The sequence below is a fragment of the Pimephales promelas genome, chromosome 13 (assembly GCF_988280905.1).
Source record: "Pimephales promelas chromosome 13, fPimPro1.hap1.1, whole genome shotgun sequence".
Lineage (NCBI taxonomy): Eukaryota > Metazoa > Chordata > Actinopteri > Cypriniformes > Leuciscidae > Pimephales > Pimephales promelas.
The window spans coordinates 31,493,174-31,736,966 of NC_142781.1; the positions used below are offsets into that span (position 1 = coordinate 31,493,174).

The 243,793-nt window shown below is 37.6% G+C and overlaps 17 protein-coding genes, 4 long non-coding RNA genes and 1 pseudogene across 24 annotated transcripts; 8 read left to right on the forward strand and 14 right to left on the reverse strand.

The window, feature by feature from the left end:
• Positions 1 to 5,867: 5,867 nt before the first annotated feature.
• Positions 5,868 to 11,507, forward strand: gzf1 (GDNF-inducible zinc finger protein 1). The gene is made up of 6 exons (XM_039648155.2): positions 5,868 to 5,945; positions 6,479 to 7,758; positions 8,740 to 8,834; positions 8,908 to 9,075; positions 9,306 to 9,463; positions 10,346 to 11,507. The coding sequence occupies exons 2-6, from the start codon at positions 6,497 to 6,499 to the stop codon at positions 11,006 to 11,008; spliced, it is 2,346 nt and encodes a 781-aa protein (XP_039504089.2). The 5' UTR covers positions 5,868 to 5,945; positions 6,479 to 6,496; the 3' UTR covers positions 11,009 to 11,507.
• A 764-nt stretch (positions 11,508 to 12,271) lies between these two features.
• Positions 12,272 to 21,187, reverse strand: napbb (N-ethylmaleimide-sensitive factor attachment protein, beta b). Its single transcript, XM_039648129.2, has 11 exons — positions 20,984 to 21,187; positions 19,748 to 19,827; positions 19,373 to 19,489; positions 17,953 to 17,999; positions 16,386 to 16,463; positions 15,386 to 15,441; positions 15,179 to 15,263; positions 14,975 to 15,079; positions 14,828 to 14,896; positions 14,063 to 14,113; positions 12,272 to 13,517 (listed from the first exon to the last, which is right to left on the reverse strand). Exons 1-11 carry the CDS (start codon positions 21,079 to 21,081, stop codon positions 13,413 to 13,415), a joined length of 891 nt encoding a protein of 296 aa, XP_039504063.1. The 5' UTR covers positions 21,082 to 21,187; the 3' UTR covers positions 12,272 to 13,412.
• A 3,815-nt stretch (positions 21,188 to 25,002) lies between these two features.
• On the reverse strand, positions 25,003 to 45,118 carry gpcpd1 (glycerophosphocholine phosphodiesterase 1). Of its 2 annotated transcripts, none has more exons than XM_039647979.2 (20): positions 44,803 to 45,118; positions 44,054 to 44,144; positions 42,390 to 42,480; positions 42,198 to 42,282; positions 40,451 to 40,526; positions 39,128 to 39,169; positions 38,905 to 39,028; positions 38,263 to 38,485; positions 37,956 to 38,118; positions 37,546 to 37,675; positions 36,417 to 36,471; positions 36,228 to 36,320; positions 36,000 to 36,077; positions 35,862 to 35,901; positions 35,257 to 35,315; positions 34,857 to 34,922; positions 34,630 to 34,766; positions 33,059 to 33,194; positions 32,628 to 32,788; positions 25,003 to 25,569 (listed from the first exon to the last, which is right to left on the reverse strand). In XM_039647979.2, the coding sequence occupies exons 2-20, from the start codon at positions 44,103 to 44,105 to the stop codon at positions 25,389 to 25,391; spliced, it is 1,992 nt and encodes a 663-aa protein (XP_039503913.2). In that variant the 5' UTR covers positions 44,106 to 44,144; positions 44,803 to 45,118; the 3' UTR covers positions 25,003 to 25,388. The 2 variants fall into 2 exon arrangements, with proteins under 2 accessions (XP_039503913.2, XP_039503912.2); XM_039647978.2 differs by lacking the exon at positions 44,803 to 45,118 and adding an exon at positions 44,242 to 44,516.
• Positions 45,119 to 54,798: 9,680 nt separating this feature from the next.
• On the forward strand, positions 54,799 to 61,399 carry chgb (chromogranin B). The gene is made up of 5 exons (XM_039648099.2): positions 54,799 to 54,991; positions 55,201 to 55,247; positions 55,337 to 55,430; positions 55,798 to 57,695; positions 60,965 to 61,399. The coding sequence occupies exons 1-5, from the start codon at positions 54,946 to 54,948 to the stop codon at positions 61,019 to 61,021; spliced, it is 2,142 nt and encodes a 713-aa protein (XP_039504033.2). The 5' UTR covers positions 54,799 to 54,945; the 3' UTR covers positions 61,022 to 61,399.
• On the reverse strand, positions 61,215 to 70,917 carry trmt6 (tRNA methyltransferase 6 non-catalytic subunit). The gene is made up of 11 exons (XM_089118885.1): positions 70,656 to 70,917; positions 69,447 to 69,577; positions 69,246 to 69,355; positions 68,454 to 68,545; positions 68,283 to 68,366; positions 66,973 to 67,097; positions 66,547 to 66,872; positions 65,325 to 65,410; positions 64,314 to 64,416; positions 63,914 to 64,000; positions 61,215 to 61,938 (listed from the first exon to the last, which is right to left on the reverse strand). The coding sequence occupies exons 1-11, from the start codon at positions 70,763 to 70,765 to the stop codon at positions 61,750 to 61,752; spliced, it is 1,443 nt and encodes a 480-aa protein (XP_088975011.1). The 5' UTR covers positions 70,766 to 70,917; the 3' UTR covers positions 61,215 to 61,749.
• Positions 70,918 to 72,000: 1,083 nt separating this feature from the next.
• Positions 72,001 to 109,957, reverse strand: fermt1 (FERM domain containing kindlin 1). Of its 3 annotated transcripts, XM_089118886.1 has the most exons (20): positions 109,857 to 109,957; positions 109,369 to 109,431; positions 107,129 to 107,229; positions 93,297 to 93,329; positions 93,074 to 93,184; positions 91,680 to 91,736; positions 85,066 to 85,215; positions 82,194 to 82,427; positions 81,382 to 81,516; positions 80,804 to 80,993; positions 79,466 to 79,568; positions 78,501 to 78,608; positions 76,814 to 76,945; positions 76,150 to 76,199; positions 75,693 to 75,817; positions 75,503 to 75,609; positions 73,806 to 74,030; positions 73,564 to 73,688; positions 72,432 to 72,573; positions 72,001 to 72,349 (listed from the first exon to the last, which is right to left on the reverse strand). In XM_089118886.1, exons 7-20 carry the CDS (start codon positions 85,205 to 85,207, stop codon positions 72,176 to 72,178), a joined length of 1,992 nt encoding a protein of 663 aa, XP_088975012.1. In that variant the 5' UTR covers positions 85,208 to 85,215; positions 91,680 to 91,736; positions 93,074 to 93,184; positions 93,297 to 93,329; positions 107,129 to 107,229; positions 109,369 to 109,431; positions 109,857 to 109,957; the 3' UTR covers positions 72,001 to 72,175. The 3 variants fall into 3 exon arrangements, with proteins under 3 accessions (XP_088975012.1, XP_039504153.2, XP_039504154.2); XM_039648219.2 differs by lacking the exons at positions 93,074 to 93,184; positions 93,297 to 93,329; positions 107,129 to 107,229; positions 109,369 to 109,431; positions 109,857 to 109,957 and adding an exon at positions 92,265 to 92,351; XM_039648220.2 differs by lacking the exons at positions 91,680 to 91,736; positions 93,074 to 93,184; positions 93,297 to 93,329; ... (1 more) ...; positions 109,369 to 109,431; positions 109,857 to 109,957 and adding an exon at positions 87,173 to 87,293.
• A 7,398-nt stretch (positions 109,958 to 117,355) lies between these two features.
• On the forward strand, positions 117,356 to 122,306 carry bmp2b (bone morphogenetic protein 2b). Its single transcript, XM_039647805.2, has 3 exons — positions 117,356 to 117,756; positions 118,892 to 119,265; positions 121,281 to 122,306. The coding sequence occupies exons 2-3, from the start codon at positions 118,905 to 118,907 to the stop codon at positions 122,159 to 122,161; spliced, it is 1,242 nt and encodes a 413-aa protein (XP_039503739.2). The 5' UTR covers positions 117,356 to 117,756; positions 118,892 to 118,904; the 3' UTR covers positions 122,162 to 122,306.
• Positions 122,307 to 128,724: 6,418 nt separating this feature from the next.
• On the forward strand, positions 128,725 to 138,051 carry LOC148976871 (uncharacterized). The gene is made up of 3 exons (XR_016146071.1): positions 128,725 to 129,041; positions 130,211 to 130,922; positions 137,911 to 138,051. It is a non-coding gene; the product is annotated as an uncharacterized LOC148976871 (long non-coding RNA).
• A 2,388-nt stretch (positions 138,052 to 140,439) lies between these two features.
• LOC148976872 (uncharacterized) lies at positions 140,440 to 183,833 on the reverse strand. The gene is made up of 5 exons (XR_016146072.1): positions 183,700 to 183,833; positions 149,233 to 149,310; positions 146,474 to 146,806; positions 143,554 to 143,623; positions 140,440 to 142,407 (listed from the first exon to the last, which is right to left on the reverse strand). It is a non-coding gene; the product is annotated as an uncharacterized LOC148976872 (long non-coding RNA).
• LOC120460410 (uncharacterized) lies at positions 170,623 to 173,603 on the forward strand. Its single transcript, XR_005617944.2, has 5 exons — positions 170,623 to 170,645; positions 170,897 to 172,170; positions 172,245 to 172,314; positions 172,690 to 172,821; positions 173,430 to 173,603. It is a non-coding gene; the product is annotated as an uncharacterized LOC120460410 (long non-coding RNA).
• Positions 181,725 to 186,139, forward strand: LOC120460446 (uncharacterized). Its single transcript, XR_005617954.2, has 5 exons — positions 181,725 to 181,779; positions 182,032 to 184,742; positions 184,853 to 184,901; positions 185,187 to 185,362; positions 185,639 to 186,139. It is a non-coding gene; the product is annotated as an uncharacterized LOC120460446 (long non-coding RNA).
• Positions 186,140 to 187,230: 1,091 nt separating this feature from the next.
• On the reverse strand, positions 187,231 to 188,265 carry LOC120460174 (trace amine-associated receptor 4-like). The gene has a single exon (XM_039647828.2). It carries the CDS (start codon positions 188,263 to 188,265, stop codon positions 187,231 to 187,233), a length of 1,035 nt encoding a protein of 344 aa, XP_039503762.2.
• A 3,966-nt stretch (positions 188,266 to 192,231) lies between these two features.
• On the reverse strand, positions 192,232 to 193,266 carry LOC120460186 (trace amine-associated receptor 4-like). The gene has a single exon (XM_039647845.2). The coding sequence runs from the start codon at positions 193,264 to 193,266 to the stop codon at positions 192,232 to 192,234; it is 1,035 nt and encodes a 344-aa protein (XP_039503779.2).
• A 4,356-nt stretch (positions 193,267 to 197,622) lies between these two features.
• LOC120460154 (trace amine-associated receptor 4) lies at positions 197,623 to 198,657 on the reverse strand. The gene has a single exon (XM_039647800.2). It carries the CDS (start codon positions 198,655 to 198,657, stop codon positions 197,623 to 197,625), a length of 1,035 nt encoding a protein of 344 aa, XP_039503734.2.
• Positions 198,658 to 202,069: 3,412 nt separating this feature from the next.
• LOC120460202 (trace amine-associated receptor 4-like) lies at positions 202,070 to 203,209 on the reverse strand. The gene has a single exon (XM_039647864.2). It carries the CDS (start codon positions 203,207 to 203,209, stop codon positions 202,070 to 202,072), a length of 1,140 nt encoding a protein of 379 aa, XP_039503798.2.
• Positions 203,210 to 208,228: 5,019 nt separating this feature from the next.
• LOC120460197 (trace amine-associated receptor 4) lies at positions 208,229 to 209,239 on the reverse strand. The gene has a single exon (XM_039647860.2). The coding sequence runs from the start codon at positions 209,237 to 209,239 to the stop codon at positions 208,229 to 208,231; it is 1,011 nt and encodes a 336-aa protein (XP_039503794.2).
• A 3,184-nt stretch (positions 209,240 to 212,423) lies between these two features.
• LOC120460222 (trace amine-associated receptor 4-like) lies at positions 212,424 to 213,448 on the reverse strand (annotated as a pseudogene).
• Positions 213,449 to 218,767: 5,319 nt separating this feature from the next.
• taar11 (trace amine-associated receptor 11) lies at positions 218,768 to 219,754 on the forward strand. Its single transcript, XM_039647883.2, has one exon. It carries the CDS (start codon positions 218,768 to 218,770, stop codon positions 219,752 to 219,754), a length of 987 nt encoding a protein of 328 aa, XP_039503817.2.
• Positions 219,755 to 224,146: 4,392 nt separating this feature from the next.
• On the reverse strand, positions 224,147 to 225,160 carry LOC120460424 (trace amine-associated receptor 1-like). The gene has a single exon (XM_039648188.2). The coding sequence runs from the start codon at positions 225,158 to 225,160 to the stop codon at positions 224,147 to 224,149; it is 1,014 nt and encodes a 337-aa protein (XP_039504122.2).
• A 7,041-nt stretch (positions 225,161 to 232,201) lies between these two features.
• LOC120460450 (trace amine-associated receptor 1-like) lies at positions 232,202 to 233,212 on the reverse strand. Its single transcript, XM_039648221.2, has one exon. The coding sequence runs from the start codon at positions 233,210 to 233,212 to the stop codon at positions 232,202 to 232,204; it is 1,011 nt and encodes a 336-aa protein (XP_039504155.2).
• A 3,556-nt stretch (positions 233,213 to 236,768) lies between these two features.
• taar10 (trace amine-associated receptor 10) lies at positions 236,769 to 241,682 on the reverse strand. Its single transcript, XM_089118249.1, has 2 exons — positions 241,458 to 241,682; positions 236,769 to 237,821 (listed from the first exon to the last, which is right to left on the reverse strand). The coding sequence occupies exon 2, from the start codon at positions 237,816 to 237,818 to the stop codon at positions 236,778 to 236,780; it is 1,041 nt and encodes a 346-aa protein (XP_088974375.1). The 5' UTR covers positions 237,819 to 237,821; positions 241,458 to 241,682; the 3' UTR covers positions 236,769 to 236,777.
• A 662-nt stretch (positions 241,683 to 242,344) lies between these two features.
• Positions 242,345 to 243,373, forward strand: taar13e (trace amine associated receptor 13e). The gene has a single exon (XM_039647808.2). It carries the CDS (start codon positions 242,348 to 242,350, stop codon positions 243,371 to 243,373), a length of 1,026 nt encoding a protein of 341 aa, XP_039503742.2. The 5' UTR covers positions 242,345 to 242,347.
• The last annotated feature ends 420 nt before the right edge of the window (positions 243,374 to 243,793 follow it).

The following is a 243,793-nucleotide window of genomic DNA, read 5'->3' on the forward strand; positions in this document are numbered from 1 at the left end:
GCAGTGAGTCATGAGCTGGGTTTACAGCCGTAAATCACTCCACTATCGCTCAAAGCTGGATATCTGTGTCAATGAAACAAGTGTTCAACGGTACACATTCATCAGAAATATCTTATATCAATAAGAGACAGAATGGAAGGTAAAACCGTGCTGAGAGTTTCTCAGACTAAAAAAGAAAGTTAAAGACCCTTGAAAACATTGAGGGCCAAAGAAAATCAGTTCATGTATGACATGTAAATGTAAGTGTAATTTAATCATTGCATAAAAGTGGATGTCATTTAAAGCGGTCATGAAATGAGAAATCAAATTCGTGTTGATCTTGAGAGGCTGTACCAACATCAAAAACATTATGCCAGTTTTATAGCTTAAAATGTCCTCCTCATTATAAACAAAGCATTAATTTAAATCAAGGTCCAAAAATCTGTGACGTCAAAGACATTTACACATGACAGCCAGAGAAAGACATTAACGAATAGTACATCATTCCACCATAAGCCCCGCCCACTGGTGTTCAGTTGCTTAGCGCTTGACTGTGCGTTCACACCGGACGAATATAGCGCGTCAAATTCCACCACGTCTAGATTGACGCTTGACCACTTTGTGTTAATTCGAGTGTCAAGAGTGAAACTAACGCGGGTAAAAACGAAAGTTTGAAGCGAAATTTACACGCGTCACACGCGAATTCGCGTCAAATGCGTGAATGCAAAAAAACCCAACATTTGGGTTTGTCCATATTTGACCCAAAGTTGGGTTAAAACAACCCAGCAATTTTTAGAGTGTATATACGAAGCGCTTTGCAGAACCCTTTATAGAGCCTTTTCTTAAGGGTGTACTTTTGTAAAACGAAGACAAGACTGCATTGTAGTGCTGGCTGAGGTGTTTATTTTAATTAAATTGTATGAATTAAACAGCTTGTAAACCAAATGAAATCGTTTTAAGACCTATATCGAGAAAATAACCCTATATCCCACTGAATCTTTTTTTCTAAAAGTGTACAGCTCCAAAAGCAGGTTAAACGCTTCCAAACGTCTTTCTTTGTTCAAGTGTATTGACATTAAATGCTTCATGATGGTCTGTAAATTCAACTGGAAAGAAACATGCTCAGGAAGTTAAAGAGTTTAAACCCTGTCATCTAATACAGGACATCATTACACACATTGCATCTGCTGAAAAATTGTTGGTCATCTTACAGGCGCATATTGAGTTTCAAGCAAAGTATTGTCCATGATAACATTTATTTTGAATTGAGATGGAAGAAATAGCAACCACAGAGGAACATTGGCCTGGAATGTTTGACTGGAAGACTATTAACAATGTGGTTAAATCTAAAACCAGGCAGAGATTTAAGTGGTTATTTTGTATTAAAAGTCACTCCAGTCCAACATACTGTTGTTTTCCAGAAAAAGGGATAGAATTCAGAGCAACGTCGGGTCAGTCAAGGACAACATTTCCCGATTCCAGCAATACAGGAGGAAAGCAGCTCATAACCAGAGCATTTAAACACTAACTGGTTGTTTTGGTCACTTTGGTGGCATCTACTAAAACCTCCAATATAAATACAGAAGATATTTTCAGAGTTTGGGTTTGTTTGGGTTCCTTCAGTCCACTATAAAATTTGAAAATATCTGCTGCCATTTTTACATTTTGTTGTAGCATCTGTAATATTTTAATAATTTCCCTATATCAACTGAAACACAACAAATTCCCGAACCCCGTAATGGTTAAATATTTGCTCCTTGAGGCTAAATGTTATATTATCAGCTGTTTACTGCAGCAAAATTAGATTCTGAAAGCCTATTTCAGTATAGAAACAAACATTAACAAGTCCTCACAACAAAAAAGTTAATACTCAAAAGTCAAACAATTACAAAAATAATAGATACATCAACTATATCAATAAGAATAAGTCAAAAAATTACAAAAATAATAGATACATCAACTATATCAATAAGAAAAGAAAACAGAAGAAAAATAATATTATATATATATATATATATATATATATATATATATATATATATAGGCCTATATAAGAACGGAAAATGAAATATCAAAATATCAAAGCTACACTCTAAAAATTATTTTCGCGATTTGTAAACTCAAATTTTTTCAATCAACTTAGATAATCAAAGTCGTTCAGATAACATAATATTTTGAGTTTCTGTTGAATCAATTGAATCAAACTCAAATTTTTAAATCACAATTTTAAGGCAACCAGGTTGCTTTAAGTTGAACCAACAGCCATTTCATTAAAAAAAAGCCTTAAAGCCTTCATTTTTAAGCACAGTCAACTTGGATGTTTAAGTCAGTTCAACTTAAATTTAATTTAACTGGCTTTAAAAAAATGAGTTGAATCGTGTATAACCAATGACAAAAGTTGAAAATGTACTTATTTTGATGAGTTAAAGCAATTAAAACATGCTGCTGTCATAACTTATTGATCACAATCCCAACATTATTTTTTTTTGCGTTGAATTGTAAAATTATGTAAACACAGTTGAACGTAGCCTACAACAGTTGGCTCTATGGTAAACATATGATATTGTAATTTTTGTGTTGTAGTGACTGAGATATAGAGTACTTGTGACAAGTAGTTCTGGTCTCATTAATAATATTAACAGGCCTCAAAGTGAGAGAAAACTACTCAATGCCATTATTGTGTTTGGCAGGCAAGTTACCGTTTAAAAAGTGTTTCACTACGCCACTTCTTCTTGAAGTCTTCCTTGTTAAGATATTTCTGCGTTTATTGGCGTTAAGTGTGACCTAAGTATTCCTCCGAGTCTCCCCGACACTCAAAAAAGATTTCCAGACCAACATGCAGCCTACCATAATGCACTGGGGCAGATGTGGCTCCATTGTTTCGAGCCGGGGGAGAGGGAGGCTTTCTCTGTAGCTGTCTGGGTTTGAAAGCGTGCCGGGTTACAGCAGCACAGACGCCGTGGCGGAGCTCCAGAGGTAAATGGAAAACCACAGTCTCCGGTCCACACAAGTGCAGCATGAGTCACCGGAAGGAGCCGCGCACTTGCAGAACTCATTAAGGGAAATGCAAGGCATATGGATTTCCTATGTCAATAAAGAGTGCTTTGGCAGACCACGCAAACCCCCTGGTGAATCCTGGAGGACTAACACACAGAAAATGCCTAAACTTGCATCTGATTAGCATGATAGATCATGCCTCGAATGAATAAAGAAAGAGTCCAGTTTTCTATCAACAGATCATTAATAACAAAGACAGGGTATTATTTTGTGAAACCTCACGTTGTGCGTAAAACGGGACCGCAGTTGAGGGGAAAATATCTTGGCAGTGGAAGCTTTAGAAATGCCTCTGTCACTTTTAGTCAGTTTAAACTTGACATGTCCTTACTATTATAGAGGGGTTCCACATTACTGCACTGTATTTCCATGTCTGTGTTTAGTTTTCAGAGTCTAGCGGGAGGTTTTGTCCAGATCAAATTAATGCAGGGGATCAAATGTAACTGTGCAGAGGCCGGACATGCATACCAAGCTCAGGTCTAGGTTTCCATTATCAACTAAATAATCTGTTTGCAACAGCGCCATCTGGTGGCATGAGCTAGTAGGTTTCTGCGGGTTTTATGAATGTTATTTATATTCATTTAAAGACCCCATGAAATAAAAATTAAAGTTTTTTGGCTTTTAGTATGAATATGTTAGTTTTACTGTTATCTATGAGATAGTGTGCACTGTAAAAAAAAAATATTGTTGGTTTAACTTAAAAAAATTAAGTAACCTGTTGCCTTGAAATTTTAAGTTGATTGAACTGGAAAAAGTGAGTTAATACAATGAAGGAGATTGATTTAATCATCAAAAACTCAAAATAATAAGTTATCTGAACTAAATAAATTATTTAAGTTGATTTGTCAAAAGACAAAATGTTGTGATTACAAATCTTGAAAATACTTTTTTTACAGTGTGCTCCTCCATCTTCGCATTCAGAAGATATAAGCATTTAAAATGTACAGTCTCTCACTTCTGCCAATACAGATTGATGATTTTATATGACATCACTCTGCACTTCAGCTTCTCATCAGATTTTCTGTCCAATCAAATGCTCTGTAGAATACGAAGCTCCGCCCCTACTCTATTAATAGACGCTACGGCTGGTCACTTGTTCACACATTTACTATTTTCTATGTGGTGAATGGCACATAGTGCACTATATAGGGCATAGGGAATGATTCAGACAATGTAAATGTGCTTTGGGTAAAAATGAAGTCTGGTTTCCAGGTAGTGTCAAGCAAACCATCGCAGTGCACACACACACACACACACAAACTATCTGCTTCGGTCCAGAGACATGAATGATACACAGAGCGGATCACATGCTCGAGTCAGCACAGACCACAAAATAAATCCGTTCATTTGAATTCTGCACAGAATAGTATATTTTAAAGTGATATGGAGGAGATTAAGAGGAGAAACGGTTAGAGATTAGGAGGAAACCGCAGCTTTACCGAGCTCAACGGCTCATTTCCATTGCACAAAATGTTATATTTAAACTAAAAAATGTTTTTTTAGATTATAAAATGTTCTTTTATGGGATTCTATGTTTTTAGGTCCCTTGCATTGTGAGAGTGGCATATATCATTCACATATTGTATAGTTTATATATTGCATTTGCATAAATATATTGCTATTCATAGGCCTATAGTTTCAAAGACATTTATCAACGTGCTTTAGAAAAAGAAAAGAAAACATTACTGGTGTGCATCTTGAGAATAAACAATGGCACGTAGCTACAGGCTTTAAATAACATCAGAAAATGTGTTTAAAACAGTGCGGTGCAATTTTGTGTGATTCAATTCTGAGCTCATTCCTTTACTAGCAGAGATTTACTGCCAGTAGCTCTGTAATAAAACCTAAAACTAAGCTTGTTAGGCTTCATCTATATTTTTATCTCTGCCAGTCTGTGAACATGAGTCTTGACGCTGGTGTTTTGGATTGCATTTGAAGGCCACACAAATCCCTTTAGACCTGCACTTGTATGGTCTGAGAAACAGAGAAAAAGAACTGCTGACTTGTCTTTATTTCCTCCCAAAATGCATGTAGATTATAGCAGATTGCAGACGTCCTTGTATGCATTCGCAGGCAAGAATAGTAACAGGGTGGTCACAGTAGTTTACCCATGCACTCAGTTGCCCTTTAGTATTTTAAGAGCAATATCTTGTTCAGCAAAGGTCAAGCCACAGGCACAGAGTGGGTGGGTGGTTGTGTTTACAGCATAGGCACTATTTTTCCACCACCCCTGACATGTCTTTAGAACTAAACAAAAACTGTAGTACAAATTATGTAGAAAAATACCGTCTGAAAATGTAAAACATTACCTGATTGATTCATAAAGCCTTTAAAAGCCTTTAATATTAACTAGCCATAAGGACTATTAGAATCTGCCTTTAATCTCTTCATGTGAAACATTTTTATGTGATTTAATGACCCTATTTCCCTTTTTTTTATTTATTTTTTTATTTATTTATTGTCTCCTTTATTGTTTTGGTTTAGCCTATATTATGTGATGTAGCTAGCTACGTATGCTTTCTCTTTTGTATGTTCCTGTTCTCAGCATTAATAAAAAAAATATAAGAATAAAAAAAAAATAATAACTTATTTTTTTAATCAGACAAAATCATCTAAACGTAAGTTAATAAAAACTTAAAAAAACGTAGGCTAAGTATTTGCAGTTTTACATTTTTATGATAATTTGACATTTTATTTGATTAATTTTGTATTATTTACTTAAATAAAGTGTATTATTATTATTATATGTCATTTTAAAATACCCCACACATCCAGACGATCTCGAAAAGAAAAACGCAATTTCCCATGATGCCTTCTGCTCTAGTGTGCGTTGAGTGCGCGTTCTACCGGAAATACTCTTGTTGTGCCCGTGGATTTGATTTGTACAGGGCTGCCGTTTTACTGGCCTTACGGTAAGAAATCTCCAGCCTGCAATGCAAACCCTCCTTTCACGACATGTCACCGATGGACATTAAACATCTGATCTAATCACCTGTATTTCTCTCTGAAATTTCATTAGCTCAGTTTCTAATACCTGAGACAAAGCTAAGATGCTAACTGCTTTAGCGTCCCCTTTTATTTTCTCTTGACGGTTTTCGCTCCAAAGCAGATAAATAAACACGTATAAATAGTTATGTGAATAAAGAAGTTTAAATGAGACTGAGAGAAATTGATTTGGCCGTTACCATGACCTACAAAGCTAAAGTTTAGCATGTAACGTTACAACATTCGACTAAACATACATAGCTAAAAAGGCTTTAGTACAGAAATACAAGGGTTATATTAATTTTAAAAGTGATTTATAAGGTGTTTAATTGTCTGTGTTTGAAAAAAAGAAAATACACATATATCGAAATGTGTCACAGTAAATGCATATATATATTGTGTTGTGTATATGTATTATACATGTGTCTGTTAATGACTTACCTCATTTATGTTGTGGCAGCTGCAGAAACCATAGAAGATGAGTGATGGATTTGTTCAACTGCAATCCAGCTGTCACCATAAAAATCTGCTCAATGCCATGTGGAAGCTGAGGACCATGGGAAACCTGTGTGACATCACGGTGCAGGTGGATTTTCAAGGAGAGCTGGAGGAGTTTGAGGTCCATCAGGTGGTCCTCGCCGCATCCAGTGGCTACTTCAAATCCCATCTCTTATCTAATGACCAATTGAAAAAGATTTTCCTGTGTGACATTTCACCAATTGCGTTTGCAAAATTCTTGGAGTATGTGTATTCTGGGAAAATGGAGGTGGAGAAAAGTTACATCAGTACCGTATTAGAAATGGCTAATCTCTTGAAGTGCCCAGACTTAGTGGATGCTTGCGAGGCCGAAATTCCCAGCACCGTTTCAGCCGAATCTCTACAGAAAGATGACGTGGATTCAAAAACGACTAAAGTCAAGAAAAAACAAGAATGTGTTAAAAGAGCCATAAAGAGAAAAAAGACAGTAAAAGTGTCTGAAAATGTGAAGGAGACGGAACCGGACGTGCACGGCAGGAGAAGCAGGAGGTTGGCAGGTCGCAGAGTCTCTGTGGACTTCCCTCTGAAAAAGTCAAAGACGCAAACGGAAACATTTGATGATTCTGACACAGCAGCAGAAGAAGAACAGACGTCACATGACCCAGAAGCAGAACCATCTCAGGACGCTTTGGGGAAAAAAGACGCTTGCGATGAAGGTGGGTCCGAGTCACCTCACGGTGTGCCTGAGGAAGACCCGCAAGAATCAGACTTCATGCCCTTTGAGGACGCGGACGAGGTGGACGAAGCCGACCAAGCCGAGAAGGAGATCAAGAAAGGAGCAGCAAAATACAGGTGTGAGCAATGCAGCCGCTCCTTCTACTACGAGAAGAGCTTCCTGAAACACTTGAAGGTCAGCCACGGGGTTCAAATGGACACCACGTTCCGCTGTGACATCTGCGAGCAGACGTTCGCCAACCGCTGCAACCTGAAAATCCACCAGCGGCACGTGCACAACGACGAGAGGCTCTTCCCCTGCGACATCTGCAACAAAACCTTCAAGCGCAAGAAGGACGTGACCCGCCACAGGCGGCAGGTGCACGAGGGCGGCACGGACAGGCACTACTGCCACATCTGCGGCAAATCTCTGAGCTCCAAAACGGCCCTGACTCTGCATGAGAGGACACACTCGGGGGACAAACCCTTCAAGTGCGACGAGTGTGGATCCAGATTCTCCCAGAGCTCAGCCCTCAAGACACATCAAAGGTAACATATACGGGATGCACTGGTTAAAAGAGTAGTTCACTTTTGCTGATAATTTACTCACCCCCATGTCATCCAAGATGTCCACGTCTTTCTTTCTTCAGTCGAAAAGAAATTAAGGTTTTTGATGAAAACATTCCAGGATTTTTCTCCATATAATGGACTTCAATGGGGACCAAATGGTTCAAGGTCCAAATGACAGTTTCAGTGCAGCTTCAAAGGGCTTTTAAACGAATCCAGACGATGAATAAGGGTCTTATCAAGCGAAACGATCGCTCATTAAAAAAATAAATAAATACAATTCTATAAGCTCAAATGCTCACCTTGCTCTGTTCTGTGATGCGCGTTCGTGACTCTCCTGTTCGAACTCGTTCATCAAAACGAACAAATCTTTTTTTGTGGCATTTGTTTCATTCAACGAACGAAATTGACTCAGGAAAACATTCGTTCGTTTTGATAAACGAGTTTGAACAGGAGTCACAGAAAAACCCTTTAACAGTTTGCACTGAAACTGTCTTTTGAACCGTTTGGTTCCCATTGAAGACCATTATATGGAGAAAAATCCTGGAATGTTTTCATCAAAAACCTTCTTTTCGACTGAAGAAAGAATGACATGGACATCTTGGATGACATGGGGGTGAGTAAATTATCAGCAAACGTGAACTACTCCTTTAAATCCAAACACAACTTTTTTGGGGGGGGCTGGGCAGTGTGTAATTTAATTAAATTAATATAATATATAATTTAATCATATATAGCATATCATATTTTATTTAATATCATTTAATATAATATGATGGCCAATATTTGGACAAAAAATACGCTTCATACCTGGTGAAAAAATACATTTTAGAACACTAGTGCAGAAAAAGAAAATTAGAGCGATCATAATTGTTTAAAAATGTATTTAATATTACAAACACTGAAAGTGTGATCTGAATGAACATCTTGGGTTGCGCATTAACTATTTACCCATTTTTCCAGGATCCACACTGGAGAGAAACCTTTCGCCTGTGACCTCTGTGATGCCAGATTTACCCAGAACCACATGCTGTCTTACCACAGGAGATGCCACACAGGTGAGCCAACTGGTTCTTGTTACTGAAAGAGAAATAATATGAGGGCAAAAGATAACGACTCCCTCTTCTCTAGGGGAAAAGCCGTTCATGTGCGAGAACTGTGGGAAGAGCTTCGCATCCAAAGAATACCTGAAACATCACAACAGAATCCATTCAGGATTCAGACCCTACAAATGCGAAACCTGCAAAAGAGCGTTTGCTCAGAGGAACTCCCTCCACCAGCATATGAAAATACACACAGGTATTCCTCACAAGGCTGTGCATTTCACTCAAGTAGAGCTCAAATGCTCTCGAAAGCATATTGAAAGTATAAAAAGCAGTTTGATGTACAGTAACATTAAAGTACATTAGTAATATAGTTCATTAGCATGTTCAAAGTGTTGTATAGTTCAACAAGCAATGCACAACTGATGTACAGTCACAGGATTGTGAAAACCTGAACTACCTGTTTTGACTCTGCTTTCTTCACAGGTGAAAGGCCGTATCATTGTAAGGAATGTGATAAGCAGTTCACTCAACTCAACGCCCTGCAGAGACATCAGAGAATCCACACAGGAGAGAAGCCGTACATGTGCAGCATGTGTGGGAGAACGTTCACAGACAAATCCACCGTACGCCGACACACTATGGTAAAGAACCTGCCATTTTACTCAGCACGGTTTTATAAGTGGGTTTATAGCGCCTATAAAAAATATTCATGCCCATGGGCTTTCAGGTCATTGCATTGCACCATTAAATCATGATGTATTTTACTATAAATGGTGGAAAAAGTGCGGAGAGGGCTGTAAGTGTTTTTATAGGTGCCAGTATGCCTACTACTGATGTTTCCTAACTTTTGAAAGAAATTAGTTTTGATCAGCAAGAACGCATTAAAGGAGTAGTTCACTTTTAAAAAAACTTTTGCTGATAATTTACTCACCCCCATGTCATCCAAGATGTCCATATCTTTCTTTCTTCAGTCGAAAAGAAATTAAGGTTTTTGATGAAAACATTCCATAATTTTCTGCTTATAATGGACTTCAATGGGAACCAAACGGTTCAAGGTCCAAAAGACAGTTTCAATGCAGCTTCAAAGGGCTTTAAATGACACCAGACGATGAATAAGGGTCTTATCAAGCGAAACGATCGCTCATTTAAAAAATAAATAAAAAAGTTTACGTTTTATAAGCACAAATGCTCGAGTGTTCGTGACTCTCCTGTTCAAACTTGTTCCTCAAAACGAACAAATCTTTTTGAGTCATGACTCGAAGGGTTCTAGATAAGACCCTTATTCATCGTCTTGAGTCTTTTAAAGCCCTTTGAAGCTGCACTGAAACTGTCTTTTGGACCTTGAACCGTTTGGTTCCCATTTAAGTCCATTATATGGAGAAAGTCCTGGAATGTTTTCATCAAAAACCTTAATTTCTTTTCGACGGAAGACATCTTGAATGACATGGGGGTGAGTAAATTATCAGCAAAAGTTTTTTGAAAAGTGAACTCCATTAATATAGTCAAACTTTTTCCATATGCAGACTCATGACAAACAAACTCCATGGAAGAACTTCCTGGTTGTTTTGGAGGGAAATGTTGAAGACAGAGCCAAGAAACCCAAGGGCTCTTCTCAGAAAAAGGACAAGACAGCGGGATCTGTTCCTGAAGCACAGGGTCATCAGAGCGACACATCGAAGCCCCAAGAAGTGCTGACTGTGTCAGGAGAACCCGTGACCATTTCTGGAGACTGGGCCGTACCTGGAACCATCGCGCTGGTCAGCCAGAACGCCCTGGGCGGCCTCACAGTCATCCAGACCGAAGTGCCCGCGGGAACACAACTGCAGCCATTGGTCACCACAGACGGCACCAGCTTGATCTCTCTGGGTGCTTCTCCGGTCGGGATGCCCGTGACCGTTCCCTTTTCCATCAGCGTCTCGCCGTCGACATCCAGTTCTGTGCCCATCACGGTCACCGGTCACGTTTCAGACGCCATATTGGCTCCAGCAACGGAAGCCGCAGCATCAGGAGCCGATGAAACCGAGAACGTCCTGGCTTCGGCTGCAGTTGAAGAGTGTGTAGCGGTCCAGTCTGTTGTGCTTGAGGAGACGGACTGTGCAGACATTCAACAGGAAGTCAGTGAAAGCATACACACTGCAGATGCTTCAAACACCATAGGAGTCTCAGTAGAAGAGGGTGCCGAGTAGATTATATCAACTTCAGTTGCAAAAAAACAGAATCAAACAATTGCTTCAAATTATCATTGTAAATACTTTTTTTTTTTGCGTAATGATTGGAGAAATTATCTATAAATGTAATTAGCACTGTACTTAAATCACAATGTTAAATTCTTCTCTTGTTTTTTTTTTTTATAAACCAAATATTAGCTTTTGTTCTCAGTAATGATTTTCACTGATATTTATTATGCTCCACACTACAAATACACATTTCAAATGACGCACATGTGACCACAAATTACCTATTATGTGTATAATTATTTGCAACCATGATAACACTCCTTAAAATCATTCAATAAAGTGTGCATTGAATTCAGCTTCCTTTTTGTCTTATAGATCAGAGATGCTCAAACCAGGCCAAAGTTGGCCCATGATGACCTTTAAAAAAAACATAATTATTAAGGCTTAAAACATTTTTTGTTTTCATTTTGGATTGTGTTGAAATAAGTGAATATAAGTAAAAATTTATCCTTTCTAGGAAAAATCTGGGCACTGAAAATATACGTATAATATAAATACACACACACTCATTTATATACACAGCCATTCAAAAGTTTGGGGTCAGAAATAATTAATAATTTTCTTCAACATGGAAGCATTGCGTTTATAGTGTGAAAGTGACAGTTAATACATTTATAATGTTTTAAAATATTTGTATTTAAATTAAATTAATAATAAGAAGAAATGTTTCTTGAACAGAAAATCAGTGTATTAAAATGATTTCTGAAGGATCATGTGACACTGAAATGAAAATTCAGCTATGATCACATGAATAAATTACATTTTAAAATAGATAAAATAAAAAACAATTCTTTGAAATATGTATAAATTATAAATTAAAAATGTATAAATTATGTATATAACAATTATTTGTAATATTTTTGTTTTTATTGTATTTTTAATCAAATAAATGTAGCCTTGTTGAGCAGAAGAGACTACTTAAAAAAAATAAATAAATAAATAAAAAAAACATTAATAAATCTTATCGACCCCAAACTAAAATTATGTATATATGCATGTATGTGTGTGTATATATATATATATATATATATAAGGGCCTATAATAAAAAAATATATATATTTATATTTACTTTCCTTAACTATCCATGTGATTTGATCATGTCCAAAGCTAGTTACTCGTCAAAATGTAACACGGAATAGATAATAGAATACATAATAATGATGCTAGGCTTGGCGAAAACCACTATTTAGGCAGAAACTGATAAAACTGAATCATGTACCCAATTGAATATGGGTTTTTATTTCTGTACATTCTCACAGACATTCAGTAAAGACATCAGCTGCTCTGTGGGAAAGTACATTGTTTGGTACGTCTTCATGGCTTCTTAAAAACTCTAGAATATGGTAAAATACAGACGTTACGACACGTGAAACACAGAATGACATGCGCTGCTAAAGACCACAGGAGTGGAGAGTACATGAGCTTTGTATTCACAACACGACACACACACATAGAGCATGTTAATAAAGGTTATACAAGGATTTTACAACTTTGCTGATGGAGATTTAACAAACGAGACGGTGTAAAAATAGATAGTTAAATGGATTTTTTAACTAATGTTATGAGAATTATAATGTTTATAATATTTCTGAACTAATTATAATATCATTACAGTAATAATAATAATAATAATAATATTTCAGATAATAATTAAATTAAATAAATATATATTTAAGAAAACAATCCAAAAGTCGATAAAAAAGAAATCATTTCCATCAGTTATGACGTGATTAAGACATTTTTTTGTAAGAATTTAAACTCCAATTCAAAATGGTGGATTATGGGAAAGTGAAATTCTCAGCGCTGCATGAATGTCTGATTAAAATGAGACATGGAGAATGAGACATAAAATGAGACAACGCACAGCTGCGTTGAGGCCTGCATGCCAACTAGTGTGAGAGCAGACTACAAAAACTGCACAAATAAAGACAATGTCTAAATAACATTATTCAAAACACACGATCCTGCAGCACTGACTCGATAATTATATCTGTACAATTCATGCAGCTCTAGCACGTTACAATTCAGTGACTGTTGCGAAATAACCAGAGGACTATCTCAAACTCCCTCAAATCTCATGAACCGGTTCGCTCCGTGTTTCCAGAAATATCCTCGTAACGCAACAGGGAAACCAGAGCACATCTTTCAACTGCTGTGCTAAATTTTGATATGTGCTATATTATATAACTGGATATCAATGTTAACAGTACAGGCTTAGAAGTATATTCTCTAGAAATGTTGTAGCAATACATTTTGACATACTGTTTTTGGGAAACCTGGACTTGGCCATTGCACAAAACTGATGTGAAATGGACGTGGGGAAAGAATGTGCCATGCAGTGGGTGGTCCAGATCATTTGAGGTCCCCCTCCTCGTCGCCCTGAATGGTCTTCTTGATCCGCAGGAGCAAGGTGGTGTGCCACTGGTCCAGGCGTGAGATGGAGTCAAACTCCTTCACCTAAAAGATGGAGAGAACAACTCTTATCATCATATATTATAGAGGAACTTTGGAAGAATGAACACTACTCTATCAATAACTAAAACGTTTCAGAAATAAAATATAAATATTAGTTGAAAAACATAAACTTGAGTAAAATGTGAAAGGCAATAAACTGAAGTTGATTAACTACAACAATAAATTAAAAATTAAACCTAAACAGCAATATTTTGATTAACTAAGAATATACAAATAAAAGCCAATTCAAAATATTAATAAAACTAAAATTAGATTTCTGTGCTATTAGAGTCACCAAAATAAATTGCAAAAATAACAACCTACTTCCCCCCTACCTTTTATATATATATATATATATATATATATATATATATGTGTGTGTGTGTGTGTGTGTGTGTGTGTGTGTGTGTGTGTGTGTGAGTGTATACAATATATATATATAAATCAATGGATGTATGTATGCATCTATCTATATATATATATACAAAAAAATCAGTTAAATTACATTTTTACGAATATAATGAAAAGATGTTAATGTGAAGTCTTACCGCTTCTGTGAAAGCCTCTGCATTTTGCTCCTCATGGGCCTCTAGAAGTTTCTGTAAGGACAAAAACTATAATTATTCATTATCGAAAGAGATGCACAACTTGATGTTTGATTGATGGGGAACGTCCTTTTCTCGTTTTCTTTATATAATTTATTCCCAATTTGAATAACCGTTTTCGAATGTTACTAGGATAACCAATGTGAACTTTATTTTCTAATACGTAAAAAAAAGGGCAATAGTCGAACCTTAACCTGCAAACCTTAACCTGTAATGAGCTCCTGTTTTTTGGGGGTAGAGGCCAAAAGTGAACTCTGGAGGGGATATTTGTTTTTAATGACCCCACAAGTTCGATTAAACCATCAAAATATGAGGGAAATATATATTTGGTTTTAATATTTTAAATATATGGAAAGACACAAGTTACACTAAACCTGGTCATGTTGCGTTCCCAAATGCAGGGTTTAAGTGACTCAAACACACAGCACTTGCAGAGACATTTACTGTGAATCGAAACTGAAATGCTGAAACATGCACCATGTCAGACTTTATATTTTTTTAGTTTATTTAGTAATTAAATCATACCGACCCCAACCATTTGTTTATATGATTTACGCAATTCACGTGGCTCATACTTTAAAAATCAAAAATTACATCTGTGAAATATTGCTCTTTAATGGAAAACTTAATCGAAAGAGTCCTTCAATGCAAGCAGACTTGATTTTTTCTAGTCTAATCCACCCTGATTAAAAATGATAAATCACAAACCTTTAGAAGTTTGCATTCTCTTGAATCTGAGAAGGCTGGAAACATCTCTTCATACTTTCCAATAGCGAGCTACAACAGAAAGAAATCATACACATCATCTGTATCAGCTCTCCGTATCAACCTGTGCATCCTCAACCGAGAACTGACCTTTGCGTTTAGCTCGTCCACGATGAAGTGACACAAAGCAGCTTTGAAGAAGTATTCTTTGGCGCTGTATTTCAGAAGGGGATTGTCCATGGTGTTGGATCCAACCTGTTCTCACACACACACACACACTTACAATTTAGCAACTGCTGGTGAGTGACTCAGCAATGTTGGAGGAATCTGCAGGGGATGTACAGATGGCAATACCTGCTCATAAATCTCTATTGCTTTGGCGTACTGTTCTAACTGAGCGCTGTATGAAGCCACCTTCAGCAGACACTTGTTTGCAGAGCTGTAAATTAAGCAAATGGACCATATCAAATCTTAAACTAATCATCAAAATGCCTTAATCATAAAACCTACCTTTAGAAACAAATGGGGAAAACACAAGCCCTTGGTTATTTGCAAGCTTACCTGTTGGATTCCTCTCCTTTGTAATAGTCAGCAGCTTGTTCATAATGAGCAATCGCCTTTGGACAACCAGAAACAGAATCATCTTAACCGGTTCTGTTTAACATCACGTGTTTATTTACATCCACAACAAATAACTAGAGCAGCGCATTATTAGAAAACAACTTTATTAAAGGGACACTTCAGGATTTAGCGTTAAGTTTTATATTATGACCCATTTTAAATACACATCATCTTTCCAGAGCTGAAGTATCCCTTTAAAGGATATAAAATCTGTTTTAGGAGATTGCATGCTATTTGTAAACATTTATTATTTATTAATAATACTTTATTAAGAATAATAAATGATACATTACAATCATTTATAATCATTTATAAGATGGTTGGTTAATGATTTATTATTGATAATTGTCAATAATAATATATTACTTTTTATCTTTATTATTATTATTAAAGCAAAATTCTAGGAGTCAACTGGGTTTTTGCTAAACCGTTTATGAACTTGCTAAGAAAAGCCCATTTAATGCATGATTTTAATTAATAATCAATAATACATTATTATAATTGTATTATCAGTAATTATCATCATCATTTTATTTTTATTTCATTTATTTATTTTATTATCATTTTTTTATTATTATTCTTTTTGGGCATGGTTGATGTTTTGTTATGTTTGTATTATATGAAAATTCAATTAAAAAAAAATAATAATGGTTGCTTAATGATTTATTATTATTCGCTTTGTTTGGGTATTAAATGTTTGCGGTTTAATACGGTAAATGTATTAATTTACACTTGAAAGCGTTACGGTGGCAAGAGATCGAACTGGCTAAAATGTATTTTAAGATGAGGTAAACTTCAATCAGCATTGAAATGCAGCTCATGTTAAATTAGGCATGTGTTTTATACTAAATTTACTTTGAAGAATTCAGTGTCCAACAGAATATAGAAAACCGTTCTACATTCTCAGTATATGCCATATAAATAAGGTAAATGTTTGTACCTTCTCAATGTCCACCAGCTCGGACTCGTACACCTCAGCGATTGTGATATGATGCTTGGCTGCGATGGTGAATCTTCCCTGAGGACAGAACAGAGGAGACATTATAAAATGAATATTTCATTCAGTATCCATCAAGCTTTTCTAATCTATTTCTAATCTACACGCTTTGCAGATTATACATATGATAAGCCTCATCTAAGCCCCTTTCACACAGAGAGTTGATCCCAGAAAATTGCCATTGAATTGCTTTTTTTGAGTGTGAACGCTAACACGTCACAGGATTGATACCGGGATCGATGGGGACCTAGTAACAATGAACGTGCCCTGTGTGAACAAAAGCCAGGACCAATGGCATAAGGGGTGTGTCGTAGTGATGAGATCGTTTGCCAGCTTAGTGGAAAGGTACGTGGTGCGCTAGTTTATAATAATAGCCAACCGCAGAACCATTTTTCCCCCCAGCAGTCTGCAGACAACAGCAGTCTGGCCTGGCACTGCTTATAGCGTCATTAAAGGAGAACTCCAGTCAATTTTATCACTGAGCTCATTTTTTGGTACATTTCGAGTGCTGTCAGTACAGACAAAAACGACAAAAACTGGTGTTACACACGTCAGCCGCGTCTTACGTCATCCACTGAATGCGGATCCACAACAGAACCGGAAGACAATACAATGCTGAACAAAGTAGTAGTTTTTGTCATTTTTGGACCAAAATGTATTTTCGATGGTTTATAAAATTCTAACTGACCCACTGATGTCACATGGGCTACTTTGATGATGTCTTTATTTCCTTTCAGGACAAGGACAGTATACCGTACATACATGTTCAATGGAGGGACAGAAAGCTCTCGGACTAAATCTAAAATATCTTAAACTGTGTTCCGGAGATAAACGGAGGTTTGCGGGCTTGGGACGACATGAGGGTGAGTCATTAATGACATCATTTTCATTCTTGGGTGAACGAACCCTTTAAAGGTAGGTTCAGTGGTTGGGTGGGTTTCACATTCATTAAGGTTGAGTTTAGTTATAGTGAAAGATAGGGTTAGGGGTGGGTTACACGATCGTCAGCTCCACTAACTTCAGGTCGGACGCTGTAGTTGTGTAGTTCTGCAGGTAGATATATCATTTAGGCAAAAAAAAAATTCATGAACAGTTTCTTGAGAGAGAAAAATCGCAGATCATAAGCAAACTTAAGACGCTGCAGAGATATTACACATCACATCCTGATGTCAATGCATGCATCCAGGAAATCACTGGCAGTGTGTCTGTGAATGAACCGAATCAAATGATCCCGAGACACATTATCAGTGTATTTTCCGTAAATCTCTGAGTGAAAGGGGCTCTGGTGACTTTATGAAATTTCTCCTAGATTTTGGAAGGAAGAGGAATGCTTTACGCCCTCATTATTCTGTTCAAATGTTCTGTGGGAGTTTCTCCTGTAATGGTTGGTGGATTGCTGCACAGCTAAAAGGTGAATTGCAGTTTAAAATGCACCCAGATGAAAACAGAACACAACCTGACTGAACATTATATGAAACTATGACTTTTGACTGCTATAAAAACATCTTACCATGTCTGTGTAAATATCAATGGATGCGTTTAAGCACTTGATAGCCTCTAATTGCAAGCATTAAAGAGAAGGAGGAGGAAGAGTTAGACAGTCAGACTTATGATCAATGATATGGAAATAAAACAAAATGTATTGAATTCTAAGGGCACTTTTTCGTCTACTTGGTGATATACAGTATATATACACATTTACAAATAATATATAGACTAATTAGTCACATGTAATTCATTTGATTAACATTTGAATCATATTAACATAAACATTCTCTATTACATACATGGGTACACTGCTGAATTATTGTGTCTTTCATTTTCATTTTAAAACAAAAGGCCCTTAATAAAGGCCCTGCAAAGCCCCTTAATATTACAGGGATCGTTCACCCAAACATTTCTGTCATCGTTTACTCATCCTCAAGTTGTTCCAAACCTATATTCATTTTGTTTCTGAACACAAATTAAGTTGTTTTGAAGAATATAAGTAGCCAAACATTTACTGTTCCCCATTGACTTCCATAGTATATATTTTTTCTATACTATGGAAGTCATACTAATATAGACCAGCAACTGTTTGGTTACCAACATTCTTTAAAATATCATCCTTTATGGTGAACAGAAGAAAGACTTTCATGCAGGTTTAGAACAGCTTAAGGGCGAGTAAATGATGACAGAATCCTAATTTTTGGGTGAACTGTCCCTTTAAGTAAAATAAGGCATTCATTCTTATGCCATATAGAGTCAGAGGACAGTTTTCATTTATTTTCTGAGCTTCACTCACTGTTCTTCTTTAAAATTCAGCTCCAGTACTGATTTTTTTTTACTTAAAACTGGATTCAATAGAAAAGGCAATTAAAATTCCTCAAATTTAAAAATGAAAACTAATATGCAGTATTAATGCATACTACAACAGTATATACTATTAAAACAACACTATTCAGTTCACACAGAAACAACTGTTTTATAAAATCAGAATAATTTAGTTCAAAGGTACACTATGTATCTCTAGCGTTTAAAAAATGAAACTGCATGCATTTTGCGGAAGAACATTGTTTTGGTTGTGCTTCGGCTCTGTGCGACTGTGCGGATGAATATAGTTATCCTGCTGCTCATAAAACATTCACTACTAGGCTTAACAGATATAACCAGTTTAGATAGAAAGGATGATGTATTGACTCATTATTTAAATCTTGTTCATTTTGAACAGAAAAAAAAGTTACATAGTGTACCTTTAATGAATCCATTCAGCAAAAAATAGATATATATATATAGGATGAAATGATTCTTGTTTGAGATTTGCTTAAAGAACAAATTTAGGATTATTTGATGCATCTCAACAGTCAGGCCTCATCCAGTATTATCCTCTTGAGATGCATCAACCATTATTCAGAATAAATCAGCTCTGTTACAGTCATGGGTGTCCTCACCATGTGGATCTGCCTTCTTGAAGGCGTTTCCCGCATCGACGTAGCTGGTGGCCGAATCGTGCTTATTCTGAAGCTGCATGTGAAGTCTGGCCGCCTGACAGAAAGCATTGCCTGCAGCTGGGTACAAACAAACACACAAACCTCATCAGCGCGATATGAATATAAAACATATAATACTTCCTGTAAATTACAAACAAAGCTGTTTCAATATTTACGATTCAACTATAATAACTTGCATTCATGAGATAATCATTCTGAAATATTATTTGAATTATTTGAATGTGTGTTACATAATTACCTTTTAAGCATTATATAACGCAATAATGATTATTAAAGGTGAACAATGTAATTCCTGCACCACTAAAAAGCACATACCACTCCAGTTTTTGGCCATTTTGAACATGTTGGCCGCTCTGGCGTACATCTCACAAGCCTCTTCCACTTTCTGATTTCCCCTGAAAGATGTGAGAAAATTCAGTTATGGCTTTTTGTCCATTTTAATATCTTAATGTCAAATAAATCTACAAGACAGAAGTAAAATGCTTTATAAATGTTGGACAGGATTTACAAGTAAAATTTGGTTGTGCATTTGATGAAGTCAGAAAAGTATAGCCTGTAATAAACAGAAAGGCCTAGATAACTTGTGCCCCGGTGGGAATATTCAATTGGGTCAGTTTTTGAAATGCCTCATATAATATTAATCAAACCTATTTGAATTAAAACCATTTCACAGTAGTAGGTCAGAGCTTGTTTACAATAAATAACACTGGATATGTGCTTATATGATCGCGATATATCAATAAAACATCAGCTGTTCTTGAGAAATTTAAAACCATAGGTTATGAAAAAATATTACAATAAAATTATAATACATTATTACTTTTAAAACTTGATTTAATAAAATATAACAACACTTAAATATTGAATGCATCTACTATTATTAAAAATTAGCAAAACATATTGACTGCAAGGCATAATTAAACTAAATATTGCATAATGTATCATTCATATAGGAATAGTAGGAACATTATAGGAACGTCATGCCACTTTTCTCTTTTTTTTTCATATACTGTACATATACTTTTATTCAATATATGTAAAGTGTCATGACGTTCCTACTCGAATGCATCAACTAATAATATTTTGGCCATTGTGGTCGTACCGTGATACTGTGTTTCTTAATATTATTATAGTGAAATAAAAAAAAATAAAAAAAACAGCAAATGTGTGTAAATGCCGCAGCCACTGCGCCACTAATGCGCCAAACACAGAAGACTTCACTTAGTCATGAACCCACATCACTTATTATTATTATTATTTGATTTATTATAAAGTCATTATGATCACTGCAAATACATTTAGCTCTCCTTTAATAAACAAGCCTTTATTTCTATCGATTGATGCGCAAAGCGGCCTGTAACAGCTAGGGTCCCTTTTACAATAAAATTCATGTATATATTTAATTTGCATGCCATAAACAGTCAGTGTTGACTGGTAAACCTAAAACCAAAGCTTGACAACATGATCATACTGACTATGCTGTTTTAACGGACTAGCTAGCTAGCAGACTGATAGGATAAATAGGGAATGAAGCATCTGTTTTAAGCTTACCCAAACATTCCTCCTAAAAAAGAGCCGGAAGACTTCACTTTTTTATCGGCGTCAGCCATAAGCTGAATTGCCTCCTTTTCTTTCCCGGAATTGTCCATTACTTCTGTGGTTAAATGAACAGATAAACGATAGAATATATTTTCGTTTATCTGCTAGCTTCTCTCGCGCTGTCACTCACTAAAGCAGCGGGGATTATACTGTCATAGCGTTCATTAAGCGTGGGCGCACGTACTCGATTGGGGCATTGTGGGATTTCGAGTTCTGCGACCGCACTGTAACGAACTTCCTGTAAAGAGAATCGAGTACAAATAAACTACAACTCCCATACACACGCATAAACACGCGTTACGTAATATCGTAATTATCGTAGCTTCACTTTTATACATTTAGGGTTATACTAACAATTTTAACTAAACATCTGAAATAATTTGTAGCCATTTTAATCCATTTACGATTTACTTCGATTAGATTAGTGGTTTAGTGTATGTGAGGATATGTATTGGTTTTGGTATGGCTTTGTAGCCACACAGCTCAAATACAATTTGCATTTATAGAGAACATGCTTCATTAAAGGGTAATAATAAGCAACAAGCTTCTTTACACTGCCACTGCAGAATATTATGACGAAAGATATAATGCTCATTCCATACAGAGCACTAGATGGCATTATAGATCAGCAGAATAGTTCAATATACCAGAGTCGAGGGCTGAAACGTTGAAAGAAGCTCGGTTGGCCTATTATTTCATTTAATTTCCGTGTATTGTTTATTTTTACATGGACAATGCGCAATTAAAAGTAATTGCACTAGACTATTAGTTTTCTTTTATCACAAAATTAAACTAATACATACAATGTCCATCTTTACTGTGAGTTTAGTATTTTATTCAACATACTAAGACATATTGGGACATAAATATGTGCTGCATAACAGGAATAAACACACAACTGTGAAAATCCAAGCTTTTAACAGTATACCTGCAAACACATAGTGTGCAAACAGAGAGAAAGAAACAGCAGCTTTATAGTATAGCGTACACTATCAAAGTTTAAATAATGGACAAAATACAACAAAAGCATCACATGCACCTTTCCTCTGTTTATATGTCAGGAAAGGGCGGTTAGTTTCCATTCCTCTGATCTCTTATTTAAAGCAATGTGTGGAAAATACTTGTAAAGTGACCAAAGAATGTCAGCCGCTCACTATTGTTTGAGACACAGCCTTTAGAGACGATAAGAGCAGCTTTGCTGGTGTTTTTCCTTTGCTGACATAACACATCAAAGACCACCTCACCTGTGGAGGATAAGAGTATTTCAACATGTACTTTTTAATTTAAATGCCACATCCAGTGCCATTACATGAAGTCAACTTACTCTAACACTTATGATATAAAAGATTAAAAGTTTTTGCATTCTTGTTGAAAACATTGTATTGACAGGTATTGCTGTTTTATACCTACTTTTTGGTGGTTCAGTGACAACGTCAAAATCCAAAATTCACCACTGGTTGCCTCTAGATTTTCTTATGGACTTTTATTAAAGTTCCCATGAAATCAAAATTGAGTTTTTTTGTCTTTTAGTATGAATATGCTAGCCTTACTGTTATCTAGCTAGTGTGCACCAAAACAATGACAAAATTTGCATTTAGAAGATATTATGTTCAAAACTTACACTCTCTCACTTCAATGATTTTGATGACATCACTCTGCACTTCAGCTTCTCATCAGATTTTCTGTCCAATCAAATGCTCTCCAGAATCTGAAGCTCCGCCCTCTGCTCTATAAATAGACGCTGCGGCTGAAATTGGTCACTTGTTCACACATTTACTATTTTCTACATGCTGAATGAATGGCACATAGTGCACTATATAGGGGATAGGGAACGATTCAGACAGAGTATATGCTTTCCATTGGGGCGAATTAAGTCTGGTTTCACGTTAGTGTCATGTGAACCGCAGCGCACACACTTCTCCGGTCCAGAGACATGATACACAGAGCGGATCACATGCATGAGTCGGCACAGACCACTAAAGGTTTCGGACCCATTTAAATTATGGAGGATGTTGGGAGGAGAAACGGTTAGAGATTAGGAGGAAACTGCGGCTTTACCGAGCTCAACGGCTCTGGATGAGCTGTGATCTGGCTGTGATATAAACTAAACGCAATTGGCTATTTAAAAAAAGGGGAGGAGCTGTCCATATGCCCCGCCCTGTCTTCCTGTATCAGTGGAAATTACATCAACACTGAGTATTACTGCGCTTTTCAAGGCACTTCATTGGGTGTAAAATAAGGCCTGTGGTAAACATAACTTGGAAGATACTTGGACGTTTTGCTCCAGAGCATAAATTAAACACCCATTTGAAATGCAAATTTTGAATTTTATTTTAATTAAAAAAATGTATGTGCAGTTTACGTTGTCCAACAAAATGTTCAAGTATCGTCAAGTTATGTTTACCCCATTTTTTAATTCATAGATAGATAATAATAAATGAGATTTTTTAAATTATATTTTGTTCACTGAGCTAGGAATTTATTTTAGAAATCAGGTCTCCTTACTTTACAGAACAAATTTCATTAAAACGGTTTCGTTTATTTTTTTAATTTATTACAAAAATAATTGTAATTTTAAGTAATTAACTATGATTATTTATGCCATTGCGTATGAATGCATTGCTGAGACAAGGCCACACTGACACTCAGCTGCACATACATCAGATATACACTCATTCCAGTATATACCCAGTTACAATGAAGAGTTCATGTGAATTGCACAGCTGAAAAAAAAGATGACATTTTCTTCTACTAAAAAGCATCAGTTTCATTTATGAATTAATCTATTATGACCAGTTTTGCCAGTTACCTGGTCCTTGAAAATTAAATAATAATTATTTTATTTATAATATTTTAAAATATACATATATTGATCATATTTAAAAAGAAATAAATAATAATAATTTTATTTTAATATTTAAAAAAAAATATATATTGATATTTTAAAAAATAAGTAATAATTACTTTATTTATAATATTTTAAAAATAAATATATTGATAATATTAAAAAAATATTTATAATCTTTTGAAAAATATATATTCATAATATAAAAAAAAAAAGTTTTTATATAGACTGACACCATAGCATGGTGATATTTGCATACTAAATTATGATTGCTCTTTATGAAATATTCACATCATAGATTTGTTGTTGGTTTTGTTGTCTTGAAAAACAATAAATTATCACATTTATCAATGCAAAGTCCATTTTCCCTGTACAGTGCACAATAAGTGTCTGCCATTTTACAGCCTTAAGTTGTAGAATACATTTTTTTCCCTATCCTCCCTCCATAGTGCACTACTCGAAACCCAAAATTCAACGTTTTACATTATTGGTGATATTGGGATCGTCCTGAACAAACAGACAGATTTCATTCATATTAAATATATTTATTCAGGCTCTCAGAGCATTGTTCTGGTCTACATTGGCATGATGATATCCACTACAACGAGTGTGGATTCATACAGCTAGTTGCCGGAGTCCAGTGTGAAATTGAACAGCAAACATGCATGATTTCCCTGCCGTGCTGTAGAGAGGAAGCAGAATGAATGCATGCTGAGACAAGAACACACTGACACTCAGCAGCGCATACATCAGACAGCTTTACAGATGCACATTCTTTCCCATATATACACAGTTACAATATAGTGTGAATCGCACAGCTGAATAAAAATAATCCATTTTGTTCTTCTGAAACCATCAGCGTTTCATTTATGAATGAATCTGTGGATGGATATAGAAGTGATAAAAATAAAAATATACATGTTCATGAGTGTCATTTTAAAGATATTGGCCCTCAGAATAAGTTGTTTTAAGAGAGACAGGCCTCACTTTTAGCTAGTAAATATTGTTGAATAATAGCTATTACATAAAATAGCTTTTCATGAAAGCTATAAAAAGCTTTTTTTGGTTCATAAAATTCTAATACTAGAGCTTTTTATGAATTTGAATTCTGTTTGTTTGTGGTTCATGAAATTCTAATACTAAATTGCATATATGTTTAATACTCATTCCGCAAATAGAGAAATCAATAAATACTTGAAGAGAAAATAAATCAGAAGGCATCATCAATGTCTTCTTATATAACAGAATATTAAGAATGATAAAACAAATATTTCCATTAAGGCAAAATATACATTCTATACACCATCTTTTGCACCCAAATATACAGCAAACACACAGCCTTAGTGGAAGCTAGCGTTGCCCTTAATAGCATTCTTTTGACATAGTTATACTCCAAAACATCTCAGACTTAAATGAATTTTGGCTTAATGACGGAGTGTATTTGTGTGTTATTTCTGGTGCATTGTGGGAAGATTACAGACATTGAGTGAAGGCAGACTGGGTGTGCGGCTCTCAAGAGGAACTGAGTCCGGAGTCCGACTCCCCGTTGTTCTCCGGGGATTTCCCTGGGCAGGGAATGGAGCTGCAGGGAATACTGTAGGAGGAGCAGGCACACGTTTGGATGACGTCCTTGAGAGCAACCTGTTCCTCTACGTTGAATATGTTTGACTGCTCGAGCTTGTCTTCACAGATTCTGTAATTAAAAACAAAGACAAATCGTTATTTTTTTAATCTATAGGTCAATCTGAGGGAGGATCGTCATCAAACAAAGAAAAAGAGCTAGAAGAAGTTTAAAGGATTAGTTCACCCAAAAATGAAAATGATCCCATAATTTACTCCCCCCTTAAGTCTTTTTTCTTTCAGTTACACTGAAAAATATCCTGGCTCTTACCAGCTCTATAATGGGAGTGAATATAAAGATCCATCCACCATGAATGTGCTCCACACGGCAATAAAGCCCTTCTGAAGCGAAACGGTTTTGGAAGAAAAATATTAATAATTATAACTTTATAAACTGTAATCACTAGCTTCCGGTAGCGTCCGTCTGTCCGTGTGTTCATGAGAGAGTAGAGTTGCGGTGTTTGGCGTAGGAGTAGTGCAAGTAGACGACTCGTGGTTCGTGGTTCAAACAAATAGAGCTGAGCAACAAACTCAAGCTCCTCCCTCATTTCTCATATTAGAGTGGTGTTTAGTTTGGCTCTATCCTCTGCACTTCCAAGTTCGTCAATACGTCATGCATCAGGTCAGAGGTCACTCTTCCACCTGAACTCGACTCGTGTACGCCTGTTACCGGAAGCCAGTGATTGTAGTTTATAAAGTTATAAATATGGATATTTTTCTTCAGAAGGCCTTTATTAACCCACTGGAGCCGTATGGATTACTTTTATGATGGATGGATGCGCTTTTTTGGGTTTGAGTGAATTAAGGGTGAACTAACACTTTAAAGGGATAGTTCACTTTGAAATGAATTTTTGATATGTTTTAGCTTACCTCAAGGGTATCAAAGATGTAGGTGTCTTTGTTTCCGCAGTGGTTTCAATTTTGATATTTTTAGGTCAAACCGTTCTTGTCTGTCAGTCATATAATGGAGGTCTATGGTCACCACCTCAAAGAGCATGCACAGAGAAGTCCAAATTAAACATGATTTAATGACTCGTAAATGTAAGTACACATTGATGGCCTAAGACACGAAATGAGCGGTTTGTGTGAGAAAACGAACAGTATTTATATTGTTTTTACCTCTTGTAACCACAGCCACGTCCAATTGATCTGAATGCACGGGCGCTTCGGTCTGCGCATGCGCCGGAAGTGATCTCTCGCTCGCGCTCGCGCGCGTGCGTGCGTGCGTGCGTGCGTGCGTGTGTGTGTGTGTGTATCACTCATTGTTTACACATTTCGGAAGTTTTACCTTCCATCAATGTGTACTTACATTTACGAGTCATTAAGTCATGTTAAATTTGGACTTCTCTGTGCATGCTCTTTGAGGTGGTGACCATAGACCTCCATTATATGACTGACAGACAAGAACGGTTTGATCTAAAAATATCAAAATTGAAAATACTGTGGAAACAAAGGCACCTACATCTTGGATGGCCTTAAGGTAAGCTAAAACATATCAAAAATTTATTTCAAAGTGAACTATCCCTTTAAAAAAAGATCGAGGTTCTGACCAACAGCAAAAAAATTTTTTTTAAATTATTAGCATGTCTACGTTTGCCACAATCATCACAACGCCATGCCTTTAGTTTCTGCTGAAGACCTTCGAGTAGACAAAATATTTATTTAGACACAAATGAAAACAAAGATGTGAGCGTTTCAAATACAGTCTGTGGAGTTGAAAATTGCAAATATGTCTTTCAAAACAATTCTGTGGAAAAAAAACCTTCAGAAAACATGGACAATTATGATATAGGACAGTGAGACATGTTAATAAACAGACTGTGATTGTTGACACATTTTCATCCATATCAAACTCAAGTCAACTAATAATTTTAATTCAAATCAGAATTGATTCAGGCCAAATGGATATACTTCTATATGTGTGTCTATATATATATATATATCTTTTCATGTTGACTTTAAATGTGGTGTTTGCTCTCACGATGGTCAAAAACATGACACAAATAAAACAACACATTCTCTTTCAGAATAAATAAAAATAACAACAATGAGCCTAAAAATCCAACAAATCCTGCTCTTGTGAAACATGTTCACATGTCATAGTCCAAAAACAAGATATTCAATTAATGTCCCATCACCAACGTAAGAAACTTTGACAACGTGATTTTCATGGAAACTGGGACAACTTCTATATTTTATAAGTGAGAGGTATATATGCGTATATTTATGTTTTCTACCACAATGTTTCTACTATCATGATGTCAGATGATATATGTGTGTTTAAGAACATTATGCATACTGGGGTGGGCCCATTTCCGTTGTCTCTTGGAAGACTTATTTGTGTTTTTCTCCCATGCCTTAATCAAGATACTCAGTCAAGCTTGTTTGAGAGCAAAAGCCATCCATCTATTCATTCATACATTCGTTCATTCTTCAATGATTAAGTCATTGAGGTCCATTCATGCACTGTGGGCTAGTACTGAAAAAAATCCACAGTAAAAATAAAACATGCACATCTGCATTGTAATTTGTGTAATATGGGTTCTGGCAAAAACTAGGTCACCCATATAAAGAGGAAGTCTCAAATCCTCTGAGTCTGAATGATATAACAGGCAGCTGAACCTTAACCCAGGGCTAATTAATTTAAATAAAAGCCACTTAAATTCCTAACTCTAGAGTTTTACTGCTTTACATCATTGCTGTAAAACACTACGGTTTCTCTTGGTGCTAGTCTGTAAGCATGATCCGTCAGGCAGCAGCCAATTGCCAATAACACAAACACAACCGGGAAACGGAAGACATTACTGGTATCAGAGGAAGTTGAAGCATTGGGATTTGGCACCAAGCATTCATGTATTCTGAAAAAAAGAGGCAAATGACCATAAAATGATGTGAGAAATATTCAAAAAAGGAAAGGAAAGATATGGAAAGAGTCAAAACTGCATATAAATATCTGGTTATAGCTTTTAAATCATGCTAAATTAAGTGTTTTGAATATGCAGAAAGTTTTCTGTGTTTGGTTTGTGGGTTTAGGGGTAATAAAATAAAACCAGTGTGTTTGTGTGTGTATAATATTAAGCATGCACCGATATGAACATTTTGGCCGATACCGATAACCGATAATTCTTTATTTTTGAAAGCCGAAAACCGATATATCAGCTGATAAATGTAAATCCAAATTTGTGTGTAATTTTTGAGAGCTTGATTACAAAAACAAAAGCCTCATCAGTAAAAGCCACGTCCCAAACACATAATTATGATGTTCTTATAATAATATAAAGTATCCAATATGACAGACTGAACCATATTTTACTTTTTTGAAGTGATTCCAATCATATTTCAAGCAATTCAAAAGCATAATGATGAACATCTGAAGAGTCTCAGATGAAGGAGATAATACACTATTTATCGGCTTTAATATATCAGACAAATTCTCTATTGGGCCAATAATGATAATGTTAAAAATAAACCGATATCGGCCGATATCGATATGGTGGCCGATATATCGTGCATCACTATATACATGTGTGTGTGTGTCTAAACTAGAGCCAGACCGATATATCGGTAGGCCGATATTATCGGCCGATATTAGGCCTTTTCCAAACTATCGGTATCGGCAGTTATAATGGCCGATAAATGAATATTTCAAAAATAAAAACGTACGAAACACGCTTGAACCATGCCATGAGTGTTGGAGTTGTATAGTTTGTCCACCAGAGGGCACTCTACACCGTCCCTGTTGGCAACACTCGTTGAGTTGGTCACGAGACATACATTGCTTGAATAACAATTAAAAGAACATCCCCATCAGTTCTCTTAATTCAAATAAGCATGACAGAATTTGTGACTATTATGTCCAGTTTTGCTGCTGTTAAATAAGCCGAGAGTGAAGCTAAATTAGTTAGTAATAATTACGTTACGTTGTTACAGTGTAGTTGACTGACTGTCCTTTTAACTTTTGACAATGTGACTGAAGTATTTCTTTAATAGCGTGTGACAGTTATAACAATGAGGCGTATCATCTCTCCTTGGCCTGTTATCTTGAAAATGTATGTTTTACAATTTGCAGTATGACGTCATCCATTGCTAAATTATGGCTCATCATAGACTAGCCAACCATAAAGCTAGCTAATGCCACTATCATCAGTCTGTTCTGTTGTGACAATAAAAGAAAAGTTTCTTTTTAAAACGCATGATCATATTATTTTAGTTAAAACTCATAAATAACTACAAATAACTAATGTTAGGGAAATCTGTTAATGTTTTGTTGCGCGTTTCGCAAAAAATAAAAAATATCGGCCGATATATCGACAAAAATATTTTTATCGGTATCGGCCTTCAAAATTGTTGTGCACATAACAAAAAATATTAAATGTAATAAAAAATGAACACTAAATAAATTACACTAAATAAACTAAAACTAAAGAAAATCATACAGGTTATGAATGAACAGAGGGAAGTACACAAAAAGAGAATTTCGATTTTTGGGTGAACTATAAAAAAACAAAAATCAAACAAGGATTCAGTTTCTCTGAGCAGCTCTTTAGGGGTTTTACTGCAGTGGAGAATGAACAAAAATACAGAACAAATATCAGCTGAACTGTCAGAAACTGCAAAAAAACGGCAAGCACAGCATGTTATGTAAAACCTCAACATCTGTAATTGTTCGGTGGAAGTGCGTCCTGTAAAACCTAGCTATTTATGAAGAATACATTTTGAAACTACATTTTTTATTGTGTGTGTGTGTGTATATAGATACATCATCATAGTATATAGATACAGTGGTGTGAATAAGTGTTGGCACCCATGCTAAAGTTGCCTAAAAAGAGGAATAAAAAATCATCTTTTGGATATTGATCTTAATGCCTTAATTAGAAAAATGAGGAAAACTCCAACCTTTAAGGACACAAATTTTCTTTGTGAATGAATAATGTATCATAAATAAATAAATGTTTTCCCTTAAAATACAGGGTGCATAAGTCAGGACACCCCTATGTTAAATTTCCATAGAGTCAGGCAGATTTTTATTTTTAAAAGCCAGTTATTTCATGGATCCAGGATAATATGCATCCTGATAAAGTTCCCTTGGCCTTTGGAATTAAAATATCCCCACATCATCACACACCTTCCACCACACCTAGAGATTGGCATGGGGTACTTTCCATAAGATCATCTTTCAATGCAAATCATTATCAAACCAGCAATTAGGCTAACTGAAGTAAAACCATGCCAATCTCTAGGTGTGGTGGAAGGTGTGTTTTTAGGCAACTTTAGCATGGGTGCCAACACTTATTCACACCACTGTATATCATCATTGATTAGTTTATTAGTTTAACCTTTACCCAGAATAAAACATGCACTTAGACATGTGCTGACACGCCTGAACTATCAGGAATCAGCCATAAACCACTGTCATTTCCATAGATATTCATACAAGCTGACATGGGCATTAATGGTGTTGAAAGAGTAAACATGGAACGAAATTTACAATGACAACATCACCTCTTGTTGGCTGATGCATTATTCATCTAGTTGATGATTACTCTTTCAACAATGTCTCCACATTGTAGTATTATACACGACAAGATTCCCTTTACAAGCCATTTGCCTGTCCATTCCTAACCAGATGTGGCATTAATCAGTCAAAAATCAGAAGATTGTGTGGGCGGAGTCTTTTTGCAAGGCACTCCACGTGCACTGACATGGACAAGAACATAATAAATATTACAGCATAGGCTATAATCACCAATATTACTGCTAGTTAGGACACAAACTCTGATTTACCACTTGTTGCAGCACGTCTGTTTAGGTCATAGTGCTGTAAATGTTCACCAAAAATAGAGCTTCGCGTCAGCGAAACTACATCATCACTGCAGCTGCAGACGTGCGAGAGTATTCACACTGAAAGCATTTGTACAGCCTCACATCAGTGGCACCAAGGCTACTGTACATATAAGTGAGCATTTCTTTACTAAGACAACCAGCCTATAATTATGTTTTTAGAAGTTGGTCATTTATAAACTTTCGTTTCAGTCACACTTCGATGTGTTTACAAGCAAACTGCGGATTAAAAAACCCCTGCACACTCGGGTTTGATGGGGTAGTGCTAGCCTATACACCTGTCTATCTATTACATAAACTAAAAGAAAGTTTATACATCATTACTGACTATTACTGTACTTCATTTTATTTTTTATTCTAAATTGTTTTAATTATTTACTGTATTTTATTTTTATTATTATGATTTTTTTTTATTCTAAACTGTTTTAATTATTCTGATTTCTTTTGATTATTTTAATTTCTTCCATGTAAAGCACTTTGAATTGCCACTGTGTATGAAATGTGCTTTATAAATAAACTTGCCTTGCCTATATATTCTGGCTAGTTTACTTTAGTTTTTGTAATACACCATACTTTCACCCAAACCAAATAATTAGAAACGTTTAAATTTTCTTTTCTGACATAGCTTACTCCAGTTCTTGTTAAAGCAGCACTATGCAGCTTTTTTACCTTACCTTTTTACCTTACGAAGTTATATGACTATTTTCAGGCCTTGAGTGCAAAGACATCTCTGCGTAAGTGCTATTTACAACAGTACAAGTACTCCACAGCGACTCTAGGGGTTGTGTGAATCCTAAGTGTGAATCCTGCATAGTGTGGCTTTAAAATATACTAGACATGTTTATTTTGGGCATTTTGGGCACTTTTTGTGTGAATTCATATTTATTTTATCCATTAAAAGTGTGCTTTCCCTTTAATTGAGCTTGAGTAGTGGAGCAAAAACAGACTCTGCACAGAAAACCCCCACTTCACTGCAGCTCATGTAACGCTCCTGCTTCCGGTGTGAATGCATTCATTGGTTAACATGCACGCCAAAAAATACGCGCTGCTCATGCTTGCGGTGTGAAATGGCCGTTAGAATTAAACAGGCAGCTATTGCTACTGTACCTTTATGACTTTTATTTGTAAATCACATCTGATTTGCTTTTCACATGTGAATGAGTACCAATATAATCAATATGACATGCCACATATTTGGACCGGAGAGGGAAAAATGTTTCTGCAAGTAAACATAGTTCATCGATATGCTCAGATTACAACGTAAGGAACCAAAGACGAATCATAGCCCACCTGTCATATATGAGGCCATCAATTCCCTGGTCCCTCAACTTCATCCTGTTATCATGGTCGTTGTTATAGTCGCCCCAGCAGAAGACCACGAGTCCTTTGGAATGAGCCTCTCTGATGAACTCCGTGTTCCTCAAGAGCTCGTCAGCATGGGCGCTGATTCCCTGTGAGCACATACAAAAGCTATTTCAGCGAGTTGTTTAGTCTTTGTGATGAAATTTGACATGGCACCAATTTAGAGAAAACAAAAAGCCACATTTCTCTAGGAGTTTAAACAAAACTCACAGAAGTGGAAAAACATGATTAAATCTTTTTCACTTCAAAGTTCAATGCATTTGGATTATCCTGCCAAACTGGGCATGCTGTTTCATAACTATGTTCTGAAGTATCAACAGCTGTGCTATTGCACCATCTGGCTATGTGCGTTCTCTCACCAGTATGTTCTCGCTCTGGGCAAAGCTCATGGCGATCTTAGTGCTCTGACAGCGGATGTCCATGAGTTCAGGGTAGAGGTCCGTCACTCCTTGGGTCAGAAACAGGATGGGGTATTTGTTCTGCTTTTTCCTCACCCTGATGAAGAGAACAGAAATGATTGCAACTTAAACACAACATGTAATCAGGATTGACTATTTACTTTCTTAATAAATGTCCTGGAACTTATTGTGCACATACATTTTAAACAAGAAATACATTGTTGGTTTATTTTGTGTTTAAATTGGCTGCCTTACAGTCTTAAAAATCAAGTTTCTTGATTGGTTTCCATAATTTCTATTCTATTCTAATTCTATATTATAATAATAATAATATGTTTTATTTATAACGCACTTTTCATCGAAAGATCTCAAAGTGCTACAGGTTAAAAACAATAAAAGATAAGCAGTTCTTTAAAAAAGAATGACATCTAAAGGGTACCAAAGGCTTTGCTAAAAAGGAATGTCTTCAGGCCTTTTTTAAAACATTCAGTGGATTGAGGTTCCATATATGGTTCCATAACATCCATGGAACCTTTTAAATTGCACAAGAGTATTACATTTTTACTGAATTATTAAATTCCTCTCATCATAAAAAGTATTTCACACTATTGGCAGGAACTGCGGGGAAAAAAATGTATATTAGTGAACTGGAAATCGATTCATTTTCCATCAAGAAAACAATGGATCAATGAACTCATTTGTCATTTCATATTGCACCCCTGAGGAAATTCTTTTCAATGTTAGGAAATCACTGGAAAATCATTTGGAAAAATTTGGGGATCTTTTTTGGAGCAGTTATCTTCTCTTATTGCAAATTAATTGCAATCACATTCCTTACATTTTAGATTTTAGATGATTAGTACAGCGAAATAAGTGAGGTCTGAATTGTGTGTTTTTTTTCCTTTGGGGGGGTTGTTATGTAGTCTGATTTTGTAAAAGAAAAATGTCAATTGATATGTTATGTGTATATGTTTTGTTTCATGTATCATAACTGAAAATAAAAATATATATAAAAAAAACGAGTATTAAATTTTTGTCTTTAAACTAAGAAAAAAATGGTTCTTTTAAGAAAAGTTCACTGAAAGGTTCTTTGGAGAGAAAAAAATCCTTTTGGAACCTTTAATTCTATTAAAGTATTAAAAATGGTGAAACTTTACAATAACGTTTAATTTGTTATTTTTAGACAACTACATTAGTTAACATGAACTAACAATGAATAATACTTCTAATCTTATTTCATTTTAATCTCAGCATTTACTAAAAATAAATTGAGATCAACCACGGAATCTGGTACCATTAGTTAATGCAGTGTGAACTAACATGAATATGAACATTTTTATTAACTAACATTAAAAAAGGTTGATAAATGCGGTAAAAATATATTTCTCCTTGTTAGTTTATATTTATCAATGCATTAACTAACGTTAACAAATGTAACTGTAAATGTTTCCGTAAAAATAATCAGCAATCAAAATAATCATTCCTAATCAGTGGATCATCATCAAAATATGCATGTGAACAAGGCCACTTACATTGTGCAAACATCAGGATCAAAACATGAGAAGACAATCCTCCTTTTGCCGGCGTTCTCCAGCACGCATGTGAGAATGATGTCCAAGAACTGATTCATGTTGAAGTAGGAGGAGAGTTTTGCATCCCAGGAGCCATCCTGTTTGGAGGAACAGATATGATGAGGGTGTTTTCTTTCTCCGTTAACACAGAGATCAAACCATCACACATCGCTTGAGGCGACACAAACCTTAAACTGAGAGATCCACTTCAGCTCAATGTTGAATCCCACATGTTCTGGAACAGAATGGAATATCTGGAACATGATGTCAAATGAGAAGAGAAGTTAACCAAGCAGTACGGGCGAGCGATATAAACAAACATTTATCACAATGTTCTCAAATCTTTTGGTCAGTAGCAAAAAAAGTTGCTAAATAAATAGATAAATATATATATATATAAAATAAATAATGGAGGTAATTTAATTTCATATTTATATTTTTTTAAATAATTGAGGTTAATATATATATATATATATATATATATATATATATATATATAGTTTTTGTTTGGAGCAACTTTTTTATTACTGACCCTCATTTGCAATAAAAACACACATTTACATAAGAGAAAAGATCAAGCTGTCACACCTGTGAAAGGGAAGGGAAAGGCTGGTGCTCATATATATACTCCTCTTCATCTTGTAAGTCTAGACAAAAGAACAACAAAAAAAAAACTATAATTTGTATCTATTCAACAGTTAATTGTTTATTTAGTTCCATACAGCTAAACAGAGGCCTGTGTTTGGCAAAGTATTTTTAAAGCTATTAGCATTAAAAAAAAATATTAAAAATAAAACACTGATTTACAGCAAACTAAGTATTTAAACTTTTTTCTTAAAGTACAATACTGTGTGCTTATTAATGAACTATTCTATATATTGCAAATGACGCAATAAATCAGCCAATTTTTTTTTTTTTAATAATTATCAGAAAACATTTCTCTTTTATGGGCTACCACATCATATATGAACTAATGAGAAGTGAAATAGGGATACAACATTGTTTAACAATCAAGTTCATGATAGATTTGGCTTGAAAGACTCATATATAATCGCTAAAAGTCTTTCACTATCGAGATTTTGAATTAGATTTTTACTTCTTGTCCCTGACTGTTATATAATGATCATTTATCGTTACATATGATAACTGATCATATTGCACTTTTGTGACATGAATTAATGGGGGAATTGTACCTTTGTCGTCATTAACAGCCATGTCAGTTGTATGGGCCACCTGAGAAAGACAAACACATTCATACTCATCAATATCAGCATGGAGATAATTGAATTTCATTGTTCAAACAAGGTAAAAGAATCTGAAATAAGTCTTACTTTTAAAAGCTGAAGTTGATCAAACGTAAGATCCTTGACGGGAACTTCGAACAACAACAATGAATTCTTGTCATTTTTCTATAAAAGGACACAAAAATGTAAAAAGATGAGGAAGAGATCTTTCTTTCTTACGTTTAGCAATTTAAATGAGTGTTTATGACTGTTAATGTCTGAATTAAAGTCTTCAGTCAGACTCACTCCACCAAGAGAGTCAAATGCCATTGTTACCTTTTTAGTAGAAATACAGCAGGTGAGGTCGTGGTACACGATAGGAACTAAATCTTTAGACAGATGAACATCAAACTCTACATAAGCTGCTCCCTGTGATGAAAACAAAACAGATATGCATTAGCCTTTCATATTATTTAACAAAACTTTATGCATTTTGGTACCGTTGCAGTCTTTATTTACACTCACATGGTTGGCTGCACTTAGAAATGAGACAATTGTGTTTTCTCTGATCTTGTGATGCCTGAAATACAAGAGCAACATATTTCTCACTGTTAAACGTGTACTTTTTCATGGTTTGTTTATGCAGCAAAGTCAGGTGTGCTTATGGTTTATGGCCTACACATAAGGACAAACACTAAATCCAAGCGGACAGGCTTAAAGGGTTAGTTCACCCAAAAATGAAAATTAAGTCATTAATTACTCACCCCCATGCTGTACCAACCCCGTAAGACCTTCGTTCATCTTCGGAACACAAATAAAGATATTTTTGATTGAATCTGAGAGCTGGATCACTCTTCCATAGACAGCCTGAGGGACTGCCTCTTGACGGCCCAGAAAGTCATTAAAAGAAAAGGTTTAAATATTCCATGTGCCTACAGTGGCTCAACTATAACTTTATCAAGCGACGAGACTACTTTTTGTGCGAAAAAAAAAACGTAAATAACGACTTTATTCGACTTTCCATTACTTCCTTATGGGCGCATGCGCGAGAACTGAGACGAGACCGTTCTTCTTCGACTAATTTTTGTTACCGGCTGCTCACCGCTTAGGAGTTTTACCGCCCCCTACCGTATAAGATGACGTACTGATATAGCCGGAGGCGCAAAACGTTCTGTTTACAAGCAGTACGTCATCTTATACGGTAGGGGGCGGTAAAACTCCTAAGCGGTGAGCAGCCGGTAACAAAAATTAGTCGAAGAAGAACGATCTCTTCTCAGTTCTCGCTCATGCGCCCATAAGGAAGTAATGGAAAGTCGAATAAAGTCGTTATTTACGTTTTTTTTTTCGCACAAAAAGTAGTCTCGTCGCTTGATAAAGTTATAGTTGAGCCACTGTAGGCACATGGAATATTTAAACCTTTTCTTTTAATGACTTTCTGGGCCGTCAAGAGGCAGTCCCTCAGGCTGTCTATGGAAGAGTGATCCAGCCCTCAGATTCAATCAAAAATATCTTTATTTGTGTTCCGAAGATGAACGAAGGTCTTACGGGGTTGGTACAGCATGGGGGTGAGTAATTAATGACTTAATTTTCATTTTTGGGTGAACTAACCCTTTAAGGACTCTAGTAGCACAACAAGCACACTTTTGCTACTCACTTGGCAGCATGTGTGCTCCCCGCTCCTCTGTGTCCAACATGCAAAGCGCTCCTTTTCTTCCAGTATTTTGCAAAAGACTGACTCATGTCACAATGAAAGCCTTGGATGGGACGCGTCACCAGGTAATCCACTGAAATTGCATCAAGAACAAAAGCATTTACTTTACTTAATGTATTCACTTCAGTAAAGTCAACACTTCATGTTTGGTAAGCATATCAATAAATGACTGGTATATAAAAACATTATCTAGCTACTAAGCAACAATTCAAGCAAGGTGGATCTTGCCAACATGACTATATTTACTGTCTGTGAAATGTTTACATAGGCAACAGGAATGCACATTAGTTTTATGGTGTAAAACAAATGATACCAGACAAAATAACACCATAGCAATGTGGATTAGATTATACCTCTGACTTTTCCAATAGTCTGTCTGCCGTTTCGGCTCATGATGGGCAGGGTAACCACACCCAAATCTTTGCCGCTCTCCACAAAAGAGGACGACAAGAGGCATGCGGTGCCAACGTAGCCTGGATGGGAATCGCCCTGAACCACAGCCTCACTCATGTCCTCCTAAACCACAAACACAGGACAGAATAGTCATAATTCACTAAGAGGATCCATGCAGATCAATTAACAAAGCATTACAATGCTTTCTGATATAGTTGTGGTCATAACCTTTATATGAAGCAACACCAAAGACCATCGTTCACACACCTCAAAAAACTCAAAGGTGAGCTCTAGGTTGTCGGGGTCCATGGTGTGAATACTGTATTCTGTCCACTTGGAGGGTACCAGGGAGTATCCACATTCTGGCTGGGAATGACGTGACTTGCATTCGACGTCACTGATCATAATGGTCTCCAGTGTGGTGATCATCTCATGCCATGTTGAAGGACTTTCATCTTCTTCCTCAATACCTTCCACCATCAGCTTCAATCTATAACAGCCATTCATTTGGATAAATTATACTTTAGCATGTTCTTGAAAAGTGAAATCATGCATGAAAAAGATTGTTGTTCTAGAAGAAATTATACTGTTTGAATTGTAAAATTAAGCTCTACTACATGCTTGCAATATTGTGCATCCCTACATTAATTATCTGATATATTAAAAAAAGCAATGCAAAATTGGTTCAGACTGAACGGATTTCCAGAAATTAGATTTGAATAGAATTTCAAACCACATTTGAATGTATGTGATTTGTAAAAATAAACGTTCACAAATGCTACGTAAATAGGATCGGAGTCCAATCGGATGTGCACAAAAATCTGATTTGAACTGACAGTCTGAACAAATCTTAAAATGCTCCTGAGCTCATTTGTAGACATTTGTAATGTCTTTTGCGAATGATGTTACCTGAAGCGTGAGTTCTTAAATTTATTCTTAGTAATAGAAACTGGAGGTTTCACGGAGTAATGAAGCCTGAGACGAATTTCTGTTTGGCACGTCAACCAGCCAGAGTCCACACACTCAACACCATCTGCACATGAAACAAATGAGTTAAAACAAGATATAAATATTTGGTTTGAATTTGAGGTTTTGAGGCTTGTGTTTAAGTCATTTCAATTGTCAAACTTACTATGGACTCCAAAGTGTCCATCGTCAATCACGAGCTCTGGTTCTGCGAGTCAAGAACAAAAATTAATATAGGAGGTCAAACACTCATACTACAAAAGACAGTCACCAGTACAGAGTAAACAGACACCAACACACTTTCTAGTGCTGACATGAGACATTAACTTCCTGGTTTAATTCTTAAACAATCAAAATGTAAAGATAAAAATAAGTCTTTAGTTTGCTCTGTACTAGATGGAGCTCTACACACGTTTAGCCTTTATTCTATACAAGCAAAACTGGGTATGTTAGCATTTAAGAAGAACACTAGAGATTATTAACTGGTTAATCTTAATTAAATAATTTAAAGAGTTTAATAATAATAATAATAATAAAAAAATCATAATTTAACATAAGTATTACCATGCAAGCAAATTGTTTTTGTGGCAACACAAGGGCAAAGAAAAGCTGACATCTGGAGCAAACAGTTACATGATTAAAATTATAGGTAAAAATAAAATAAAAATAGTATAGATGCCCTTAAAATGCATTGTTTTGAATAGTTTGTTAAATGCACGTGTTAAATGTGTGTTGTGCACACAAATAAAGGAACGCTAAATGTGTGCATGTATGAACATTTTTTTTTTAAATAATTTTAAGTGTATGAACTAACTCAAAATTATTAATGCAATTGCTTAAACTTTTTTTCAATGAATAAAAACCTAAAATGTAAAGTGGCTAGATTAGGTGCACGCAACAAAAGCAAAAAAAAAAAAAAACAACAAAACAAAACAGCTTTGCTCTGTTTGTCTAAGACGGGTAATAGCCCACTATTATGGTTGCTAATAATTGATCCATTAGGTTCCCTTAAGTGGCTTTTATTGACATTACATCTGTCCATAACAAATAACACTGAAATCAACATTAAAGACAACATGAAATAAAAAAAACATTATTTTCTTTAGAACATGCATGATACATGCACAATAAGACCACCCAGCTGCACTATCGGGTCTATAGTTAACCTAGACGGTGAAATGGCGGCTATTGCGTGCTGGGCAGGGTATTAGAGGGTTATTTACTTTCTAAATAAATGTCGCTGGTTTTATTGTGCATGATTCATTAATGCAGGCAGGGAAAAATTACTTTAACTTTAAGTTCCAGTAATGTTCTGAGAGATACAATACATCATATTACAAATGTGTTGGGAATATTTCTTGTTGTCTTTAAAAAGTTGAAGTCAACATGTATTGATAATGTCCGGGGACAAACTGATCAGAATGTGGTAAGCATGAAGGATGGAGGCTAGGGTTTCATTAGACACGTGCACTATTCTGGGATCAGATACCTGAGGGACTCAATGAGCGTGGCATCTGATGGGTCTCCCATCTATTGACTATGACTTGACATGGATCACCATCGTTCTGTAATTCCAAATGGGGGTTAAGATTATGGACAGATTTTGGAAAAACAAAGCCCACTTTGGCCATTCAAACCAAAGTTTCACTCCTGAAAAAAGAACATGAGGCATATTCACCACTTTCTTGCCAGCCAGCCAGTTGGTTGACATCTGAAAAGTGGACCAATTAGTCAAAAGAAACAAATTGGCATTTTTCAGTGTTTAACTAGAGATCTCCAGGTTATTTATATGTTAAAACGTGCCTTGAAAATCCCTGTACTTATCATTTAGCTTAAAATGTTATTTAATAAGATTAGTTTTCCTTTAATAGTTTGCAGATACACTTAACTATGAGAAAATGGTTCTAAATTCTTGTTAATTCTGCTTCTAAATTTTTTAATAATATTTCTGGCAGTGAGATAGTTGATGTGTAAATATTATGTATGAGAGACATGTTAGGAGGAGCTCGCAGGAAACGTGCAGCCCCTGTTCCAGAAACTTCTCCAGGAAAAAACTAAACTACCAAGAACTGAGTCAAGGTCAGCTAAAAGAGATTAACAGCTGTGATGAGAAAAACCTGGAAACCCCACACACACATGCAGAAGAATTTCAAACTCTTAAAACGATGTAAACTCTTAAAGGAGTAGTTCACTTTTAAAAACACTTTTGCTTATAATTTACTCACCCCCATGTCAGCCAAGATATCCATGTCTTTCTTTCTTCAGTCGAAAAGAAATTAAGGTTTTTGATGAAAACATTCCAGGATTTTTCTCCATATAATGGGAACCAAACGGTTCAAGGTCCAAAAGACAGGTTCAGTGCAAACAGCAAACTGTTCAAATGGCTTTTAACAATTTCAGATGATGAATAAGGGTCTTATCAAGTGAAACGATCGCTCATTTTAAAAAGAAAAATTATAATAAAGTTTAAGTTTTATAAGCTTCAATGGTCACCTTGCTCTGTTGTGTGACTCTCCTGTTCGAACACGTTCATCAAAATGAACAAATCTTTTCCCGAGTCAATTCGTTCGTTGAATGAACCAAATGACTCAAAAAATGATTAATTCCTTTTGATGAACGAGTTCAAACAGGAGAGTCACACAGAACAGAGCAAGGTGACCATTTGAGCTTATAAAACTTAAAACTTTTTTTTTTAAATGAGCGATCGTTTCGCTTGATGAGACCCTTATTCATCATCTGGAATCGTTAACAGCCCTTTGAAAAGTTGCACTGAAACTCTCATTTGGACCTTGAACCGTTTGGTCCCCATTGAAGTCCATTATATGGAGAAAAATCCTGTAATGTTTTCATCAAAAACCTTAATTTCTTTTCGACTGAAGAAAGAATGACATGGACATCTTGGCTGACATGGGTGCGAGTAAATTATCAGCAAAACTTTTTTTTTAAGTGAACTATTGCTTTAAAGTACCCTAAGAATAAAAGAAAGCCCTTATTCCACATGCGTAAAAACTCTCTAAAGAGAATGTGCAGTCATACATGCATAATAAAACAGTTTTAAATATCATATTATGATGAGTCTTCAAGAAAGATAAAAAAAGATGTTATAAACAACATCTATAAATACATAAAACTGAGACTGCTCTTTAAAGGTTGTTGGGAAATCAATTCACCATTGGGCCTTTAAAGATTACTTATGCCTTATATCATGTTTGTTTACTGGAAAAAGAAGATCTCACCTTAGATTCAAAAAAGAATCCCTTGAAATAGCGATATTTGGTTTCACGCCCTCTAGGAACCTGAATGGTAGCTCTCCACAGGGTGCTGGCGGGAGACGAGACAAGCAAGCCAAACACAGAACATAAATATGTGTGTCAAGGGTAACCGTGATTGTGCTGAAAGGCAAACATAAGATAGCTTTGCACATGTACCCATCCTCCTCCGCTGGCTGTAGAGTCACGGCTTTTTGATGAAACCAGCTGCCCAGTGTTTCACAACTGCCAACCACTGCTATCACCTCACCTGACAAAATAAAAAGACAAAATACTTTATTAGTTCTCTCTTGTGTGGTAAGCGAAGGAATGTGTCTCGAGGCGATATAACGGTATTTTTGAAATGCCCTTAAGCGCGTCACGAGAGCCAGCGTTAAACTAGCTCATGTCTCAAAGCACATAACATTACAATAATAATGAACGTACATAACCTGTAACACCTGACTGCTGCAGATTCTTTTCAGCACTTATATTGTTGCCATTGAAACACATGTATTTCGAGTCACGAACCGCTCAGATATAACGTCTCAGCTTTCAAGACAATTACGCTAGTTATGGCGTGAACGCAGCATAAACTCGTTTTTTTGGTTCAGGAGGAACAGTAAAAGGCAGCTGTTGTTTGTTTGTGGTGCTCTGTGACTTATTTTATCTCTCTATAGCTTGAAATGCACTAATGACGTGTGATGTCTGTGTGAGCAGGTGTGCGGGGGTATGAAAATACAATGTTGACAGGCATGTGAATATTTTATGGTCCTATGCCTTCCATAGAAAATATATAAGAAGAGAAGAGACTTTCAAACACTTAATCAAGCAAAGACAATAAATAAATACAAATACATGTGGGTGTGGTCAATATTAACTTAATAACAACACACTATTATACCAAATGATTACATTATGTTCTAATGTAAATGAAGTAAAAATATTACTAATCTATCTCAAAGTTAAGACTACTTAATATTAACTAAACATTACTTTATTATTCTCGCATATAATTACATTTTAATTGGTAATGCTTAATAAATACTTTATAATAATATTTTATTTAAAAAAAAACATGGGCAGCTTGTACTTCTCATTTGCAAGTCATTTTGCATAAATGAAAATGAACACAGTAATCATGTAATAATGTCAATGGTAATAATGAAATATATAATATTATACATTTCATTATTACCATTGACATTATTACATGATTTAATGCTTTAAAGTTAGAACCATAAAACACTGTAAAACTGGTTGGATTAAAATCTTAAGTAAGAGACTATGTACTGTACAATGGTCTACGCACAAGGGATAGCATGTCTTCCTTTGTGTAAATACTTGTGTCATGAAGTTCAAACTCAAAGATCTATGATTAAAGCATCATGTTGTAACTTATGTTTGCCATTAATCAGCAAAACAAAACATTATCTCATTTGCTTAAGACAGGATATTAGACTCGTGTTCAGCAATTGAACAAACTCCAAACGATTCCAAAGTCAAACGTACAGATTTTTAATTAGACCACATTGATTATTTCTATTTATATTTTTTTTAGAGATTACAGTGCAGCTTTAACTTGTCATATCATGTAAGTTGGCAAAGGGAAACCTTATTCCACAGTTGAACTTCTGATTGACAATATAATTATTGTTACTTTTACTTTTTATTAAAAGTTGTGATAAAACTTTATTGTACAGTGTCCTTGTTGCACGTAGTTACTACAGTAATTACTATAAATTGAGCATAACTACATGAAAGTAACTGTAACAGACACCTTAAAATAACGTTTAATCAAAGTTGTACACTGTTATACTCTTTCATTGAATTATTTCTCTTACCTAGTCGTGTTGTGGTCCCTCTCACAGTCAGAGTCACACTAGTGCTGTCCATGACTGACACACAGGCAGACGGAGATGAGAATGAAGAGACCTAAAACACAAAAAGAAACACGTTTCCCAATGAAAAAAAATCTAAATCTAAGCCACTTTAACAGCAGTTGATCTGGATTTCCTCTGTGTTGTAATACCTGCAGTGCACAATCTGCTCCTGGTTCGTTAAGATCCCATTACATTATACATGTATTTGAATCAATCAATAGATTCAATCTCGCCTTAAACGTCAACGGAAATATAGATACCGGCCCCTAATCACAATATTAGAACATTTTCAGATTCTTGAATGTAAAAAAAGGTCTTAAGAGAGTTGAACAACGGGTGTAAACCTTTACAGTCTATGCGGTGTAAACACATGCGATGAAACTCGACTGCTTGCTTTAGTAGCTTACGTTAGAGGAAGCAAAAACACACGGTCTGAACCGGCTGCAACCGGTTACTGTCAGCGACAACAACACCCGGCATCCGAGGGTGTTGCTCAAACACTGTAAGCTGCTTAACGTTAACGTTACATACAGACAACATTGTTACGTTCTAACCACGTGCCTAAAATGCTATCTACATAGGGAGCCCATTGATGTTTTGAGACGCTCACTGTTTACGTGAAAACGTGTGAAAGTATTGCGTAAAACGAAATGTATAGCGTGCATTCAGTGTAATTATAAAATAATTCAAAACATAGTAAAGTAAGTTACCTGAGTTTAAAGATACAAATCCATCATTGTGTACGGCTGAACCGCGCTGACGTGCCCATGTTATGTTTGACGTTACACGCACGCGGATGATCTGAAAGCCCGGGTTATGCGACACTGTTGACTGTAGACAATTTCTTAAAATAACTTTATCGAGGTGTCAGGGTTAAAACTATCACGTCTCTCAATTATGTGTACTTGTTCAAACAAAACAAAAAAAGATTTACAGGTTAAAATAACGTTGAGAAAGTGACTTTGTTATAGGAAATACAAATGAGGGAGGGCTCGCTTGTTTGACATGGACAACTTAACCCCTCCTCTTTGCGTTTTATGAACGCATATGATTGGTGGAAGAAGTGACTGACGTGTGATAGGCGAGTCTAACTCAATGACCCTTGTTGGGTGGAGGAGTTCATCTACACAAGCTGATATGTTGACGATGCAGTATACCGTAAATTGATAAATATACTGTTTTTTACCCTTTAGCTGAGCAGAAGTGTATCTTATTTTTTAATACATAATCTAGATTCGCATAGAGACTGTATAGAGTCATTACTTGTTACTCTGTTGTGTGTTACTGTTTTAGCATTTATGTTAAGAGTAACTGTACATTTTGTGCATTATCAGGTGTTTATTAAAGGAGTAGTTCACTTTTAAAAAAAAAACTTTTGCTGATAATTTACTCACCCCCATGTCATTCAAGATGTCCATGTCTTTCTTTCTTCAGTGGAAAAGAAATTAAGGTTTTTGATGAAAACATTTCAGCATTTTCTCCATATAATGGACTTCAATGGGAACCAAACGCTTCAAGGTCCAAATGAGAGTTTCAGTGCAGCTTCAAAGGGCTTTAAACGACACCAGACGATGAATAAGGGTCTTATCAAGCGAAACGGACGGCCATTTAAAAAATAAATTAAAACGTTTAAGTTTTATAAGCACAAATGCTCGCCTTGCTCTTGTTATGTAATGAACGTTCATGACTCTCCTGTTCAAACTCATTCATCAAAATGAACAAATCTTTTTTCGAGTCATGACTCGAAGGGTCCTAGATAAGACCCTTATTTATCGTCTGGTGTCCTTTGAAGCTGCACTGAAACTCTCATTTGGACATTGGTTCCCAGTGAAGTTCATTATATGGAGAAAAATCCTGGAATGTTTTCATCAAAAACCTTAATTTCTTTTCGACTGAAGAAAGAAAGACGTGCACATCTTGGATGACATGGGGGTGAGTAAATTATCAGCAAAGGTTTTTTTAAAAGTGAAATAATCCTTTAAAGCAGATTAAGTTAACGGCCAACTTGAATAAACAAGACAAGTAATATTTTTAATGACAATATAATAGTATATGCATGCTAAATTGAGAAAGTTAGAAAAGATGAACCTTTGCTATAAAACGAGAATAACTGACACAATGATTTTTCTCATGGCCTGTCTTTCAGTAGGTTGCAACTGGTTGCATAATGAGGTGCCTCAGCAAGACAGAACATGTTGCATAACAGAGGTCAGACAGGCACACGCATGTTTAAAAAAAATTTCAGGGGGAAATAGTGATCGAAAGTATAGTTCAGAACAGCATGACCCGGATTCATGCAATGCAGAGATAAGCCATATCTTCAGTCATAAATTCATTTAAGTATGTGATTTCTTTATGACGGATGTTTGCTGCCCCCGGTAGCTCTTCCTGTTGCCAAATGAGCCATTGAGAGGGAAAATACAATCGTTCTTTTGAAATGAAGGCTATTGCTCCCAGAATGGTGAATGCTGCATTTGTATATGACAGTGCTTAGCACAACTGAATGGATGAGACTGCAGGATTATACATTTTTAATGAGTCAGTCTTTCTCTCTATTTCACCCACCATTTGCTGTTGTCTGTGGATAAGATCATAGAGATCTCATTCAGAGAGAACTGCTTAGATGGTGAATTAGTGTGTTAATTCCATCCCCCCTTATCAGGACACAGTTATAGTCGCTATTTTTCTTGCTTGTACTTTCAAGGAAGAAGAGGAAGCGAGAACACTGCAAATAAACTTCTCATTAGCTGATTTGTGTGCTCATGGGTTCGTGTAATAATAAATGCTGAGTTTTGCCCATAACATTTCAGGAATGCCCTGAAAAAGTCTGGGAAATGTTAATAAGGTTTTCTAAATCTAAATCTACGTCTTTTCATATACAAAACAAAGAAATGTTCATAAAACTTAGGTCATTAAGAACTTAAGACAAATATTTTTCACCTCTATTCAAATAGTTGCAAAGAAATATATCTAAATATATAATTAATTCCCTCTTCAAATCTGAACTACACACTGTAAAAAAAATATTGTTGGTTTAACTTAAAAAAAGCAAGTAATCTGGTTGCCTTAAAATTTTAAGTTCATTGAAATGGAAATATTGAGTTAATACATTGTAGGAGATTGATTTAATCATCAGAAACTCAAAATATTATGTTATCTGAACTACATGATTTACAAAAGAAAAAATGTTGTGATTACAAATCAAAGATTTTTTACAGTGAAATATTATTTATGATTATTGTTTTTTTCATACATGTTTTTATTTATGTGTTTAATGATGTTTTTATATGATCTTTTCCTATTTTAAATATGCAGAGCATGATCTGTTTTTTAGTAATTATCGGAAATTATGGGAGATTTTTCAAGGAAATTGAAATTATCTTATGTACAGAGTTCAAAAGGGATCAATAAATTGATTAACATTGACAAAGTAAAGAAATCATTTAAACTATTACAGCTTACATGAGATAATTTTACACAAATGTTTCTTTTGAACTTTCTATTCACCAAAGAAACCTGGAAAAGAAATGTTCACGCTTTCTGCAAAAAAAAAAAAAAAAAAAGTTAAGCAACTGTTTTCAACATTGATAATATTAAGAAAGCAGCCAATCAGAGTGATTTCTGAAAGATCATGTGACACTGAAGACTGGAGAAATGATGCTGAAAATTCGGCTTTGCTTCAGAATAAAATATATTGAAACAGAAAACAATCTTTCTGAACTCAAACTTTTGATTGTGTAAACCTAAGCATCCAGCTATGCAGAAACAAACTTTAATCACGCGTGGTGGAGGTTGTGGTTTTTACATGTAAAAGATTTCAGATTGTGCTTCCAAAGTGGGAAAAGCGCCACTTAGTGGCAAACACTTGTACTACACTGAAGTTAGCCTATAAATCCATGCTAATGTTTACAAGATCTTTTAGTTCTCAGAGATGACCAGTACCACGATTAAGGGCCATGGTTTGTTGCCTTTAAACAAAAGCGTGACTAATTTATTCAGCGTTCAATGGAGCTTTATGTCAATTTGAGCTTAAGTCAAATCAGCCATCATTTGAAGCCATCCCACAAAGAAGCTAAAAGCTGTTTCACATCCACATCTGAGCCCTAAAAGTCCTGTTAGCAGACTATTAGTTAAAAAAGTTGCTGATTCTTGACCAGGGCCTTATGGACATGCAGACGGAGTAGTACAAAACAGGAACGAAAACCATTTTGAGTCATTCTATAAAGCTAATTTGCTCTTGGAGAAGATCCTTGGTTTATGAATCATCAAATTTGGATTTTCAGTTCTGTAAAACGTAGAAGCTGACGCAGTTAAATGTCATCTGGATGCTGTGACATGTTATATATGATGTAGTCCATCTCTCCATAGATGAACCAATAAAGGATCTTGCTATAGACCTCAGGTCAGGTTAGATGCCATATCGGATTTAAAGAGTTCACTTTAAAAAAAAACTTTTGCTGATAATTTACTCACCCCCATGTCATCCAAGATGTCCACGTCTTTCTTTCTTCAGTGGAAAAGAAATTGAGGTTTTTGATGAAAACATTCCAGGATTTTCTCCATATAATGGACTTCAATGGGAACCAAACAGTTCAAGGTCCAAATGAGAGTTTCAGTGCAGCTTCAAAAGGGCTTAAAACAACACCAGACAAATAATGGTCTTATCATGATCTTATCAATGGTCTTATTATGACCCTTCGAGTCATGACTCGAAAAAAGATTTGTTCATTTTGATGAACGAGTTCGAACAGGAGAGTCACGAGCGCGCAAGACAGAACAGAGCAAGGCGAGCATTTGAGCTTATAAAACTTAAACTTTTTAATTTATTTATTAAATGAGCGATCGTTTCGCTTGATAAGACCCTTATTCATCGTCTGGTGTCGTTTAAAGCCCTTTGAAGCTGCACTGAAAATCTCATTTGGACCTTGAACCTTTTGGTTCCCATTGAAGTCCATTATATGGAGAAAATCCTGAAATGTTTTCATCAAAAACCTTAATTTCACTTTACTTTCCCATGAGGCCATGGGAGAGGATTTGTGAAAGGCAGTTAAGTGACGCAACTGACACCGGTTTACATCCAAATTACATTCACACACTCATGCTGTTTAGAGTGTACTTTTTAGAGTTCGTGGAGTAATGACTTATCCAAAATAATTACACAATACTCAAAAAACAGTAGGCCTATGTGATTTTGGATGCAGTCTGAGGGAATGAGAGATTCATTTTCACAACTCACAACTTTCAAAACTGTTTTATGGATTTTTTTGTCTCCTGAAAGTTTTTTCGGAGAGACGTTTCGTCAGCTGAACAATCTGTACATTGTTAAACAACAGTATAATCCACTGAACGCGCTGTACCTTTATCCATTACAAACTAATTTTCATTCCTGTTAAAAATTAAATATGGCACTACCTAAGGTCTATTAAAGCACTACTCTCCAAATAACTCAAATGAAATAAGTTTGACTGTTTCTCTTTTAAAACCCTTAATCAAACTCTTAATTTGTATAGATCCAGCAGATGGGCTGCCAGGAATAATGTCATCGTCAATCAAAGACAGCGGCGCTGCCAGTGTGAACAACAGCATAAGGGTTTAAATGCAGATCAGATCCCATTATAATGGATCTGACATCATTCAGAGGCCATTTGCACTGCAGGGCCGCTTCATTTGCAAATCAGACGCTAGACATTGATGACAAGCCTTTATATGTGACCTTCACATTTCAATTATTTTGAGTGGGGCGAAGAGAGGAGGCTTCAAACAGACACGAATGCAGGTCCTCACATAGCCGATACCCGCAATAACAGAAACAAAAGCATGTCTGCCCATCTGCCCATGCACTTTTTGTCATTAGTGAAACACAAATAAACATCAAATAATGATACGCAAAAAAGGCCTGATATCAGAAAATGAGAGATCTTATTAGATACAGTTCACATTCATTTACATGAACGAGTGGTGTGATTAAGTCTGATGCTGCCGTTTGTGTATTTAAGACTAACTGATGTAGACTGCTCACTGAATTAGAATTAGACTGGTATTCATGTAATTGAATAAAAAGGAGAAGCTAGAGGGATCCTTTCAATTTTAATTTTGTTTCGAGAGAATAAGCTGAATGGCTGATTTATTTTTTTCTTAAATTTCTTCTGTTATAAAGGACTTTTTGTTCACAAACAGGCCAGGATTTTAGTCTGGGACTAGCTTAAAAGGATACTCCTCCGTTTTTTTTTTATGTGTTTTAGCTTACCTCAAGGGCAACCAAGATGTAGGTGTCTTTGTTTCCACAGTATTTTCAATTTTGATATTTTTAGGTCAAACCATTTGTGTCTGTCAGTCATATAATGGAGGTCTATGGTCACCACCTCAAAGAGCATTCACAGACAAGTCCAAATTAAACATGTTTTAATGACTCGTAAATGTTAGTACACATTGATGGCCTAAGACACAAAACGAGCGGTTTGTGTGAGAAAACAAACAGTATTTGTATCGTTTTTACCTTGTGTAACCTGACGGCACGGGTCTGCGCATGCGCCGGAAGTGATCTCGCGTGCATGTCACTCATTGTTTATACAGAGATTTCGGGAAGTTTTACCTGTCAATGTCCTTATTTGTCAGTTCTGGTGCAAATACTGTGACATAATTGTTCAAAATACGTCATAGAGAATAGTAAAATCAGAACAGGTTGCAAGATATAACCAAAACAGAATATAAAGATATAAATGGAGCTTCTGAAGATAATAATTTCAACTCTTTAGTACTTATAAACACTATAAATACACAACAAAAATGCATTCAAGGCCTAAAAAAGTGGATTTAGCATGATATGTCCCCTTTAAGAACATATTCATACTAAAAGCCAAAAAACTTCGATTTTGATTTCATGGAGACTTCATGAAATCTTCGCAGGAACTGTGATTCAAAGCTGAATTTTCAGCATCATTAGCTACTCCAGTCTTCAGCGTCACATGATGTTTTCTGATTATGTTGAGAGTTTTTTAATAGAAATCTTTTTTAACATTATAATTATCTTTACTGTCACTTAAACAGTTGTTCTAACTGAATAATGACATTAATGCCTTTTTTAGAGCTGTTTTGCTCTGTGTTCATCATTTATTCTGCTGAAAAGGTGCTTTGAAACAATTTGTATAGTTCAAAACGCTATAGAAATAAAGGTGACTTGACTTTTTGCAAACTTCCAAAGTTCTGATGCTTACCTGATGAAAACAGTCCAGATACGGTTGTCAATCTGAATACTTGTCCTTGTCTTTTTTCATTGTTATGAAAAGAGCCACAGGGCAGCATTTGGTCAACCTCATTGACATTCATCTTTGCCCAGAACTGAGCGGTGCAGTCTCGCATTTACCTCTTGGTTTAGTTTCACAATGCCGCTGGTCATGCTGGAACACCAGGCTGATGTTTGAGCCTCCTAATATTATCCAAACGAGAGTTTACGTCAGACCCGAGGCATCAGGGATCAGTCTGGTCACAGTGTTCAAATGTCAGATCTCAGTTAAACAGTTTTCATCCGGATCATCATGTGTGACGTCTGATCGATTTCAGATAGGGCACCGGGGGTGCGGTCGGCTGACAAGTGTGACCTCGCGGGGTAATTGATGAATTAAAGTTGATCAGCAGGTCATCTTTGATGTGGCAACTTTTGGAAGGATTGGATTAAGTCACTAAATTGGCTGGGATCGTCTTTTAAGGCAGTCTGCGCTGATCAGCATCTCTCATTTCATCACTCTCCCATTTGATTATCTGAAAGACTGGAGGATGAGATCATCACAACTGATAATCTGGATTTCACAGACAGACAGAGACACTTTAGTTATCCAAGGCAGTTTGTTCTTAATAGGCCATCTAATATTTAATTAAAACTTACAGAAATTATCTTTCATTTAATGTTTTTTTTTAACACGTGAGTAGGTGTGCAATTTTGTATTCCACAATCATTTAAATCGTAATTTCTATGCCAAGAGTAGCCTAGCTATTATATTGTTTCATCGACTGTGACATATCTGTGGTGCTGTGTGTGTGTGTGTGTGTGTGTGTGTGTGTGTTTGCTGACAAAGCGCTTCGGGGAAGCTGTCAAGCCGCGATATATTTACTCTACAACCGCCCAACCTCGGACCATCGGCAATATTGGATACAAATTCAGAAATATATCTCGTTTTATGATGCCGTGGATTCAAAAAAGAGGATCAGAGAAATCGTGTGTGCCGTTGCTGGCCTCCTTTTTTTTGTTTCAGTATGCAAATGCATTTGATTAAAGCCAGACAACTCAGACGAGCTCTACTCAATTAGTACATCAACTAATATGTACAAGGTATTGCACCCTGCATCTAATTCTCCCTGTTTGTCGTGTCTACATATGCGCAGCTATGATTAAAAAAATCTTCACTTTTGACTGAATAAATTATGAACAGGGGTTTTGGCTTTAGAGACATGATGTCTCTATAATTCATTCCATTCGAGCTTCACTGCTGAATAGTTACAAGCATGATAGATAGGGATGTGGGATTTTTCCTAAGCGTGCCAAAGGTCTGGATTTCCCAGGGGAGAGGCCGAGATGATAATAAACATGATCAATTCTGGGATATTACTTGGCTCGTGTTGCAGTTTGGAACATTAAACAACAGTGTATGATGGGATCCATTAGTATATGGTGACAAATATTCAGACAGGGCTATGTAATTATATTTATTCATGAGACTCATTATGCTATATTTAATTAAATGACATCTATCAGTGCTTTTCAGAGCCAGTCTGACAGTATCATAGCTCAGTCAGATATTTCATAATATGTCAAGTGCAATAGCCAAACAGGAAGGTGAAAGTGGCAAATTGAATTGTCACAAAGGCCGTGTTACATTCGTAACACCCACACCTTTTAATTGCAGATGTAGCCGACTGTATGTGATAAAGGTAACACACTAATTTGATTTAATAGAAATCATCTTGAAACACTAGAATGCATATCTGAACACAAAAAGATAGTTACAATCATAATAAAGCAGATGTTTTGTTACTACTAAATCAAGCCCAAGACAACAATGCAACTAAAGTATACAGATAAATGCCTAAAACACTGTATGGGTATAAAAAAAATATGACTCTAAAACCAATAAGACCTGTAGCTATATAATTTTTTTAAACCAATGTCCATCATTACTGAAACTCTCATTTTTCCAGATATAGAGGACTTAAATGTGCATTTTTGAGCGTTACACTTACCTTTACACTCTGTCTCACATGAAAATGTAAAGTCACATTACTGATCCTTCTCAAGCCACTGCTTCCTCTGCCCGGTTTTGACAGGCTAAAATGTGGCCCATTCCTTGTTCTGCTCGAGTGGATGATAAATCAAAGCCTCTTTTAACATTCGGCCGCTTTGAAAAAACTCCCATCGCCCCATGATGGACTCGTTACCACAGCAACTGCAGCATCCCAGGTGCAATCCTTCTGAAACTCAGAGCACCTGTACCAAACATTAGTTTGCAGTCACAATTCCCTCATGACACATACGACCCATGAATGAAGTGGGTGTCCGTGAGCTGCACCACATTCTGTCATGATTTCAAGTGAAAGGAGACTTTTATTAAAATAATGTATGATGATATCCTAATTAACAATAATTAAATGAATCATATTGCAAGATCTTGCAGGGATTTAACTAGATTTGGCATTATACTGTTTCTTATTGCTATATTGGACTGACACATTTCATATGACTGGAAGGCAACACACACCCACACACACACACACACACACTGTGTTTTCATGTTTTATGGGGACTAATTTTACCAAATTTTACATTGAAATGAATGGGAAATGTGAAAAAACTAAATATATTTTCTTCATGTGTCAAAAAAACGAACAAAAAAAAAAAACCCCGGCATAAAACAAAAAAGAACATTCTTACATAGAAATGAAGGCCTATAGTACTAGAGCATAAATGCAATGTATCATAAAAAATAATATTTCATATGCAAGCTAATGGTGTAGTAGAGGAATTGTGTGGTAATATGGATACAAAAGTACTTTATAAATCCAAAAACACAGCATTATTGAATAGATGAGAAGTAAAAAAAAGAGATATATTTGTATGATTAAAAATATATATTTTTTTGTACAATTACTCAATCGATAGTTGGGGTCGTATAGACCCCGAAGCCCATAAGTGTAAACAGGAAACGAAGACCATTCTGCATTTTAACATTTTTAACTTAGTATTATTTAGGCTTAAGCTGTTTTCATCATGGAGACACAGATATCAGATATTGCCATCTTTGTGGGGATATTTTGTCTAGGGTTTACCAGTAGGGTTAATATTTATGTAAAAAAAGTACATTTTATATCTTTATTTGAATCTGTTTGAATTTAACAAAACCCTGCTAAACGAAACAAGGATTTGAAGTTGGATTTTTGGCTCAAAACTTGAAATCCCATGTGACAACTTGCCCCAATATCCTGCTTAACGTAACGCAATACATAAAACTCCAGGATTGGAAAGTGATGACAGATTTTTAAAAAAATATATATATGTATAAATCAGTATATATGCACCAATATAAATGCATCTTCAATACTATACACAGGCCAAAGAGGAAGATTAGATCATTTAATTTAAGTGGGGGTGGTGGGGGTCTCATTATGGTTTCACATTAGGCGTGACGTAAGCAACCACGAACTCACGAGCTCAGACCCTGTGTGTCCCGCGCGCTCAAAACAGACGCAGCGCGCACTCCGAGCAGCAACACGCGGAGCGGAGCTTGTCTCTGCCTCTTGAGTCTGCAAAACAAGACAAAGACCTCGCCGGATAAGATTAACAGCAGACAACATCTGTGTGCATCATGAAGTTTGCGGCTTTGGTCTGCTTGGTTGTTTTCCTCGCTGCGGGTAAGTGGAATTCGCATAAAGAATCATTGCAGAAATGATTTCAGCACCATGGTCAGCGACACGACATGCTACGGGAATTAAAAATTGGAATTTTCGGGTTTTTTTCACAAGTAAAACGTATGGATAATTGGTGATATCGAGATGAATAAGCTTAAAAAAATGTGCATTACGATTTGCACAAATATGATACAAAGCTTTTACTATCCCAGATGGAGATTCCATACCAGTTGAGCAGGACAGCCGAAGAGAGGATCTGGTATGCTGTAGCTTCTTTTTATGAGGGGAAAAAAAACCCTAATGCATTTATTTCTACTCGTTTTATTTATGTACACACTTTCATTTCAGCTTACCCGGTGTTTAGTTCAGATCCTTTCAAAGGTGCTCTACAAGACTGAGGATAATCCAGTGCATCCAGAATGCAAAAACATCCTTACACCAGGTACGTTGTTACTTTGCACTGTTCGTATCGTGTTGCTTTTTGAGGTGAAAGAACGTTGATTTATTGCTGGATTAACTCAAAGGTGACTTCTTATGAAAGGTTATTCTAGCATTGCACTGTTTGCAGAGTGCGCTTTCATTAAAATATCATTTGGACATATAACGTGAAAACAGTCAGACTACATTATCGTCATAAATTCTAATCTCAGTACATTGTGTTTGGTGGAGGAGACAGTAATGGGTCAGTGGTTTCATTCTAAGACTGAATAATAATTGGATGTATTCATGCAATGCATAAGCAATGGAGAGAAAATGAGTTACGAGTCATTTGCATGTGTGTTTTGTGCTCTTGGTCTCCCTGAATTCAGGATCAGGTCATTCCACAGTTGTGAAAAATCAGGAAGATGCTCAAGAGGAGCTGAAAAAACCAAGAGGAGAATCTAAAGTCAAGGAGGAGGAACTCATTGAGGATCTTCTCAAACCTAACAAACGCGAAGATCTGGATGACGAACGGAGCCAGGAAGAGTTTCCAAATTTTATGAAGAGAAGAATAAAAGACAGGCGTGAGGAACTGGATGATGAACGGAGCCAGGAAGAGTTTCCTAGTTTTATGAAGAGGAGAACCAAAGAAAAACGTGAGGAACTGGATGATGAACGGAGCCAGGAAGAGTTTCCTAGTTTCATGAAGAGAAGAATCAAAGAAAAACGTGAGGAACTGGATGGGGAACGGAGCCAGGAAGAGTTTCCTAGTTTCATGAAGAGGAGAATCAAAGAAAAACGTGATGAACTGGATGGGGAACGGAGCCAGGAAGAGTTTCCTAGTTTCATGAAGAGGAGAATCAAAGAAAAACGTGAGGAACATGACGATGAACGGAGCCAGGAAGAGTTTCCCAATATTATGAAGAGAAGATTCAAAGAAAAACGTGAGGAACTGGATGATGAACGGAGCCAAGAAGAGTTTCCTAGTTTCATGAAGAGAAGATTCAAAGAAAAACGTGAGGAACATGACGATGAACGGAGCCAGGAAGAGTTCCCAAGTTTCTATAAAAGAGGCTACAAGCATAAAAGAGAAGATTATGATGATGAGAGAAGCCAAGAGGAATTTCCTCAGAAAAGACATTTTTCCATCCTTTACAAGCGTGATAACCCCGATGAGGAGCGCAGCCAGGAGGAATTCCCTCCATACGAGTATAAAAGAAGTCATCTTCTGGGCAGCAGAGAAAAACGTGAAGAACCAGACTATGATAGAAGCCAAGAAGACTTTCCAAGTTACACCCACAAAAGAAACTACGGGGATGGAGAAGAAGAGGACGAGGAGAGTGAGGAGAGAGAAAAGCGGATCTGGAAGCCGTCACATAGATACCACCACAAGAAAAAGCACCACAAACGAAGTGAGAACGAGGGTTTTGAAGAACCAGACTATGACAGAAGTCAAGAAGAATTCCCAAGCTACACCAACAAAAGAAACTACAGGGATGGAGAAGAAGAGGACGAGGAGAGTGAGGAGAGGGAAAAGCGGATCTGGAAGCCATCACACAGATACCACCACAAGAAAAAGCACCACAAACGAAGTGAGAACGAGGGTTTTGAAGAACCAGACTATGACAGAAGTCAAGAAGAATTCCCAAGCTACACCAACAAAAGGAGCTATGGAAATGGCAGGCACCAAAAACAAATCGAGGATTTGCTGAACAAGCAATCTGAGGACATGAACTCTCCGGAAATGAGGTCTGAGGAATCCGAAGAGGTAGACGAGGATATTGCAAAACGATACTGGAAACCCACTCATAGATACCACCATAAGAAGCATCACCACAAGCGTGGCGACTCCATAGAGCTCGAGAATGAGGATGAACCCATCTTAGAGAAGACTCCCAGTCTCCATGAGTCAATAGACAAGGCCATCAAGCTCCGTTCACCTGAAGAGGAGGAAAAGGAAATTGTCCATGAGGTTAACGAAAATGAGCTGAAGCAAGGACAGGAGGCTGCATTGAGGTACCTAACGAAGAAAAAGAACGAGTTAGAGGAACGTCTACTTAACAAAGGTGAGGTCTATGAGAAACGCTCCCCATGGATTTACAGAGGATACTACCATCCAGCCTGGTACAAAAGAAGCCACAAGGTGGGTGAAAGCACTGAACACCCCAACCTCAAACTAGAAGACGTCGCAGAGACCCTCCGGTACAAAAGGGGCCTGCCTTCTCAGGAGTCGTCATCAGGGGAGGAAAAGGATGTCTCCCAACAGAAGCTTTTCACACCAAAGGAGGTATAGTATGGAAGTTTCATCCAACAGACAGTGCATTAATTACCAGGATTGCCCATCGAGACTTTCCAAGAGTCTTTCTTAGAAAAAAAAGGGCATAGATTTTACCTTTAGGGGTACACTCTTTGAAGAAATGGTTCTATTTAGAACCAGAAATGGTTCCATCCCACACTTCATATATGGAACTCCAAAATGGTTCTATATAGAACCATTTTTTTGGTAAAAGGTTCTATTGGCCTAGTATGGAACACCAGGGTTCTATATAGAACCCAGAGGAACCCTTTTTTAAGAGTGTATAGAACCTTTTAGGGGTTCCAAATACATAGCGCTGATAGAACCTTTTAAGGTTCTATATAGAACCTTTTCTTCTAAGAGTGTACCACAGCATGTCACTAGGGGGCAGTACCCTCAAAGGGACGTCTTCATACCTTATTTACCCCAGAAAAGGTTCACAGTACACTAATGGCACTTTTTCACTGCATGGTATGGTACGGCTGGCTTTAAATGGTACCACCTCTGTTTAGGTTCCAAGCGTACCTTACAGATACTAAAATGTGACGTGAACACATTGCAGACCACTGATTGGTCAGTCAGACGGAATCGTCACAACCAGCGTCATTGTATTTGCGAGACATCAAACCCACTAGATTTAAATAGCCAGTAACAGCCACCACTTTTTTAAAACTACTTGCTTGACTTGCTTGAAGAAAAAGAAAGAAAACTTCCAAAAAAAAAAAAAAAAAATGGCTGAATCGTGGTCAGTGGACGAAGTGCAGACGTTCCTCTTGTTGGTTGCAGAGGAGCGGATAAACTACAACGGTCAGGCTATAATCCCACCAACTTTGAAGCGGTACTAACTGCAGTGTAAAAGCGAACCGAGCCGTACCAGCAGGGGAAAAGCGCCATAAAAGGAGAATAAGGGGTTAAAGGATTGTGTAAAGTGCTTCATATGTAGAACTGTTAGGGGTTCCCATTATGGGGTAATTTTATGAATTTAGTTTTAATTCATTTTTTAGATTGATTGCATTTTATGGATTAAAAAGCTGGTAAATATCCTTGATCACTAGAACATTTTAAATAACCCATTCAATATTAAAAGTATTATGCAATAACAGACACTTTTTGACATGAAGGGTTCTTCAAAACTGAGTCAAGAACACTAGGGTTCTACATAGAAAACCATTAAACTTTTAAATCATTAAAATCTGCAACTTTTAGAAGTATATACAATTAAAAGGTTGTCCCTTTATGGTTACCGCCCCAGTGACAAGCTGTTCTACCCTAAAGATACCTTTTTTCCCTGACAAAGTACACATTTTGGGTGTCTTCCTACTTTGATTGAATTTATTTGTTGAGACACCAAGTCCTGGAATTGGTGTGCCAGATAAAAAAAGGTACCTAAAATGTGTTTTTGCTGGGGAACCTTTGGGAATTGGTTTGGGAAGTTTAACAAATGGCCCCATTGAGCCCTAAAGCCTACATTCCTAGGCTAGTACAAACGGGAATAGAAACCATGGACTGACCTGAGATATTCATGAAGATGACATTAATGCGATCAAACGTTGCTCCATGGAGCTCCTGAAAAACAAGGCCAGTTTTTCTGCTTGACGTAGCTTATCGGTTGAGTTACTAAGAGAGGACGTGGGCAGACTGTTACCCTTTTCTCAGTTTTTATTACATGCAACTCCAACTGCACCAAAAAGTGGTAATTACCTTCCAGCAAAAATGTATCTCTGGTGACTTTTGTCAAATGTTCTCCTATTACAAGGACATTTGAGTTATCTGATATGCCTGCAAGCTATGCAGTAAAATTACTTTTATTTGAGGGTGTAGAGGGATCGCTAGACTCTGAATGCTCAGAGAGAGAGAGAGAGCATGCTAAGAGCATTATTCTCATCATGACAGGGATATTGTATAACTAAAGGTACTTCCTTCTAACTTTTCTACTGAGACTGTGGAAATAGGATATTTCGTTGATTTCGCCCAATCCTGCTGGAGGGCCAATGTCCTGCAGAGTTTAGCCACAATCCCATTTAAACACACCTGAACCAGTTAATCAAGGTCATCCTAGAAACCTCCGGGCAGGTGTGTTGAGGCAAGTTGTAGCTATACTCTGCAAGACAGTGGCACTCCAGGACCGAGTTTGAACACCCATGGACTAGAGCAACGAACTGTCTTTCGTAGGGGTGTCACGATTCTCCAAATCCTCGATTCAATTACACTTTCAATTCTAAGGTCACGGTTCGATTCTCGATTTTTATCAATCGGCCAATCAGGATGCTTACATGGGCTTCATGAGGCACACACGCAAGGTCTCTCGCTCTCTCCCTCTCTGCCGTGCCCGCAATATGGTTTGGAGCACAGTTTTTTCTGTCTCGGCATGCACGCCCACTTTAGATTTCGAGACATTTTAACTAATTTGCGTGCATGTCAATATGTGGGAGACTTGGGATGTCTGCAAACTGTGGCTTTTTTGAAGAGCGAATGAAATCCCAAAAACATCCACACCTACGACTTCAATGAAAGAGGACGGGGTTCACCTCTATCCTGCATCTGCAGTTGCCATGCTATCATTTGAATGGCTGTAGCTAAGTTAGAGGAGGTTGACCATAGACTCGCAGCATTTCAACACGCGTTTTTACCGCTTGGCAAGCCTAACGGATGTGACATGGGGGCGTGGCAGCATCGACGAGTCCATTTTTTAATTCGAAGTTCGAGATTGTGAATTAATTTCGATTTAAAATCGAAATCGTGACACCCTTAGGCCGTTTGTCCACCAAAGCTTTTTTCCACGCGCCTGGCGTATGTTTTCAATGGGAGCGTCGCGTTTTTTACGCCATGAGCGTAACGAGGCGCTGAGCGTTATTTCGCTGAGCGCTGAAGTGCCATTTTTTTTTTGGTCGCCGTTGAAAAATGTTCAACTTTGGATAAAACGCAGCGCTCATAACTGTCACTTTTTACCCAGCCGACCAATCACAGTGGAGGAGGAGCGGGACTAAACCACACAGACCAACTGTCACAACATTCAAACTGTGGTGCGGATATTCTGTATCATAGCAACAAAACGTCTCACTGGAAAAAACGTTGCGCTGCCGAAACGCTCTCAAGCGGCCAAAAAACGGCGTCTTCAGCTGGCTAAAAACGCTTTGGTGGACACACAGTCTTTCGCAAACACAAAAAAAGAAAAACATGGGGAGTGATTAAGGCAATGGTTAAGCGTCACTTAAAAATTAGAAGTACTACATTTAACTCCTGCTCTTTTCTTTCATCAGTTAACTGAACTTGAGAAACTGGCCTCTGTGGATCAACAGATGAAAGACACAACTTAACCATTCCAAGAACCAGCTGAAACATCATCTTCCTCTGCTGCCTGATTTGACTTTCCCTCAGCTTTATGTGTGCTCACTTGGGCTGCTTTATATGTTGTACCCATTTACAACTGCATAAGACTTTTGTTATTGGTGTAAGTCGGTGTATATTTAATGTGAGAGTCTGAGTCTATAAAAAGCAAAACTAGCTTGATAATGTCGTGAATTATTTTCCTCTTTATTACATAATCTAAAATAACAAAGACAAATGCCCATGTACTATTGACTGCATTTAAGAGCATGCTACGTTAAAGATGCTGCACGTGTTTAAAAATTCCTGCCTTCAATAGAACCCCTGCATTGTTTGTATTTAATAAAATATGTAACTATGGGACCAACGCTGACGGATGCAGTTATCATTTGTGTTTAAACATTATTAAAAACCGATAAATATACAGTTTCGCTTAGCGATGAATGATTGACTAAGCTTTATTGTGAGCAAAACTTGGTTATTCGCCAAGTGCAGAGGATGGCGTCTTTTACAAAAGTAAATGCATCTTTTACATCCCCCACATCTTGCTAAAAAAATAAATAAATAACGATGAAGGGATCACTCTGTGGCTCTTAAATGCAAATCTTCACAAAACTAAAAAAAAAGGTAGACTTTGAATAATAAAGTCATGCAACCATACAGAGAATAAAGCACTGGCTGAATGTGGTTTGGTTTCTTCTCACTTAAGCAAGTTAAGCTAAATTGCCTTGGCAGAGCCGTCACAAGATGAACTAATCTCATCCAGTTTCATCCTCTTGGCGGCAGGCTCGTCTGGTTTGCGCTGATTGCTAGCTTTGGCAGCGCCTGTAGCGACCGTGGTTCCAGACAGCAGATACCCTCCGCCTCCACTCATGAGCAGCACTGGATGAGTCCGGTTGGGCAACACCTGGAACAATGATACAGAAGTGGAGAAGTCATCAAAGTCTTTCTAGGGGTGGGCGGTATGACATATGATGTCTTCTTATATAATAGTAATTGTATAACAATGTAGCTATTTTGGCTGGAAATGCAACAAAAAAATGTTTTTACATAAACCATGGCCAATTTTGGGAAAATCCAGAGATTTAAATGCATCACAAATGTTGATTTTTTTTTCTTAATATATGGAATTTGATAGATGTACACTACCACTCAAAAGTTTGGGTTTTGTCAAAAATACAGTAATATTGTGAAATATTGTTAAAGCAAATTTTCTATTTGAATATATTTTAAGATGTAATTTATTCCTTCTAATCTTTAAATTTCTTAAATCTTTAATTTTAATATTCTAATCTTAAATCTTTAATTTTCTATATAATATTATAATAATCTTCTAATTTATTTGGGTCAAATCTGAATTTCCAGCATCATTACTCCAGTTTTCAGTGTCACATGATAAATCATTCTAATATGCAGATTTGATGCTAAAGAAACATTTCTGATTATCATCAATGTTGAAAACGATAAGCTGCAATCCATTGCATTTAGGATTAAAAAGTACAAATATTTATTTGAAACAGAAACTGAAACAGAATCTGTCACTTTTGATTAATTTAAATGCATCCTTGATGAATAGGACTATTCATTTCTTTTTTCTTTTTTTATGGGGAAAAAACCCTGGTAACACCTGGTCTCGGCCTCATTTTTTAACATTAGTTAATCTATTAACTACAATGAACTAACAATGAGCAACAGTATTTATTAATCTTTGTTAATGTAGGTTAATATAAATCCAGCTGTTCATTGTTAGGTCATGTCCACCCTAATACGGCGTTTCAAGTCAACGAAAACGTATCTTTTCGCGTCGTAATGTGGACTGTGAAGCCGGATGTATTTGAAAACGATGACGTAAGTTTAGTCATGTGATCCATGTTGTACCCGGTATAGTACCTGTTATGTGCTATGCACTTTTACACTGTTGCTAAAATATGTTTCTTTGCACACTCGTCATACCACAGTCCTGCACAGATGACAGAAAACGTGCTCACATTTGCTGTCCCGCAGCAATACATGAGAGCAGTTGCGTTTAGACCAACCATATGGTGACTGTGTGCGACCTGGACGCATCAGTGATGGTGAGGTATTTTGCTAAATAAAATGATCCTATTAGAAGAATTGCGCGATAACTTTATTATTCGTTTTTCCATCTGTTTCGTCTCGGTGAGTATTCACACATGCGCAATATGTTGAATAATAAAAGTTTCTCATCCACACTGAAACGTCAGAAAAGGCTTTTTTGAAACAAAAACGCTGTTTTCAAATGTATCCGGATGAATGTGGACGTAGCCTTAGTTCATGTTAGTTCACAGTGATGTTAACAAATACAACATTTGGTTTTAATAATGTGGGCTTGGAGCCAGAGGGGCGTAAGTGGCTTTTAACAAAATTTACAGGAGAGACAAAGCAAAATTTTGACCACACTTCAATCACCTGTATTATTAAGTTTAAACCACAAACATTGCAACCGCAGGCATACTTGCATGAATGAGTATTTAAGTAAAAAATGAATGGCATATTAACACAATGAACATGTTCTAAAACATTTTCAAATAAAAAAAAAAGTCAAATACGTCTTTTTGTTGCTTTATTCAATACAGTTTGATCTCAGATAGGCATTTTTGGCACCATTGGATAGAGCTCATCGAGACCTTTATTTTGATATAAAGAACTCATATGCCCACAATGCCACTTACGCCCCTCTGGCTCCAAGCCCTCGTATTATTACATGTTGAAATGAACATGAACTAAGATTAAAAAATGCTGTTATTTTTAATTCATGTTAACTAATTATTGTAAAGTGTTGTAAAACAAGTATAAATCAAAGCCTGGTATTAGAATCAACTGTGTAAAATGAATAATCTTCATTGAGATGAAGAATTTACCTGGTAATGCCTGAGCCAGGAATCTGTTAATCTGAGACTGATTGCTCCTCCTTGTTCCCTGAGCTTTGTGTAGCACTCAATCAGCGGCTGTCCAGAAGAGATTAAAGAGGAAAGCAGTTATCAAAACACTCAAATCGAATATCTTTCTAAAGAAATGGTATGACTTCAGCCGAAATGCATCATTTTCCTGTTATGACTGTAAAGCTGCTTTGAAACAATCTGTATTGTATAAATCACTATATAAAACTTGATTATATGGTATTTTTTAGGCCAGGCAATTGGAAATAAACGCAATTTTTTTTGCTAAATAACTACTTCAGTGTTTAACGCTGACAATTATTAGGCGATTATAAAATCTTCATTTTTGGGTGAACTTTAAAACTTAAATCAGTAGCTTTACCTCTCTGTACTGGCAGTACACTACGAACGGCCGTGACGGGGCTAGGAACTTCAGCAGACCCATTAACACGGGACAGGGGTGGAACCGACAAGCAATCACCAACCTGAAACAAACATTCAAATCAGCTTCACCCAGAATCAAGCAGGCGAATCACTGGACGACTGCAGATCAATACAAAATATGACATGACCAGACTCATCAATTATCAAAATACAAAACTCATCAACTACCAGGACATATAAAATGATCATTTGTTTTAAATGCATTACAGTAAAGTTAAAGAACACCTATTATGGGTTTCATGTAGTGTGTAACAGCTCATCCTGCGAAGACTTAAAGGGGACCTATTATGCAAAATTCACTTTTGTGTGGTGTTTGGACATAGACGTGTGTTATAAAAACCCTCTCACTCCTTTATTTTTTTTAAATCCCCAAAAATCATAAGCAGGGTCCCCCAACGACCTGTTTTCAGTGACGTCACTAAAGCCACAGGCCCCGCCCACGAGTGTTGACAGACACTGCCGTTTTAACTTAGACCCGCCCCGATCAAGTTCACAGCGAGTTGTACACATTTCTGCACTGATAAAAATGTCTCCCAAGCGTTGAAGGTGTTGTGGCTGGATGTATTCATTCACATAGCTCTCTCTGTTCACTCCTGGAATCTGAGCCAGCCGCTGAAGACGAGGTAGGTTCATTTTGTCTCGATGTGTTTATGTACTTACGCAGACCAATCACAACACACTGAGCCGTCTGGCCAATCAGAGCAGAGAAGAGAAGCTCACGGAAAGGAGGGATTTAGAGAGATCGATTCATCTGACGAGTCGTTTGAGAATAATTGAAAATGTGGTGATGTTCACTTCAAATGTATATTATGAGGAAATTAAACTGTTTTTTGACCTTTGATGCATGTAAACCTGTTTTTAGGAGACTCCACATAATAGGGGCTCTTTAAAACTAACATTTTAGCTAAAGTAAAGTATATAAGAGGCCTTTAATTACACAAAAACATACCCATCTGCATTTCTCCCCTCTAACAGAGCAGCAGCTGAGGCCAACTTCTTCCTCTTCTCCTCCATCTTCACCTTTTTCTCTTGAGCCTGTAAGGTTAGAGCGGTGACGTACTTGACTTATACTGACATTTTAGGAAAACTCTTAAAAGACACTTCTAACACTGACTAAGTTAAAATTGCCCACGAACATTGTTAAACTGTTTCCTTCACACATTTCACCTCAAGCTGCTCTTCATTTAAACGTTTGTCACCTTGGTAACCAAGTAGACTTTTGAAAACACTTTACTGAGGGAAACACAATACATTTTTAAACAGTTTGATTAGCTTTTGATTTTTATAATTATTTACATTTTATTCATATGTTAAAATGGACTGAATAGAGCACATTTTTAAATGGTTTGTGGATATTTAGCTTTTTTTTTTTTTTTAAATGATCAGATATGTAGGGTCTGGACCCATCAGACACACACTAATTACTCATTATACAAAGGTTTATGAAACTCCAACTAACATCCTGAATGAAATGAACACCAGGGCTGAAACAGTGTCATGTTACAGGGCTGATAATGAGCTTTTACGAGGTACACATGCGCAACAGAGAGACAATGGGAAGACTTGATCTAATACAGACTTTGCTGCATTAATCATAGACTAACTGATCTATAAATGAACATACAGTGTAAGAAACAGTGTAAATGGTTTACGTGTACTTGTGTACTATTATGTATATATTATGATATGTACCTTGGTATACAACCTTATATTCATATTTTAAAATGGAAAGGTTTGGTTGTGGACAAAACATACATAGTTTTATTGTGTATTTATTCATAGTTTTGTTATTATTATTAAATTATTAAAATAATAATTGATATTCGTAATTATTCAATTCATATAATATTTTAAAAAGGAAAGGTTACTTTTTGAGTTTTTAGTCTTTTTGTTTAAATGATCTCCAATTAATAATTAATATGTATAATAATCTAAATTACATTCATAATTTAAAATTGAAAGTTTTCAAATTTAGAAAAAATAATATCTAAACAAAAAAAAAGCAAAAGCAGCACGATGAATAAATTAAATGAAGGCATGGAAATATGTTTCCAATTCAATTAATGTTAACAAAATGTTTTTTTTTTTTTTTTAAATCAACCCCTTGGACATAATAGTAGTAGCAGAAACACCCAAACACGAAGCGATATACGAATGTTAAACTCTCTTACCCTCTGTTCTCGCAGTCTTTCTCTCTCCGCTCTCCTCATTTCCTCTTCCGGGTCGACGCTGACCTCCATACTCTCAGGTTCTGGTTTCTTCTCCTCACACACACCTGAGGTTTCCTGAGAGGAGTCAGATCCAGCGATCCTGCTACTGTTGGCCTGAGAATCTGCGTCCTTCTCCGTCAAATCCAGGGTTCCCGCCAGCAGAGCGTTAACTTTGCATAAAGGGAAGTCATGCAGCATCTCGTGGAAGTGTGACGGGAAGCCAAAGCTCTCCATGCCGGCTCTCGTCGGCCCTCCACCGGGATACAACTGAATCACAGAGCCAAAACCTGAGGAAGAAAACGTTCAGATCATCAGCATAGTCCAACAGTGGTCAGCTGATATAGGTTTATCAACAGATCTATAGTATGAAGATAAAGCAGTGATTACCTCCCATTCTCTCCATCACTGAGCCCAACACAAGACCAGCACAGGTCTCAAACACAATGATTTTACTGCCAGCGTGGATGTTACCCAGAGTCAACATCTGAGCCAATGTGTCGTACCGCAGGTGACTAAAAGAGTGGAAACATTCAAAATCCTGATATGTCCTAGTACAGGGTTTCTCAAACTGGGGATCAGGCTATTAATTGAATCATAAAAAGGTAAAATAAGCAAACAAAATAAAACACTCTGTAAAATTTGACATATTTTACTTTACGTTTACTTGAAACAAGGTATTTATATACATACAAAACTTTTATGTTAGACGCAATTAATCACGATTAATCGATTTGATAGCGCTAAAAAAATAATTAAAATGAAAAAAGCACACAATAAAATTAAAACTAAAACTAAAAATAGGGAACAAAAGCCAATTCGAATTATATAAATAATGATAAAATAACACTGAGAACTGTGACCATGTGGATATGTTATTAAAGAAGTAAAATATTAAGCTAAAATCTTCAAGTAAATGATTTTAAATTTGGATAACAAAACATATTCTAGTATATACATAAATTATACCTGAATGAAACTGGACATATATACAGTGATATAATATAATACAGTGTTTTATAGGTAGGCCTATTTGTGCTGTACAGGAAATTAGCACCAAGAATGTAAATATTTGAATTTGTTCATTAACTAAGAGTGGTTGTTTATGCATAAAAGACAATAAAATAATGATCAACATTTTCATTTTGTCTATCTGCCATTGATATTACAAAATAGTGATTCAACACACAAAGTTCATAAAAGCTTTATGCCTTTTCTATTCTAAACACCCAAGTTGTGAAACCTACGTCATCAGAAAACAAACCGTTCCAGACCGGAAGTAACTTTTCAGATTTTGATTAAAGATTACCAAGGTAAAACATTTTTTTAATATATATTTACTTGCATGGATTAATTGTTCACCACAAGACTAGTAATATGCGCTAACAAAGTAAATAGGTTTAATTTTGATTTCACGGGGACTTTAATGGTGAACATTTTTTACTTTATAAAATGATTCTCTCAAGTCTTGGCGATCGACCCCTATTAAACAATAAAGAAAGTAAGACATCTTTTTCAAATCCATATTTTAGCAGAATTTATCATTATAATCAACTTCATTATTTCCTGGATTTTGTATCAACATAGTCCCTTAATGTATGTGAATGTAGGATATGGGATTCAAATAAAAAAAAAATTTAAGTGAAGTAAATGATGACTATTTTCATTTTTGAGTGAACTACTCTTCCTAGATCCCATACCATATTTTCCCTGGTTCTCTGCCGTGGTACATCATGGCGAGGAGTCGAGCGGAGGGTTTCAGGACTGTGATGTCACTCTCGTACCTGTGTGCATAAAGGCAAAGTACATGTTAATAGTTATATTTTTCAAGTGATTGATACGATATGAATTCAAAATGTTTATCAGCTCACTTTTTCTTTTTCTTCTTGATGTATTTCGCTTGAGCAAATTCAGTTTTGTCCTTGAATGTTGTACTGTTGTCTATGAGCTGCTGAACAATCTCCTTAAATGCACATGAAAGGACAAACACGTGAGAGAAATGTCTTTGTAACCAAATATGAAAACCTAAATACCTTCTATACGGCTATGAATCACTTCAAAACGGCTTGCTGTCAAGAAGTGTGCTACTTTTCACAGCAAATGGCCAAGCAAAATTTCACCAGACGTGATTACACGACAAAAATCTCACAGGGAACCAGTCATATTTGGATTCAGTCCTGTTACGTTCACATACAGTTTAGTTATTTACGGGAGTGACAACCACATCTATAGCCACAACAGGCTCATAAATGCATTCTCAAAGATTTTAGGCTGCATTTACACTGGTACAAAAAAAAAAATCAGATTTTTCTCACACATCTGACAGATCAGTAAACACAAAAATCCACATGAGATACTAGTTTTTTCACGTCCGTTCTAAAACACTTCTAAACGTGGTTTTAAATCCGATACATTTCCAATAACTTGACATCTGAACTACGTCTAAACACGTATATCTGATTCCCCTTTGAATGTATCGACGTTGCCATCTTTGATATCATGTTGGTCACTGTTGCTATGATTACTGGTAAGAGAATACAGGTTCGACTCCCCATAAAGACGGTATTTAAGACGTTACTAAAAGTTGCTGTTTGAATGGAACATTTCGAGACTCACACCTAAGTAAATGCGGTTGCAAAAGTAGCCTTTACTCGGGTACATACCTGGCCCTTTAACCCTTGCTCTTTCAATGTTTCGATATCATCCCTGGTCAGTTTTTGAGATCTGCCATCATCCACTATATGTCTGTTATCCTGGCCTGCTTCTTTAGAATCTATGACAGCGGAAAAGAGGAACAAATTCATCTCGTCCAGGAGAAAATAAATGAACACACGAATAAGAAAACAAATCTGTGATATCATTACCTAAAGAGTCTCCTGCACGTTTTACTGCCTTGGGTTTGAGTGAACCGCCGGCTTCGATTTCAAACATGGTCCCGTGCAGCTGCCCAACCACATTGTCCAAGAAGAACCACTGCTTCTCAAAGATCACTTTCCTAAAACACACAACACACAGAATGTCAAGTCAAAGCAAGTGAGGCGAGTAACAAGCCCTTAAAGGAGTAGTTCACTTATAAATAAACTTTGGAAAACAGTCTCGAGCAGTCGAACCACGATGTCTAATGTTTTCCAAAGATGGCTCCTGCCTGTATTCGCGAAGTGGACTGTCTTTATAAAATATATTCTTATTAAACGGTCTGTACACGTACAACGTTCTCAATGCTTCGGTTTGCATGTAGGGACCCTGATTATGCTGCAGTGTTAGTGTTGGGCTATTTTGAGCCTTGTTAAGTAGTATTAACTAACGATTTTTATTTTTATTTCAGAGCTCTTTATGTTGATTATTACTGTTATGTTATGAGCTTTGAGACATTAGGAAGTTTAGTTTGCTCCCTGCTGTATGCGTGGCGTGGCTTTGGATACGCTCCGAAGGGATGGTGGGGGTTCATGGTTTCAAAGCTAGCATGCTAATTGCTAGGCGCTCTGAAAATTTCCTACCCTACATTAAAGTCGACATGAGACGGAAGTTGCCATGGTATTTTCTTCCTTATTTTGACAAGTGAAAGATTTCCTGGACAAGAAAAAATGTAGGGCAGGACTTGAGACTTGTGAGTGACAAGCTGCCATAATATTCCATAAAAAAACAATAAGTCAATTTTGATTTCATGGTGTGAAATGTGAATATTATACTTGCACTATCAATTGTCAGATATACAACAGAAACGATTATTAGCTGCTCCTTTTTTATGTTATATGGCTTAAAGATAAGCAGTGGTCTTCACAAGTCTACCATCAATGAAAAACGCAACAACAAAATCTTTTACAATAATTTAAGTGCAAAGATGAATACAATTTAAGTTAATGTCATGTTTACCTTTTGAAGATTATTACACCGAAATAGCGCAGAAAGCAATACATGTCTGATAATTGTAATATGTTAACTTTTCTTTGATGTGCAGGTTTAATTCGTTTTTCAATGAGTGTGTTTTCAAGGTGGTGTATACAAGACCTCAAGCCATTGAACCGGCAAGACTTATAAGAAAGATGACATTAATTAAAAGTTGTAAAACTCACTTTTTATTTTCGACCTGCACTGATTTGAAGACATCTCCTCTTTTCAGCACAACATAATCTCCGTAATTTATAGTGCTCTCAGCATCACTGTCATTAACACACTCCGCCATTTAACTTTACTGGGATCAGCGTGGATAAAGATCGGCCGGAGAATGTTTAAAAACTAGTTTACACTACAACAAACCCGACGCAAAAGTGACAGTTTCTATCTGCAAACCAGTAATTCATACAAGCTATGCTCCCTAGTTTCCCCACGTGTGTTGTGTTCTGTCACTTCCTGTTCTGAGAGGCCAGTTAATCGAGTGCTGATTTCGAGAGCCACAGTCTGTCAGGAAAACTAATAAGTCACAGATCAAAACGATTTTTAGTCACTTAAAAATGAACATGTACATTTCATATATATCCTCATTTATAAGTGACCAAACCTTACATTAGGTTTATACTAAAAAACATATACTATTTGTGTGTATTATCTTAATATCTCGCTGTTTTTACTTGAAACTTGAAAAACAACAGCGTTAGCTACTATGGTTGTCTTGACACGTACAATAACTATATCATGGAATTTATCTCTGTATGGTACTGCTATTGTCCTTTATAAGTTTGTTTTATGCACTATTATGGTTATCTTACTAAAATACCAATGTTTCTAACATAATAGAGCATATTGCAAGTACTGTATAGTTCACTATAATTTAGTTACATCACATTTGGTTCTATTAATAAAAACTAAAAGCAAATTTTACATCTAATTTATAAAAAATACCTAATTAATTCAGCACGTTAGTTTTTTTTACAAACATTTGTAAAACAGCTGTTAAATATATATATAATATATAATAAATATAATTTGATCTCATAATTGAAGTGAATATTTCATTAGACTATATTAAGATTTTCCAGCCAACATAATGAAAACAAAATTACTTAAAAAAAAATAATAAATAAATAAAAAAACAGAGAATAAGCCAGAAGCACCGAGTCATTTTGGTTATGAAGTGCACAGTGTTGATGGGTAACTCATTACAAGTAACTTCAGTTATGTAATCAGATTACTTTCACAAATAACTAGTAAAGTAACACATTACTTTTTCAATTTAAAATAAAATATCTAAGTTACTTTTCCACATTTATTGACTGACGGGTCTCTTGTCCCCATGTTGAGAGCAATAAAGTGAGGTGTTGTGTGCGCTGTGTAAACATGATGGTCATTGTAGTTCTAGACTAAATCTCACTTGGACGAAAACATCTAATAACACAAAATCACATATGGCAATGTGCACAGTAAATTATATTGTTCAGATGTAAAAACAACAAGAATAAAGATGTGAAGAGTCAGCAAATGTATTGTTTCAGATCAAAAACATGGATTGAATAATCCGATTTATTGAGCACAAGGCTTGTGTGTCTTAGTACAAATATAAAACGACTTTGGCAGATTAAAAAAAAAAAAACACTATACAGATTGCTTTCCTGCAACACTAAGGGCCATGTCAGAGTCCTGACGTGTTGATGTGAGGTCAGTCTTGTCCTCCCGTGAGTTTGTGGAAGAGTTCTTCATCTAATGTTTCATTCTGGTCTTTTGAGCGCGTTGAAAGGAAAATGTATCCTCCGATATACTCGTGAACCACTTTGCAGTCGCAGCTCTGGCAGGAGAACGCAATGGACACGCTCTGGTCAAACTCAATGGCCACCTGTAACACAAACAAACACGCTCAAAAAAAAAAAAGTCATCTTTGCACCAGCCACACGGGTTACAAAGGTTATTTTATTCACCTGTTTAATCTCCCAGTTGACGTTCCATTGTTTCATGTTGGAGAACCTCCAGGTGGTCACAGGCAAACCGGTTGACATGTCGATGCGGATCAGCCTGTTGTAGGAAATTCCCAGGAGCTCATCTTTCTTGCTCCCTCTGAATCTATGGCACGCAAAAGACAAAGTCAAATGATTGTGATCTTATTTCATGGTTGAAGGCCTCAACCATATTCAGACTTGAGCAATGCCAGGCACAAATCAATCTGTAGTTCAGCTAAATTACAATTATGTCTCATTTATTAAAAAAAATCATATTCAGCATGCGTTTCAAACAGACTTTCAGTTTCTGCATGTGAAGTACATGTATATTCCATTTCAAGCACCAAAAATGATCAGTGTTTGATTATGAAATTGACAAAAAAAGTCACAATTGGACCTTATAATGAAGGTAGACATACTCAATGAGTACAGTTACAATTGCGATCGGACCTTTAAATGGAGCAACAACACTATTAAATCCCAATTTAATTTTTGTATTTTTGTTTTTGTTAGAAAATGAGCCAAACAGACTTGTACATTTAGATGCATTAATGTATAAACTCATTTATTATTTGAAATATTGAACTGAAAAAAGCACACAAGTTAAAAGCTGCATTTTGAATCATATTTCATTGTTTAGGCTCAAAAACCATAGAAATGTCAGCCAAAGTAATTCAGCAAAAGTACTGGACAAATATGGCACTGGAAATTTTTATGTCTAATTTTTGTTAGTAAAAAAAAATTAATATTATATATAATTTGTACAAACCGCTGTGAAGTATCTGTATATTTGAATAATGAAATAAACAGAAAGTCAAAATTAGACTAAACTAAATGAACAATTGAATAGTCCTATTATTGAAATACTAAATGAAAAAAAAAATACATCTTAAAATATTTAACCTTTAAATGGAAAGACAACTCTCATTAAATTACCATTTTAATTTTTCAGAAAACAACACTAGACATTTCAATGAAACTCATTTAACTTTCAGAAAACTGAACTGTAAAAAGTACACAACAACTACAATCTTAATCATAATTCATGGTTGAAGGGTTCAAATCCATACTCAGCCTAAAAATGCATTGCACAAATGTTGTTCAGCTAAATTACCTGACGATATAGTACTTGATGCCAAATTCAGGCAGGGACTGCCAAGCTTGGATAAAACGCATTTTAGCCTCCATGAGGGAAAGCTGGGAAATATTGTGATGGGCCTCCAGGATTCGTGTGGTCAGCTAAAATAAGAGGAATAAACATAAATGTTGCTATTATTATTGTAACAGATTTCAGATAGCCAATGCTGTAATGCCATATCCTGCCGTTCTGTGCGTCGACTCGAGATGTAATTTCACCTGTTTGGTCTTGTACTTCTTTGCATATCGGGGAGAAACGAAGCACTCGGCATTCATCTCCATGGACTCTACGTCAGGTGCTGCCTGGCCAGAAGGGGGCGCTAGACTCTTCATCTGCAGGAACGACTGGATGTTCTTCACCTCGGTGCGGTACGAGCTGTAAGCCATCGTCTTTCCTTTAGAGGCCAAAATACAGGCAGCTTTCCACTTGGCGTACTGCGTTTCCTGTTTTCATTTAGTTTTGGCAGACGAAACAAATAAATGCAAACGCTCATAAAGCTTCTGATTGTAATTTAAGCCTGACATTTGACATAGAAATAGAAAAATCTATTTTTAAGTATATTATTGAACTTTTTTATGCATATTTATTATGTATGTAAAAGAACTGTTTGTAAGAAATGTAATTTATTCCTGCGATCAAAGCTGAATTTTCAGCATCATTACTCCAGTCTTCAGTGTCACATGATCCTTCAGAAATTATTCTAATATAATGATTTGCTGTTCAATGCTAATATTTGTGGAAAATGATTTTTTCAGGATTCTTTGATGAATAGAAAGTTTTTAAAAACAGCATTTGTTTGATATCAAAATCTTTTGCACCTTAAATGTCTGATATGCAGCACTGTATTGGAGTCTTTCATGATCATGTCATAATATTTTAGCGCAATAAAAGATTATTAATAGCCTTTCTTGTTCTGTCCTATCTATTATATGTTGCTGCACCACTAAAAAGCTTTGCTATACATTTAAAACAGCTGTGCATCTTTACGTTGTTTTTCATGAATATATTTTACAACAATACAAAGAGCAATGTGTAATGTTTTACCAGATTTAGTGCTACACTTTTTGTCTTTTATTTGTTCCCCACTAATAATGTTTTTTTTTCGATAAATGTTCAGATTTTATACAATTATTGTGCACTTGTGATTTTTCTGACTTAAGTTTTGCTGAGTTATCCACTAATCTAGTTTATAATAGCATTTTTGTCATAGGTTATGGTCATATATATATACCTTATTTGTTGTTTTTCTTTTTAATCAAGTTTTCTGTATTAAGTAGATTGTGTTTAACACACAAAAGAGTGATTATCAGATCATTAAGGCCTCGTCCTGCTCGCCACAACCCTGATTTAGGGTTTTATTTGGTTATAATAAACAAACAAAAAATGTATCCGATTAATCGGAAAAAATAATCGGACTATTAATCGATTATCAAAATAATCGTTAGTTGCAGCCCTAGCGTGAAACCTTCGCCTCTAATCGAATGCCACCATTGGATCGATTTAGTAGGTGTTACTATTTATATGGCCAAAAGAAATGATTTTTTGTAATGTAAAAATGCATTTAAAATTGGGTTGTCACTCGGTTTCCTCCCATAATACGTCTTAATAACATGAAGCTTAGTTTTAGGATAAAAGTTCTTTAGTTTTAATCGTTGGAAGCAAAACATATAATGTAATGAATTTCAATGATGATTGAGAAATTAACCAATAAACGTTCCTCGAAAGCCTAATGTGATATATTTGACAATTTAACATGATTTTTCTGAAAAATGATAATCAAGTAATGTACATTTCTTCAGTTCACTAAATGTTTATTGAGAAACATTAATAACGATACGTTTCTTATGTTCACTTTATCAAAAATCAAAAGGACGTGTGCAACAATCTTCATATAAAACAAAGATATAAAACTCACACTGTCGCAGCGAATATAAACCTCGTTCATTCCGTCAGCTACTGGCAGTAACAGCTTAAGGCCAAACTTCCTCTCGGTGACGTTGACGTCAGGAATGACCTCACATCCTGTGTGATTAATGATATGCATTATCCCGCTGATGCATTGGCTGTATTAAAATGAACGATCTGGTCTCTGATTGGCCGCCCACCTCGTAGATGGAGTTGCTCAATGGGCTCCTTATTGGCAGACTCTTTGTTTTTGAAATAAGAAATGGTGGTGTCCCTAAAAACAAACCAGTACTCCTTATACGGCTTTAACGTCAATCGTTTGGGCCTGCAGAGCAAACAAATGAACAGGTAAGTAAATATGCACTATATACAGTAGTTATGTCAGTTCTAAATGTTTTACTGACAAAAAAGTACTGTTTTGTACATGAACCATGGTATATGAATAAGCTATCATGCATCTAATTAACATAGTTTTATCATCTGTATCAGAGTCCTAAGATTACCTTTTTATACCTCAAATAAACTATTTTTCCAAAGATTATTTGTTAATAATTTGCTTGGCTTTTAAAGAGAAATCTGTAACAACCAAGACTTTTATACTGAAAAAGTAAGTTGATTTATTTTTCTCTATCACAATTTTGATAACCTTAAACTCACCTAAACAGTTTAAGTGTATCTTCCAGCTTCGGGATATCAGTGATATCTTCCTGGAAAGAAAAGCACAGGTTAATATTTATAAGATGGTAAGAAGCCGTTTTTTTTTAGAAGAAGTTTAGAAAAAAGGCTGCATTTTTTTGATCAAGAACTATATTATTATATTGGCAATTTAAAATAACTATTTTCTATTTGAATATGTTTAAAAAATGCAATTTGATCAAAGCTGAATTTTCAGCATCATAACTCCAGTCTTCAGTGTCACATGATCCTACAAAAATCAAAAATCAATCACTGCTCAAGAAATATTTCTTATTATTATCATCAGTGCTAATATTTTTTTGGAAGGAGACACATTTTTCTTAGGATTCTTTTATAAATATAGAGTTTTAAAAAACAGCATTTATTTGATATCAAAAACTTTTGTACCATAAATGTCTTTACCGTCACTTTTAAACAATTTAATGCATCCTTGGTGAATAAAAGTTTTAATTTCTTTAAAAAAATCGTACTGACCCGAAAATAAAGTAATGTATGTATAGTGTATAAACTACCTTAAATATCAGCCAGATTCATTCCAGATAGCACGCAACCTAATATCAGTCCTAAAGCTAACATCCTTATGAAGAAAATCTAATCATAATGTCATGAAAATTACAGATCTTACCAGGATCTTATCAGCGTTTCGTCCTTCCAGGGTAGATTCTAAGTTTGAGAGCGCAGCCTCGACTTCATCAATCTCTGGTTCATTGGAATTAGTCAGTGGCTCCGTTGACAAGGTCAGTTTACAGATGTGATACTAGAAAAGATTCAAATATTTTACATTTGAAACACCAATTGCAAAAACTAGCACCCAAAACTCATTTTGGTCAGTCAATAACGGAGTTCAAGACCCACAAAATGATACATTTCCCCTATGGATGAATATAAATAGTTTTAATGGCGAGTTCTCAGTTAATAACTAATGAAGTAGATTTACAAACATGCTAACATAAAAAAACACAAAAAAAACATTGTAGTTTCAATGCACATAACACTGCACGAGGCAGGAGTTTGAATGATTTTTAGCAACTGAAAGTGAGTGAGTAAAGTGAGGAAAAGGTGGTAGAATGCTTGTCTGTGCAAGCATTATTTGGTCATATGAAATTCAGTCTTTTTTGTTGTTCGGGCATGTATCCCATCATCCTGCGTTCAAAACAGATTTTCCCGTCCGAATTACCACCTGACCTGAGCCCACAGTGGCACAGTTAGCCAGATTTCCCATCTCACACTGAGTATAGATATAGATCACCAGCACAAAACTGTGTAACTGGATACTATTTTGCGTTGTGGAATGTCACATCCTTTGTCCTCAAAGTAAGTTATCTCGTAGCTTCAGGCGAGAAAGGACGACACTAAAGAATTCACCGTAACTCAAAACCATTTCAGATATGTCATGACACTAAATACTATATGTTAGAGCATACTTGTCAGATGATGTTTTAATATAGTTAACAAAAACTAAAACCATGAAAAACTTTGTTACTGGAAATAAATGAAACTTTCCTTGAAATAAAATTTATATGAATAAAATAAACTTTTTTCAAATTTTTTTCTCATTTTCCTTTAGCTTAACTTTTACTAATATATATATATATATATATATATATATATATATATATATATATATATATATATATTTTTTTTTTTTTTACTTCAGAGATATTAATATAAAAATGTCACAAAGCAATAAAATTACTAAAACTAACTAATATATAAAAGAAACAGAAATTATAAACAAAAGCTACAAAAAAAAACCTATAATAATATCTCAATTGCCAACGAATGTCTAAATAATTTTTCTTGCTTTCTGGAACTGGAAAAAAATATTCTGGAATAAATCTGAAATAAAATAATAAAAAATATGTTCTATGAACATTTTGCTAACATCGTCATTTAGATATGGAAACGTTATATCTGATTTTTCTTTTTCTTCTGAAAGTTAAAAACATTTTTGAAACGTTTTGAAAAACAAAATTCAGATTATGTGTACCATTTTATCTTTATGGAAACGTCACTTTGAACGTTCACTTAAACATTCAGTAGTAACTAGTAAAACATTAGATCAACAGTAGTAACATTTTTAACTTTTAAAAAATGTAAGATGAACATCCAACTAAAACGGTTTAAAAAAAAGTCCCATAAATGATCTATAATACCGTTTTTGAGCTAAGATTTTGAGAACATTTTAAAGACCAGATAACTTTGAATGAAAGTTTGCTCATAACTTTGAGAAAACTTTGCCAGAATGCTAGCCGCCACAGTTCTGAGATTGTTCCCTGTTAGCTGGGGAACTGAGAACAGCCGTCCTGTACCTGCAGGGATGCAAACATGAGCATCTCTTCTTCAGTGCAGTCGATCTCCTCCAGCAATATCGCCCACCGGGCCTGTTCATACAGCTGTGTGATTCTCACAGCATCATACTACGAGAAGAAAAAGCTCATTTAGACATATCGGGCCATCAAACGTTTGAATCACATCTTAAAAGATTGCCATATTATGCTTTTTACAAAGTCCTGATTTTGTTTGTGCAGTCTAGTGGAATAGGTTTTTATTCTTGAATTTTCAAAAACATTATTTTCCACATATTTAATATTGTTGCAGCTCCTCTGTTCCCAGTCTGTCAGTAATGCACTGTTTTAGTTCCAGTCTATATGAAGCCCCTCCTTTTGAAAAGTACAATGTGCTCTGACTGGCTGCTGGACCAGTGTGTTGTGATTGGTCAACCGCTTTGAGTGGTTGACCAATCGCAAAGCTCCTTACCCTAACCTTGAGTTTCAACACACTACTGACTCAACTCAATCAGACCTCCTTTATTGCATCTGCTTCAGTAGCACCCCAATGCAGTACATGAGATCCACGGGGAGGAGTCGGATCAAGATCCAAGGGGTGGAGATGGGTAGGATTAGGGTTGGGTTTAGGGATCAGGGGGCGGAGTTGGGTAGGTTTAGGTATATGTAAGGTGATCCGACTTCTCCCTGTGGATTTCATGTTCTGCAGTGAGAACCATCTCATCTGCTTTGGGCGGGTTATTAAAACGAGTAATATTGTGACGTGTTTGTTCCCGGAAGAAAACTCAAGACTACAATAGAGTTATTTCAGGGAGTTCAGGAACAGTGTTCACTGATATAGAGAATAACTCCCTTGTGTTTTGTGCTCAAACTTTTTCATGCTCAAATAGCAACATTACACACTGAAGAAAGTTGAACATGTAAAAAAGCATAATAGGTCCTCTTTAATATAATGTGGTATAATTTTAAAGGAATAGTAGGTCTCTCACCTTTGGGTTGAGGTCAAAGAAGCAGTGGTACTTGAATCGCAGCAGGAGTCTGTCATTTTCCTGAATTCCCTGTTCCATCAGCGAGCGAGAGGAATCCAGCCACCTGCAAATCAACGTCTCAGTTAGAGTACACAAATTCACAGATACATTCAGCAATATATTAGTCAACATGACAATTCTTATTTTTTATGTTGCCCAAGGCGTTTTAATAATAGTGCACTTTATTTTATTTATTTATTTATTTATTTTTTATTGCAAGTTAACAAAACATTATAATTTATACAAAAATAAGAGATCAGTGAATTATATATATACATATAAAAGAGAAAGACGTACATGGAGCACATACAAGGTAGGCAGAACAAAAATAAGTAAAAAGAAAAGAAAAAAAACTTTATTTTAAAACAGAATAACTCCCCCTCCCGTCTCTTCTTTGATGATCTGTTTACTGGCGTGAGGGCGGGGCAACCTGTCACTCACATGAGATCCACCAATAGCAAACCACAACCATCCAACAATCCAATCAATTTTCAATAGACAAAATCAAGTCCTGTCATACATTTTTGCTTGGATAAACGTGACAAAAGGGAAGAAACGACTATCACAACTTTAGGCAATTAATTATTTAAAGCGTGTGCTACTGGGATTTTACCTTTGTAAATGAGGTGAAATATATCTTGTATAAACCAATAGAAACAGCAATATGCTAAAATAAATGCTGGAAAAAAATGTGTTCATGGAGTAATATATAGGTAACAATTAAATCACATGTGTGTGGCTATTGTAATGGCACTGAACGCTTTTGAATGAATGTCCAATCAGATTTTAGAATCAAAACCAGCTGTGTTATGAACTGAAGTATGAAGATCTATTAATAAAGACATTGAAGGAATCTCTATTCTTGGAGACATAGGGTCAGGGGCCAAACACAATCATTCAAAAATGTAATTCAGTAATTTAATGCATCCTGTCAGTAAAGACATTTCAAATGTTACAAAAGATTTGTAAGTCAAATATATGCTGTTCTTTTGAACCTTCTATTCAAAGATTTCTAAAAAAAAAAAATGTTTTAGAAAATTGGTTGACAAAATATGAAGCAACACAACAGTTTTAAACATTGAAAATAATCCAAATATATCTTGAGTAGTAAATCATCATATTAGAATGATTTCTGAAGGATCATGTGACACTGAAAACTGAAAATTCAGCTTTGCATGATAATATTTCACAATATTACTGTTTTACTGTATATTTTATCAAATAAACGCAGCCTTTGTGAATGTAAGAGACTTCTTTTGAGTGGTGATGTAAATGTGCCAGGCTGTGTCTTTCTCTTACCCAGCATTAATGGCTGCTTTATCTTCCACAGTAAGAGGCTTGTAGAGTTTGGCTAGTTCCTCCGGTGGAAGGTTGGGCTGGCTGGCCGTCAGGGGACTCTCGCCGAACCACAGACTGGTAGACGACGCAGGGGAGCCGCTCTCAGGGTCATAGGTCGGAGTCATCGTTTTACTATACAGACCAAGTGCTCCTGTAGAAAGTATATATGTAAACTTGTAATTGTTTAAGACTTACATGTTTATCCAAACTGTTGATACCTATCCAGAAGCAATCTACAGTATTTTCTAGAAGAAAAAAAATGCATATTAAAGTGTTTAAAACTTGTACAAAAGGAAATATTCATTTAATAAGATTTTTATCTGGAAGCCCAAATGCATAATGCTTACTCTTAATCACTGTACATTTAGTTAAAATGAACTTTATTTACCTTGTTTTTTTTTGTTTGTATTTATTTATTTTTGAAGAAAATAATGTATATTTATTTGAATGAATGTTTTATTGTTTTGTATATTATTGTTTTTTCATTGTAATAAAAAAAATCCACAAAAGCAAAAATGCCATGTTCAGCAAATAAATACCTCCAGCCATTCCGCTGGCGATGTCCATGTTTAATATCTCATCAATGGCTGATTCTGCACCCTTGTCTTTTTTCTTTTTCTTCTTTGGTTCATCTATTGGTTTCAGAAGAGAAAGTTCTTCTGATCTTCTAATGTCTGAAAACAAAGAATAAAAACATACACAGTTTAGTAAAGAATCAACTAATGTAGAGAAAGAAATTATGGAAAACTGAATTAATGGAAAAAGGTATTAACTGGAATTATAAAAAATAAATTCATAAAATATTCTAACCATTTTTTTGTTTGTTTTATGTATTAAGTGTCTATTTTTAAAGTAAAGACGCAATGCTGCATTAAAGTCAGACTAAAGTATGCCTGTTCTGACCCACCTATATAACAATGCGCAATTATAGTTGTTGTGTAAATGCCACTTCTGAGCAGCATTAAACAGTTGCCTAAAGACACCTAATTGCCATATCAGAAGTGCTTCAGTGCCACATTGGCGCTGGCAGTTAAATTCGGCAATTCCAGTTCTAGTATCAGGTTCAATCAAAAGTGTTAATCATAACTGTTTTGTTTTTAATGATTGTCCATATCTATGATATAATGTGGTATTTAAATCACACAGACCTGAATTAGTATTACAGCACATTCATTTTACACAATTAAGATACATTTGGACCCTTTTGCTATGGAAATTACTTTGAAATAAAATCCCAATTATCCCAAATTAACCCTATTTCTTTTTCTTGTAAGCAATTGCAATGTGATATTATATTAACAATATTTTATATCATAACAAACACATTATTTTCCTTTGCACTTGTTCTTACTGAGCGCTTTGCAGATCTCAGCCACGGCTCTGAAGACCACACCAGAGAAGGTAACCGGGAGCTTGATGGTCTTCATGTTGGGCAGCTGGATACACAGGGGTTTGTGTTGTGGGGTGTATCGCAGGTCAGCGTCCGCCTGGACTCCATATTTATCCAGGGTCCAGTGTGTCTTCAGCAGCCAGGAGCTCTTCTGCTCCCACCAGATGGCATGATCGGACCAGTCCTGAGGAGCCTCTGACACAGAGAACATCATACTGTGAGAACATGAGCCTGAGACAATGCTCTGATGTCATTTATTTCCACACACACACATATAGAGCACAACAGTAGGACTTCAAAAGTAAAAAAAACCCATAAGCAATTCCATAGTGAAACAGATTTTTGTAATAACATAAAACTTTTAAGACCAAGTACACCGAGGCAAAATATTTAGTAGCAGTATATAAATACTGTTATTTGCATTTCTATTTTTTATTTTACTTTGCACACGTTAGTATAGGACTTTGAAGAAATTATTATTAAAGAGCTGAACAGGAAAAATGTTATATGTGGAGTGGTTTAATGTGTAGTTAAACTACAACCGCGACATAATCCAGACCAGTTGCCACTGAGCAATACAAATATGAGGCAATCTTTGATGACACGACAAATTCATTTAAACCTTGATGATCCTTCTTTTACTCACATTTCCTTCATCCTCCACACTGATCATCATCTGACTCACGCCCTGTAATTGCCTACAAGAGAAATTCTGGGGTGCCTGTACTGTAATAAGCCTATTACCTTGACTATAAACAGGTTGTGTTCAAATGACTTCAAGAATGACCATTTACAATTAAAGAGCTACACGGTAAAGCATAGTAATTAGCAACTGGGTTGTCTGATGAGTCTGTAGAGGAATGCAGGATGTTTTGCTAACGTCTCTCTGGCTAACACGGTTACACAGTGAACTTCAGACCCTGTGTCGGCAAACAACGCCTGAGTCAAAGAACAATAGCTTTGAGCATGAGGCTATACAAAGATACGTAAGGCAAACATGGGCGTACCTGTGCATTTCAACCAGTGTTTAGGACTCTAGAACTGCACTTGAACGGGATCCAGAGTACTTTGTTTTTTTCCCATAAACTTTGACTGCTTTTCATCCTTACAAAACACTATTCTTACTTTGAAGAGCTTTGGACGTGTTTTTAAAAAGCTTTGCTTGCACTCAGAACTTCTTCTAAATCCAAATGAAAATCTTGAATTTGCATTAAAGTAGCAAAGGAGGCTGAAACAAAACTGAAGTTAAAATGAAATGAAATTTAAATACATTACTGCGCTAAGTGTACTATTTTTTTTTTATGAGTTACACACAAATATGTTATCATACACACAACATATGAAGTATTTCCAGAAGCATTACTTCCCGGCCCAAAAAAGTTAAAATGTTAAGGCCGCCTGAAATCAAAATTGAAGTTTTTGAGCTTTTAGTATGAATATGTGAGCCTTAAGGTTATGAATAAGCTGGTGTGTTCCAAAACAATGACAAAATTAGCATTTTAGAGGATATAAGCATTAAAATCTTACAGTCTCTCACTTTAAATAAATGGATCACAGATGTTTATGACATCACCGCAGATCAGCTTCTCATCACTCATCTTCTGTCCTCTACAATCTGACGTGTCTCACCCTCTATGCTGTAAATACCACCTGGCCAAAGCGACCGTTGACATCTCAATGAGTAATATGGGTTGGAGATGTGTGTACAAGTTTTATTTTGTTTTCTAATATATTTACGTTGGTTGAGATTGAAATGGCTAGATTTTATTCACAACTGTACTATTGAATCCAGCATATCATCAGCGCTCGGATTCGCTTCCATGGTGCTGTCAAGTGGTGCTTTTTCATTAGCAGTACCAACTCGACTCGACTCGGCCTTCCATTGCAGACAGTACCGCCACAAATAGTACCCGGTCGTCATGGCGACGCTTCGTTGCCCCATCAAGCTCTCGCTGGATCCTCTCTTCGGCAACCAAACAAAGGAAAGTCTGCACCTCCTCGTTCGACCACGGCGTATTCTTCCGAGTTGCCATAATAATAATAGTAAGTTTAGCAACTATCTCTGGCCAAACTATTTAAAAATGGCGGGGTTATTCTGACGCAGTGAATGGTGACGATTCTCTCTGACCAATCAGCATTCGGCATTGTTTTCACATCACATTTTAGTATCGCCTCAGCTCGCTCAGAAAGGTGATACAAAAAAAAAAGTACTCAAAAACAGGTACAGGCACAACTTTTACACAGTGGAAAACCAAACAAAGGCGAGCCGAGCTGGTATTGTGTAGTGTAAAAGAGCCATAGTATGACTTGCAGTCTGTGAGGTAAATTAAAAGCTATTAGCTATTTGCAAAGGGGGAGGGGCCATTCAATATGTCCCGCCTTAGCTTCCTGTTTCAGTGGAAACTCTGTCAATGCATCAAACAAAGCTGTGCGTGCCAAGACACCTCAGTGGGCCTTTAAGAGCCTATCATTTAATCATTATTGCAGAGTATATTATGTTTCTAGCATGTTATGTGTTTAGCAGCAGTACAATTGATGGAGTGTATAGCCTTTCATTTCTTAAGCAACCATATAGGAAGACATCATGGTCATTTTCCAGGATGACAATGTCAAGATTTCATTTAATTAATTAATTCAATTAATTTAAGGTGTGAAAATGATTCTTCATGATCCCTCCCAACCACTCTTTCACAATTTGAGTCGGATGAATCTTGACATTGTCATCCTGGAATATGGCCATGATGTGTCTTCCTAGTTCCTACATGGTTGTCCATATGGTCCTGTTCATACTCATGTGCTGGTTCTCCAACAGAGAACTCTGTAAATTACTCACTGATCTTCTCTACAAGTTTTAACATGAGACCCCCGATGTGGAGATCCCCCTTGACCCGCAACTTAAACTTCATGCCCTCGTCTCCCTCGCGCTGGTCCACCTGGATGGTGAGCTCCCAGGAGTTGGCTATGGGAGTGGCCATGATTCTGCCTGCAATCAAATCACAGACAAACACAGTTACGAACCACCACAGGCACATGATATAGTCTGATCCAGAAGACTATATACATGTGATTCAGAGTCACAATACTTTTTTCTTCATTCCGAATAGCGTATGAATTATTTAACGATTTGAAAACAAACCTTTTTTTATGTTTTGCTTGAAATGTGTGTTTTGTTATCTTATGTGACACTTTACAATAAGGTATCATTTGTTAATTTAACATTATAAAAACTACATTAGTTGACATGAACAATCAATGAGTAATACCTCTAAAGCATTTAAAAATCTTAGTTAATTTCAACATTTACTGATTTATTATTTAAATCAAAAGTTACATTTGTTAACATTAGTTAAAATCCCTGTGAACTAACATATACAAACAATAAACAATCATATGGGTAACACTTTATAATAAATGAAAAAATAGGTCCAAAGCATGTTAATTTCAACATTTTCGAATACATTATAATAGAAATAAAAAGTTGTATCTGTTATTATTTAATAACGCGCAGCTAACACAAACAAACAATGAACAGTTATATTTTATTAACAATTGTTAACAAAGACTAATAAATACTGTGACAAATGTATTGCTCATTGTTTGTTATTATGTTGTAAAGTATTAACAAAGATTAATAAATACTTTACAAAATTGTCAGTTCATGTTTGCTAATGTATTAACAACAAATCAGACCTTATTGTAAAGTTTTACCACTATTTTTATTATTGATTTGTCAGGAAAATGTTTTAAATAGCATTACAGATGTAAAGAATAAATAAAACAAGGGGTAAACATTCTGTTTTTGATGTAAGTACAGGTTTACCTAGGCTACACAAAATCAAAGGGAGTGACAGACAGAGAGCTAGGGTGGAGGAGGGATGTGTGATTACAGAACCAGGGAGACTTCAGCTTAAAATTCCTGACAAGCTGAGACAAGATCTCAGTCAGAAACAACAGAACGACTCACAAAGAGCCATCATCCTGCTGTCTTGTTGGGTTGTACATCAATAAACAACAAAGCCTGGGCCTTACACACAAAAACACAGAGTCGAGATCTGCTGTGTAAACTACACAATCCAAGACTTCAAGGATATTTTTGTGTGACTTAAAATGGCATTTGTGTTCTCAATATTGCTATTTAGAAAAACCAGGTCTGTCCATGTTCCCTACGGAGGGTGGGGGAGGTAGAAATGTTTGACTAGATTACAGATAACACACTCTCTGAACTAAGACAACTATTTATCTACCCCAAGGGCCAAGTTGGTAAGCGAGCAGGTTAACATGTCCCCAGGCGAGGAAAAAACAAACAAAAAAACAATACTCCTCCCTATGTAACAGATACTTTAATGAGTATGAGTACATCATATCATGAGTATGAAAATTAAATCAGGGCTGTAAATAAAAGCAGCTATTAGCCTTTCCTGCTACAATATGCTAATCTGAAGGATCCACAACTCTTTTAATCTACAAACACAAAGAGAACCATAATGTAACTCAATAACATTATCAAATATATGCTGTAACTAAAATCCTGCAAATGTCAATTAAAACGATATAGGCTAGTAGATTATAGACGATATAGGCTTAAGAATATACTATTACAAGCCTGCAAAATAATAGTTGTGCTCAATATCTCGACATACAGTTATACATCGAAATGTATCAATGTAGGCCTAAGTGTAACTTATGTGTATTTACCTCAGAACAGACCCACATGACTTACTTTTCTTACTTAATGCATACGATCCGACGTTTTTCACAAATAACATGATATAATACATTTATCTATACTTTTAGCCTATATCAAACTCTTAGCATCGTTAAAACTAACTTTGCGCTATTTTTATTGGAGAAAATTGCTTAGAGCAACGAAACAGAAAACAGTTAGGCTATAGACCTTTAATAATCTAAATTGAGTAAAATATCTGTTTTGTTTCACTCACCTGAATGAGTTCCCGAGGATTTTCCCTTTGGAAAGTGAAACAGATCTCCTGTCCAGGTGGGCAAGCTGGAGAAAACCACGCCCAGAATTCTATTACGTCGAAGGACGGACTCATGAATATTAATTAAATCAAATGTATCTCAAGCTCTCGCGTACGTTAATTGCTTGTCGGTGAGGTTACGTTGTTCGATTTCAGAAGCCAGGGCTTGTTTTATGAATATTGTTAGTCACAGTCTTCACCGTAGTAGCATAATAGCGTTGTGCCATATAAATACAGGGAGGGCCCGTAACGGAAGTGACTAAACAAGCCACAACGTAAATACCTGAACACACTAACTAGGTTGTAATTGTTGCCCTAACTATGACCACATAATGACTAACTTGTGCGTTGTGTCTATGAGATTTTTAAACCAGTTCCAGCCAACAAAACTAAACCGAAATTATAGAGCCAGAAGGTACGGTTAAAATGGTTAGTCGCACATAATTTAATTTTAAACCATATATATTTTATAACTTACAAGCTGTCAACCCTCTTTATTTGTGAAATTATAGGTTACACTTTTAATATTTTATTATTTAATACGGAATAGGCTACAAGAAATCGTTTTTTTAGCGTTGTTAATATAGCCTACATAAGGCTATTAGGCTAAGTTAACCTATTTGGTCCCAATGTTGTAGCCTATTTGACCATTTTTATTTATTATTTCACTAAAGTAGGCTAAATATAGCTGATGCTTTAAATGCTGATAAAGTATAAGAAAATGAGAACAATGAACTGAATTTAAATGAACAATTTGTAATTTCAATACAGAAATGTTATATAGCCTAATAAATATAAATCTATACCATGAAATGATTTTTTATATCCTAATCTTTCTTATTTGAAGTTCATCTGCCTTCATTCAGTCCATCTGTCCACCAGAGGTCAGACTTTGCATACTAATATCACTATCATGTAATTGCCCTGATTTTTATTTTTTGTTGTTGTTGTTGTGTGTGTGTGTGTGTGTCATGCACCAAAAACATTCTTTAAAGTACATTAGAGTCCCATGCAAATACCATGGTATGTGAATATGGTAAATACCATACACTGATGAGAGAGAGAGAGAGAGACAGCAATGACACATATGGTGGTCATAAAGTGAGAGAAGATTGTTTATGAGAAACAGACCGTTAACAAGATTCACATATAAAAACCTTTTTCCCCTAAACAAACTTAACCATGTGACATTTTAAACAATACAGAAATGCCCTACAATGTTTCCCAACTGCGTTTCTCCAGCACAACACCAGGTGTTGCTGTACAGCTGGTGCGCAGCCAGAGTTTAGCCACAATTTCAGCTAAAGACTCGCATAGTTTCTGTCTCCCCATGGACATTATTTTATGGTTTGGTAAACCTGACAGGGAATGTGGACTTGACCAAAATATCAAATGTCAAGGCTGAGCCTAAAGACCCTAAATATGCGCCGTTAAAGCAGACTCCCATGGGAGAAGTATTCTCTTACGTTTATGCTAATTCAAACCATGTCCAACGCTTATGATCTTTTGTTTTCAAGTTGAAAAGCACAACGTTAACACTCGTGTTCAAATTCCTACAGGAACGCCAGCAGGAACATTTCATCACAAAGAAAGGGGCAGTATATCAAACAGACGACCTTTTCTCTGAACTCAACCAATTACTCAGTTTATTACAGTTTGATCAGGCACTCAGCGGCATCGGCGTGTCGAATAGAGAATCTATTGTGCAGATGATTAGATCCTTCTCTGGCCGGTGTTAAAACTCAGGTCGGGTCCGATTGCGATCTAAAACCTAAATCCCTGCTAGGAATCCACACACGGAGGCCGGTGGGATCAAGCTACGCTCGCGGTGCGCTCTTTCCCTAAGTGGATCAGTCCATTAAGAAAAAAGAAAAGAAAACATTGTTGTTTACATCCTCCGTATGACCTCATTTGACCTCTCTGCTCCAGCATTCCTGCCATAGTTTTGACATTTAAGCGCAAGTACACGAGGCGGACAGGGAAAACAAGGCTTAATCACACCCAAAGGGCGAGCGGGAGATAACAAAACAACTTCTTAACCTGAGAGTTCAGACGGGTGATGGATGCCACTCCATCTGCACATCAGCCTTTTAATTTTCTCCTCTCGCCTCTAAAGACGCTCTTCCTGCGAACCCAGCAGATGATTCTTTGAAAATGTTATTTTAATAATTACGAACACCAGGAGGGCCTCTCCGCGAGGTCAGTCCATATGAACTTGAGTTTTGATGCCATAGTAAGTTTCCACAGCAGGACGAAGCATGAGGACAGGGGTTAGAACTTTTTAACAACTTCATGTAACTTTAATTCAAAGAACTAGGCCTAAAAACGAGAAAATTAACTTTCAGGTACACTTTATTTGAGATAGTTACATTGTACTTACTCTAATAAGTACCGAGTTATTTTAATTAACTACATGTACTTACTATAGATTTATAGGGTTTGGTTAAGGGGCTAGTTTATAATTATGCATAATTTACAGTTATTATTATAGTACATGTACCTACGTATGCTGGGTTGTTTTAACCCTATTTTGGGTCAAATATGGACAAACCCAGCAATTGGGTTACATTTTCAAATTACATTTTTAACCCAATGTTAGAGTTTGTCCATATTTGACTCAAAATTGGGTTAAAACAACCCAGCGTTTTTTAGAGTAAATAAAGTATTACCCAAATATCATTTCAATATCTTCTTGTTTTTTTTTTGAAGGTCACCCTGAAATAAATAAATAAATGTTTTTGGCATTTGGAACTTTATATTTTTTATGTATATATACGTTTTTTATATACTCCCAATGTTTGAGTTTGTCCATATTTGACACAAAATTGGGTTAAAACAACCCAGCATTTTTTAGAGTAAATAAAGTATTACCCAAATATCATTTCAATATATCTTTTTTTTTTGAAGGTCACCCTGAAATAAGTAAATAAATAAATGTTTTTGGCATTTGGAACTTTATATTTATTGTGTATATACGTTTTTTTAAGTCAGTTTAATGTAATTTAAGTTGAAATGACTAACACATCCAAGTTGATTGTACTTAAAAATTTAAGGCAGCAACCTTTTTTTTTACAGTGTTGGTATTTCCACTATTTGCTCCATTCTTCCTTTGATTTCTGAATCCAAGAAACTGGTAGTGTCCAATAATTTGCATTTGGAGTGATATTCGGCACTTTTCTTCAAGTGAAGATTCTTCTAAGGCAATGTGATTTGCTTAAATCTCAGATTATTGGATCAGATAGCCTCATTCTAGAAAGTTCCAGAAAGTTCTCAAGAGTTCTAGAAAGTTCCAGAAAGCTCTAAACAGTTCTGAAGTGTTTTAGGAAGTGCTACTTATAAGCAGTAACGTTTGTTATACGGTTGTTCCAATTTTTTATCTGGAGGAATAAAAGAAAAAGGAAATCTTTAATATGAAAAATTGTCAAAACGTAATAACCCTCGTGAGCACAGTCACAGGAGACAGAGAGAGAGTAAAAGCCAAAAAGTGCACTGAATCCTTTAATTTCCAGATTCTCATTCAGTGCCGTATGGCGACCAGTTTAAATGAGTCTAATTAATTACTTTAAGCTAAAACACATTTACTGTGTGAAGAAGGCATTGTGCAAATGTAGTGCACAGAGGGCTGATGTTGAGAATTACAGGTTACATACTCTAAGCAGTGCAGTCCTTAGTTAAAACTGATTTATGCCATCCCGACATTCCCACACTCATTATTTGTGTCTGACTTGAGTTTTACAATGTGCCTCTGCTCTCGATTAGCGATGAACCCCTCTAGATTTCTTATTTACAGCCACAGATTTAATTCAAGTCAAACATGTCAACATGGCTTAGGAAACAGTTGAGATCACTTGTGTGCACGAATCAGGCTTGGCTAAGTAAATATTACTGGCCTGTAGTGAAAATAAAGCCCGGCTCAGGTTACGATAGAATTAAGCGAGCAAATGTTTGCTGTAGTGACGTTGGCATGTGCGCACACCGTACAATTATTCCACAGACCTCACCGAGTGAGCTAACTGTCTCTATCTCGCACACACACAGGCACAAATTACATAGTGCAACCACGCGAATGATGATACATGCTCGTCACTAGACTGAATTTCAGCTAGATGAGTTTAATATTTAGATTACAAAACCCATGAAGCAATCGTTCAACGCAAAAGGAAAACGTTCTTTCATCTGTGGAATATAAACAAAGAAATTTTGCAGCTGTTTTTTTTTTTTAAATCACAAAAGCGAATGTGGATTCAGACTGCAAGTTTAAAAGAAGGGGGTGGGGGGGGTACCATAAAAGTATTCAATGCTAATATATTTCAATACTTTCTATCTAGAATATCTGTCTAAGATTGGGGTTGGTAAAGAATTCTCTTTTGCTCACCAAGGCCGCATTTATTTGTTCAAAAATGCTGTAATATAATCATAATTATAATATAATATAATCGCCGATGTAGTTTTCAGTCAGAACACTTACCTACAGTATGCTTTCAAAAATGAATCATTTCGTTAAATGAAATTGCCAACATCTCATCTGCAAGAGAAAAAAACAAATAGATAACATATCATTGCAAAACATATGCAAAACAAAGTCACATAAGAACTTTTAGCCCCAGTTTCACAGACAAGGCTTGACTCTAGTCCCAGACTAAAATGCATGTTTAAGCTGTTTTGACCGAAAGCAACTTGCACTGATATTTCTTAAAATGTGTCAATGCCATTGTTTTACCTTAAGATGCACATCAGTGATGTTTTTTTTCTAAGGCAAGTTTCTAAAAGCTACTTAAAGGACTAATCCTGGCTTAATCTAAGCCCTGTCTGTGAAACCGGGCCACAAGTGCACAACTTTCTACACACATTCTAACTGTTGTTAAAAGTTTTAGTTACTAATGCCTATTTCAAACATTCCTACCAACTAAAAGTTTGGTGACTTAACTGTGATAACATACACACCTTAGATCTATTCGAATAGAAAAACTTGAACTTTTATCTCCATATCTGCATGCTAATGCAATGAAAGCCTGTACGTGTGACAGTCTAATTTAGGAAATGGTCTACCCACGCTGGATCCAGTGCTATAGTAAAACAATTCTTCACTGCCTCTCGGCAGACCTCTGCCATGTTTCTGAAACCTTACGAAATGAAAGCCAACAGGGGGTAGTGTGCAATCATTCTCCTCCATCTGGCCTGTCCACTTAAATTAGCCGGGCCTTGCATCCAACGGCATCTGTTTCCAATATGGTGCAAGGACGGAAGGGTGGGTGCTTGGCTTTGCAGCGGAAAATACAGCCTACTGTACTTTTAAATAGCCCACGGGAGAAGCGGGACGGATGTGGTCCGTATATCGCCTTATCCCCAGATTCCTTGTTGCTGGACTGCCACTTCTTCGGCTTTGAAAGATGTCAAATATACAATTAGGAAGGAATTCGTGTAATGCCGTCAGTGCACGTGAGCGCAGCACATGTTTCCCATATTCCATGTTGGACTGCATGTCGGATAGAAACATGCTAAACGCCTGCAAATAATACCACTTCCATTGATTTAAAAGTGCTGATGCTTGCCCATAATTAAAGCCGTCAGTAAAGTGGCTTTTTTCTTTCGCCAATTGCGTGTTTTACACCAAACTCTTGGTGCAGCAGTGAAACTGTGTTGAAAAAAAGAGACCAGACTAGTGATGTTATCTTGACATGCTACAGTTGTGAACGAACAAAGCCTTTATATAGCAGTCACACATCACTTCACGGCTGTACGCGAACATAAATATTCCTGTTTTTACACATGTGCACATTCTTACGGTGCTATATCATAAATCCAGAGCCTTTTTAACTTGTTGTTCCTAAAGTGAGGAAAGGCTGTGAAGACAGTACATACTTCTGGATTGCTTAGCCCAGCAGGTTCGAACCCTCATCCAGTGATGCTCAGACATTTCCTGTCCCAGAGCAGTCTGGCTCAAACCGCAGCTTTAGCAGAGCTCTGTGGTGACTGCAGAAAACGATTCAGATTTATTCGACAAAACTTGCAAAGATTATATCTGTGATACAAAAAGATGAAGGTGTAGTTTTATTTAAAGAGAATTCTGTCATCATTTACTCACCCTCATGTTGGTCCGAACCTGTATGATGTTAGTCTGTGGAACACAAAAGGAGATCTTTTGAAGAATGGTCATGCACTTACAAAACTGAGGACTAAAGTTTAAGGACTATCCATTCCACTTGCACACAAGTATTCCTGAAGCTCAAATAGTAGAGCATGGAGATAGCAATCACAAGGAATACATGAACTAATAAAATGTATTCTTTCAATTCTTTGGATAAAAACATCAGCCAAAAGCATACATTTGTCAAATATTCTTAAAGGAGTACTTCACTTTAAAAAAAAAAACTTTTGCTGATAATTCGAATAGGGGAGTTTGTGACTCTCCTATTCGAACTCGTTCATCAAAATGAACGAATCTTTTTCCGTTTCGTTCGTTAAATTAACAAAATAACAAGAAAAAAGATTCATTCATTTTGATAAACGAGTTCGAACAGGAGAGTCACGAACGCGCATCACAGAACAGAGCAAGGCGAGCATTTGTGCTTATAAAACTTAAACTTTGTTATTTTTTTTTTTAATGAGCGATCGAATAGCTTGATAAGACCCTTATTCATCGTCTGAAATCGTTTAAAGCCCTGTGAACAGTTTGCACTGAAACTGTCTTTTGGACATTGAACCGTTTGGTTCCCATTGAAGTCCATTATATGGAGAAAAATCCTGGAATGTTTTCATCAAAAACCTTAATTTCTTTTCTTGGATGACATGGTAAATAAGTAAAGTATCATAAGACATAAGTAAATTATCAGCAAAAGTTTTTTTTTTTTTAAAGTGAACTACTCCTTTAAGTAATATGGAAGAGGAACAGACTGAATTTGACAATCTTTCCCTTAAGTGGTTTAACTTGAGAACCATTGTGAATGGATCAATAAATCAGTGAACAGAACTGGAGAAATTCGTTAACTGATTCACTAAAGATCTGTGGATTTGTAAATGAAAACTAAACTTCTTTCAGGATAATTTTATGGGGGGTTTGTATACGTTTAGAAATTTGCAAACTAATTTCATAGAAAAAAGCAAACATTCCACGGAAAAAAGAAGGGATTTGGAACGACAAACAAACAAACAAACCAAAAATGACATAATGCTAATTTTGTGGTCAACTACTCATAGTGACAGTAAATAAGCCAACAGGTTTGTTTAAACACCATGACAAATGAGTTAATGTTCAGATGGTTTGTAATTGTTTGTTGTAGTTCGCATATATCTCAGTAGCAAGTAAACAAAAGATCGTTGTGAAAAATGATTTGTTATTGTACACGTCTCAAGGGACACCACGCACACAGTGCCACATTGAGTCGCGATCTTAGACGCAGGGCTGAAACGGCAAGGCGAGGTGTTGTGTGAAACCATCTGGAAGAGATCTGGCATTTTTCAAAATCCATTTTTGTTTATCCAGAGTCAAAGACACACAGAAGCGAAGCGGCCATACAGTTTCCAATGTTGAATGAATGAATTCCATTTTTCCATTCACACTCAGGAAGGAGATGCACTGCTAAATCTGATAAGGCTGATGACAAATCAGAAGAATTGCTGACAAGCTCCTGACATTTTTTGGCATGGCTTTCCAGAGCCCTCCATGCATGCTGAAATATAGATCACTTTGGAGGGGTCCTCTCAGCACAGAGATAGATCCTCAAGAAATGTGGTAAATAGTTGTTTTTTTAGGTAGAATATCCTGTAGGGCTGCAACATAAACTGTTTAAAAAACTGGAAACACTTTACAATAAGGTTTTATTTATTAATATTAGTTAATGAACTTTGAACTAACGATTTTATTATCAAAGGTTAATAAATGCTGTAAAAACAATATTCACTGTAAAAAAATTGTTGGTTTAACTTAAAAAAGTAAGTAACCTGGTTGCCTAAAAATTTTAAGTTCATGGAAATGAGAAAAAATGAGTTAATACAATGAAGGAGAATGATTTAATCATCAGAAACTCAAAATTATGTGTTATCTGAACTAAATAAATTAAGTTGATTTGACAAAAGAAAAAATATTGTGATTACAAATCATGAAAAGATTTTTTTTACAGTGTACAAATTTTTGTCTGATTAATAAAAAAAAAATGATTTTCAGAACAGCTTTGCCCCCTTAATATCCTGGCTCCAAATGATTTTTGTTCACATTGCTTAGTAGTTAAATTTGATAACACTTATTTTGATGGTTCACTTTAGACATCAATGTAAAAAAATCTTTTCATGATAAGTAATCACAACATTTTTCTTTTGTAAAATCAACTTAATTTATTTAGTTCAGATAACATGAGTTTCTGATGATTAAATCATTTTATCAGTTGTATTAACTCACTTTTTCTAGTTCAATGAACTTTTAAAGCAACCAGGTTACTTCCTTTTTTTAAGTTAAAACTCTGAAACTATATGCTAACTTATTCTACTAACCCCAACTCTAACCTTAAGGTTCACACCAAGAACGATAACTATAAAGATAACAATATTAGCATTCACACCAGTGGATGATACTGTGTGCTTGTCTGCCGCTTTAAATGCTCGATATTGTTTATCGTTATAGCTGCGAGAACTCTGCTATTCATTAATATTGAGAAATATATCTTTATCATTATCTTTATAGTTAGCATCCTTGGTGTAAACAAGCCTTAACAGTCTACTCTAGTCGACTTGTAAGTTGACATTTAGTTGCAAACTTACTTCAGTAGAATATCTAAAGTGGACCATCGAAATAAAGTGTAGCCAAAAATTGTATTGCTTTTCCTTTAACATGTTTCCAAAATGCCACTAATTGCGATTTATTTGGAGATATATATTTCTTTTGGAAAGGTGAATAGCTTACTGTTAATTTGTTCTTGATGCTAGAGTTTTGACATTTAGAAAACAACAGTAAACTGTTTAAGTAAGATGCAATACTTGAGGCAAGAAGTGACAGGAAACAAGATTTATGGATCACAATTTACGCTTCTATGGTAAATTTGTTTCCGAGCTAGGAATAAAAGTAAATATTTGAATGTTTCGCACACTTTATCGAGTGTCAGTTGAATGTCCGCCATGCCCGTGTAAGTTTAGACGTTTCTAGTGCTTTTAGAGTTAGTTCCTTCCTGTTCCTATAGCCATGGTTACAGCCTACTAATCCAAAGACATTTGTTCCAGTTTTGAACTGCAGGTTGCGGATGCGGAGGGCAGATTTCTCACACATGGAGAAGGAATTCAGACCATTGAAAGATCCATGTCCCACACTGTTTTCTGATTAAATACTCTGATATATATATATATATATATATATTCAAGTGTTCTCCACATGCGTTAGGCCGCCCTATAGCATGCCGAACTCATCTGCGGTCATCTTCAAAACAGCTGAACGCCTCCGGCAACACCTCCTTTGTGTTTACGCGCTGCCTGAAACATGTTAAAAGGTTTCATTTCTCATTAAAGGCAAGCATCGTTAACATAAGCTGTTTGTTAAATATTCACTCCACCTTATATTTGGCAGTCAAAGGTCAAGAGGATCCATCAGCAACAACATGAGGATTATCCCGTTGACATTCCAATTTCGGAGTCTTTTCTCTCTGACTCATGGGAGAAAGGTCCTGCTCTGTGCTGGCAAGCCAGGCATCAAGGAGCAATTACTGTCGCATTAGGGATCATCATGACATGCTGCTCAAATACACAGAGAAGCTACTGTTTTCATCTGTTCCTTGAATGCACGTCCATCAGGTAGACACATTTAGCCTGCCTGGAGAACTTTGAAGTACGCTCGCGAAGAACAAAACTCACGGGTGTCCTCTAGTTGAACCTATCACAAACGATTTAGCAACTCTTAGTGCAATTTCACTTTATTATTCACGTACCCTTCTACTGTCCTTTTAAGAAGAAATATGGATACGGTATAATCTGATGATGTGATGTTATCTTTGGCAGGCGGAGAGGAAATGATTTTGTCTTCCCGATTCTTTAAATGCTGAAATATTCCCTACAAAGCATTTGGTAATTATTCCTTCTCAATTACATTCGAAAGCAGTTTGTCAGAAACATTTACAGACACTTGCAGTTACTGCCACTGGAAACGCAAATGTTAAGTCATGCAAGATTTACCAGCTTTTCACTTCAAATATGTTGAAAATTACTACACTGTAAAAAAATATTGTTGGTTTAACTTAAAAAAGTAAGTAACCTGGTTACCTCATTGAACTGGAAAAAGTCAGTTAATACAACGAAGGAGAATGATTTAATCATCAGAAACTCAAACTTATATGTTATCTGAACTAAATAAATGATTTAAGTTGATTTGACAAAAGAAAAAATGTTGTGATTACTACACTGTAAAAAAAATATTGTTGGTTTAACTTAAAAAAGTAAGTAACCTGGGTCGCCTTAAAATTTTAAGTTGATTGAACTGGATGAAGGAGATTAGTTTAATCAATAAAAATAAATAATAAATAAAAAATATATAATAAATATAATAGATAAATCGTAAAAATAAAAAAGTTTTTGCCAAGCGGCAACATTCTAATCTGAAAAATGAAGTCTACCCCGAAGTGCGAAAAACTGCAATACATCTAAAATCCGCTAGAGGGAGGTCCCAAAAGTGAGCAAATATCCATAGACAGGATGTTAAAATGTCTGTTTTCACAGCATAAATTCATGCTTTTACAGGTTGGTCCCCTGGACTTTTATTGTATTTTTCGATAGCTCCCGAGTGCTAACTTGTTAGTTTAGATCATATTTAGATATAAAACGTATGACAAATAAGGGCGGTTAACTTTGATTGACAGCTGATAACGGGCTGCGCCGAGTGGAATTTGACGTCTCGGCCATGATCTGACACACAACCTCTGCATCCTTTCTGAACATTTCTATTTTGTATTTCCCAAGATTTTCCAATATGGCGCCGCCCATATCCTCCATAAACAGCCTCAGAACTGTTCTCCAGAAAGTCTACGGGTGACGTCACAGACGATTTTTTTTTTACAGTCTATGGTTTTTACTTGAAATGTGCGCAACATTATTTTGTCAGAAAAATTTGTAGAGAATCTCAGTACCAGCCACAGGAATATAATAAGTCTAATATAACTATTTGCTTTTTATTTAAAATGTGTGGAAAATTCACTACAAAGCATTGCTTTGACTTGAAATATCATGCCACTTAATAGAGGTCATCAGAAATGCCTGCAGACATATGCAGTTCCCGCCAGTGGAATTGCAAATAAAACTTAGACAACAATGGACTTATCAGCTTTTCCTTTTTTCTTCAAGTGAAAGAGCATCGGAATTCTTGACATTCCTGTCAGAGCCGGCTCTGGTAATGGATCTCAAGATGGCAGGCCTGTTTTGTAGCAGCTCATCTGAGATGTTCTGGGATCGCTCTCGGCTTACAGGAACCTCCCTGAAAATGGCCTCAGGTGCAGGGATTACAGCTCTTCTGTGCTCTGAACAAAACCCAGGCTGAGTTTCCCCTCTCAGTCCAAATCCCACAATGGGAGTTTACATCATAACCACAAGAAAGAAATGATGTCTCACCAAACAATGCGTGTTTATCTGACCCTGGACCTTGCGGTGTCGCGCCTAAAGTGACTTCTTAGACTTTTATTAGTTGTGGATGCAACAAGAGAGGATTGAGCGATTAGATGACTCCTCGGGGAATCATTTTTTGTTGCATTACCAAATGGAGAAAGCAAAATGAATGGCAAACATTTTCACAGCATAGTTAATGTAATATGTAGTTAAACACATCGATCCAAAATTTCACTTCTGGATGGGTAATAATGTTACACAGCAACTGGTGAAATATTTGCGTAATGGCACTGGAATGGGCTTTCAACCTATACAGCGCTCGCCGTTTAGTCAGTGGTCAGTGATTTCACCACAGCAGGCCTTGAAACCATTTCCGCAAACACATGGCATCAAGGCTGTCTATGGTAACAATTAAGCCTTTAAAGATGCCTGGACACCCTGAAAAGACAAATTAAAGCCCATCCTTCCTATACACCAACCAGCCCACAATGTCTGGAGCTGGCGACCCCATCGCAGAGCTTTCATCCCGATCGCTCATCTAGCAGAAATTGATTAAAGGCCCTCTAGATTACTTCCTTTTCACACAGCTATTATTTTCCAATAACAGGAGTCCAGATTGAAGACTGTTTAACCGTTGTGTCCCTCCGCTCATTCTTATTTGTGTTTTTGTTAGAGGTAAATGAAGCGGCCTCGCTGTTTTTCTCGCTCGTCATCAGGCCCTAATACCGGAGCTGCTCGGGTAACATTAGACGCTTAAACGTCTCTGAGCACCAGACCTGTCACGACTCTGAGTGAAACCAGTCACCCTCCAGACCTCGGCACAAAGGGCCCGGGTCACAAAAGGTTCTCTGAGAGAGTCTACTGTTGTATTTAAATGCTTTTGAAGTCACAAACAACTGAGTTCATCTGGATAATAGTGGTCCCTCATGACTTTGACCTCTCGGGGATGAGATTCCCCCATGACTGTAAGGCTCCTTTTCTTCCTACCGCTCCACTCATCACCTAAGAGTCATGCTATCCCTTCCGGGGGTCATCGGAAGGGTTAGTGGGGTTAAAGGATCAATGCAATTTCTGCTGCCTTTAACAATGGAAGCAGACTTGCCGTTCGGAGATTAAAAACGTGGAAGTGAAACAGACTAACTTGACTATTAGCACTAGATTAGTCCGACAACAAAAGGGAAAAGTTTGCCACGTAAGAAAGGAAATAAAGAGGATTATGATGGTGAAGCAATATCTCAAGTTGTTGTTATGGTTTTTCAAAACATAGGAATATGTCATGCTTTCCCGCTTAAAGGGATAGTTGGCTTGAAAATTCTGCCATGATTTGTTTCAAATGTGTATGACTTTTTTCTTCTGTACAATACAAAAAAATCAGTTTATGAAGGATATCCTTTTCTCGTTCTTCAATACATTAGAAGTGAATGAGGACCAGCGTGACAAAATGATGGAAAAATACACCACAAAAGTGCTATATTCATATGATAGTAATCTATTTAAAAATCTATTTCGATTTTGAAGTACTTTTGGCATATACATAAAATTATCTTAAAGTCCAAAATGTAGTCACTGAATTGTGACTGAATTGAGTCAGTGAGGTAGAGAATCAATTCCAATTCATTAAAGGAGTAGTTCACTTTTAAAAAATCTATTGCTGATAATTTACTCACCCCTGTGTCATCCAAGATGTCCATGTCTTTCTTTCTTTAGTCGAAAAGAAATTAAGGTTTTTGATGTAAACAATCCAGCATTTTTCTCCATATAATGGACTTCAATGGGAACCAAATGGTTCAAGGTCCAAAAGACAGTTTCAGTGCAAACTGTTCAAAGGGCTTTAAACGATTCCAGATGATGAATAAGGGTCTTATCAAGCGAAACGATTGCACATTTAATTAATAAATAACAAGGTTTAAGTTTTATAAGCTCAAATGCTCGCCTTGCTCTGTTCTGTGACGCATGTTTGTGACTCTCCTGTTCGAACTCGTTTATCTCGAGTCATTTGGTTCATTCAACAAACGTAACGAAGTAATTGACTCAAAAAAAGATTTGTTAATTTTGATGAACAACGAGTTCGAACAGGAGAGTCACGAACGTGTGTCACAGAACAGAGCAAGGCGAGCATTCGTGCTTATAAAACTTACACTTTGTTATTATTTTTTTAAATGAGCGATGGTTTCGCTTGATAAGACCCTTATTCATCGTCTGGAATCGTTTAAACCCCTTTGAACAGTTTGCAATTTGCACTGAAACTGTCTTTTGGACCTTGAACCGTTTGGTTCCCATTGAAGTCCATTTTATGGAGAAAAATGCTGGAATGTTTTCATCAAAAACCTTAATTTCTTTTCGTTAACTACTCCTTTAATAAATCATTCTTTTGACTGAGATCGTCTCAATGAATCATTCACAAAAAAAGCACAAATTAGACTGATTCACTTCTCAAGTTCAACTCACTGATTTCATCTGTTCACAATGACCCAATGGAGGACAAGATTGTGAGTGAGTAATGATAAAGCGCACAAGTCACTTATGGATTACTTTTACAATTCTTTGGTACTTTTGGATGGTTGAATTTCAAATACGCCAGTTCCCATTCACTATAGTTGCATGGAAAGGTGACCAACATATTATTTAAAACTTGCCCTTTTCACGATACACAGACGAAAGTAGTGCATGAATGCAAAATGTTCATTTTCGGATAAACTAATCTTTAAGAATGGAGTTGAAAAGGTAGAAGAACAACTGGCTGACATAAAAGATGAAGATGAAGAGGAATGAGACACTTTGATTTTTTAGAAGTACACCAGAAGAACGTTTGGCCTTTCAGAGAGTACTTGGCAAACAGGATGCTCCACCGCTTTAAATACAGCAGTTATCCAAAACACCTGAAACACCTGCTTTTATCTGCGCTCGGTATCGGAACAGGAACATATTTTTCCATTCTTGTTCACTTGTGTATGGCAACTTCAACACATTCACGTCTCACTTTGGCAACATGAGACATCTGAAAGAATGACTGCGCATGAAACAACGACCTCAAAAGAGGGGGAAGTCCGCTTGAGAGAAAAAAACAATATGCTTACAAATGGTTTTCCTAAGAAAGCATTACAGTACATACGCACATGCAGGTGGTCCCAGACACGCTACACAAACAGACGCGTTTAATCGGACAGCATCTTCCCTGGTGGCTTTAGTGATTAATCTGATGGTGACTGACTTTGAGACAAGTAAGAGCAGGTGCTGTTATGTCTCATGTCGTTGGTCTTTATTCTCAACTCAAGAGCATTGTGGAAAATTGTGAGGGTCAATGAAGATGCTCTGAAAAATAAAAACGCAAAAGAGTGAGTATACACAATAGCACAATTTTGCACTTGAGCGTTGTATTTCTGATGTGACGTTGTAAAAAATACATTTTAAACTGTATTCAAATGGAAAACAGATATTTCTAAATTGTAACATTTCTTCACGATATTGCTCTTTTTTTACCGTATTTTTGATCAAATAAATGCAGCCTTGGTATTTTCTTTCAAAAATTTGTATCGATCCCAAAATTTTGTTTTAAAGCAATAAAATGTAGATAAAATAATGCAATAAAAATGTCTTTTAACTTTTTAGGAATATTGTAGGTTATTTACAACTTAAAGGTATAGCGGGGGATTTTCTTTTTCCGGGTGGGTAGTCTATACTATTGGACCATCTAAGTGTCAATCATTCTGGTAATATGTTTACGCAAGACCGTCGTACGTGCTCATCCCTATGTAGTTTTCACTTTCAGGTGTTTTATGTGTGATGAGTTAAGGTTTCAGCCATTCCTTTGAAAATGGCTGAGGGTCGAAAGAGAAAAAATATGTATATGAAGTGTATGATAAGAAGAGAAAGGCCGCAGAATATAGAAACAAGACCAGAGTGATTTTGGGTGAATATCACACGCTGGCGTGCGCTAAAAGCACAGGTTGGGCTTCTCACTGATGCCGCAGTCGCGAAGATTCTACTAGACAGGTAAAGTTTGTCACGCTATTTGGAGAAATCCATTTAAAATCACTAGTAAAAGTTAATGCAAGCTACTTAGGAATGCTAGCCCTGGCACGAGTCATGCACCGCATACACACGGTAAACATCTCAATTTGTCTAAAGTAGCCTTTTGACCAAAATGGTAAATGGTATCACGCTGAAATATTCTAAAACCTTGCGGGTTCATATTCTAAAACCTTGTGTGTTTATTATTACACAAATGCTACAAGCTACTTCTCCATACGCAACTATGTATAAAAATAACGTATTAATACCTACGTATTAACAATGAGACATATTGGTTAAGGACCAACGTAATAGCACTGCTTTTATGTTGCCATGTAACGTAATTGCGATTTGCAAAATAGTTTTCTCAGAACGTATTTTGTGTGATACAGGGTTGGACATATCATGTCTTGAGTCCTCGGTCACTCAATCGATCAGTATAATAAGTAAATAAAACACGGAAGGGCATTTGACATGTTGTCTTTTTTATGAATATTTTTGAGTTAGTTTACAATTTGGAACATACTTGTGCAAGGCGTAATAGGCGTTCCCTCTCGGGAGTGTTGTGTTTGTGCATGTGCATTTTTAAAAAAAAAAAATGGAGAGGGCGGGTCTTCTCTAAAATTCGGAAAGATCCTCTGCTATACCTTTAATGTACATGGGCTTACGAATCATTTTAATGCAATTTTACCATATTAATCTTTACACAAGGTGTTTGACATTTCAATTGTACAAAAATTTCAAATGTACTTCAAAGCAAAAGTTCACTCACTTATCTTTCGTTCCTAAACTTTTCGTCCCATACTGGTGGCCAACACAGCAAGCTTTCCGGAGCAGATGATATGACTTGCGTCTCCCGAACAGACCTTTCATCATCAATTTGAGCGTCAAAAGAACAAGCACGTTTTAACGAGGAACCACAGCGTACTTTTTGACGGAGGGAAACAAAGCTAGCTTTTGTGCGCCCGTTCTGGGAGGCCAGTAGCTCTTGTCATGTACATGTGAAATTAATTATGAGGAAATACTAAAACACTTGGGTGGAAATTGCTTTTCACCAGATGTTCCGCATGTGAGGATCAATTTAGTATTCTTAGCAAAGCGAAATGACTCCATAAGTTCGATTCTGGCCCCTTTGATGAAAGCCAATCTGTCACTCAAGGCACGTAAAAAGGGAGCTGAACTTCTATGCTACTGTTTGTTCCACTTTATGGAGCCTGAGGTAATATGATTACTTAACCAGGTTAGGAAAATAGAATGTTTCGTTCTTAGCTAGAATTTGACATAATGACAAGGGGGGCCCAGTCTTTCTCAATGATCCATACACAAACCGAGTGAGAGGGCCTTTTTCTCATTCTCAGCGACGGGAACGGAAACAGCCAAATGAATCAAAGATGAATTACAGTCTCTATATGAGATAACTGTGTGATCTGAGAATTAATTACATGTCTGCTTTTAAATAGGACCTCTGTCTCCTCTCATTTAGCTTATCTTCTGTCTTTTAAAACGCCGCATGGCTCACATCCACGTTAGCAGGTCTACAGGCAATAGAGAATTTAGAAAAAAAAGGTTGGGGACACTGACTTTGAGCCAGATTGTTTGGTAGAGCTTGGTCTGTAATGCTTCATGCGATTTCTGTTTGATTAATAGTGTTGTGTCACGATGCAGAGAAATGAGGCGCAGATTATGCACTCCATCTTTTAAAATTATGCACGTACTGAGCTCAATCTCAATTGTTTATCCAACACAGGACTTTTGCTTAAAAAGTCTCCTCTAGAGTTTCAGAAGATGACTCAATGTTTCAAACTCAAGATAAACTCAAATATTTCTCAGCAAATTCATCCTGTATCAAATTATCTGCGCTGAGAACTTCAATTTAACAAGAAAAAAACATGTATATTCAAAGATGATGAATTAAAGTGATCAAAAGTGCCAGTTAAGTGATTTTTAAAATGTAAAAAAATACCAAAAAAAAAAACATTCTATTTATTATCTAATTCTGGAAAAAAGTATCAGTTTCCACAAAAATGTGAAGCAGCACAACTGTTTTCAACATTAATAATAATCAGAAATGTTTCTTGTAGTTTTCTGAGGGATCATGTGACACTGAAGACTGAAGTAATGATGCTGAAAATTCAGCTTTTCATCACAGAAATAAATTACATTTTAAAATATATTAAAATAGAAAACAGTTATTTTAAACTATAATAATATTACTGTTTTTACAGTATAAATAAATGCAGCCTTGGTGAGCAAAAGAGACTCCTTTCTAAAACATTTAAAAAAAATCTTACTAACCCCAAACTTTTGAAAGGTATGTATCTCTAAGCAATAAAATGTTTTTCTGGTTTTAGCTTATTGTGGGTTATTTACAACATTATTTCTATGGGCAGCATTTGAGACATGCTGACGATTACCACAGACGAAAACAGTAAAACAGCAGGCGAGAGGGCAGCACCGTGAATAAACATTTCAAGTATGCGACTATCACAGTGTTTTTAAAGTATAACCATAACACGTGTTTGCTTGAGACCAGTGTAACGGATTCATTTCCCAACCTTGTCTGCACAAAGATAAAAACAATCTTTGTTTTAACCCATGTCATGATCAGCTAAAAACAATAAACCTGGGTATCCGCTCAAGGATATCAGGAAGGAACAAAAAAAAGGAGTGTGATGTAGTTTGGAATAGCATAGTATGCAGGAAGTCCAATGCATATCCAATAGAAATTCTCATCAATCTTATGTGTCTCATTTGCATAGGGTGAGCAAAAATATCATCTAAACCTCAAACACCAATAAAAATAGCACACAACATATTGCACAATGTGCAATATGCCATATACTGTAGTATTTATTCTGAAAATAACTATTTGTTTACGTGAAGCAAACTCCAGGGATTAAGTCAGTAATGCAAATCCAGACATTCATCCACCAAAGGGACAATTATTTGAATTTATTAAAACAAATTTGTTCCGAAGTATTCGTGCTTTAACAAAGGTAGTTAAGTCATGACAACTCGTAGAGAGTTTGGGATGGTGATGGACATGACAGTGTTAATGTATTTGGTCTTGGTGGATTAGATCTGCTACACTGCTGCAGCAGAGCAAGTACACTGCCAATACATCCACAGACATGCTGCTGTGAACATGAAAGACATACAACTGCTGCTGAACATAACATGAAATTACTTGTAGCAGATCTATAGAGTTGGAGCAGAGCAGGGAGAGGTGGAGGGTTTCTGACTGCTTGCAGCATACACAGAAACTAACTATTTAAAAGTAAAGCAGGAGGCTCATTGGCTGCAGAAATCCAATCAGCTTGAGCCATGTTAGATGATGTCATTGTTTGCAGATTTAAATAAGAATCTATCAGCCTGCATAATCTAGAGTTCCATGACTGAATTATGAGTGCATGCGGGACTAATCCACTGAAAAACAGTGACTTTTTTTCTTATATATTATAATTGATTGCATGCCACAAATGCTAACCATAGACATTAAGTGCCGAACCCTAACCATATATATATATATGCATATATATATTATTATTGCATATGAAATATTATTATTATGATACATTACATTTATGCTCTAGTACTAGGCCTTCATTACTGTGTAAAAATTTTCAGATTCATGCTGGATTTTTTATTTTATTTTTTTGACACATGAAGAAAATATATTTAGTTTTTTTTTCACATTTCCCATTCATTTCAATGTGGGGATGGAATATATTCATATTGACCCCGAAGACCAGAAGTGTAAACATTTTTTTTTTTTACATACCTTCAGAACAACCGAATCAAACCCAGTTTTTGTGTGTGTATAGATAGATAATGTATGAAAAGTCACAAAATCTTATTCCACTGAGATTTTATTAAGTAAAAGTCGATTGGGGTCGTATAGACCCCATGACCCGATTGAGGGCTACATAACCATATAGGAAGACACATCATGGCCATATTCCATTGTGAAATGGTTGGGAGAGATGAAGAATTAACCTCTTGGTGGAAATAACATCACAACATTTGTTTCCACCAAGAGGTGCATCAATGAAAGATTTTGTATTGACAATGCAAGAGACCCTCTGAGCACTCTGTAAAGTCTCCTCCAGCACATCCCAAAGACTTTCAATAAATTTAAGGTCTGGACTTAAATTTAAGGTTTCAGTGTAAATTTAAAGTCTGGACCTTCATGTGCGAAAATGATTATTCATGCTCACTCCCAACCATTCTTTCACAATTTGAGCCTGGTGAATCTTGACATATTAATTCACTGACTATTTTTAAATAGTGTACATTTTATACTGCACAGATTCAGTTCAAAAGTAGGTTACTTACTGAAGTATGATCTGAGTATGAGCTCTTCCTGTTTCATCTGTAAGGTGGTCTCTGAACATCAGGTGGAAGGGGTACCAGCAGATTCAGGGAGGTCTTCGAACCTGGATCAAAGAGGTGTATTCTTGAGCATCTGGGGTTTGTTTACGACAATGTTAGTGGCACATTACTGTAATGGAGTGTGTGACGAGAGAGAGAGAGAGAGAGAGAGAGAGAGAGAGAGAGAGAGAGAGAGAGAGAGAGAGAGAGAGAGAGAGAGAAGGCGAATTACAGGCACAGTGTTTACCCACGCGGATGAATAGACATCAGCCGCTATTTGATTCTCTGCTGTAATTTAAGGCAGTGTTTGATCCAGCTGATTATTCTCTACACTTTGTGAACCCAGAGCAGTTTTTCACAGAGATAAATAGAGCAAACAGGCAATTAAGTCACATGACCCATGCGGGTTGGAAACTTGCTGCATACTGATTATTGCTTACTTACAACAAATGTCTTCATTTACTGTTTTCTTCTGTGAAAATTATTCAGAATAATGTCCTGGACGTAATATAAATACAATTAAAATAAAAACACATTTATTCCTGTGATGTCAAAGCTGAATTTTCAGCATCATTACTCCAATCTTTGGTGTCACATGATCTTTCAGAAATCATTCTAATATGCTGATTTGCTGATCCCAAGAAACATTTATTGTTGCCAATGTTGAAAACGTTTGTGTTGCTTAAAGTTCCCATGAAATCAAAATTAAAGTTTTTTGTCTTTTATTATGAAAATATTAGTCTTACTAATATCAATGACAAAATTTGCATTTATAAGATAAGCATTCAAAACTTACAGTCTCTCACAGTCCACCAATATGGACCAATGATTTTGATGACATCACTCTGCACTTTCAGCTTCACATCTGATTTTTTTCTGTCCCATCAAATGCTCCGCCCCCTACATTATAAACAACTGCCGCTAAAATCGTCACTTGTTCACGTATTTATGGCGCTTTTCCACTGAATGGTACGGTACGGCACGCTTTGGTGCTTTTAAACTAAATGGTACGGTACGGCTCGCTTTAAATCACCGCAGATCACTGATTGGTCAGACGGAATCGTCACTACCAGCGTCATTGTATTTGCGAGACATCAAACCCGCTAGAGTTAAATACGTCAACACATTGAATATTGCAGGGTGGAATAGAAATTTTAAAAGAGTATTTATTAAAATAGAAATCTTTTGTAATATTATAAAAGTCTTTAGTTTATCTTTTGCATCATTACTAAAAAATCTGTGTCTTCAGAAGCCATCTATATTTTTAATAGTAGGTCATTGATGTTGTTCAATTACAAAACATTAGTAAGTCTATTCTTATGCACAATAATATTAGTGTGTGTATTATACACAGTTTCATAAGGCCGATTAAATGCAAGTGTTAAATTCCTACAGCTGGTCGCAATGAAAACATCACCGCCAGGGTTATGTCAATATCAGCTAAGATGCAGAAAAGACAAGCGCAGGCATTTAGATAAGTGTTGATAAGTGCACAATCGCATCTAGCAAAATACACAGTTAAACATGAGGATCCCGTACCGTGCCACAAGAGGCGTGCTCAGTTAAATGTTTACACAGCTGCTCTCAAGATTATTATTATTGTGAAACCACACACTTTTAATGTTGCTGTGTGGATGCCAAGACGTGTCTGCTCTTTACCTCCCTTCTGAGCACTTCCAACTTCTCTCCATACTGAATAGAGCTCAAAGTGACAGATTCATGGGAGATTTGGTGAACGTTCGGCCATTATATCGCACATGTCTCCGGCTGTGTTTTAGAAAGATAAATAAAGAAGTTGTTGCTGATTTTACGGAAGAAAAAAGCCTGTCGTCTGCACCTTACTGGGCCCTCTCTTTATTTAACCTTTCTACAAATACTTGGCATGCTCTATCTGTACAGAGACACTTGAATACTAGTGTCTCTGTACAGATATGCTATTCAATAATAAAAAATAGCGAAGATTTTTACTATTGAAGTAAAATAGCTTAAATGGGAAACATTTTTTGACCCAAAACAAGAATTTTTGAAGAATGTGAATGAATGTGGATTCGTCATAGGGACTGTCAAGTTCAACAACGAACAAAAACCATGTGCTTTTCATGTAAAGCTAAATTGAAACAATGTATAATGTGTGAAGTTCAACATAAATAAAACTGACGTGACTTAATAGGAATTATTTGTGTCTTATTTACTGTAAAACTTGCCTTGAAAAGAGCCTGACAGCTGTAGTCACCATCCACTTTCATTGAAAAGAGCAGCTTGGATGTCTAGAAGAAAGAAAATCACAAATGGGGTGAGTAAAATACTGCCAGAACTGTTTTGATTTTTGGAGGATCTATCTTTTTAAGATCTCAGAAGAGAATCGTACTCGCTCGATATTTGTGTTTAAGTTCTTTAGCCCAAAAGTGTGACTGGAAGGGCAGAAATAGATATGGACAAAACGAATACTTCTAAACTCAGAAATACTTGACAATCATCCCTTTAACAAGTCCATCTGAGGTATGGGATGTACTTGTAAAGGTTCTATGTAAATTGTGTATCTTTCCATTAAATAACACAAGCCTCTCACATGAACTCTCCCCATTTTGTTTGACGTGTACCCAAATGCAGTGTTTAGGTTTGTCTATCTTTGGTATGTGCACTTAAGGTTGCCTCTCAAGTGTAAACCTGCAGGCCAGGAGACACAACCCACCATCAGATGCCTCCAAATATCCCTCTTTGCAGACGTGGTGTCAGTCAGTCGAGCTCAAGTGCCTGTTGAAGACGTTGTCAAAGTTGAGGGGAAAGATTAATGTCTTGTTTTCTCTACTTGTCAGATGATATATGTGGAATAGGTACGAAGTATGCTGCCCATTTCGAGGTCACGTCAAACCGTAAGCAGAAAATTATATTTGTGAGGGTAAAACAGAAAAGCCTTGGCCTAAAAAACATTGCGCGTGCACCAGCCACATCCTCTACTGCGCAGACTCAGTCGCGTTTCCTTTCAACTGTCACTTTTTGAAGTATGTCGAACTACGCTGATCGGTAGCTGCGTTTCCAGTAATTGAAATTTAATTTGCCACTGCATCCATTAACTCAAACGACCGAGCCCCCTCAGGATAGGAGTTTTTAAAAGGTTTCTGCTTCTATGTATAGCCGGAGCTTCTTATGTCTGCGGAGGAGTCTATAAACAGCTGCATGTGCTTAAGCGGAGAAATGTAAATCTTGACACGGGATGTTTATGCAGCCCAAGCTTCTAATCATGCGAACGTATAATTCAGTGACATGTGGTGTCTTTACGAGACCAGTTTGATTCAAAGGGCAGATCCCTGTATTTACCAGTCTCTCTCTGAACCCCGAGCGCGTTATATCTCTCATCTCAACTCTTCAGATGTACAGAAGTTTTCTGTAGTGGAAGATTTTTTTTTCTAAGCGAGCTGTCTTGGAATAGATCACCAAAGATGTAAATACTTTATTAATTCATTAAAAATAATTATTTACTCATCATGTTGTTGCCACGTTGATCAAGTTGACACGTACACACACCAAACTCTCCACAACATGTCTTCCGAGTATATATTATGAGAACAGACTGAAAGTAGCCTAGTTATTCACGGAAAACAACACATTTATTGATGTCCAACCTGAATCATAGCTAGGCACAGTATTTGAAAGCGACGACAGAGGGGAAGCTTTTAATTAAAAAACGGCTTTACTTTTGGTCACACAAAGCTACCATATGACTTCAAAAGACTTGAAATGTATCACGTGAGTCATATGGACCACTTTTATTATACTTTTATAGTGCTTTTTTTGGCCTTGGCAGATGAAGATGAAATAATGACAGAATTTCATTACTTTAAAGCTTTCAAAGAGCACCGCCTCACACTGTTCAAGCGTGAAGAGAGCTACAAAACCTCTTCTACTCCAATTATGAAATTGCCCTCTCTATAAAACATTTAAACATGATACATTTTCTAGGAAGTGAATAAAACTGTGATGAAAGCCTGTGTCCAATATGCACCTGTTTAATAATTTGCTTGAATTTTACTACAACCTGTCTTTTGTCCTTTGACAGACAGTCACTATCCATTTTAATGTTTCTATTATTGCTGTCTTGTCCTAAAATGATTTCCATTACTAAATATAGCGCTATATAGTCCAATAAACCCATCAATATAACTCTGTAAAGTACAGAGAAAGTATTCAAGTCAAAGAGTTTAGAAAGCTTCAACCTGACATATTTCAACATCCTTTTTATATCCAGAACCAAATTATAAACAGTCATTGCTACTTTATATAATAGGATATTGGTCACTGGTCATATAGTCTAAATTTGTTTTTGTTTTTTTGTTTTTTGCAGAGCAGCAAATCAGCATATTGAAATGATTTCTGAAGGATCATGTGACACTGAAGACTGGAGTAATTATGCTGAAAATTCAAAATGGCTATGACTTGGTGATTCCAGGCAGGATTTCAAAAACAAGCATTTATTTTCTTTAGAATAATGTACATTGATGAACCATTCACAAAATACTATTTTGATATGACTTTATAAGCTTGAAGCACTAAAAGATGAAAGTAACAATGGCACATTATCACATTAGCTTGAAATGATTAGTGGGTCTCTAAGCATCATAATTGCGAAGACTCAGGGGGGTGGTCCGGGACAGGGTTTAAGGGAACCCAACTCAAGCACGGCCGATGACCATTGGAATGTGTAGTGTAGCATTCTGCCAAACAACTGTTAGCACAATGTAAGGGTCTCAATCTGCAGAGTCATCTCCATGCCTTTTCCCGGACAGACCCATGGAATGCAGGTGATGACAGAAGCTCCACTCAGCTCTGTTGGAGGACACAGGACAGGAGAGACGCTCTGGCACTTTGATGCTCCTTAATGACGGCTGCTCTTCATCGGTTAGCCGGAGCGCTCAATAACATGCTGCTTGATTCATCCATGCAGACAGATGACTGACAAAACCCCATGTTCTACACTCATGGAGGTTTGGGATGGAGTCAAGAGGATTTGTGGGCGGAATTCTCATATTTCGTTCTGCATGCAGCTTTGTGCATATTGAAATAGCTGTGATGGTTAGGAAACCGAAATTCTTTGACTCTTGTTCAGAGTTTGGGGTTGCCAAGCTTAAGTTGTCTGGGCTTTCTTTAGGGTCAGAACTTAGCTGACCAACAGCCAGTAAATGATGTTCCATAATAATGCTTACTTGTAATGCCATATAAACAGGTTTCAATTCACAGACAAGACTTAAGCTAGATTTAAATGTACGTTTGAGCTGTTTTAACTTAAAACAGCAACATATCCTTAAAGGAGTAGTTCACTTTTGAAAAAAAACTTTTGCTGATAATTTACTCACCCCCATGACAAGATGTCCATGTCATTCTTTCTTCAGTCGAAAAGAAATGAAGGTTTTTGATGAAAACATTCCAGCATTTTTCTCCATATAATGCACTTCAATGGGAACCAAACGGTTCAAGGTCCAAAAGACAGTTTCAGTGCAAACTGCAAACTGTTCAAAGGGGTTTAAACCATTTCAGACGACGAAAAAGGGTCTTATCAAGTGAAACAATCGCTCATTTAAAAAAAAAAAACAACAACAAAGTTTAAGTTTTATAAGCTCAAATGGTCGCCTTGCTCTGTACTGTAATGTGCGTTCGTGACTCTCCTGTTCGAACTCGTTTATCGAAATGAACAAATCTTTTTTCGTGTCATTTGGTTCATTCAACGAATGAAATGAATGAGTTGACTCGGGAAAAGATTCGTTCATTTTGATGAACGAGTTCGAATAGGAGAGTCACAAACGCGCATCACACCCTAACCCTAACAGAGCAAGGCGACCACTTGAGCTTATAAAACTTAAACTTTGTCATTTTCTTTTTAAACGAGCTATCGTTTCGCTTGATAAGACACTTATTCGTCGTCTGGAATCGTTTAAAGCCCTTTGAACAGTTTGCAGTTTGCTCTGAAACTGTCTTTTGGACCTTGAACTGTTTGGTTCCCATTGAAGTCCATTATATGGAGACAAATGCTGGAATGTTTTCATCAAAAACCTTAATTTCTTTTCGACTGAGGAAAGAAAGACACGGATATCTTGGATGACATGGGGGTGAGTAAATTATCAGCAAAAGTTTTTTGAAAAGTGAACTAATCCTTTAAATATGTCAGGGCCAATGTTTTGCCTCAAAGCGCACACAGTAATGATATTGTTTATAAAAATGACTTAAATGTCCTAATTGAACTAATTCTGGCTTAATCTAAGCCCTGCCTGTGAAACCAGCCAGTTGCATAAACATAGCCATTATGTTAAGACAGTGTCTACTCAGTTAGTTAGGGCTCGTCAGTCCATAGAGTTTAAGCCGATGGTGCATTTTTTATTTAAAATGCCTCTAGCTTCAGTAGACAAATGTAAGGAAGGCATTTATAGGCCGACTGGCTCAACCAATGGTGTGAACATGGGGCGGGGCTATACATTTTCTGAACCATAAGTAGCTTAAAAAATACACATCATCTTTAAATGTAGCATTCAATCAATTAAAAACAGTCAATTCAGTGAAGAAACTGTCTTATAATTGTTGTTATACTAATTACTTAGCATATGTTAGAAGTTCTTATTGTGCACAAATGGTCTAATATTATAGCCATACTTATTTTTCATCAAATACAGCTTTCCGGTGGCTTTCAGGGCTGCTTCAGCATCAATACGATGAATTGAATCGAACAATTCCTTGTCTGAACAATGAATGGCTGGCTCTTGGATGAATTGCTTTTGTTGTTCTTTTATAAGTCCCTTTAGCTACTAAATGCATGAATATAAATGTCAATAATTTGAACAATAACAATTTTCAGCACAAACCTCCAAGAATGATCTTTAAAGGTTGTTGCAATAAAAGTCAGAGGTCGTTGCCCTTCCGTACGGATCAAAGAGTCCGCAAGCGGTATAAAGCCCTTGAAAGCAGAATATGTCACACAGGTCAGTTCTTCGTTTGCCATTTAAATGAGCGCCTCCATGACGTCATTCAGGAAAGCAAGCATCAGACCGGAATTTTTCCCCACAGGCTGCGGCGATCCACCATTTGGAACCAAACAGATAACTTTGAGCAAATAATGAGATGGAATTTAAAAGATAACATTTCATCCAATCAGAGAATAATTAGATCAGCCATCAATTCATTAGATAATGACTTTAGGTTTTTTAATGGGGCATTGGGGTAAAATTGAAGCACACAAACACCAGCAGACCTTGTGGACAATCTGCTCGCCCTCACCGGTAGACAATAAGGCAAAGATAAACATTCTTTTCACTCTTGTTTTGAGTAATTAAGGCTACTTAACATGCATTGTGAAGTGTTATCCCTGAATCTAAATAAAAGCACCTTTGGCCAATGGAGAGCTTAGAGCACTATGTTCATCATGGCCAACTGTTTTGCCAACAAGGTGAATGTTAGGGGAGCGGCAAATGGGAATAAAAGCGCGTGAAGGATTTTTATTAGAACTTTAACAGCCTGCATATTCCGTATTAAACGAACGAGCGCTCCCGAAGCCATGGGTAATCTTTAAAGTGATCATCTGATTTGATTTGTGCACCAAACTCACTTTTACTGGCCGGGACCAGTATCACCCAAGGAATGGAATGCATCAGTGTATTTTAATTGCTAAGTGGATGATCCAGGGATTATCCCTCATAAGATGTTATTGTCTTGGAAGCACACAAAGATATCTTTTGATCTCAATGGGGTTTAATCTACTGCTGTCTCTCCCATCTCAATGGCCCGGTTGCTTTTGTCAAAACAAACTTGCCATCAAGACATAATTGGACTGAATACCTGTAACCAATGAGGGGTTTTCATATGCGGATTTCTTCGACATACGTGCTGTTGACTAAGCAGACGTCCACGGATTTGTCTAATAGTAATGGTTTCAGTCTGACTTAACTCAGTGTGACATCAGACCTCTATGAGCACAAAACAACACTTTATCACCAGTTAAGGTGTAGAAACATATCATAAACTAAATCTAGATTCATAATAAAAATGGCTTTTTGGCTGCTAGTCTTCCCATTTTCTTAATAAGTGTTCAGGTGATTCAGATTCAGGAGAGGAGTACTTTTAAACCCCCTGGTCTGAAAGAGCAACGGGCATTGCATTTGCAAACTCTCGTCAATGAGTATAATCCAGTTGTAAAACAAGATTTAATCCAGTCATTAACACTTCTTGATCAATGATAACCAGGGATTTACCTTAGTTGCAGCTGAGGGTTAATGTCATGTCATGATTCAAAAAGCATTAATCTTGTTTGTAATAAAGTATGCCCGTGGATTAAAAAGGAAAAGTACACACACTGCTGCGTTATAGAAAGCTTTTAACCCCTCACCAAGCGACACACACAGATCATTGTTATTTAAATAGGGAAGAAACACTTCTCCAGAACCTTGTCTGCTCAGGATCCAACTGTAATTCGCACCTTGATGGTGTGAACGGTTCGTGACTTAAGAAGTTTTGTTTTGTGTGTGTGTATACCAGTCAAAAGTTTAAAAACTTTACTGTTTTTAATGTTTTTGAAACAAGTGCAATACTCATCAATGCATTTTTTTTAATAAAAAATACAGAAACAGTAATATTATTACAATTTATAATGATATATTTAAAATAAATGTAATTAATGTGATGTAAAGATGAATTTTCCATCACATGATCCTTCAGAAATCTTTCTAATATGACAAATTATTATCAGTGTTGGAAACAGTTGTGCTGCTTAATATTTGTTTTGGAGTACTTTTTCGGGATTCATTGATGAATAAAAAGTTTAAAAGAACAACATTTATTCAAAATAGAAATCTATTCCAAATGATATGCATCTTTACTATCGCTTTTTAAATCAATTTAACATCCTTGCTGAATAAAAGTATTCATTTCTTATTCAGTTCGTATTGTTACAAGAGATTTCTATTTTAAATAAATGCTGTTCTTTTTTCTTTCTTTCTTTTTATTCATCAAAGAATCCTGAAAAAAGCATCACAAATATTAGCAAATATGATTCTGAAGTATCATGTGACTTAAGACTGGAGTAATGGTGCTGAAAATTCAGCTTTGCATCACAGAAATAAATTATATTTTAAGGAATATTAAAGTAGAAAAACATTATTTTAAATTGTAATACAATTTCACAATATTCGATTTTTTTCCTGTATTTTTGATCAAACAAACGAGCATAAAAGACTTCTTTCAAAAACATGTAAAATAGTGTTTTCAAACGTTTGACCGGTACAGACAGGCAGATAGATAGAGCTAAATATATAAAGTAATACTTTGGGGTGTTAATACTGGGGCCAGGGACTCCCAGGGGGTCGTAGAGGGGTCCTATCTTGTTTGTTTTTCTAGCGAGTGGCCACTGTCACCTTTAGGCAATTTCCTTTAAAGCTGCTTTGAAAATATAGGCTAGAGTAGAGATATGGAAAATATCATTACATTATATGAAATATAATTGAAAATGTTTCACTTTAGGTTTATGCATCTAATATTGCATGGGTACAAATATTTGTCAAAACAAAATGCAAACAAAGTAAGTGTTCCTGGACTCCCAGGGGGCCGTGAAGGGATGCTATCATGTATTTTCCTAGTGAGTGAGTGGCCACTATCTCCCTCAGGCAGTAGCCTATTTTCTGGGAAAAAAAATGAGTGTGAAAAGTTAGAAATGCACATTAAAAATGTATAAAATTGAAATGTGTCTCTTCATTAAAAAAAACAAACAAACAAACAAACATCTAAAACAGTTAAAATTTAAAATTGCTGCCAGTTTGAAACAACAAATATTTTCTAGAAAATATTAAGAAGTTGGTTTGGTTTTGTATGGCAATGACACAATTTATTTATTTAATTAAATTTTCCTATATTTGCACATTGTAAATGGCTCTTTATATGAAAATACAGAGTCCTTTCTATTGTAATCATATTTGTGAGAGTTTAAAACCCCCTATTTTAAAGTCTAATATTATAACAGCATTTAATACGGTAGGCTAACATTCTTTTCCCGGCAAAAGTACTAACATGTTTACAGTGTAGAACACATAGGATATGTGCAATGACAAATTCTATCACTCACCACGCACACTGTGGGCATGTTCAAACGTTTGAATGGAGAGAACGCGACGCATTTCAATGGACTTTAATGATGACAGTCATTGTGACATCACCAGACAACAAAAAGCCTCGCGCTCGCGGAGCGAAGCGCTCCAATCAATGGCACGGACGCGGCGCGTGGTGCACGCAGAGATGGATCTCCAAGCAGTCTCCAAAAACTTCTCTTGATCAGTTTTTTTTTTCCTTCAAAACAAAAAATGACAAATCAAGGATTCTGCGATCTCGCGCTGTCACTTTTGGGATTGCTGCTTTCTTTGACCTAAGCGCTCGCGCTCTTCGTTAGAGTTTAACACAGTCTAGTTTAAAGTGCTGCACAAGTATGGACAAGAAGAGGCGACCTGAGTTGCGACTACTCTCTGTCGTGGGATAAAAAAAAAAATTGCTTGTGGATTAAAACACGACTTCATGAGGAACTTAATAGACGACGGGAACGCAGACCGGCCACAGCGCTTCCTCCTTCGGTAACGCTACACATTATTTGTTTGATATTAGGTTATGCAAACAGCGCGAGCGTATTAAAACCAATGATGACATTTATATAACATAATGCATTGTATACATCACATTATATAAGTACATACATGTAGTGTGCAGGGTCAGGAGTCATGCGCAAATGAAAAGAAAACACTTCTCTGGTTCCTTATCATCAGATCTCTTTGTCGTCTTTGTTGCTTGAGTTGTTTTTGCGTAAGATCTACCACCTGTAGCCTCACAACTCTGCCTCTCCTTTGGCTGGTCTTTTGCTAGACATTCAGTCCTTTTGAAGACTTTCCTTTCATGATCTAAAGGCAGACCCCCACCCAGACACTGCTCTCTTATCTCCCTTTAATTGCAGACTCCATGTCTGCTGTCTTCATGTCTCTCCCTTCTTTCGATTCCTTTTGATTCACTCTTTCCTGTTTCATCCCATTTGTCTGACATCCTCCTGCTTTCACTGTAGATCAATCTCTTATTATAGCCTGCGGCAGGGATATTATTCTTAATCTTTATGTGCGTGTGTGTGTGTGTTCATCTCCAAAAGATCTAGATATGGCTGTGGTTTGAGGCAGCCACAGGTTGAATGTGGCTAGGGATCTTTTCCATGCAATAAAGTGGTTGAAGCTCTGGGATGGTAGTCAAAAGTGTTTTTAGGACTTAAAGGAACAGGTATTCCATAATAACCAAACAAACTTTAGACTTCTATGAGTGATTCAAGGGTTTAAGCTATCTATGTGTGATCTATAAACCATTGTGCTATTGAGCAAGGCACTTAACACTAGATTGCTCCAGGGGGGCTGTAGTTATCAGAAACATACTGAGTACTCTTTAAAACAAAGTTATTTAATGGTTCTTTGAAGGACTTTAGACTGTACAAGTTTTTTTTTTTTTAAAGCTGCAGTGTATGATAACTTTCTAAAAGTTTTTTGTGGAACTATAAAAAGTTTCTCCTATGACAATGTGGTAATGTTTTTTTTTTTTTTTTAATAATGAACTTGGTTGATTGATGGTAAGAAGAATGTTCTTTCCTGAACCTAAGATGCAAAAAAAACCCACTTATTTCAAATAAGCTCATTTGCCAATTTGATAGAAGGACTAATCTGTATTCTCTCTTCACAGGAACTGACTGATCATGGTCGCTGTGGTCCGCGCTCTCACGGTGCTGTTGCTCGGTCAGGTGTTGCTGGGAGGTGCCGCTGGACTCATTCCCGAGATCGACCGACGGAAATACAGTGATTCTGGGAGACACACACCGGAGAGATCAGATATAAACTTCCTGAACGAGTTCGAGCTACGGCTGCTCAATATGTTTGGACTGAAGCGAAGACCCACGCCAAGCAAATCAGCGGTGGTCCCTCAGTATATGCTGGACTTGTATAATATGCACTCTGAAAACGATGACCCGAACATCCGGCGGCCGAGGAGCACTATGGGAAAGCATGTGGAACGGGCAGCCAGCAGGGCAAACACAATACGAAGTTTTCATCATGAAGGTGAGGCCTAATTTTTGATTGTGAATGTTTTTGTTTGTGTGTGTGTGTAGTCTAAAAAAATGTGTTATTAATATATAAAATATTAATATTTATATTCAATATAAATATATACAGTATATTCATGCAAATATTTCTTAAATATATACATGCATGTGTGTGTATTTATATATGCAAAATAATTATACACACACATATTATGTAAACACAAACTTTTATTTTGGATGCGATTAAATAAAAATGTTGAAGTTTGAGGCTTAAAAGGGCGTTCGTTTATTCCCATAACATTCTACAATTCTAAGGAATGATGTGATGCAAGCATTTGGAAACTATTGACATTCCATAAACATCTCTCACTATTATTAAAGAAGCAAAAAATTGCATCCTAATGGTGACTTTACTGCAAATAATTGATAGTGTTTGAGTGCACTTAGAGTAGTTTTCCAGACAAGGTGTGGAGTTCATGCACTAGTTATTTTCCAAGAATCCACAGATTACAGTAACAAGCCTTATGAGGAAATCCAGGATGGTATTTGCGCGCATAAGTTTTGCTGAGATTCTGACATTGATGTTTTTGAGCCATCGATGGGGCGGGGGGTTGTTTTTGCACTACCTTTCATACGGATATCCTGTGCGAGTGTTTTTAGCTTTGCTCAACTCTTTATCAAATGCCCGAGTAATTCTAACCTAACTGCTTGAGCCAGTCAGGAGATTGTGGGTGGCCTTGTTGAATGGTGAGACCTAAATTCACTAGTAACAGAATCTTTTTTTATAACGAAATCAACCCGAGTGTGATCAGGTGGCATGTCAATTAAGTCTCTTTTAGGTGTGTTATCTGATTTAAACACTTGAGAAACATGCCCTCTCTTGCTCTGGAAGACTTGAGCCTTCGTTCTGGAGTCTGTTAAGAGGTCAACATAAACTGTAATATCAAGGCAACACAAGAAAATTGCTTTACTGTGGTAAAGAGAGGGGGAGGGATCCATACGACAGGCTGTAGAATGGCACAGATTCGGATGGATGACATCCAGTGGTTGAGCTGACACACTGCAAACAAGGATGCTTTTTGTGTGCTCGCGTTGAAACAAACTATTTAAGTGTTTGCATTAAGTTTCTTCCCTGTTTACTCCGAATGAGACGTATAGTATGGTAATTTGGGCACCTCCTTTGCCTCAGGCTTTTGTCATTGTCTTAATACGGTGAACACGGTGGTTTAGGACCTAACAGGAATTTGATCAAACCCCTCAAAAAGTTTTCCACGCAATATTATGTCATCGTTTCAACAGTTGGTCCAACACGGTGCTGCTGAAATAGCTCGACGTCAGTCCTTCTGAGAGATTCGCAGTCAGTATTGAAGCTAGCCGTCTTAAATGTAAGACTTGTACGATTTGCTGTTTTGGCATAACATACAAACAGAAATTAGGAATGTCAATACACTCATAACTGTGGCTAACTGCTTTCGACAAGCCCCGACATGTTCGCAGTCACTCCCCCTCAAGACGGATCGACTGGGAGAAAAAGGAAAAAGGTGAGGAAAGACAGACAGAACGAGGGAAAGAAAGAGCTGGGCTTTCCCACATCAAATAAAGCGTGCTTATCTTCTGTAGGCTCTTTGTGATTATGAGGCAGATAGGTTGGATTATTGGGAATGGAATTTCCAAAACGTCTCTTTTCAAAAGAGATTAAGTGAGCTCTTTGGTCTAAGAGCGTTTTTATTTTAGGGCATTCAGTCGTAGGAGTAGCTGTTCCTTTGCTGATTGCAACCTTTATTCGACAAAGGCCTGGAAACAAGAGCGTGTTGTCACTCCACAGCCACACAAACAGCCTCGGCGCTCGCAGCTAGCCTTTCATTTTAACACCTGGTTCTACCGTGTAATCTCTCGCTCGGGCCAGACGAGGAATTATGAGTGGAAAACCCAAAGCCAAAGTGAAAATGTCAGGTTTCAGCCTGAAGAAGTGTGTAGTTCACATCGAACAGTGTTCGTAATTTGTTGACGCTCTTTCTTCTGTCGTTCCAGAGGCTTTTGAGGCACTGTCCAGCCTGAGAGGAAAAACGACGCAGCAGTTTTTCTTCAACCTTACCTCCGTTCCCGTCGAGGAGCTCATCACGGCCGCTGAGCTGCGCGTTTTCAGGGACCAGATTCTCGGGGGCGCCGGGGCAGGTGGCTTCCACCGAATTAACATTTACGAGGTGTTTAGGCCGGCGCTGGCCCCCTCCAAAGAGCCTCTTACCAGACTTCTGGACACCCGATTGGTGCAGGACTCTCACACGCGCTGGGAGAGCTTCGACGTGGGCTCGGCCGTGGCTCGCTGGGCCCGTGAATCCCAGCACAACCACGGGCTCCTGGTGGAAGTGCTCCATCCCGAGGAGCCGGAAGGATCCGAGCAGGCCGAGAGGAACCGGAGGAGGCACGTGAGGGTCAGCCGATCCCTTCACACGGACGAGGACTCGTGGGCGCAAGCCCGACCGCTTCTGGTGACCTACAGCCACGACGGCCAAGGCTCGGCCGTCCTGCATTCGAACCGAGAGAAGCGGCAGGCGCGGCGGGCGAAGGGGAACCGCAAGAAGCAGCACCAGCACCAGCGCACAAACTGCAGGAGACACTCTCTTTACGTGGACTTCAGCGACGTGGGCTGGAACGAGTGGATCGTGGCGCCGCCGGGGTACCACGCTTTCTACTGCCACGGCGAGTGTCCCTTCCCGCTGTCGGACCACCTGAACTCCACCAATCACGCCATCGTCCAGACGCTGGTGAACTCGGTCAATTCCAACATTCCCAGAGCCTGCTGCGTCCCAACAGAGCTCAGCCCCATATCGCTGCTGTACCTCGACGAGTACGACAAAGTCATTCTTAAAAACTATCAGGACATGGTGGTGGAGGGCTGCGGGTGCCGATGAGAACTACACATCCCCCCCGATGAAGACTTTTATTTATACGAAAGAACATTCAAAGAGCTATTTTGGAGGAAGAAAAGAAATATATATGAATATATTTATGTTGACTGAAAAAAAAAATGGGAAAATAAATATTTTAATGAGAGTGCTTGCTTTTTCCAAGATGTTTTTTGTTTTGTTTTCCCTGTCCCATGTACATTTCAAAATGAGTGCAATTGCACATGAAGTATAATGCTCAGATTTTTATGATGTATTTATTGCATAACCACTTTATTTGTAAATGATGTGTATTTATCATGAAAAAAAATATATATGATCTTCATTCAGTGTGCATCTGGGAATACATTATTTGAAACCAAAAAATAAAACCATGGATGATGAAGTTCTCTTTAAAAGTCATGATATAACAAATATGCTGTTGCATAGACCCACGTGGCATGTGGTTACTTAATGCAATACTGCAATTGTGATATTTTCTTTATGCAAACAATTTAAAAGGTGGTGATCTGATTTGAGTAAGAATCCGATACAAGCCAGAAACCAGCATGTCATGTAAATAAGAGCCTGTTCTAATTCTTTGGCGTCATATACTGTAGGTGACCCCATATGACATTTCATCGCAATACTACGCACATGGCACCCTTTAGCGTCAATATAACACGCAGAAACCAAGCCGTTATACAGGTGACTGGCATCTTTTAACACGCATCAATATAACACACATCTCGTGCATGTTAAATTGACGCTAAAGGGTACCATGTGCGTAGTATTTCGACGAAATGTCATATGGCGTCACCTATATGACGCCAAATGTTGAGAATTTGTTGGTAAAGAGCCCTCCAAAAACTTGAAAATACCATATGAAAAGTTGGGTTTTGGACAATATCAGCATAAATACTTTTAATATAGGAAATAATTTTGGAACAACGCAAACTATGAAAAAAACAAATTCAAATCACAGAAAAAGCATCTCTAAATTGTGTTTTAATTGGTTTGTTGTGTATAAATGTTAAAATAGCTATCAATCAGCTAGCTCTAATGGTGTGTAATCTTCAAAAAGCCGAGTTATTCCAGCAATCAGGTTTAGACATCGCTGCTGCTGTGATGTGTGTAATTCACCATTATGATGTCATCGAAAAAAAATCCTTATTGCTGGTTTTTAATTATAATTACAAGTTACTCTAATGCATTTAGCTGTCCAAATATGTGCTTCTAAACTCTGGGAAGGCACTGCATAATCTCAAAGCAAATGCGTGTTTTTCAAAGATTCACGTCTTTGGCTCTGTCAAGTAGTGACACTCAAAAGTACATCAACAAAGAGAGCATCTTAGTTTTAAATATAAATGGATTAATCTGGAACACATCAGAAGATAAGATGTGTGTCAAGTTTCTTGGAAACTACTGCATTGGTACTCTAGGCATGATTCACATCTCATCTACACTCGAATATTCATGCAGAAACATTGCAAACATTGGAATAATAAATCATAATGACGCTAAAGCCCACTGAGGGTTGAGCAGCTTTGATTTTAGCATAATTATGTGTGTTTGGCTACTTTTATTTCCAATCTGAAGTTTATCCAAAAGTGTTCTATTTCTTGCTACGTTAGTTTGTCATTGTATAGACCAAACCGCAGGTCTGGTATGGAAAAACTCAACAGCCTTTGTGGTTTCTATTCACCAGATATTCATTCAGCCCCAGAAGGAACTGTTTTCCTTCCCTTTTTTTTTACCCAGAATGAATGCTTTTTAATGAAAATGACATTTCATGCAATGGTAAAAGCTAACTTCCTCCATCCAGAGCGCTGGGGAAACATTCTCAGGGAGTGTTAGATTTAATGGTTTGTCTTTAAAGAGTCCATAAAGCTTTAATTGAGTTGTATGGCAATACAACTACCCTGCCATGTTTCACATTTAACGTGCATTTCCCAACGTCCCTCCTGTTCTGTCAGCCTACAAGCTCTGACCCTTTGACTTCTTACTACCCAAGAGATCAGGGGAAAACTAAAGCAGGGTCAGGGTCACTGCAGAGAGCCGTAAAACATTTCAGTCGTCGGATTGGCCAAAACAACTATATCACTGGCATGCTTTGGTTTCACATAGACATGCCTCAGCTGGGTCTATTCAGTCATTTGTTTGCATAGATAAAAGATAAAATATCAAATAAAAATAGAAAATGTACAAATATATCTATTTAAGTTTCAAAGGTCACCATTTGCATTGAATTTGTTATACAGAACAAGTTGTTTTAACTGAAACTACTAGTATATTACTGTTTACAGCCGGTGTGAAGATGTGTTTTGGTCGATCGCACTGTAAAAATGATTACGCTTTATCAATTCAATAAAATTGTGGCAAAAGATTACAAGCAATATTATGAATTCAATTTAACAAATTAGAATTGAGTAATTATTAATCAAATATTTCCTTAAAAGTTAACCATTTAACATGGGTAAAGTTTACACCAAAGAAATTAACAAAAATATCTCACTAACAGACAGACGTAAAAGATTCATTAAGAACTCTTTATTTTATCTTGCCAACATTGAAAACACATGATGTTAACAAGCAGAATCACTCAAGGAGAAAACCGTCATTTTAAAACAAACCTAAAACAAACACCGATCACCATGATGGTGACTTACATTTACTTTTTTTTTTTTTGGTTGTTGTTTTACTCATTTTAAATGGTTAACTTTTAAGGAATTAATTTGATTAATTATTACTCAATTCTAATTTGTTAAATTTAATTAATAATATTGCTTGTAATCTGTTGCCACAATTTTATTGATTAGATAAAGCGTATTCATTTTTACAGTGGCAAGTGGATGACGCTAAATACAGGTGTAAACGGGGTCTAAAACAGTTTGAGCTTATCCACTTTCAGCCACTTCCAGAGGTATTTAAAAACACTTTTGGCTGGATTGCTTTCGTAGAGTAAATGCTCATGTGGTCGAATGCGTTTCAACAGATGCCTACTGACTTAACGCGTAAACATTATGAGAAGCGTGCTCAAACTTTGTCGGCTGAAGACCCAATGTTGGTTTGAAGACCAAAAACCAAAAATGTACTAAGCACTATGTTCTCTCGCCATTACTGATTTCTAACACACACTCACAGCGATCAGTGTGGTCTAGTAGTGGCTGTCAGAGCAGAAACAAAAGCTGATGCTCTCCGTGTGTCTCCTTTAGTGTTTATATGAAAATTTCCGTGAGCTTATTTCGTCCATTAGATCGAAAGATCTGAAAAAGCCTGTCTATAGACCCTCCCCTGGAAGAAATCAGGACAGAAGTGGTTGAAAGTGGACAAAATAGACAGATTAAAACACCACACTCTTAGAAGAAATGGTTCTATTTAGAACCAGAAATGGTTCCATCCCCCGCTTCATATATGGAACTCCAAAATGGTTCTATATAGAACCATTTTTTTTTTGGTAGAAGGTTCTATTGACCAAGTATGGAACCCCAGGGTTCTATATAGAACCCAGAGGAACCCTTTTTTAATAGTGTATAGAAACTTTTAGGGGTTCCAAATACGTAGCGCTGATAGAACCTTTTAAGGTTCTATATAGAACTATTTCTTCAAAGAGTGCAGGTGTAAACGGGCATGTGTCTCCCTCGTCTACTTGCGATCCGATCTTAATAACAGGTGTAAACAGGGCCATTACTCATTCATGTCTAAAACTGACAATCTGCCTTAAAAATTGCAGTATGAACTCTCAGTGAAACTTTACAATGATATATTGACTGAAGATGCACCTTAGCGAATAGAACAGTTCGTTCGGGCCAATTTTCTTTTTAAAGCATCAAAAAAGGTTGGGAAATACAACCATATGGCTTTGCGAGCATCAGTCTGGGCACTGGTTGGGAGGGATTCAGTTTGGCAAGGAACAGTAATTTGATTCGTCTCACTTAGTGCAAACCACACCGAAAGTATCTGTAGTTCCTCTGACCAGATTCATGCAACATCAGAATCCGATTTCCAGATTTCTGGCGGTCGGCGTTTGGAAACTATGCAGCGCGTACCTTTGATGAGGGGAACCCGACCGAGCTTGAATATGACTGCTGGCCCCGTGCCAGAGGGACGCTGAAGTTCGGACAGGGTCTGCGGCGGATCGGAAGGCCTTTGTTATCCCACAGCGGCACGCTAATTTGAGAGGAGGTTCACTACGCCTTTCTGTGAAGCGTCTATATGATGACGTCCAGCACACTTGGAAACGGAGCGTCTGTGGAGTAGCTCAAAACACATCAAAAAGCCACGCATCCACATGTTGCTGAAAGAGGAAAGAAACACACAGAAATGACTTTTCCAGAGTGACCGACAAACCCAGAAATGATGGGTCTAATTCTTACGTCCCCGTAAAGAACACATTATTCTATTACATTATTAGATTTTATTGTGTGCGTGTGTGTACGTGTGGGAGAGGGTCCGTTTTTTTTTTTTTTTTGGGAAAACGAGACAGAATAGAGGCCCTATGTCTGTATATGAAGGCCAGGCCAGCTAAATGTTAGGAAATGACTCAGTTGTATTTATGAAGTCTTCTGTTTGTTTGTGCTTTTTCCACTTCGGCTCCTGGAAAAGCAGATTATTTGCACATCAACCGGTGAACTCAAATCTTTGAGATGGATTCATTGCTACAGGCCGTGGGTGCAAAGAGCCAAGGCTTTTCTTGCTTTGGTTAAGCTGACCATAAATGTCACTGGAAAATCTTGTTGCTACCTGTATTTTTCCTCAGAAACCCTTGACAATTTTTTTTTATAGTCAGCGGTGTTTGCTAAGGCGAGCTTCATTTTAGGGTTAGGGAAATGGACGAACCCTTTACCCTACACTAAAATATTCTGGGTTGTTTCAACATGTTTGGGTCAAATGTGGACAAACCCAACAAAATACAAAATTTTATCTTAGTATTTCTGTGATTATTTGAATATTTGTAACACAGAAATAACAATACTATGAACCATGTATTCTCAAGTCAAAACTGAAGTCCCCAAACAATTAGATTCAAATGAAATAAAATATATAACAAATAAGTAATAGTTCAAAATTTGTGATGCATTATTTTTTCCGCCACCAGGGGTCGCTAACCTCTTACAATAACAAAGGCGAATACTGATGACGTATATTCCGCATTAAGCAGAATTATGGATCTTGTCGTCAAGCTGATGGATCTTTTATGAATGATCGAATACAGTGATGTTTTGAACATGAGTGGGGTGCGAACCAGGTCGCGATTGCTAGACGTATACCAGTGCCACACGCAACGCGAGTCCCACGGATATAAAGGAATAAGGGTTTCATTCTACCGAACTACATGCAAGAGCTGAATTAACACTCACACAGGTCAGTTTATTAGACGAATTAAACTTATGATGTAACGCACTTGCTCTAACAGTTACAATATCACACTAAACGGCATTTGAGTGTGTTGAATGTTAGTTAGGTTGTGTGTTGGCTGTATGAGACTAAGCTAGATTAACATTAGAGAATAACATACAGGTCATATTCTAACTTTTCGTCATGTTGAACTAAATAACTGATTAGTTTGCTCAACATCTGTTTAATAAAGTAACCTGCAACCCTCACGCCTCTAAGACAAAGTTAGTCGCGGACATGCTCTCGGCATCTCGAAAGTTGTTAATTAGTCGTCTTTTTGTCTCAAAGTCTGCTTGCCATGGTCCAAAATAACCCGTTTGTCAACGTCTGTCGCCATGGTTACTATTGCAGTACAAGGTCAAACCTGCCGGAAACCGGCGGTAACGGCGGATATGACGTCATTGACTAGCGACTGCTCACACGTCCCGTTTCCTTGGTTAAAATCGCAATTTTCTCACGATTTACAAATAGTTGAAAACATTTGGGATATTGTAAGTAATCAACTAAACAAAACATATAACATTGTCCTAGTGTTTTTTTGTGTGGATATTTTACTGCAAAAATCCTGCATATTGTCCCTTTAACTAATTTGAATTAGGTCAATTAGCCTAAACAAAAAGCAGAAATTTGTTTGTTTTTTAAAGTATTTTTTGCCTACACTTAAAAAAATGGTGTAAATTTTGCACTCAGAAATTCTAAGCAAATTTCACACATAATAACAAAGGAACGGCAAGTAACGCTGAATTTTGAAATTTCTAAGTAGAAAGACTAAAAGTGTACTTCCATGCAATATACTCAAATAGCCTTTGTTTTATTTACAACTTCGGGAAAGAACACAGTGTTTACAGTGTGGCAGGAAATCAAATGCACAAAAATGTGTTTGTGTCTTAGAATGCACTTAAATTGTTGTTTTTTGTATGTCCCCAAACCCATGCACCATTGGTTGTGCACACTAATCGCCAAGGCATCCACTCAGTAGAGTCCAGCCATTTCTTTTTGCACCAACACAAACCCACAAGCAAACACATGAACACACACAAACACACCCACAGAGCAGGTGCCTCAGACCGAGTGAGTCAGAACCCTCTCGTGGCCTCATGTCAGATCCACTGTTTGCTCTGATTCAGTGCCAGCGCACTACGACTCATACCTTCAACTATTTGTTGTTGGGACGCAGGCCTCTTTCCCCTCACAGTAAACCACATCGCTCATGTTCCCCAGAGACTCTGTGTAGTAAACTTTGGTCATTTTTCTTGACATTTATTGGCTGATGGTAACCATGGCAGTACAGTGACTTGGTGTATGAAAGCATTTTGATGTTTCTCATAAAAGCTTTGCGTGGAGGATGTTTCAGTTTGGAACACTCTAGTGAGCAAGCATGTAAACAGATGGTCAAAGGAGATATTTGGGGTGTTTGTTTCTGAAGGGCAGCTGCAGCGCAGCGCTAAACGCAGTTGGTGGTCTATCTGTTCTCTATCTTTACAAGAATTCTGGAGATGCGTGCACTTAGGTAAGGTCTTGTTTGGATGGCTCAACTAATGGACACGTTCAAGTGAATCTCACGAAGATACTTCCAGGTCATTTCATCCCAAAATCAAGAGGAAAAAAGAAAGATATAACAAATTTCGTTTTTTAATATAAAACATAAAAATATAAAAAGTAATTTCTTATAAGAAAAAGGCTATATTTTCTATATTTCTAAAAATATTTATTTATATTATAGCTACACACTGTCATGATTTTTTTTTTTTTTAAGAAATGAATACCTTTACTCAGAAAGGATGTATTAAATTGATCAAAAGTGACGGGAAAGATTTTGACATTGTTACAAAAGTAATTCTATTTCAAATAAATTAATCAAAGAATCCTGGAAAATATGTACGTCAACTCCCACCAAAATTTTAAGAAGCACAACTGTTTTTTTTTGTTTGTTTTAACTTTGATAAAAAAATAAATCTTTCTCGCACACAAGTTTGTTGAGCATAAGCACTGTAAAAAAATATACGTTTGTGATATGTAATCACATTTTTTCTTTTGTCAAATCGACTTAAATAATTTATGTGGTTCAGATAACATAATATTTTGAGTTTCTGATGGATTAAATCAATCTCCTTCATTGTATTAACTACATTTTTCCATTTCAATGAACTTAAATTTTTAAGGCACCCAGGTTACTTCATTTTTTACATTAAACCAACAATATTTTTTTTACAATAATATATAAAGCAAAAATAACAATAGGCTTTATGCACAACTTACTTCCGCATTCTCTGTAAAACAGGTCGCATCGCTTCCGGTCCAGGTCTTTTGTATGTGCTTCATGAAATTTTTTGCGGTTTTACTCAAGATAACTTAAAAGGAGCGAGCAAAGATTAGCATAACCAATATCCCTCACATGTGCAGATTGATATTTAAACGTTTTTAAACAGTGACGTTTAGATATTTAAATGGAATAAAACGCCAATAACAAAGTGAACTAGTTATGTTAGCTGATTACCTTAAAAATCCATAGATATCGTAGTCGTAGTTCAGTGCGATGAGACCTGTTTTCCGGTTTGGTCACGTGACGCACGACATAAAGCCTATTTCTATCTAATTAAACCAATACTGAAGAACACACAAACTAATGTGTACTATTATTAAAATAAACAAACTACACAGTTTTCCCTCTGATTTTAGGGTGAAATGTGACCAGGGACTCTTTTTTTTCGCACAATTCTTAATACGTCTGAGGCACCTTGGAAAGAATAATTGCACACCGCGCCAAACAACAGGCACCTTGTATCTGAAATGGACCCAGAGAAAAAACAGCGAAAGATTGAAAACATTCGATGTGCTTACAAATCAGAAACACATTAATAGCTCACCTGCAAATGCTAAAGCTTGACGGATAACAAGATTACTAAAGCAACCCTATAGTTCACTGTACACTTGCAATCCCCATTCCACCCCAGATGTCAGTATCCTGAAGGATCCCGGCAGCAGATGGCATTGATCTTTCACATTAACTTCTCCTGCGGCTCCAAACCCAGCTGATTCACCGTACATGTGGAATGCTCTGAGAAGCTGATATACAATACACTATATTGTTGGGGGAAGAAAAAATGTTTTTGAAGACTTTTTTGAATACATCTGCTCCGGTTTTTCGCTGCAAATGAGTTACGTTCAAGGACTGTATCAATGTCATGTTGATTCTCTCTCAAAAGTAAACGCGTTCAGTGTATACTCGGGCTAATCAGGCTGGTTTGTGTTGAAAAAGTCCGGCTAAGGACACACACACACCTCGCCGTTGGTGGCCTAACGGCAAAAGCCTAGTCTTGAACCTGCCGCTTAGAATGGATTAACTTGGGGTTGCAGCCAGCTGCGGGGCCTTGGAGCCGGTCGAGGGCGGGTAAGGTTCGCCACCCTGGGTGGTATGGCGTTAGTTCCCACCTCACACGTTTCCCATTAGTGTAACAGGCTACATATGAAGCACCAGGCAGTGCTGGTCAGGGACACAAGGCATCCCAGCCCAGCCTGATTCATGGCACCAGTCAGTGTTGATCAGTTTGAGCCCAAGTGTACCAAGCACTTCACAAAATGAGTAATGTCATGCCATACCAACCAATTAGAATGACGCTTCTTGTTGGAACGTCATCTGGAAGTTGACTGGATGGAAATGAGTAACTTGAGCGGTAAATACTACACTGTAAAAAAATATTTTCAAGATTTGTTATCACAAAATATGTTCTTTTGTCAAATCAACTTTATAATAATTTATTTAGTTGAGATAACATATAATTTTGAGTTTCTGATGATTAAATCATTCTCCTTCATTGTATTAACTCACTTTTTTCAGTTCAATCAACTTAAAATTTTAAGGCAACCCAGGTTACTGACTTTTTTTAAGTTAAACCAACAATATTTTTTACAGTGTAGTAATCACAACATTTTTTTCTTTTGTCAAATCAACTTAAATAATTTATTTAGTTCAGATAACATATAATTTTGAGTTTCTGATGATTAAATCATTCTCCTTCATTGTATTAACTCACTTTTTCCACCAGTTCAATGAACTTAAAATTTTAAGGCAACCAGGTTACTTACTTTAAGTTAAACCAACAATATTTTTTTACAGTGTATATGTGTGCGAGAAATGGGTGACTGTAAATTTTTAATTGCATCGATACGGACTTGCATTTGCGTTCACGATTCAATTCTGCACTCCAAAAATATCTAGGCCTATAAAAAATGCACGATTTGAATTGTTTGGACAACACAGATTTAATTAACGAAATATAGCTGCAAGCAGCAATGCAGGGGCCAAGCCCGGAAGCAGCAGCAACTCCGACATTTGAAAAAAAAAACTGTTGGGTCAGTAGTACAAGTGAAAATAACCTCAAAATTAAGATTTTTTTAATATATAAATTTGCTGCATGTTATATTTTTGGAAGTCCTTTCTCAGACAGACACCATGTCTAGAACTGAAACAACTTTTCCACCACTTAAGGCCACAGTACCTCTTGCGGTCTGGGCATGTGCCACACAGGATTCGAACCCACGACCGCAATGGTTCGGGATTCGTGACACGTGGTTTAGCAGCTTGCGCCACACAGAAGACGCAAATGATAGAGCTGCAGAGGAGAGGCTTCAGTATAAGAATAAGCACACAAAATCATGTTAACGCGATTAGCATGCTAAGCTAGCTCAATGCTAACGTAGCTTATGGTTATCCTGATAGCTGAAGAGCCGCATTCAAAAGAATTGCACCTGGTTAGCATGCTAAACAATTATTATGCTAAGCTAACTAGCATAAGGTAACTAACACAGGCTAGGTCAACTTTGGAGACAAATATCTCTCAAACGATAGCGAATATCAAAAATCGGTTCAGTCATTTCTGTGCGGCTCGGTCCAAAGATTATGTGACCAAATTTTGGACAAATTCGAGCAAGATTTGAAGGAGGAGTAGCGAAAAAATGTTTTTTCATTTGCTCCAATATGGCGGACAGTCACATTGTTGGAAAATGAAAAATGAGACATCGGTGGAATTGTTATAAGCCAAGGAACATATTGACATGAAGAAATTACATTTTGAACAATATTTGCAAAAGTTATAAGCGTCTTTACAAAAAACCTTATAACTTTGGAACACTAGGTGGCGCTGTGATAAAACTTCTCATGTACCTTCAAGGCATGCTAATGATGATCCATGCCAAATTTGGTCAAGAAATTTCAAAGAGGTTTAAAGATATTGCAAATTATGACAAAATTCAAAATGGCGGACACGAGGTACAGCCCATCATGTCAAAATCGATATCCACGGATTCGGCATGATCCAAGGAATCCATAGATACCACATTTATGATTTTCTGAAAAACTGTTCAAAAGTTATTGGCCAAAATAGCAATTTTGCATATCTCATGACCCGTAGGTGGTGCTATTCCCAACTTTGGTATGGATCCTCAGAACATGCTTCCGATGAAACGTACCAATTTTCGTTTCGATTGATTCAATTTTGGCCGAGATACAGCCTCTTAGCCAATTTTGGGTGGACCTCGTTAAGTTTGCGACACCATAACTTTTGAACAAAGATGAATAAAAAAAATCGGTTCAGTCATTTCTGTGCGGCTCAGTCCGAAGATCATTTGAGCAAATTTTGGACAGAATTGGACAAAATTTGAAGGAGGAGTAGGGAAAAAACTGAATACTGTACATTTCAAAATGGCCTCTACTGTAATGGGCGGGGTCTTAATGTAAGGTATTGTTTGTGATCAGCATGATGAGAGGAATCAGGTGTACTAAGTTTCATGTCTCTACAGCAAAGGGTTCAAAAGTTATAACCATTTCAATGTTGCATTTTTGAACTGGTGGTGGCGCTATAGAGTTGGTCCTAGAGGGTCAAAAATTGGACCAATTACTAATAATTACCATCACTACAAGTGTGCCAAATTTCAACATTTTCCTACTTACGGTTCATAGGGCTGCCATAGACTTCCATTTACGGAATAATAATAATAATAATAAATATAGCTGCAAGCAGCAATGCAGGGGCCAAGCCCGGAAGCAGCAGCAACTCCGACATTTAAAAAAAAAAACTGTTGGGTCAGTAGTACATGTGAAAATAACCTCAAAATTAAGATTTTTTTAATATATAAATTTGCTGCATGTTATATTTTTGGAAGTCCTTTCTCAGACAGACACCATGTCTAGAACTGAAACAACTTTTCCACCACTTATGGCCACAGTACCTCTTGCGGTCTGGGCATGTGCCACACGGGATTCGAACCCACGACCGCAATGGTTCGGGATTCGTGACACGTGGTTTAGCAGCTTGCGCCACACAGAAGACGCAAATAACTGAGCTGCAGAGGAGAGCCTTCAGTATAAGAATAAGCACACAAAATCATGTTAACGCAATTAGCATGCTAAGCTAGCTAAATGCTAACGTAGCTAATGGTTATCCTGATAGCTGAAGAGCCGCATTCAAAAGAATTGCACCTGGTTAGCATGCTAAACAATTATTATGCTAAGCTAACTAGCATAAGTCAACAAACACAGGCTAGGTCAACTTTGGAGGCAAATATCTCTCAAACGATAGCGAATATCAAAAATCTGTTCAGTCATTTCTGTGCGGCTCGGTCCAAAGATTATCTGACAAAATTTTAAACAAATTCGAGCAAGATTTGCAGGAGGAGTAGCGAAAAAATGGTTTTTCATTTGCTCCAATATGGCGGACAGTCACATTGTTGGAAAATGACAAATGAGACATCGGTGGAATCGTTATAAGCCAAGGAACATATTGATATGAAGAAATTACATTTTGAACAATATTTGCAAAAGTTATAAGCATCTTTACAAAAAACCTTATAACTTGGGAACACTAGGTGGCGCTGTGATAAAACTTCTCATGTACCTTCAGGGCATGCTAATGATGATTCATGCCCAATTTGGTCAAGAAATTTCAAAGAGGTTTAAAGATATTGCAAATTATGACAAAATTCAAAATGGCGGACACGAGGTATAGCCCATCATGGCAAAATCGATATCCACGGATTCGGCATGATCCAAAGAATCCATAGATACCACATTTATGATTTTCTGAAAAACTGTTCAAAAGTTATTGGCCAAAATAGCAATTTTTCATATCTCATGACCCGTAGGTGGCGCTATTCCCAACTTTGGTATGGATCCTCAGAACATGCTTCCGATGAAGCGTACCAATTTTCGTTTCGATTGATTCAATTTTGGCCGAGATACAGCCTCTTAGCCAATTTTGGGTGGACATCGTTAAGTTTGCGACACCATAACTTTTGAACAAAGATGAATAAAAAAAATCTGTTCAGTCATTTCTGTGCGGCTCAGTCCGAAGATCATTTGAGCAAATTTTGGACAGAATTGGACAAAATTTGAAGGAGGAGTAGGGAAAAAACTGAATACTGTACATTTCAAAATGGCCTCTACTGTAATGGGCGGGGTCTTAATGTAAGGTATTGGTTGTGATCAGCATGATGAGAGGAATCAGGTGTACTAAGTTTCATGTCTCTAGAGCAAAGGGTTCAAAAGTTATAACCATTTCAATGTTGAATTTTTGAACTGGTGGTGGCGCTATAGAGTTGGTCCCAGAGGGTCAAAAATTGGACCAATTACTAATAATTACCATCACTACAAGTGTGCCAAATTTCATCATTTTCCTATGTACGGTTCATAGGGCTGCCATAGACTTACATTGGCGGAAGAAGAATAATAATAATAAGATTAAAGCTGCAAGCAGCCTTTGCGGGGCCAAGCCCTGAAAGGGACCACAAGCAGAACAAGTACAACAAGCACATGTTCTTTCTCAGACAGACACCATGTGTAGAACTGAAACGACTTTTCCACCACTTAAGGCCACAGTACCTCTTGCGGTCTGGGCATGTGCCACACGGGATTCGAACCCACGACCGCAATGGTTCGGGATTCGTGACACGTGGTTTAGCAGCTTGCGCCACTCATAGGATATAAATTACAAAACTGCAGAGGAGAGGCTTCAGTATAAGAATAAACGCACAAAAGCATGTTAACGTGATTAGCATGCTAAGCTAGCTCAATGCTAATATAGCTTATGGTCATCATGTTAGCTGAAGAGCCCCATTAAAAAGAATGGCACCTGGTTAGCATGCTGAACAATTATTATGCTAAGCTAACTAGCATAAGGCAACAAACACAGGCTAGGTCAATTTTGGAGATGAATATCTCAAAAACGGTAATGAATATCAAAAATCTGTTCAGTCATTTCTGTGCGGCTCGGTCCAAAGATCATCTGACCAAATTTTGGAAAAATTTGAGCAAGATCTGAAGGAGGAGTAGCGAAAAAATGGTTTTTCATTTGCTCCAATATGGCGGACAGTCACTTTGTTGGAAAATGAAAAATGAGACATCGTTAGAATCGGTATAAGCCAAGGAACATATTGATATAAAGAAATTAAATTTTGAACTATATTTGCAAAAGTTATAAGCGTTTTTACAAAAAACCTTATAACTTTGTAACACTAGGTGGCGCTGTCATCAAACTTCTCATGTACCTTTGGGCCATGCTAATGATGATCCATACCAAATTTGGTGAAGAAATTTTAAAAAGTTTTAAAGATATTGCAAATTATGACAAAATTCAAAATGGCGGACACGAGGTACATCCCATAATGGCAAAATTGATATCCACGGATTCGGCATGATCCAAGGAATCCATAGATACCACATTTATGATTTTCTGAAAAACTGTTCAAAAGTTATAGGCCAAAATAGCAATTTTGCATATCTCATGACCCCTAGGTGGCGCTATTCCCAACTTTGGTATGACACCTCAGAACATGCTTCTGATAAAGTGTATCGATTTCTGTTTCGATTGATCAAACTTTGGCCGAGATACAGCCTCTTAGCCAATTTTGGGTGGACCTCACTAAGTTTGCGACACCATAACTTTTGAAGAGAGACAACTAAAAAAAATCTGTTCAGTCATTTCTGTGCGGCTAAGTCTAAATATCATTTGACCAAATATTGGACAAAATTGAACAAATTTTGAAGGAGGAGTAGCAAAAAAACTGAATACTGTACTTTTCAAAATGGCGTCTACTGTAATGGGCGGAGTCTTAATGTATGACATTGGTTGTGATCAGCATGATGAGTGGAATCAAGTGTACTATGTTTCATGTCTCTAGACCAAAGGGTTCAAAAGTTACAACGATTTTAATGTTGAAATTTTGAACTGGTGGTGGCGCTATAGAGTTGGGGCTAGAGACTCAAAATTTGGCTCAATTACTTTTCATGATGATCTCTATAAGTGTGCCAAATTTCATCATTTTCCTACTTACAGTTCATAGGGCTGCCATAGACTTCCACCGGGAAGAATAATAATAATAATAATAATAATAATAATAAAACCAACAGATACAATAGGTGCCTCTGCACCTTCGGTGCTTGGCCCCTAAAAACTAACAGATACAATAGGGGCTATCCCCTTCGGGGCTTGGCCCCTAATAATAATAATAAGAAAACTAACAGATACAATAGGGGCTATCCCCTTCGGGGCTTGGCCCCTAATTACTAATGTGATGCATATTTTTCACAGCACATGGAAGAAACAGGCAAGTTTGTTATCAAGTATTCGCATCTATTTCAAAATGCATTTACTCAAATAGCTTTGAACGAACATCAATTTGTTCATTGTGAAATCAATTCAATTCATTCAGTTAGAATGCATTAACATGCTAAAAATATACGGCAAGACTGAACAAGCAATATTTATCTAGTTCAAATCTACGATTGGATTTATTAATGATAAATATTTAGACCTGGTTCTTTTGCATTTAAAATACATTAAGTGTATTAGTACTAAACAGAAATCTAATTCCTTTCTGACTGACATATGCATATGATAAGTTTTTGTTAAAACTGTGTAATCCAAATCACCAAATCTTAAATTAAGGACTAAATACTTTTGAGTGGGTTCCTTGCCACTGTCACCTAGGCTGGCAGTCGGTGAAACCTAATATTCAACAATATTATTGTTCTGACTGTACTAACGCTGTGTATGAGAACTGACCTGAGCTGGACGAACTGCTTTATAGACAAACTGAACTAATTTAGTAATAAATTAATGATCTTTTCAACAGAACTGAATCAACACTGAGCTGACTTCAGCTGAACAACAGCCGAAATGCATCATTTTCGAAACAATCTGTATTGTGTAAAGCACAACATAAATAAAGGTGACTTGACTTGAGTGTGATTGCAAAGATTGTTTGACGCATGGCATCTCCATCGGCTTAAGCTCATAAAATGTTTGTATGCGACTGCCTCTTACATTACATGTGGCTGCGATGAGGTAGACTTAACCAGTATGTGTGTGTGTGTGTGTGTCCAGAAGAGATGGATTGCCTTCTGCCTGCCTCACCTCAGCTCACTTCCCGTGAGTCACTTCCTGTCCCAGGCCCAGAATCCCGCTGTCCTCTGGCTGATGTCATGGCAGCTTTCCACTCCAGCCTATGGAACATAAACATCTGGCCATAAGATCATAAAGCGGAGACGAGTGGCAGTGCTTTTCTTCAGCCCACCCCATCGGTGACTGCATCAGCGCATTATACAGTCAAAAACTGATTTATTACCAAGAGTAAAGCTCTTTGCATGTGCAACAAGTACATACTCGTTTGAAAAATCGTTTGCAACTTCCGGTTCACGGGGACTTTAATTATTAAAAAGTATCGGTATCGGCGATACTGGCCCTCAGGGGCGGCTCGCCCATAGAGGGCGCTGGGGCGCCGCCCTCCCTCCGACCTGTCTGTCTGTTTTTTTAATATATATTATAATTTATCATTTTGAAAAATAATCAATGTTAATTATATGCTAATAATGGTTTTACTTTGAAAAGTGTTTTGAACTCACCAGAATGATATTTGCATTCACTTTCGTTACTTTTATCATGTTGGTGTAGTAGTATAGCCAATAGGCTGTCTTCTCAGGGCGCCTGTTCGCTCAGCCCCACAGTACTGGAATTTAAGCCAATAGTTCCCCGGTTGCTATGCAAAAAAGTTTATATTTCGCCAATCAGCGTCGTCAAATTTTATGGTTTGGGGCGCTGAAAATATCGCCCACAGTATCAGATTAGGGGAGTGCACCGTGCACGCGCACCACGGGACATTTTTTTACCTCAGATGAGAGCAGAATGGCAGCGTCAGTGACGTCGAGTGGAAATAATGTAAAGTAAGTCGTGGGAATTGACCTGTCTGTCTCTGTCACTCACTCACTCACACACACACACATAAACACTGTTTCACACACATTTGATATTAAAATAGTTATAGGAATATTAATACCTGTGTGTTTGCTTTGTTTTTGATGTTTTTAAGTTCTGAGCTAGATTACTGTGTGTTTCATACTAGTTAAAATCAACTTTCTTCTCATACTTGGGTGTTACCCGCAAGAATGTTGTCCCACCCTCTCTTTCACAGCCTTTTCTCTCTCTCTTTCTCTAGTATCAACACATTGTTATCCATTATCCAATTGTCAATTTGTCAAAAATATGTAATCTACAGCTGGGGATTGATTAAACTTGATTGTTGTATTATCTATTATTTTTTGTATTACCTATATTATAATTTATCAATATTATGCGTTTGCACTTTTTTTGTCAGCACACAGAGCATAATAAACAACTTGTTCATTATCAGTAACTGTCAAACTGTTATTATTATTATTGTATTATTTGACCATTGGTATTGACTGGTTTAAGTTATTTTATTGGTATAGGTAAGGGCATGGCCTAAGGCCAAAAATGCACCAGAATGCAGGAAATCACATCTACTAAATTCAAAATTTTCTGGGGGGGGGACCCCCAGACCCCCCTCTTATTCAGCCCCCCCTCCAATATTTTTCACCAGCCGCCACTGCTGGCCCTGTATTTACTTGGTATCGGATCGATACCAAATCTAGCGGTATCGCACACCTCTAGTGTGCGCAGTAGTGCTGTAGCGGCGCGTCGATGACGTCGATTGTTCAACGTCAAAATTGCGTCGACGTCATATTTTTGCGTCGACGCTTCTTTCTTTCTTTATTTTTTGCATGTTCCCGGCGTAGCTTGCCACACACACGTGGGAGACCGAAACATTTCAGAATAGAGGACGAAGACAACTTGAAGTGAATGTGCTATCCATTAAATGAATCACACACAGTAAACAAACCCTTAAGAAAAGAAAATTGCAATTTAGATGCGCAAACTGGGTGCCGGTGTGGTGAGACGTACAAGCTCGGGCAGATTCGGCTTGAAGTCGTTCCCGGACGGTACGCCGCGCTTGCTGTTACAAAAAAAGGCGTACACACAGCCAGCCACAGTCTTCCTGGTCTTGCGCACCCAACGCGTCATTTTTGCCGTGCGCACATTCGCGCTCGTGCGGACGTGTCGAGTAAACAAGGCTTTACTCCGTGTCAGCACGCGCTCTGATCAGTAGGTGCACAAACCTCTCCCGATTCATATCCAGTAGTAGCAGCCTCCGATCGCACCACTAACTCTGCCTCCGTTTCCCTCCTCAGCTGATATTAATATTTAAACATTCTCTATGATAAAAAATGTTTTTAAAAAATATTTTAATAACACGGTTTTGGCGGTTGTAGTTATAATGATGGTGTTCAAATACATAACATTAGACTAACGTTAGCCTGCTTATAGTATCTTGATTCAGTATGCGAGTGTTTATTTGAGATATTGTTTTTTTATTAATTGAGCAGCAGAAAAAAATATTCTTTATATTAGTCGTCCAATTAGTCATTAGATTAGTCGACTAATCGATAAAATAATCGCCCAACTAATCGTTTAGTTAATAATCGTTTACCCCAGCCCTAGTGCGCAGTGATCACTTCGTCAAATGTGAGTTAATACATTATTTATGTGGCTTATAATTAAATACACTTATGTGGCTGTTTGTGTAACGTACCAGTTTCCGAACTTTGTAAAGTCAAAGTATGTCTGAGACTGTAAGACGAGTTAGTTGCTGAAATCTACAGCCTCTATGGCAGGCAAATCTCTCAATTCAGTTGAAAATCGGTCCTCTTCATAACGGATCACGTCGAACATAAGTTTTGATTTTCTGTTTATATATTTCTCTTGTAATAGCGTCTAAAGTAGTACAGTACGGATTTTCCTCCATTGCGCTCTTCACTCCTTGCCCTCCATCTGCATTCCGCGCGTCAACACAATCACGTGACTGCAAACCACCTATTACTTATTCATTTTGATGTTTTTGAATGCAAAAACCAAGCGAACGTCATAAGTTGACCTCAGACAACAATATAATAAAATTTAAAAAGCCAGTTCATGACCCCTTTAAAACGTTCAATAGGTTATTTTAAGATCTGTTCTTTGGGGAACCCAAACGTTTCTTCTATGGCATCCCTTTTGGAACCTTTATTTTTAAAGGCACTTGGTTCTTTCGTTACTTTTCTTGGCATACCTTCCTGATGAAAAACGGCATAATTCATTCCAACGCATGGTGCTTAGGCTCAAAGTCTCCGAGTTGACACCTCCATGTTCGCAAGAAAGGCAGGAAATGCCGGAGAGAGATCGTCAGGCGAAAAGGAGGAAAGTATCAGCAGGTCAAAGGTCGAAGGTGAAAGCAAAAGGGTAATGGGCATATCTCAACATTCATTTCCCCCCTAATTCATCCTTTCGGAGCATCGCTTTTTCTGTGTCTCCTCTTTCATTCGGTTCCGCCCCATTTGTCCCCGCCGGCCGCCTGTTGACAGCGAGCGCAGCACTAATAGTCTTCTGTGGGAAAGTCAGTGCGGGACATTCCGAACACCAGAATCTATTCGACAGAACAGTTGAAAGATCGCATATCCGTACAGATGTGAGAGAACGGGAATGTTTGGTTAGGGCCAAGCACTGGCTCTCTCTTTTTTTCTCTAGGTCACTCTCTCGCTCAAACACATTCCCAAGCTCTTCTTGAGCCATCTTGTATATATGCCGGATTTGAAATACACGAAGCCAACATGTTTGTCGAAGGCGTTTTTTTTTTTTTTTAGAAAAATGACAAAGGGACAATGAATCCTGTAAATGTGCACCACATGTAGGATGGGGGAAGATGCGATAAATCGTAATTTGGAGATGATTAGCACAACGTAGGCTCCCAGAGAATGGATGGATGGTTTGATAAATAAATAGAAACTATTAAAGATTAACGACGACGCTGTAATCATTTAATAAATTCTTTGAGATTTTGAGACTCAACCCTACCTACCAATTTAGGGCCTCTTCATTGATAAGGATTGACTAAACAAAAAGAGTCTTAGGACATTAGTTTTAGGCAGGACACTTCAGTGCAGATCTTACCAGGACATCCCATAACTCTTACAGTAAAATGGTTGTGCAACGGTCTCCGAGACAGTTTAACTAACATTTCCCCAAATATTTAGATGAGAGTGAAAAGGCTGCGCATGGCACAGGAGAGCATTAATCATACAGCTCGACTGAAGCGCTCTATACGAGTGCGGAGTATTTGCAGAGTTAGTAAACATCGCCGACCATCTCAGCGAAAGCCAATGCCATCGGCGTTCCAACACAGCGTGTTTGTTGACTGTGATATAAAATAGTGCTGTGGGGTTTTGGGTTTCCAGAGAGGGAGCTGGGCTCGAGTATATTGAGTCCATGTGGGGAAGACGGTTTTAATCGGAGCGTTACCCGCATTTCTTCCTGTTTCTAATTTGGAGCTGCGGTGGTTTTTGTCCCCTGGCCAGCAGCCTCTCATCCACCGAGTGTCCATTTCCTCTGAAGTGAATAGTAGCAGGTGTGTTGGCATGGCTTGCGGAGAACAGACTCCATCTTTTTTCTCCGCCTGCCCTGCATTTGTCTTCCTTTCAGAGTCAGAACATCCTGTAACAACACTGTTTACGTCAACTCTCCTAAACCCATTAAGCGGAGATTAAATCATTTAAAAAATATCACATGCTCGAGGTTCAGAAGAGATCGCAACAAAGTCTTAAACTATGACCAGATTTATCTGAATCTGGACCCAAATGTTTCTTTATTAATATTACCAAGACCGAATGCTCATAATCTGCATCTGCATTCATTTAACAGATTTTGTTATGGAAGTCCTTTTCCTCCACATATGAAAATCGCCACGCTTTGGTAAATCATAAATTTGACATAAAAAGTCTTTTGACAAAGTCCTTTTCTTATTTGACATTTAAAACAAGCCATAATTACGAGAATCGTTACATAAAAGGCCATAATTATGAAATAAAATGCCCAAAAAATATGACATTAAAAGACATAAAGTCATATAATTATGTCAAGAAGTTAAAATTATAACATCTTAAGTCATAAATATGAGGTAAAGTCCATTATGATATACGTCAACATTATGACATAAAAAGCTACATTAAAATTCTAAAAATTAAAATTCAAAAGAGATGAAAATTCAAAATATGACATCAAAGTCAAATTATAACAAATAAGTCATATAATTATGACATAAAAGTTAAAATTGTAAAAATTTAAATTCAAAAGAGATACAAATTCAGATTATGACATTAAAGTCATAACTATGAGATAAAATGTAAAAAACAACATTAAAAGTCATAATTAAGAAAAAACAAGAATGTAATATGCCAAGACATAATTATGAGGTGAACTTCATTTAACTTGAACTTAATTTTGACTTATTATAGAAAAAATGTATGTCATAATTTGGACGTTGTCATAACTATGATTTACCACAGCATGATTTTGTTTAATTTATGTGATGGAAATGGGATTTCAAAGTATGTTAGAAAAATTACTCATTTGTATCTATTTTTGTTTCTAAGAAAGAACATCTGAGACATAAATAAAACATAATGAGAACTGGCTTGCATGGTTGGAAGTCAGAACATCCTGTAACAACAATGTTTAGTATCAAACTAAACAGGGCAACACGCAAGCATCGTGATGTCATGAAAGCGTCCCGTGTCGCATCTACGCCCATCTCCTCCACCTCTTCCTCGCATGACTTCAGAGCTGGAGGGCTGAACCCACCCACTGTGATACGCCAGGCCTCTTTGCCGAAAAACAAGCGGGAATGTCATCTCCCGGGAAAAGGGTCGACCTGTGATCGGCAGAGAAGGGAAGAGAAAGTCAAAATCTGCTCGAGCTCATTAGGTCCAGTGAAAGCAAACGCGTGACCTTGTCCCGTCACAGGAGATGTGCTGTCAGGACACTCGGATCGGCATTAACCTCAGGCGACCCCGTCTGTAACTTCCGTTTTCGGCCTAATGAAGGTTTGCTTTTGAGGGGCGTCGTCACTTGCCTTGATCTCCGCTCGCAGTCGCCACAGATTAAACAAATCCGATCTGGTCGTTTCCTCAGAAAGTCAGAACTTTAAGACCATATTTATGTGGAGGACACACGATTAATACTCACACTCCCTCGACAAAAACAGTCGTTTCCCACGAACCGTGACTCGCCTCCACGCTCGGACCAGAAGCGATGTAATCTCGGCGTGATTAGTGGGCCGCGATGTTCGAAAATCTGATAAAGTGTTCATTTTGCATGTGAAAACCGCATCCAGTCGGGCTGTAAACATCAGCCAGAAATCTTTTCATCTCTGAGAGGTTCCAGGTTTTTCCTTAATGTGGTGGAGCTTAAATCAATAGAGGATACAGTCCCACATTAATCTTCATGCTGTGAGTTTCACAGCTTTGAAATACGAGCCACAACCATGAAGGGAACATTGTTGTGAGCCGTGTTTCAGGTGCATCCTAAGTCGGGCAGCTTAAACGCATTTTCGAGACTTTCGATGAATGTTTTTTATTTCACTTTGGCCTAATGCGCTTCCTCCACATGTGAACTCGCACAGTTGTGCTCGAGCGTGCATTGCCTTGAGCTCCGATTGACGTGAACCTCACGGTCTCTTCAAATGACTCCCTGCTGTTAGATGTTCGCTACACCCGATCGGACAGGCATGTCCCGGCTCGGTGTCGGCTCGCTGCCTTTTATCTGGGATCAAATCGGAGCGAGTTGCTGTCTGCCTAATTGTCTCACATTATCTCCTCATTGTTCTCAGCGAGGAAAGCTTGCCGAAAGCTCATCTGCCACATCATAGGGACCCTATTAACCTCTGAACCCCGTTCCGTGTGTACGGACCCGGCTGCTCCTCACACCCAACCCTGGGCCCATTAACACATCGCCGCGGCCCAGGAAAAAACTATTTTGACGGGCTGTAATTGCTTCTAAGTGACGGGAGACAAAGGCGGCTTTTGAGCGGGTTGAGATTTCCTTTCGGATGGGATGCGAGACCCCCGTCGGGCCCGTCTCCACGCCCACCTTGCGGCGGCCCCGTTTGAAAGTGTGAGATAATGAGGACGGCGCCCAATTACGTTCCCTGAATCAAGGGCGGAGAGTGGCGATTAGGCGATGCGTTCCCTTTCTCTGAGCCTCCGAAGCGACCTCCCTCAGGATCGGGGTGCGTAATGAGTTTACGTTAGCTACAAAAGGTCAGGGGTCCCTAAAGGTCGTGGCATTTCCTTTAAGGCAGCAGGTGCCGCCATGAGGTCACTCCGACTCCGGGTCCGTTTGCAAACTTACAGAAACAAGGTTGTGTTTGTTATGACGGCGCATCAAGCCAAATTGATTTCGTGTTACCTTCCTCCAGGACACAAACTTGAGAAACCAGCAGGAATGGAGCAGATCTGTTCAAACACAACTAAAAATATACTTGTGTATATAATCGCCCGTGTTGGTTTTGTTTTTGCGGCTCGGGCTAAATTAAATTCTGAGGTAGAGCTCTGTTCCCTGAGGCTCTGAAGGTATGGGATGCACAGGATACATTCGGTTAAAAATGATCTTTTCCAGGCTTATTTTTGTATGAACTCATCTCACGGAATCTAAAGTTATCGGTTCTGGTACTCGTAAACATGATATCTTAACTTGTGCAAATAGGCCAATTATAAACTAGCCTTTCAAGCCTTTCAAAAAGGAGTGCAACAAATCACAAATGCGATTTCTTAAACATTTTTTAAAACAAAGGTGGAGATTAAATCTTTATATATATATATATATATATATATATATATATATATATATATATATATATATATATGAAGAGTTCAGATGCAAAAGCCTCTAAATGCCATTTGAAATTTTCTTCTTTAATGATGATTTTTGTCAAACCTGTATATTTAAGTTCAGTAATTCCACTTAAATAACAATTAATAGGTAATTATCATTGCCATTTAAGTGAAATCACTGAACTTAAATATACAAGCTTGATAAAAATCATAATTTTAGAAGAAAATTTCAAATGGCACTTAGAGGCTTTTGCATCTGAACTCTTCATATATCACATGCTATACAGTTTCAGAAGAGATTTCCACATTGTCTCAAACAATGCACAGATTGATCTTAATATGAAATCAAATATTTCTCGTTAAACATTTCCAAGACCAAATGTATTCCGTATTCATTTTACAGATTATGTTATGGAAGCCCATTTTCAGCACATATGAAAAGAAAATCATGCTTCGGTAAATCATAATAATGGCATAAAGTGATAAAATGATGAGATAATAATGTCAAAATCATTTTTAAAAAAGTCAATTATGACTTAAAAGTCATTACGATGACATAACAAGAATATTATTATACTAAACCATTTCAATTAGTAAAAAACTAAAAAAAGTTATAGTTTAAAAAGTTATGATATACTAGAAATTATGTAAGAAATAATGACCTAATAATTCTGTGTTAAAAAGAAACAAATGTTCTGTGACATAAATCACAATTATTACAAAACATTTCTACTGTTTAATGTTTACCGCAGAATCATTTTGTCCCCTTATATAGTGGAAATTGGCTTCCATTGTATGCTGACAAATATATGCATGTCTATTTTTATTACTTGGGAGAAACCTCTGAGACTTAAAGGAGACATAATTGAGAACTGAAATGAAAATCTCACCAGTAAAATTGTCTTTCTGGACACCCCTTTAGCCTCAGTTTAGCCACTCATTGGAAATGTACATTATGAGGACGGAGTCTCCCATGGAAATGCTGTCATGCTTGTATTTTTAAGTCTGACGTCAGTCAAAGAGTCGAAGTGGCATGGGAGACTTTTAATACAAGTCTCTCAGTCTGTCATTATGAAACTGGAAACCACCTATCAGAGGCAGAGAGCGACTGATGTGGGGAACTCTGGTCCTGTCCGCTAGTTTCCTTTTGCCAGTCATTTCCAAAAGCTGTAGCAACGGGTGGCCGGTGATGACATCATCACACTTCCAAAACGTATCAGAGACTGAAATGGTGCAAATGAAAAACAAAATTCAAGTAAATAACAAATAAATGTATTTTTGCAGACAGACATTAAGCTGTGTTGAATGAAGCAAACCTGAATTGTCAGCAATCTTCCTTCATGCAGCTTATTTTCACAAATTGTCCTTGTTAAATCTGTGGTGTATGGCACATAATTCAAATCATCATCCATTTCGTTAACATTACAGCAATGTGACATATTAAAAGGAATGCCCATTAGGGGGCAGTCTGAATCAGTGAATCTTATCTCTATGCATGCATGCATTGGCGGACGCTTTTCTCAAAAGCGACTTTGCATTTAAAAAAAATAAATGTACTGACAAAATAGTGACTGTAAAAACTATCATTTATAACTTTTAAGGCATTCCTGTTGTTCAAGCATTAGAGCATGGTGCTAGCAACGCCGATGTACTGTGTTTGATTCAAAATGTAGGCTATACCTTAATGGAATATTGCGGCATTTATTTTAAATTATTTATCCATGAACTTTTTCATTTTTAAATTGGTGTGCCCTTGTAATCTTTAATCAAAATAACTTCCCCTCCTTATTGCAGGGACATCTTTTCCCTTAGACCGGTGAGAGGACGGGACAACCTGTCACTCGCATGAGATCGACCAATAGCAAACCACAACCAATCAATCAAGTCCCGCCCTTTTATGTCTTGTTTGAGAAGCTTTCACTTGGATATGTCACAATAGGGAAGAAAAGACTATTGCACAGAAACCTGTCAAGTTTTAAAAAATAATTCAAGATATTTTTTGCCTGCATAAAAGTGCAGATACTCTGGCAAAAAAAATAAAAAATGAAGCACAGCTCACACAGAAACTGCTTTCAAACTGTGGCCAGCAGGGCAGGGTCGGAGAAAAGGAGTGACGGCAGTGAAGGAAGGGAGAGGTTTAGGCCTGGGACGTTTATGTTTTAATTTATGCAGCAGTTGTCCATGAGGGGCAGCCGCAGTTCTTTCATTTTGTTGTTTATGTTTATTTTATTAAAGTTATATGTTTAACATTCGCTGGTTCCCGCCTCCTCCTTCCCTTATTAAAAAACCTTTGTTACACAAACCAAGTAGCTTTCTGTTGGTCAATGTGGCAAATTCGAGAAACAAATAAAAAAACAAAAATGCAAATCGTGTGCAACTGTTGAATCAAACATAAACGAAAAGTTCATTTAAAGGAGTAGTTCACTTTAAAATAAAACTTTTGCTGATCATTTACTCACCCCCATGTCATCTAAGATATCCATGTCATTCTTTCTTCAGTCGAAAAGAAATTAAGGTTTTTGATGAAAATATTCCAGGATTTTTCTCCATATAATGGACTTCAGTGGGAACCAAACGGTTCAAGGTCCAAAAGACAGTTTCAGTGCAAACTGCAAACTGTTCAAAGGGCTTTAAACGATTCCAGACGATGAATAAGGGTCTTATCAAGCGAAACGATCGCTCATTTAATTAATAAATAACAAAGTTTAAGTTTTATAAGCTCAAATGCTCGCCTTGCTCTGTTCTGTGATGCGTGTTCGTGACTGCAAACTCGCTTGTTCGAACTCGCTTATCAAAACGAACAAATCTTTTTTTCGTTTCATTTGGTTCATTCAAACGAACAAAATGAACGAGTTGACTCGGTAAAAGATTCGTTCATTTTGATGAACGAGTTCGAACAGGAGAGTCACAAATGCGCATCATGATCACACCCTCACCCTCAACAGAGCAAGGCGACCATTTGAGCTTATAAAACTTAAACTTTGTTATTTATTTATTAAATGAGCGATTGTTTCGCTTGATAAGACCCTTATTCATCATCTGAAATCATTTAAAGCCCTTTGAACAGTTTGCAGTTTGCACTGAAACTGTCTTTTGGACCTTGAACCATTTGGTTCCCATTGAAGTTCATTATATGGAGAAAAATCCTGGAATGTTTTCATCAAAAACCTTAATTTCTTTTCGACTGAAGAAAGAATGACACGGACATCTTGGATGACATGGGGGCGAGTAAATTATCAGCAAAAGTTTTTTTTAAAAGTGAACTACTCCTTTAAGGGATAGTTCACCCAAAAATGAAAACTCTTTCATTATTTACTCATGTCGTACCAAACCCAGAAGACTTTGGTTAATCTTCGAAACAAAAAATAAGGGAGGTTTCTGTTTCTCCTTTGAAATTTCAGGTAACTAAATATATATTTATCTTAGTTTTAATAGGAAATCTTTAGGGTTTTAAAAAAAAATTTTTTAAGTTTAATCTTAATTTGTGTTTTGAAGATGAACCTAAGTCTCATGGGTTTGAGACAAGTAAATGACGACAGACTTTTCATTTTTTGTGTGAACTAACCCTTCACGTCTCTTGAACCATTAGAGCTCAACCTCTGAGTAATAAAAGACACTATGAACAGCTGAGATCTTTTGTAACACTCACTCAGAGCCTCTGATCAACGCTCGTCCAGATCGCTCTCTTCCCACAGTCCAGTCCTCATGTGACTTTGTGGATGAACACCTGCACAACACAGTAAGATTGTTGGGCAATTAGAGGCCTCTGACCTTTTCAAAGGGAGGAGAACCAAGCCCTGGTTTGGCCCTGTTAGGAATGGTATCACCCTACTCAATAGGCCTGTTACTGGCCTTGCTTGCTTACTGTTCCATGAAATGTGCCTGTGGAACAGTGCAAACTTCACTGAAACAGACTGGACACTGTTAGACAACAGTGCTGCCTTTGTGTAGGAATTGTCAAAGCTGGCCCTTTCCTGATGGTCCTCCCTTTCTTCTGTGCCTCAGCTGTGAGCAAACAAAGCAAACGCCAAGGCCATGAGCTTCTACACAGCCGGCCATGTTGGAATGCCTGTCAATTACGACAAGTGTTGCCATTTTTGCCTCAATTTTGTTTTATTTCACTTTATGCATTGAAAGTGTAAGCTGTGGATTGGTATGGAATCGAATTCAAGGCTAACTTATATTTATACAGCGCTTTATACAAAACAGATCTTTCAAAACACCTTCACAGTAACACAAGAAAACATACACAGTATTTAATTGTTTTTGATTTCACAGTGTAGACATAAAATACTGTAAATGGAAGTACAGTACCCTTACTGTAAAATGTATTCACAGTAACTTACTGGCAACATGTAGCCAGTAAGTTACTGTAAATAGAGCTAAAATCACAGTATTTAATTGTTTTTGAATTAACAGTATATACATAAAATACTGTAAATGGAAGTACAGTACCCTTACTGTAAAACGTATTCACAGTACTGGCAACAAGTAGCCAGTTATTTACTGTAAATAGAGCTAAAATCACAGTATTTAATTGTTTTTGAATTCACAGTGCATACATAAAATATTGTAAATGGAAGTACAGTACTGTAAAACGTATTCACAGTAACTTACTGGCAACAATTAGCCAGTAAGTTAGTGTAAATTTAACTAAACCCACAGTATTTGATTGTTTTTGATTTCACAGTAAGTATAGACATAAATTACTGTAAATTAAAGTACAGTTCCCTTACTATAAAACTTATTCACAGTAACTTACTGGCAAACAATACTGTAAATAGAACTAAAATCACAGTATTTCATTGTTTTTGATTGCACCGTATATACATAAAATACTGTAAATGGAAGTACAGTACCCTTACTGTAAAAATTATTCACAGTAACTTACTGGTTAATTGTTGCCAGAAAGTTACTGTAAATTTTACGGTACATTTTTTACAGTGTAGAGGAAATGAGACAAATTTAAATTTGGCTGTAAAGCTTCTCTAAAAAGACAATAATGTCACTATTTAACTCAAGTCAGTTCTGTGTTTCAGTTTAGCTCAGTAAGAGTGTGTAAACGTCAATAATGTAACCAGTTCAATTCAGCTATAAGCAGCTCTACAGAAGACAATAGTGTCGTTTTTCAGTTTGAGTCAGTTCAATGTTGATTGGACGTTGAAACGTTGCATTTTCAGATCTGATGTGAGATATGTTACAGCAACTCTGCAGAAACGTTATCTGTTACGTTCATCGCAGGAAACATTTCAACAGCCAAACGACCCAGAGGAGATGCTAAAGCGACCAGTGTGCAAGACTTTATTACATGTTTTACTCCCAATTTGCTCCCTTGTTTTGAGAGCTGGTCTACTGTAACTTCATTCAAAGTTGATTGCTTTTCCTCTCTATCAGCTTTTATGTTTTGTCACCTGTATCAGACCATCACATAAGCATAACTACAAGCTGTTTCGGTCTGCAGTTCTTACCGTAACCATAAATAGGCCACTGGGAAGGAAAAAAACGAATCAAAATGTAGACGAAATCTATAGACATCTGGAGTAAAAAACCCGAATGAACTACCCGAGGCACTGCGAACCCAACAGCTTACTTCCAAGACAAAGATAGATTTGGGGAAGCGTTTATTTAAGCAGATTGGTTTTGCGACTGAGGGATTTTTCCTGTCTAAATGAAAACCAGTAGCACTCGGTTTGAAGCCTCCATTCACTTTGCATAATGGCTCCCAAGGTTGCTCTTTTTTATTTCTTGGCTTTCCGTGCCAGTATAATTCAATTTCTCAATCCAAACCAAATATTTGCAGTGTGGCCTACATTTCCACACTGAGCTGCATGCAGGTTGGCGGCATGGCCACTTACGCATTCCTCTGAAACACAGAAGAGATGACTGACAGCTTAGCTTTGCCGTACACCTTGCCACGGTACCATGCTGTTGTAACACTCTCGTAAAACTTTGCTGTTGTCTTTTGTGAATGCCCCCATATTGACTTGAGTTTCAGTGTCTGAATTTAACAGGAATGCTTTAAAAGAAATAGTTCAGCCAAAAATGTACATTTTGCCATTATTTACTCACCCTCATGTTGCTCCAAACCTTTCTTTCTTTCTTTCTTGAAACACAAAAAGAGATGTTAGGTACAATTAAGTATGAAGTTCTTGGAAAGGAAAGTAAGATGAAAAAGCTTAAAGGGGGTTCTAAAGATTTTAAAAAAGTCAATTTGGGACTTATTAGGAACACCATACTAATACTGTGTTTGAACCCCTTTCGCCTTCAGAGCTGCCTTAAGACTACGTGGCATTGATTCAACAAGGTGCTCTTTAGAAATGTTGGCCCATATTGATAGGATAGCATCTTGCAGTTGATGGAGATTTGTGGGATGCACATCCAGGGCACGAAGCTCCCGTTCCACCACATCCCAAAATGCTCTATTGGGTTGAGATCTGGTGACTGTGGGGGCCATTTTAGTACAGTGAACTCATTGTCATGTTCAAGAAACCAATTTGAAATGATTCAAGCTTTGTGACATGGTGCATTATCCTGCTGGAAGTAGCCATCAGAGGATGGTTACATGGTGGCAATAAAGGAATGGACATGGTCAGAAACAATGCTCAGGTAGGCCGTGGCATTTAAACGATGCCCAATTGGCACTAAGGGGCCTAAAGTGTGCCAAGAAAACATCCCCTACACCATTACACCCCCACCACCAGCCTGCACAGTGGTAACAAGGCATGATGGATCCATGTTCTCATTCTGTTTACGCCAAATTCTGACTCTACCATCTGAATGTCTCAACAGAAATCGAGACTCATCAGACCAGGCAACATTTTTCCAGTCTTCAACTCTCTCCTGTAGATTGTAGGCTCTTTTTCCTATTTGTAGTGGAGATGAGTGGTACCCGGTGGGGTCTTCTGCTGTTGTAGCCCATCCGCCTCAAGGTTGTGTGTGTTGTGGCTTCACAAATGCTTTGCTGCATACCTCGGTTGTAACGAGTGGTTATTTCAGTCAAAGTTGCTCTTCTATCAGCTTGAATCAGTCGGCCCATTCTCCTCTGACCTCTCGCATCAACAAGGCGTTTCGCCCACAGGACTGCCCCATACTGGATGTTTTTCCCCTTTCACACCATTCTTTGTAAACCCTAGAAATGGTTGTGCGTGAAAATCCCAGTAACTGAGCAGACTTAAAGACTGAATAAATCAGTGTTAACACATTAAAGTGAATGACTCATAAAGATAGTCACTTGTTTTCATAGTGCTGTTGAATGAATCAGTTGAATGATTGACTCAATTACTTACCCAAAGTCACGCACTCAAAAAGTCACCACCTACTAGAGTAATAATAACCTCCAGAAAGAATAACAAAAAAGTTTTGTGCATATTTATTTTTAAGTTCTACACTGAAGAAAATTACAAACAATTACTGAAACAGTATTTTCTTGTAAAATGTCCTTTTTATTTTTAAGTATAATAGTATATTGTTATATATTAAAGTTTCTTTATACAATATAGACTTACTATGGATTTTGATTTTAGGATTGATTGTTTTCACATTTTCTGAGATTTACCCACAAAGAACTGGTTTTCATTCAGAGCTAAGAGTCTTTGTGCTTGTTCGCTTGTACTTTCTTTGAAGCCTACATTTACAAAGCAGACACATTCAAATAGTACGTCAAGTTAAGAGAAGATGGGCCTGAAAGGCCTGTACATTTGACCTTTTCTAGGCTGATTTATGATACCGTGTTCTCCTAAGTTCCTAATTGCATAACTAAAATAAACCAGCTTCGGCCCATAAAATAACGTGCTTTGAGCAACCCAGCGGTACTTTCCGTCGTGAAGTAGGTCATGCGACAGGTGAGAGGGACTCTGTTTGTTTGCTGGCGGTCGGTGGCCATCTTTTCCACGCAATTAGATGACTTCTATTCCAGACACGCAGCTGGCCGTCACAGAGGCCGCCTGTGTCTCCATGTTGATGTGGACCTGCTGTATCTTCACCGCGACCCAAAACGGGACTCAGAGCTTCCTGTGTTGAGAGACTCGGGTCTCCTGGAGAGAGAGAGTGTGTGCTGTAAATCTGGAAATGTTGAGGAAAGTTTGGGAAACACCTCAGTCGACGCCCTGCGAGGTTGATTCACACAGCTGTGTCATAAACACGGCATGAAAAGCGTCACGCCACTTCATGTCACCTCTCGACATGTGCATGCCATTTTAAACAGCTTGGCTGGAATCACATCAACGCATATCGTCTTCGAAATTTTCGTAAACCGTGTCTGAGGTTATTTCCTTTACGCATGTGATGTTTATACACCCTGTTTTTTAAAAGCCAGTGTGTGTTGCTCAATTATATCTGAGGAAATGAAAAAACACATCTGCAATTCAACAGGTGCCTCTTGGCATCCAGCATGTTCCACGTCTGGAAAACATCTGCATAGGTGGTCTCTCTTTCTCTCTCTCTCGTTCTCCATACTCCTACTTTTTCTTCCTCTCTCTTGGGTCCGAGTGCAGGGAAGGCTGATTGTAAATACGGCAAGGACCTGAGAGCCAGAGAAACAGCCGTATATTTTGGGAGAAGAGAGGCTGGCTTTTACCAGAGCATATTTTTAATCGCACAACGCCAGCACGGATAGGACAGAGTTGCACAGCTGCTCCTCTAATTTGTTTAAGCGTGTACAAATAGGCCGTCCCACACGAGCCAAAAAAAGTGAGAGGAGGTTTTGCTCAACATGGCATTTTTGTCTGACCAGAAGAGCACAAAAAAAAAATCAACAGCGATAGAGACGGACTGGTCATTTTGAGGGATTTTACAGCAAGTTCCCACCGGATTTGTCATATATATAAAAAGTCTTGCAGCTCAGAACTGGATCCAGAACAATCGAGTCGCGCACTCCAAATTCGTCAACGTTAAAAAAGAAATGCGATACCTAGATTTGGGAGACTTTGCATGTTTTGAAGCATACAAAAAGAATCGTCTCGATTTCAGCAGATCTTTGGAAGGTCTTGTTGAATGATTCAAGTCATGGAAAAGATATTTATAACAAAGCGGTTCTATGTTCTTTATCCTGGGAAGGATTAGAGGACAAATCAGATTTGGCCCTACCTATGAGCTTTGGCTATGAAACTTTATTGATAGCAGTATCTAACCATGTAACAGGGTTATTATAGTTAACTTAAAGTAAAACCAGTAAAAAAAAAACATTTTTCTTACAAACATTAATTGATAATTGAATAAAAACTTTTTTTATTTATTATTTCTCATTTTCATTCAGTTTAACTCGATAAACTAAAATAAGAATAAATAAATACTATAGATTTTTTTAAATCTAATAAAATGACAAAACACAAAGAAATTAATAAATTGTTATGAATTACACTTATTAAAATGAATTCAATTAAAATTAAAGCTGCAAGCAGCATTTATCGGGGTTCAAGCAGTTAAGGCCTTTAAGCACAAAAGCATCAAAAGGCATTCACTTTTATTTAGCATACATTTATCCACTGATATAATAGATGGAAAACACCATTTGCAGCCAATACTGGCAATTTACCATAGGAAATATATGGTTTTAAAGCTTTTTAACAGTTATAGCGTCACCTATAGTCCGACCTCCACGAAACTTTGCATGCTTGTTAATGATGTTATGACACATGCTCATCAATTTTTGTGAAGTTCTGAGTTTTCCTTTAGGATAGGCTTTTGGGTGCATTTTTTCACGCCTCCTTTTGTAAATTAAATTATAACTCAAAAAGATACAAAACAAAATACTAATAAAATGTATATCTAATAAAAAAATACTTTCTCAATTATACTAAATGAACACTGACTTTACTAAAATAAAATATGATATTTTCCACTTGTGAACTGGTATTTACCAGTGTGTTGCGTTCAAGTGCTTTTGTTGTTGTAATGTGGTAAAAAGATGGAGATCCAGACCTGTTATTTAGCTAAAACTATTTTAGAGCAAGAAGATGGTTTATCAAAACTCAAACAGTAAATAATATGCTGTATATTTTCTAGATCATGAATAGTCAGCCCGGTCTCATCCCAAGCGGCGTCATCTAACTGATGTCTCATTTCGTGTTTTATACCTACAGTATGTGACAATGTAAGAAATGAGCATAATGCAAGTATGGGCTTCATTGGGAACAACGTCTACTTTGACCCTCAAACACTAGTTGTAGCTGAGACTAGAAGAGTTTGATTCATGTAGTCAACATGTTGAGAAGAGGCTATATTTCTGCACTGAGAATCCACTTTGCACTTCAAAAGGATGAGGAGCAGTGATGGAATTGATAAAAAAAAAAAAACATTGTTACTATTCGCATCACGGTGTTTACAAGCACTGAGGAAGATATGGAGCTGAAACTCAGATTGGTATTGGCTGTTTGGTTTCTGACATGTCGACAAATCATAACAGACTGGGCCATCCGACCAATCAGAGCAGAGCAGGCTCTCAGAAAGGAGGGGTTTAGAGAGACCGAATCTTTGACCAATTAGACCAACGAACGTTTTCAGACACTTAGAGAAAAGAGGTAATGTGAGGTAAAATTATATTAATGAACTTATTAAAAAGAGGTAAAATTATATTAATGAACAAAGCAATAATAACAAATTAGACAACCCTGAACCTGACAATACATATACAGTGGTTTAGTACACTTTAACCCAAAATGTTAAGACTCTAAATCTGAGGGGTAAAAGTATCAGCCAATCATGTTCTTCTTAATGCAAATCCTTGTTCCCATCCCGTTTCCTAAATCCTGTTCCTAAAAACCGGTCTCAGATTTGTAGCTTTAAACCATACAATTTAAGCTCGAGTTAAAGAGTGGCCTCCAATGCGCCATTTGTAAGCATTCGGGAGGCACGATGCATCGCGATATATACCCACACACGACAGCTGATGTCTGGGAATTATTGGTTTTGGAAACTTACACCCAGTGAGAGAGCTCTTATACACATAATTAGGCTCGTTTAAAAGCAGATTATAGGATTGACGCGTAAATACGAGGTTGCCTGTGACGTATGTCAAAGCCGGTGTCCGAGTAAAGTTAGAAACGTGAAATGTAAATGAATAAGCGAATGGAAAAGTCAAAGTGGAAACTCTAAACATTTGCTCTTCTGAAGTCGGAAAACAGGTGCAAACAAGCTTCCCTTTAATCTGACCATCTCTCATTCACTCCATCGTCCCAAACATAGCGCTCTTTTTCCAGTCCTGACTAACAGAGGGGTATACCTTGTTCAGGACAATTCTGATTTACTGTTCTTGTATGAAACAAAAAGAGAGGGGAAACTTTGTGCATTTGCAAAGGGAAACGAGGGGAAAGGAAAGAAAAACACATAAAACAAATCAGTGCGAAAAAAAAGTTCTTTCTCAGTGGTTTTGTCTTGTTTCTCTAAACATTCTTAAAATAAAATACATTTATTTGAAAAGTATAAATGGCTTGAGATATTAAGTTTTGTTTTCTGAAAAGTTTTTGCTTAAAAACAATGGGGTCAGAAAAAAAATCTTGTTTTATCTTTGAGTTCATTTGAATTTTGAATTTGAAAAAGCATAAACTCACTTCATTTTCATTTTAAAATAACTTAATGAGGGCAGGATACTTTTTTTTTAGCATTTTCAACTTTCTTTAATAGTGTGTAATATTGCTGTTTGAGCAAGTTACAACACACAAAGTCACTGTCACACATGAATTAATTTCTATATCAGTGCATACTGTTTCTTATGGAAGCTTGTTTCCACCGCTTAATAAAAAAAAATAATTGTGACTTTATCTCTTGATTGCGAGATATGAAGTCAGAAATGTGAGAAATAAAGTCGCAATTGTGAGATATAAAGTCGCAATTCTGAGAAATAAAGTCGCAATTGTGAGAAAAAAAAGACAGAATTGAGTTTACATCTTGCAATTCTGACTTTATAACACATAACTGCGAGTTTATCTCTCAAAATTCTGACATAAAAGAATTGTGAGATATAAACTTGCAATTGCGAGTTATCAGGCCAATTCTCATGGAAAAAAAACTTTTATATTGTATATCTTACAATTCTGACTTTTCAACACGCAATTTTGACTATATCATGTATCTCTGACTTTATAACACGCAATTTCGACTTTATATCTCGCAATTCTGACTTTATAACACGCATTTGTGACTTTATATCACGCAATTCTGAGAAATAAAGTCAAGTCAAGTCACATTTATTTATATAGCGCTTTTTACAATACAGATTGTATCGAAGCAGCTTCACAGTGATAACATGAAAATAATACAGCACAGATCAATAATATTGTTGAATATTAAAAAAGTCAGAATTGTGAGTGTGACTGCTCAAATCATACGCAAAAAAGGGGGTGAAGCCTTGTCGAGTTGAGTTAGTGTGTTGAAACTTGCAGTTGAGTTAGTAATGTGTTGAAACTTGCAGTTATGATAAGGAGCATTGTGATTGGTCAACTACTTGGTTGACCAATCACAACACATTGGTACAGCCGACCAATCAGAGCACAATAAGCTTTTTGGAAGGAGGGTTTTCTTAGAGACAGGAAATAAACTGACAGACTGGAAACAGAGGTGCTGCAACAATGTCAAGTATGTGAAAAGTTATAAGTTTTTTGAACATTCAAGCATGAAAACCTATTCTAGCAGACCCCAAAAACTAAAACAAAACTTTGTAAAAGGGCATAATATGGCCTCTTTTATATCTTGCATAATATGGCCTCTTTAATATCTTGCATATTGCTTATCAAGTAATTGATCGTGCTTTTTTTATACACTCTCTCTAAACAATGCAGGGTTGTTTTAACCCAAAATTGGGTAAAATATGGACAAACCCAAATGTTGGGTTAAAAATGTAATTTAAAATTTTAACCCAACTTTCACTTTCAAATGTACATTTTTAAATGAAATTTTTAACCCAACATTTGGGTTTGTCCATATTTGACCGAAATTTGGGTTGAAATAACCCAGGATTTTTTAGAGTTATATATATAATTAAAAAGACAAAATGCTGAGTACAACATAATTTTTTGCAATGATGTCATAATAATAATAATGATGAGGTTTGAGCTTCTGATATGGAGTAACTCTTTAAGCACATACCCATTGAGAGTTTTGTACAGAACAATTTGCACTGGAAATCCCCTGTAGGGTCTGGTGTATATGCTCGAGCGGGGTTTCCCCCGTAAGCCCTGTCCAAACGACATGCCTAAAACACTAAACTAGGTGCTAATGAACTGGGTCCTGACAAAGTTTACTTTCCTGGGTTGAGTCTGCACCGTACAATGGTCCCATTCAGTGGCTTTCAACCGTGGAAAGTGTCTGTAAGGTAATCCCATAAGAGTTTTGCGAGACCTTTTCAATATTTTCAATATGTCTCTTTACCTGCTTGCGCTGCCTTTCGGCCAGTGCCAATGATAACACTAATATGCCTCAGCTGATACTAGCGTACGCCGTGGAAATTTGCATGAGGCAAAATGACATCCTTTCACGAGTCGCTGGCATAGACGACTAGCCTTTTCTGACCTATTACTCACCTGGTGCTCTTACAGCCTAAATATCTAAGCTTGCAGCAATGCCAGGGCTCTTCACTGGGCATGGGGCCCGAAACAGAACCAAGCAGCCTTTTAGTGTACCTAAATGCACTGGGCCTTATTACAGGTGCTGCTAAAAGTAAATGGCATGGCTGTTCGGTTAAAAGATCGTGGCTATGTGGGGACTTACTGAGTAGGAACATGCTGTTTGTGCATGTAGAAACTTTTGGCTGTCTGGATAAAGTTTGGTCTGGCTGAGAACTGCCTATTCAGGATGAAACCATCTGGCTGACATGCAAAGCAACAAACCACAGTTTTTTGTTGTTGTTTTTACATGCTGTTGTGTGCCGAGTTAATCTGAAATAGTTGGTGCCATAATAAAACACTGAAAAACAAAAGCGTTGGAGAATTTGCCTAGTGCTCTCACAACAACTCCATTCAAGATGGCAAGACGTACAATATTGTGCAACTTGGATTATACACAAATGTATGACTTTTATAGACTTTCATAGGTTTTTGTATGACCCATCTTGCACAATATTGCCCTTTAATGGAACATAATTATGACGAGACTAGGTTAAAAACACAGGAGAAATTATGTGTGTAAACCTTGTAATGGGAATTTCTATTCGCCTAAAAGGACTGATTATTTCACAGACCTCTCTTATGCTTACTAAGGCTGCATTTATTTGATTGAAAAATACAGTAAAAACAGTACTACCGTGAAATATTATTACAATTTCAAATAACTGTTTTCTGTTTTAATATTTGAAAAGTAATTTATTCCTTTGATGCAAAGCTAGATTTTCAGCATCATTACTCCAGTATTCAGAATTTATGTTTTCACCAAAGTAACTTAATAATTGGAACAATACCAGAGAATGTCTAATTGAAGAGAATTGGCACTGGCTGGTTACTTTCGGTTTCTGGACTGGTTGCAGTAACACGTCTCTGTCCATGCGGGGGCGCTCGCGGTCGAGTTCAAAATGAATGGGAGTCAATGGGGTTTCACCCCCAGAAATCCACTTTTCTCGGGATGTAATTTTTTGTCAAGTAATATTAAAGTTGCATTCAAAAGGGAGGGCTAAGATAATACACTCAGCTGAAAATTGCATTTTTAAGTTCACTTATCTGTTCTAAAAATCAGTTCAAAACTGTGATGACGTCACACAATAGCAGAATGCTAGCGTGTTCCGGCCAACAACGGCCTAACCTGTAAGAAATCAAAAGGACATAAGTACTCATTCATTCGACTTTTGGCCTATAATCTATATTGAACTTGCGGAATCAACAATAAAATCTATGTTGATTTAACGACAAGCAGGTGAAAGAGACGCATTTAGCCGTTTAGCCCCATAGACTCCCATTCATTCTGCACTCGCCCGCGATCACCTCCAGTGGAATTCTAATGGAACTGCAACCAAGATGATACACAACGGGGATAATAGGAAGTGCCAAGGCTCTCCGTTAGACGGGCTCTGACAATACATACATTTTTTTTTTTTTAAATGAAGCAGTGTTTTCATCCCATGAGAAAATCGCCACTTCCTGGGAAATTGACGCAAAATTAAGTTTTAGAAATCAGGAAAGCCAATGTGTCAAATTTTTCCCACATCAGATGACTTGCGTCTCAGAGTGCGCAGACGAAAAGAAATCAACGCCGTCATATATCTTGCGTCCAGAAGACTGGTCTTTGGGAATGCAATTGTTTAAATTCTGGGATGGGATTAAACCAAATCATTTTGATGTCAGACTTTGGCTCAGGACTTTATGACCAAACCAACATTTGAGATGCTGTGGGATGCGATTGGTCCACTGGTTAGTCCAGTTACACAACCACATCCACAGTTGTGGCAAAGTCACGTGAGCTTTCCCAGACAGCAAACTGACATTGAATCAACGTGGAAACGACGTCTCTCATGACATCGAAACAACGTTGATCTGGCATTGTTTTGCTCATCGAATTAACGTTGAACCAACGTCAGACGCGGCATTCTTCACAGCTAAATGAAAATCGAAAATTGGTTTGCTTTCATAACGTTGAAACAACGTTGATTTCAAGTTGATTTTCCGTTAGTTTTGAAAGAATGACGCGTCTGACGTTGGTTCAACGTTAATTCGATGAGCAAAACAATGTCAGATCAACGTTGTTTCGATGTCATGTTTCCACGTTGATTCTATGTCAGTTTGCTATCTGGGTTTTGTTGTGCATCAAGAGATTTATTCTGTAAATGTGTTTCTATTGTAGACTTATTGGATATAAAATGCAAATTTTTATTTTAGTTTTTATGCTAATTTTTAGAAATCGCCATTTTTATTCGCCGTTTGATTGCCAAAATGCACATAAAAATAGGTGGACGGAAACATAGCTAATGTCACATGATACTTCATTCTAATATGCTCAAGGTTTTCCCAAGGTTTTTTTCTCCATCCAATCTGATGGAGTTTTGGTTCCTTGCCACTGTTACCTTGCTTTTGGCTTGCTCAGTTGGGGATATTTAATTTTTAACAATATTATTGATCTGTGTTGTACTACTTTCATGTTATCACTGTGAAGCTGCTTTGATACAATCTGTATTGTGAAAAGTGCTATATAAATAAATGTGACTTGACTTGACTCAAGAAACATTTCTTATTATTATCAAGTTGTTCTGCTTAACTTGTAATTTTACTTCTGACGCCACTAACCTGGAAAACTTTGGCAAATCCATCGACCAATTCTTCCTCAAAGGTGATTGTTGTACCAACCTGGCGCTTGAAACCATTGCTCTTGACATTTTATGCATCAAACTGTGGGCTGAGACCAAGTCTGAATTAATCACACGACCCTTGATGAAATCTCCGACAGACACACCGCGTCAGCTGAAATAATATCACTCCCTGTTAACACCCCAAGCCGTTTTGTGTTTAGATGACATCGGGCTGTTGGTAAACTACGAGCTTGGCTTTTACGCCTCACGATGCATAAAACTCGAGCAGCCAGACCCGACTGTCAGATAGCAAAAAACACATTTACTCATATTTATCCCCAGCGCACTTGAAGCGTGTGGAGCCCACAGGGGGGAGACATCTACAGGAGGGAGAAAACACAATCTATCTGGCAGATTACCTCTATCAAAACATATGGGCCTGTTCATCCATATCATTCACGTTTCAGGGCCACAGAGATATAAAACACTAGCGGCTACTTTCTGTTAAACAGTAGCTGTGATAATTCAACATGTGATAGAGCTGCTCTATATCTTTAGGGGGTGATGAGAAAGGTATGGCCGGTCTTTGCACAGCCCACGACAAGCCGTATTTATGGCTTTCTAACCTGACAAGCTGCAAAGTTATATTTATATCAGATGGTTCCATGCGAGCACAGGCTATGGGACTTGGCTGTTTTTGATGGAAAGTTAAGATCTGCGAGCGGACGGAGTTAATTGAAAATGCATGCGGCCCTTGGATTTCTTTTTTACCCCTGAATCTGTGTATGTGTGTGCGTAAGTGTGTGTAGAGGAGGGAGATGGTGACGGGAGTGAATGCGTGTCTTTCTGTTTTTTTAAGATACACCTGGCCCCAGTAACGGTTTCATAAGCTCCGATGGAAACATCTACAAGCAGAGACGTGGGTTTGCCTCTTTAATGAACCGACAAAGGTCCCACCCATACAAATAAACAATTAATTATGGAAACAGAAAGGCCATTTATAGAGGGTCAACACATGGACACAGACGGTCAAGTCTAATTACCATCAGACTTTTAAAACTTTATACATTTTCTATCAACATTTCGTATGCAATCTGCTACTAGATGAACCAGGAAATTACACATCTATGGCTTTATTCAGACTGACAGTACACAAAAGTCTGAGCGATGTCAATGATTATATTATATTATACGTTATGGACAATATTAAAAAAGCTATGCTACCTTGTCTAAATATACTAAGAAAAATGGATATTCATTTGGAGATTTCTAAAGATTGTTTAGATTATTAGCTTTAGGTTAGTGTTAGATGATGGCAAAGTAAATCTACACTATACCATTTAAAAGTTTGGGGTTGTTAAGATTTTTTGTTTGTTTTTTATTCTCTTATGCTCACCAATACTGTATTTCTTTGCTCAATAATAATGTCAAATTGTGAAATATTTGTATAATTTAAAAAAAAAATTGTCTTTTGAATAGATCTTATAAATGTAATTTATTCCTGTAATGCCAAAGCTGAATTTTCAGCATCATTACTCCAGTCTTCAGTGTCACATGATCCTTCAGAAATCATTCTAATATTTGCTGCCTCAAAAAACATTTCTTATTACGGTATTGTCAATGTTAAAAACAGTTGAAACCGGGATACATTTTTTTACAGGATTCTTTGATTAATAGATAGTGCATGAACCACATTTATTTGAAATAGAAATATGCCTTAGCAATAAAAGTGTCTTTATTGACACTTTTGCTCAAGTAAAATGAATTCTTGCTGAATAAAAGTAATAATGTTTTTTTGAACAGTCATGTAAATGTAAAAATATGGGAAATGGAACCTTTATATCCAATTTTGATGATTCAATAATCTAAAATAATCACCAATATCAATAACCGATATAGCACAAATATACCATGCATCCCTACTGGCATATTGCCCTAAATCTGTTTGAATAGCAAATAAAAAAGAAAAAATTTGTGCTGTTGAATGTAGTAAAATGGCAAAAGTTATCAAAACAACTGAAATCATTTTATAGCACTTTTAAAGACCCCATGTCTTAAACCACTAGCAAAATTTACTTTTAATAAAAATAGGCTACCTATAGAGCAGAAATGTAATTATATATGAAGAGTTCAGATGCAAAAGCCTCTAAATGCCATTTGAAATTTTCTTCTTTAATGATGATTTTTTATCAAACTTGTATATTTAAGTTCAGTAATTTCACTTAAATAACAATTAATAGATAATTATCATTGCCATTTAAGTGAAATTACTGAACTTAAATATACAAGTTTGATAAAAATCATCATTAAAGAAGAAAATTTCAAATGGCATTTAGAGGCTTTTGCATCTGAACTCTTCATATATATATATATATATATATATATATATATATATATATATAGTTTCGGTTTCCAGTGAAGGATCCAGCGCGTTGTAGGGAGTGGCTAAAGGCAGCAAATAACTATAAAAACAGAGAGAAAGCAGCAATGGAAAATCTGAAAAACCTCGGTTGTTTGTAGTCCACATTTGTAGTCAACTTGATGACCATGAACACAGTAGGCCAAACGTAGGGGAAAAAGAAGAAACTGAACTGCCATTCTGTCAGTTCCACCCAACACCCCAAAGCAAAACGTTGTCGTGTACAGGTAAGAAAGCTGTTTTTCCATAGTGCTCCATACAATAACTGTTCGGTTAATAACCCTCTGACGATCCGTGGGCGGGTAAACCCTGGCTTAAAGCCCAGACGCTGTCAAAAGTCTACAGGTTTCTGACTTTTGCTGACAATTAAATGTCAATTTCTCAGTCAAGGTAACACAGAGAATGAGTCTCCAAAGTCTCCGCAGTAGTGAACCTAAGGTCCCGCAACCGCAGAATCAATCGCAAGCACAGCTGTCAATCATGATGTTACATCTCGTATAGCATCAAATAACTAAAACCATACTTATTGGGAAAACTAACACTAGAACATACCACTGTGTCTACCTAAAATGACAAAAGTTTAATTTGACTTTTTACTTTGACTCATGGCCCATTCAATTTTCTTTGAGAGGGCTCGGTTTAAGAGCTATACTGCAGCCAGCCACCAGGGGGCGATTAAAATGCTTTGCATTCACTTTTCGGGACATGTAGGGCCCACTTGATTTACACCTGTAACAACAATACAAAGCGGATTGAAAATCAGCAAAATTTCACGTTAACATATTTACAATTGAATCGGGACGTTTGGGTGAGATCCAACAAGCCAATAGGCATTAGTTACCATCACAGCCATGAACACAGACCTTATTCACAGCCATCTTTAATAGAAATATACATTCTCTTCAGTGGGTAGCAATGTGTTTTTGGATTGTTCTGCAAACAAAACAGTGCAAAAATATCTTTCATTTACAAAAACTCCCAACAATATGAGCAGTGGAAAAATATAAGTGATATATGAAGTTTTTTTTACACTAGATGCAATTAAAAAACACGTCACGTCCATCCCTCACAGCCTCGCTTTCATCCCTGTCATGGCACTGCTCTGAATAAGGTCTATTGAACATGTTGTGCAATTTGTACTGGAGTGATTATTGGGATGGACAGAAATCTGTGTAATGCAGGATGAGTCATTATTATATTTTGGGTTTGTTTTCCCAGCAGACAAAGACTGTAAACAAAGTCTACAAAGTTGAAGCTCGAGACATGGAATAAAGGCGTCATATACGACGCTTTTGCCAAAGTGTAGACATCCAACACACATGGCACCCTTTAGCGTCAATATAACACGCTTCGGTTATGGGTAGGGTTGGGTATCGTTTGAATTTGAACGATTCTGATTCCGATTCCTTGTTTCGATTCCGGTTTCTAACGATTCTCGATTCTGATTCTTTTAAGAGGCAGGGTCAAAAAAGTTTAGCTAACCTTGCTAACCAACGGCCTTTCTGAAGGAAATACTCCTTCTGTAAAAATACTCCTTCTGTCACAAATTTTGCATTTTGCCGAGATTTCGTTTTTTTTTAGAAAAGTGAAGCCACACTTTGGATCGTCGACGTAAGGTACTCATGTTTGACTCGCGTGGTTATGCCAACACTTCCGGTAGACGCTTCTTCGTTGGTGTTCAGCGGTTTCTTCTTCCGCTCGGCGGACTGTGAATATCGGAACTAGGAATCGAAATTTTAACTTTTGAACGATTCCGGGAAAAACGAAAAGTTAGTCTCGGTTCCAATCGATACTCGATTCTCGATACCCAACCCTAGTGATGGGTAGGTTTAGGTTTGGGGTAGGGTTAGACCACTAGGGGCCGCCTTCTGGCCCATATATATCTGCGTACTGCGTTTCATATTGACGCTAAAGGGTGCCATGTGCATTGGATGTCTACGCTTTGGCAAAAGCGTCGTATATGACGTCTTGGGATGAGACCGGGCTGGAAAAACAGCCACAAAACTCTAATTCTGATTTCATGGGGTCATTAAATGTCAAGCGCCTGACCTTTACTGTGTATTACTCAAATACCTCCCAGCCAGAGCACAGTCGCTGACTGAATGGCACGGCTAAAGAGTGTAGCATCTCAGGTGCAAAACCAGGATGGACCGTATACCAGCGCCAAGCGTGAAACCTCTCCAAACCCTCAGCCTGACTCATAAAGCCGTCACTAAGCTGCGTGCGAGAGAAAGGTCAGGTTCATACTTGCATTCATAAAAAAGGAAAGAATGAAAGAAAGGAAGAATGAGGGGAAAAAGGCAGCAGCCCGGGCTTTCATGAATGGACCATTGTGATGCGCGGCAGTCTCGTCAGTGAATGTTTTCAATTCCATTTGATCCTGTAGTAAGGCTGCTAATTGGTGAAGTGTGTTCCACAGGTCAACGTAAGGTTTCTCTTTCCACAAACGCACACTGCTCCCTCTGTAGATGGCATGGCAATAAGAGTGAACAAGCCCTACAAACAGCCACAGGCGTCCATTGGGACGGTCAGAGTGATTTAGCGTCTCGCATCGGTAAGAATTAGCTGTAAATCTGGTTGGAGAACGGTGACTTTTGCTATGGAATCATTTGTGGTTTCCACACTGCATGTCAGGAATGATGCTTATGCAAAAAAGCAAGTTAAAACGACAAGGGTTCGACTGTATTCACACATTTCCACTTCCAGCATATTAGATGATGTGCCTCTACTAACATGAGCGTTTCGCAACTTAGGCCGCCGTCAAGGTGCGTGTGCACCGGTTTGTTTGCCTCGAAAAACAAACAATTAGATTGCGATCTGGTCTTTAAGTAAAAACACACTTCCACCAAATATGCGCCTGGCCCACAGTGTTTGCATCCTTCAGTTATAGCATCACTCACCCTTTCACCTCTATCTCTCCTCTGCTTCCTTAAGAGGGACTGGAGTTGGATTACCGTTCTAATAAAAAACAGGTGCTTTCATAAGCATAAGTTGCACGCACATGGGGAGTAAATGCAGAGATGCTACAGTCATGAGAGTGTGTATGGAGCAGCTGTGGATGAGGCTCTGACTCACACACAGGTTTATACCGACACCTTGTGGTTACTTCACGAACTGCACATCTCCAGCCCTTCAAATTTGATTTCTCAGTTTTTTTCCCCAAATGGGATCTAGAATTAGGGGACTCAACAGATTATGATTGGTCAGATTGCCTGTCAATCAAACTATGAAATTATGAAATAAACGCTTTTCTCCTAAAACACTGGCTCCCTGTTATTAAATACATTTTGCAACTTCCTTCAGATCCTTCAGATTCACAAGTTCATGTTGGTGCTTCTTCTCTTCAGTCCAACCCACTAATTTTCTATAGGGTTCGGGTCAGGGTTCTGGAAAGGTCATGGCAGAAGCTACATTTTGTGCTCAGATTCAATATAGCCTATATAATGGAGCAGCCTAACTATAACTTTCAAATTAAATGAAACGTAACAGTTTAAAAACAGTTAAAAGGGTGATTAAATAACACAACACAGCATATGAAGACCTAGATCACTACGTTTTAAGCTGAAATTTTAATGTTAAATTAAAGACAGTTTATCTGCGTATTCTTTATCAAAAAGAGTGGTTTGTGCTTGTATTCTGTTGTGTTTCCTCAATCGCGACTCGCACCCGAGCTTATTTACCATGTAGGCGAGGCTACCTGTCACCTGGCAACACTTCTGTTTTTAACACACGGAATTTAACTTAATGCTAGTATGCCAAAAGAAAGAATCTAAATCAATCTCGCACTGTGACAAACTAAATATTTCTAGAAAAAATAATAACGTTTACGCAAATATTTCTGCTGCATTAAAAGTGGGAGATTCTCTTCTGAATATGGCGTGAGGACACCACTCTCCCATGCGCGCATGTCTGTCGTCACGTGTCGGTAGTCATTTCTGGCTTTTCACAAACTTTTTATTTTTAATTTTTTGATACAATTCATAGATAACAAATAGCACCAATAGATAAAACAAAAACAGGAACAACCACCAGAGGAGAAAAGAAAAATAAACAAAATAGACACAAAACCCCCCCCCCAAAAAATAAAAGACAAAAAGTACAATAATAATACAAGAAAAGATAACCACATAAATAAAGAAATAAAATACAATACCATAACAGAGGAATTGCTTGTTAAGATAAGAATAAGAGACTACATTTAAAGGGGGATTTTAACCCTGGAGAACCCACGGGGTCAAATTTGACCCCTGTTAATTGCTGCTACCCAAAATAATAATAATAATAAAAAAAAAAATTATTTAACTTCAAAAGCCCAGAGTGCCACTTCTGGCCACTGCATAGAGACACCTAGTGGATGAATATTGAACTCACAAGTGTCAGAGTGGTAGTAACAAGATGGCTGACCACATGCTGTTTTGTTGAGCTGTAAACCTATCCAAACAAAATCGTCTTCTAAGCAAACCAGCGATTGGTAAAATTGTATATTTTTTGTTAATCTATTTAGTATTAGCTTGCAGAATGCCTAGAAGTACGTTTTATATTGTTTTTGGATAAATTAGTGACTCTGAGCTAGTTCAAAAAATAATGGGTCAAAAATGACCCTCTGGGTGTATGGGTTAAACAAATGTCGGGTCAAAAATGACCCTTTGGTTCTTTGAGTGACTTTCATAGAGAATGGTGACAGTCCTGTATTTGGCTAAAGTCTTGAAATAATTTAATTTGTATAATATATTTTACTAAGTTACCTCACTAGTACAGGGCCAGAGACTAAGTAGTATATCTTTTCAGGGAGTATGGGCACTCCAGCACTGTGAAAAAATGTGCAGTTCCTCTCTGCATCAACAACAAAAAAAAAAAAATTGTTTCAAAAACTACCACAATGTCTAGTGAGTTCCTCTCTCTAGCAGAACAGATTTTTGGATAAGCAAAGACCCATTCTGTTAGTTTTTTCAGGTAGTGATTTTGGCTTGTGTTCTTGTTTCCATTGGGCAAAGTGTTTGTACATTTGAAATCCAGTTCTAACATGCAACAAATAAAGCAACAGAAAAAAAAAAAATTGTTAAATGTAGCTGTGTGGTTGACTGCAAACTATTTTAAATTTAGGAAAATAATCATTGACAGAATTTGTTATTGTGATTTTTTTTTTTAAATAATACGCCTAAAGCCCAATGGGTCAAATTTGGCTCTAATCCTAAATTAGGGAATAAAGGGTTAAAATTGAAAAAGTGGATATTTTGCTGTTCAGTGAACTTATAGCAGTAATTTAATGCATTGTTCATAATTTTCCAAAGAAGGGTTAAAGAGAACACAATAAGATAATGTTTTCTTTGCTTTAGCATTCTTTTATACGGAAAGCGTTTGAAGGTTTTGGTGAAATTCGTTGAGAAAAACGTTGAATAATGGCTTATGATTAGAAAAATAAATTCTCCGTAATAATAAAAGCAAACATAACGTATTTCCAAAATAATTTAAAAAGAGGGTACACAAAATCAATAATATACCCGCAAAAGCTATTCCAAAAATTTTTGGTCCAGCAACAAATGTACAGAAATCACATTCTATGTCAATGTCAGGTTTAAACTTCCTTTAGATCAGGTTTAGATCCTCTATTTCTGATCTGTTAGTTGACATACTTGGTTTAAAATTACCATAATTACATAAGATTTGGTAACAATATCTCTTTGAAAGCACAGATGGACCTAAGTCTTGCCAACCATTGTTTGAACGGGATTAAAAAGAGGTAAAGCAAACCGAGTCCTATCAAGACCGTTAAACAATGTAATAACACCTGTGGGTGATAGCATTGAAAACAATGGCAAATTCTTTAGGTGTGACAGGTGTGGCAGACAGTATACAGTTGATCTTGTCGGTTAATATTTGAAAAAGCTTTGTGAATGTTTCTCAAAGTAGAACTAATCAAGAAACAAATCAGGCAAATTTCAAGTTTGACAAGTTTGAAGTCACTGGGAAAGCATTTGAGGAAACAAACAGCAGTTGGCATGTTTTTGATGTCAGACAAGTGACTCAAGTTTTTCATATTAAATACAGCCAGAAAGTCATTGTGTTCGAAACACACGAGAACTGTTACAAAACTGAACAGCAAATTTACAGCTGATGTTCTTTATCTATATTTTTGAGTTTTGGGAAATTTTTTAGAATCTTAGGCAAAGAAACCAAAAGAAAAAATAATATGGCGTTACATGTTACCTATAACAACAATGCAATATGAAATGTTAAATTAAAATGTCTGCTTTTTAACAGATAATTATGCGTTGACTTTCTATTATGTACAGCACATTTCATACTCTTATATAATCATGATCAGTTTCACTTTTACTCCCAAAGAAACTCCCATGTTAACCATGAAGAATGATTGGTTCAGATCTTCTATAAATAACCAAAACCTCCAGGTAATCTTTGTAGTTGCTGGAGTTCTTGTAAGGTATGGTTTTGCATGCATTACTTCTACACAACTTTTAGAAAATATGAATTTGGTTCTTTCTGAATTAAGCAAGAACTTTATTTGCATTGTTGTATTTGTTGAGATAGAATGAAAAGATAGAACAGACAATAATTTGTAAGTTATATGTAATCTCGAACACAATTCTTCTAGTTGTTCTATGGAATAACTCTATGAAATCTATATTGGCACCACTTCAGTATTGTCTAATAGATTATGTTTTGTTTTCGCAGAATTGATTAAAACAATGGACATTATTATTAGCTTATACGATAAGTTTAATGAATTAATTAAATGGAAAAAAAAATCTTATAAGGTTGAATTAAAAATACCCATTTTTAATAAATCTTTTCGTAAAGAAACATTAATTGACTGTTTAAAAAAGTTAAATTCTACATCTGATCCATTAGTATTTGAAAATGGTGAGATTATGCCTTATAACAATAGATATTTAACAAACCAAATAGTCTGTTACATTGTAGTTTGGTCATCGGATATTGACAAAGGTTGTAACAGCAGAGGTTTAGGGTTTTATTATGGCTCTGGTTATGTAATGACTGCGAAACATGTTTTAGAAAATAACGATTGTCACGAAAATGATAACATCTATATTTTGTTTCCAACTTCTGAAAACATATTAATATATAAAGCCCAAAAAATCCTCCCTGAAAATCCCAATTTGTTAAAAAACTATGATATTACTTTTATTGGATTGCAAGGATGTTTAGATCCATTTGAAAACATAAAAGTAGAAATAGGCACGTTACCTGTAAATGATGAGCTACATTTTTATGTATTAGAATCAGGGTATTTATTTCCAAAATATTGTAAAATTGAAACGCCTAATACTAATATGAAAAATCAAATGTCACCTGAAGAATTTATTATTTCTAAAGCAGGCAGAGCAGGAGACAGTGGGACCCCTATTTTCTCAAGCTCTGGTACATGTGTTGGTTTATATACTGGTGTTTTCAAATCAAACAACCCATTAAAACGTTTAGAATATGGCAAAGCTTTGCAATTGGACATTATATTAAACGCATCTCATGACTTAGTGTTACCTTTTATCTCTTATAACCTTCATCATTAATCAACAACAAATAAATCACAAATGTAAATGAGTAAAATCTGGTCTGGACAGGTTCATTATTGTTAACTAAAACCATTTTATATTTATATATATATATATATATATATATATATATATATATTCTTTTAGAATGCTACTTATAAATAAAACTACTAATAACTAAAATCAGTTAAAATTAATGAATAAAACAAAAAGATATATTAAAAATGACAAATAAATTTGGAAAAGATTTGAATTCAAAATATTAACAAAACCTATAAAATGAATGACACTTATAGTTTTTGTTAATATTTTACTCCTCTATTCCTTATAAGGTAAAGCTTAATTGCATGGTTACAGTTTGTATATAGCAAAAATATTGTCCATTGTTTGGCAACTAACCGAAGAGAGATCTCGTCTTGCCCTCAACAAAATCTTGTAAGTCATTGATGAAAGCAACGTTAGGTCATACTTTAAGTATCAGAATCTCACATTCCTAATGTACTTTCCAGGTGACGTATGTTGGTCTGGAGCGAGTGGAATCCACATAAAGGTGGTGCAGGCATAATTTTGAAAGCTTTGGTAAGGAGAAAACAAAGATATATGAATTATTACTGAATGTTAGGGACAGAAATGTTTGGTATACAAGATTCAACTCGTTTTTCAGTTTAGTGTCAGTTAAGTTGAAATGACTTAAAACATCCAAGTTGATTGTACTTAATTTTAGACAGCAATCTTTTTTACATTGTGTAACCAATTGTTTTTTTTTCTTTTCAAACTTCAAATGTTATTGTTCATTTAGTGTGAATATCCAGATGAATACTTATTGTTGAGAGCTTTAGAATCTTTGCAAAGATGTATTTCTTTTTTATTTATGAGACAGAAATTTTTAAATAAATGTAAAGATCTGTTTAAAGATATCTTTCTCCCTCTCTCTTTCATGCTGAAAACATCTAGAATGACCTTCAGACTGCATACGTCTCTTCTGGGTCAAGTTATGATCAGACGACCTCTCTTCGCCAAATTAAAATCCCCTACCAATATAATTTAAGAAGCCAGGAGAGAGATTGTGTCTTGCCCAACACAACAGTAAGTATTACAATCAAATACTGCAGATTAAAAAAAAATAAAATTAAATGTTATTTATTTTACTTATTGCATGAAAGCATGCATGACAGCTTTTTCATAAAAAAATTATTTAAACTGCATATAGTAATTAAATGTTTTTTATTGAGTCAGTGTGTTGTCTTACAGTCATCAGAAACTTTGCAAAGATATATATATATATATATATATATATATATATATATGTTTGTAATCAATTTCAAATGAACAAAAACAAAAGCTCACCAAGGAGGAACTTGCACAAATAGTAGAAAAAAAAAAACCCTTCCTTTGAGGCTAATAAGTGTCGTTGATCATCGTCATAATAAGTGTCGTAACAGAAAAAACCTGATTCCATTTATCTAATGGAATATCTAATTTATCTAATTTATCCATTTATTTAAAAATATTTTTAGCGTATTTCATCCAAAAAAGTGAGCTCCTCTCTTTGTTGAACTTACATACCAAACTCATTTTTATCAATGAATTCAGTATTTGGTGTGGATGTCTTACATGTATTTGGCTGTTACAGAAACAAAATTTTAAAAACTATGATCTCAAGATATTCTCTCTCTCTCTCTCTCTCTCTCTAGGAAAATGACTCTGCACACTTCATCTCTCAGTGAAATAAAACCATCACTTTTGGGTCAAGCCACAACCTTATAATCTCTCCTTGAAAAATAATAATAAAAAAATGCTATTAATTTCTTTTTTTTTTGTTTTCCATTGAATAAATAAATGGTTGCATTTATTTGCAATGGAGCATTGCAATGTCTTTGTGCTCATTTTTTACTTCTGTATACAACGGGTCTAAAGGCACATGAATATAATATTTTTATTGAATATAATTTATAGAATATAATTTTTATTGAACATTTATTAAGCAACAGACTTTGTGTGAAAATAAATCATAAAAGTGGTTCATTTTGTTTAAAAATCTTATAAATGAATGAGGTGGCGAGGCGGGCCTTTTACTCCACATACAGGGTACAACCATGAGGCAAAAGACACATAGAAATACTTTAGCTAAATTAATGTTTTTAAAGTTAATACTTGTTCAAAACAATCACTTTAGCTAAGTTTGTACTATGTTCTGTTTATTTTGTTAAATAAAATAATACATTTTGTTCAATTAATATAGACAGAAACAAAATTATTATAAAGCAAAGATTCTGAAAGCATTGAAGGTGTTACAAAGCTGGAGACGAGATGAGATCCAGGTGCAGCTTTATTTAGAATCATCAAACAGGCAGGGGTCAGGAAACAGCAAAACAGGGATATCAGAGAGTGAGCGCAGAGAGTCGTCAGGTAACAGGCAGAAGATCAGGGCAGGCAGCAAACAGGCAGAAGTCAGGAGACAAACCAGGATCAAAACCAGAGAAACCAGAAACAGGATAAACGCTCAGAAATTACAAGCCGTGGCAATGTAATACTTCGCAAAGAGTCCTTGTATGAGTGTAGCTTATATAGGCAGTCTGAAATGAGGTGCAGGTGTGTGTGTAATCAGTCACAGGGAAGAGGCATTATGGGAAACGGAGTTCTGGTGGGAGTGATCAGTTCAGATGTGGAGTGCCCTCTGGTGATTCTCTGGGGCACTCCAACTGGTGATCGTTACATAGCCCCACCCCAAAGAGCGGCTTCCAGACGCTCAAAACAAACAAACAAACAAAACTGTCCAGGTGGGTGGTGGAGCGGAGGCGGATCTGGGGGTGGGATGGAGGACCAGGTCCGTGGAGCAGAAGAGGAGCAGGCGACCAGGGGGGAGCAGGCTGTGCAGGCGGCCAGGGCGGAGCAGGCTGTGCAGGCGGCCAGGGCGGAGCAGGCTGTGCAGGCGGCCAGGGCGGAGCAGGCTGTGCAGGCGGCCAGGGCGGAGCAGGCTCCTCGGGCGGCCAGGGCGGAGCAGGCTCCTCGGGCGGCCACGGCGGTGAAGACTCCTCGGGCGGCCACGGCGGTGAAGACCCCTCGGGTGGCCACGGCTGTGAAGACCCCTCGGGCGGCCACGGCGGTGAAGACCCCTTGGGCGGCCTGGGCGGTGATGCCTTCTCAGGACCAGACACCAACTCGGGACCAGACACCAGCTCAGGAACAGACACCAGCTCAGGAACAGACACTGGAACAGAAATGGTCACAAACACAGAAACAAACTCAGGAACAGACACTGGGTCGGCCATCTTGTCCGGAGACACTGGGTCGGCCATCTTGTCCGGAGACACTGGGTCGGCCATCTTGTCCGGAGACACTGGGTCGGCCATCTTGTCCGGAGACACTGGGTCGGCCATCTTGTCCGGAGACACTGGGTCGGCCATCTTGTCCGGAGACACTGGGTCGGCCATCTTGTCCGGAGACACTGGCTTGGAGGCCATCTTGTCCGGAGACACTGGGTCGGCCATCTTGTCCGGAGACACTGGCTTGGAGGCGGCCATCTTGTCCGTAGACACTGGCTTGGAGGCGGCCATCTTGTCCGTAGACACTGGCTTGGAGGCGGCCATCTTGTCCGGAGACACTGGCTTGGAGGCGGCCATCTTGTCCGGAGACACTGGCTTGGAGGCGGCCATCTTGTCCGGAGACACTGGCTTGGAGGCGGCCATCTTGTCCGTAGACACTGGCTTGGAGGCGGCCATCTTGTCCGTAGACACTGGCTTGGAGGCGGCCATCTTGTCCGTAGACACTGGCTTGGAGGCGGCCATCTTGTCCGGAGACACTGGCTTGGAGGCGGCCATCTTGTCCGGAGACACTGGCTTGGAGGCGGCCATCTTGTCCGGAGACACTGGCTTGGAGGCGGCCATCTTGTCCGTAGACACTGGCTCGAAGGTGGTGACGTGAACAGAATCTGGATCAGCAGAAGTGATTTCAACAGTCTCTGAATCGGCCATCTTGTCTTTAGACACTGGCTTGGAGGCGGCCATCTTGTCTTTAGACACTGGCTTGGAGGCGGCCATCTTGTCTTTAGACACTGGCTCGGCAGAAGTGACATGAAGCGTCTCTGGCTCGGCAGAAGTGACGTGAAGCGTCTCTGGCTCGGCAGAAGTGACGTGAAGCGTCTCTGGCTCGGCAGAAGTGAAGTGAAGCGTCTCTGGCTCGGCAGAAGTGAAGTGAAGCGTCTCTGGCTCGGCAGAAGTGAAGTGAAGCGTCTCTGGCTCGGCAGAAGTGAAGTGAAGCGTCTCTGGCTCGGCAGAAGTGAAGTGAAGCGTCTCTGGCTCGGCAGAAGTGAAGTGAAGCGTCTCTGGCTCGGCAGAAGTGAAGTGAAGCGTCTCTGGCTCGGCAGAAGTGAAGTGAAGCGTCTCTGGCTCGGCAGAAGTGAAGTGAAGCGTCTCTGGCTCGGCAGAAGTGAAGTGAAGCGTCTCTGGCTCGGCAGAAGTGAAGTGAAGCGTCTCTGGCTCGGCAGAAGTGAAGTGAAGCGTCTCTGGCTCGGCAGAAGTGAAGTGAAGCGTCTCTGGCTCGGCAGAAGTGACGTGAAGCGTCTCTGGCTCGGCAGGGCTGACGTGACGAGGCCCTGGAAGCTCTGCTGAGACGTGACAAGGCTGAACAGGCTCTGGCTGGCGGGACCCGGGAACGACAGTCCTCTTGATCCTCCGCACTGACTTCAGCGGGGGATCTGCCACACTGGCAACCAGTCCTAGACGGCCATAGACCGATCTGGTGACAGGCCTAATGGTTGACGTGGCGTGAAGATTTTCAGGCTGGGTGGGCGAGGCGTGAAGAGACTCAGAATAGGCAGACGTCAAACTCACAGAAAGAGTTGAACTGCTCAGTTGCAGGGCCAAGTCAATATACTGTTTTAGAGTCCAGCTAGGGTCATGCAATGGCATAAGGAAGCTTAGCGGCTCAGATAATCCTCCACGAAAAAATATCATTAAGCAAACCTCGTCCATGCAAGTCAGATGAGCAAGGTCCAAAAAGTCCATCACATAACTCTCAATCGTTTGAGTTCCTTGGCGGAGACGCATAATTTGGGCTGCTGGATTCATTTTGGTAACACTGCTGGATCTTGGTGCGGCGAAGTATTCTGTTACAAAGCTGGAGACGAGATGAGATCCAGGTGCAGCTTTATTTAGAATCATCAAACAGGCAGGGGTCAGGAAACAGCAAAACAGGGATATCAGAGAGTGAGCGCAGAGAGTCGTCAGGTAACAGGCAGAAGATCAGGGCAGGCAGCAAACAGGCAGAAGTCAGGAGACAAACCAGGATCAAAACCAGAGAAACCAGAAACAGGATAAACGCTCAGAAATTACAAGCCGTGGCAATGTAATACTTCGCAAAGAGTCCTTGTATGAGTGTAGCTTATATAGGCAGTCTGAAATGAGGTGCAGGTGTGTGTGTAATCAGTCACAGGGAAGAGGCATTATGGGAAACGGAGTTCTGGTGGGAGTGATCAGTTCAGATGTGGAGTGCCCTCTGGTGATTCTCTGGGGCACTCCAACTGGTGATCGTTACAGAAGGAGATCCCATAATAATTTAATATAGATTTACAGTAGAAACTATATCATTAAAATATTTTTAAATATGATTGTTTCATTATAAATTTGGGTATTATCTCTAAGGTGGACACCTAACTTAATATATGGTATTTACCATCTGAATCTAGCATGTCATGTCAACAAATGGAAAAGTAAGCCTGCTTTATTATGTTAATTATTGTGCCTTTAGCCTCAAGCTTACGCTTTCTACCCCAAATACATTTACATGTCCGTTATTGAAAAACTGCTACTTTACCTTGAACAAAAAAAAAAATAATAATAACAATTGAGACATTTGTCTCAAAATATACATATTCATTTTATTTATTCTCATTTGCTGCTTAAATCAAATATTAGATCAAATTAGCTCAGAATCTACTTTGTTAAATCAACAAGTTTTTGTGTCATCTAGAGGTTTAGAGACAAATCAAAGTCACTTTTTTTTCCCCGTGGCGCCTTTAGCCTCGGTGTGCCCTACTCTCTATTTAACCGGCCTACATCTGTGAAATAGGTCAATTAACCCATTTAATCCCACCGGTCACAATTGTGACCGCAGCCTTTTTTCTTATTTCTGGAAGCTCTAAAAATGTTGTTATTGACTTTGGGCAAGAAATTCAACTTTTAAATGACAAAATAGACTGACTGAATTTTGTACATATATTCTTTAAAGGGTCTACTGATATATTTTGAGAATTATACTCCTGCATTTATATTTTGCTCGTAAGACTTGTAAATTTGTTTACGGTCACAATTGTGACCGGTAGTATAACAGTATAACAGTATATGCTTCAATTGAAAACACAGGTATTGGCAGATATTGGTGGGTATTGGCAATCTTACACTGAATATGCCACATCTGTGAGGAGGATGGATGATCTCGGCGAAGGAGAAGTGCTCACTAACACAGATTTAGACAGATTTGTGAACAATATTTGAGAGAAATAGGCCTTTTGTGTACATAGAAATGGTCTACATTTCAGTTCAGCTCATGAAAAATGGGGGCAAAAACAAAAGTGTTGCATTATAATTTGAAAGGGCTCAAACAGTGGACTCTCGTCGGCTTCTCCATGGCTTCTCCCATCATCCACTCCATATTTCCTTGGTTACCTTTTTTCCTTTCTTTCCATTTAAATTTTTTGTTATGAAAAATGGTTGCTTTTGTTCATTTGTTGCTATGGTTATTGATTTATTAGTTCTCATTTGCATAATTGAGTTCATTTAAAGGTACAATATGTAAGAATTTTGTAATAAAATATCCAAAAATCACGTTCACAGTGTGATATATTTCCTGCAGTTGTGTACTTAAAATATTCCAAAAGTCTCCAAAGATTTTTTTTTTCATTTAAGAGAAATTCCAAGAAATTAAAAATGTTGCCCGTCAATGCCACAATATCCGCGTGATCCTCGGTTTCCGCTCATACGGCCAAATCCATGGCGTAACCATGTCAACAGGCATGGACACCTGCGTAGTGCGTAACGTTTAGCGGCACACAGTTCTTGTGTCTTTCACACATAGACCATGGCAAGCAGACTTTGGGACAAACAAGGAGAACTAAAATGAGGATCAATATCAGCGTGGCATTTTTGAGATGCCGAGAGCTCCGCGTTTGTGACTAAATTGGGCTTGACAGAGCTTCACGAGTCACGGCTTGACAGCTTTATGAGACAGGTGAGTGAATCAATGTTTTATAACGTTAGCTCAACATGATGAAATGAAATCTCAGTATGTTATTCTTCTAATGTTGATCTAGCTTACTGCTAGTTTCGTATAGCAAACAAACTAACACGTAGTAAGATTATAACTTTCAACACACATTTAAATGCCATTTAGTGTGATAGTGTAACGTTAGACCAAGTAAAGCAGTGCTGCGTTACCTCACAAGTATAATTCGTCTAATAAACTGACCTGTGTGAGTAATCCAGCACTTGCGGCTAGTTTGATAGAACTAAAGGTCCTTATTCCTTTATATCCGCGGGACTCGCGTGTGATATCCGTCTATTTAGCAATCGCGACCTGCTTCATTCCACTGTAATTTTAAAAAACATGAATGTTTGCATTCATCCATAAACATTATTAGATCCATCAGCTTGACAGCAAGTCCCTTCATTCATCTTATTGCTTCATCAACCAACGACTTTGTTAACGTTGGAAACTGCGCCCTCTTGTTGCGAAAAAACAACAACAACAACATATTGTGCTTTTAAGCCCTTCAGTTTCTTCAGTTCATTGTATTGTTCTACATGCTGTTTCATTGATGTGTTTTATTAGAGTTTACTTAATGTAACAAAAGGACTTATAATTGACCTTCGTCTCTGCTCGTCATTATCGGATTGTAAACGTGACGCACAACAAAACTCAAAAGCCTGAATATTATCCAATTGTTTTTTTAATGTAATGACCAAATACATTTATGTATGCTTACCGATAGTCCTTGTATGGGCCTCGAGTAAGTGTGACGTACAACACAAAAGCGCTGCGCAGTTACACTATGTGAACTAACTCGAGGCCCACAGAGAAGGAAATTAATAGTTGAAAAATTTTTTTTATTTGTTTTTGTTTTTCGCGCACAAAAAGTATTCTCGTCGCTTGATAAACTTAAAATTGAGCCACTGTATTACACACTGAAAAGACAGAAGCATGAAGTAAACCTTCACTCACGTATCGGAAACTGTCGTTGGACCGATTGGGCAGGCCCTACAATAACAATGCTAAACAAAAATATTCCAGGTCTGGATTTCCGTCTTCTTGAGATAGCATGATTGCAAAAGTGAGATGACAGTGATGTGCAGGAAGGAGCAGAAATATTTGCAAAGAGTGTCTCTTTCACTATGAACAGAAATACCACAAAGAATGTTGTTGTGCAAGCCCCGCCCGAATGCTATATGAAAAATGATTTCTTGTAAATCACTCTGAAGGAAAGAAGCTTGTGATTTAATTTCATGTGAAATGCTCCAGAACTGCCACTGTCAATTAGCCAGCACATCCCGATCCTTAACATACTGTACATTATAGGGTTAGTTCACCCCAAAATGAATATTCTGTCAGTAATTACTCACCCTCATGTTGTCCCAACCCAAGACTTTTGTTCATCTTCAGAACACAAATTAAGATATTTTTTTATTAAATCTGAGAGCTGGATCACTCCTCCCATGGGCTTCTAAGGGATCGAAACTTGCCGGCCCAAAAAAGTTAAAGACATTGTCAAAATAGTCCAAGTGACTACAGTGGCTCAATCTTAAGTTTATCAAGCGACGAGAATCCTTTTTGTGCACAAAAAAAAAAGAAAAAGAAATAAATAACAGCTTCATTCAGCTGTCAATTTCCTTCTCTGTGGGCCTCAAGATTTCACGCAATGTAACTGTTCAAAGCTTAGGTTGTACACACACACACCCAGCTTCGGCCAATAGTGAACCTACGTGTCTATTGCACTGCAATAAAATAGCTTCTCTTCTCTGCAATACCATGAAGAATCAGAATATATAACCAAGACAAAATAATTTCAGTTTCTGCAGACGAATAACTTCATTAAAGGATTAGTTAAAACTTTTGCTGATAATTTACTCACCCCCATGTCATCCAAGATATCCATTCTTTCTTCAGTCGAAAAGAAATTAAGGTTTTTGATGAAAACATTCCAGGATTTTCTCCATATAATGGACTTCAATGGGAACCAAATGGTTCAAGGTCCAAAAGACACTTTCAGTGCAACTTCAAAGGGCTTTAAACAACACAAGACGATGAATAAGGGTCTTGGATGACATTGGGGGTGAGTAAATTTTCAGCAAAAGTTTTTTTTAAAAGTGAACTACTCCTTTAAAGGCGACAACTCTTAAAGTTAAAAAGGGCAACAATAAATAACGCAAAACATTTGAGTTTGTGATATTGCTTTACTATAGAAAATCGTTTCCTGTCCCTTCATCTGCATTTCGCGCAACAACGTGGCGGTGGTGTCATGTGCAAACAAGCTATTAAAGCTGAAGTCCACAACTTTTAGTGCTCTAGTGGTTAATAAACAGAGCTCCATGCTTCTTGTGGAAGAACATTGTAGATGGATCTACTTCTCTATGTTTATGTCTATGAGTCACACAGATACTGGGATACTTTACAGCGGTACAGTCTTAGTCCAAATATAAAAACTTATTATAGGTGTAGGCCTACTGTAGTGATTCAGAATAAGACAAAAACAAGGTTTGGAAAATGGATTCATGATGTAGCTACTCGAAGAATTTAGCAAATCATTTAGTAATCATGTAATCATCAATCATGGCATTTTATGATTCTCCAACTAAGTTTCACTTTTACTCTTTGTCCTCCCATACACAGCTCCTCATGCTCTCACCTCAGTAAAAGTATAAGTTTCATTTTACTCCAATAGAAACTCCCAAGTACAACCCATGAATACTGATGAGTTCAGATCCTCTATAAATCACCAAGACGCCCAGGTGATCTTCGTAGTTGTGGTCGACATCGGTTCTCTTTCAAAAGGTATAGTTTTAAATCTATTACACGTGGAAAATGTTAATTTATCTTGTGATTGAAATAGTAACTTAATTTACATTATTATAATTTGTAAGATTGAACAAAAATAGAAGAACTTCCTTTTTCCAGGGAAAATAAATCATTAGTGAACAGACAAAAAAACGAATAATAATTGTACACTGTAAATTAAGTCTAAACGTTGTTTAAGTTGCAGCACTGCAGTATTGTCTAATAACAGAGTATCTTTTGTTTTCACAGATTGAGATCTGATTCAAACAATGGGCACTATTACTAATACAGAAAATAATTTTCAAATTACTGATACCATTTTATTTCCTAGTGCAAATTTATATTCTTATGGGAATAAATTAAAAATACCATATTTTGCTTCAAATTTTCATTTTAATAAAACTTTAGATGACAGTTTTGAAAAATTGGAATCTACACCTGGTCCTCTACTTATCAAAAATGGCAAAATTATGCCAAATAACAATGTAAAATTCAAAAAACAACCTTCCTGCTTTATTTTAATTTGGCCATCGGATGAGAAAAGTGAGATCAGCTATGGTCAAGGGATTTATTACGGACAAAATTTAATCATGACGGCCAAACATGTTTTAGGAAATAACTATTTAAAAAATTTCAAAATATATGTCCTTTTTTTCCCAACTTTTGAAAGTTCGAAAATGCACAATTTTGAATATTGTTTAATATATAAATGCTACAATACCTTACCCCCCTTTCCTAATAGATATTTTGTAAATCAGGACATTGCTTTAATTAAATTACAAGGATGTTCAGATACTCTAGAAAACATAAAATTAGGCAAATTACATAAAGATGACTATGTATATTTTAACATTTTAGAGTCAGGACAATTTGTAAGAAAACGCAGTGAAATCAAAAACCCAAATTCAGACATGAAAAAGCAAATGTCAGCAAATGAATTTGTTATTTCTATAGCGGGTAAAGACGGAGACAGTGGAACTCCTATTTTAAGTAAGAATGGCATGTGTGTTGGAATATATATTGGTGCTTTTAAAGCAAAGAACTCGTTAAAACCTTTGGAATATGGCAGAGCTTTACAATTTGATAGAAATTTTATTGAAAATGGAATCACTAAAAACCCAAATTCAGACATGAAAAAGCATATGTCAGCAAATTAATTTGCTATTCCTATAGCGGGCAAAGACGGAGACAGCGGAACTCCTATTTTTTCAAGTAAGACTGACACGTGTGTTGAAATATATATTGGTGATTTTGAAACAAAGAACTCATTAAAACCTTTGGAATATGGCAGAGCTTTACAATTTGTTACAAATTTTATTGAAAACAATCCCATGACTTCATTTTTTTCTGTTTCTGAACTATTTAAATTAATTTTATATTACTTTAATTTTAAAGTATGATGATGATCGTTTTTATTATTCAATTCAATTTTATTTGTATAGCATTTTCTTGACCAAGTAAGAACTCCAGCAGCTCAAGCTTGTTTATTGCGGTTGCAATAAACTATCTGTTCTTTATTTATTCATAAAGAACAGACAATATTTTAATTTCTATAATGTTAAAAAGCCCTTTTATAAAAAAAATATATATAATATATCTAAAATAAAGTAATTACTTATAAAAAAATGACAAAGAAATATATCTATAATGAAAATGTGGAAATATAGATATATTTTAACAGTGTTTCTTAGTCTTGCTCATTATGCATCCTGTAGCAACCCTAAAGTTGATGGGTTAAATCTGGTGTGGAAAATAAGGAAGATAACCAAAAAGTGAAGTGTTTAGGTGGGATGGGAGTGGCAGGTGTAGGGATGGAGCAGAGGATGGACTAAGAAACACTTTTAAAAGTTTGTTTGCCCGCATAATCTTAAAGGGTTAGTTCACCCAAAAATGAAAATTCTGTCAGTATTTACTCACCCTCATGTTGTTCCAACCCCGTAAGACCTTCGTTCATCTTCGAAACACAAATTAAGATATTTAAGATATTAAGATCACTCCTGCATACAGTCCATAGGCTTCTTGAGGGAATGACTTGCTGGCCTCGAAAAGTCATTAAAGACATCGTTAAAATAGTCCAAGTGACTACAGGGGCTCAATCTTAAGTTTATCAAACGACGAGAACACTATTTGTGCGCAAAAACAACACAAATAACGACTTTATTTCAACTATTCGTTTATTTCTCCCTCTGCCTCGAGTCATGTTACTAGTTTAATAGCGTAAGCTTCTGTTATTGTACGTCACACGCATCACACACATGACCAGCGTCGGCCAATAGTGAGCCTACGTGTGACGTAGCTCTACGCAAACACACTACGTTAACTGACTGCAGGCCCATAGAGAAGGAAGTGAATAGTTGAAATAAAGTCGTTATATTTTTGTTTGTTTTTGCGCACAAAAAGTGCTCTCGTCGTTTGATAAAGTTAAAATTGAGCCCCTGTAGTCACTTGGACTATTTTAACGATGTCTTGGATGACTTTGAGGCCAGCAAGTGTCATTCCCTCAAGAAGCCTATGGACTGTATCCAGGAGCGATCTTCATATCTTAAATATCTTAATTTGTGTTCCGAAGATGAATGAAGGTCTTACGGGGTTGGAACAACATGAGGGTGAGTAAATACTGACAGAATGTTCATTTTTGGGTGAACTAACCCTTTAAGCTATTAGGTTACACGTGTTTGGCTTGCTGTCCGCAGTGGAGGAGCTAGAGGAAGCAGCTTCAACTCGAGCTTAAATATGCTTAGAAACTAAATCTGGTAGCAAGATGCATAAATTATGACGGTGTTGTTGGGGAGGTAGAGGGATGCCAAAACAGCTGATGGTAATTGAAAGATTAGGAACTTCATAAGGCATTTTTCAGCGAGGAAATTGTATAATTGGCATGGTTTCTGTAGCAAGTAATATTGTCCATTGTTTTGCAACTATCCGGAGAGAGATCTTGTGTCTTCCCACAATAAAACCTTGTAAGTATTTTAATAAATATTGTTTAAAAGAAATTTTTTTTTAAATAATGTACTACTATTAATATACTATCACAGCAATGAAGTCTATTAAATGATCTAAATGTTTACAGGCGTCATATGTAGCAGGTGGAATCTTCATCAAGCTGTCTTGAAGCTTTGGTAAGGAAACTATCATCAGAAATACACACTTAGTAAACAGCAGAACTGATTTAAACGTTGTGATCTCATCTAAATGATTACTTGTTGTTTGGCATGGGAAGTTTTTTTAATTATTTGTTTTTACTTCTATTAGTGTTATTTTGGTATGAAACCAGATTTTAAGGAAATATTGCAGGACCAAGATTAAACCTCGTCAAAATGCATTGCATTTTTATACAGACTTTTTACTGAGAATGTTAGAATCTTTGCAAAGACGCATTTTTGTTTTGTTTTGTTTTTTGACAGAAAACTGACAAATAAGTGAAAAGATCTGTTTCAAGATATCTCCCACCTCCACACTGCATATGTCACGTCTGGGTCCAATTATAATCACATGATCTTTCTTCGTTAACTTGAGTCTCACACCTGCTGTAAAAACAATGCCAGCTACCAGGAGAGAGATCGGGTCTTATCCCACACAAGTAAGTATTTCGATCAAATATTGCAGATAAAAAATAAATCAATGAAACTAATCAAATGTTATTTATTCTACTAATTGCATAAAACCTGCACAAAAGCTTTTTCAATAAAAGTATTTACATTTTGTAGTAATTGCACTGTTTCTGTTGAGTTTGACTGTCAGTTTTGGTGAACAATCATCAGAAACAAAGATAAATGATATAAAACATGTATGAATTATATTTACCAAAACAAAATGGTAAATAAGTATTAAGATGTATATCATGATCTCTCTCTAGGAATATGACACTGACTGCAGCTCCCTCTCAAGAGTCATGAGAAAAATTCAACCATCTACAACCATCACTTTTGGGTCAAGCCACAACCTAATAATCTCTATGTCACAATTATGCTTTGGTTAATGTTTTGGTTTCATTCAAACTTGTTTGCTCATCTTATCCATTTGTTCCCATTCGTCACTATAGTTACAATGGTTATTCAGGTCACATTTTATTGATAGCAAAACTGGAAAGGTGACTCTGGGGAGTGGAGGGAGCAGGAATTTAAGGACTGAGTTACAGAAAGAAATGCTAGCTTTGTGCAACCATTGAGTGCTCCATGAAGTTTGATTTCTTATAAATCAATTCCAATTTAAAAAATAATAATAATAATAATAATTTCATTCTGGTCTGATAACCTTCTGTACTGGTAGAAAATAAACTGTTAACACATTCATGTCCCTGAAATGTATCATTTAATTTACTCTAACATGTTTCTATATTAATAAAAACTTAAGGCACTGCTTTTGTATTACATAATTTTCCCAAATTAAAACCCTAACCCCCAAATCCTAACCATTATTAACTATAATTACCCATGTTACAAATTTATCTTTGTCACTTTCTTACCTGTTTCTTATCCCAATCATATTGTTGTAATCAGTGGACAGAGAAATATTGACCTCAAAGTCCACTATCAGAGCGTTTTGTTGTTTAAACAGATTCTTTTAAAGTAGCATATATATATTCTGATCCACCAAATAGAGACAAAAACGTAAAAATGTGTTCTGATCAGCGCCACATTAAAACCACTGACAGGTGACGTGAATAACTTTGATTATAGGCCTATCATTTCAACGGCACGGCACCTGTCAAGGGGCAAGAGCTGTAGGCAGTTTTTGAATTTCACGTTAGAAAGCAGGGAAAATGGGCAAGTGAAGACCCAGACTGAGTCAGGGGAGAGCAGGATTGGGGCTGTGGTCGAGGTTGTGAATGGCCAGTAGGAGGGACTAATGAGGGAGTACTGCGGTGGCCAGATAAGGTCTAGCTCTTTTTGGCTGCCAACCTTAAAAGCATTAAGGGCAAAGCACCTGACAATGCAGTCAAACGAGGGAGTTGGGACTGCAAAGAGACTGCAAGTGTCTCATGTCAACGATCTGGCAGAGGAGCATGGTAAGGTCTATAGTGGACAATCTGGGACTTATCAGACTGATCCAGGAGGCAGTGAATCCTGTATGTCACTCCAGGAGAACCCACATCAGATACAAGGCACTCTAATATTTCAAAGGTGCCTTTCCAGTGAGGACCAAGTTTTTGTTTATTCCCAAATATATTTATGTTGTAAGGGTAGCCTGTCCAGTCATACATTATTTTTTGTATCTGAATCAAAATAGCACACTTCACTTTTTCGATATTTTAGTCTCCTTCTGTTTAATTTTTAGACAATACTGTCTAATATTTTGGATGGTTAGACTGGAGAGGAAAATGCATGCCATATCAAATAATTTCTTACAATAGCATTAACATGTTTACATTTAATAAACAAAGTTAACATTATTTATTCATGGATGGATAGCATTAAAAGATGCAATCATAAGTCAATATGATAATATTCATTCAAGTATCAAGGCGTTTGAGCTTTTGAAGCCACAGATATAAGTGGATATGAGAATCTTAAAGGCTTTCTGAAAGCGTGGATAGAAAAAGCCATAGATCAAGGGGTTACAAGTGGAGTTAAAGTATCCAAACCAAACCAAAGCATCAAAAACATCAACAGGAGTCACAAAATTGAGGAAAGGATCAACAGCAGTGGCGGTAAAAAAAGGCAGCCAGCAGATGCAAAAAACTCCCATGACAATGGCCAGAGTTTTTGCTGCTTTTCCTTCTCTTTGTGCAGAGCTTTGGCTCTTCAACCCTCCTGCTGTCACCACAGTCACTCTTTCTGACATTACCTTTGCATGTCTTCTTGCAACATGGAAGATTTTCATATACAGAGAGCTCATGGTTGCCACAGGGAGGAAGAATGTGAGAAGTGAGCAAATAAGACCCCACTGTTTGTTAAAAAACAAAACACAACTTCCCACACAGTAAACCTGCATGATAAATGACTCTAAGCCAATTGTGTTCACACCTGAAAACACAATAGAAAAACTGTAGAGAAATGAAAACAACCACGTGAAGGTGGTAAATACAGTCACAATGTTGTTTGTGACCCTCATTTTGTACATTAAAGGATTACAAATGGCCCAGTACCTGTCAACAGATATTAAACAGAGATGTATTTTAGAAGAAATGCTGAAAGCCATGTCCAAACTAGAATGCACTTTACACACAAAATCTCCCAGATACCAGCAGCCTTCAACAGATCGCACCATGCTGTACGGCATGACCAAAGATCCCAGCAGACAATCACTGGCAGCCAGACACCAAACAATCAGATGAGTTGGAGACTGTAGATGTTTGAAGTGAGAGATGGAGATGATGATCAGCAGGTTGCCAAAAACTGTTATGAGGATCATCAGCAACATAAAAATATACATTGCCACTTTAACGACAGTAAGACGATGAGCTCTTGGACAGGAGTCCGGCAGGAGTGGATAGCAGAGAAACACATTCTCAGAGTAAATGTCAGTTTCATTTGAGGTCATTACGAAGATATAGATATGGAGGATCAGAAAAAAAAAATTCCTTTGTAAAAGTAAAAAATTAAATCACACAGATATCATTGCAACTCTGAAGGGAAACAACCACAGTCAGATAGAGACCAAAAAACAAAGAAAATATACAGTACATGCACATTAACAACTACTATGGATTCAGCAGCTCAGTTTGAGCTATATATACAGTATACTCAGGATCCAAAACAGTAACACCCTGACCCTGATATTTGAATATGCTAACAATGATGCTGTAACTAATCATGGTACATGAGGGACACCAGGTGGCGACAAAATGACTATCTATCCATCCATCCATCTATCTATCTATCTACACTCACCTAAAGGATTATTAGGAACACCTTACTAATGCTGTGTTTGGTCCATATTGATAGGATAGCATCTTGAAGTTGATGGAGATTTGTGGGATGCACATCCAGGGCACGAAGCTCCCGTTCCACCACATCCCAAAGATGCTCTATTGGGTTGAGATCTGGTGACTGTGGGGGCCATTTTAGTACAGTGAACTCATTGTCATGTTCAAGAAACCAATTTGAAATGATTCGAGCTTTGTGACATGGTGCATTATCCTGCTGGAAGTGGCCATCAGAGGATGGGGACATGGTGGCCATAAAGGGATGGACATGGTCAGAAACAATGCTCAGGTAGGCCGTGGCATTTAAACGATGCCCAATTGGCACAAAGGCGCCTAAAGTGTGCCAAGAAAACATCCCCTACACCATTACACCCCCACCACCAGCCTGCACAGTGGTAACAAGGCATGATGGATCATGTTCTCATTCTTTTTACGCCAAATTCTGACTCTACCATCTGAATGTCTCAACAGAAATCGAGACTCATCAGACCAGGCAACATTTTTCCAGTCTTCAACTCTCTCCTGTAAATTGTAGGCTCTTTTTCCTATTTGTAGAGGAGATGAGTGGTATCCGGTGGGGTCTTCTGCTGTTGTAGCCCATCCGCCTCAAGGTTGTGTGTGTTGTGGCTTCACAAATGCTTTGCTGCATACCTCGGTTGTAACGAGTGGTTATTTCAGTCAAAGTTGCTCTTCTATCAGCTTGAATCAGTCGGCCCATTTTCCTCTGACCTCTAGCGTCAACAAGGCGTTTCGCCCACAGGACTGCCCCATACTGGATGTTTTTCCCTTTTCACACCATTCTTTGTAAACCCTAGAAATTTGGGCATGAAAATCCCAGTAACTGAGCAGATTGTGAAATACTCAGACCGACCCGTCTGGCACCAACTGGCAAATGTTCAACAATATTTAATAACATAAAATAAAACAAATACAAAACGAAAGTATAAGATAGCAGCCCCTCACGGATGACTGCGGTCACATATAATACAACAAAACACAACATAATTTCAGGCCTGTTCCTCTCTCGCTCTCCACTGCTACTCCTTTCATGCCTCCGCTCCTCCGTGAGAGATACGAGACCGGTGCGTCGCGTTGGTGTTGCTCATCTGAAATCACGCCACCGGCCTCACTCTGCTCTCCCACGGCCCTCGGCCCCGCCCTGCTGGCCACAATCTCAAAATCAGTTTCATCAGTATGACTCGAAAACACTACTATTCCAACATGACATCATGACTTTTGCGTAAACATACACGCCACTTTCAAGTCAAGTGGCATGTTATCTATACGCATTTTGAGTCTACGACATTAACGTCCATGTGATTCCGCATGTATGTACACGCCGCTAAATGTCCGAGCGAAACGAAGCAAAATGTAGATCTACACCTGGGGAGCAATATTTTTTTTTCTAGGATGGTGGGGGAGACCCATAAATGCTATTACCCCAGTGACGGGTAGGTTTAGGGACGGGGTTGGGGTAGGTCATATATTTATATATACAGTAATGTAACGTTAAGTCAACGGCGTTCATAAACACGCTGAAAAGCGATTATGCGTGTTGATAGCACACCAAAAATGTAAATACGAATTGGCGTTCATGAGATAAGTCTGACTATTCAGTGGAATTTGGATTATTTACGTGTTTAAACTGGAATGAGAATTTGTGTGTATTAAGATGTAAACGTAATTTCTAAATGTCAATATGATATATGCTGATATGCTTTTAATAATTTTCCCTTCTTTTAATTTAGTACAATGTTTTGACTACATAGTTTTCTTTGGCTAAAGAGTGCTGACACATTTTGCAGGCCAACCCAGAAGTTCGCATCACCCTCGAACATTGTCTTGGGTCTTCTGACGTCGCACTGCCTGCTGAAGCTGATGCTAGGCTGCATACCAGACCCTCTTGCTCTCTCGGAAACAGTGGTCGACCGGCCGGTTGGTGGCGTGAGCTCTTGTAGATGGCACAATCTGAGTATCCATGGATGGGTTGGGTCACCAGAAGCGATCCTTTAGCAGAAAGAGAGTGGCATTGGCCCCTAGGTGGCCAGTGCCCTGAGATGTATGCACGGAGTGAATAAGTGGAGTGCGCTGAATCCTGGGAATGTACTGGTGGACACCCCTGGCAGAAACGGCTTCAGAATCACTGGAGGAGGTAGGCTGATCGCGGGACCATTCGATGGGTCTCAGCACCAGGCTCGAGGTCCCTGTACAAATCCCCCATGGAGAAGAGAACCGGAGACCTTCAGTGGAGGATTGTGCATGGGATAATAGCTACAAACAGACACAGAGCACACCTTGACCTACAGGTTGGGGAGGGTTGCCCTTTTTTGTGTAATTCAAGAAACGGTCTTCCATTTGTTTTTTAATTGTGCGAGATTACAGCAATTATTTGTTAAAATGGAAGAGTGGTGTCAACCCCTGGGGGAAACTTTTACACATGAAAGGTTTATGGGCCTAAGTACAGCAGAGGTAAAAGGGAGCGTCATGTTTTATTAAATTATTTATTTGAGCAAGCAAAGATGGCTATTTGGTTGACAAGAAAAAGTTAATTGAGTGATAAGGGATCAACTGATGTTACTTCAGTATTAAAGGGATTAATAAAATCCTGTATTAACATAGAATATAGTTATATAAGTATTATAAGTTGATAAATGATCTGGAGATGTTCAAATATAGATGGGAAGTTAATCAGTGTATTTGTGAAGTTGACTCTGATGAATGTTTGCAATTTAATATTTGAGTGTTTTTTCTTGCAAAACAATACTCATAAATGTGGGTTAATTTATTTATTTATTTTTTACATGCTTCTTTTTCTTTTTTTCCCTTTATAACGTTCATCACATGTTTTATTTTTTATATTAAAGAAACCCTTAAAAGTCAAGTCTCTTTCTCTAGGAAAGTCCACCTCTCTCTCTCTCTCTCTCTCTCTCTCTCTCTCTTGAAAAGTCCACCTTACAATTTAGAGTGATCTGTTATAAAAATTGACTGTCTGAGAGTTTTGTTCATATACAAATCCCAATTCAAGAAAAAATATGAATTCAAACAATGTAATCATTTAAGGCATTAAATTATTTCACTATTGTCCTGATTCAATTCAATTCAAGACATTACTGTTAACATTTGGGATGGTTAGACTGGAGAGGAAAATGCACGTAGATTTAAAGGGTTAGTTCACCCAAAAATGAAAAACAAACCCTCATGTTGTTCCAAACCTCTATGTGTTTATTTGTTCTGCTATACACAAAGGAAGATATTTGGAAGAATGTTTTAATTAAACAGACCTCATTCCCCATTGACTATAGTATGTATTTTTTCCTACTATGGTAGTCAATGGGGAATGAGATCTGTTTGATTAAAACATTCTTCCATATATCTTCCTTTGCGTTCAGCAGAACAAATAAACACATGTTTGGAACAACATGAGAGTGAGTAAATACTGACAGAATTTTCATTTTTGGGTGAACTACATAACCCTTTAATAATTTCTTTCAATAGTATTATCATGTTTACATTTAATAAACAAAGTTAATATTATTTATTCATGGATGGACAAGCATTAAAATATGCAAAAAAATCAATATTCATTCAAGTATCAAGGTGTTTGAGCTTTTGAAGCCACAGATATAAGTGGATATGAGAATCTTAAAGGCTTTCTGAAAGCGTGGATAGAAAAAGCCATAGATCAAGGGGTTACAAGTGGAGTTAAAGTATCCAAACCAAACCAAAGCATCAAAAACATCAACAGGAGTCACGAAATTGAGGAAAGGATCAACAGCAGTGGCGGTAAAAAAAGGCAGCCAGCAGATGTAAAATACACCCATGACAATGGCCAGAGTTTTCGCTGCTTTTCCTTCTCTTTGTGCAGAGCTTTGGCTCTTCAACCCTCCTGCTGTCACCACAGTCACTCTTTCTGACATTACCTTTGCATGTCTTCTTGCAACATGGAAGATTTTCATATACAGAGAGCTCATGATCGTCCCAGGGAGGAAGAATGTGAGAAGTGAGCAAATAAGTCCCCACTGTTTGTTAAAAAACAGAACACAACTTCCCACACAGTAAACTTGCATGATAAATGACTCTAAGCCAATTTTGTTCACACCTGAAAACACAATAGAAAAACTGTAGAGAAATGAAAACAACCACGTGAAGGTGGTAAATACAGTCACAATGTTGTTTGTGACCCTCATTTTGTACCTTAAAGGATCACAAATGGCCCAGTACCTGTCAATAGATATTAAACTGAGATGAATTAAAGAAGAAATGCTGAAAGTCATGTCCAAACTAGAATGCACTTTACACACAGCATTTCCCAGATACCAGCAGCCTTCAACAGATCGCACCATGCTGTACGGCATGACCAAAGATCCCAGCAGACAATCACTGGCAGCCAGAGAGCGAACGATCAGATGAGTTGGAGACTGTAGATGTTTGAAGTGAGAGATGGAGATGATGATCAGCAGGTTCCCAAAAACTGTTGTGAGGATCATCAGCACCATGAAAACATACAAAGCTACTTTAACGACAGTAAGACGATGAGCTCTTGGACAGGAGTCCGGCAGGAGTGGATAGCAGAGAAACACATTCTCAGAGTAAATGTCAGTTTCATTTGAGGCCATTACGAAGATATAGATATGCAGATAAAAAAAAAATAAAAAAATATTTCCTTTGTAAAAGTAAAAACTAAAATCACACAGATATTGTTGAAACTCTGAGGGGATTCAGACACAGTCAGATAGAGACCAAAGAACAAAGAAAATATACAGTACATGCACATTAAGAACTACATAGTCTATGGATTCAGCAGCTCAGTTTGAGCTATATATACAGTATACTCAGGATCCAAACAGGTAACGCCCCTACCCTCATAAACATATTTGAATATGCTAACAATGGAGCTGTAACTAATCGTGGTACACGAGGCGCCCCCAGATGGCCACACAATTACTATCTATCTATCTATCTATCTATCTATCTATGGGATGAGAATTTGTATGAAAACACATTGCAATTTCTAAATGTCAGTGTGATATATGCTGATATGCTTTTAATAATTTTCCTCTTTTAATTTAGCAGAATGTAAGTTTCGACTACATAATTATATTTGGCGATAGAGTTCTGCAGTGATAAAACATTGTTGTAGACCAACCTAGAAGTTTGCATCACCCTCATTCCCTCGACAAAAAATCCAATAGATTTTTTTCCATTGGCTTTTGGATTATTGCAGAAAATAAGCTCTGTGACAACTAAAAGTTTATGATTCTTACATGTATTGTTTATGATAATCTTCATATTATTTGTGTTCACCACAGACCTTATTTCAAGCATTTAACAAAAACTATTTAATAAGGGTGTCACAAAATCGTTCGAAATTAATTAAAAATCGAAACCGATCGAAATTAATTCAAAATCGTTGATGCTGCCACGCCCCCATGTCACGTCCGTTCGGCTTGCCAAGCGGAAAAAAACACATTTTGAAGTGCTGCGAGTCTATGGTCAACCTCCTCTAAGCCACTCAAAAGATAGCATGGCAACTGATGCAGAAGACCCGTCGACGGTGAACCCCCTCCTCTTTCAGAAGTTTTTTAGAAAGTGAGTTATGTTAACAACGTTTGCGCTTCAAAAAACCCCAGTTCTCTTACGAGAGGTTCTCGTATTGCGTAAGCTAGCTTGCGCTTCGGGAAAGATTAATCTTTTCTGAGATATTGAAACCAAAAAATTATCCTTAATTTTTGTATCCATTGTCAACGCAGTGCAGACCTTGAGCGGGATAGCTAGAGAGCTCATTGGTTGCTTTACGGCAAACTGCTGCAGCCTATAGACGAACTCGAGTGAACTCGCGTCCAATGAGAGGCACTCGCGCCGTCATTGCATCATAGGCCAGTGTGTATATAAGTGCGGTTCGTAGGCTGCATCCCTGATTTTCATCACTTCACGTCGCCGTTGAGGGGCATCTTAGCAAGCGTGGACAGCGACAGAAGAAACCGGCCGTCTTCGCCACCTTCAGCCATCCTGCGAGCTATGCCATCCGGTTGACGTATCCTTTTTAGAGCACAAGTTCTAAGTGAACTTCACAAAAGAACAAGCAAGTGTCTTTTTAAAGATGTCTCGCACCACATGCGGCTCATGCCGCGCCCCTCTCAGTGCCGGAGACCGCCATCTCTTCTGCGCTCTCTGCCTGGGACTCGAACACGCAGAGCTCGCTCTTGCCGACGGCGGATGTAACCTCTGCGAAAAGCTTCCGTTGTCGACCCTGCGGGCTCGAATCGAAGCATTTAAAGCAGCCGCCCCCCTCTCACCAACGCGCAACTGCTGCTGACGAGCTGCATTGCCGTCGTGCTGAATGGGGGACGCGCCGCTTACGGCTGTGCCAACCGCGGCTAGCTTTCTTTACGTTACAAGAAAGCTACCCCCCCCCATGAGCACGTCCGCCGTGCACACACCTCCGACGCAGCCTGTAAAGCCCATACAGTGTGGCAATCAGAGTGCGGAGGCCTTTCAACCCCTAGCTGCATATATAAAAGCATGGGAAGCTTTCCCGGGGGTATCAAAATGGGTGTTAAGCACAATAAGACAAGGCTATTCGCTACAATTCGATCGCCGCCGGCTTGAAACTACTCTGAATTCAGAAGTAGCACATCTGCTTCATGCAGAAATAGCGAGCCTGCTGTGCAAAAGGGCAGTATGTAGAAAGTGCCGCCTTCTCTGAGCGAGTCAGGGTTTTTACAGCCGTTACTCTCTTTACTTAAGAAAGACGGTGGCCTCAGACCCTTCTTAGATCCGAGTTTTTTTAACGAAGTGCTTGTAAAAAGACCGTTCAAAATGCTGACAATCAGGAAACTCCTCACGCAAGCGGACCAGGGGGACTGGTATATATCTCTCGATCTGAAAGATGCCTATTTTCAGATTCAGATAATACCCCGTCACAGGCCATTCTTGATAGTCGCCTTTGACAAACAGGTATACCAATACACCGTCCTGCCGTTCGAAGTGCATGAATGCGGCTCTCGCCCCCTTGAAAAATCAGGGTTTGCGAATCATGAACTATCTGGACGAGATAGTCAATTTCTCAGTCAATTTCCTTTCTAGGAATAGAACTGGACTCTGTGGCCATGACGGCTCATTTATTGATACAGCGTGTGCGCCGTGTTCAACATCTAGCCGGATGCACTGAAGTGCTTCCTCATGTTCATACAGGACCAACATGTTCTAGTCCGTTCAGACAACATGTCTGTGGTGTTCTACGTGAACCGTCAGGGTGGTGTCAGATCCAGGAACCTCTGCGACCAAACAGAGCGCCTACTCACGTGGTCTCAGCTGCACTGTTTAAATTATCCAGGGACAACGTTGGTCCCTGCACCCCAGCCGCCCGCTGAATGCCTTCCCTCTGATCTCTCTGTTGCCACCGATAATCAAGATGATCTGGGAAACGCGCCACAAACAGCCCCATGCCCGATTCCGGTGAGAACAGATCTCCTCTCTCAAGCTTGCGGCTCGATGGCATCCCCATCCAGAGCGCTGGTCTCTGCACGCATGGTTGATCAACGGGTACCCATTGCCCTGCCAGGAGGAGTGATGAACACGATTACACAGTCTAGAGCTCCCTCTACCAGAAAGCTTTATGCGTCTAAATGGTCTGTGTTCTCCAAATGGTGAAAAAAATCTGGACCTCGGACATGTGGGGTCTCGTGGCTGCTCAGTTTCCTACAAGAGCCCGTTGGATAAGGGGAGGTCTCCGTCCACATTTAAAGTCTACGTGGAGGCCGTTGCAGGGTTCACAAAGTCGATGCGCGGCCGGTCACTACGGAAAAATTAGCTTGTCATCCGCTTCCTTAGAGGAGCCAGAAGGATGAACCCTCCGCGCCCCACGTCGATTTTTATCATACTGTGCTTACATAAAGCATATCTATCTATCTATCTATCTATCTATCTATCTATCTATCTATCTATCTATCTATCTATCTATCTATGTTTCATTTACAACCCACAGATGTCAAAATTACCATGTAACAACATTGCACAAGTACATATTTTGCCAGAAATGTGATAAAAACTAGACGTACAATTTTTGCCAGGAATATAGGTACCTGTTGGTTTTAAAATAATTATATTATAAATAACTTGTTTGTATGTCTGGTTGTACCCCTTTATAACCCAGAACTTAACATATTGATATTGTTCCCTCATATCTACACAGAAGTACACTATAATTACGTAAAAGTACATTGTAATTTCGGTTTACTTACAAAGTTCTTTGCAGGTTGTAGCCTTTATCTGGTTGTACCCCTTTATTACCCAAAACTTAACGTATTGATATTGTTCCCTTATACCCACATGGAAGTACACTATAATTACGTAAACGTACACTGTAATTTCGGTTTACTTACACAGTTGTTTGTGGGTCGTAATATAAAGTGTTACCATTTTGCTATAGTTGTATATAGAATATAACTGTCTCACTGGAGAACCCAGTTGTCCTTGTGAAATATAATTTTCCCATATAAAGTATTGTATATTTTGCCTGCATATAAATAATTGTGTGCATTATGCAAATAATGTTTTTTTTGATTTTAACCTCTCTCCAAATGGGATACACAGCATACTTCGAAACTAATTATAAATTAAAACTCATTATCAAATAAACATTTTGCGGCAATTGTTCTCAATGTTTCATCTTCCATAAATGTCACTCATTCACATGTGTGTGTGTGTGTGTGTGTGTGTAATTTTACGTCTATTTTATAAACGATAGTTGAGGTATGGGAAGTGGTTTATATATACCTTGATTTATATTTTCTTCCATCTAAATCAATAAAAAAGACTGAAAGCCCCTTCAACAGCCTTGACAGGCAATAATACATTTTATTACGGAGTTCAAGAAAAAACATAAATAAGTGACACATTTAATCATACACTCTATAAAATGCCCGGTTGTATATATAATTTAATGTCAGGTAAAGTTAATAATTTCTTATTCATTCAAATGTCAAGATGTGTGACTCAGTGATGCCACAGATATAAGTGGATATGAGAATCTTAAAGGCTTTCTGAAAGCGTGGATAGAAAAAACCATAGATCAATGGGTTACAAGTGGAGTTAAAGTATCCAAACCAAACCAAAGCATCAAAAACATCAACAGGAGTCACAAAATTAAGGAAAGGATCAACAGCAGTGGCGGTAAAAAAAGGCAGCCAGCAGATGTAAAATACACCCATGACAATGGCCAGAGTTTTTGCTGCTTTTCTCTCTCTCTGTGAAGAGCTTTGGCAATTGCTACCTACAGTGGGGGCAACGGACACTTTCTCTGACATAACCTTTGCATGTTTTTTCACAACATTAAAGATGCTCAAGTACAGAGAGCTCATGATAGTTCCTGGAATTAAGAACACAAAAAGTGCACAAATTAAACCCCATTCTCTGTTAAAAAGAAGAAAACAGCCACCAAAACAAGAAATCTGCAATAGTAGTTCTTCCAAACCAACGTTGTTTACCCCTGTAAACACAACAGAAAAACTGTACACAAATGAAAACAGCCATGTGAAGGTAATAAATACAGCCACAGTGTTGTTAGTAACCCTCATTTTGTACCTTAAAGGATCACAAATGGCCCAGTACCTGTCAATCGATACTAAACTGAGATGCAGTATGGAAGAAATGCTGAAAGTCATGTCCAAACTAGAATGCACTTTACACACAAAATCTCCCAGATACCAGCAGCCTTCAACAGATCGCACCATGCTGTACGGCATGACCAAAGATCCCAGCAGACAATCACAAGCTGCCAGCGACTGAACAATCATGTGAGTTGGAGACTGTAGATGTTTGAAGTGAGAGATGGAGATGATGATCAGCAGGTTCCCAAAAACTGTTGTGAGGATCATCAGCACCATGAAAATATACATTGCCACTTTAAGGACAGTAAGACGATGAGCTCTTGGACAGGAGTCCGGCAGGAGTGGATAGCAGAGAAGCACATCCTCAGAGTAAATGTCAGTTTCATTTGAAATCATCACGTCTGCCCCAGATAATGACTGATATGCAGGATTAAAACACAATTTGTGTTTTGTAAATGTAAAAAGACACACAAAAATTGACCAAATTGAGCCAAGAATTATTTCATAAATAATTATACGGTAAAGACAAATATTCAAAGAAAGATGAAAATAAATATAGTACATGCCCACACAATATAGGGTAATTTGTTAAATGGACTCAAAGCAGTTCAGTCTTGTTCATATATACTCTCAGAATCTAGTCAATGTAACCCATAGTTACAAAAACAACATGAACTCAGGAGATTAAAAAAAATCCCCACTGTCTGTCCTGTAAAGGAGATTGCCAGTCCATGAGTGCCTGAAATGTATTTCCAAAGATACATACAAATAATGAATGATAGTTTTAACACATTTACACTTTAAATCTTAAATACTTGTTTAAACAGGTCGCGAGAATACCTCAAGACAGGCTTCGGACAGTTTTTTTTGTGCCAGTGTGACTATATGTTTTAGAGGTTCTCTGGTATTCTCTGGTATTCATTTAGCTGACGCTTTTATCCAAAGCGACTTACAATTGCTAAATAGAGGTCGCATGCCTCTGGACTGGAGCAACTAGGGGTTAAGTGTCTTGCTCACGGACACATTGGTGTCTCTCAGTGGATTCGAAGGTCTCTCACACCAAAGGCATGTGTCTTATCCACACCAGCACCATCACCACCCCATCTTTGATTTAACATTGCCATTTCTGTTGTTGTGTATGAGAAAAATTAAACGGAAACATTAACACGAAAAAAAAAACATGAAAAAAATGAAAACGAACAGAATTTATATCGTTTTTACCTCGTGTAACCACAGCCACGTCCAACTGATCTGACGGCACGGGCGCTTCGGTCTGCGCATGCGCCGGAAGTGATTGCTATGCGCGTGTACGTCACTCATTGTTTACACAGAGATTTTGGAAGTTTTACCTTTCACTAGGGGTGTAACGGTACATGTATTCGTATTGAACCGTTTCGGTTCGAGGCTTCCGGTTCGGTACGCATACAAACCGAACGATTGCTTATACCTTTTTTCCTGCCGGCAAAATTCGTGCTGACGCGGCCAACACAACGTTGCGCAACATCAAATGGCAAGCGTAATGAAAGCAGAACGAAACTGCGCTAACTTACTCGTTATGTGCTTCACAGATCGTTTATCAGTTCGGACCAGCAACATCTGTGCAGCGCGAGCCGATCTCGATCAAGCAACACTGTTAGCACACCGCGCTAAGAGATCCGGTAAAGAAAACATTTGAATTCGCCACTGAGGTAATAACATCGCTGCGAGATCTAGTGAGATGCATTCACATTTCTCCGTTATTAACCGTAGATCTCTATTAGATCAAACAGCGCCGTCATGGAAACCAGGAGAAACATTGTGCCGTGAATGAACTAGTAATACTTTCGTCCACAGACCAGCAACATTCACCATGGATTTAATATAGTAACACTAACTGGAACCAGTTTGGCTGGAATGGTGAAATGCTTTCAAGTACTTCACACATCTTTTTCCAGCACTTCAAAATTCACATTTAAATGTTATTTTTAATGTGATGACCAAAACATTATTTGTACATCCTTCAAAGATGACCCCCATTTATAAAGCTGAAAGTTTCAAGATCTAGGAAAACTCACACTTATTTAAAAACATTTTTTCTTTAAACAAATAGGAAATTTCTCTGGCATTTCTTTCTTTTTGCTCTATCGAAAACGTACCGAACCGTGACTTTAAAACCGAGGTACGTACCGAACCGTGATTTTTGTGTACCGTTACACCCCTACCTTTCACTAAACATATATTTAGATATATCGAAATCGTCTTCCATTGCGATTTCCTGTATCTAAATATGTTTAGATCTTCACAGTGGAATAGCCTGGGTTTCCCCATTCTGCCTTGCCGCAGCGCGATTTTATTCGCGTTGCTAGGCAGTCTGGATACCAAGAACCAAATTTTCCCCAGAAATAGGGAACCAATCACAGAACAGGGAGGTATTACAGGCGCATTTGATAGACATTCGTAGCACCCAATAATACGGCTCTGGGCATTCGTAAACCATGCCTCAAATACGAGAAATTTAACATGTGGTTTCCAGACGGCGTTTTAATTCGCAATGATACGTGGTCTGGCGTTAGCCAGGCTAACAGTGAAAGGTAAAACTTCCGAAATATTTTGGGTGATCTCGAAACACATTTTCGGGTAGACTCATCACGGAGACTCACAAGTAGCCAAAACTGTTGTTTACCTACTGCGCGGTTACTGGTAGGCGTGGCCTCCTAGGGCAGCGAAGCAAGTGTATTCTGGGAGTTGATGTCTTTCATCCACATAAGCCAAAAATACATTTTCTGTCTTTTCTCAGTCTAGAAAGCTCCAAATACAAAAATATTTTGACATTTCTTCTACATAAATTACCCATTTTAAATACACATTCATCTTTCCAGAGGTGGAATGACCCTTTACTAATAGAACTCATCATTATTTGTACTCTCAGTAAATTTGACCCAGCCACTAAGTTACACAAAACCTACCTGCACCTTGGTTAAAAAAATAATGAAACTAATCCAATAAAATGACAAATTGGTTGATGTCAGCATTTTTTTAAAGTGTGCAAAATGCTCCATCAATGTTTAATAAAAGAGATTTATTTTCATGAAGTCATATACAGTATACTCTAAAAAAAGAAGGTTCTTTACATACTATATATGTGTTTTAGAACAATATCGTTCTAAAGAAGCTTTAATGATAATTGGTTCTTTGTGTTCAGTTAAGAATTCTTTAAACCCACATTGTTTCTATTAATCTGTAACTGTTAAAAAATCCATTGAAAGCCACTTTGATAATGATTTTCTGGAACTCAGCCATCCAACACAAACGACACATTGTCAACAGGTACGGGATATCCTTCTTGCCTTCTTTAGATGTCTATAGCCTAAATTTGACTTTTAATTTGTAACTGGTTTCAAACCAATAATGTACAGTATTTTTTCTATTTTCAGTTTTTGAAAAGATCATGTATATTTTGTCTGCTTCAGTTGTTCAGTTGAGGATACTTTTTAATCACCTGGATCCAAATCAGGAAATGAAAATCAAACTGCCAAAATGAGGATGTTTTTCTAAAATGAGACCATTTAATGTACAACCATTAAAATTTAATTTAAACGGTCAAGTTTATGAAAAAAAAAACAGACTGCATGCTGTATTATAATTGAACGTATTTTTCTAAACATAGTACAAACAAATTTCAAGAATTTCTATGAAAACAGTTCAAAAAAGTTTTTGAACATTGATTTTAGCTATGCATGAGTCATGCAAGCCCCTCTTTTCCACGAGATTAATAAAAAAATTCAGATCACTGTTCATTATTGTAATGTCTGAAATAAATGTGAGTGTCTTATTCATTTAAAGTCAAGGTGTTTGAATCATTAACGCCACAGACATAAGTGGATATAAGAGTCTTAAATGCATTTTGAAAACAAGGGTAGAAAAATCCATAAATCAAGGGGTTACAAGTGGAGTTAAAATATGCAAACCAAATTACAACATCAAAAACATCAGCTGGGGTTAAATAATTGTAAAAAGGATCAACAGCAGTAACAGTAAAATAAGGCAGCCAGCAGACATAAAAAACACCAATGACAATGGCCAGAGTTTTCGCTGCTTTTCCTTCTCTTTGTGCAGATCTTTGGCTCTTCAACCCTCTTTCTGACATTACCTTTGCATGCTTTCTTGCAACATGGAAGATTTTCATATAAAGAGAGCTCATGATTGTTCCGGGAAGGAAGAATGTGAGAATTGAACATGTAAGACTCCACTGTTTGTTAAAAAACAGAACACAACTTCCCACACAGTAAATCTGCAATATAAGCATCTCTAGTCCAACTGCATTTATGCCTGAAAACACAACATAAAAGCTGTACACAAATGAAAACAGCCATGTAAATGTAGTAAATACAGTCACAATGTTGTTTGTGACCCTCATTTTGTACCTTAAAGGATCACAAATGGCCCAGTACCTGTCAATCGATACTAAACTGAGATGCAGTATGGAAGAGATACAGAAGGTCATGTCTAAACTAGAATGCACTTTACACACAAAATCTCCCAGATACCAGCAGCCTTCAACAGATCGCACCATGCTGTACGGCATGACCAAAGATCCCAGCAGACAATCACTGGCAGCCAGAGAGCGAACGATCAGATGAGTTGGAGACTGTAGATGTTTGAAGTGAGAGATGGAGATGATGATCAGCAGGTTCCCAAAAACTGTTGTGAGGATCATCAGCACCATGAAAACATACATTGCCACTCTAACTACAGTAAGACGATGTACTTTAGGACAGGAGTCCGGCAGGAGTGGATAGCAGAGAAACATATTCTCAGAGTCAGTTTCATTTGACGTCATCACGTCTGCTCCATATGCTGAGATGGTTTCTTTCATTTTAATAAGGCAAAGGATAAGCAAAATAATTTTGTAAACGATAGCTTGGTAAAAGCCAATATCCAAAGAAAGATTAACATTTATATAGTACATGATATATAGTAAACATCTAGTAAGCTCCCTAAATGGGCTTAGAGCAGCTCAGTCTTGTTCGTATATATATGCTCAGATTCAAGATAACCCCTGTACACCAGTCTATGTAACCCATAGTTACAAAAACAACATAAACTCAAGAGATTAGACGGAGAAAAATTAATACTTCAACAGTGTGTGGTGATTTGAAGATCAATGGATGGGTTTGAGACACATTTCACCACCATCAGCCTGAACCGTTGGAACATGGCAGATTTGATTCATGTAGTGCATCTAAAATTAAGGATATTGACAAACAAAAACTGATAAGAATGACAAAAACAATAAAAAGACTAAAACCAACCAGAATGAAATCAGAAAATAGAAAATAAATACTACATCAAAATAATAATTAAAACTATAATAGTATCTGAATGGTACTAAAATAAAACTGCATAAAATGTAGATCTCCATCACTGCACAGAGAAATCAAGACTCGTCAAATGGAGTCAAAACAACATTCGACCCAGTCGACTTTCAATGAATGAACAGAAACAAATCAAAATCAAATTAAAGCTGCAAGCAGCGATGAAAAAGGCCCTCGCACCTGTGCCGCGGTTTTAGGAAAACACCCGGTGGTTTTAGGAAAACAGAGCATGGTGGGCAGTATGTAATGATAATAAATATAGGAGGACTATGTCAAAGGATTTGTATTTGCACACTTCCTGCTACCAGCAGGTGGCGCTATTGCTATAACCAAATATGAGCATGGTCATGTGTTCAGGACAGGACTCTTATCAAAAATGTGAAGTTTGGGGCAGATTGGACATTGTATGCCTGAGTTACTGCAGGCTGTCTATGGTTGCCTAGCAACATCGGAACTGCAAGCAATATTGACCTATATGACATATTCAAGCACAAATCACCAAAAGGCTAAAATTGGGTGTACATTTGTCAGGCCGCCAAGGGCACACCCTTCGATGAAAACTCAAGATCTTTGCAATTTAACGTTGCAAAGGCCTTAAGATTACACTCACCAAATTTGAAGAGGATCAGATCAAAACTGTAGGAGGAGTTTGTTAAAGTACAACATCAGGAAATTACGAAAAATACACAAAATCTAGGAGGAAGTTCAAAATAGCTGACTTCCTGTTGTGTTTAGGGCTATGCTCCAAGAGACTTTTTTGTAGGTATTTGGTCATTACATGTATGTACCAAATTTCATACCTGTACGTGAAACGTAGAGCCGGGGCAAAATGTGGGGGCAATAATTTAAAAAATTCGCCCCACCCAATTTTGAAAACCATATCACACGTAAATTTTCACCACTTCTGAAGCGTGTGCAAAGTTTCATGAGTTTTCGAGCATGTTTAGGCCCTCTAAAAAGCGATTATTTTAAGAGAAAACTTATTTGTGTTCCAAATAAGAAAGAAAGTCATACAGGTTTGGAACGATCTGAGGGACAGTAAATTAAGACATAATTTTAATTTATGGGTGAAATATATTACTTTAAAGCAGGGACGGGCAAACTCTATCCTGGAGGACCACTTTCCTGCATAATATCGCTCTAAACCTTGATAAAACTCACCTGCCTGTAGCTTTTTAGTAATCCTGAAGACATTGATTAGCTAGTTCAGGGGTGCCATTGACTTCCATAGTATTATTTTTCCTAATATGGATGTCAATGGTTACTGTCAAATGTATGGTTTCAAACATTCTTTAAAATATCTTATTTCGTGTTCAACAGAAGAAAGAAACTCACGTGTTTGGAACAACTTGAGAGGGATTTTTTTATGAACTATCCCTTTAAGCATCATGCCTTGAAATTACTCTTAACCGTAGGGCATAGTGGCTCCTGGTGATCAAAAAGGATAACAGTTCCCTTTTAGTCGAGAATGTCAGACGTAGTCGACGTAAACTGAATGGGGATCACACCAGTGAGCTAATCATCTTCGAGTATTGAAAAAGCCAATGGGAATTGCCGTACGTGATGACATAACACAGTCCGCCCCGCAGCGCGGGTATAAATACGGAAGTGGATGTACGCGCTAGTTGCCTTCTGCTTCGGAGCCGATCGTTTGCTGTGTCTGAAGAGTTCTGTTGTTTTACAATGAGCGAGTGTGTCTGTGTTCTTCTGCCAGCGCTGGTGGTTTCTACAGCGTGAGTGCAGTAGTGATCGCAAGCTTTGAGCTCTCAACTACTGTTTTAACAGCAACAAATTTCTAAAGGTTTGTACGTGTTAACCACTGGTTAGAGGGCGGAATAGTGAGTGCTTCACTATTTCAGTTCACTGTTCAGTGTTGACCCAGTCATTCCCCTGTGTGCTCCGGCACGGTTGATGGGTTCTTTCTGCCAATAGGCTATAGACCCTTTTACAGTTGGTAAACATGGTGACGTTTTTTTGTGGGCGGAGCTTAGGTGGAGGCAGAAAGATCCCTCTGGCCGCTTCACTAACGCTAGTTAGCGAGTTTTATTAGCCTGTTTTTTAACAATGACTGGAGAAAATCAGATTTTATTTTAATGTGTAAGGTCACTCACTCTCCAGGACCGCAATTGTTATTTTCAAAAGTTATTTTTAACGGACGGAACCAGATTGGCCGACCCGTAGCCGCCTACACGCTCACTCGATGCATGGACAATCTGACAGGATTAACGTTACGTTACCTCGGGTGAGTGGCCTGACTTCTACACCCACTTTATAGAGAAACCGATCGTAAAGAGAAACTGAGGGCATACAAATCTTTAGATGCCTATAACTATGTGCTGAATGGTCCTATACAAGGCGTGTGTGTATGATCCGCAGTTCTGCCAAGCCAGCGCAGAGAAGACGACAATGTAAAGAGTGTCATTACGGTGCGGTTTTAATCATGTGAATATTTTCTAGAAATAAAAAATCCAGATACAGCATATTCATTTTTCATTCATACTTGCATCAAACAACACAATAAGATGACATTTAAAAAAATCATAAAATTAATTTAAGCTCATTATGTAGCCGAATCTGTGCTGGTTTGCATTGTCCGCCTCCAGTTTTCACTTTGTTTTGCCTCCAGCTAGCGCCGTGACGTAACTGTGACGTCGGCGCAAAAGGGGTCTATATGCACGCATAAGTTCCGCATTTGACGCAAGGATGCTCTTCAGTTTCCGGTTGGGGAGATTAAAGCGGAGGAAAACCGAGGAAAACGGGATTATGGCAGTCTTCAAAATTTACTGTCCTCCCATTTTGAAACGAAACTTTCATACGTTTATATGTAATTTTATATTAAGTTATGTTTATTTAATATAATTTTAAAAAGAAGCATAAACACAACGAGGGGTGTCTGTTTTATCTGTTTTTGTGACTAACGTTTCTTTAGTATAACCATGGAGTATAAAATTCAAAATAAATTCTCGGTATTACATTGGACTCTACGATCGGCGGAAGTTATTGAGCATCCTTACACCTTCACCGGAAATACCGCCGTGCATAGAGCCCATATTCATGCTCCAAGAGGCAGTGTCACATTCCACAACACTTAGCTGCCTGTAGATGCCCCTACCTATTAATCAGCCTAATTTGCAGCACAATCGGCCGATGACGATTCATAAAAAAATCCCAAAATCAACCTGATTAATTGTCCAGCCAATCAAGCGGTCGACCTCTTATGTGTGCAACCCTAACCTGGCATGAATGAGTCTTATGATTGCTGACTTGGCTAGAGGTGAATTTCTACATTGTGGCAGATGATGTGGTCTGGGAATGTTTGGGAAAACAACTTGTATCAGTTGGCTATATGTCTGTTCCAATCCATTCAATAACACTGACCCAGCGCTGGGTTGTTGTGTGAGAGGGTTTAAGGTGTCTTTTTTAGTAACTGAGGGTACATTTGTTGTGCAGACAGGAGAATCAGCAATCCATAATTAAGACAAATTCATGAGACATCAGAACATGCATTAAATACATTTATAATACAGTATATATAATATATCAAAAAGTTAAAAGTATTAAAAACTCCTAAGAAAAGAAAAAGGTCATGACAATGTGCCTCTGCAGACACTCTAACCCAAACCTCAAAAGCATAAAGTGCCATGCATGGCCAAAGTGTGTCATCTCATACTATTTTTATTTAATAATGCAATCGCTAAAGGTACAAAAGTATTGCTGTATTGTATTTTGTTCTCCACCTAGTGGTCACAAACTGACAAAAGGGACGGAGCTCGAGTTCGTAATGTAAAGGATGGGAACAGTCTTTAATAATAGAACTGATCATCATTTGTATTCTCAGTAAATTTGACCCAGCCACTAAATTACAAAAAACTACCTGCACCTTGGTAAAAAAATATATAATGAAACTAATCCAAAAAAATGAAAAATGCGCAAAAATGCTCCATCAATGTTGAATAAAAGAGATTTAAATTCATGAAGTCATATACTGTTCACTCTAAAAAAGGTTATTTACAAATATATATATATATATATATATGTATGTATGTATGTGTGTGTGTGTGTGTGTGTGTGTGTGTGTGTGTGTGTGTATGTTTTAGAACAATATCATTCTAAAGAAGCTTTAATGATAATTGGTTCTTTGTGTTGAGTAAAGAACTCTTGTTTAAACCCACCTTATTTCTATTAATCTGTTAAAACTGTTAAAAAATCCATTGAAAGCCACTTTGATACTGATTTTCTGGAACTCAGCCATTCAACTACACAAACGACACATTCTCAACAGGTACGGGATATCCTTCTTGCCTTCTATAGATGTCTATAAATTTGACTTTTAAATTGTAACTGGTTTCCTACCAATAATGTATTTTTTCTCTTTTCAGTTTTTGAATAGATCATGCATATTTTGTCGGCTTCAGTTGTTCAGTTGAGGATACTTTTTAATCGCCTGGATACAAATCAGGAAATGAAAATTAAACTGCCAAAATGAGAATGTTTAACATTGATTTTAGCCATGCATGAGTCATGCAAGCCCCTCTTTTCAAAAGATTATTTAAAAAAAATCAGATCACAGATCACTGTTCATTATTGTAATGTCTGAAATAAGAGTGAGTGTCCTATTTATTTAAAGTCAAGGTGTTTGAATCGTTGATGCCACAGACATAAGTGGATATAAGAATCTTAAATGCATTCTGAAAACAAGGGTAGAAAAATCCATAAATCAAGGGGTTACAAGTGGAGTTAAAATATGCAAACCAAATTACAACTTCATAAACATCAACTGGGGTTAAATAATTGTAAAAAGGATCAACAGCAGTAACAGTAAAAAAAGGCAGCCAGCAGACATAAAAAACACCAATGACAATGGCCAGAGTTTTCGCTGCTTTTCCTTCTCTTTGTGCAGATCTTTGGCTCTTCAACCCTCTTTCTGACATTACCTTTGCATGCTTTCTTGCAACATGGAAGATTTTCATATAAAGAGAGCTCATGATCGTTCCGGGAAGGAAGAATGTGAGAATTGGACATGTAAGACCCCACTGTTTGTTAAAAAACAGAACACAACTTCCCACACAAGAGATCTGCAATATAAGCATCTCTAGTCCAACTGCATTTATCCCCGAAAATACAACATAAAAGCTGTACACAAATGAAAACAGCCATGTAAAGGTAGTAAATACAGTCACAATGTTGTTTGTGACCCTCAATTTGTACCTTAAAGGATCACAAATGGCCCAGTACCTGTCAATCGATACTAAACTGAGATGCAGTATGGAAGAGATACAGAAAGTCATGTCTAAACTAAAATGCAATTTACACACAAAATCTCCCAGATACCAGCAGCCTTCAACAGATCGCACCATGCTGTACGGCATGACCAAAGATCCCAGCAGACAATCACAGGCAGCCAGAGAGCGAACGATCAGATGAGTTGGAGACTGTAGATGTTTGAAGTGAGAGATGGAGATGATGATCAGCAGGTTCCCAAAAACTGTTGTGAGGATCATCAGCACCATGAAAACATACATTGCCACTCTAACTACAGTAAGACGATGTACTTTAGGACAGGAGTCCGGCAGGAGTGGATAGCAGAGAAACATATTCTCAGAGTCAGTTTCATTTGACGTCATCACGACTGCTCCATATGCTGAGATGGTTTCTTTAATTTTAGTAAGCAAAATAAATTTGTAAATGATAGCTTGGTAAAGACCAATATCCAAAGAAAGATTAACATAAGTAAACATCTAGTTAGCTCCCTAAATGGGCACAATGCAGCTCAGTCTTGTTCGTATATATATGCTCAGATTCAAGATAACCCCTGTACACCAGTCCATGTAACCCATAGTTACAAAAACAACATAAACTCAAGAGATTAGACGGAGAAAAATTAATACTTCAACAGTGTATAGTGATTTGAAGATCAATGGATGGGTTTGAGACACATTTCACCATCATCAGCCTGAACCGTTGGAACATGGCAGATTTGATTCATGTGGTGCACGTAAAATTAAGGATATTGACAAAGAAAAACTGATAAGAATGACAAAAACACAATAAAAAGACTAAAACCAACAAGAATGAAATCAGAAAATAGAAAATAAATACTAAATCAAAATAATAATTAAAACTATAATAGTATCTCAATGGTACTAAAATAAAACTGCATAAAATTCAGATCTCCATCACTGCACTGAGAAACCAAGACTCGTCAGGCCATGCAAATGGGGTCAAAACAACATTGGACCCCATCGACTTTCAATGTATGAACAGAAACAAAAAGATATTTTTCAAAATATCTTCTTCTGTGTTCTAAATAAAGTCATACAGGTTTGGAACGATCTGAGGGACAGTAAATGACAACATAATTTTAATTTATGGGTGAAATACATTACTTTAAAGCAGGGATGGGCAAACTCTGACCTGGAGGACCACTTTCCTGCAGAGTTTAGCACCAACCCTGAGAAAACTCACCTGCCTGTAGCTTTCTAGTAATCCTGAAGACATTGATTAGCTAGTTCAGGGGTGTTTGATTAAGGTTGGGGACTCAGGCTAACTTGAGTTTCTCCATGCCTGCTTTAAAGTTCACCGAAGAATGAAAATATTGTTATCATTTACTCAACCGCCAATGGGAATTGGCGTACGTGATGACATAACTGTCCGCCCCGCAGCACGGGTAATATAAATACGGAAGTGGATACACGCACTAGTTGCCTTTCGCTTCGGAGCCGATCGTTTGCTGTCTCTGAAGAGTTCTGTTGTTTACAATGAGCGAGTGTGTCTGTGTTCTTCTGCCAGTGCTGGTGGTTTCTACCAAGGGGGTAATCCATCAGCCGGAAGTTGAAGCTGCCTCCAGGAGCCGCCATTGTAGCGGGCTATCACCTGCTGTTAGCATCCCATTGACTCCCATTCATTTTGGCGTCACTTTGACAGCGAATAACTTTACATCTGAGGCGTCCAAAGACTCCATTTATCCATTATCTATTTCTAAAGAAAGACGACAATGTATAAAAGGCTCCATTACTTTGTATGTTACGTTATGGCTACGTTCTTGTAAAAATAGGCTAAAAATTGCGTGGCCCTGTCCCAGGAGATGGAGGGTGGAGAGCGGCCGGTGCTGTACATTAGTCATTGCCATCAGGTGGGCCGTTCTCACCCTCTGCTATTAACTATAGGGACGGGAGTTCACCCTCTGTTCGAACCATGCTCCTCTGGCTCCACCGCATGATGGATACCAACGTGCGGATCACCCATTTGGTATCTAGCATTACAACCTTTTTACAACCAAAGGCCGGGTGTACAGATGGCTGTGGCCGACTTCCCCGGGTTCCCCGGCCTAAGTCTGGCAGTGGGGGTATGTAGTGAGGGAGGCGTGGTTCAGTGAGGTCTGTAGCGGCAGAGCGGGGTGGAGCCAAGCGGTAAGTAAGTAGGTCAAGTGCAAAATAACGAACACCTGTTTCTGATTACAGTGATTGGCGTGGGAAGAGATCGAGAGAGAGAGAGAGAGAGGGACTGGGATCCCGTGCACACTTGAACGGAGTGGGACTTTTTGAAAACTGTTTATTTTCTTTGATTGTGCCATAGTTTATCTATGGTGAAGGCGCTCGTGCGCATTTTTATTTTCTGTTAACAAATTTCAATAAACGAGAACCAGTATGAGACCCAGTCACACCGACCCTTGTCTTCTTCCATCCTCATTATATTGAACCTTGGACATTGTTACAAATACATCAAAAAGTTAAAAAGTATAAAAAAAAATCCTAAGACAATGTCACGACAATGTGCCTCTGCACACACTCTTACCCAAACCTCAAATGCATAAAGTGCTATGCATGGCAAAATGTGTCATCTCATGCTATTTTTATTTAATATTGCAATCGCTAAAAGTACAAAAGTATTGCTGTACTGTATTTTGTTCTCCACCAAGTGGCCACAAACTGACAAAAGGGACGGAGCTCGAGTTCGTAATGTAAAGGATGGGAACAGTTTTTAATAATAGAACTCATCATTATTTGTATTCTCAGTAAATTTGACCCAGCCACGACCCAAGTTTTGACCCAAGTTACAAAAAACCTACCTGCACCTTGGGTAAAAAAAAAAAAAAAAGAAACTAATCCAATGAAATGACAAATGGGCTGAGTCCAGCATTTTTTAAAGTGATCAAAATGTTCCATCAATGTTTAATGAAAGTTATAATTTCATGAAGTCATTTACTGTGCACTCTAAAAAAGAAGGTTCTTTACACACACACACACATATATATATATATATATATATATATATATATATATAGAACAATATCGTTCTAAAGAAGCTTTAATGATAATTGGTTCTTCGTGTTGAGTAAAGATTTCTTTAAACCCAGCTTGTTTTTATTAATCTGTAACTGTTAAAAAATCCATTGAAAGCCACTTTGATACTGATTTTCTGGAACTCAGCCATCCAACTACACAAACGACACATTCTCAACAGGTACGGGATATCCTTCTTGCCTTAGATGTCTATAAATTTGACTTTCAAATTGAAACTGGTTTCCAACCAATAATGTATTTTTTCTCTTTTCAGTTTTTGAACAGATCATGTAAATGTTGTCGGCTTCAGTTGTTCAGTTGAGGATACTTTTTAATCGCCTGGATCCAAATCAGGAAATGAAAATCAAACTGCCAAAATGAGAATGTTTTTCTAAAAGGAGACCATTTAATGTAAATCCATTAAAATGTGAGTTTAGTGTACAATTTAAACTGTCAAGTTTATGAAAAAACAGACTGCATGTTGTATTATAACTTAACGTATTTTTCTAAAGTGTGAGTGTCCTATTTATTTAAAGTCAAGGTGTTTGAATCGTTGATGCCACAGATATAAGTGGATATAAGAATCTTAAATGCATTCTGAAAACAAGGGTAGAAAAATCCATAAATCAAGGGGTTACAAGTGGAGTTAAAATATGCAAACCAAACCAAAGCATCAAAAACATCAGCTGGGGTTAAATAATTGAAAAAAGGGTCAACAGCAGTAACAGTAAAATAAGGCAGCCAGCAGAAATAAAAAACACCCATGACAATGGCCAGAGTTTTTGCTGCTTTTCTCTCTCTGTGTGGAGATCTTTGGCTATTCAACCCTCCTGTTGCCGCCACATTCACTCTTTCTGACATAACCTTTGCATGTTTTAGTGCAACATGGAAAATTTTCATATAAAGAGAGCTCATGATCGTTCCGGGAAGGAAAAATAAGAGAACAGTACATATTAGACTCCACTGTTTGTTAAAAAACAGAACACAACTTCCCACACAGGAGATCTGCAATACAAGCATCTTTCCGACTGCATTTATCCCCGAAAACACAACATAAAAGCTGTACACAAATGCAAACAGCCATGTAAATGAAGTAAATACAGTCACAATGTTGTTAGTGACCCTCATTTTGTACCTTAAAGGATTACAAATGGCCCAGTACCTGTCAATCGATACTAAACTGAGATGAAGTATCGAAGAGATACAGAAGGTCATGTCTAAACTAAAATGCACTTTACACACAAAATCTCCCAGATACCAGCAGCCTTCAACAGATCGCACCATGCTGTACGGCATGACCAAAGATCCCAGCAGACAATCACTGGCAGCCAGAGAGCGAACGATCAGATGAGTTGGAGACTGTAGATGTTTGAAGTGAGAGATGGAGATGATGATCAGCAGGTTCCCAAAAACTGTTGTGAGGATCATCAGCACCATGAAAACATACATTGCCACTCTAACGACAGTAAGACGATGTACTTTAGGACAGGAGTCCGGCAGGAGTGGATAACAGAGAAACATATTCTCAGAGTCAGTTTCATTTGACGTCATCACATCTGCTCCATATGCTGAGATGATTTCTTTAATTTTAATAAGGCAAAGGATAAGCAAAATAATTTTGTAAATGATAGCTTGGTAAAGGCCAATATTCAAAGAAAGATTAACATTTATATAGTACATGATATATAGTAAACATCTAGTTAGCTCCCTAAATGGGCTCAGAGCTGCTCAGTCTTGTTTGTATATATATGCTCAGATTCAAGATAACCCCTGTACACCAGTCCATGTAACCCATAGTTACAAAAACAACATAAACTCAAGAGATTAAACAAAGAAAAATTAATACTTCAACAGTTTCTAGTGATTTGAAGATGAGTGGATGGGTTTGAGACACATTCATTCTGAACCGTCGCAACATGGCAGATTTGATTCATGTAGTGCACATAAAAATTAAGGATGTTGACAAACAAAAACTGATAAGAATGACAAAAACAATAAAAAGACTAACGCCGCCTTCACACTGGCAGTTGAAATCAGCTCCGATACGGCTGCGAAACGACCGGAAGACATTCATTTCCTATGGAGAAGACCGCATGCAAATGGGTCCGAAACGGGTCCGACCGAGAAGAAAATCGTGTCCGTTGGTCATCCAGATGCGTTAAAAAAAATTTAACTCTTGCGGAAATCTACGGACGGTTCCTATCCGACAATTCCAACGGAAGTTGAGCGTTGCTATGGTACTACTGATAAACAAACCTGAATTCTTAACGTTTAATTAAATAAATAATGATTTTATAATGGTAAGTTGTCATGTCATTTTTTTATTTTCATGATTTCTAACGTTATTAGGGCAGTTAATACAATTAAATTGTAGGCAGAGATTGAACTATTGACCACTATACCACATTTTTAGTCGACCTGACATGTCAACGTTGAACGTCCTGAGTAACTTTCCTCACGCAGCAGCCTTCCTATAAATATCTCTATAACCCTCATCAGAGAGATCATTCAGAACTGACAGAATCAACATTTCTAATCTCTCCGCCATTTTTGTTCTACCCGCGTCCGACACTTTTCACTGTGTAGTACGACGTCCGTTGGGACCGTATTGCGTATTTCGGAGCTGATTTCAACTGCCAGTGTGAAGGCGGCGTAAAACCGAATAAATCAGAAAATAGAAAATAAATACTAAATCAAAATAACAATTAAAACTACAATAGTATCTCAATGGTACAAAAATAAAACTGCATAAAATTCAGATCTCCATCACTGCACTGAGAAACCAAGACTCGTCAGACCATGCAACTCTGGGGTCAAAACAACATTCGACCCAGTCGACTTTCAATGTATGAACAGAAAAAAAAAAGATATCTTTCAAAATATCTTCTTCTGCGTTCCAAATAAGAAAGAAAGTCATACAGGTTTGGAACGACCTGAGGGACAGTAAATGATGACAATTTTAAATTATGGGTGAAATACATTACTTTAAAGCAGGGATGGGCAAACTCTGACCTGGAGGACCACTTTCCTGCACAGTTTAGCTAAAACCTTGATAAAACTCACCTGCCTGTAGCTTTCTAGTAATCCTGAAGACATTGATTAGCTAGTTCAGGGGTGTTTGATTAGGCTTGGGGGCTCAGGCTAAACTCTGCAGGACAGCGGCCCTCCAGAACTGAATTTATCCGTGCCTGCTTTAAAGTTCACCCAAGATGAAAATATTGTTATCATTTACTCATGCATGGAGAGCTTACCAGGTTGTGGACGACACCTCTCTCTGCCAGATACTGCCTGAATAGCTTTTCCCCCTCATTACTCTTGATAGAGGAGCGGTAAAGGGTTGCGAGGCTATCCCTCAAGTGGAGCGGTCTGTCGCGACACAGGTGTACCCGTGTCCGTCGGCCACTGCCTTTTGGGGGGATCCTCGTCTCCCCTTCTAAGGCCTGTGAGTTCTCTACTTGTCTCTTCAAGAAGAGTGTGTTAGGCTAGTGCTAGAAGTGAGAAAGGGTCCCACTGAAAACATTTTCAGATGCTCCTGGGGCATATGGCATTCGCAGCCACTTGGCTTCCTCCATATGAAGACCACTTCAGCAATAGTTTTATGATCGAGTCCCAAGGTGACCCCGGCCTGACGTCAAACTCTCAACCCGATTTCAGACCTTCAGGTCCAATAATACTGACTGAGGGGCCATGTACAAAGGGCATGCTTTAACGGAGGCCTGGGCGACCTCCGACTGCATTGGTATTTGTTACCTTGAGTTCACAGTTCACCTTGCTATGAGCCACCGTTGCTCAGAGAGCTGGTGCTGGTCTAAAAAGACAACGTCGCGACCATTGTGCTAAGCTTCCCTCGCATGTCACAACTCGCCCGTCACCTCCTCCTTGGAGTCAGAAGCTTCTGAGGTCGCTTCATTCCACTACAAAATTCTTCCAGCCTGCTCAATCATGCCAACCAACAAGCCTTCAGGGCCGCACAGTTACATCTGTTGCCTCTCCGGACTTGTCCCTCTGCCAGTTGCGTTTCTGTCCCTTGGATAGACATGCGTTCCCCAGTGAGCCTTTGACGTTCGTGGTTCGACTTGTCGAGACTGTTTTCCAAGAGTGTAGGATTTACTTTGAAACAATTCTCATTCAGAAATTGATATTAAATTTCACAAATAAAGAAACATTAAGTAACGCATTGAATTAAACATGCAATTTTGAAATATAAAGACTGAAACAGTATTTTCTTATAAAACATACTGTAAAAAAATCTTTGTGTGGCGTGACGAGGCCATGGGAGAGCGGTGCAAGGCCAGTGGCGTGATTGATAATGAGCGACGCACCTGTCTCGTATCTCTCACGGAGGCAAGCAAAGGAGTAGCAACAATGGTGAAGGACGAGACAGGCCAGGCCTGGATTTATGTTGTGTTTTATTATATGTTATATGTGTGACAGCAGTCATTGTGCGTGACGGGCTGGTGTCTTTAATTTCATTTGTATTAGCTTATTTTTTATTTATTAAAGTCTTCGAATGTTCTCCGGTTCCCGCCTTCTCCTAACATCGAACCTTGCTACAGATTGTTTTACTTACAACTTCAAAAAACACCATCAGACGCCGACCAATACGGACAGTCACCAGATTACTGCAAATCAGTTCTCACTCCATGACCCGAGAAAAGCAGATTCAACATGTTTAATCAGTGAAAACAAGCACAGACCAACGCCAATGGACGCCAACAGGGGTATAACACTAATCCGACAAAACCTGATGAAGTCTGTATGTATTGGTGTAGTGTGAATTGGCCTTTACAGTATAAGTCTTGGTTCCTTTTAATCTGTCTTTAAATTGCTATACAAACTATATAAGGCCTACAGTAGGTAAACTTCTGCATTGGCCTGCCTATCTCTTATCCTTTAGAAGAGATTATAATGTTCTGCTAAACACTTATTATATATTTAAAACCATTCTAGCGGTATGTGCACAGTAAATGTCTATCTGGCTCTCAAATCCACAGCTGCCAGTCACACACACACCTCAACCTCATTAATGGTGCTTTGTGTCTTGGACCCATGAGACTTGTTATCAGTCCTCCATTTCTTTGGAGTGACTCTCAAAGGAGTCAAGATCAATCAAAGGTGTTAATACCACCTCTCACCTGCTTTGCACATGAAGCTTATTAGCTGTATCCTGTCACATTATTATCAGAACCAACTTGTTTACCCATAATGCCCTACAGAGCTGCACTTTAATCATTAGGGAGACAGACAGGACAAACAAAGGTTTAACTTCTTTGTGCTTCAAACTATTCACAACATCATAGAAATAATAGAGTTCTAAATAAAGTTTAATTAAACAAAGTTCAGGAGCATGTTCAAATAATCAATCCAATATATATATATATATATATATATATATATATATATATATATATATATTAGGGTTGTAATGCTACACATATTCGTACTGTTCGGTACGGGGATTTCGTTTCGGTTTTCGGTACGCATTTTTGAACCGAACGATTCGTTGGACCATTTTTCCTGCCGACCAAAATTTTGTTATTTCAAATGTAGGTGCGTCGCGCGTGGCAAGCACGCTCATAATGTAAGAGATGCTGGCGTGACCACAACATTGCCCAACATCAAATGGCAAATGTAATGTAAGTGGAACGAAACTGAGCTACTTGTTATTGTGTGGTTGACGGACCGTTTATCAGTTCGGACCAATGCAGCGAGAGCCGATCTTAAAGGAACAGTTCACTTTGAAATAAATCTTTTATGTTTTAGCTTACCTCAAGAGCATCCAAGATGTAGGCGTCTTTGTTTCCACAGTATTTTCAATCTTGATATTTTTAGGTCAAACCGTTCTTGTCTGTCAGTCATATAATGGAGATTTATGGCGCCCACCACAAAGACCATGCACAGAGAAGTCCAGATTAAACATGATTTAATGACTCGTAAATTTAAGTACACATTGATGGCCTAAGACACGAAAGTTTGTGTGAGAAAACGAACAGTATTTATATCGTTTTTACCTCTTGTAACCACAGCCACGTCCAACTGATCTGAAGGCACAGGTGCTTCGGTCTGCGCATGTGCCGGAAGTAATCGCTTGCGCGCCTACGTCACTCATTGTTTACACAGTTATGGCCTAATAGTTAAGAGTCAGACTTGTAACCTGAAGGTCATGGGTTCGATTCTCAATATCGGCAGAAACGACTGAGGTGCCCTTAGGCAAAGTTAATGGCTACCCAATGTCGCTCCTAAACTTAAACGAAGAGGAAGAGGAAGGCCATTCTTGGCCTTCACTTCACTTCATTCTCGGGTAAAGTATACTTTTTGAAAAAGTTTGTTCTTAGATATGAGTCCTCAGACCAGTCTTCGGTATGGAGGGCTTTGAGTGAGAATGTTTTCTCTGGCCCCAAGCCTTATATGGGGGGGTACGATATATTGAAAATATCTATCAGCAGGGACTAACTGGACAACCAGCCAAACTGACTGCTAGAAACACACGGTTTACTCTTGCAGCATCTTGAGACAAAAGCCAATTAGGAATTCCTTATCACATGACAAGGCAAAGCCATTTTTTTATTGGTTAAGAGAACACACTCTCATGTGTGAAAGTATTCATAAGGCAAGAAGTCGCAGGAAGTCTGTGGAAAGATTACAAAAAAGAAGAGACAAAACATTCACGTATCGAACAGCAAACTGGTTTTATATTTTAAGTATGTAATTTTATCTTTTTTTTGTAATATACTTTTTAAATATATAGTTTTAATTAATTTCTAACTTCACTGGGTTTTTATACAATATTTTATGTTTAACATTTTCCATTTCCACCAAAAATGAGGCCTAATCAAGTTGTTTTTTCGTAGGTATTCAAGTGCCTGTACAATGACTCTGAGTCAACTGTGGACAGCAGAGTCTTTCGGCCTCTGTTTCGAACGACTGAACGACTCATGTGTAAAGACGGTCTATTCTCCAGTCATTCGTGCTCCTCTCTACATCCTCTTTGCTATAACCATCATTGTGATTGTGTTCGGCAACCTGTGGGTCATCTGCACCATCTCCTTTTTCCAGGAGCTCCGCACACCCACCAACTACCTGATCGTCTCAATGGCCGTAGCCAACCTGCTCCTGGGCAGTTTTGTCATGCCCCCCGGTATGGTGCGCTCTTTGGAGACATGCTGGTATTTTGGAGACTTCTTCTGCAAGTTTCACTCCGGCACTGATTTTACGCTGTGTAACGCATCTGTTTTGCATCTCACATTCATTTCAATTGACCGTTATTACGCAGTTTGTCAACCACTGCAATATCACAGCAGAATTACCACACGTGTGAGCATAGCCATGATCCTATTCAGCTGGTGCTTCTCTGCCTTTACTGGCTTCGGCATCATATTCTCAGGGCTCAAAATCGAAGTAAAAAGAACCGAGGAGCTGCACGTTGCTTGCAAGGGAGGGTGTTTGGCATTGCATGGAAGAGAAATCGGAGTGACATATTCGATTGTGTTTTATTTCCTCCCCATGTTTATAGTTGTCAGTATTTACAGCAGGATTTTTGTTATAGCACAGAAACATGTTCGTGTTATAAATAACTATCCTTCAAGCTCATCAGTTAGTAAAAAGGATCTGAAAGCCACTAAGACGATTGCTATTGTCATTGGAGTTTTTATTTCTTGCTGGACACCTTATTTCATGTGTAACATCATAGATCCTATTGTTAACCACACAATACCAGCACTTTTATATGAGGTTCTAATGTGGGTGGCATACACGAATGCAATATTTAACCTGTTGATTTATGCTTTCTTTTATGGCTGGTTCAGAGAAAAATCCAAAGTTTTATACAAAAAACTATATATGTGTACATTGTGCTAAAGTGCCTGTTATGAAATCTAGAAGCACATGCTATTTCATTATTTCCTTCTAAACGTTTTCTGCTTCTTTCATTAACATCGTTTTCATTGCATGTAAAGTTTCTATTTATAATAAAATGTTTTTGAACCACATTATAATAATTTTAATTAGAATAGTCATTAATAAATTATTATAATGAATTGTGATACTTTAATTTAATATACAGAACATGCATGCACATATTCAGTCACTGTTAACAAGCTTTCTATTTCTATGATGTTTTGATCATTGCTTTAATGAAGCACATTTCCTACTGCCTTTCTTTCTTTATCATTTGTTCTCGAATAATCTAAGGAATTGAATGCTTCTTGAGTATCAAACCTGTGTTTGTGTTTAAATCATGCAATACATAAATACGACATTTGGTGTGCTTTCATTCCCTAAAGATCAACTGAGGCCTTTTGACTCATATTACCTCCTAATTCTGTCCTATTGTGTCTTATGTTGACGATACCTATCTATATCCCTCTTAAATCCTTAACATGATAAAATAATTTGTGATGTGATATCTAAGTATCGCTATTAATAACAAAATTGTAATATGATAGAATAACTCATTTGTAATAAATGCACTTGCAACATATACATGTTTCAACTAAGTTACTATAACTCTCTCAGTTTACTTGTACATACGGCATTTAAAGTAGACTATATTGTTTTATATTATTGCCTAAATAAAATCACAACTGGCCCCCCAGTTAAAATGGTCTAGGAAAAGAACAATAGCGAATTCCATTCCCCATCCCCATCCTAACTTATGTGAATAATCATTATAAACATCCATTACACTGTAATGAAAGGGAGATAACAAAGAACAATGACCAGCAGGAGTTAAAGAAGATCTTTGAGCCGTAGCGATGCACAGTAGACTCATTTACAAATCGAAGCACAATTGATATATTCAAGTTTCAAAGTGTAATAAGAGTCACCAACTTCCTTCACTATAGCCTCTGTCACGTGTTTTTATAAGTTCATTTTGTATATCATGACAGATGTAAGTGCCATTGTGAGGGATTGTCTTCACCACATTAGCCAATTTAGAATCCTTTTGGATGGTGTAATAAAGTATGGAAAGAAAAAGTCCAGACCACCCTCTGACATGTCATCAAAAGCGTCAATCTTCTGATTGCGTCAACTGATTTTCAACCAAGAACCCAACCACATCTATAAGTGAGGACACATAATAAAGTTTTTTCTTTAGTTAATCTGCATTGACAAGGGTTGATATACCTCATTCCCCGTATTGCAACGCATCTCCCTCTCCTTCCACATTGTATAGCAATACATGTGGTCCTTTAAAGTTTCATGTTTATGAAATCCACGGTCTTTGGCAATAGTTTCCAGTTATGCTAGTCCACACTCGCAAAGTCATCCAATGTTCCAGATTTTCTCGTAAAGCTGAACATCCGACAGCAAAAACAAAATGCTGCGTCTGCCTTGACTCTGTACTCCAACCACTATCTGTTGTGAAACCATTTATCAACGAATGATCACCCTTTACCTCTGTAAACAGGAAATTGGTTTTAAAGCATTTGCATGAAGAAGAGCGTGAGCATATAATGAGCATATAATGCGTGAGCATATAACCTAGCCAAACAGACTGATCTCATGAAGTAGCGTATGACACGCCAATTCGTATTTCCATTTTTGGCGTGCTATCAAGACACACAATCGCTTTTCAGCGTGTTTATGAACGCTGCTGACTTAACGTTATTACTATATATATAAATATATGACCTACCCCAACCCCGTCCCTAAACCTAACCGTCACTGGGGTTAATGGCATTTATGAGTGTTCCCTTACCATCCTAGGAAAAAAAAAGATCGCTCCCCAGATGTAGATCTACATATTGCTTCATTTCGCGTGGACATTTGAAGGCGTGTATAGACACGCGGAATCACTCGGACGTTAATGGCGTAGACTTACACGCATACACGCGGATAGCTCAAAATGCATAAAGATAACATGCCACTTGACTCGAAAGTGGCGTGTATGTTTACGCAAAAGTCATGATGTCATGTTGAGCCAAAGGATGGCAGAAAATACTGATTAGGGATGGGCATTCGATTAAATTTTCTTAGTCGATCGTCGGAAGAATTAACGATCGACTATCGATTAATCATTCATATTTTTGTATTTAAATTTATTATATTTCACTTTTTATAAATTAAAAATGCAATGAAAATACAACAATAAAGCGTGTTTTTTTCTTCGATTAGATCTTTATTACAAGATGATCAACTTGTTAAAGTCCCCGTGAAATCAAAATTGAACCTATTTACTTTGTTAGCGCATATTACTAGTCTTGTGGTAACAATTAATCCGTGAAAGTGAATATATATTAAAAAAAATTTTTACCTTAGTAATCTTTAATCAAAATCTGAAAAGTTACTTCCGGTCTGGAACGGTTTCTTTTTCTGATGACGTAGGTTTCACAGTTTGGGTGGGGAAACGCTTAACCACTCCCCTCAAACCGTTAGTTTGCTATGAGCGAGAGATGGAGAGGAGGAGCGCTAGAGTAAAACCCTGCCCTCTGTTCAATATTCCGTTTCACTTGGAAATACGTCACAGCACTGGAGAAAAATCGTTTGCAACTTCCGGTTCACGGGGACTTTAAACTGGGCGTTTGGTCAGGCTAAATTTGAAGATATGCGCGGCGGTGCTCGTCTAACGCAACTGAACCTGCAGCTGCGAGTTGGCCCTCGTGAGACCCTCGTGTCTCTGCAGACTGCGCGCGCAACTCCCCAAACGGACGAGGTGTTTATATTTACACTCATCTTTGCCACGCGCACCTTCACGCTCGTGCGGACGCGTCGAGTGTAAACAAATGCTTCAGTCCAGCCGCTGAAAACACCGCTCTGATGAGGGGACTGGCGTTGCCGGCGGGATGCACAGGTATCTCCGCGCTAACATGACCAGCCCGGGGAACACGTTCACTTTCCACTCACACTACGCAACGCAGCAGCATTAGTTTAATGATAATCGATAACAAATTAAAGTGATCGACGAAATTCTTAATGATCAATAATCGATCGTCGATTAATCATGCCCATCCCTAATACTGATGCTGCATTAATGGCGTTGCATATTTTGGGAATATGAAGACATTGTGGGAAGAGACCTGTAGTCAATAATTGTATCCCTTAAAACTCATCTTTGACGCACTGGTCTCGTATCTCTCATGGAGGACTGGAAGCATAAAAGGAGGAGCGACGATTGAGAAGGATGAGAGAGGACCAGGCCTGGACTGTTTTATTTTATGTTTTGTTTTATTATGAGGAGCGACAGTAGTCCCTGAGGGGCTGCCGTCTTTACTTTCATTTTGTGTTTATTTATTAAAGTCTTTAAATGTTCGCCTGGTCCTCCTTCTCCTCCTTCTTCCCACAACATCTAACCTCAATACAGTCGTGCTCAAAAATCAACAGGGAACAAAACAGTAAAGTAGTCCTCATTTCATTACTACGTGAAGAAAGTTGGCCGAATGAACCACATGTATATGGGACTGGAGTATGCCAAAGTACTGCATATTATCGTGATTAAAAAAATGAACGGCTTTCTATTGATTATGTAAATTGACTATAATGTTTTTTGGGGAAGTCGGGACTTTCTACAAAGATGCATCGTACTATGCTGGTCAAGCAGCGAGTTACATCATTGTACAGCGAATCCTGTTTAGTTTCAAAATGCGCAATGTGCTCTGATTGGTCAGCTGGACCAGTGTGTTGTGATTGGTCAACCGCTACCACCATGTTTTGTAAATGTCACGCCTCTTGTTTCAATACACAGTTTGGCTGGTGGTTATGTTGCCCGCCCGCATACCGCCTCCCATGGCCGAAACTGGTATTACGACACCTGCCGGGCCGGGGCTAGTAATTTAGCATGCTAATTTAGGTTTATATCTCAGCAGCACTGTAACTTGTCAGTTTTTTAATGACATCATTGCACTTATTTCTTTGCATTCTTTTGATGCGTGTAGCTCATTTTCTGGATATTTTTACCTCAATTATTACATATGGCACCTTTAATGAATATTTTTATGCAAGGTTTCAAGTATCTAAAATTCCATGAAACAAAATACATTTGAGAAAAAACAATCTGTAACATTAAGAATGAATCTAGAAAATAACTGTAGATTGTCTTATTTCAGTGGCATTTTTTTCACTTCCATGTAAATTTTACACTGTTATTCAAGATTCAATCACCAAAATCAAGTCTAAAGATCTTCAGAGTGTACTTTCTTCAAAGAGCTATTTTTACTGAATAATGCAAACAACACTTATAAAATCATATCATATTTGGGCGAGTTATGATTTCAATAAACACATTTGGCTTGGATCACTGTGATATTACATTTACAATAACATTGTTCTTGAAGAATTGCTCTGAAATATTCTTCTAGACAGAATGACTCTGAATGCTTGTCTGAACCAGCTGTAAAAGAAGGCGTACACTATGGGATTACATGTAGAATTATAGTAGCCGACCCACAGGAACAAGTCAAACAGCAGTGGAGGTACAGAATACCCAATGAACGGATCGATAAGATTACAAAGGAAAAAAGGTGTCCAGAAAGTTAGAAACACCCCGATGACGATGGCTAAAGTCTTAGTGGCTTTTCCTTCTTTTTTAAATTCAGAATTCACACTCTGAATGGCCTGCACCTGCCTTTTAGCCACATGTAAGATTTTCAGATATATGCAGAGCATGACAAAAGCGGGAACATAAAAACAGGCCAATGACATTATAGTTGCTGCCTCTTTGCTCTGAAACAATATGCAGGCTCCATCACAGTCAATGTTCTCATAGAAAAAATCTTCAATGCCAAGAAGATTAAGCTCCATGAAGATCATGCCAAACCCCAGAGCAGCTGAAACAGTCCAGCTGATAATAATCATAACTAGTGTGGCCAGTGACGTCATTTTACTGTGATAATGAAAGGGGTGACATATGGCATAATATCTGTCTAAAGAAATGATACAGAGGTTTAAAATTGACGCAGTGCACAAAGTGACATCAAGACTGCTGTGTATTTTACAGAACAAATCTCCCAGATACCAGCACGTCTCGATGGAGCGCAGCATGCTGGGAGGCATCACAACTCCTCCTACAAGCAGATCGGCCACGGCCAGTGACAGGATGAGGTAGTTAGTTGGTGTGTGAAGTTGCTTGAAATGAATGACCGTTATGATCACCAACAGGTTTCCTATGATTGTGACAATCGACGAGACACTAAAGAGAATGTAGAGTAATATTCGAGTTTCCAAAGGATAGACAAACTTCGGACAAGATGTGTTACTAAACTCATAACAAAGAAAAGGCTTTTCCAGTATTCCATTATGGCTGATGACGTGTATTTGTGCATCCATTTACACAATTCACTCGAGGTTCCCTGTTTGAAACAAGGGAGAGAAGTCAATTCCAGCCTTCAAAAATGCAGCTTCGTTTATGCATCTCTATGAACGATTTACATGTTAAAATTAAATGGATTTTAAATGCAATACTTAACTTGACCAAATAGGACAATAAATCTGTTTATTACTCCAATACAATACTCCAATCATGTTCATCTACAATGAAAGTTCTTTCACAGACTCTCATCCATGTTCTTACCTTTCCTTCCTTCTACAATGAACCAATGCTAAAGAGAGGCCACATAAATACAGTACTGTAGCACAAGAGTTTCATAACAATCATAACAACCTCCCTCCTGTCTGATCACACAACATTAGAGTTTCCAAGGTAACACAGTCTTCCCAAATGGCTACAAAAAAGCGCAACAAGGCCCTGAATCTGCATCTCAACAATGACTGAATTTGGAAAAAATTATATGACTAATAGGGACAAAACAAAACATAACCCAAATAACATTCCAAAACAAACACCCAAATAGTACAACAACAACAACAAAAAACTAAACACTTTTGTCTGCTTAATATGTTATGGTGAACGTGTTTAAAAATCAAATGATTAATGTTAAATGAGAATTGAGTGTCAAACTGATTATATGATTTTAAGTGATAGTTCACTATTATTTTAAGGTCAATATTTAAAGTGGTGTGGTGAGGTCACTGTTCATCAGTTTCTGAAATACTGAAAATAGGAAAGAAAAGAAAGAATAAACCGAAATCATTTAGCCTCTGATTAACAGAGTATATCGTGTATGTCACGGTCTAAATCTGCCACTTCTCAAGGAACAGCCTATCATAGGCCTGCCCAGCCGTGTATCGTGCGCTGATTGCCACAAAGGACCTCTTTTTGCGTGGTCTATTTGGACCTCAAGCACACTGAAGAATCTTTGGAGAACCCGAAGAATTGCAGTCAGTGCCTTATGCTGCCCAAGAAGCTTTGGCGACATCGTCTTAAAGTCACAGAGACCCAGTGCGCCGAGCTCAGCCTTTCTGACTCGGATGGGGGACATGGTGTTGACGACGCGCTACCATGCTACCTCACTTATATGGGCTGACCAGCCCAACGCTGCATTCCCCGTAGATTACATCTTCACAGGCAACCTCCAGCTTGTCGACGGACTGGTCGGTTCCAGTAATGAGGATGACTCGGGCCTTCTTGAGGTCTCAGAGGACAAGGAGGCCATCTCGCCCTCTCGATCTTAACCACGGTCTTTGCCATGAGGCTTGAGGTATCGGATATTGGGACTCTTGGCATGTTTGACCCCTCCACTATTGAGCCCTCCATCGCCAGGCACCTTAACCCCACCCAGGGCAGACTGCTTTCTCCCCCTGAGCCAGTCTTGCCCAACTAGACGGACCATTTTTCTGCCTCAGTTCCCCAGGTTGCTTACAAGTCCTCAGCCTTGGCTGTCAGGTCCCTGAACGTCTCCTCCCTCCTCTCACCAGGCGGAGATCTTGGGCGTCTTAGGGCAACCGCTGGAAAAGGGAACCTCTTCACTATCTTTGTGGAAGGAGGTCCTTACGGTTTAGGACCTTGTCCTCCATAATGCTCGTCAGCTCCGGTAGAGCCCGGACGAGCTCTCTTTGGCCCAGCCGTCGCATTTATGCAGCAACGATGTGATGACAAGAAGGAAGACAATGCCTCCGAGTACCACCTTCCCAGGAAGGTGGCCCCATGCCAGGTGCCCCCTGTGCATTTGCTTAAACCCCGTCACTGGATGAAATTTCCATTAGAGACATCTTTAAAAAGACGCAAACTCAGCCGTGTTGCTCTTTCAGGAAAAAGGACCCATCACCAGTGCCGGAGCACACAGGGGAATGACCGCAACAACACTGAACAGTAAAAAAATAGTGAAGCACACAGTATTTGAGAGCTCAAAGTTAGCAACCGCGCTGTAGAAACTATCAGCACTGGGAGAGTCTTGCAGAAAAAACCACGACACACTTGTTCATTGTAAACAACAGAACTCTTCAGAGACATCAAACGATAGACTCGGAAGTGAAAGGCAACTAGTGCGTGCATACACTTCCGTATTATAATGATGCAAATCACACACGCCAATTCCATTTGGCTCGTTCAACAGTACTTGGAGATGACAAGGCAACTAAATAGGCTATATATTTTTGAGTTCAAATTCGCTCAAAAAGCAAAAGAAAAATTCCACAATAGTGTTTTCACAACTTTCTAAATAGGGAAATAATAGAAAGAGATTGAAAATGGAAGTCAGAAGAGAGTCAAATAGCTGGGTTTCAGTCACGTGATTATGATGACGCGCGAAATACAGATGGAGGGCAGGGAGTGAAGAGCGCAATGGACGAGATGCAGGAAAGTCCGTACTGTACTACTTTGTATGTTACAGTTTTTCTCAATTGCTTAAACACTATAACCAGGCTTTTGAACTAAAATTTCAAAACCATAATGCCATTTATCAAAAAGCACACCCATTTCCCTAAACTATAAACACTATTCCCTGTTTTGACACATGAATCAGAATTGTTGAACAATCACTGCAAAACTCTACACACAAATCCCTTAATTTCTCATTGCCTAGACCATGTGGTCATTTAGAAAGCACTAGCATTCAATATTGTTCACTCAAGTCAGCATAGTTTCAGCTCACTTAGCACACAATTACCCAGATGAAAACACTGAGAGTCACAATTTAACACACATCAATCAGAACTTTCAAGATGCCTAAAAGTGCCAGAGTCAGTTCATCTGAGTTTTGGAACAATGGATCCACAAAGAAATGAAGGAAGAGGACGTGGAGGGAGCGGAAGAGGATATGGTGAAGGAGGAGGAAGAGGAGGAAGAAGAGGAAGAGGAGGACGTGGTGAAGGAGGAGGAAGAGGATATGGTGAAGGAGGAGGAAGAGGAGGAAGAAGAGGAAGAGGAGGACGTGGTGAAGGAGGAGGAAGAGGATATGGTGAAGAGGAAGAGGATGATGTGGTGAAGGAGGAGGAAGAGGATATGGTGAAGGAGGAGGAAGAAGAGGAAGAGGAGGACGTGGTGAAGGAGGAGGAAGAGGACATGGTGAAGGAGGGAGAGGAGGAGGAAGAGGGGGACGTGGTGAAGGATGAGGTAGAAGAGATGGTGGTGAAGCAGGAGGAGACAAGCAGTCTCAGATGAAATTAGAGCCACTTGAGGTGATCATGTCCTTGTCCATGGCATGACTATGAGGGAGGCTGGACAATGAGTACAGCCTAATTTGAGTCACTTCACCTTCGCCTCCATCATCAGCAATTTCAGGGAGAAAAACAGGAAAACAGGGGTGAGTCAGGCAAAAGGATTTTACCTCTGCTGCCGGGCTAGGGCTAATATAGCCTGTGATGTGGATGTGATTGGCTTGACCCAGACAGGCAGGAGGCTGAGGTGGAATAATCTTTTTTTTTTTTTTTTTTTTTTTGTGGTACTGTGTAGTACATGAATGAATAAAAATGTGCCAATGTATCCATTGGTTGTGTCTTTTGTCATGTGAAAAAGTTTGTGAGGAGGGGAACCACAAGTAACATAACTTGCCAGTTTTGGAAATGTTGTTTTGAATTTATTGGACCAGTGTGTTAGACTATGTTGTAGTGTGTGTTATTTTGAGGGCTTGTGTGTCCTGTCTGAGGGCAAAGTTTATTTTTTCAGCAAGAGTGAATGGTTTTGAATGTAGAGTTTCATTTTGACCTGAAAATAGGTTGTTTGGGAAACTGGGTGAGACGTTATGGATTTGTGTTTACTGTTTTGAGAATAAGAGGCATAGTTTCAAGAAATGTGTTTAAGCAATCGAGAAAAACTGTAATTGCTAATACAAGAGAAAGATATAAAGAAAAAATCAAACATTGGATGTGATCCTTATTTTATGAAGAGGAGTCAATTTTTTCAACTGAATTGACTTTATGCACAGCTGCACTACTTCCTGAACTTCAGCCAGCTCCCTTGTTTCCTGTCTGCCATTATTGGCCAAGTTTGATTAATTCAGGTGTGTCTGATTATTGTTGCCGTGACTACTGAGGTCAGGCACACCTGAACTAATCAATTTGGCCAATAATGGCAGACAGGAAACAAGGGAGCTGGCTTAAGTTCAGGAAGTAGTGCAGCTGTGCATAAAGTCAATTGAGATTTTCCTGCCATCGAGGCGGTAAGACCAACTAACTTGCCTTACAGACTTTGACTTTACAAAGTTCGGAAACTGGTACGTTACACAAACATAGCCACTAAAGTTGTATTAACTCACCTTTGACAAAGTGATCACTGCACACACGGGCATTTTCCCATTCGGCTCCCCCAGAACGCAGATGTAGTAGTTTTTCAGACAATTTCTTGCATTTTTCCCCCTTATGATCGACAAATTATGGTACATGATTAAAAACTCCTCATGGTTTGATCGATTTAAGTAACCATAAACAATGCAAAACATAGGCATTTTGATTTGCATTTCGCGCAATGGCAACGCAGTGACGTGACGTCATATGACCGTCACTCCCACAGCCATTGCAAATATACACTCATAGCAGCGTCAACTTGTTTCTTGTTATTTGGTGTAAAGGTAAAATACTATAAAGTATAGCGTTATTAATGTACATTTAAAAAAAACTGGACGAGAAGCTCAGCTAGAACAACTCTAGGACAACTCGCAGCAGATATCGCACAACTACTGTGCACACAATCTAACGTTACTGTCACTTGTGGTAACTTAGTCATAATGTTTCAGGACCAGGGCCTGAAATTAACACCCGACCACCTGCCAAATGCGGGTGAATTTTGCTATTGGCGGGTAACACTGTCAATCTACCTGCCACATTGGCAGGTAGCCAATGAGAATTGTGAGTGATTCATTACGACTTTAGCTAAAATGTGGCGGCACATTACTGGGGTAAAGAGGCCAGCTGAAACAAACAGCCAATAAAAAGATGAGGATGAGGAAAAGAAAAGTAAAGAAGACATTTTAATACAAAGTGAACAATCGGCGGCAATGGCAAGGTTCGTGAGCGGCTGATTTATGACAGCGACTGTTGTTTCGCAACGTTCATGCGATCAGAAAGAAGATGAGACCCTTTTTCTGACTACGTTTGGATGTGCGAGTATTAAACTGTTGGTGAGATGGGATGAGATAATGTAACGCTGACGTATGTTACAGTACAATGACAGTTGCACAGAATGATGTGTGTGCGTGTGCAACTGTGCATATTAGGAGTTGGGAACCGGTGAGAAAATGTCCGGTACCCGGTAATTTTACCAGTAATAACAGTATTAATTTAGTTAATATTTAACGGTTCCTGAACGCTATAACTAAAAGCTGTCAAGAGTAAGACCTGTCTACGTGAATAAATCCGCCATCAACACAGTAGCGTGTGATTTGTTTACGAGCTGCGGTAGGTCTATCTGTTGAGTATATACAATAGCTAGCCTGTTGTGTTTGTGTCTGTCAAAATCAATGAATAAAAAGATTTTTTTTTTAATGTATGTTGTTAGAGTTATTATTACTTGACAGCACTTTAAAGAAGTTAAAGAAGTTAAGCAAGTTAAAGAACAATATAGTGAAATTCCCGGTTTTTACGTTTATGAGGCAAAAAAAAAAAAAAAATGGCTGGTAAAAAGTCTCTGTGGCAGGTGAATTTTTAAATCCACCTGCCACAGTGGCCGGTGGCCGAAAAAGTTAACTTCAGGCCCTGTTCAGGACATTATGAAATTAAGTTAATGTGTGTACTGTACCTTATGCTATGACTGTACATTGTAAGTTACAGTTAAATCCCAATCGTTGGGAAAAAGTTAAAAAGTTACTTAACATTTTACCTCAGGCATAATGTTAGGCCGTACCCATAGGCCGTATACCTTAAATTAATTAATTTAGTATCCCACCTGAAAATCCGATAACATCAGCAATCTTCCTCCACACTGATTTCCGTTTTTTTTTTTGCCTTTTAAGATTCTGGTTATTCTGGGTATTTCCCAACTTCGTTGAGTGTTTCGTCCTTTCCGTTATCACTACGCTACTCCACGCCATTGTGTGTTGAGAACGTCGTTGTGACGTGTTACCTCCAGTAGGCGGAAGCACACGCCAGTGAATGTCATCATGCATATTTCGCGCTCTCAAGTATGGGGAAAAAAATGGCAAAACAGAGCTAAAATAAAAGAGTAGAGAGGATTGCGTTTTTTAAGCCTAGATATTTTTTTTCCTACATGTTTAGGCTTTATTCAAGCTGTAAAACTAACTGTGAAAAATAAATGTAAATGGATCTCGCAGCACAAGATACATAGGCTTATATTTGTTTTTAAAGGCAAGTTTTGAAAAATGTAAACCCAAACTATCTGCATTTTGCTATAAACAAAACAGTATACAGGCATAGATACTGTAGGTACCCTGTAATTTTTAAAAAGCCAAAGCAATATGTATTGGTATGCCATTATTACAAAAATGTATATGTTCTTGCTAAATTGCTAAAAAAAATTTATTATTCTTATTTATATTGATTGTTTTAATTCCTTCTATGTAAGGCACTTTGAATTTCCATTGTGTATGAAATGTGCTATAAAAATAATCTTGCCTTGCCTTGCCACTGAAATGTAAGAGTAGTAGAATAAGTGAATTTGTAAATTTGTCTTCATTACACAATACTTTCCGGGCTGTAATCTAAAACGTTACCAAAAAATTATATAAAATGCAGTCATTTAGAAATAGGTTTACGGGTCTGTTTTTATGTTATTAATTATTATTCTAGCACTGACCATCCAGTTTTTACACACTTTATTAGAATTTAATTCTTAAGGGTCCATGAGAGGGCCAAAGATCAACACTGGTGGATTCAGAAGGGCCCTGAATGCAAAGACATCCAGCACTTATATATACAGACACTTCAATCACAAACAAGAGTCTTAAACAACTGATTTGCTTTGCCCCCCTAAGAGAAAAGTTCAGTTAAATAACAATATGTTCAGTTAAATAACAATATGTACTAGGCCTACTCAAAAAGTGAAACGTCAAGAAATACTTTTTTTTAAGTGTTTCATTATTACAATAGCAGTGTTCTTGAAGAATCAGTCTGAAATACTCTTTTGGATAGAATGATTTTGAATGCATTTCTGAACCAGCTGTAAAAGAAGGCGTACACTATGGGATTACATGTAGAATTATAGTAGCCGACCCACAGGAACAAGTCAAACAGCAGTGGAGGTACAGAATACCCAATAAACGGATCGATAAGATTACAAAGGAAAAAGGGAATCCAGAAAGTCAAAAATGCCCCCACGATGATGGCTAAAGTCTTAGTGGCTTTTCCCTCTTTTTTTAATTCAGAATTCACACTCTGAATGGCCTGCACCTGCCTTTTAGCCACATGTAAGATTTTTAGATACATGCAGAGCATGACAAAAGCGGGAACATAAAAACAGGCCAATGACATTATAGTTGCTGCCTCTCTGCTGTGAAACAATATGCAGGCTCCATCACAGTCAATGTTCTCATAGTAAAAATCTTCAATGCCAAGAAGATTAAGCTTCATGAAGATCATGCCAAACCCCAGAGCAGCTGAAACAGTCCAGCTGATAATAATCATAACTAGTGTGGCCAGTGACGTCATTTTACTGTGATAATGAAAGGGGTGACATATGGCATAATATCTGTCTAAAGAAATGATACAGAGGTTTAAAATTGACGCAGTGCACAAAGTGACATCAAGACTGCTGTGTATTTTACAGAACAAATCTCCCAGATACCAGCACGTCTCGATGGAGCGCAGCATGCTGGGAGGCATCACAACTCCTCCTACAAGCAGATCGGCCACGGCCAGTGACAGGATGAGGTAGTTAGTTGGTGTGTGAAGTTGCTTGAAATGAATGACCGTTATGATCACCAACAGGTTTCCTATGATTGTGACAATCGAAGAGACACTAAAAAGAATGTAGAGTAATATTCGAGTTTCCAAAGGATAGACAAACTTCGGACAAGATGTGTTACTAAACTCATAACAAAGAAAAGGCTTTTCCAGTATTCCATATTGGCTGATGTTGATTTGTCCATCCATTTACACAATTCTGATTAACTGATCTGTAGTAAAGAAAAAGGTTAGCTTGCCATTTAAGCTTATTGTGTATTTCAAATATTACTGTTGTCCTATACTACTGTAATCATAATGACAGTTAAATTTAAAGTTTTCTAATTGCACACAAATAGCAAATATCAGTTTAGGCATAAAAAAAGAGAAAGAGAATATCTAAATTGTAAATTGGTTTTGATGAAAAATGATCACAGATTACTAAATATTTATCTGCAAACAAAGTTCAGTATAGCATGACTTCACCATCCAGACCCATACCTCTTTTTTTTCAAGTGGCAACTGCACCGTATGGAGTCTGAGAGACCAGATTTATAGTAAAGCAAATTCCCACTAGAACGTCCCTTTTGTCATCAATTGGATGGCCTTACAGTGCCTTGCGAAAGTACAGTATTCTGCCCCCTTGAACTTTGACCTTTTGCCACATTTCAAACTTCAAACATAAAGATATAAAACTGTAACTTTTTTGTGAAGAATCAACAACAGGTGGGACACAATCATGAAGTGAAATGAAATTTATTGGATATTTCAAACTTTAACAAATAAAAAACAAATAAATTGGGCAAGAAAAATTATTCAGCCCCCTTAAGTTAATACTTTGTAGTGCCACCTTTTGCTGCGATTACAGCTGTAAGTCACTAGGGGTATGTCTATCAGTTTTGCACATCGAGAGACTGAAATTTTTGCCTGTTCCTCTTTGCAAAACAGCCCGAGCTCAGTGAGGTTGGATGGAGAGCTTTTGTGAACAGCAGTTTTCAGTTCTTTCCACATATTCTCGATCGGATTCAGATCTGGACTTTGACTTGGCCATTGTAACACCTGGATATGTTTGTGAACTATTCCATTGTAGATTTTGCTTTATGTTTTGGATCATTGTCTTGTTGGAAGACAAATCTCCACCCCAGTCCCAAAACTCCATCAGGTTTTCTTCTAGAATGGCTCCATCCATCTTCCCATCAATTTTAACCATCTTCCCCGTCCCTGCTGAAGAAAAGCAGGCCCAAACCATGATGCTGCCACCACCATGTTTGACAGTGGTGATGGTGTGTTCAGGGTCATAAGCTGTGTTGCTTTTACGCCAAACATAACATTTTGCATTGTTGCCAAAAATTTCGAGCACCTTCTTCCACATGTTTAGTGTATCTCCCAGGTGGCTTGCGGCAAACTTTACACTGTAAAAAATGATTTTTTGGTTAAGTAAATACTAGTGAAAAAAAACAATTTAATTTACTTGAAAAAGTTAGTTCAGGCAAGAATTTAAAAAACTAAGTAAATTCCATATCAGTACTTATTTCAAGCAAATATAAATGAAAGTGTAATATCAACTCAATAAAATTAAGTAAAAATTACTCAACTTTTCTGATACTGGGGTTCCCATCATGCACTGGACCTTGAATAATTAATGAGGTTCATTTTTCACTGGTTTCCAGCTGTATTTACACTGTTTTATCATTGATTTTTGTTTTCAGTGTTAGTAAATTGCCATTTTGTGACATTTCGAGTAATTTTTTTGCTTAAAACGACACATTCAAACACAAAAACGATCCATCAAATGTTACCACCATTGTGTATTGTCTACCAAGTATTGATGTGTTTGCATTCACATAAGGCTTAAAGTCTGACATGATGTATATATAAATTACTTAGATGATCTAAGTAAAGAACATACTATAAATGACTAATAAAATTCAAGATAATTGTTTTAGTGAAGTGTAATACAAAGGCAAAGGAAATCGGTATTAATCAACCTTTTACAAGCTGGGTTAAAATTACTTATTTTTGGTAAAGTTTACTTAATTCCACATTCCAAGTAAATTTAACTTAAAGATTTCTAATTAAAGCTACTGATAAATATGTTTAGGTTTTTACTTGGCAAATCTTTGTAAATTTACTAGCATTTTCTGAGTGAGATCGTTTAGCAAGGTTTTTTTCAAGTAAATCCTACTCCAAATTTTTTACAGTGTACATGACACTTTTTATGGATATCTTTAAGAAATGGCTTTCTTCTCGCCAGTCTTCAATTAAGGCCAGATTTGTGCAGTATAAGACTGATTGTTGAACTATGGACAGAGTCTCCCACCTCAGCTGTAGATCTCTGCAGTTCATCCAGAGTGATCATGGGCCTCTTGGCTGCATCTCTGATCAGTCTTCTCCTTGTATGAGCTGGAAGTTTAGAGAAACGGCCGTGTCTTTAAACGGACCTCTGAGACTATCACAAAGCAGGTGCATTTATACGGAGACTTTATTACACACAGGTGGATTCTATTTATCATTATTAGGTCAACATTGGATCATTCAGAGATCCTCACTGAACTTCTGGAGAGAGTTTGCTGCACTGAAAGTAAAGGGGCTGAACGGCCTCACTTGCCATGACAAGACAGGCAGAGAGTTCATAGGTGACCTCTGAGGACGTTTGGACACCTCCGCCTCAGGCAAAACTAGATCAGCTGCTGCCACTTCGGTAGAAGCTGGCGTAGACACACAGAATGGCAGTTGCCATCTCCGGCAATCAATCGGTTGCAATCAGACTGGGAAGTGCTGGTGGTGGGCCAAGTTCTGTATTAGGAGAAGGCCTTTCACTACCCCCCTCCTCTACCACTCCTGCAGTGAATATATTTAATATATTTAGACTATAATTAATCTCCCCTTCCAGGGAGCCATGATTGAATGGGTTAAAAATTCCCGTTACGTTTTTCTGATGAAACTGCAGTAACTGATCGACCGAGTCAATAATAGGCCTGGCTCTCATTCGGCTGTATGCAAGTCCTCTGTTATGAATACCACATACAAGTGTGTGTGTGAGTATTAATATTCATAAGCTTATTGAATTTTATGTTATTAAATGAATTTTGAGTTTTTCAACGTTTAAAATAAAATGAGAAAAGGATTAAAAAGCACTGTATTGTATATAATTTGGATATCTTTCATTGTATTTTCTACAACAAGAGGAGCCTTCACTTGCTGAGACTACATCTTCCTGTGTTTCTTAGGAAGTTGTATTGTCTTTGATATTAAAAAAGTGGGTTTTTAGGATAAAATTCTAATCTTGACCATCAACAACAACACAAAAAAATGTATTGTGTAATATTGAGAATATAGTATATGATTTATTTGACATCAAAATATTCAGAATTACTTGAGAAATACACAACTGAAAATGTATGTATACATGTAATGGATGGAGCATGATACGTGATGCACTTTTATATTAGTTCACATTTGTCATGAAATGTTATAAATCATTATATAGCCTACATTTAACCTGCACAGTTTCGATGTAGTGGCTCAGTGAGGGAAAAAAAAATAATAATGCAATACCTAAATTCTGATCTCACATTCATTCATTTATTTATTTATTTATATATTTTTTTTTTATTTAAAAACTCAAATTCTCAGGTTATAAATAATGCATGTGTGATCTGGTTATTTGGCATCATGGTGGTGTAATTATTTGTAGTTAAATAGCGTGGACGCATAAAACATATCCAGGATATTTTGGTTTATTTACATTTATATATTATTTACAAAATAATTGTCATTGTCTTTCCATCAAGTCAAGTTGTGAAGAATTAACTTGAAATATTTTGGCCAAAAGAATAATTCTTAGAGATTTTCTAAACCATCTATAAAAGAATGCATACACAAAAGGGTTACATAGAGAATTAAAATATCCAATCCACAACAAAACATCAAAAACAGCCGGTGATATTGTGTGATCAAGATACGGATTTACTAGATTACTGAAGAAAAATGGTGAAATGCACACAAAAAATACCCCCATGATGATTGCCAGTGTTTTTGTGGCCTTCCCCTCAGTTTTATTCATAGACATGCTGGTTTTCTTGCCCACGTGTGATGAATGCTGTATAGACTTTGATTGTCTTCGTGCAACAAGGAGAATTTTTAGATATATGCAGACAGCAATTATTGCAGGAAGTCCAAAAGCAAGAAATGAGGAAATGGTGCTGGCTGCTCTGGTTTGAAAAATAACGCATGATCCTTTACAAGCTATATTATCAAAATAAAACTCCTCTGAACCCAAAATGTTGAGCTCTAGAAATACCATAGAAAATCCAACAAAAGCTGCCAGACACCAGCATAGGGAAATCATAATGAGGGAAACGGGCGGTGTGATTTTATTCCGGTACTGAAGCGGGTGACACACAGCATAATAGCGATCGATAGAGATGAAAGATATGTGCAAGAGAGATGTGATGCATAACATAATATCAGCGCTACTGTGTATTTTACAGAACGTGTCTCCCAAGTACCAGCAAGTCTCAACAGAGCGCAGGATGCTGGGAGGCATCACAAAGCCTCCGATGAGCAGGTCGGCCACAGCCAGTGACAGGAGGAGGTAGTTTGTTGGCGTGTGCAGCTGCTTGAAATGAATGATGGCAATGATGACCAGCAGGTTTCCACATACTGTGATAAGCGCTAAGGCACTGAAGAACAAATAGAACAAAATCTGAATCTCAGACGGGTAGACAAATTTAACACATGAGTTGTTGAACGACTCAAAGCAGAGAACAGGCCCGTGATCAATCCCAGTCTCATCAATCCCATATCCAGGCATGGTCTGTTTAAACACAAAAGAAAACATACATTTATTTATAAGCCAACAATGACATGTTTTTCTTATCATTATCATAACAGCAAAGTGATTTCCCCCACTAATAAAATACCACTAACAATTATTACATTAGATTTCAAAGCTATAACCACACAAAAACATGATCAGCCCTGCAGCTTGAACAGAAATCATACCATTAGATATTCATGAATCATGACAAAGACCTTACTTGTCCATGCAAGAGCGAACGTGCCGAAAGCATATATTTATATCTCTCACCCCTCCTGCTTTGTATCACACACTGTCACTACATCCTTCACCTGTCAACAACAGAGAACTTTTCCCATGAGATTTCCCTTTAATTCGAGTTGCTGAGTCTGTTAATCTGTTAATCTTTTTTCCCTATAACATATTTTTGTCATCATATATTAGGGTTTAAACACTCAAAATTCATCCTGTAAAACTGAACATGTTTCTTTAACATGTACACTTACCTAAAGGCTTATTAGGAACACCTGTTCAATTTCTCATAAATGCAATTATCTAATAAACCAATCACATGGCAGTTGCTTCAATGCATTTAGGGGTGTGGTCCTGGTCAAGACAATCTCCTGAACTCCAAACTGAATGTCAGAATGGGAAAGAAAGGTGATTTAAGCAATTTTGAGCGTGGCATGGTTGATGGTGCCAGACGAGTAATTTACAATCTGCTCGGTTACTGGGATTTTCTAGGGTTTACAAAGAACAGTGTGAAAGGGGAAAGACATCCAGTATGGGGCAGTCCTGTGGGCGAAACGCCTTGTTGACGCGAGAGGTCAGAGGAGAATGGGCCGACTGATTCAAGCTGATAGAAGAGCAACTTTGACTAAAATAACCACTCGTTACAACCGAGGTATGCAGCAAAGCATTTGTGAAGCCACAACACGCACAACCTTGAGGCGGATGGGCTACAACAGCAGAGGACCCCACCGGGCACCACTCATCTCCACTACAAATAGGAAAAAGAGCCTACAATTTACAGGAGAGAGTTGAAGACTGGAAAAATGTTGCCTGGTCTGATGAGTCTCGATTTCTGTTGAGACATTCAGATGGTTGAGTCAGAATTTGGTGTAAAAAGAATGAGAACATGGATCCATCATGCCTTGTTACCACTGTGCAGGCTGGTGGTGGGGGTGTAATGGTGTGGGGGATGTTTTCTTAGCACACTTTAGGCCCCTTAATGCCAATTGGGTATCGTTTAAATGCCACGGCCTACCTGAGCATTGTTTCTGACCATGTCCATCCCTTTATGGCCACCATGTCCCCATCCTCTGATGGCTACAAGTCACAAAGCTCGAATCATTTCAAATTGGTTTCTTGAACATGACAATGAGTTGACTGTACTAAAATGGCCACCCACAGTCACCAGATCTCAACCCAATAGAGCATCTTTGGGATGTGGTGGAACGGGAGCTTCGTGCCCTGGATGTGCATCCCACAAATCTCCATCAACTGCAAGATGCTATCCTATCAATATGGGCCAACAAAAAACATGCTTGTTGAATCAATGCCACGTAGAATTAAGGCAGTTCTGAAGCCGAAAGGGGGTCAAACAAAGTATTAGTATGGTGTTCCTAATAATCCTAATAAAGAAGAAGTTTTATTTATATATGTAGCGCCTTTCCAGAGCTCAAGGGCGTTTACATGGTACATTTATGAAACACTTACACGCAACTTGATGGATGGACAATAAACCAAGTTCAGTTGATCTGAGAGAGCGTGCAGGACAGTAGGTCATGGGTTTACCAGGCTCACTCTCACCACTACTCAAAGAACCCAGTCACCAGATTTCTAAATCACCGGAATCACTCGTTTACTCACTCGTTTAATCAGCCATCACATAAACACATGTATGGCCTTGAACTAGAACATGGACCCAATTAGCGATCTCTTATTGAACTCCGATTCCTGTGTATTTCTCAATAAATGTCTAAACATGTCTTTGTCATGACAACTTGACATTACTAAGACAACACAACCTGTCATAAACATGACATAGCAGATGAATTATTAAACTTAAAGGGATACTCCACTTTTTTTGGAAATAGGCTCATTTTACAACTCCCTCATGAGTTAAACAGTTGAGTTTTACCGTTTTCGAATTCACTTAGACGATTTTCTGATATTTAGAAGAATATCAGTAACCACACAGTTTCTGGTCTCATTGACTTCCATAGTAGGAAAAAATATATACTATGGTAGTCAATGAGACCAGAAACTACCTGGTTACTGATATTCTTCTAAATATCAGAAAATCGGCTGAATGGATTCGAAAACGGTAAAAACCCGACTGTTTAACTCTGGGGAAAATGAGCCTATTTCCAAAAAAAGTGGAGTATTCCTTTAAGAAACCACCTAGCTTTATTGGTTAACATTACATTAAACTGTCATGTGGGTGGCTTTGACATTGCCTGTCATGAAGCCATTATACGTTTTTAATGACAAATACCACAGTAGTTGAGGTCACGAAAAATATTCATTACACAGTGATAATATCCTCATGACAGCCAATGTCAAAGCCACCCACATGACAGTTTAACTTACTTTTATGTCAAGTTGTCATGACAAAGACACTGACAGGTTATGGCTTATGTCAAGATGATCGGCATTTGAAAAATGAACTATTGTAAATTTAAAATGAATGCATTACTTGAAAAACGAATCTGATTTGTTGATCTCTGACTAACTCATGCTTCATTTTAAAATGTTTCATTAGAACAGCAGTGTACTACAGTATGCTCAAAAGTCCTAAGCAAATTTTGATTCCTCCAGTGAAACTGACGTCATACCCGTGTAATTTCTGTCTCTATAGAAATTCTGTGGAAATAACTAGGTTCGTTTGTTTTCTTGATCTAAAAAAAGTTTGTGAGCAGAGGGACTTATTAAATGTGTTAAACATGTTTGCGAGATGTTCTGCTGTTTAGTGGCATATTTACACCTGTCCTCATTAAACTAAGAGAATCACACTTCATTCTGATTGATCCCTACAGGAGTGAAAACATTGAGTTGCATCATTGTGCTAATTAGATAATGCAGTCAACAAACAACCAAGATAGTGAAGCTATAAGAAATGTTAATTTATGGAATTAAAACAAGATAAATTAACATATGAATACAAAAATAATGAAATGGCCTTTTAATTTGGTGTTCCTGATGTTGTGTTTTTGTATAAAACACTTGTGTCTATAATTGAACATAAGGGCAAGAATTAGGCCCAGGACATACACTGTAAAAAATATTGTTGGTTTAACTTTAAGTAAGTAACCTGGTTGCCTTGAAATTTTAAGTTGATTGAACTGGAAAAGGTGAGTTAATACAATGAAGGAGATTGATTTAATCATCAGAAACTCAAACTAATAAGTTATCTGAACTAAATAAATTTTACAAAAGAAAAAATGCTGTGATAACAACTCTTGAAAATGTTTTATCTTAATTGACTTAACATAAGACAAATAAACAAAATGGGACAGTTTAATGCAGCCCATAAGGTTTATTTAAACATTGTCCAATACTGTGGAGGACAAAATAAACATTTAGTCTCCTAAAATGGACAAGTCTAAGCAGGACAAAATAAAGCTGAGTGAGAGTCAGATTACTAGTTACCGTTGCCTTTTTTGCAGTTGCCAGTTTTTCATATTCGCCATACGTCTCGCGGTGGCTCGTTCTTAAGTGACAAATCAGGTTCGTCGTATTACATGTTTTGGACAATGCTCCTTCACGTGAGATTTCTTTGGAAAAAACATAGCAAATAGCGAATTTTTCATTTTTTTTTCAAAACATCGTAGTTCCACGCCGGCGAAGACATGACTGCGCGCCAAATAATTTAAGTCCCCACGCACTTCCTCTCACGCGTTGACGTCATCAAATCGCGATCAGTTTGTAAGATCACCCAAGTTAGTGAGTACCGATCGAGTCATAAAATGTTATTATTAGCCGATACCGATCTCCGGCCGATCGATTGGAACATCCCTAGTAATTACTCACCAAATTTTGCATTTTTTTAATCTTTGAGGTCCATGTTGAGTGCTTTAGCAAAAGCAACACTTACCAGAAACAGGTAAATAAAGTATCAGGATACATTAAATTGATCAAAAGTGACAGTAAATATGTGTATTGTATTATAGAGTGATATAATATTATAATATTTAAAATAAAAAAATTGTATTTCAAATAAATGCTGTTCTTTTGAGTAAAAAAGAAGAGTTTTCAAATTTCCGCAAAAATATTAAGCATTTGGTCAAATAAATGCAGCCTTAGTGAGACTTCTTTCAAAAACATAAAAAAAATTTCAAACTCCAATCATCTGAATGGTAGTGTATGTGCCAAGATAACGAATTATTTAGCTGAAATAATGCAAACTGTCTGCCTCGTCATGTAGGAGGGTCATAGATGATAAAGACTATTTAAGGGCCTCTTCTCACACTGTAAGAGTTATTAAATATCTGTTGTCCAACTAAGACAGAATTGAATTCTCGTTTTCTGAGACAGGCAGGATGGATTTATCTTCACAAGAATACGATCCCACTGAGTTTTGTTTTCCTGCAGTGAACAACTCTTGTCTTAAAGGCACACACCATGTGTCCACTCAGACTGTGTTGTATCTCATATTGGTGTTGGCGATGACTGTGACTATTCTTGGAAATTCTGTGGTCATCATCTCCATAGCGCACTTCAAACAGCTCCAGACTCCCACTAATATCCTGGTGATGTCTCTGGCTCTCGCGGACCTGCTGCTCGGACTGGTGGTCATGCCTTTCAGTATGATCCGTTCTGCCGATGGTTGCTGGTACTATGGAGATGCTTTCTGTTTGCTCCACTCCACTTTTGACTTATTTCTCACATCTGTGTCTATTTTTCATCTCATTTTTATTGCTATTGATCGACATCAGGCTGTGTGTTATCCTCTTCAATACCCTAGGAGAATAACCATATCTGTTGCATGGGTCATGGTGCTGATAAGTTGGAGCATGGCTGCATTATATTCATATGGTTTGGTGTATTCAAAAGCTAATGTGGAAGGACTGGAGGAATTTATTGCATCCATATACTGTTTGGGAAGTTGCACTCTGTTTTTCAATGCATTGTGGGGGGCTTTAGACACATTAATAGGTTTTTTCTTGCCCTGTTCTGTCATGATTGGACTGTATGCAAGAATTTTTGTGATTGCCAAAAAGCATGCTAGAAAAGTTGACAATGCAAACCAGCATGAAAAAGAGAATGTGTTTAAGAGCTCTCGACGATCTGAGCGCAAAGCAGCAAAAACTCTCGGTGTGGTCGTGGGTGCCTTTATTATTTGCTGGCTGCCATTTTTTATTAACTCTATGATTGATCCCTACATCAACTTTTCCACCCCAGTTGCACTTTTTGAAGTGTTTGTCTGGTTAGGTTACATTAACTCAACCATAAACCCCATTATATACGGCCTTTTCTATCCATGGTTTAGAAAAACCCTTTCTCTCATTATAACAATGAGAATATTTGAACCAAACTCATGTGATATCAATGTTTTCACTGTTTGACTCCATTTCTGATCTCACTACGCAGCACATGCTTTCTTTCACAGATCACATAAAGAACTGTAAAATTAGATGTTTAATTTGTACTGCTGTAAATTAAAGGGTGATCTAAAATCAGATCTCTGCCACACTTTAAGTGCATTACTGTGCATTGTGCATGACATTGAGTACACATTGCATGCAGAATGATGATACGCCTACTTGAATTCTGTTTTTGTTTTTTTGTTTTTTGTTTTCAGTTCACATACAATAGTGTTTAAAGCTTAGTGCATATTTCTTCAGTATGTTTTAGTTTTGTTTGGTTGTCTAATTGCCTTCCAGGAGAAAGATATCCCTCAGCAGTTTCATTCATCTCAATGTCATTTATATATGTATATATATATATATATATATATATTATTTCTATATATATAAATCATTTAT

Bases quoted from the DNA above. Each gene is read 5' to 3' on its own strand.
- gzf1 (XM_039648155.2), top strand. From the start codon at position 6,497: ATGAGTGATGGATTTGTTCAACTGCAATCCAGCTGTCACCATAAAAAT. The intron at 7,759-8,739 runs GTAACATATACG...CCATTTTTCCAG, and splicing joins GCCCTCAAGACACATCAAAG to GATCCACACTGGAGAGAAAC. The intron at 9,464-10,345 runs GTAAAGAACCTG...TTCCATATGCAG, and splicing joins CCGTACGCCGACACACTATG to ACTCATGACAAACAAACTCC.
- napbb (XM_039648129.2), bottom strand. From the start codon at position 21,081: ATGGACAATTCCGGGAAAGAAAAGGAGGCAATTCAGCTTATGGCTGAC. The intron at 18,000-19,372 runs GTGAGGACACCC...GCTTGCAATTAG, and splicing joins CAAGAAGGCAGATCCACATG to AGGCTATCAAGTGCTTAAAC. The intron at 13,518-14,062 runs GTAAGACTTCAC...TCCATCTTTTAG, and splicing joins CAGAGGCTTTCACAGAAGCG to GTGAAGGAGTTTGACTCCAT.
- gpcpd1 (XM_039647979.2), bottom strand. From the start codon at position 44,105: ATGGACAGCACTAGTGTGACTCTGACTGTGAGAGGGACCACAACACGA. The intron at 38,486-38,904 runs GTAACATCATTC...TGGCTGTTATAG, and splicing joins TTTAAGAACTCACGCTTCAG to ATTGAAGCTGATGGTGGAAG. The intron at 37,676-37,955 runs GTATAATCTAAT...ATGCAATTTCAG, and splicing joins GACTATTGGAAAAGTCAGAG to TGGATTACCTGGTGACGCGT.
- chgb (XM_039648099.2), top strand. From the start codon at position 54,946: ATGAAGTTTGCGGCTTTGGTCTGCTTGGTTGTTTTCCTCGCTGCGG. The intron at 55,248-55,336 runs GTATGCTGTAGC...CTTTCATTTCAG, and splicing joins ACAGCCGAAGAGAGGATCTG to CTTACCCGGTGTTTAGTTCA. The intron at 55,431-55,797 runs GTACGTTGTTAC...CCCTGAATTCAG, and splicing joins CAAAAACATCCTTACACCAG to GATCAGGTCATTCCACAGTT.
- trmt6 (XM_089118885.1), bottom strand. From the start codon at position 70,765: ATGGCGGAGTGTGTTAATGACAGTGATGCTGAGAGCACTATAAATTAC. The intron at 69,578-70,655 runs GTGAGTTTTACA...TGTGTGTTTTAG, and splicing joins GTGCAGGTCGAAAATAAAAA to GAAAGTGATCTTTGAGAAGC. The intron at 66,873-66,972 runs GTAATCACTGCT...TTTCTTCCTCAG, and splicing joins AGTGATGGAGAGAATGGGAG to GTTTTGGCTCTGTGATTCAG.
- fermt1 (XM_089118886.1), bottom strand. From the start codon at position 85,207: ATGGCCACTCCCATAGCCAACTCCTGGGAGCTCACCATCCAGGTGGAC. The intron at 75,610-75,692 runs GTGGGCGGCCAA...TTAATCACACAG, and splicing joins TGAGCAACTCCATCTACGAG to GATGTGAGGTCATTCCTGAC. The intron at 72,350-72,431 runs GTGAATAAAATA...TTTGTGTTACAG, and splicing joins TCAACTGGGAGATTAAACAG to GTGGCCATTGAGTTTGACCA.
- bmp2b (XM_039647805.2), top strand. From the start codon at position 118,905: ATGGTCGCTGTGGTCCGCGCTCTCACGGTGCTGTTGCTCGGTCAGGTG. The intron at 119,266-121,280 runs GTGAGGCCTAAT...CTGTCGTTCCAG, and splicing joins ACGAAGTTTTCATCATGAAG to AGGCTTTTGAGGCACTGTCC.
- LOC120460174 (XM_039647828.2), bottom strand. From the start codon at position 188,265: ATGACCTCAAATGAAACTGACATTTACTCTGAGAATGTGTTTCTCTGC.
- LOC120460186 (XM_039647845.2), bottom strand. From the start codon at position 193,266: ATGGCCTCAAATGAAACTGACATTTACTCTGAGAATGTGTTTCTCTGC.
- LOC120460154 (XM_039647800.2), bottom strand. From the start codon at position 198,657: ATGATTTCAAATGAAACTGACATTTACTCTGAGGATGTGCTTCTCTGC.
- LOC120460202 (XM_039647864.2), bottom strand. From the start codon at position 203,209: ATGTACTATATAAATGTTAATCTTTCTTTGGATATTGGCTTTTACCAA.
- LOC120460197 (XM_039647860.2), bottom strand. From the start codon at position 209,239: ATGACGTCAAATGAAACTGACTCTGAGAATATGTTTCTCTGCTATCCA.
- taar11 (XM_039647883.2), top strand. From the start codon at position 218,768: ATGACTCTGAGTCAACTGTGGACAGCAGAGTCTTTCGGCCTCTGTTTC.
- LOC120460424 (XM_039648188.2), bottom strand. From the start codon at position 225,160: ATGGATGCACAAATACACGTCATCAGCCATAATGGAATACTGGAAAAG.
- LOC120460450 (XM_039648221.2), bottom strand. From the start codon at position 233,212: ATGGATGGACAAATCAACATCAGCCAATATGGAATACTGGAAAAGCCT.
- taar10 (XM_089118249.1), bottom strand. From the start codon at position 237,818: ATGCCTGGATATGGGATTGATGAGACTGGGATTGATCACGGGCCTGTT.
- taar13e (XM_039647808.2), top strand. From the start codon at position 242,348: ATGGATTTATCTTCACAAGAATACGATCCCACTGAGTTTTGTTTTCCT.